The sequence below is a fragment of the Lutra lutra genome, chromosome 4, assembly GCF_902655055.1.
Source record: "Lutra lutra chromosome 4, mLutLut1.2, whole genome shotgun sequence".
NCBI classification, from domain to species: domain Eukaryota; kingdom Metazoa; phylum Chordata; class Mammalia; order Carnivora; family Mustelidae; genus Lutra; species Lutra lutra.
Window position 1 is genome coordinate 72,942,935 of NC_062281.1, and position 250,559 is coordinate 73,193,493.

At 43.3% G+C, this 250,559-nt stretch overlaps 2 protein-coding genes across 10 annotated transcripts; both read right to left on the bottom strand.

The window, feature by feature from the left end:
* Positions 1–15,110: 15,110 nt before the first annotated feature.
* Positions 15,111–205,080, bottom strand: CHD7 (chromodomain helicase DNA binding protein 7). Of its 9 annotated transcripts, none has more exons than XM_047724428.1 (39): positions 204,749–205,080; positions 200,536–200,624; positions 139,612–141,441; positions 100,668–101,098; positions 85,986–86,124; positions 80,275–80,412; positions 79,158–79,223; positions 72,851–72,906; positions 65,882–65,996; positions 62,592–62,675; positions 60,852–60,989; positions 60,632–60,753; positions 60,013–60,256; positions 58,729–58,905; positions 53,971–54,114; positions 52,396–52,651; positions 46,822–47,032; positions 46,114–46,309; positions 45,648–45,815; positions 44,616–44,795; positions 41,114–41,224; positions 40,813–41,018; positions 37,829–38,028; positions 37,497–37,656; positions 33,333–33,422; positions 32,773–32,876; positions 31,317–31,446; positions 30,832–30,904; positions 30,617–30,674; positions 29,687–29,915; positions 29,232–29,440; positions 28,431–29,102; positions 27,119–27,279; positions 24,828–25,055; positions 24,168–24,611; positions 20,413–20,634; positions 18,616–18,756; positions 18,309–18,413; positions 15,111–17,042 (listed from the first exon to the last, which is right to left on the bottom strand). In XM_047724428.1, exons 3-39 carry the CDS (start codon positions 141,265–141,267, stop codon positions 16,125–16,127), a joined length of 8,982 nt encoding a protein of 2,993 aa, XP_047580384.1. In that variant the 5' UTR covers positions 141,268–141,441; positions 200,536–200,624; positions 204,749–205,080; the 3' UTR covers positions 15,111–16,124. The 9 variants fall into 9 exon arrangements, with proteins under 9 accessions (XP_047580384.1, XP_047580382.1, XP_047580388.1 ...); XM_047724426.1 differs by lacking the exon at positions 200,536–200,624 and adding an exon at positions 201,997–202,049; XM_047724432.1 differs by lacking the exon at positions 200,536–200,624 and having other exon boundaries at positions 27,119–27,276.
* A 30,481-nt stretch (positions 205,081–235,561) lies between these two features.
* Positions 235,562–236,406, bottom strand: LOC125099106 (coiled-coil domain-containing protein 152-like). The gene has a single exon (XM_047728480.1). The coding sequence runs from the start codon at positions 236,318–236,320 to the stop codon at positions 235,691–235,693; it is 630 nt and encodes a 209-aa protein (XP_047584436.1). The 5' UTR covers positions 236,321–236,406; the 3' UTR covers positions 235,562–235,690.
* Positions 236,407–250,559: the final 14,153 nt, after the last annotated feature.

Below are 250,559 nucleotides of genomic sequence, written 5' to 3' on the forward strand. Positions count from 1 at the left end.
AAAAAGTTTTTTAAAAATAAATCATGTTCGGTACACCTGGGTGGCTTGGGTGGTTACTTGTCAAACTCTTGGTTTTTCCTCGGGTCCTAATCTCGTGGCTCCTGAGATTGAGGCCTGAGTTGGGCTCTGTGCTCAGTGGGAGTCTGCTTCGATATTCTTTCCCTCTGACCCTTGCCCCACTTGTACATGCTCTCTCTCTCTCTCTCTGTGTCTCTAAAATAAATAATTTTTTTTAAATTAAAAAAAAAACCATGGTCAATGGATTGGAAAACTCAATATTGGTAAGATGTCATTCTGCTCGAATTGGCATATAGATTCAAAGGTCATCCCAATAGAATTCTCAGTAGGGAATTTTGTAGAAATTGACAAGTTGATTCTAAAATTTATATGGAAATACAAAGGAACTAGAAAAACTATAACAACTTAGAAAAAGAAGGATGGGGTCCCTGGGTGGCTCAGTGTTTTTAAGTGTCTGCCTTCAGCTCAGGTCATGATCCCAGGGTTCTGGGATTGAGCCCCACCACAGGCTTCCTGTTCTGCAGGGAGTCTGCTTCTCCCTCTCCCACTCCCTCTGCTTGTGTTCCCTCTCTCACTATCTCTCTCTGTTCAAATAAATAAAATCTTTAAAAAAAAAAAAAAGAAAAAGAAGGATAAAGTTGGAGGACTATATCACTTGACTTCAAGATTTATTATCAAGCCACAGTAATCAAGACTGTCTGGCTCTGGCATGGAGACAGACATAGAGATCAATGGAACAGAGTACAGGGTCCACAAACAATGCTAAAAGTATGATCCATAAAAAAACAAATTGATAAATTGAACTTCATCAAAACTAAAAACTTCTGCTCTTCAAAAGACTCTATTAAGAGAGTAGGGATAAGGGCCACAGACTAGGAGAAAATATTTATGAACTTTATATCTGACAAGGCACTTGTATCCAGATTATAAAAATAACTCAAACTCAGGGCGCCTGGGTGACTCAGTGGGTTAAAGCCTCTGCCTTCAGCTCAGGTCATGATCCCAGGGTCCCGGGATCGAGTCCCACATCAGGCTCTCTGCTCAGCGGGGAGCCTCCTTCCTTCTCTCTCTGCCTGCCTCTCTGCCTACTTGTGATTTCTGTCTGTCAAATAAATAAAATCTTTAAAAAAAAAAATAACTCAAGCTCAGTACAAGAAAACAACACCCTCCTCCACAAATGGGCAGAAAATCTGAAAGGACACCCCACCAAAGAAGATATCCAGATGGAAAATAAGCATATAAAAAGGATTCTCAGCCCCATTAGGTATTAGGGACATGCAAATTAAAACCATAAGGAGATACCACTATTAGAATGTCTAAAATTAAAAGAACTGTCTACACCAAATGTTGGTGAGTTTATGGAGGAACGGGAGCATTCAGACACTTCTGGCAAGAACATAAAACAAGGCAACCATTTGGAAAGTCAGTCTGGCAGCTTTGAAAGAGTAAAACATACTCTTTCCATATAATGCAGACATTCCATTCTTATGCATTTACCAAAACAAAACAAAACAAAACAAAACACACACACACACAAACATATGTCTTTTTAAAAAGTAGTACATGGCTGTTTGCAGCAGATTTATTTCTAAGAGCCAGGAACTAGAAATAACCCAAATGTCCACTAGCAGGTGACCAGGGAAATAACCTGGTACATCCATGCAATGGAATATTACTCTCCCACAAAAAAGGAAAGAAAAATGAACAAAAAGCCACCGATACACACAACATGAATGAATCTCAAAAACAGTCTGCTAGGTGGAAGAAGTCAGACACCAGAGTACACGCCATCCAATTCCCTTTACATAAGATTCTAGAAAATGCAGACTAATCTCTAGTGATAGAAAGCAGATCTCCTGTCGCCTGGAGGTGACAGGATGGCAAAGGGCGAGAGCTGGAGTTAAGAGAAGCCAGAGGAAACCTTTGGAGGTGGTGAATATGTTCGCTGTCTTGAGCGGAGCAAAGTACGGTTCACAGGTGTCCACACTGACACAACACGTTCAGTATAATGCATGCCAATGAGACCACAATAAGACTCTTAAAAATGAGATAAACAACAACAAAAAAAAAACCCAAAAACCAAAAAACCCAAAAGAAAAAATAAAGTAAACCCACGAAAGTTAAGAAGGTAGAACAGGATACATAACAAATGCCATGTATGTAATTAAAGATGCAGACAAAATGGCACTCATTTTGAAAATATGTTAAGCAAAAATAAACACACCTATATATACACATTACTCGCTGAGAAATCAGAACCCATTGAAACAGAATGAAGAAAGAAGAAGAAGAAGAAGAAAAAAGACTTATATAGACCAATAAAGATGAGCGAGGTACACAATACACCCCACCCTCTGCTCAAAAAATAGTTATTTTCTCTTCATTGATTATCTTAAGAGAGGTTACTTAGGACAAGGGAAATTCTTACCTCAATCCAGAAAGGGAACATCACTGAGACTTTTATGAAATGGATACAATAATTTGTATCCTTTGCCTTCAAAGGGGGATGCGTTACATCTTAGCGCTTTTTGGAGGTCCACTTGAGGCTTGTATATGCCACAGCTCTGAGAAGCTTCTAGAAATCCTGCCAGCAGGGAAATGCTGCCATCCGAATAAGGGCATAATTACCTCCAAGTTTATGAAACGCCATCACGCTCACTATGCAGGCCCATTGCACAGATGTCTAAGTATGGTCAAGCTGCGTTTTCGTACTCACAGCTAATAACTCCTAGCTTTAAATAAAGCCAACAGGAACTGGGGGCTATGCCTGGCAGAGAGTTCCCCTGCATAAAACATCATTTATGTTTAGTTTATTGCAGAGAAATGTGGGGGGGGCACTTTGAAAATAATTAAAAGTGTGTCCCTCCTTATACCATGCTATCTCTACTAACTGAACTTCTAACCTGACATAAATACATTGCATACCGTAACCTGTTTCTCCTGATTATTAACCTTGAGTGTGGCAACCTATAAATCATCCCCGAAACAGCTGGCGCTCAGCATTGCCCCAAAGGTATATGATTACGATCGTTTTATATATATCTTGGTATGCAGACATGAAAAATTCATTGAAGAGGTTGGTATTGTAAGACTCATTGTAATGAATTTTCTCAAAAACATAGATCATGCTTAAAATAGGTGTCTGCTTATTATAATGCAGCCATTTATATCTTCTTGAATTACCTTGCCCATAGCTCAGCCATTTTCTTAAAGTCAAACACGATGATACCTGAACAGATTTACGGCAGTCACTTTGCACGGCTTAAAAATAGAAGTTTGCTTTCTTCCCCCTTTGGGGGTTAATGCCTATGGAATCCAAGGGTACAGCGTGTGTGTGTGTGTGTGTGTTTTAAGGAAATCATTTGGAAGGTCATTCCTTCAGGGCATCCCCATTTACTTGGGTCTGCCAACCATGAACACACGGAGCACAGAAACCCCAGAAAGCATTGTGCTTCTCACAACTTATCAAGATGTTCCACTTTTCTCTACAGAATGGTTCATATCAACATTAGAATAATAAAATCTTAGAGCTGAAAAAGTCCTCACACGTCACAGACATCTTCGCTGTGCAGATGGAGCATATCCCAGGGAGGTGGTGACTTCCCCAAGGTCACGCTGCTAGAAAGGTCCAGGAGGTTCAGGATTTGGAGCCATGTCTCGGGTTCATAATAGCACTCGCATGGTGCTTCCTAGATGTGGGTGCTCTGCTAAGTGCTTCACGCACATTATCCCGTTGAATTCTCACTGCAGGCTTATGGAGTGGGTACTGTCCTCACCATCACGATCCATCCCTCCTTTACATCTAGGAAAGCACGCCCAGAGAGGTGGCACAGCTTGCCCTGGGGCACACAGTTTAGCAGGATTCAGCCAGATTCACTCCGGCCCAAATCCATGTTTCTAACCACAACATTATTACACTGTTTTACTTCTGCAAGATGGTTTTTTACTTTTTCCTTTCCTGACGTGGGTGGCCCGACTTGTAAACTGTTACTGGATGAATTCATAAAAAACACGGGGTATTTGTTCACTACTGCTTTTGTAAGAAAGTCCTGTGGATTGAGTGGCTTCAAGCAATTTATTCCCCCACAGTCTAAAGGTGAGAAGTCCAAGACCAAGCTGTCATCAGGCTGGGTTCCCTTTGAGACCTCTCTCCCTGGCTCACAGAAGGCTGTCTTCTCCCTGTGTCTTCACATGGTCTTCCCTCTGTGTCTGTCTCCTAATCTCCCCTTATGAGGACCCCTAATCTCCCCTAATCTTATAAGTACACCTGTCACATCAGATGAGAGTCACCCATATGACCTCATTTTACCTTAATTACCTTTCTAAAGACCCTATTTTTTTAAGGTTTTATTTATTTATTTGTCATAAAGAGCACAAGCAGGGGGAGCAGCAGGCAGAGGGAGAAGCAGGTTCCCCCCAAACAGGGAGCCCCATGCGGGACTCGATCCCAGGACCCGGGATCATGACCTACGCCAAAGGCAGATGTTTAACCGACTGAGCCACCCAGGTGCCCCTAAAGAGTCTATTTTTAAATATAGTCACATTCTGACCTACTAGGGGTTAGGGCTTCAATATACTAAGAGGGGCAGGACACAATTCAGCTATAACACGCAGTGTTATAAAAAACACCCAATTAAAAACAAACGGGCTCAGTACTTACAGGGGTATAAATCTTCATTCTTTACCAGCTGTGAGCTGTTGAAATCAGCAAAGCCTTTGTCTTCGTGTCCTTTGAAACTAATCTTTGGAAAACAAGAGCTGGTTCCTGGCAGAGGACCCGTTTGCGTGCATGTCATCCACTCCTCGGAGCCCGGGACCTGCGCCCATCGCTGAATGGAGTCCCATGGAGCCTAAATCTGCCACATCCACCCACGGGGTCGCTGCCACGAGGGGCCCTAGAATTCGGGACTGAGCAGCACGGGGGCAACCGAGGTGGTAGATTTAAATAAGAAGGCAGAAAATTAGACTCCCGCAAAGGCAAGCAACTTATGTAAACTTATGTAAAGACCTCAGCTTATTTCTATAAGGATGGAAAACTGGGGGCAAGTCTCTCGGACCTTTGTTTTTTGTTTTGTTTTGTTTTTGTTTTTTAAGATTTTATTTATTTATTTAACAGAGAGAGAGAGATCACAAGTAGGCAGAGAGGCAGGCAGAGAGAGAGGAGGAAGCAGGCTCCCTGCTGAGCAGAGAGCCCGATGCGGGGCTCGATCCCAGGACCCTGAGATCATGACCTGAGCAGAAGGCAGAGGCTTAACCCACTGAGCCACACAGGTGCCCCCAGACCTTTGGTTTTGTTTGGGTTTGACTTTTACCCCAAATGGCAGATGGGGACAGGAGTGGGTGTCGTGAGTGTACCACAGCCAAGGCCATCCAGGAACCTGGGGTAGCTTGGCAAGGATGCCATTCAGGTGCTAGGGCCAGCTTCCAGAAGCCAGATGGCAGGGCAAGAACCCATTTATGCCTTCTAACTTTGTGCGAGGATGGAGGGGAGAGGCCTAACACTAGTTTAGGTGGCCCTGGATTTCTTCTTCTTTTTTTTTTTTTAAGGAAGCTCTCTGCCCAGAGTGGAGCTTGAACTCATGACCCCTAGATTGAGAGTTACATGTTCTCCTGACAGAACCTGCCTGGCACCCCAGAGGGTCCTGGGTTTCTGTTGGCCTCCATGCTAATGACAGAGGGAAAGAATTCATTTCACCCAAACAAACACACAACTCACACAAGAACTGGGCTGATGCAATGGGGACAACCTTCTCTGTGGGCCTGTCACCACACGGGGACCGTGTGCACAATAGTCGACATTGTAGAAGTGTTTACTCTGGGTTAGCGCGCTCAGTACGACACCCATGATCTCACTCAGTCTTCAGAGCAGGCACTTGGTGGCTGCTGTTACCATCCCTGTGGCCAGTGGGAGGCCGCCATGACCGTGGGCCCTTACAGAATAGACAGGGGCGGCCCATCCAGGCAGCATGTGGCGGGGGGATCCTCTACATCCTACTCAAATCGAATTTTCACCTCATTCACACGACCCTCTCAAAGAGGGAGTCACGGGGGCGCCTTGGCGGCTCAGCCAGTGAAGCAGACAACTCTTGATTTCAGCTCAGGTCCTGAACTCAGGGTCCTGAGGTTGAGCCCTGTGCTCCTAGGGGAGTCTGCTGGAGAGTCTCCCTCCCCCGCTCCCTTTGCCCTTCCTGGCTCCTGCTCTCTCTAAACAAACAAACAAACAAAGAGGGAGTCCTAGGTGCTTCGAGGACCACTTGAAACTGAAGGATACCCTTCCCAGAAAAATGCACATATACCATTTTGCATCAACTTCGGGAAATCTGAGGCGGCCTTCACCTCCCTGCCACAAAGCCCGTCCAGGGACCCAGGGTAAGGATTCTTGTTTAGGGGCACCTGGGTGGCTCAGTCAGTCGAGTGATTGTCTTCGGCTCATGTCATGATTCCTGGGATCAAGACCCTCATCAGGCTCCCTGCACGGCGGGGAGCCTGCTTCTCCCTCTCCCGGTCCCCCTGCTTGTACTCTCTCTCTCTGTGTCAAATAAATAAATTAAATATTAAAAAAAAAAAAAGAATTCTTGTTTAAAGCACGATTTTTCAAGAGCAGGCCCTCACCTCCCACTGAAACATAAAATCACTTTGGACAGTCATGACCATTTATTTTTTACTGAAATAAAACACAACAGAAAGGATTCGAGTATATGAGAGGGAGTAAGACTATGCTGTATGAAGTTTTGGGGGAAAAGTTTATAATCGAATATGAATATGCACAGGGTCCCAGGGGCAGTCGTGTGCACCTCCAGAGTTTGAGATCCAGAGTCCTGCAAGAGTCACACCCAGCCCGAGTCCCTCCCCCAGGCTCTGCACTGCTCTTGGCTGGCCACCATCAGCCTCATTTCTGCAGACGTTCCCTACCAACCAGATCACCCCAGCCACTTCATGGGCACTTTTTTTTTTTAAAGCTTTTATTTATTTGACAGAGAGAAAGAGCGCAAGCAGGGGGAGTGGCAGGGAGAGGGAGAAGCAGGGAGCAGAGAGCCCGACGCAGGGCCCGATCCCAGGACCCTGAGATCATGACCCACGCTGAGGGCAGGCGTCCAACCAGCTGAGCCACCCAGGCGCCCCTCGTCAGTGCTTTTCGACTGCACTCTCTGAAGCCACTTTTGGAACTCATTAGATGGTGAGGTGTAAGGTCAACATTTACCCAGTGTCCGTTCAGCTGCGGCACTAAGGACTTTGCATATTCACTCTCTGTAATCCTCACACAACACTACAGGGAAGGCACGATCCGGATTGGTGCTAGTATTATTATTCCAGATTTACAAATGAGCTCGGAGAGGCTCTCGCTGGGAGCAGGACCCAGCCTGCCTAGGAGGGGGTGCCCTGTTTGGTGTCACAGTGTGCTAGGAAGACCTCTGACTTTAGAGTCCAAAGACCTGCTTGTAAGACCCAACTCAGCCACTTGCTCACCTTGACATTGCTGAGATTTGATCTCTTTCATCTCTGAAGTCACGAGGAACTTGCGATGTCGAAGTTGTATCAGTTGAGATAATGCATGCATGCTTTGAAGTCTGTAAACTGCAGCCAGCTATGTGTTATTTCTGTAAACTACGTCAGTCAGCGACATGCAAGGGCCCTTGAGAGCAAGGACCCTGACTGCATTCTTTGTCCCTCATCCCCATCCCCCGACACACCCTCCAGCTGCACATTAAATATTTGCCAGTTGATTGCTGCTTAAGGACAAGAATGATGCCTATTATTCCCTTTCTCTAGCGAGCTTTAAAAAAGTGCCCTTAATACAACAAAAAAGACTCCCTGACATTTGTCCTTGAGAGAGAGGAGGCTTCATGGAGAAAGCACAGACTCGCTGCCTTGAATCCGTCCGGCAAGAGCGTCCCCAGGCCTCGAAGGAAATCAGCTTGTGGACACCGGCAGGCAGGATGCTGTCCTGGACCCCCGCGGAAGCCATTTTTCGATTGCAGGTGGTGGTACTTCCTAGAGAGGTGGCAGGGGTCAGGACCACATTCCTGTAGGAGAGGCTGATATGCAAGTCATTGAACCTAAGTTTCTAAATTTTGTGGTTTGTGTTTGTCTTTTCCCTAGCAATAATTCAGAAGCCTAGCTGGCTCGCCTTCAAGTAAAAGAAGATTGGTTTAAGCTGTTCGTGCTCTGGGTGAAGGTTGTCAGGTCCAGGGGACTAAAATTACCTGGAGCTGATGACAACCAGTCCTGTCGCCTACCCTCTCCCAGGACGTATGGGCTGGGGATCTTCCTGGTCATTCGACCCATTTAGCCATATGGGACAATCAAGTGGCTGGGATCATTTGTAGCTCTAACGCTAGGCAAGCTCAAGTCCGGCCGGCCGTTCAAGTTCTGGGGGCTGTCTCTGTGTCTCTGCGAGGGCAGGGAGAGGCGCTACGATCTGTACCCGCCATGGGAATAAATGGCCCCATTCCCCTTGCGCGTGGGGTCTTCCCGCAAGTGTCTGGAGCATGGCCCGGCCGCCGGGCTCTCCTGCGTGGCCCCTGCTTCTCCACGCCTCCCCGCCGTGGCCTGCGACAGAATCGAATCGGTAGCTACTCTGAGGCGGCTTTGGACACACAAAAGTACAGGGCTCTTTGAAACATGAAATGTTTCAAACTCAGCTGGAGAGGAGATTTTAGCCATTCGGTCGTCTGAGCTCCACACCCACTGAGAAACCACCCAGGACCGGCAGAGTGGCCTTTCTACGTGTGTGCACTTTACACCTCCGTGTCCTAGTTCCTTCCCACCTCTCGCGGGTCAGCGTTGTTTTGTGCATCTGGCCTGCTCCCAAACCGCATGAAAGACTCACACAACTACAAAAGCCTTTTGTTTCCCTGACATCATAAACGGCATTGGGTGTACTGCGGAACTGTCCCCAACAAGAGGGGGTGCGTGGCAGCCAACGACCCATGCTTGTACCTCACCAGTCGATAGACAGCTTTTCATTTGAAATGGAAAGGGACATTTTCGGCTTTAATGGTAGTCGCCCTCCCACTGCCATGTGTTTTGATGGCCAATGACATTTTCTCCGGAGGGGGCTAGGGTGGGGTGCAGGGCGCCCCATGGAGCAGGGGGTTAAACATCAGTGCGCCCTTGGGTCCACTAGGGCTCTGCGCTCAAGGCAGGGTCTGCTTGAGTTTCTTTCTCCCTCCCCTTCTGCCCCTCCCCCATCACAGGTCCGGGTTCTCTAATAAATATATTTTTTTAAGTTGTTAAAAAATCTTGTTTAGGGGTGCCTGAGCCGCTCAGTGGGTTAAACCTCTGCCTTCCGCTGGGGTCATCATTTCAGGGTCCTGGGATCGAGCCCCACGTCGGGCTATCTGCTCAGCGGGGAGCCTGCTCCTCCCCCCACCCCACCCCCCTTGTGATCTCTGTCAAAGAAATAAACTTTAAAAAAAAATCTTGTTTATTTGAGAGCGTCCGTAGGACAGAGAGAGCGAGAGAGAGAGAGAGAGAGAGAGAGAGAGCGCGTGCACAGGAGCAGGGTTGGGGCAGAGGGAGAAGCAGACTTCCTGCTGAGCAGGGAGCGGGACAGAGGGCTGGATCCAGAGACCCTGGGATTATGACCTGAACTGAAGGCAGAGGCTTAACCGACTGAGCCACCCTGGTGCCCTCTAATAAATAAATCTTTTAAAAAAAAATTATCTGTAAATATTAAAAAAAAAAAAAAGTGAGCTGGGGCCTGAGGGGCAAAGCCAAGCACATTGTCATGGGGTCACCATTGCTGTATTACTCTGTTTTCTCTCCCAGAACAAGCAGGTTCTATACAAAATGGACTCCACAGAAGAGGGTGTTGGGGGTTTGTGTGCAGCTTTACATTTTGGAGAGTAAAGGAGAAAGGGAGATTTTTAGATGGTCTTTACATAACCCTGCAGGCTATTCCGAGGCAGCCCAGCTGCTCCTCAGAAGCTAGCCATGGCTGAAGGAGCAGAGAGCGAGGAGCTGAGAAACAGGCCAGCTTCGTCTGGGGAAGAACAATGCCTCTGCAGTCAGACACAATGACTGCCTCTCATTCTCCAGGAGCTCTTACAATAAGATGGAAAGGATCCTGGAGTTGCCTCACAGGGCCCCCAGCTAGGGAGAGAACATTAGCTCAGCAGCTACAGATATGCAAATCTGCTCTGAGTGCTCCAACAGCCCAGGGGAAGCCTGGGGGGTTGGGAGAGGCTGAGGGAGCACTCTGGTTCTGCCAGGGCCATTTCCCAACCTTTTGAGGACCTGAAGTTCCAGGCTCTGCTGGGCTGGCCTTTGAAGACCAGATACAAGGTCTGCTATCCAAAGATTCTAGAGAATAGGCTTCAATAATGGTGCAAAAATACTTCGACCGTCAAGCAGTTGCATAGGTTATGCCCTAATATCAACACGGATGTGAAGCCTGCTTGTGATTAAACATTTTTTTTTTCTTTTAAACATCTTTCAGTCATCCTTTACTAGTACTTTTGTCTTGCAACATGAGATTTTGGAACCTTCCAGTTTGTTCTTCAGATCATAACATCAGTTGTTTGGGGTTTTTAAGATTGTAGACCTAAGCTTACAGGAACGACAGGTGTTTACTTAAGAGAGTCCACCACTCCATTCGGCTTACACTGGAGAAGCCTCAATTCTACTTCCCTCCACTATGCTGGTCTGTCCACGTGGCCTTGGGAGCGAGCCCACCTCACCATTTAAACAAGGGGAGGTGAGAAGAACATTGACCTACCTCCCCGGTATGCGGTGTGGGTTAGCTCACAGGTGCCCTTTAGCAAAGGAAAATGCTGACTTCTAAAATGTGAAGAGCTTCCCGACTCCTAGGGAAACATGGTGAAACATGTCGGACAGGATGAACTTTCTGTTCTAAAACGGGACACGTCCTGTCCCAGCTATGACATTTATAGCCTGCTGAATGTTGCAGTTACCCAGCCAACATCCAAGCTGAGGTCTCTTGAACTGCAGCTGATAATGATGAGGTGGTTTGGGGCTGCAAAGGGTGTGAAGCCATCACCGGACCTGGATCACGTCACAAGAGAATCAGGTCTCTCTCATTTGTAACTTCAAAATAGAGCTTTCAGATCGAAATGCATGCAGGGGCAATGGACAATGGAGGGAGCCATCTAAAGGAGAGCTCAAAGTGATCCCTAAACATTGTTTTGACCTCGGGTTTGTCTTTATTATACATTAGAAACCTATTATGCTGTTCTCTACTCTAAGTCAAAATTCCCTACAACGTTTAACCTGGAGCCCAGAAAGACCTCATGAGTAAGAAAGTTTCATGAGAAAGAACCTGGAGGGGAGCAACCTGTAAGCATATGGAGGTGGGTTCTGCCATGTTTGCTCAGCTGATGAAATTTCAACCAGCTTAGGAGCTAAGGAAATTATATGAGTAAATGCTTCTGAAGATAAAGATGGCCGATGAAAGAAGACTATATTTGAAGTTTTAATTGTCATTACCCTAGTCTTCGACCTCATTTAAATTACATGGTAAACATTCATTCATTGAGGAGATGGAAATTAAAATTCAACTCTACATTGGTAGATCCAAAGGAAGATTGGTCAATAGACCCATTGGAAGATTAGACCTACATTGCCAACACATATACAGAAGGAGCTGTTAGTTTTGGTTTAGAGACTCAAAAATAAGAATGGAAGCAAAAGGAGAGTTAAGGAGAAACCTTTAAACATACAAATGACTTAAATAGTCCAGACTACTTTGTAAATCATTATGCTAACCCCCACCAGAAAGATCTCCAATTGGATGACTCTCCCAACAAAAAATTCAATGATGAAATCCTTTTCACTCAAGGAGTCTTACATTAAATATTCCACAAGGTAATTTATTCATCTATTTTGCCAAATGTAGTTTACTTTCCTATAAAATGTCTATAAAACTGTGGTAAATCTTATCTGTGCTAAGAAAATACATAAAATTGCTCATTAGAGAGCCCAGTTGAATGAATAAGATATATTCTAACTTTTAAGTGCTTGTTAGTAGAAGTCATTTACATTGTTTCACTTCCTAATTTAAATTTATTGATGACTCTAGATGCCCTGATGTTCACTGCACGCACACCTCGCTTCAACAATGCACATACCTTCTGACCGCCCCTACCTGTTAGAAATAATGTCTGAGAACTCTTCCCAAAGATAAGTAACAATTTTCACTGAACTGAAGAGAGAATTTCGTAACAGAACATGGAAGGAAAATTTTGTTCCCAGTATTTTTTCTTGTAACACTTAAAAAAAAAAAAAAAGCATAGCAAACATTGGTTTCACCTTTGGATATATTTCAGGAGGAGTAATCCTGAAGTTAATTCAAATTATTCACATAATTTAAACTGGAGACTCTAGCTCTCCAAAATGTATCCCAAATCTGCCCACAGCTTTCTGCTTCTATTAGCACCCGCTTCCTTGATCTCAGGCTGCTACAGCAGCCTCCCACCGACTAGAATTCCCGGCTCCTCTTTACAAGCCATTTTCCCCCCATGTTGTGGGCACTGTGGATTATTTATTTTAAAAAGATGGATTTGATCATACTGCTTTCCTGAACAAAACCTCCCAAGCACTTTCTACAGCACCTAACAGGAAATCCAAGTCCCCCACCAGGGTCATCCTGGTCCTTGTCTCCCACTTCTTCTCGGTAGAGAGGCTGCCCCAGAAGCCCCTTCTTCCAAGCACACTCTGAAACTCAGGGTCTTTGCATTGGTCTCTCCCCCTTGTCTGGAACATCCTCCAAACAGATTTTCACCTGGCTCCTGCTTCTCGTCACTCAGGCAGGAAGCAGAGCTGCCCTGTCTACCGTGCTCCTCCCTGACTGCCCCATTCCGTTATTTAATAGTCTTCCTTGATCTATAAAAGTTTTATGTGTAATGTGCTTATCACCTGTCTCTTTCTACTCGAATGTAAGCTCCACGACAGCAGGGGACTAGTCTGCTTTTGTTTTTGTTGTGATATTCTTGGCACTGAAACCAACCTCACCTAGCACCCCACAAATGTTTGTTGATGAAAAGTAGACTGGCCCCGAGGTTAAGTGCCTGGGCTTTGGAGTTGGATCAACCTGGGTTCAAAGAGCAGCAATTTACTAACTTGGAAGCCTGAGTAAGCTTATCTTTTCCAAAGACTTGATTTCTTTATAAAGTGCAAATACTCATGGTGCAAGATAAACCAAAATTTAAATGAGGTAACTGGGACTCAAGTATCCATAGCCAGCGCTCACACTGTTCTACTTGACATAGGCTCTCTCTTAAATCCCGGTCTGAAGCTTAAGATCCCCTATGGATGGGTGAAGAGTGGGTATAAGAATAGGGGAACTCCAAACACTTCACATCATCATTTTGTACTAATTTTCTTTCAGAGACCCGAGAGAGCCGTATTTTTTGGAGACCATAAGTTGGTTCTGATGTCAGCCTGTCTGAGTTCCGACCCAGCTCCTCTATTTACCGCTGGCCGACTCCTCAACCTCTGTAAGGCTGGGTTTTCCCCTGGAAGAAAAGCACTTCCTCCCAGAGAAGGGAGATGGGGCAGCGAAGCTGAGGAAAGCACGGAACATCTCAGTACTTCACGACACTAAGCACACAATGAACACCAGTTATTAACGAACAGACTACAGAATATTTCTTACTTAGGTGAATTCAAGAATCTAACATCAAGAATTGATACCATTAGAAGTTAAAAAAAGTGCATTTTCCAACATGGAAATGTGAATGACTTTGAAGCCCTGTTAACAGATAAATCCCAGATAACTCAGAGCCAGCTGGTGACCCATCTCTCAACTCAGGGCTCCTTCTGGCCACAAGCAACCAATGCCTTTGCTCTTGGCATATTCTTCTCTAACAGAGAGTCCCATCGTGTGTTCCATTTACGCAAGGTCATAGGAAAAACTTCCAGTACTATAAAGTATCTTAGAAAAAGGCCCTTTTCGGACTCATTTTATTAAACATACTCTCCCTACGTAATGTCTTATTTGAAGGCTTAAAAAAAAAATCTTTGTTTTAAATATTTAAACTCCCTATACTTTGTGTGGATCTAGCCTCCCCCCCCCCCCCGCCCCCCTGCCCATGTTCAAAGACTTCCATTTCAGAAGAACAGTCTCTTAAAGGCACTTTTCCCTCCGGTGCAAACGACCCATTTGTTAACTTTCAAGAGAGAACAGTAACGATGGAGGAGAAAAGCAACCCGAGGGTCTCTAACATGGAGACTTCGAGTTGTTCCCTTTCCAGAGTTGTATGGGTAGATTTTCCATCTTGGGATATAAATTAACTGAACGTTAGCGTCTACAAGGAATTCAGACACTGTCTTGTAACACATCCACACATCCAGTGAGAGATGGACTATGTGTGTGTGTATGTGTGTGTGTGTATACAGGGCGCGGATGGGGGCGACACACACACAACAACTCCATCCACATCCCTTCCTCTCTGTTTCCAGCTGCATGGAAATAACGGCTTTGTGTTCAGTCAGGTGACATAAAAGGTGAAAACAGTAGCTCTCAAATTATATTTAACCTCAAATATCAGAGGTCGCAAAGGGGTGCACACATCAGCAGCTCCCCAGGCTGCGCGCGTGCGCACGCGGCGGCTTAAGTGGGCCCCTTTTCATTCCACATGGGTTTTCCACACAGTTTCTGGCATCAAGCACCGGTCCGCAGGACACCAAGAGTGCCTTTGTGTCCCTTGCTGACACTCCGGCATTGTGTTTTTCTACCCATTAACCAAGGATAAATGACCTAGATATTCTGCCTATTAAAGCCTCATTTTTCTTTTGCCCTTTTGTTCTTTAGTGTACCACATTATCAGACGCTGCACACATTTTAAAGTATTCTCAGTCTCAGATGCCCTTTTGAGGGAGTAATAGGAGGTTTTTGTGTGTGGTTCTGCGCAGATATCTGGAGTGGAATTATGTGAAGGTAATTTAAGGTTTCTCTTCCTGTCTCGTCTGAAGACAATCAGTTTAGCGTATTACTAACAGCTAATCTTGCATAAGAGGCTATATCAAGAAACTGTACAAAGGCCAGAGTGCTGTAGTTGCATCTATTGCGAATACAAAAAAATAGAGTGAACAGCAGTTCCCCTACACACTACATTCTCTAATTACATCTCTGCGTATCATGGGTCACTTTTATTAAAAGCATCATTACTACAGTTGGTGGTAATTTACATTTTATCTTACATGATAGCAGTTTTCAAAGAAAAAAATAAAAGGACATCACAACAAAGAAAAACAGTACATTTACAAAGTCATGTCTGTAAACTTCAAGGCTAGTTTAGAGCTGAGGTAATGCTGTTTTAGCTTTGTGGCTAAAGTAACAAAGTCCTTTAATTTAAAAAAGGTACCTGATTCTCTCTTCTCTCACTCTTTATTTATTCATCTATTTATTCTGTTTATACCAGTGCATCACAAGACCACGAGACAATGGAACTGTAGTTCTGTCTGGCAAGAACCCTCCCAGTAGGTTAAATTCCAAAGAGACCCTTCACATTCAACAGCTGCCTTATTATTGCTGCGCCTCGGGACGGAGACGTTCACACGAGCGTGGAGATTGTCAGAGTGGATGGATGTGTGTGGATGCGCAAGTGTGGGAACCCCCATACAGTCAAAAGGGAAACCAATGAGCAAGTATGATATGTATGGGAAATTTCATCTTGACCTTCACAGCAAAAAAAAAAAAAAAAAAAAAAAAAAAAAAAAAAAAAAATTAAAATTAAAAAATTAAATATATAACTTCATACTTCCTTTGAGCAGCACTTCCTTCCATTAGTGCCACTCAGTTACAAATCGCTCTTTATTATAATACCAATGGTACCAAAAGGAAAAGGGAAAAAAAAAAAAAAAAAGCAGAGCATTATGTAAGTTTCCTTAAAAAGACATGATCACCTCTCAAATTTCATCTCTCCTAGGGATAATAAATAATGCACTGCACAATACTTAATGACCAAGATACCTTTTGACACACCTGTATAACATGACTTGGACTTTTTTTTTTTCTTTTTTTTTTTGCTACACTATGTTACAGAACAGCTTATAAAACTAGGTATGAACATTAACTGTGAGTGTAAACAGTAGGACTACCACTTGTCAAAAGTTTTAAACACTTTAACTGGAACTGGAACTGGTTATTCATCATTTTCATGGTTTTCTAGTTCGTCCCCCCCGTCAAGCGAGTCCAGCTCTTCACCCTGTGCTATTTCGTCTTCGAAGACGGAGGACTCCGCAGTCTTGTCCAGGTTCTCCTCAGCGTCGCTGCCTTCCAGGTTCTCCTCCTCCTGGAAGGAGGCCCCCTCGGCCTTGTCGGGGGCCTTTTCCTCGCCGGAGCCCACGGCGTTCTGGAGTCCTGCTAACGTGGGGAACCCAGGCAGTGTCAATCCCCCCAGTCCTGGAGGTAGAAACATGGATGGGTAGAAGAGGCCTGGCGCCATGGTGGACAGGAGGAAAGGGTTGAAGGCGAGCGGGTTGGAGGGCAGTCCGGCCGGGGCAGTAGCAGCACCAACAGATCCATTCGCGGAGTCAGTAGCCGAAACGGCATCTGTGCTTTTCTCGGAATCTTTGTTCTCGTCCTCGTTCTCGGTGCCCTTCTCCTCGGCCTGGGAGGCGCTGTCCTCTGGCTCCCCCTGGCCCGGCGCCGGCGTGGCGTTGCCGGCCGCGGCGGGCAGGGGGCTGTTGAGCAGCCCGCCCAGGCCGAACACGTTGGGCAGGCCGGCCATGCCCGGCAGCATCAGCGGCAGCACGGCCGCGGGGTTCTTCGCATCGCCTCCGGCCGCGGCCGCCGTGGCCAGTCCCGGAGGGAAGCCCATGAGGCCCGCCAGCTGGAGAGACTGCAGGTTCTGCAGGTTCTGCAGGCTCGTGAGGTCCATCCCAGCAAACAGGCTGTTCACCAGCAGAGGGTTGATTCCTGACGTGGAGGCTGCCGCCGCCGCCGCCGCCGCCGCCCTGGCGATCTCGCTCTTGGGCCTCCGTCCTCGCCTGCTGGCTCCTTCCCCCCGCACCACGGGGCCGGTGAGGAGCCGGTCAAACATCGACTCAGGAACGAAACCCTGAAGCAAACAGACAGGCAAACAGTGGCTATAAGGGCGGCCGGCGAGACCACGATCCCCTGACAGGCCCTCTTGATGCACCGACAGCAGACACTCTGGATGCAAGGGCGGCAGCGACTTCTCCCCTTCTAAGAGCGCTCTGGCCAAACTCAGGAAAGCAAAAAGTCCATCTCTCCGCACTACGTGAACTCACTGAATTATGCAGGACTGCAGAAAAACTGTTAAAGTCTACTCTACCGGTGAGGGAGCGGTCAAGCTACCGGCATCCAGAACTCCGGGAATAATAAAACATCATGAGGGAGCAGAGACGTTGGGAATATTAACTGAAATTACAGCGTACTATATCTACCCTGGAGAGACAAAAACTACGGTCACCTCAAAACAAATGTTTTTAGCAGCTGTACCCCCATTTTCCCAAGTCTGGAAACCACCCAGCCGTCCTTCTCTGGGTGATGGCCTACCATACGCAGGGGCAGGCGCACGCACTGGAGGGACAAATTCCTGACACGTGCAACCCACATGGATAAATCTCAATGTAAAATCATCTTACAAAGGTCACAGAATTCATGCTTCTGCTTATAGGACACCCTCAAAAAGACAAAACTTTGGATGGAGATCAGCAGTGGTGGGGGGCCTGGGGCGGGGTTGGGAGTGGGGGTGTGTAATATGAGGGGACGTGGGGTGGGGGAGGGTGGTGGAACGGTCTGTATTTTGGTTGTGGTGGCGGTTCAAGAAAGTACGTGTATTAAGACTGATAGAACTACACACAAAAGAAAAATAAGAAATATTACTATATACCTTAAAAAAATAAACAAGAAGAAAGCAGGACATTGACCACTTAATCTTAAAAAGAAGTTGAAGGGGAAAAAAATTTTAGGCAAAGTTGTAATCTTTATTTTTTTATTTTTATTTTTTTAAAGATTTTATTTATGTAATCTTTATTTTAAAATTTAAAAAAAATCACAGTTAATCTTAACGATCTCAACCACCATGAATTCCATCCCACAGGTGGGCTCTTAACGAGGTCTACCTTCAAGACTATGAACGTGTATTTCTATACGATCCTTTAAAATCAGAGCCATCCAATGAATCTACCTCGGATTAATGATACACTGATACAAGAAATGAGGATGTATTATGTCAATTCTTTTAAGCTAAGAATAAATTATAATCGAATTAATTGATGGTCAACAAAAAAGAAAGAAAAGCTCAGGACAACAGTTTTGTATAGACACCTCTCCCGACAGAAACACAGTGTGTACTTACAGACTGCTTCACTATCTCAGTCCAGTCTGGGGCAACTGCAAATTCAGGGTTCTCTTCCAGCCACCTGGGCAGGTCCTTCATTGGAGGTGCCATAGCTCCACCCATCTGGGAGAGGCATTTGGAAAATGATCTAAAAGCACATATATCCCCCCTGCTCCCCACCCCACCTACACACACACACACACACACATCATATACAGATATTCTGGAAGAAACACTGTTTTTCCTTAAAAACATGTCAGGATAAAATGCTTCTTTCTGGGATAAGAAATCATATGGAGATCAATTCCCTTTCCCAAACGTTCACCTTCTTTCCATTTCGTTTATTGACAACAGGCACCCTTTCTTCTCCTGTCAAAGTGTTTATATCCAATTTATTAGGGTTTCGACATCTATGTCGTTTCTGTTTCGGTTTCTGAAATGAGGAAAACAGCACATCCGCATTCTTCTGCAAAAAAAAACCCCAAACAAACCCAAAATACGGATTTAATAAAAATGTATTTAGTAATTACTTTCCTGCATAAATGACAAAGAGAATATAGTCAAGCAGCTTTCTTTTTTTTTTTTCCAAGTACACTCTACACCCAGCGTGGGGCTCAAACTCATAACCCAGAGATCAAGAGTCATATGTTCTACCTACTGAGCCAGCCAGGCACCCTCAGTCAAGCCATTTTTAATAGCTATAGAAGTTTCAGCAATCATTTCAGTTATTAGAAACCATACTTTTCTTTAAAAGGAAAAACTATATTTCTCTTTGTATGCTGAGGAACTCAACAATCACATAAGCTGAGTATTTGCTTTTCCTTTTGTCTACCAATAACCCCGCTTAAAGTCTTTTCTTCCAATGCTTCACCAAGTCATGGTATTTTTATGTTCATATCTTTTTTAACTAAGTCATGGTATTTTTAAAAAAGATTTTATTTATTATCTGACAGAGAGAGATACAGCGAGAGAAGGAACATAAGCAGGGGGAGTGGGAGAGGGAGAAGCAGGCTCTCCACCGAGCAGGGAGCCCAACACGGGGCTTGATGCCAGGTCCCTGAGCCAAAGGCAGATACTTAACGATTCAGCCACCTAGGCACCCCCAAGTCATGGTTTTTTTAAAAGAAACTTTCTCAAGGACCTTTGCTAACTAATTTCTACTCAGTGACTTGGACAAATACAGAGATGATGTCCCGTCTATGAGAGACTGTACCTGAGAGGCAACAGGTAAAAAGACCTACACAGGAGGGAGTGTTCTGAGAGGCAAGGACTCAACTAAAGCTGAACTCAACAAAATAAAATGCTGAATCTTACACTTACAGTTTTGGTTTTTTTTTTTTTTTTTTTTTTTTTAGATTTTTATTTGACAGAGAGAAAGAGAGTGAGCACAAGCAGGGGGAGTGGCAGAGAGAGAGGGAGAAGCACACTCCCCACTGAGCAGGGAGCCCTACTCTGGGCTCGATCCCAGAACCCTGGGATCATGACCTGAGCCAAAGGCAGAGCCCCCCCAGAGACCCCCCCCCACACACTTAAGTTTAAAAAAAAAAACAAAAACAAAAAAACAGTCACTAGGTGTACAGGGAATAAAAGATTTGCATTGCCAGCTAGTAAGCAGTTTACAGGATGGAATCATCTACAGATACCGTTTAACTTAAGACATAAGTAGGAGTTGTTTAAAAAAAAAAAAAAGAAGCTAATGAAGTCTTGGCTGTATTATCTAGTCAAATTTCTATAAGTAACAAGCTTCACAGTAGTATTCTGTGCTGCTCAGACCTGGTCTGGAGACCAGTTAAGAGTGCATTCATGAGTGTCATCCCCCTGACGAGACCACCTGGAAACCAGGTGATGGAAAGAATAACCAAAGACATCATGTTTATTTGGTGGAAGGAGAAAGGAAAGAAAGTGCAAAACAGGCGTCTTCAACAAACTACAAAGCTGCCCATCAGCTCTGAAGCTAGTTTCTCAAACGTAAAATACACAGTGACAGAAACTGGAAAACGTTCGCGGTAAGAAGACATTTAAGCAAAAGGCGGAGGGACCAGGGATCTCCTCTGCGTCATGCAGAAGAGTTGCGAGGGCTGTCCACGCAGGACTCCTCCCACCTGAACTCTGGGGTACTTACTGGTACGTAACTTGGCATATCAACAGTGTAAGAAGGATGCAGCTTCAGCCATTCAACTAAGTCCTTATTTTTAGGAGCGTCTTCCCCCACCAGCCTAGTCCCGTCTTCAAGATTTATCACAGGGATCCGCGTGTCTGGGTCCAGCTGTCCAGGAGAAGGAATGTTTCTTGTAGGTGGGGTCTCTATATCTTCTTCGAAAGCTTTGGTCACCTCAGCATCCTCCTGCAGAAAGTTGACAGGGGTCTCAATTCTTCTCATATGAAGAAAGATTCCAAAAATGCCTGATCTCTTACCTCAAGAAAACACTATCCTAGCATAATGGATCTTGGGCCAAAAAGGGAAAAAAGTCAGTTGAAACAATCTCAGTTTTGGAACAGCTATTAAATTAGAAGATGAAACTTTAATATCATTCTCCACACTGTAGAACTGGTAATTAGGTAGGAAATTCACAGTCCATCAATGCTCCATATCTGAAACCTTAAGCAAGCCACTAGGCCATGGGCAGCGTAGTCTGAGCTGGACATGCATGGAAGGTACCCTCTCAAACTCTCCTGGGGCTCTCGGGATAACCTCATTAAAGAAATTATATTTACTTGTTTATTTATTTATTTGAAAGAGAGAGTACATGTGCGTACAAGCAGGGAGCCTGATGTGGGGCTCGATCCCAGAACTCTGGGATCATGACCTGAGCCGAAGGCAAACGCTTAATCAATTGAGCCACCCAGGCACCCCGCCCCGCCTCCCCCAGCTTTTTTAAAATTTATTTTTATTTAGAGTGAAAGCAAGTGCGAGTGGAGGGTTATATGGGGAGAAGGAGAATCTCAAGTAGATTTTCTCCTGAGCACGGAGCTTAGCATGGGGCCTCAGTCTCAGGACCCTGAGATCATGATCTGAACCTTAATTAAGAGTCGGGCACTTAACTGACTGAGCCACCCGGGTGCCCCAAGAAGTTATAATTAAAGGAATGTTCCCACAGCCAACCTGTACACAGCACTCTCTCAACCGTACAATCTTATTGGCTATAACATTTTGTGGCAGGTCCGTGTGGCAACCCTGAAAACACCACGTCTATCTGAAGTCCAGCCGGTGGTCCGCAAACTGCTACTCCAACCACAAGACTTCTTTTATGGCAGCCCATCTGTCCATTCCCACGGCTCTGACTTCGATTCAGGCCGCCTTCATCGCCGCCCCTGCCCCACATCACTGCAGTGTTCCTAAACGGTCTCCCCGATCCTACTCCCACCCTTCTTGACTCTGACTTCCTCACTGCTACTTCGGAGTCAGGTTTCTAAAATGCACTCTTCCTAGGTCAAAACCAAATCAACTGTGTAAACGCTTTTGATAATTGAATCCCCCTCACCTTCAGGATAAAATCCAAGTCCTTTAGATAGCAATCGAGGCCCTCCCCAATTTACATCATACCTTGTGTCCGAGCCCACTACTGTCAAACCTCATCTCCTCATCAGATTCCCGGGCTGCCAATGACTTTCAGTTCAGCAACCGTGGAAGTCTCTCTCTGTCCTCTGTCCCTTTGCATACATTCTCCCTGCTACCTCTTTTCAAAGGACCAACTCCTATACAATCTTCAAAACTTAACCAAAGTATGGCCATGTCTAAGGCAACTTCCTGATCTGTGTCTCCCCATATCCTCTTCCCTCCATTCCCATTCTTCCTTTGGGCTCCCGAAGTATTCCAGGCATGCCTCCCAGCTATGGGACGTCACTATTTATCTGTCACTCAACTTCAACACTGAGCTCTCCAGGGCAAGCTCTTGTTAGACCCTTATTCTTCACATCCCTGTCCTTGGGGGTGGGGGTGGGGCCAGGACCCAAAAGAAACATCTCCACCATGTTCCCAGTATATTGACGCAGTATGGTGACTGCGTCCTTACTTTTTCCTGGCAATGCAAAATGGTCTCCAGTCTGAGTTCTGACATAATACAAGATTTTAGGACTTGTCCCAGCCCATACAAGTAACTCTGCTGACCTTTACACCTCTTCACTACTCTGTTTATCTATAGATAAATCGGCATTTACCTTGTACTGTATGTGTACGCACACAACCACCCACAACGCCCACTGAGTAATCCCCAAGTTCTAACATCTGACAGTAAAATGAACAAAAACTTAAAAATACGTCCTCTAACCTCTACTAGGAGTTTTGGGCTGGGTAGCTCCTGTGACTTTAGAAAAAGAGAAACATCAGTACGTTCTTTAGGATGACTTAAAATGTGTCAAATGAGTAAAATCAGCCTGCAGTTTGATACAGGATCTGTAGTTACAACTGGAACACAGCGCCTGGCTCACACTGTTAATTCCTGATGCCTGGACCACAGACAGCTTTGTGCTGGGATTCAAATATGAAACCCAAGAGTGAACAAAGGCATGAGATGCAGAAACTCACTAACTTGTTGATGCTTATGGAGAAAGGAATTTCAGGGAACAAAATCTATCAAAGTGGTTTGATGTGTTCTGGTGGATTCAAGCGTAGAGGCTAATTAATCACTAGTGGTACAACGCTGGGGACCACACACCTAGGAACCGCATTTTTAACTTACAGAATAAGCAGTCACAGCTGACCCATTACAAGGTGTATTTTTATAAGATTCTAAAAGGAATCATATGCTCCACAAAAAAGAAACATTATTACGATTTGGTGCATGGTAACGAATCTTGAAAATTAACTTTTAATTACCTAGACGCTTCTGTTTCCCTCAGACCCCACCAGAGGGCAAATTCCAGTGAGTGCCATTTTGTCATTTCTAAACTTTACCTCAACCATGCTTTTACTACCCTTACTTAAGTCATTAAACTTTCTGGAGGTTTCAAGAAATAGCACAGAAGCAGTAAGAAGAGGGATGGAAAAAGTAAAAAATGCTGAAACAAACGTCACCCTCCTCTCAGTTTCAAATTTCACCGCTTTGCAAACTGTGATCCGCAGGGAACAGGCCCAGTGTTCCTGGAATGCTGGCGGCTCACACACAAACAAGCTCCGGCACCGTTAGGCTGATTCGGGTTCCAAATCAATAAGGCTTAGGATACCCAGTACTAACGCGTCTTTTAGAAAGGGAGCACACGTAAGCAGGTTCTCTGGAGGTAAAACCCTCATCCTTATGTGGGCAGTGCATTTTTAGGCAGCATGGTTGAAGAAGATTAGGGAAGAGAGTTCTTTTGATTGCACTGCACTCATGTCCTTTGAATTAAGAAAGAAAATGTCAAAATCCATTGGCACATACATTTCATACAAACCTAAACTAGCACAGATCTTTATTCAGCTGAGATTTTATAGAACAGCTATACTCACAGAGGTAGGAGAATTAGCGATCATTAGCTTTGTATATGAACACAAATCTTAAGTCTGAAACTAAATATTTATACTAATCTAATAAATGCCAGGCTCCAAACAACATTATTTCTAAGAGCAGAAGCTTTTTCCGCCTCAGGAATTCAGAGATAACAATTATAGGCTCAGAAGAACACGTTTTTGTTTTGGGCTAGTCTTCCGAGAGTAATCAATATATTAGGATCTTGGGAGGAATAAATCCTCAAGCTACATTTGGTTCAGGCCGAGTGATCTGTATCAACGCTCAACACAATTTTTCAGCTCAAAGCCATGACTGTACATTGTGATCCTATTTCTTTAGTGCAAGAAGCCAGCTTTAATCACTGAGAGGAGCCCAGGCCGGCGTCGTCAGAATGGCAGGACTCTGGCTGCCACTGTGGGCATGCGCAATGGGAGGGAGCTCCTGAACTTACTGCACTCAATGACGTCCGTTTGTGGCTCATGAAAAGCAGATCAAGACCCTCCACGTTTTTCCTCCTTCCCCGCCTCCTCTTCACAGGAGGCTCTCCATCCACCAGGGAGCCATTAAGCAGATGCCTCGTGGGTGTGCGTGACAGGCCTGCCTGGAGCAGCTCCATTTGAGTCTTAAAGGCATCGGACACCGGTGTCGAGACATTAGGCAAGATAAACTTTGAAGTAAGAGATGAAAAATTTGAGGTAGAGCTTGCTGCCTCTCTTGAGGCCTTTGATAAATCCACAACTTTTTCTTGTCCATTTTCTGAGACCACCTGAGACCCCCGCAGCTGGGCAACCATCTCCATGAGGTTCCGCCGCTTAGCAGCTCTTTCGGCCTCGATCTCAATTTTTCTCCTCCTCCTCCTCCGCTGGCGAGGGACGGAGAGATTTAGGGCGTCTTCCTATTGAAAAATTCCAACAAAATAATGAGCCCAAACTGTATCTGCTATACACAGCCTGGATTTCAGAAAGAAAGAACTAGAAGCCTCAGGAATTAACCATTCGTAACTGCTGAAGAGAGCTAAGGTAAGGGCAGCCATCTTAACTCCGGGGAGGACCAGTGAGCCGCGAGCCCCCAGGGTTGGACGGCTCGCCTTTACGCGGCGAAACAAACACACCTTGGACAACTGAGGGGAAGTCGTGAGGTCCTCGCTGCCACTGATGCTAGCTTGGCCGACCATGGAGAGCTCAGCAAAGCTCCTCTTCTGCAGGGGGCTGTCCATGGTGGGTGGCGTGTAACCAGGGATGAGGCCCTGGAAATCAAACATCTGGCGCCTGTTTACTGGCCATTTGCCTTTCAGCACTGCTTCACAGATGTTGTCTAATCGGTTTATCATTACTCGGTCCTGGAGGGAGAAGGAAAGTCACACGATGTTGTAATGAAGACGTGGTGAAAATTACCGGATAAATATTTCCATTAAGATGCTAAAGCACATAAGAGGTTTAAAAGTCAATCCACGGGCAAAAGGTAAAAAGAAAACAAAGAAACAAGTGACTGAGCAACCAGAATCTGCAAAACCTGCTCTGCTCTGGTGGAAGGTCCTGAAGGGGGCCCCAACACAGAAAACTCAGTCTTTTTAAAATTTGAGCGCTGGAGCACAGAAACTAGGAAACATCACATAGCCACCTCTAAAATACTTCAAAAGTAACTTTTATTCAGGCGAGAGCACTGTTGGCGAACACCAGCAGACAACAATGGAGCCCTGCATCTAGCTTCTGGACGCTCCGGTGCTACAAATCCACGGGCTGGATCGCAGTCTGTTCCAGGAAGTGGGACATCATTAGCGTCACTATTAATAAAGTTCAGCATTACGAAACGGGCACTAACCTAGGAACACCTAATGAATGTCAATTTGCAGTCCCCACCTATTATCACTTCAAATTTCATTGAAGCGTGTACATTAAAAATTTCTAATTACAGCTCTTAGGCCCAGATTTCATAGATTAAAAGTGTCGGCTACGATAGACCTTTTGACTGATCTGGGAAACTCCCTTCTGTACTCAATGAGGGAGATCAGCCTAACAGGGTACAGGAAGGGAAAAATGTCTTTGAGAGTACACTCTGCACACTGTGGAAGAGTAGCCCTGGGATGAGTCAACTGCTGCTTGTTTTGAACCAGACAGCCCTGTTACGGCGATTAGGATGGTTATGTCCCCACCCTGAAAAGCAGACCCAAATTACATAGGGATTTATTATAAAATTACGCTAGTTAGCCAAAAAAGTAATTTCCATTTTGCTTTTGGTTACAGATAACTACATTTGGAATTATCTTGTACTGGAGCAAATGGGTCCCTCGCCTACCCTCTCCCATGTTATGAAGACTACAGGTTTCCAAACCTATGGAGATGTCTTAAATCTGGAAGCTCTGTTTGGGATTTAAAAACATTAAAACATACATTTTAAAAAGTCCCCACATTTTCTCTTGTGCTGTTTAAGTGGTGTAATTGCTGCTATAGGAAATGGTATGGAGGCTACTCAAAAAAATTTAAAAAACAGAATCACCATGTGACCCAGCAATTGCACTTCTGGTAATATATCCAAAAGAACTGAAAGCAGGGTCTCAAAGAGATATTACTACACTCATGTCCACAGAAGCACTATAATAAGCCAAGGCGGGGAAGGAACCCAAATGTCCCAACGACAGATGAGTAGATAAGGAAAATGTGATATATACATACAATGGAATATTATTCAGTCTTAAAAAGGAAGGAAATCCTGCCATACACTACCATACAGATAAACCTTGATGACAAGGTAAAAATAAGTGAAATAAATGAGTCCCAAAAGGGCAAATATTGCAGAATTCCACATACATGATGACGTATCTTCAGTAGTCAAATTCACAGAAACAGAAAGTAGAGAAATGGTTGCCAGAGGCGGAAGGGAGAGGAGAGGAGTTGTCCAATAGGTATAAAGTTTGAGTCATGCTAGACGAAGAAAGTTCTGGAGATCTGTTTTACAACAATATGAATGTATCTAAAACTACAAAACTATATACTGAAAATTGGTTAAATTCCATGTTATGTGGTTTTTACCACAATAGAAATAAACTAAAAAAGAAAGAGAGCGAAAGAAAGAAAGAGTGAGCCCACACATTTCATTTTGCTAAAAGGTGTGTCTATGGAAACAACAATCCACACACTATCCCAGACAATGTGATGGCCAACCTGAAAGACCTCAAAGAGCCAAAGATCCATACAAAGCATTCTACTTCTTATCTTTCCTTCATTTCACCTTTCCTATCCTATTACAAAAGAAATGCACAGATTTTAAAACATGAGGAAAATCCAGTCTTCATACAGTGTCAGAGTTGACCTTAAAATTACTTGAAAATCAAACTAGAATGATTTCCTATCCCCCACACTCTTTTTTGGTCCACAAAACAAAAATAACAAGAAACCCACCAACCTTAGGCCAAAATGAGAAGGCAAATGTTCTCTCATGAAGGAGCTGGGCTACTGAAGGGTCTCCGTCCTCCATGTAGAACCCGTCTCGGGTTTCATCCCTAGCGGTGCTCATGGAAGCATTGCTTTCCTCATCAAAATTCTTCCCTCTAGAGACAGCTCCTGCTGAGAAATCAATTAATATACATTACTCACAACCAGGGAAAAGAAGTTTAGAGAGGACATGGTAAAAATTTGAATACCAATCAGCTCCATTTTACTGAGAACCTACTATACGGCTAGGATGGCATTAGGCATCTTACAGTCTTGTTGTTTAAAGCTGGTGATGGCCCCTTGATATAGACGCTGTTATTCTCATTTTATGGATGAAGAAGCAGGCAGGCTTAGGTAGGTGACATCACTAGTTATCAGATGTTGAGCATGTACATCTCAGAGGAGGCGGAATGACAACCAAGTCTCTGACTCAAGAGCCACTCCACACAACGTCCCTCCACACAGGAGAGAGGGCTGACGACTGGCCAGAGTACCAAGCCTCAGCTCCAGCAGAACAGTACAATAGGTGGCTTTATTTTTAACTGTGTGTCGGGAACAGCAACCTAACCGCGACTTACAAAGAAAACCAGTCATTTTCAGACTCTGCTTCTACCTTTACCTCTGATTTAAAACTAAAATTAAGCATCATTTGTTTAAAAATAATTACCAGTGCTTTATTCAGTGAATGACTCTTCTCTTTCACATTAAATTGTCCAAATTAAAATCATTTGGAATTCTCAATACACTGCTACTATAAAGTTAACCACTATCCTTTTTTCTTTTTTAAGTTAACCCCTATTATTCTGTTGGTTTTTTTTTAAAGATTTTATTTACTTTTCAGAGAGAGAGAGAGAGAGAAAGAGAGAGAGATGGCACACGAGCAGGGGGGAGGGGCAGAGGGAGAAGCAGGTTCCCTGCTGGACAAGGAGCCCAGTGTGGAACTCCATCCCACAACCCTGGGATCGTGACCTGAGCCGAAGGCAGACGCTTAACCGACTGAGCCACCCAGGCATCCCAAGTTAACTCCTATTCTTAATCCAGAAATTGTTACATGCCCATAACACTCGTCAGAGAGCTTAAGTTGTTCGAAATTCCATGCTCACATGCGGCACGGGAGCAACACATACACCTAAGCACAACCTGAAGTTACCTATCCACAGAAGAAAATGTACACTAATTACTCTTAAAAAATAAACAAGAGCCCCTGTCATGTGACAGGGAAACACGGCCTGTCACAGCTGCTGCAGTGGAATGGGGACGGGGCCTGGATGGCGCAGCATTACCTTCAGGCTGGGAAGATTCCTCTGACTTATCATCATCCTCCAGCTTTTCTTCCTCGTCTTCTTCAGAACCTTTTTCTGAAATAGACTTGGGCCCTGTATCTGCACTGACCTCCATTCCTTTCAGTTCACTTTTTACAGAGCTGGCCTCGGCCTCGCATCCCTGCTTACTGTCCTTCTCCCCGCCGTCGGTCTCTTCCTCCTCCTCCTTCCCCTCGGCTTTCTCTTGGGCAGCTGCGCTTCCAGACTCCTCCACTTTGCCTTCACTCTGTCCTGTCACCTTCTCTTCCTGAACGTGAGCAGATGAGAGGACGGCAGAAGTCTGGCCAAATCCGATGGCCAGTGGGGTCAGGGAGGACATGCTTCCTGCCCCTCTGTTCTGAGCAAAGTTTTTGTGCGCATCCAAGAAAGATAACTCAGGGTCATTGAGGATGTGATAATCCGTCCGACTGACCCCATGCTTAGCAGCACCAACCAGCAAGTCTCGGTCATGCCTCCCACATTCCCACCACTCCGGCAAATCCAAACTCGGCTGGCAGAGCTTCAGCCTCTCCCCCAGCTGAGGGTGGTGAAGAACCTGCTCGCGGATCTTCCGCAGCAGCTCGATGCGGTAGAGAGTTCGGGAGGCGCGCTCTTCTGTGATTGGCTCGATCATGGAGGAGAGGTCAGGGGGTTCTGTAACATGAAAACAATGGTATTCACTTGGAAAAACCCTAAGTATGCTTTAAGCTGCTCACGCTCTATTTTTCACTGTAGTGGGCGGGCCTTTTACTATAGAGAACTTGTGTTACGAAGAGAACCTACCATCGTCTGGCTTGGCGGGCATTCGACACACTCGCCTACACATGGCCACAAAACAACTGAAGTATTTCTCCAAACTCTCATCAGACTTTTTGTCAAGTCTGGCAAAGGCTCGGAACTGGTTCCAGTCAAACTGCTGTTTCATGGGGTCAAAAATAACTCCAAAAGTAGATACCACGCGGTAAAAATCAGCCTCTTCTCTTCTCGTCCACCTATGAGCAAGGAGACATTAGCTTGAACCCTACTTGCGTACACAGGCTTAAAGCTTATTCATTCTTTTCCTCTTTTCCCCTAAACTCAGTGCACGGGACCTATTTTGGGGGTGAGAAGACAGAGTGCTTTCATGTACTGAGACCTTCTCTGATCCCTGTCTGGGAAGTGATTCCGGCCTCCGGCCGGCCGAGGACAAAAAAAAGAGGCCCATCCTAGGAGCTGAGTAAAACCCTGAAGAAACTCACTTTTGTCGTTTCTCAGATATTATAGCTTCCCTTTCCGCTTCTAGTGCTCTCACTTCCTCCCGGGGCCGTCGCCTCCGCCGGTCAGTCTTCATTAGAGCCTCCTGCCTCATTTGTTGCCTTTTATAGCTGCGCTGATAGGCAGTAATGAGCCGGCGCAGACGGGTAGTCAGGGTTGAGGTGCTGGGCCAGTAGAGTTGGCCTAACTCAGCAGTACTCTCGCTGGGCTTGCCTGGGGAAGTGGAAAAAAAGATTTCTGAAATGTGTAGCTGCAATCTTGCAATACACAGGATTTTCCATCAAAACAAGATGACTCATTAACATTCAAATGACAGTGTGGGGAAGGGCATCTCGGTGCTCTCATGTTTAAAATATAAATAAAGAATAATATTAGTATGAAACTTACCAACTGTTTTCTTTTTTTAACTCTTTGGGGGGGGAGAAGCAAATTTACTTATCAGTTCTACGTAAAGAAACATACTTTATGCCACAAACTACAATATAAGGGTGCTCTCCTGTAATGTACTTAGAATAATAATCTTGAACCTAAAACATAATCACGTAATTGGTAGCTAATTAAGTGACATTAGGGAAAAGGTACCGTTCTAGAAACCTGCAATATTTCAGATACCTAGCAAATACCCTACTCCGAGACACATTTCTGAAGATGCTTAAAAGTTTCCACTAACTGGTATATAAATATATACAAATTATCTTAATCCCAAAAGTAGTTCTTTCATCAAAGAAAGTCAATGTAATGAAAAATCCACAATAAACAAGAATTAAAATTATTCACAAAAGGGATGAGTCAGTAGAGAAAAAAAATGATATTTTAAGATACCACTGTCATAAAGGAGCAAAAGCACAGGTCCATGAATAATGTCTGTACAGGACACATTTGCTCTGCTCTTTGGGTTTTTTATGGAGCCTTACCTGTGGTGCGAATTTCCATGGATTCCTCTTTATCTTCTGGAGGAGAATTTGCAAATTCCTTGAAAGCAAAGCAAGAAACAGGATTATTTTAATTTGGGGCTTCGTTTTGCATTACCTTTCAAAGAAACGGCCATTATCTATAAAGTTTAACAAGTCTTATATGGGCATATGATATTTTAATGGTCCTGTAAAAGTCAGTATACTCAAGTTCTTACATCTATTTCATCCTTGAATGGCGTCCTGGTTGGTTTATATTCTGGGTCCTCATCTTCTCTATCAAATTCCCCCCTGCGTTAAAATTGTTAAAAAAAAAAAAAAAGTTTAAATTGCACAGATAAGCAAGAGACTGGGGGGCTGGGGGGTGCTTGGGAACAACTAATCCTCTGCCTGATGCTACTTTTAATTCTGGGTTTGACATCAAAGGCAACCCAATCAGTATTTAAATCGCGCAGTCACGGGGTAAGGGGCGGGTGGGTGGGCGGAAGTGTCATCACTTGGAAAAAATAAACAAGTTTCAGATGATCTAAATAATATACTGCGTTTAAATAATCATTATGATACATAAACAGACTACTCTGGGAAACATCACCGAAGTTGAAATCAGATCAGTGGAGTGCACAGCACAGTGTAAGGACTGAACCCTGCCAATAGATGTGACAGTGACATAAAGTTTATTACAATCTTTAAATGTCCTTCTTACCCGTCACCGCCATCTGCTAGCATGTCTGTTCCTCTTTGCTCGGCAGCTATGGCCTTGGCATCGGGCATACCAACTCGTTCCAGGAAGCACAGCGCGGGGTCAGCTCGCATGGAGTTGTACTTCTCGTAGCCTGTGCCATCCCCAGCAGCCCACAGAGGACACGCGCAGAAACAGCAAAAGGGCCGTCACTCACAAAATCACAGCACTGCCACAATATACCAGGCTCAGCTCTCAACCGAGACGACCACTTAAGAGCCCTTCTTTCAGTAAACCACTCCAGAGAATGCTCATGACGGGGCAGATTTTGGGGGAGGGGATCAAGTTATAGTTCGGGGGGGTATGCGAATGACCATGGACATGAACAGAGAAACAGGTTCAAACTAACTGCAAGACGCCTGGGGAGATTTCCAACCCTATTTTCCCCAAGAGCTAATTTTGCGGGACATTTAAAAGGCTTCCTTATGCTCCTTCATGACCTCTGCGGGCCACGCTGCGCCCACCCGTCCTTCCAAGAGCGGCTACAGACCTGCAGGAAAGTCGAGCCACTGGCTGAAAATCCCCGTCTACCTAAGGCCAGCGAACCTGTCTTATTAGGTTTAGGACGATGCATGTCAGTAAGATGACACTGTTCCCTCTATGGTTTTCAAACCGCAATTTGCTTTTTGACTGCCCAAGTTGACTAGATGGAAAATGGCAGATCCCAACAGTGCACTGCGGGAAAATGATTTTGAGGCTGAGCTCACAAAACGCGGTTGCAGTACGTAGGCAGAACAGCACAATTCAATTAGGATGTGTACTACAACACACCGCTCCTAACTGCTGTAGAGCCGCAAGCCAAACTGTAATCATGAAAGGTTTTATAAGCCATCATTCTCCCCTTTAGTCAGGCCGGGCTGCTGAGAATACCTCCGCGACCTCCAGAGAATTGGGATTATAATCAGGAATCGCTCACTGTATATATCATGCCAGTTCTGCATCCCCAGCCTTTCAAAGTTAACAAGGCTGCATCCACTCAGGGGAGCCGTGAGTTCTCAGCACTGACATTTGTGAAATATTGCTTGGAACAAAGCCCAGGAGGCACTTGTACAGATTAATAGCAGAGGTTAAGCCCACCGTCCACTCTGACACGGGTTGGCAGAGCCAGCAAGGGGAGCCACGCTAGAAGTAAAGTTTAGGGAGAGCTATAGGACAACTTGGCTATTATTAAAACAAATATGGTTTTGGTTTTATTTACAGCCAAGAAAGAAATGTTTTCTTCTCAAATACTCAACAAACATTCAAAAACAGCATCTGATATTTACAGTTCATATTAGATTTTTAGTACAGGAAAATGGTAGAAGCCAAGAGTCCTCTGGAACTATCCTCATTAATATTATGACTTTGGAAAAGAGGATGGAAAGAGCGCTGACAACGAAGCCACACAGTCGAGATGTGGTCAGACGGAAACATCACTTACCGTGTTTGAACACTCCAATGAGGAGGGACTTATCTGCTTCCTTATCCCACCAGTCTGTGGGGACTTCAGCATGGAAGGGCTCAGGGATCCACACATCAGCTTCACTACAAAGACACCAGTCACACGGTATTCAGAACACATGCTCACGTTACAGGAAGAATCCCCAGTAACCACAGACAGGATGCGCAGGCTCGCGTGCCCCCTCCCGCAACACGCATCCGAGCATCTTGGGGGGCACTGAGCGAAGGCTGAAGGGAAGGGTGCGAGCCAGTCGCTTTCTACCATAGCTAGAAGTGGACTTCATCCCACAGGGTCCCATTTTAAATGTGAGAACGTCAGGAACATAGTTCCCACCTTTTCCATGGAACACGGACATGCGAACACGCTTTCCCCTGATTCCCTCCACATCCCCGCGCTCACAGGGTGAAAATCCCATTCCAGGTGCAAACTAGAAGATTCGCCACTGATGGTTTAGGAAGGTTCTGGAACACACTCGGCAGGGTCTTCGGGCTGCCCGGGTCACTACAGGGAGGTATGGAGTGGCGAGCACTTGCACTAACCTTGAGTCAGCACCCTCTAGAATCTTATCCGCCTGGTCTCCTATAACTTCTTGTCTTAGGTAGTACAGCATGCGGACACGCAGCAGGACCCTGGAGAGGAAGACAGAGGGGGGAAAAGTTCTTAACTTCAGGACTGTTTGCCAACAGTGGCTTTTGGCAGCTGCTGCTGTTCATCCATCATCCTGCCAAGGCTGATTAGCCATGCTGTATGGTAGGCTTGAAGCGTGACAGATGGTGGCACATAATCACCTCTGTGTGGTGCTTTCTGCTGGCTTCCAACAGGCCTGCCTGGCAACCGCTCGCGCTGCACGGAGAGGGACCGAGCGCGGCCCAGCCCAGGCGCACTTCATTTAGTCCTACCTAGTGCAGCTTGTGAAGTTCAGACACGTACCCTACCACTGCCTCTGAAGTATTGGAGCAAGTTTGTAAACAACTGAGCAGATGGCTTTCAGTAACTGTTCTGCTTCATTATCTCATAAAATTTCCTCAGCTGCTGCCTTAATACCATTTTTGGAAGCACATCAGAAGTTGTAGGAATAAACGAGATATAAAATCTGGTTTTACTACCTTACAATAAACCCTCAATATGGAATGTCAGGTTTTTCAGATTATACAACTTTGCTTCCGAGAAAGGAAGATGGTGATGGGGGTGGGGCCGGGGGTGGGTCTTCACAGGTCTCCCTTAAGGAGTATTAAACACTATTTATTCCTTCTAGTTCATATTACCTGGAAGCCTAGGTTGTAGCTTAAAAAATAACAAAATGACACAAAGGAAGCTAAAATGTGGCCAATTCATTGCCATTCCTTGTCATTTTCAAAGAATCAAGTTTCTAAAAAATCCATGGAATTCTAGGAACCAGATTTTTTCTAGGACCCAGATTAATTCTTTTGGTAAAGCCCACCTAGTAAATCCCAAAGGCCCGTGTCTACTCTGAGGCTGGCATCTCCCGCTGGGCGGCCCTCAGTGTGCACTCAGGACTGAGTATTAAAGACTCACCCTGTCGGCCGTGAGTTAATGATAATTCTAACTGCTATTTCCATAGCTGGGTCATCCTATCACATACTTACAGGACGGTTTACAGCTGACGTATCACATTTGCGTGTACTAGCTCGTCAGATCATCACAATAATCCCGTGATGAAGTGGGACGTGTTATAATTCCCACTTTACAAATGTGAATGCTGAGGGTGACAGAAGACCAGGGACATATCCGAGGTCACAGAGTCGTGTTGAGCAGGGACGACTTGGGATTAGGCCTTCTGACTCCACCACCTCACAATGTCTCTTGGGACGGGGCAAGGGTCCTTGAAAATGTCAAAAGGAGGACGAAGGGTAGCTTCCCCAAAACAGACTACTCCCACATACGCTAACAGGTACCCCACGATACGCCTGCCTCTCCATCTGGTATCTGCTTTGGAGTAATATGTGTTCTAGATGGACAGAGTCTAAAGCTGTAAATTTCGAGTAAGCATCAACATAAACAATTATTATGGGTATTTCGTTTTGGTTTTTTAAGATTTTTCTTTTGTAAGATTAAAAATTGGCTGTGCCACACAGAACTGGCAAAAGAAAACTAACAGTCTGGGCCTCCACGGCCGGCACCTTGTTTCTTCTCTGCTTAGGCAAGAATTTACTGGCCAGGATCTCCTTATAGAGGATGTTCAGAAAAGGAAGTACCCTCCATCTTCGGCTGGATGTTCTTTTTTTAACCAAAACAGCACAGTGGCAATGATCTGAATGGTTTCTCTCCCTTTTTGATAGAAGATACAATTTTCTTCTTTGGGAGGAATTTTAGTTATGTGGAGATGTTCATGAATTAACTGTGAATATCACCTTTCTTCTAGAGGAAAAAATTCAAACCAGTGCAACTGGCAAGCTCAGTGGTACCAGGAGGATAACAAAGTAGATGCGAGGTGGGCTCTGACCTTAAGGAGTTTGCACTTGGTAAGTCTGACAGACCAGACTCGTTAGTAGTCTGTGACCTCACTCACATCTGACTGGCTATCCCACTCGTGACCATCTTCCGGACCTGCATCCAGTTCAGGGCCACATAGAGCACTGAACTGCCCTGCCCCTTCATCTCCTTTAACCTAAGACAGTTCCCCTGTCTTTGTGTCTTGAAACTTTTGAAGAGAACCAGCTAGCTATCTTCTAGGAGGTTCCTTGATTTGGGTTTCATTTTCTCTTACATTTTCTCATCAACATTTCCCCACCTTGATCCTGAGAAGTTTCAGGGCATGACCCACCAGGAAGAAGAAATGGACCACTTGCCTATCCAAGAAAGGAGATGGCAAGCCTTGCCAGTCTTCTCCTGAGACCACGGGGAAGAGCACACTAGCACCATCTCACATACTAACCAGGGAGGGTACTCATGAAGTCCGCTATTGGTATCAGAATGGGAAATTAAAAACTCCCGCCCCCATCACTCTGGGATCCAGGCACAGGAGCCGGTGTTCCCACACCAAACCACTCCACGTCTGGTTTGACTCCAGAACCCAGAAGGCTATTGACCCAAAAAGAGTTCACATAAACCACAGGAAACAGAAGTTTTCTGATAGCTGTTAAGTGGGATGGGATTTTAGGGAGAACTATTATGCCACAGTAGTAACAACAGTTTCCGAGGCACCAAAATGGTTTGAGGTAATGGTTTTTCACAGACTCAAAAAGGAAAAATTTGTCAGTCAAAATCTAGCGATAACCATCAAAGGTAGGCCCCGAAGGCACTTCCATGTTTGAAAAGGGATGAGAACCATTCATCCCTGCCAGCCAGGAGTTGCTTCACGTGATGCTTGGGATGACCCTGTGGGGCCGGCAGGCTCCCCAGGTGGGCGGGGGTCCCGGAGAGTGGGGGCACTGCCCTCCTCCATTCCGGACTCCCGCCCTGGCTGTGCTCCCAAACTAGTCGAGACCGTGAGTGCCGGAGTCTCCACTTTCCTGTCAGGCAAAGGGGGATAAAAGAACACTACTTGTCTCAGGTCACACAGATCACGCACGTGGAGGGCTTGGCACGCTGCCAGGGAGTATGTGCTCAGACTTCTGTTCCTCCTTTTTAGGAGAGATACACATTTATTTATGTCCTGCTTCACCCAGCTGAGGTCCTGCTGCAGAGCTCTAGGTGGTTAACAAGGCAAGGGAGCCTTAAAGAGGCTGAGGACCTTGCCCAAGGCCCCGCAAAGCTACAAGTGCTGGAGCTGTTCAGTGCTGGCTGGACGGATTCTCAGAAGCGCAGGCTCACAGCCATGCAACAAGAATCGCCGCGTGCAGATGTTAGTTTCGGACGAAGATAGCTCATTAGAGCTCCCAGCAAGAAATAAACACAGATTTAATGTTCTTCAATTACACATGATCAGGTTCTGGACATAAAGGTAAGGAATGGGATTCTAAGCTCACAGGTAAGAAAAAAGGACCTAGACATTGAGGTACTATTAAGCAAAAAATTCCCTGTAAACTCCCTGGTCCCTTCACTGGAAGCAATCAGCTGAAGGCGGGGTCAAACAGGGCAAACAGTAATTCTCTAACACATCTTGGTTACAACTAGTTATCTGCAACATTTACAGCAGCATCGCTCACAACAGCCAAAAAGGCTGTCCATCAACCCACATCTCCGTCAACTGATGAACGGATAAACAAAATGTGGTATACGTGTACAATGCAGTATTATTCAGTCACGAAAAGGAATGAAATTCTGGCACGGGCTACAAAATGGATGAACCTTGAAAACATTATGCTATGAAATAAGCCAGCCATCACAGATATTCTATGATTCCACTTAGGAGGTACCTAGAATGGGCAAATTCCTAGAGACAGAAAGTAGAACGGCACCTGCCAGGGACCTGGGGCAGGGAGGGAGGAGGGCAAGTGACTGTCTCATAGACACAGAGTTTACACTGGGGTCAGTGAAAAGGTCTGGCGGACAGACAGTGCTGATGGGTACACAGCATTCTGAACATAATTAATGCTGAGTTGTCTACCTAACAAACGGTTAAGATGGGAAGACCGTGTTATGTATCTACCACGCTAAAAAAAAAAAAGACAAACCAATCCACCATCTGAAGCTGTGCCGTCATGTGGCCCAGCACCATGTTTCCAGAAAAAACGGTAAAGGTGCAGGAAGCCGGGAGGCAGAGTGTCACAGCCAGTCGTGCAGACCCTCTCCAAACGTACTTGTTACAGTGATGCTTCAGGTGCTTCTTGTAGCTGTCCTCCTGGAACAAGGCGTCTGGGTTGCAGCCCGCCAGCCAGTCGGCATCCTGCACCACGGGATGTGTGCTCTGGGCTTTCACCTTCTTCCCTTTCCTGCCCCTTGGCACTGGGGCGGATAAACCTAGAATCAGAGCAATGATAACAATAGTCAGAGAAGCTTTCTATAACCCCAATTACAATGTCGGACTCAGTGCAGTGCATGTGGCAGGGAGACATAGGGTCTCAGTGGTGTTGTGAGGGTCCGAGGTGGCTCTCTGAGAGCCTGTGGTACAGAGAGCATGACGCGGACCTACCAGAGTGATTGACCAAGGCTCGCGTCTGGCCGTCCGCTGTGGGTGTGATCAAGTCCCAGATGAAGCTTTTGATATTCTCATCCCCCTTGTAATGATTGAGACAGTACACGAGGATGGTTCTGCAGATGGTCTCTACGTCCTGCTCGGTGAGCTGGCGCTTGTAGCGGCCATGGGAGAGGATATCTGTCCACCGTCCCCAGCTGCAAAGCAAACGTTCAGCATGTAGATGGTACCTTTCATTTTAGATCTGGGGCTTTCCTTCCATAGTCCGGTAGCAGTGTTAGGAAATCCTGGCTCGAAACTAGCAGTATCTGACATCAGGGGACAGGAAAGCACTTTGGGGCGCAGGAGTCAAAAACACTTGTTACAGAGCAGGGCCTGAGCTCGCGCCGCCTCGGTGCTGGGTTGAACCATCATGGAGGTAACGCCCGCGGGCCTGACACAGGCTCTCTCAGTCAGATTCCGGCAGGGCCGCAACTCCGGGGGAAAGGATGCCGGGACCGGGACACCTCGCACTCTGCGTCACCCTGTCATGGCTGGCACGTTTCAATGCCGACCAGCTATTTGAGATGCAATGTGACCTGAGGGGGGTGTGGCTGCTCCCACACCTGGGACCCAATGCTGTGGAGGAATGGTCCTATTTCAATCTATCTCAATGGGATGCCATGGTAACGAAGGAAGGCTTGTGAACAGGTTCAAGTTTCCTTTTAACACAGGGAGCGCTAATTCCCCAGTACAAGAGCATTCATGGATAACATGTTTCGAGAACTCTCAGGCCCTCGTGTAAACCGCACACGGAACACAACAGACAGCACGCTGTTGACCCTGAATAGACTGTTCGGGGTTATAATCCCAGTTAGACACAGCGCTGTGCTCCCCGATTGGGGTGTTGTGGTGTGAGAGCACAAAACAGATGAGCAGATCCTGTCCACGCCTCATCTCCCCCAGGCTGCCGCGCAGGACAGAAGCCAGCCACTCCCTTGCCTTCTTCAAGGACTGAGGGCTGCTCACAGCAGGGAGGCCACGGCATGAGAGGCACAGGGACCGCCCCAGCAGGCCGGGACATGTGTCCTGGCTGGTCCTCTCTGGCTTCTGTGAACTCACAGTTACTCAAACTGCAGGGTCAACCCTCACCTCCTTCGGACACACTGCTCTCTCTGCATGAACTCTCTTCTCCCTGCCCAGCGTCCAACTCTCTCTTCTACCCAGGCTAAGCCATGATGCCCACGCATCAAGTCATGTCACCGTCTGCGGAACCCCTTCTTGTATAACCCTAAGCCTCAGAAGTAGGGAGATGATACCAGAGCTATCTTACAGGAGAGAGACATGCTTCTACCCTCCATCTACAGTCTTCCCAGACATAACACCATTACAGTTTCCTGCCATTTCTGTTTATCCACCTGCCTTGAAAAGGGGGCCATGACTGTCCTGCTCACAGGTGCATCCCCAGTCTCTGAGGATCCTAGCACGGTGCCCAGCTTCCGATAGGTGTTTCCTACACAGTGATGCCTAGGGGAGGAAGGAAGGCCCTTCCTCAAAGACATGGCATGGCGCTCCATGCCCACTTTTTAGCTTTAGGAATTATTAAGATACTCCGTTTCTAAAGTTACCAGCAAAATTCTCAACTCTGATCACTGGCTGAAACACCCAGGCAGGTGCAAGGAGCAAAGGGCTCAGGTGTCTGTCCACTACGTAAGAGCACAGGAAAGAGTGTCCAGCGTCTGCCCACGACCTAAGAACACAGGAAAGAGTGTCTAGCTTGCAGACAATTAGCTTGAGTTACAGAATGGGCTTCAGTTGAACTTCATTGATTCCATATGAAATCACTGATCAGGCACTCACTGTGGGTCTGCTGGCAAGGCAGTCCTCCCTGAGGACACAGAGAGGGGAGTCCTGGGCTTCATGGAGCTCTACATGGGGCTCCCGCAGGAGAAGCCTGCTACTCAGAGTCCTAAACCAACACGATGAGTGTGATGAATGTGCAAACCAGACTCTCTGGCGCAGTGTGCCTGGGGATGCAGGAGGTCAGTGACAGGAGCTGTGGGCAGATCAAGTCTGTGGACTGGGTGTGCAGGAGTAGGGGGGCTGCTGCTCTAGGCAGTGGAAGAACTTGTAGAAAGACAGAAGTGGGACACGAGACAGAGCACGGCACACTGAAGGAGACGGAGTGGTCTGTCCCAACAGAAGCCGGGGCTACCTACAGAAAGGACTGACAAGACAGACAAGAGCCAGACCAGAGAGCCCTGTATGCCATGCTAATGGAAGATGCGTGTTCATTCTGAAACTCATGACAATCCGCGGGAAGAAATCATCAAAAGCAGGATGTCATCAGATCTATAGAAGTACCGCTTTGGTGGTAGCTTTTTTTTTTATTTGAATGGAACTTGCCTGGAGGCCCATAAGATGCCAGAGAATTCTTATTTGCAGATTCAGATATTTCGTGAGCACCCTGCCATCATTCCGAGCACCGTGTGATGAGGGCTCTTCGGAGATGAATGTGATGTGGACCCTGCCTTTCAGAGACACGTTGTCCAGCAGGAAAAGTACAACACGTTCAGAATTGAAATAACCATCCATTTATGTTCCAGATGAGTTAGAAGAGCTTTATAACTGAGATGATTGCCTTTAACAAGTTTTCATAGCAGAGAAATACTAAAAGACTACCACAGTCTCAAATTTTATGCGAAGCTAAAGTAGGAAAAGATTTTGTAATTTTGAGATGTGGTTCTGAGTTATTAGTCACCAAAAAGTAAATGTGAATCTGACATAATTCTAACGGACAAACTCGTGCTCCTTCAAATGCACAAGAAGAACTGTGAGCCCCTGAACCAAACCACCCTGGATCCTGTCACAGTGGCTGCTCGGTCACGTGCCTGCGTGCACAATAGGGCATAACAGAAATCCCAACCCAGATATACTTTCTCACGCTGATTAGAATTTCATCTTTAAAATAAAATTCCGTTTTTCACACAAGCCTGACTCACCCGTAGACAAGCAGATTCTTCTCAACTCTAAAGCACTCGCTCCGTGCATAGCCCTGCGACCTGTCCTGAGGCCGCCGCGGCTTTGTGCAAGGCTTCTCTTCGGAATCACTTTCCAAGTCTGAGAATTCCATCAGCTCGTCTTCTTTCACTGCACTGTACAGCCTGGTTTGCTTCCTCACTCTCGGAGTGTCAATAACCAGGTTGTTCTAGAACAGACAGCAGATACATTTGAAACTTCTTTAAAAAAAAAAACATCCCTTGGGTTACATTAGGTAGAGTTTGAACGGGACCTCTCACTCACCCTCCCATTTAAGGCATCAATATCCAATTCAGCCTTCTTAGCCCACTTTTGCCAGAAATTTGGATCATCCAAGGAAATATCTGTCCTATTTCCAGATGCAACAAAACTGGCCTAAAGGGGAAAAAATATGCATTACTTTGAGATGCTCTTCTCAGAGGCAAAATGCAAAGCAGCTTTCATTTACTCATTCAGCCAAGCACGTATGCATTCCTGCACTGTGTGCCAGATGCTACAGTTGGTGGGCTGGGATGGAAGACTGTCCCCCAGGCAGCTCTCCGTCCAGGGGTTTAAACAGATCAGGAAGCAAAAGATGACAGTGCGGTGTAATCAACAATGGTGATAATGGTACATACAGGTACAACTGATCTACAGAGGAGGGATCTAGTCAGGTTCACGAGGGGGTGCAGGAAGGGCATTGCTGGGAAAAGGCTCCCCAGAATATAATGTCTGGCCCTGACTGTTAAAAACTCTGAGAACAGGAAAGTATGTGGACACGCTCACAACAGAGCATGTGCGAAGGCTCGGAAGAGAAGAGAGGCAACTGTGCCATGTGACTGGTGATAAGCATGGTCAGGGGAGAGTAGCTAAAGGTCAGGCTGGTGAGGCAGGCAGAAACCAGGTCACGCAGGGCCCTGAATGTCCTGTTAATGGGTCGGAACTCTATCCTGAGGTAGCCACGAACTCTTTCAAAATAGAAATAATCTCAGGATGGACAGAGTCCTATCCAAAGCCACCTGTTAGAGAAATCATACTGGTGTCCCGGGACACGGGAGGGTAGAACAGGACACTGCAGTGTTTAGAGAGGAAGCAGCGAAGACTGAAAACGGCTCCAGCAGAAGTTGAGAAAAGCAGACAGTCTAGAAATACATTCTTTAAAACGTAAAGTGGAAGGAGTTAGAATTGAGGTGGATGTGAAGCACGGAGGAGGAGGAGGAAGCCAAGAAAAGCCTCAGCAGCTAAGCTGGGCATCTGAATGGCAGTAGTCAGGTGAACCCCAGGGCATGAGCGTGTGCGTGCACATGGAGGGCAGAGGGACAGGGATGACGAATGTGGCTGTGCACACACTGAATGTGAAGTGCCTCTAAGGACAGAGAACAGAACCTGGAAAGAGGCTGAAAGACGTGAGAGAGAAGGTGCTGGGGCACAGAGCCCAGAGGAGGGAGCCTCTGGAGACTGAGGAGCGGGGGACCCAGATGTCCACAAGCAAAGGGAAGGAGATGGACCCCATCTCACAGCACATACAAAAATTCATTCAGAATGATCACAGACCTAAATGTAAGAGTGAAAAATTATAAAACCCATAGAAGATAACATGAGCAAATCTCCATGACCTTAGGTTAGATGACAATGTTGGACAACACATCAAAAGCATGAACAATAAAAGGAAAAAAATGGGTAAACTGGACTTCACTGAAAATTTTTTTAAGATTTTATTTATTTGAGAGAGAGCGAGAGAGAGCACACGCAAACAAGCAGGGGGCACAGCAGGCAGAGGCAGAGGGAGAAGCAGACACCCCACTGAGAAGAAGCCCTATGCAGGACTTAATCTCAGGACCCTGAGATGGTGACCCGAGCCAAAGGGAGACGCTTGACTGACTGAGCCAGGCAGATACCCAGGGCTTCACTGAAATTAAACACCGTTGAGAAAAGACTAGGAGAGGGTTCCTGGGTGGCTCAGTGGGTTAAAGCCTCTGCCTTCAGCTCAGGTCATGATCTCAGGGTCCTGGGATCGAGTCCTGCATCGGGCTCTCTGCTCAGCAGGTAGCCTGCTTCCTCCTCTCTCTCTCTCTCTCTCTGCCTGCCTCTCTGCCTACTTGTAAAAAAAATAAAATTTAAAAAGAAAAAAGACTAGGAGAAAACACTTGCAAATTATTTTATCTAAGGAGAAACTTTTATCCAGGATATATAAAGAATTCTTAATACTCAATAATAAAAGCCAAGTAACTCAAAAGACGAACAAAAGCTGTGAAGAGACATTTTCCCCAAAATGATATACTTATTGGCCAACAAGCACATGAAAAGATGCTCAACAGCATCCGAAAATGTAGATCAAACCAGAGTGGGACACTTTTTCACGTTCCCAAATATGGCTATAATAATCAAAAAGTCGATCAAAAGTCAATCAAAAAGAAAATAAAAAGTATTGGTGAGGATATGGAGAAATCAGAGCCCTAAAAATCACTGCTGGTGTAAAGAGAAAACGGTACAGTCACTAGAGCACAGTCTGTCAGTTCCTCGAAGGGTTAAACATGGAGCGAATATATGACCCAGCAATTCTATTTATGGTCTATATGTAAGAGAAATGAAAACATACGTCCACATAAAAACCTGTCCATAAATGTCTGTAACATTCATAATAACCCCAAAGTGGAGACAGCCCAAATTTCATTATCAACTAGTGAATGGATACACAACCCAATGCCCACTCCCAACTGCTAGAAGAGGTACCCTATGCAACAGGAACGATGTTCAGCGAAAAAGGGGAAGGAATTATTGACACATGCTGGGACACAGAGGAGTCTCAAAGCCACTATGCTAAAGTGAAGGAAGCCAGAAACAAAAGACCACATGTTGTGGGATTCCATTTTAGGAAATGTCCGGAGTAGGCAAATCTATAGAGACAGAAAGTAGATTAGAGGCTGCCAAGGACTTGGGGGGAGGAGCGGTGCGGGAGGGGAAGACGGAGAGGCTGACTGCTAATGGGCAAGAGGTTCTGGGGTGATGGAAATGCTCTGAACTTAGATGTGGTGATGGGGGCACAAGTCTGCAAATATGGCGAAGGCACTGAGCTGTACACTTGAAATTGGTGAATTGTATGGCAAGTAAATAACATTTCAATAAAGCTGTTACAAATCAAGGTATCAAGAGGGCCTGGGTGTGGATGGGTGGAACCACGTGCAAGGAAAGCCTCAGAAGGCACTCTCAATCAAGCAGTGGGAAAGGAAGCTGGGTGGTGACCTTCACCAGGGCTGGTCTGACAGAGGGGTCGGGGGTGGGGGGGGCAAGCTGAAAGCTAAAAAAACAAGCAGAAAGCGAGGCGGTGGGGACAGCTCGTACAAACAACACTCGTGTGGATTTTAGCTACGAAAGAAGGGTTATGGAGTTGAAGCTGGAGGGCAAAACAGAGGAGAGGCTTTTTTTAACGAAGATAGGAATGACTCAACTGTTCTTACAGGCTCCGTCAGGAATCAGGATCTCAGGAAGCAAGATGATGTCAGAGCAGGAGCTCCAGAGTGGACAGGGTGGGGCCAAGGTCACAGGAAGCAGATATGAGGCCAAGGTGAGGGGACTACCAAGGCCAAAAACAGAGAAGGGAACCCAAAAGCACACAGAGCATCTTCTATGCATCAGGGCTCCACAGGGGCGGTCCTAAGTCCTTTCCTAATTCTCAGTTATAAAGCCAATGTTATGTATGCACCTTGCGGGCACTTTATAAGGTCCTGCTTTAAGCAAACTCTAGTACATTTCTATAGAAAACCTGCCTCTTCAGGTCAATTCACACCTTAGCAAATGTGGAACCTTTCCCTTCAGACTCAATGGTGATAGTGTGGGTGCGGCGCAGGAGAATCTGATCAATATCTTCTTCGCAGAACTTAGACCCTTCATCCTCCTCATCCATGAGGGCACCATAGGCCCCTTTTCGGAGCAGATCCTCTATTTCTTTCTTGGAAAGTTGCTGTACCTGTTTTAGTGAGATATTTAAAGTAATTTAGAATGGAAAAATGTTTGTAGACAAAACAAATGCCTCATTGTACTCAAGGAGGAATTTTTTTTGGAAGACTTATTTCTTTTTTTTTTTTTTTTAAAGATTTTTATTTATTTGTTTGACAGAGAGAGAGATCACAAGTAGACGGAGAGGAAGGCAGAGAGAGAGAGGGAGAGAGGGAAGCAGGCTTCTTGCTGAGCAGAGAGCCCGACGTGGGACTCGATCCCAGGACCCTGAGATCATGACCTGAGCCGAAGGCAGCGGCTTAACCCACTGAGCCACCCAGGCGCCCGGAAGACTTATTTCTTTAAGAGAGAGAGAGAGAGAGAGATTGCGAGGGAAAGACCACGAGAGGGGAGGGAGAAGGAGGACACAGACTGAGGCCTGATGTGGGGCTGGATCCTGAGACCCTGAGATCACGACTGCAGCCACAGGCAGAGCCACCCCGGCACCCCTCAAGGAGGATAAACTGGACTCATAAAAAGGACAATGTGGCAGGGACGCCTGGGTGACTCAGTCGTTAAGTGTCTGCCTTCCGCTCAGTTTATGATCCCAGGGTCCTGGGATCCAGCCCCACATCAGGCTCCCTGCTCAGCGGGGAGCCTGCTTCTCCCTCTGCCATACCCCCTGCTCGTGTTCCCGCTCTCACTCTGTCTCTGTCAAATAAAGAAATAAAATCTTTAAAAAAAAAAAAAAAAGAGACACTGTGACAAAACAGGCTGAGAAAAGTGAGGCTGGAAAGTGATTCACTGCCGGATCACTTCTTCCATTAGCTAAGCCAGGCTAAGGAGAGCCCGAAGAGCGGCAGGGCCAAGGCCAGCGCGTTACCCCGTTGGCGGCGCTCTCTCTCCCACTCATGGACTGCAGCACAGCTTTATCCAGGCCGAGCTTCAGACTCGCCTTGTCGAACATTTCCCTCTCGTAAGAATTCCTCGTAATCAGCCTGTAGATTTTCACAGATTTGCTCTGTCCTATCCTATGACATCTAGCCTGAGCCTGGAAGAAAAAGAAAACGAATGGCTACCGAAGAAAGAAAAGACTCACATGCCCGTTCCCAGGACCCCCGTTCCCACACGCAGAGGCACAGTCCAGAAGGCTCACACACTAAGAAACCACTTGGGCATTATCAAGGCAGTGACTACTAGTCGGTTCATTCGCCCGATCGTGGGACACCATCTGAGTGGTGGTAACCATCCAACTTTACTGGTTTGACTAGGGAGTTTTCATCATAGAGGAATGACTTTGGGGGGAAAAAAAAAAAAGGCATCCAGGGATGATTGTGTTGTGTGTTTACCTGGAGATCATTCTGGGGATTCCAGTCGGAATCGAAGATGATGCAGGTATCAGCAGCAGTAAGATTAATGCCTAAGCCTCCTGCCCTTGTGCACAGGAGGAAAACGAACCGATCAGAGTCAGGTTTGGAGAACCGGTCGATAGCTGCTTGGCGGAGATTTCCTCTCACTCTGCCGTCGATCCTCTCATACGGGTACCTAGAGAACGCCAGGATTAGCAAGGAGGCTGGGCGCGTGACTACGGCACGCTTGTTTCTTTTCGTAAAGCGAGTATTACAACGTAGGATACGCATTACCGAGAAATCACCTCAGAGCAGACAGGTTTTATGGTAGTGTGGCATATAACTGGTGGAATGCTCAAAAATTAAATTCTATTTTACTTCCTCGCTCGCAAAATAACAAGTCTAAAAACATCTGACGTCTCTAGCAGTCAAATAACAAACAATTCTGCTTTTCGGTGAGACCCATTCTCCCCTAGCCAAATGAAAGAAGTGGGAAATGAAATGGCCGTCCAAAGTATGCAGAGTCCTACTGTCGTCACCGCACTCAGGGACCGGGCCCTGTACACCGACGGTCTTTAGAGAGGGGTATGACACATCTCCCCCACTCCTTCCCCTCCGTTACGAATGTCACTTCGAGGTGAGCCACTTGGAGCCCCATGAAAGGTCATTTTTTATTTCCTTTTTATTCTTACGGCACAGTGGCCTCACCGTCTCTGAATGAGGTAGTCCTCCAGGATGTCCAAGCAGCGCACCATCTGGGAAAAGATGAGCACCCTGTGGCCGCCAGCCTTCAGCTTTGGCAGCAGCTTGTCAATCAGCACCAGCTTGCCAGCAGCCTGGATCATCGCCTGGAGCTGAAAATCTGGAGAGTCGGCATTGTGTGTTTCTTTAAACTCTTCCAAAATTTTCTCTTCAGCACCTGCAGAGATTGGACGGCATAACGTGAATACTATAAAAGGTTTTTATTACTAAAAACAATGAACTTGCTTTCAAAACCCACTGCTAACTACAGGAACCAGAATGTTACGCTCGTGCTTATGAACACGAATCCGGCCACTTACTAAAAGTCAGGTCTAACACAAAACCACGAAGTATAAAAGGGATCAAAGTTTTAAGCACAACACATTTAAACATTTGGGGGGGGAACCCACATTTTCCAACAAACAAATGTTTGCTGTCTGTAGAAACTGAATTTCAACAACAGACTGTCAAGCCAGAAGTGGCAGAAACAAGCCAAGGGCCAGATACCTACAGAAAATTTGGAACTAAATCGCTAAAGAAACGAAGAACTGTTTACTAGCTGAATATAAACACAAACAACAAAATCTGTTCTGAAGCTAAGAAACAAGGGAATCGGGTTCTAATAATGACGGTGTCGGGGCAGTAGTTTCTGTATATAATCGCATGTAAATACAGCCCAAAGAAGGGCAACAAAAGGAAATTCCTTTCTCAGGATAATTCTTGGGGATTTTGGGGGGGTGGCGGGGGTTCTGAACACACGTCTTCTGTTGCAATCTCTAAACCCCCACTCCACATTCATTCTCATCTGGCAGTTTCATGAGGTACAAAAACTCTATCTTGAAGTAGCCAGAGCTTTTCAAGCATTTCAAAAACAAGAGCAGGAAACGACCTTGTCTCACATAAGGCTTCTATGCTTAGCCCTCTTTTTCCTAGCCTCCTGCAGAACTCCCCTTGAGGCAGAGTCGCCTCAAGAGAATGACATCGCCAGGGAAGAAGCGCTTATGCCCCCCCATCCCCCAAACACACCCAGGCTAAGCTCCCTTCAACTGCTTAGCTGCTGAGCTCGGAACATCGGGGCACCCTGGTCTGGGGAGTTAATCAGGCCAGGGCTGCTGTGCTCAGTGCCTCTCCAAAAAGGTGGGGTGTGTGTGTGTGTCTCCTATTCTTTAGGAAAAACAAACAAATCCACCTACTGCGACTGGTTCCCAGCCTTCTACTGTGCCAGAGGGTCAAATACTCTTCTTACCACCAGTTTGAAACATGTGTGAACTAACACCACTCGAGAGGAGTGCGCAGAAGTCTTGGACGGGTCTTACAGGCTATGTGAGTGAGACCACACAGCCTGTAGGACAGAACTGCCACCAGCGGCAGCGGAAGGAAGAAAGGCACCGTCCTATTTCCACTCAAAGGGCACCTGTGCAAATTCAGTTGTGGCACGGCCATATGCGGAAATACAGCTTGTTAATTATTAATCAACAAAGACTCTCACTAGGAAAAGATTAAAGTCACTTAATGCCCTTACCCAGGCACTAAGGCCTCTGCAAAGCACACGGTTCCTTGGGAGGAAGGCAGCCCGGCTGAGAAGGCCAGCGCGGTCAGCATCGCTAGCGCCTCGCTCCCTCCTCTGCAGGAGTAAGAGGCTAACGCTCAAGACCCTTCTCCAAGTGGGGAGAAGAGGGGACGGGTTTTAATGAGGAAAAACAAAATGCCATGGAAGAGCATTAACAGGAAAGTTCTTGAATAAAAAATATTCTTGAATAAAGCTGAATCGTATTTTTCAAAACATGAAATGTAGAAATCTAGGTTCTGGATTCAGGACAAGGCGGCCCTCAGGAGACAGGGAAATAGGTTTAAGTCTATATATTACGTTAAAAGTTTGTTCATGTGCGATACAGTGTAAGCGTTTTATAACTCAGAAATAGATTTTACTCCTGGTATTTGGGCAGTTATTTTTTGTCTATGTGAAAATTCTAACTCAGAATCAGTATATTAGTTTAAAACAAGCTAAGGGTCAATGAAGTCTTCAAAAGTGAAATAATCATTTTGACAAGATAAATATCAGACATTAGAATATTTGAGTAAAAAACTGAAAATACAAATAATTTCTCAAATTAGCAGAGAAATATTTTTCATTTTAAATTCACTCAGAGATAAGAAAAATAACTTCCTTGCTTTTTGACTGCTACTAATAATTTCTCATCTTATAAAGAACAGTCAAAATTAAAATACATTTGTTCTTACCTGATAAAAGATACTGCTGAATTACTCAATCCAGCTCTTTGCTATGAATTTGAGGTTCTTAAAGCAGCAGCCAGTTTTAAAGATATCAGCAAACGGATTTCCTATAGGATTCTTCAGCACTATACTTATTATAGACAAATTAAAGGAAAGAAGGTCGGGGAAGGTACTGAAGGAAAGCAATTTCTACCTTTCAATGTCACAGCCAAAGTGCCCAAGTTTACCAATTATTTACCTTGATGTTAGATTTATAAATATTAGTCTGAAAATTAACCAGAAATAGGTTATGACAAGCCAAAATACTTTGTTCACACTGTCCTAAATTATTGTTCATGCTATATTTCAAAAGTGTGTGTGTGTGGGGGGGATATCAAAGACAACTTGAAACCAGCGTGGAAATCTTCTCACTAAACAGATGGTCATGGTGAGGACAGGAACTGCAATGTTTGCTAGCTTTCACGAGAAGTTATTATCTTGCCAATGTCATCCAGCCACAAACAAGGTATTATTGTCTTTTGAAGATTACCAGGAAAACAGTTACAGTTTTCTATCTGAAATTCATTCCATCATGCAAGCTTTGGCTGGTTTTCTTTCTGCCTGCTCTTCTCTGTAACTCCTCCGGCCCCCAGCAATGACAGCGAATGACCCTTAGGGGACCTTGACCAAGTTTCCGACATCACTTGCACTCTCACACGGGGAACTTAAAACTGGATGTTCCATTCTACTGAAGTAAAGCAGCAGCTACAGACACTTACAAGTGCTCACAGAGCACCCCAAACACTGTGCTAAGCACTTGAGACATTAACCCACATTTAAAATATTACTCGGTTTGTGTTCTACTGTCATTTCTAATTTTCTTCCTTCTGCTTTGCTTACATTACCACAGGTTACCAACTTGCACATACAGTTGCTTCCACTTTCCACAGTTACAGAAGTGTGTTGTGCTTTCCTAAAATGAACCTGAGCTTGACTGGGGCCGCCTGACCCTGCCACCACCCGTACAAATTTCAACGTAAACTGCCACACTGAAAATGCCCTTGAACTGGCTCGATACACGTGTGGAGGGCTAGCAGCACATGGGTATACGTTCTACTCCAGATTGTGGATGAAAATGGGCGATAGGGCCATGGAGCAACCTCGGTGAACCCCAACATCCAGGTTAAGTTATCTGGGCAGTTGTAATGCCTAATGTGGGGGGCATTTTAAATTACAACTTCTCAACTAAGGGCATATTTTGGGCTTCACAGACACTTCATCACCTGGAGAGGCAGAAACGCTGACCCCAAGGTATGATCAATTAGGACAATGGCCACCGACCCAAGTCTCACAAGTCCTAAAAGACTCCAGGTAAACCAAGAAGTATAGCAGATGACCCTGCAGAGCAATCAGCCAAGGAAGAGACCCACCAGCTGTGCTGGGGAGGGGGTGGCACGAGGGGGACCGGACGCACGACTCCTCCCTCGACACGTTTGATGCGGGTGACTAGCATGTAAGCAGACAAGGCAGATGTGACGGAACTGACGGCCACCCGAGGTCAACCTTCTCGCATGCATCCTGCAGCAGCATTTCAGCTCTTCTGCGACGGCTCTCGCTTCCCCCTTGGAGGCTATTCTTCCTCATTTTCTTTTTAGCAAATATTAAATGCAAGCATGTGTGTGTGTGTGTGTCACATAAGCACAGGCGTTGTACTCGCACCACCAGTCACCCTAGGCGCCAATCCCAGCTCCTGAGCTCAGGCACAGGCTGGGTGACGCTCCCTGTAATGGCCTCACGGGCTCCTAAACACGTGGTGCCCGGCAGGACCGCTGTTGGTGGCAGCAAGCACGGAATCACCATGCACAGCACTCTCTTTGGAAGACAGAGCTAAGAGCACAACGTCGTAGCAGGGAATCCATCGATGTCACACCACGGCAGTGACCACAGAGGCAGTGCTGAGGTGGTCTTGAAGAGGTGGACCACTCTGTCATCTCGTAATAGGAACTTGTGGGGCTGAGGTGGCTGACAGGTGTGTCCCTCAGGAACAGGGGGTCAAAGATCAGGAACTCTTTAAATTAGCTGCCCTTGAACTTCATGGATTGTGAACCGATCTTTGTTCCTACTCCCCTGCAAAGGAACCTAACTGCACACAAACACTGCAACGTGGCGGACCGTCCCCCTTCTTTAACTTGTATGAGCTCTGGCCACAACAGCAGGCAGCAAGAGCCTCGAGCAGGTCTTTCTGCTTATATGTCTTTCCCTACTCCCTCCCATCTGTTTTATACGATGCTGCCAGATCAAGCATCCTGAATCATTTCTCAGCTCAAACACTAGCCACGGTTCTCCACGGCCTGCAGACAAAAGCCAAAATCCCACGGCCCGGCCTTTGCGGCTTTCCACAGCAGGGTCTCAGTATGTGCCTGACGTTCACTGCCCCACTGTTTCTGACACGGGCTTTACATTGTGGGCAAGTTCCCCTTTGTTTTCCTGTCTCTTTGTCTTTGCTCATGTTATTACATCAGCCTCAATGCCCTTCCTTTTTCTGACCCTGACTGGCAAACTCCTTCCCACCACCATAGGACTGTCTCCATGCCACTGCTTTCCCTGTGGCTTCTCTCATCTCCATCGCTGACAAGCCTGAAGCCTCCTGTATCCTCCAGAGTGTCCCACACATCCCAGGCATGCAATGTTTACCCCTTTAATGATTTTGGGAAGTATACAATATAGGTTTTTACCCAAATCAGTTACGTGACACTGTCAATTCAGTTAAGAAAACAGGAAGACCATAACGTATCCATCAGTAACAGAAACAAACTGTTATCAAAGTTTTAAAATGATCTCTCCTTCCTAGGGAATAGGTCCTAGAGGTCTCTAGACCGAAATTCCCTCCTGCCAAAGCCTCCAGACAGCTGACAGCTGCCTTCTCACACCAGTTCCTCTTCAACGTCTCTGATTTACACACACACACACACACACACACACACACACACAGCAAGAAAGTCTCAGCTGAGGCCAATCTCTCTTTAACTGTTAGCACTTCTGATGATTTTTAGGCATTAGTACCAACACCTCCTTCTGAGGGACGAGACACGGAGGCAGAGAAGTTGGAGAACGGTGTGCTGAGGCCCCGTGGCAGAGCTCAGCAGGGGCAATGGTCCCTCACTTGCAGCCACCACAGAAGGAGATGTCAGGAAGAACAGGAAGTTGGTGAAACCCGTGCTGAGGCGACAGGATCCAGTAATGACCACAATGCATCGAATCCTCCGTCGGGAGGGAGAAGAGGATTTCTGGAGTCACCCAAACGCGTCTACCGGTGCTGCGGCTTACCGTTAATAAGGTACGGATGATTGCAGCACTTCCGTAGCTCCATCATAGTGTTTAAAAGGTTAGGGACGTTAGCTTGACCACCACCTTTGGAGAGAAACGTGAAATTCTTCTCAAGGATGGCTCGGTAATATTTCTTCTGAATGTTTGTTAGCTCAACTTCAATTATAGTTTCTTCTTTGGGGGCCAAGTTCTTTTCCACATCCTCCTTGAGACGTCGCAACATCATTGGCTTTAGAATAGCCTGGAGTTTTTGCACCTAAAAAAAGGACGTTAGGTCAATGCTTGGTTTCGTGATTCGCTTGCATATTCTAACATGAAAAATCAGAATTATCTTATTCACTTAGCATTGGTTTTTATTTGTCAAAGCCCAGTAAGAGCACGAAGGCACTAATCTCCCAGCTTTCATAACAGAAGTGCATGAAGGTTGAATGAGGCCATGTTAGATGGTCTATTTCAGCTGCCCGGGGGCCTGAACAGCCAGAAGGCCTGACAAGCACACGGTAGAAAAGAACCCAACTGATTCACCGAGCTTTCCCTTCTGTTTGTCTTAAGCCACAGGGATGATGAGGAAGAGGGAAGAGGTGACCTCATGGGACGTGGGAGTGCGAGGCTTCAGGTTCCTCCCACTCTGGAAAGAGCTAACAGAATGAGTAGGCCAGGAGTTCCCTACTCCCTGCGTAAATAAGCAAGCAGAGATGTCACTCTCTGATTCCCGTTTCTATTGACTGGCAATAGGATATACAGCAGATAAGATCATTTTTATCTTAAGAAAGCAAAAACCAAAACAAAACAGATTTCACTCTGAACTAAACTAGGAGGCTTCAGACAGTAAACTGTGGAGGGGCAGACATAAAGACCAAGACCACAAGCATACTGCAAGCATATCTATTTCAAAACCAGTATAATAATAAATATTCCCATAACTCTTAGGATGTATAAAATAACTACCTGCTTTTCATACAAACTTCATTTATTTCTCACAGAAATCTTTTGAAGTAGTTTAAATGAAAGTATGTAGACAAGAAAAGTAAGCAATGTGGCCAAGCATACACAGCTAAAAAATAAAGTTAGAATCCCAAAACTCTAGGAGGCAGATAACTACAAGTTCCCATGCCTTCTGACACAGTGCTCAGAAGTATACACAGCAGGAGCACCTGGGTGGCTCAGCCAGTTAAGCCTCTGCCTTCAGCTCAGGTCATGATCTCAGGGTCCTGGGATCAAGCCCTGCGTCAGACCCCCCGCTTAGCAGTGAGCCTGCTTCTCCCCAAATAACTAAAATCTTAAAGGAAAAAAAAAGTACACAAAGCAAAATCATCGACCTGAATAGCATGGCAGTCTCTGAAAATTGAACATGAACAGGTAAGTAACCTCTCCCAACAAATTCCAATTGCCCTTCCTGAGGGCAAAGAGACAAACAAGAAAACCTCCATAATGAAGACTTGGAATGTTCAAGGAAAGGAGATACAGAGCTCACTAGACTTGACTTTTCCTAAGAAGCTAAACAGCAATGCTTTGCCATTTCATGGGTTAATCTTCAGTTACATGACTAAAGTACAAAGTAGACGTGATGAGTACCTGTTCTTCTGTTTTCAGATCACCAAATTCTTGCATAAAGGTGGTTTCTGAAGGGAAGCGACTCGGTTCCAAGAAATGCAGCAAGCTGAAGAGCTCTTCCACAGTGTTCTGGAGCGGTGTCCCCGTCAGCAGCACTTTGTGTTCCTGCAGGTGCGCAAGGAAGGCAACTGAACAGAAAGTTTCCTAAAATGAAAGCCTCTCTCCTGGGACGCCTGGGACTCTCAGTCGGTCAAGTGCCCAACTCCTGATTTTGGCTTGGACTGTGATCTCGGGAATGTGGGTTCAGGACCCAGACGGACTTCGTGCTTAGAGAGGACTCTGCTTGAGAGTCTCGCCCTCTCCCTTCCCTCTCTGCCCTGATCGTGCACATGCTCTCTCTCAAATGAATGAAATGTTTAAAAATAAATAAATAAAACCAAAACCTCTCTCTAGATATCCATTTTCCCACATCTCATGAATGCTCACTCAGCATCCACCATTCGTAAAGGTAGAGGGCACAAAGGCAGAGACATAGAAAATCACGGACCCTGCTTCAGACAGATGCACGGCGTGGGCCCTCTAGAACGCGGCAGACCCCATAAACACGCCACACCATTTCATTTCTTCCTGGGGTTATTAGGCCAACATTTTAGTGCCATGGCTTTGCAAGTCTCCTGGGTCCCAATGCTTTTCTCTCCACCAAAGTTTTTTTCCTAAAGTCCCTAGACTCCGAGAAAGCTCACATGATTCTTTCTGTTCTCTCCATCAACAGCGCTCTCTTCTCCCCATCTGCTTCCTGCATGACTCACTTTGGAGACAAAAGAAGTTCTTCTACATGCAACAGCATATGAAAAACTATTTTGTTCTGCAAAAATTTCAAACTAGCGAAGAGGTCAGCTTGGTTTTAAATACCACAATCACTTTTTTTTTTTTTTTTTAAAGCAGATGCTATTTCTAACTTTGTTTCTTTGAACCAAGTTAGGTTATTTCTTTAAGATAATTCTTCCTGTTTACGAGCTCTTGCTCCAGCTTTCCTTATGCATCTGTATCCTCGTCTTTGTATTTTTTTTAATCCAACACAGAGGAGCTATTTCTCAGTGACCAGTTTTAACAATGGTGAGTTTATTAATCTTAAGGATCTTATTATTTAGTATTTTGTTTGGCCACTTGATCATAGTACAGCAAATAAAACTACTTAGAAAGTGACCCTACCTTCTAGTAGTTTCAAATTATTTGGACTTAACGTGCAACCTGACAAGACCTGGTTGCCGAGAATATATGCTCAGTAAATACGAGATAAGTGATGTAAGGAGGTTAAGAACACACTCATTTTTGTAATATCCACCATGTCTTATATGTCAAGGAAGTTCTCTGAAAGTAAGGTAAAGCAGTTCAGTTTGCTCTTCTTTCTCTTCTCCCTTTTGAATAAAGAGGTCTCTCAGGAAGATACACAGACCAACGTCATCTTCAGACTCACTAAATTCATAAAGAGTAAGGAGTCTGCAAATCAGTTCAAGATTTTCTAATATAGGTGCATGGATGGCTCAGTCAGTTAAGTGTCCAATTCTAGATTTCAGCTCAGGTCATGATCTTAGGGTTGTGAGATCCAGGCCTGCATCGGGCTCCATGCTGGCTGTGGAGTTGCTTAAGATTCTTCCTCTCCCTCTTCCTCTGCACCCACCCCCCTCCCAAAAAAAAAAAAAGATGATATTCTAATATATAACCATACTGGTGGGTAACATGGGCCACAGTCTCTGACATACTTTGGTTCTAAATTACCTTATCGAAGAATTTTTTTAAACTGTCACAGACTCAGGAAAGAGCTATATTGATACTAAAGACTATCTCCCAATTTTCTCTTATCTCTTATGATTGAATTAAATCCTTAACCTCTAAACAAATACTTCAGAAAAAAACCTTTTTAAATTACTCATTTCAAAATAAGTGTATCTGAAAAAAGGAAAGGGGTTCTTTTTTTTTAAGTTGAACAGGGGGCTTAAAGTCACAATTCCGAGATTAAGACCTGAGCAGAGATCAAGAGCTGGCCACAACCAACTGAGCCACCCAGGCGCCCTGAGAGGGACTCCTTTTTTATGCTGCTTTCCCTCAAGGGCTGTTGAAAGTCAGTTATCCCAAACGATTACACAGAAGACATTTTTATAAGGTTACATATGAGTAGTGGAATAAAACCAGGTTTCTGTTTGAAAGTGACTGTGGAATAACACGTGGGGAATACCCAGAGTGTCACGCAACATCATGTAAGAGACTCGGGCCAGCAAGCTTATCACCTCCAAGCTCAACTATGTCAGCAAATATGCTTTTGGCTTGAAAACATTACCATTCTTTTTAGCTCTTCTGGAGTGATGACCATTTAATTTCATTTCAGCAGACTCCTTAATCTGTATGAGACCTCCTGACAATGACGAGATGATAGAATCAATGAAGAACTCCTACCACCTCCAGAGAATCCCCTCCTTGTCACCGAGGGACAGGGAGACGGCTTTTCTTTCTGGAGCTCCTGTGGAGGATGGTGGAGACCATAATTGTCCCTCTAACAGATCATCTTCACAAGCATTTCCTTTGTGATGGGAGAGCTGAAAACACTCACTGGCCCTCTCTTTCTGAGAATGCACTTAGAACATGACCCTCCTCAAGCCCATCTTCATCCTCACTGAGTCCTGGTGCGGGAAACAGCAGTCCCCTCTGACCTCCTCTGTAGCTGGTAAACTTACTGGTTGTTATTCTTGCCGTGATTAATTCCAGGAAAGAAGAATAAGAAATTGTCAGTGTATAAGTTCTCATGGTGTTTACTGTAAGTAAGGACTTAAAGGCCAACCAATGAGTTCTTCAGAACTAGACAAATACAACTGCATTCTAATTCGAAACAACCATACTGTGTTCCATCTTGAAAACATCTCCTCTAAGATAATGATTCTTGATCATCAGAAAAACTATTATTTTGTTCATCTGCTTATCATAGGTTCCCAGTGGGTGAGCCAAGAATCAGTTAGAGGTATGCAAGTCCTTGAGGCAGCCAGCAGGGCTGAGAGTCAGGATCCCAGGGCCGGTCACCTGCGGCCGTGGGCAGCATTCTCAGCTTGCCCCACGAGGACATACTGTCATGTACACACAGAACATTACCACTTTCCAGATGTGCCATTATGTGAAAAAAAAGTTAGGGAACACTACAGTATGTAACAGAAAAATTATCTGGGTAAGAGATTCTATCCATTAATGAAGGCTTACTAATAAACAACAGAAAATCACTTCGCATCTTCCAATGACCATCAGACCGTATGATGTTGAAGCATTTAACTCATCCATATGCACCAATGGAGGATAGTTTGCAGTTAGAATCGACTCCCTGGGAGCACAGAAACTAATAATAGGAAACAACTTAGATAAGCTTAGGTAACTATTTAAGCCTTCAGAAAATAGTACTGTCTTTTCTGCGGACCGCTGTGAAGAAGGGTCCCTACTCGGGTAGACATAGAGTATCTCACCAACGCCCACATTTGCCTGCAAGCGCAAGGCTTGGGTGCTGCCCACAGAGACCAAATACAGTCGCAGTGTTTCTCTTCTCCGCATGCTCACCTGTGTCTTCAAGACCAGTCAGTGACTCTAAGTGCTCTCCTTTCTGTTGTGGACTGGTCACCAATATAAACTGATTTGAGAAAGGTCTTAGGATGGGAAATCCCATCCTTAGCAGAATAATTCAGTCAGACTTTTTCCCTTTAAATAAAACTAGATTTTGTTTTTAATTAAAAGAATCGCTGGCTAATGAATAAAAGAAATTGCTTCAAAGAACCAGTGGCAACAGAAAGCTTTTAAGTGTTCTTTTCGGTGGCACTCGTCTTCAGTAAAAAAATTGATAGCCACGAACGTATAGAATGTTCTTCCCATCTCAAACTCTCAATTAACAAGAGATCAAATTAATCTACAGACATCAACATCAAAGAGATTTTAAAAATCTTTTGCACTTTTTTAAAAACTCAGCAAAACATCCAAGACATACTGAATGACAGTAACATTGCTTTTAAAATGTACATTAAAAATGAAAACAAGTGATCAAAACCCACCTTGCGAACTACAGAGAACAAAGAAGTCTGAGGATGACTGAAGTCATTTCTGCCAGGAAACCAAACACACAGAAGCACGGGACAGAAAATCAATCAAATCCTACCACCTCTACATTATCCCATAACACTCCTACCGAAAACAATCCAGAAAAATCTTATCAGGAAAACCTGACCACCTCTTAGGAAGCAGGGAGAGGATGGGTGAGTGTGGCATAAAACTCCAGATCAAATTCAAGGTCTTAAAATGCCCCAAACTTCTACGCGTCTCTCTGAACTTGACCAATGCCAGGTATTAACTCGTGCAAAAAACTTGCACCTACAAGTTCTACTGGATCCAATGTGTCAAAACTATTGAGCCCTAGAATATAACTTCATTATAACCATTGGGACAAAGCCTGGCCTACCAGTTTATGAAATGGCAATATTTATTAATAAAAGGCAAAAGCAAATATTTGAAACTCACTTCAGAGAAAGCATCCTGACTATCCCCTACTGTAACTGCACAGTCACCAGCCAACAACATAAGAATCAAGAATGGCAGCAACTTTTGAGTAACTAAAAGCTCGGGAGGATGTATCACCATATTGGACAGGCTTTGCAAACACCCTCCACAGGTATCAGTCACATTCAGAGCAGTGGGAACACTGAGTCAGTAACGATTCTATGCAGGTTCAATGGAGTCATCAAGACGATCACTGACCAAGTCCATCATCTTCAGCCCCTCCAGCAGCTTGCAGTTCCTATTCTTCAGCCTGTGGGCTTCATCAATGACTACACAGCGCCATGGAATATTCCGCAGCTCAGGACAATCCGTCAAAATCATCTCAAATGTAGTGATGATGGCATGAAACTTATAGGACCCCTTTATCACTCGACCCTATGAGAACAGTTCTAAATTATTATTTAGAATTAGAGATTACATTAACTTTGATTAATAAATAGCATAAAACAGATGTATTTATCTTTTGGGGACATCTTTATTTTACGTAACACCTGTATTTTGTTTTTCAGGTGTTTGCAGGGGAGCTTTAAAAACTTTTTCCTTTATAAAGAAATCTGAACTTTGTTAGTAAAATTTCCTACCTAATTTCCCTACAGATCCTATGTAATAAAGTGCCACGAAGTGTGGTCATTCCAGTTACAGCCTACAGACCCCAAAGAGGTGAAAAGCCAAGGGGATTAAGTACTAAGGTAGCTTTTAAAAACTTTACTACTGTTTTAAACCTTTTTTTTTTTCTTGTAACTTAATTTTGACTATTGAAGTGCTAAAATGAAAAAAAAATTCACTTAGGGTAGAACTTTTAACTATCTCTCAAATGTAGAGATAAATACTAAAACAGATTTCAATATTTTTCTCCTTGAAGTATTTAACTGTAGATTTTTATACTTAAAGCAAACCTATAAAACAAAACTCTGTCCTATTTCCAGTAATATGACTTCTCCTTACCACCTACAGCTTAAAACTATGTTAGTAGATACTATTCTCCCTTGTCATTTACAATGCTTTACTGTTGGTATCCTAGAATAACTGTATACAGGCAATAAGAATAAGTAAAAAATTGTACCAAGTGCTCCTAAGAGGGCAGAAGCTCTCCCCTTTGGGTGTATTTCACTCAACATTGCATGCCTAGTAATTTTTACTTCTAGTAATAGTTTAACAAAATATTCTTTCCACTTATATTTAGTAACACCGTTTTTTGTTTAGCTCTTCTTAGGCTTGCAAAATAAAACCAATTAGCATATCAAAACATTAAATGATAAATATTTCATTTATTCTGATCGGATAATCTGAATGACCAAAGCTATAAAAATTAGCTATACTTAAAAGATGTGAAAATATAACACAATTGGGTAAGAAATCTAGAGCAAATTTCTCAATTTTGTAAAATCTAGACCTTCCCCCAAAATGTCACAGACCATTTTACTATCCAGTACCTTGAAATGTACATAATAGTCATAAAGAATACCACTTGTGACGTTTTACCTGGGGATCTTTGAAGTACATTTCATACAACTGAATGGTCCGACGACTAGCTTGACTCCCATGATACACAACCACGTTCAACTCTGTCCAGGTACGGAACTCCCTTTCCCAGTTGGGGATTGTGGACAATGGGGCAATTACTAAAAAAGGGCCATGGATTCCTTTCAAATATATCTCATAGAGAAATGTAATGGACTGGATAGTTTTTCCCAAACCCATTTCATCTGCTAAAATGCAGTTTCGCCTTTGGGAAGGAAATAAAACATGAACAGTTTAGTAAGCACAGATATTAGAAACTGCTTTCTTTTCACAAAATATATACTACTATAATCACAAATGCATATCTCAAATGTTCTCTTAGTTCAACCAAATACATTTCTTTTTCAACAAAATCCTCTAAGGCATAAAAATCATTTCTACATACTTCTATTAATATCTTTACATTAATGTTTGTCAGATAAATATGAAGCATACTTCCAATCCTGGCTGTTTTTCATAATTCTTTTTAGACATTAAAGTGTGACATTACTTGATCAATATTTTCAGTGACTATAGGAGAGAACTAAAGGAGAACAGCTACAGGCCTTCTTACAGGTGAAGAAAAACGTGCTGTACATACATGTTGTACCAATTGAAAAGTAGCCAGTTTACTCCCTCCAACTGGTATTCCCTGAGTTTGTTATTGTTTTTGTACTCCCTGGAACTCTCCGATTTCTTCCAATCATCAGCAGGAGGTCGCTCCTGTTTCAAATATAGTAAATCCCATTAGTGGTTTCTCCAAGGTCACACCACACTAGGCTATTTTCAAATTAAATCCTTCACCGTTAGCCAAGTCTTACCACACGCTCTGTTTCTGGCTCCCTGGACATTAGTTTCTCAAACTCTTCGATCTTCGCTTGATCTATGTCCTGCCTTAGCTCCCAAGTGCTGTCTTCGTATGGCAGGGAGCACCACTTCACCAGGTAGTGAGTCACCGGCTGGGCCAGGTTGGAATAAATTAGAATTGGATTCATTGGACTGAAACACACACACACACACACACACACACATACACACACACCTACTTCCTGATAGATACTACACCCCAGCAACAGTGAGAGTGAGTTGGGAGGAGTTTATTTTAAAACTGTGACCATAACACAGTCATCCCTAGTTAATCGTAACAAGCGTAAACTGGAAATAATATTACTGGGTATCATCAGAACCAGCTAATTTTTATCTAATTCACTGCTATGTTGAAAAGCCAAAAAATATGAAGAAATGGCCAGGAAATAACACAGCTGAATTTTAAGCCTTATTCTTATCTGTGCAAAATCATTTATCAGGTGTCTGATTCAGACGTATATGGTAAATAACCATAGTATATTTATATTACTGGCTGGTTTCTTAAGGAATGAGAAACAAGCTTATTACCATCTCTGCCTTTTTCTTAAAGAGATAAATATTACTTGTGTTCAATCACATTAGAATACAGTATTTGAGGGGCGCCTGGCAGGCTCCGTCGGAAGAGCAGGTAACTCTTGATCTTGGGGGTGTCAGTTTGGGCCCCATGTTGGCTGTAGAGATTACATCATTGAAACTTTAAAAAACAAATAAATAAATAATAAAGTGAGCTCTTATAGACTGGAGAACAAAATATTTTGGGTAATGCAGATCAACAGGATCTCCTTTGTCTTTCTTCTAGAAAATACTTGGGTTGTCAAGCATTCACTTCAAGACTAAGGTACTCTGACCTGGTAGTGATGTTAACAACATTCACTGTACTACAAAAATATGCGATAAAACAATTTTCTTTTAAGTACAGCCAAGTAAAGCTAGAAAAGTAAACATCACATTACAGACATGGTCCTTAAAACATCATGGACTTCATGACACAGAGTTTGGGGGAAAAAAAAGGAAGCTCACTGCAGACTCTCACTAGATAAGCAGGATCTAAACATTTTATATAAAACTAACTTTACTTGAAGAAGCCAGGAATGACAGAACTCATGGTGGGTGCATACATCATTACTGAGACAATAAGCTCAGGCACTGGACAAGTCCTCACTCTTACGGCCCTAATCAACCGTCCTTTACAACCTCACAGAGTTTTGCAAAGCAACATGAGAAATGCCAAGATCTCATAAAGAGAATTATTTTACATTGTCCTCTGTCCAGTACATTAATGAGGTTCATCAGCTTCACTAAGGATGTACAATGTTAAGTAACATTAAATTCCATTTGGCTACATCTTAGAGTACTCTTAATTATGTATGGGAAATCTGCGCTTCATTCTTGGTTTATAGTAAACCGTACTGAATTCTTTACTGATCACATTCTGAAATCATCTAAAACGCCGATGTATTTGCTTCATATTGAAAATTGATTTCTTTTAAAAAGCTCTCACACTAAACAAAGAACACATTTAGCACTATTAGGTCATAAAGCTAACAGTCAATAAGTTTCAGTTAAATTTAGACCAACTGTGTCACGATCCAAGGCTCTGACCAGGACGAGATCTAGGATTCTATAATCACTCTCTGTAAACACACATAAGCCGTCTGAGTCACTGCCCCCTAATACAAATGATCTTCTGTTACCTCTCCCCGCTCATCTGTGCTACGTGCAAAGTCCATTATCCGGTCAACCTCCACATAATCTGGATTAAAAAGCTCATCTTCAATCTGCACCAAAGGACAAAAAAGTTAAAATGTTTATTTAATTCCTGAGAGTAAACGTTATTTCACCTTTCGCCAGACAATAATATTGTGGGCCACAGCAAAATAAAACTGATATTTGGCAAATTCTATTATATTAATTGAAATGCTACAATTTAGCAAAATCATTCCCCATGAGGAAATCAGACTTCTCAGACTTTGTTAACTGGGTCTTTTAATTACTGTGTGAAACCTTTTTACTGTGAGAGAATGTTTAAGAATATTTTAAATGAAGTGTGAAATTACAATTCACTAATGAGCAATCCAAAAGGCTTATGGCATGCAATGCATTTAGCATTCTCGAAACTATGCTTGCAATAAAGACTCGGAGCCATGCACAGTAAGTGCGATTGGAGTCTCATAACTACTGGAGTTGTCTGAGGCCTTATAGCATCATTTACAGAATGCTATTCCAAAGCTAAAAACACTGAAACCAGTGAATTTCCTATTTTAGTGTGAACAGTTTAGTGTGTCTGGTCGTCTTTGCCTATCAATATTAGTACCTCATTTGAATTTAGTCTTATTGTTAATCTAAGCATTCTAATGATTTATTTGCACTGAAAATAGAGCATCTGGCTAAAAATATTAAGGCTAAAGAAATGAGGCTTAAATAATTGGGTTATTTAGTCAACGCGTTAACAATCTTTACAAAAGTAAAGTAATACTAACTTGCTTGCAAGTTATCGCCTATAAAAGAATAAAATAACAGAATATGGCTCAAAGAGAAATTACAGACTATGCCATACTTTAAAGAAGTCAGAGTCAGGCCAGTCAGAAAACAGAAGACATATTCATCAGTACCATAACTGCAACTAAAAGGCTTTTGCAAGACATATTAGAAGTCACTTAGACACTGTTCATATCCTCTAAATTATAGGTCGAAAAGATAAGCTTTTCGGTCACAGTCGGCTCAAGGATAGCAAACATTCTCTGGGCTACTGTGTCCATTTAAAACATCTGGTTTGGGTCCTTTGAACTCTGAATTATGAAAAAAAGAATCAGAAATACAAAAATGTGTTTCAAATGCCTCGGGCCCTTACACAGCGTTGATTAGTAAGGCAAAAAATTCATTGAAATGTTCAGTTCATTTAAAATGTTAATGTATTAATGCACTGGCTTTGTCAAAAGCTTCTAGGTTCAGGCACACAACATGTATGCATTATTCATATACAGCATGAACACTGAAAACTTTCCATAAACTAGGTTTTGATGATAAAAGCTCCTTTTAAGACACCTTTTTCTTAAACAGCAGCTTTCATTGATGAATTAAAATCCTTAACCTTATTCCTGAACACTTCCAACTTGCTAGTGAGTAACCTGCATTATCATGCATGAGATACAATTTCTAATTTAAACACAGATTTCAGTTGCAGCGGACTTATAAGGGTACCTAAGCTGAAATAAAGAATGCAAAAGCAGTCATAATTAAAAATGCCAAAGTAGCAGAACCATGGAACACCTGAAGCCGGGACTGTCTATGGAACAGGGTGTGTGTGTGTGTGTGTGTGTGTGTGTGTGTGTAAACGAGAAAGAGAGAAAGAGAGGAAGGGAGTTGCTATCCTTTTGTGCTTGCCCTCAGATCATCTTTTCAGACTGGAGTTTATGCTACTTCCACTTGGGACAAAAATTAAGATTTCTAGTTGCCAAGTTACCACTCAAGATAATGTATTTCAGTTGTGGTACAGGTTATTCACATAGGGAGACCCAAATAGATAAAGCTACACCGCTAGGGCCAGGTACAAATCCCTAAATTGCATCTGACACTAGCAGAGTCCAAACAAATTTCAAAAACAGAACCAGGACTTAGGGATGGGGTTTGGGCCAGGGATTGGGGGGGGGGGGGCAGCTACCACTGCACTCTTTCCTTCTCCCTACGCTGATCCATAGAAAAAAAGTCAACAGAACGTATGTCTCTTTCTAAAAGAAAGCCAATGATTTCAACTTGCCCAATGTCACCAACATTTAATCATCAAGAAGGGCACAAAAAATAGGGGACTTTATGATATTTCTTAGGAAGTGCCCTTTCAAAAAAAAAAAAAAATCACTTAGATATTCTCCAAGAGGTGAGTCACATGTGATGACGCCATTCCCCTCAGTGTTAATTACTGCAGTGCAAAGAAGCTGAATACTCAGATCAGGAAAGGTGGTGATGAGACATATGCCCAATAAAACCACCACCGCCCAATCACACATCTAATACAAACTTTACAATCTGCCTGTTGGGAGCACGGAAATCAGATTCCAGGAGAACACAGACTTGTCACCTGAGATTATAAGGATTTTATGACATAAAAATACTGAACACTCTTCCGTCCTCACCCCTCCATGTCCAAAAAGGGGAAGGGGTGTGAAGTAGGTTGTTAAACAGGTATTATTTTGCATCAAATTTCACACTTCTTTACAGTTTACATTCTGTTAACTCCTTTATGGAGAGGAAAACTAATAAATCAGCAAGTTTAATCTTTCAGTGTGAAGGTTTCTCTTTTATCTTCTTGAGGCTGTAAGTGAAACCAAACTGGTGAGCACAAGTCCAGAGACCCCAGTAAGTAGTCTGCAAAAGCATTTTTTAATGCAATCGAGTAGGCTGAAGGGGATCATGACACTTCTTTCAAAAAATGCAGATTTCCTTCCCTGCCCTAGGTATGGTTACCTTTTCATCATCAATAACTTAGGATAAAGCGAGAAAGGCAAAGACATAACACCAATTTCTATACCATAGCACATCACTTGTAAGAAGGGGTTTGGTAAAGTCTGTAATCAGGCATTAACTTGAACAGAAGAAATCGGCCACATACTTTCCTTAACAGAAGTAACTTATATTCTAGAAATTGTATTTAGTAGTTACTGTAGAGTCTTTATACCTCACTAAGTCTTAAAAGAACTTTTAACCACTTTTTTCATCATCTGCTAACTGTACTTTCAAGATTTTAATGATACCATCATATTTCCACATAATATCATAGGGACCAGTATCTTCTAGACTAAGCAACAGGAAGAATGAGAAATTTCCTGTTTACCAATTTTTTTTTAGCAATAACCAGTTACCAATATGCAAGTAACAGCACCAAATGAGGGAAACTAGTTTTTCTTAGTAATTTGCTTAACCTAAAACTCAAAACTCAGAACATTTTAGTAAGGTTACTACTTAAGAAAATTAACTGGGTATTTCATACCTCTGAAAGGAATTTGTTCTGGCCCTGCTTTGCCTTAAATCGTTTGATCTTTTGCTGAATTCTCTTATCTTTTTCCAGATCTTCTACAGATGCCCATTGACAATGAAGATAAGAGCTAAAAGAATAAAATAATATACTTGAAACACGTAGAAAATAATCTTGTTATTCCCCCAAAATCAACTAAATAACTAATGAAATAAGCGGTTTACCTACTAATAGAGGCTGCTGATCAACATTCAATACAATTATTCATGTTTGAGAATAAGAAAAAAATCAATAATTGTGCCTGAAATTTGTCTTCCGTCCTGAGCCTCCAGCTCTCTTATTTATCTCCCATTAAAAAAAGAAAAGGACCTACTAACAAAAGCTGTTTTCATAAGTGAACGGATTACACTTCAATACAAAACAATTAGCACTACAGGGTGGCCTTAATTATGAATTTACATTTTGAGCCTTTTATCATTAATTGAGAAATAAAAGGTTTTTATCAAGTTAAGAGAATTCTGATTTAAAACAGCAAAGGTAAACATAACTTAGTCCTTCCAGAGCAATCCAAAGGACGAGAACCCTCACCTATTCTCTGAACACCCATGCCCCACCAGCCCATGGGCAGTTTCCGCCCTCCCAGCCTCACTCTTCCAGGAGCTGTGAAATGCCGTCTCTTGGAACGCTGTGATTTTGTCGCTCTCTACTGCCTACCTGGTCCTCACACGGGGCAAGGCCCTTCTCCTCAGACTCACCACGGCCTGCTCCAAGCACAGGTGTTCTCTCTAACCCTATCTCGAACACTCTCACCCTCCCTCTTACTTCTCCAAGACTCACAGGTATATAGTTAATATTTTATGGTAGCTTTGACATTCTCTGGTTTGCTATTTTAATATTCTTTTGTACCATCATTTTCTCCCTGCCCCAGATAGCCTGGACTATCTCTTATCTCTCTTTCTGGTGAGGACATTAAAAAGAAATGAGGTGCCTGAATATGCACCTATTTCAAAATCAAGGTACTACTACTCTTAGAAATTATGGAGCATTCTAAAATCTGTCAAAAATGATTAATGACATGGGAAAGGCTTACGATATTAAGTATCATATCATTTATATTTATGTAAAGTCTAATATGCAAAAGGTAGGCTGATTTAGTCCTTGTACAATTGACTGAGGGAGATAAGGACGTTAAATACGTATGCCTTGATAGGCTAGGAGTCGATATAAACCCTGTACACACACGCACACAGAGAAAAGAGACTAGGTGAAAATGCATCAATATGTTGATAATGATATTTTCTGGGTGGTAAGATTGCAAGTATTTTCTTTTCTACTTTCAAGTATTTTCCTAATTTCCAGTAAGTAATTCGCAATACTGTTTCTGCATATTATCAAGAAACAAGTATTTTAAAAATAACCGAGTCTAATCTCCTTCTTGGATAGAAAAAGGCACGGGTGCAAGTCAACACTGTCTGTCTGCTGAGGTACACATGCCTTTCCAGCACCATCAGTGTGGCTGGAATGTGGGCACAGGCCTTTAGTGTCACTCTTCCTCTTGCAAACTGGGCTGAAATATTTGGATAGTGACTCTGTTTTACTAAATGGAGAAAAGCCACAGCCTCCTCCACTAAGATCAGAAACAAGGCAAGGATGCCCACTGCTTCTACTATTATTCAATATTGTATTTGAGGCATTAGCCAATGTTATTAGACAAGAGAAAACAACAAGGGGAAAAATAATTAGAAAGTAAGAAATAAAACTATCTCTATTTGCAAACGGTATGATTATATTATTGGAAAACCCTAGAGAATCAATTTGAAAACTAATTCAAATAATGAAATGAAATAATTTAGCAGTATACCAGGATAAAAAATTAACACACAGAAATCAATAGCGTCCATTTACACAAACAACAGTAGAGAAAACCTCTTTTATATTATCAACAAAGATTAAGTGCTTAGTCATAAATCTTAACAAAAAAGGTGTGAAATTTATATAAGGAAATATTTAAAATCCTTCTAAAAGACACAAAAATAGAGCTGAACCAACTAGAAAGACATCCTTATTTTTAGATGGCATGACACAACGTCATAAACCATAAATCCATAAATGCATAAACAAGCATTTTTTAAAAAGATTTTATTTATTTATTTGTCATAGAGCACAAGCAGGGAAAGAGCAGGCAGAGGGAGAAGCAGGCTCCCCACTGAGCAGAGAGCCCGACGTGGGACTTGATCCCAGGATCCTGGGATCATGACATGAGCCGAAGGCAGATGTTTAACAACTGAGCCACCCAGGCGTCCCATAAACAAGCATTTTTATGGTGCTAGACAAGTTAATACTGACTTATATATAAAAATAAACGTGCAAGAACATCCAAGAAAATACTAAAAAGGAAGAGTTTTTAGGGGAAACTACATATACCAGATATTAAAATACAATTTAAGCCTTTATGAGTAAAACAGTGTGCTACTGGCTCAGGAACAGACAGGCAGACCAAAGGATTAAAATATGGTACAGGGCTCCTGGGTGGAGCACCCGATTCTTGATTTCAGCCCAGGTCAGGATCTCAGGATTATGAGATCAAGCCCGGTGCAGTGCCTGCTTGAGATTCTCTCTCTCCCTCTGCCCTGCCCCTGCTCACTCTCTTTAAAAAAAAAAAAAAAAAAAAAAAAAAAAGGTACAAACATGTTTCCAAATAAATATATAAATTTAGTACATGATAAGGGTTACATCTCAAATCACCAGGATAAAGATGGACTTTTCAGTAATGGTGTTAGAACAATATTTGGGAAAATATAAAATTGGAACAAGTATTATTATACTTTATACCATACCCAAAATAAACACCAAGTGGATGATTAAGCCCCTATATACAGAAAATGAGACCATGCAGGTACCAGAGGAAAACACGGCAAATTCCTCTTTAAGCTGGTGGTAGGGAAAAGCTTTCTAGCTATGGCTCAAGAGCAATATCCAATAAGAGAAAAGACTAATAAATCTAACTACAAAAAAAAATTAATTCACAGTGCAATAAAAACAAAAAGTCAAAGGACCACTGAAACTGGGAAAGCACAGTTGCAACACAGAACACAGAAAAAGGACGAAAGCACAACAGAAAAGTGGGCAGAAGACATGAACATGCAACTGATAAAAGAAAATACAAAAATGGTCATTAAACTTACAAAAAGATATTCTCATTCATAAATTAAAAAAAAATCAAAAGCAAAATACAATTTCTCACAAAAAGTGAAACCACTACACTACGTTGGAAAGGTTGTAGGCAGAGAGGTGGTCTCTTACATCGTCAGCAGGAATGCAGAGGGCCATCCTCTTATGAAAGGGAATGTGGCAATACCTAACAGAACTACATATATTTTCTCCTCTGAATACAGCAACCCCAATCCTAGGAATTCATCCTCAAACTGTGCCTCCAACAATCTGATAATATACAGGCATGAGAATATATGTTATAGCATTGTCTGTAGCTATAAAACATTGGAAGCCATTTACACGCCCACACACACAGGAGACTGGCTGGATGAGCGATGATACAGCCATGCCGCGGAGTACTACACAGCAGTAACAAAGAATGAAGAAGACCTTATGGATCGATATTGAGTAACTTCCAAAATATAGTATTATTAAAAAGCCAAGTGCAAATATCTAGTGATCATTGCTATTTTTGTATGTAAGAAAAAAGGGGAAAATAATATTTTATATGTATAAAATATTTTTATGTATAAATATTTACACACACACACACACACACACACACACATACATATAGAGATTATCTGCATGTTCATGCCCAAAAGTACAGAAAGGCTAAATCTGGGATTAATGAGATGGTAAGTAGGGATTGAGGGATTGAGGGGAAGAGAAAAGGATGTGTCTTTGAGTACCCTTATGTAGAAGTTCTGACTTTTGAACCATGTTGAGTATTTTGTGAACTTGAAATAAAGAAAATAAGTAAGATCAACAAGAATGGTGGGTAGTTGAGGCACCTGGGTGGCTCAGTCAGGTTAAGAGTCTGATTTCGGCCCCGGTCATGATCTCAGGGTCCTAGAATTGACCCCTGTGTCTGGCTCCCTGCTCAGCGGGGAGTCTGCCTCTCCCTTTCCAAACTCTGGCCTTCCCCCTGCTCGTGCTCTCTCTCTCATTCTCAAATAAACATATAAAATCTTGAAAAAAAAAGAAAAAAAAAAGAAAAGAAAAAGAATGATGGGGTGCTAAAATGGAATACAGATAGATAGAAACTAAAGACCAAACTGAGTATCAAATAAATAACACAGCCACCCTGAAAGGGGCACAAGGGGAGGGGAAGAATTAACCCAAGGAAATTCTGAACCAAGTATTTAGCTTCCAAAAACCCTTTGGCTAAGCACAAAAAATTCTAAACACTGAATGAACTTTATAGCTGGTAGGCTTCTTTTTCACAAAATATATGATCTAGTAAATTAGAAAACACTTCCTGTATATTCTAGAACTGACAAATAAATACATTAGAGATAATAAGAGCCAGGTGTCTCATGGTTGAAGAAGGGAGTCATTACTATTGGAAGGTGAAAGGACTCAATGAACCCTGTCATGCTGCTGAAATAAAACCAAAACTGGGTGCCTGGGTGGCCCAGCTGTTAAGTGTCTGCCTTTGGCTCAGGTCATGATCCCAGGGTCCTGGGATTGAGCCCCGCATCGGGCTCCCTGCTTGACAGGAGGCCTGTTTCTCCCTCTCCCACCCCCCCATGCTTGTATCCCCTCTCTCGCTGTGTCTCTGTCAAATTTATCTTTAAAAAAATACATAAAACCAAAACTATTGCTATAAAGGCATTGATTTTCATCACTGTTAGGTAAGTAGACACGTAGGTACACAGAAGTTATGTGTGTATGTGTAACAAACATATGTGTGTACATGTAACCTGTATTGCATACACGTGCACGCACACACATGGACATGTGCAGGGGGCCCACCTAGCCCTCTCCACAGAGAGGCCCCAGGAGCACTGACACCCCTGCACTAATGAGCACACCTAGGACTCAGATTGTGGTTTCTAAATGCCATTCTCCAGTAGAAACAACCAAGGCTTTTGGAGAAATTACCTATTCCAGGACTTAAAGAAGTAAATTACAACATGAGTATGGAATATCCTCTGGTGCCAGAGAGTAAGGAAGTGCTCAAAGAAGGATGGGGACAAAGCAAAGGGAAATAGGATCTGGCCTGAAGGGGTTCCCACTGGTCAAACCTGGAATAATGTGAGCAAACAGCGTATCATAAATAATGATACGATAATAATGATGGCCCACTGAATAAAATAAGACTCCGCAAGTCTACAGAGCTACAAAGAAGCAAATTTAGGTCAAATTCTCCCTTACAGCAGGAACCCAACTAATACATTTAGAATGGGTGATAGAATTAGTAAATCACCACTTAGCAACCATTAGCACATTTAAGAGTCTCAAAAATATTTTTCCAGAAGATAGTTTTTTAATTACAAAAAGGAAAACAGGAATTCTTTATCCCATTTTGCAATTTTTCTGTAAATCTGAAATTATGTCAAAAATAAAAGGTCAACGGAAACTGTTAATTTTGTGGAAATTTTAATTTCCCTTAGAACGCAATACTATCAGACAGAAAAGCTCTTTTTCAGAACTACATGTGCATCATATCCCATGACCGACAAAGGATGGCAGGTCTCCCCTGGCCTGGCAGCAGTACCTAGTCACGAACCAGTCAAGCCCCTTAAGCTCCACCTCCACAGGCTGTCCTAGATGGATGCCTACTGGTGGTGCCATTTTGTGGGAATCAATACTTAAACTTCTCTGCTCTGTGTTTGATTTGATAAATCTACCAGAGAAATCACCCTGGCTAACTTAGTTATCTCCTCACTGATCCTGACACCTCCCTCAAATGACCCTGCAGGAAATCACGTCATATGTATCATCTCTACATGTGCACACTCATCTTGCTCTAAGTACAAAATGATGACAACACCCGTCTAATACAGACCAAGCATTTTTTTATTGCTGTATTCTGTATGTCACTGTATGTCACTGCACTCCCCCAATGACACTGGCAAGAGACTTCTGCATCTTTTCAGTTGGGAAGGGGTCCTGCTCAGAAGCGCACAACTCTATTAGTTTAGTAACACAGTGCCGGTTGCCACAAGGGAGGGTGACAGAAACCATGGGGCCGATGCCTTCACATTCTAAGAGTAGGGTAAATTTTCTTAGGCTGTTTTGACAGCAACTCCCAGAAGCTCTCTTTAAATTCCAGAATCTATTAATACGGTACTTGAGATTCCTTGCCTTGAACATTTTTAATTTAATTTTTACATCATCCATGAAGATTTTTGTCCTTGTTCTGTGATGGTTGCTTAGACTAGAAAAGGGCCGCAAACTTCTTCAGCCAGATGACTACTGATCCCCACAACCACACTGCCTTTTCAAAATGAGTCTGGTCTTCAGTCTACGGTAAACAACAACTCACTGTGTTCTTAATTCAGCTTCCTAAAGGCTATGCATTCGAATTTACTAAACAAAAAGAGACAAACAAAATCACAGCTGACTGTGTTTCAAAATGTGAATGATGTCATGATTTTCTAGAGCCCTCCCCTGACAGTAGACATCTCATCTCAAGTGCCTGGCAGAGGAGGAAGAGTCACTCTCAGAGGACACGCAAATATTACTTAACTCGCTTTTCTCTTATTGTAGGAGGTTTTATCCCTTCTGAAAAGAATTTCTTGGTTATACATGAAAGCTAGTCAACTTTTATACCAATCACACATTTTCCAGAAAAATTAAATTCATGAAATTTCAAAGACAAAAGAGTTAGTAAGCAATGGCCTCCAAAGCACTAAATAAACCATACCAAAAATTTCCCAATTCCCACTTCCTGCTTCATTTTTCCAATTACTTTTTAAATCCTTATTTAGAATTTAATTGGGGATCCCGATTAAAAGAAAAAAAAAATCACAGTTTACTTACAAGTTTTTGTATTTCACATAGAATTCCTCAACTTCTACCTCCTCTCCAGAGTCCTTCTGCAACAAAAGAAAATTTTCAGGCACATGCTTAAAACCAACTATCAGAATAATCCAAAAGTAAGGATTTACTCCCAAAGGAACACAAAACAGGCAGGACCAAGGCAGCACGGGCCGTTCTTGTGAGGATGAGCACGGTGTGAGCTGAAGGCCGCCAGGGAGATGAGGACTCATGCACTTAGGCCCATGCTGCTACTTGATGGGCTACAGCTCCTACGACATGAATCATTTTAACTCCTCCCTAACCACATGCAGCTTCATTCACAACAACCTGACCCCAAACCTGGCTCTCTGCCAAACCCACAGTGTTAAGTAGACGCCAAGTGTACCATTTTCTCAGGCAGCAGCCAATTAGCAACTGCTCTCCTGAATGCCATATGTATTATTTTTGGCTGCCTCGTGGCAACTTTACATTGTGGGTTTTGTAATGTTTTAAAATATTTAAAAGACATTTATTCCTCCATATAGTTAATAACTCTAAACAAGAAACCATATAAAACTAAACCTTGTTCTTCTGCTGTAATATCAGTGCATCACAATTCACAGTTTTAGTTTTACTCAATGGTACAATTAAAATCTCTCAGACAAGATGTCTCACACACATAGCAGCCAAATAAAATTAACACTCCAACTAGTACATTTAGGTAAGGTTAAAATCGTGATACGTATCAGCCGAATCAAGAGTTCAGTGGTAAGATTATCTACACCATCTCCCTTGATCCCACCTACTGCTGTGTATGCAGGAGATACTGCTCAAATGATATTTTAAGTATCTTTTTCAATATTTTTTTCCCTTCTGGTTTTAGGCTGTTAAACAAGTCATAATATGTAATTTTCTCCTGGAACGTTGGATCAGATAAATCAGGGATGAAATGTAAACACCACTTACAGAGGTTTAGGGCTTGCTTTTACACTCTTACAAGTGCACCCAAACCTGCCTGGAGGGTCACACTTGGCGAAGCTGCCTCAGAGATGCTGCGGAGAAAATTAAGGCATGCAGGAACATGGCAGAGGACAAACAAAGGAGCAAAGACTTCTAGACTGGATGACAAGCAGGCACAGGCTCTGCTCCAAGAGGCTACAGTTTCCCTCGATCCCTAATCTGCAAGCTGCTATCAAAGATTGTGAACCTCAACTTTTCTTTAAAACCCTCACTTGTATCAGTTAAATCTAAATTTTACACTGTTTCTTCCACCTGCGTAGAGATCAGCAATTGGAAGACAGGATATTCAAGTGTGTGGTCAAAGCCCATTCATATCTGGTTCGAACCTAACACCTATCAATGATCATAACCATAAACAGCTTTTTAACCAACATATAGAGAACACCATCAATACCCCAAATGTTCGGTTGTCCAAAATAGGAAAAGAAATGTTTGCCAGATACCCTCAAGAACCAGCAACATAAATCTGGAATCAATTTAGAAATAAGTTCTAGTCAATTCAAGTGACAATCCATCCAGCCCCCACTTTACTTTTTTCGCGCCCCAATGTTACCTCTTCTACTCACACGTTTCAGCAGTCATTTGAAATGTATTATCTCTGCACACAACTGGCTATTCCAGTAGAAAGGCCAAGACAAGTCAGAAGACAACCAGGCTAAAGGGAAAGCCAGGATGAGCCTAGATCATGAAATTCAGTCCTAGAATGGAATTCAAACATCTGGTCTACTGTTCTTACTCTTTTGATGCTGACTATATTTCTTTCAATTCAGAAAGGGTGTTTCAAAATTACATTATCTTTGAAGTAATAAAACAACAAAACAAAATAAACAACAAAACAAAAACACAAGGTTTATTTCCTGATTTCCTTCTTCCCAATCCTTCCTCCTATACTGTCTTTCCCATCGCATTCTAAATAGTCTCACCGGCCCATTAATTTCCAAGTGGGCACCAAGGTACACAGGATCAACTCTGGAACCAGAGGGATAGTTTTCATTCTGTCCAAGTCTTGTTGCCAAAAAGCTCTGACTCACAGCCATCAGCTGTCTGTCCCGGACTTTCATCAATACCCATTTTCTTGTCATGATCAGCTATTCCTCTAGGAGCCTGCCGCGGGAATGCCTAATAAGAGGGTCTAGAATTGTCTGAGGGGCAGCAATTAGGTTCCAAGGCATTCTGTAGTAGCCCCGGGAGCTGGTGTAAAATTCTACCAGGGCCTATTTCTTCTGGATGTCCCAAATTATAAGCCTGTTCTTTGATTAAGTGACCGCCCATACTGGATCACCTTCTTGCCCCTAGAGCTGTAAGTAGAGCTGTTTTGTACCTTTTGTTTCCCATAAATACATTCTTGCTGACCTCTTCTGCTTTATTAATAGCAAAACAATTAACAAAAGTATGTGAATTCATAAGCCCTCAGGAACACCACTTTAATTATTCACTAAATGGCAGTTTGACCAGCCTCTGGTGATAGTTGGAAACAGCCCCAACAACTACCCCCACGTCCAACTTTCAGACACCGTCCTGTAATGGGCATAACCAATGAATAACTGACTCATAGCACTGCTTCTGGACACGCATGCACGCACGTGCACATAAAGAACCAACAGATTTATTTTCTGGACAACTACTATTAAATTTGAGAGCTCTCTAAAGTAATTTTATGTGTTCAATGGAATATTTAACAAAAATGTGTTTATCTCATTAGACTCCAAAGCTAGTCTATGAAAATCCTTATTATTCATATGAAATTTGAAGTTACAAATATATTAAGCTATACTTGTTCCCATCGTTCACAGGAACCAGAAACCTTGACCAGATAATAAATCGACACCTTTGGCCACCTGGATTCTACAACAGCAATCCAGTAAGTGGTAATCCTGAAGCCTAAAATAATGAATGACCTTTCCTAAGCATTCAAAGCTAAACTATAGTGCCAAAAGGGAAAATGCTGTTACATAATTTACAACAGAAAGAGAAAGCACCTTGATATATCAATAAAGCAAAGGTACAAATCATTTCCTCCTCCTGACCCAACTGATTCTACTCTACCAGAGATAGCAAATCATAGTTCACTTACAGAGAAAAGAGGACATAATAAATGCGATGAAGCGTTTTGCCTGCTTTACATACTATTTGTTGTTGTTATTAGTGGGTTCAGCTGAAGAGGCTTAAAACAAATACCCTGGAATTTAAAACTAGCTCTTAAGAAAACACATGGGATAACTAAAAGAAACAAAGAATTCCATGAAATAGAATCAGAATTCACTTTTAAAACTATTTTTGGCCTTCTGATACAAAAAGGATTCGAATCATTATTCCCCAAGGACAGATGGCTCCAAGCAGAAAGGGCTACATGAGGGGCTAAATGTGGAAAACGAAAGAATTAAAACGTTGTACAGTCCAAAAGTCCATTCTTAAATATACCATAAAATTCAAATACAAGAATCAGCGACATCCCTTCCGCTGGATCTCACGCACATGAACGTGAGTTTAGAATGACACACAGGCCTGAGCCGTCCCTAGTCAGCACGAGGCGCTGAATCATGGAGGCCCTGCCAGATGAGCTCTGCGTCTACATGACTCCCTCACAATGGGAAATGATTCTCAGGCTACAACGATGAGGTCAACTGACGTGGAAAACCATCATCTGAGTCCCCACTATGTGTCAGCACCATGGAGGGTATGCTCAAGAGCTCCCGGCGAGTTTCTGTAGCGCTGCCAGGGGGAGATAAAGGCCCCTTCTCACAGCTACTTCTTCAATTATTCATGGTAAGAGGATGCAGACCAGCAGGCATAGCTAGAAGCCACAGGAAAATCTCAAATTTCCTTTTGTTTCTATTTGCCACACTTTCCTCCAATGTTAATAAAGCTGATAACTAAAGTAACTATTTCAAGAACACTACCAGTCGAAAAAGTTGGTACCTGCTCATGTTTACAACGTTCGGACGGTTTTTTATCACACTTTATGAAATACTAGTCACGTACAAACATGACGTGTCAATGGGCTCTACCTCTCGTCCGTACTTTAAACCACACCTCAAGGCTCCCCTCCCCTTCCGGGGCAATTTCTCCATTCATCTTTGCCATCCGAAAATTCCCACCTACTCAACAAATACTCTACCCTCCTATAAAAATCAAGTGATTTTTCACCTCCTATGAGAAAACCACCCCGGTTGTCTGTAAATGGTAATAATACCTATTTCCTAACCAAGGATACCTACCTCTCAAGGGTCATGAGAAAAGAAAATGAGTTTTAAAGTGGGCAAAGCAGAAAGAAAAAGCAATGTCCTACATAACCCACACTCTAGGTAGCTCTGAATAATAGAGATAATTACAACGTCCACCCCCAAACCTGCCAAGCTTCTCTGCTGAAGCACCATCAACTAGGTGAGAAGCCCTACAACCCATCCAAACCACAGGCTGTTTACTCCAACAAGTCACTTCAGTTCTGTGAAGGGGACTGTTCTTTGAAGCATGTCAAGGATTTAAACTTTACTACATATCTACAATTCGCAAATTACCGGTTCCAGAGTCATTAGCAGGACAAAAACACAACCTTTCTAATGAGTTAAACAGCGCTCATTTCTGCTTGAACAGGTGGGAAATTTGGTTGAAATTTCATCATTTAATTTATCAGAGAGGAAGTCGTCACGTTCAAAGAGTCAACAGAAAGCCACTCCAATATACCCCTGCTATCCCCTACACTCAATTTGAAAATATCTTGATATGTCATTCTTGATTATTTTCATGTGAACTAGAGTTGCATATTCTGATAAAAATCCACACTCTGGGGCACCTGGGTGGCTCAGTGGGTTAAGCCGCTGCCTTCGGCTCAGGTCATGATCTCAGGGTCCTGGGATCGAGTCCTGCATCGGACTCTCTGCTCAGCAGGGAGCCTGCTTCCTCCTCTCTCTCTCTCTCTGCTTGCCTCTCTGTCTACTTGTGATCTCTCTCTGTCAAATAAATAAATAAAATCTTAAAAAAAAAAAAAATCCACACTCTGATAACACAATAGAAAAGCAAACCGTACTGCAACAAAGATAAAGAGAAATGCCCTGCTGGTCTAATACCATTTTCAAGGGTCTCCAGACAGTAGCATTTGAAAAGCAAAGGTTCCCAATTGGATAAGCCTGGGGTCTCATGGATTCCTCCATGCCTCCTCTCCCTCAATGGGAAGTTACACTTTGTATACATCTCACATTTAAAAAAAAAAAAAAAGAAAAGAAAAGAAAAGAAAGGCTGATTTTCCACCAACCTGGAAAGCAAATATGAATAAAGAATTGCATTTGACAATGATTCAAGCTGAAAGACAGATGCCCTATATGTAAAGGGCACCATTTTCTCAGGACACCGGAAACTGTATGCCAGAATATAGAGATGCATCTCGATGACTATGTAATTCTTCAAACAAAATAAAGCATTTCCTCCAACTGGGCAAGAGAGAGATGGTTGGGATGAAAGGGGGAATCTCGATCAGGAGAAGAAAATGCAGTGTTACTGGACTGCTTTGTCACTGAGGATATATGTTCCTCGGTGACAAAGTTATCAGACTCGTGAGAGGTACTTAGAGTTCATCTTTGCAAGACCAACATAAATTTTGACTAATTTTGAAGAAATCATATTGAAGAAAGTCATATTATCTTTAAAAACTACACTGAAGGGGCACCTGGCTGGCTCAGTCAGTAAGAGCATGCAACTCTTGATCTTGGGGTTGTGAGTTCAAGCCTGATGCTGGGTGTAGAGATTACTTTAAAAAAAAAAAAAAAGGAATCTTTAAAAAAAAAAAATTACACGGGAAGCGGTTCTGCGTCTCACCTTTACAATGACAAATAAAAGATATTAGTGAGTATTTTAACTGGATATGAAGAATGTTATGAAAAGTATGAGAAAACACCTGCTCACTAAAATGATAAACCTGCATCTTGGGGAGGGGGCCAGGGGCAGGCAGGGAACTTTCCTAAGGGAGTTGAGGGGTAAATTCATGTCTATGCTTTTTATGAATATTTTTGAAAAAGGCAGACTATGCCTCTAAAAGCCCTATGCAGTTCTTTGGTGACGTCTGAGTCTCTTGTCTACTCTAAATGGTGTAATAAAGCACTGACTGAAATTTCCATTTCATTTGGGGCTAAATATCCCCTAAGTTTTATATTTGGCTAGTAAATCAAACAGGATTAGAAATATCACCAAAAGTGTTGTTGTACAATAATGGTTGTTGTACATTAGTGCACTTTTTAAAGGAAATTATAAAGCAAAAAACAATTTAAGAGCCAGACATACACCATAGGTTTGGATCACTCCAAATGGTGCTTACCTGTTTTTTTACTGAACGACTGCTCATGATTTTTTCTACCACTGGACCTTCTGCATCAACAGATTCCTAAACAAAACAAAACAAAATAAAAAAAAAAAGGTAGAATAAATCAGTCCAAATGGAAATCTTTCATTCCATGCTATAAAAATAAGAAATCATTCCCTTTGCATATCTATCCCCTTTGAATTCTTGCCCTTTAAACCACTGGGTTCAAAGTCACCAGTGGGAAATATGACTGAAAAGAACAAGACTCTCACTCTCCAGAAAGGCAAAAGGAAGATCTGTGTTTATTACTTCATGATTATGTGGTTTAGTTACGTGGACTGGCGTGGGTCCCTAAAGCCAGAGAACATTCAGAAACTCCAGCCGCCAAGAGAAAATAATCTCCGCAGGACAGCAGTCAAAGGTATAACTTCTCCTCATCTATACCCATTGGGTAAATATACTCATCATTTTGTTATTGAAGGCAGCTTTCATCTATGTTGGTCACATAAAACGTTATATAACAACTTAACATAGCACAGATTACCAAATAAAGTAAAGAACTGCATGTAATATACTTTGCAATGGGTTACCAGTTTGTTAACTAAAGTACAGTAATGGTAACAAAAGGGCACTTAAAAAAAAAAAAGATCTTTACAATAATCAATCCTATGTTACTACCCATATTTGATACAAACTATTTTATCCATCATTTACATGGCACAGAAAATAAAGTATGCCCTGCTGGGTACTACAAGGCAGTAATTTCATAAAGGGGTTCCGACAGTGCCTAACAGCAGGAGACAAGCTTGAGTGGTTTATTAAAGTCCCCGAAGCTGCAGCTCTGAATTCTTCAGAGGTAAATTCACCCTCCTTGCATCCTAGCTCTGACTCTTCCTCAGCACAGACCATTAATTCTCCAAAACTGTGTCAAATTACATATCGTAGGCTTATACAGAAATAAGTTTCAGCAAGCAGGGCTTTCTAAAAGGTACTGCTGCACAAGCACGGCCCCATAGCACGTCAGCCAACAGTAGCTGAATGTTCTCCGGCTCAGAATCCCAGGCTTCCAGCTAGGAGCTCTCCAGTCCACCTTCTCCAACGCACGTGAGAACCACACGGGAGGGCCGCTGACCTGCTGCTCCGACTGCGAGGTGTTGGAGGGGGAGTCTCTCCCAGCAGCGTCTGCATCATCTGCCTCCTCATCGGAAATCTTGAACTCCAAATCTTCCGTGTATCGCTTTCTCTTCACCTGCCTGCTGGAACGTCTCTTCTAAAACAAAAACAAAAACAAACAAACAAACAAACCCAACAGAGCAGGTTTAAAAAGCCATCACTGATGCTCTTTATAACTTTTCAGATGGTACGATATACATGTACATTTTTTAAAATTAATCTTGAAGAAAAGCTGATGAATTTAAGCCTGTACGTCGCCTAAGAAACCAGAGTGGCAATGAACATGACGGAGATGGGGGAAGTCTGGAGTCAGCCACGGGGGACTGGGCGAGGCTGGGCTGCTTCCAGTTACCAGACCTTCAGCTGGGGACTATAAGCAACCACATAACTGATTCTTTACTTGGGTGGCACATCGCTCAGAAGTGAAAACAGTACAGAAGCTGGATGACAGCTACATAGGAATTCCTTTTACTATTCTCTCTACTTCTGTATGTTTTTTAAAATTTTTCCTCTAATAAAAGGTCTGCAAAAGTGAAGGCATTAGAAGATAACCTGCAAATTATAAAGTTCCACATAAATACTGAAATAGTACTTCAGAGGGCCATTTAAATAAAAGGTCTGCATTTTAATTTTGGCAATAGTCTGAAATTTTTTGAAGAGATGAAGTACTGAATGGCAGAAGTGATAATGAATGACTACGAAAAGTAATTTTACTTTTTTTGGTTAATTTTTTTTTTTGTTTTACCACACTGATGAAAATGTGAAATCCTGGTAACAGCTATTACTATTACCTATTACTAATAGGTATTAGTAAGATTATTGGCAAAATAGGTCCCCTCCCACCCCACGGTCAAGAGAACCCACTCCACCTCTGCAGGACAGTGTGGTCATGGCTATCAAAATTTAAAACGTGCCCACCCTTTGACCTAGCAATGACGCTTCTAGTCAGGTACATAACATATCTTCAGAATGGCTGCAAGATACCACATTTGTTTTTTAGACCTAAACTTTTAGATCTTCAGAATAGCTGCAGGATAAATTGTAAAATAAAAAGAAAAGCAAGTCACATAATAAGAAGTAGCTTATAATTCTATTTAAGATCTCTTCGTGTGGCTCATCAATACATAAACTCAAGACAAGGACACTGAATGTTTTGTGTACTTTTCTATGACTCAGTGCACATTTCCTTAAAAAAAAAAATGAACGTGTATGTTTACATTTTCAATCACACAAAAAAAAATCTGAAAAGACACATAACAAATTATTAGCAGCTATTAATTCTAGGGAGTGAAGTGAATGGAGCAGGAGGAGTTTTACACTTTTTGTTCAAAATAATCCTGTACTGTTAGACCTTTCTGATGAAGAATTAGTTTTGTGAATTAATGAAAAATGGGGAGGAATAACTTTTCATTAATATGTGTATTTGATAAAAGCTAACATAACTATAAAATGACATGTGTAAGTTTTAAATCACTGTTAAGTGTAAGATTATGGCTTGTAGATGAGTTTAGGAAGCACACCGAATGAATAAAAATACTGAGAAAAGTAACACTAGTGAACCTTTTACTAAGAACTACAAAATAAAACTTAAAAAAAATTTTTTTTTAAGATTTATTTATTTATTTATTTGACAGGATCACAAGTAGGCAGAGAGGCAGGCAGAGAGAGAGGAGGAAGCAGGCTCCCTGTTGAGCAGAGAGCCAGATGCGGAGCTCGATCCCAGAACCCTGGGATCATGACCTGCGCCGAAGGCAGAGGCTTTAACCCACTGAGCCACCCAGGAGCCCCCAAAATAAAACTTTTTAAGGAGACTCGTGAATTGTAAAGTTGGTCAGTTAGGCAAAAAGGCAAGTCACCCCACCATGCAGAACAGAGGAGGAACAAGCAAGGACATTCGTGGCTCAAGTCAGGACCAAGGAAGCCTAGCACCTTGCCTCAAAGGGTAAGACAGTTTTGTTTTTGTTTTGTTTTGTTTTTTAATGTTTCTGCTCTCTCTGCTCTCAAGAGGGACTGTGAGGCAGCTCACAGTGCCAACTCGATATAATATGACCATCAGATGAGTTGCTGGAGACTATGAGCACTTAGTCCTAACACAGTTGTGACTGCAGAGGGGCAAAGCACCTTTCTGACTCAAGGTTAGTAACAGACTTCCTAGCAGCTTAGACCAGCAGCAGTAGTAACATGGACCAGAGGTCCTCCTCTGAACCTCCTTGTCAGCCCCGCCTGGAACCAATTCCAGGTTGGGGAGGGGGAACCTCCCCCTGCCCCCGCAAAAGTCAGCAGGGGTTCTGCCATCTGTGACCCTTCCCCACACCACCAAGACAGTTTGAACTTGTGGGCCCTCAAAATGAGCGCTGAGTGTCTGAATTAGCCCAGGTTCTCACTATGTGACCTTGGACATGTCTTGTGGACCTCAGTTTCCTAGTCTGCAGAATGGGGTTAATGATAGTTAACTATGTCATAAGTATACTTGAAGATCACATAAAGCAATTAGATTACACAACAGAATTCACTGACAGCATTTAGAACAGTGCACGGTACATATGAATGCCAAATGAAATCAGTAGGTTTAAAGTCATCATTAACTAGCTCCACCTTTCCAAAAAAATAAAAAATCAGAAAGCACTGAGGCTACAAGGTCAGACTATGCTGCACACAGCTTCCCTTCTCTCTTCACAGAGCTGATCTCTCTTCCCAACTCCTGCTCCTGTGCCCAGTTAACCACCCCTTACTTCTCAACTGTCCATTTCTTTTAGATATAAAAGACTGTTAAGAGGAATAATATTTCAATTTTGTAAAATTCAGCATAATATCTGTATTTCATCTAATATATCAATTTAACTAAATTGAAATGGACTGATCTATATTTTCCTCTTGTCATCCTTAACCTAAGGAGGAATGTGCTACCAGTGATGCACCTGTGATGTTTTATCAGGCTGCCCTGGTTGGGGTCACGTCACAGTACCCATTCCAGCTTAAGTAACTGAACAGCCTACAGGGAGCCTAAGACAAATCCCCTTTACACTAAATATCACTACTGAAGAAATGTTACAGTACAATAAAACAGGAAGCTTTTTGTTTTCTTGAGCAGAAATTTATGATTGGTGGACGTAACTGTTTTACTTGTGGAAGTTTGTCCTCACATCAACTTGGTATTACAAATCTATGCAGTGGTGATGAGGTCAGTTAGAAGTGGATACAAAGTCACTTCACAGGAGCAAAAAATCCCCAAAATACAATTAGAACTCAATTTTTTTCTGAAAATTTAACATATTATTATGGCTTTCTGCCTTCTAAATAATAACTGATCTTTCACTTACTTGCGGTATCGGAATTCCTTTTACAATTTCCCAACATAAAATTTATTACATAATATGCTTCTATTATGGTCTGTTAAACTATTATGATTTGAAAGATTTTCATGAATTAAGACAAAGTATAAACATTCCATTTTAACCATAACTCAAGGGGCTCCTGGGTGGCTCAGTCAGTTAAGTGTCTGCCTTCAGCTCAGGTCATGATCTCAGGGTCCTTGGATCAAGCCCCACGTTCGGCTCCCTGCTCAATGCGAAGCCTTCTTCTCTCTCTCCCTCCCCCCAACGCCCTCCTCATTCTCTCTCTCAAATAAATAAAATCTGAAAAAATAAATAAAATAAAATACAATTAAATTAAATTAACCATAACTCAAAACTTCTGAACTGACACTAAAATAATAGGCCAACTTGTTAAACTTGGATTGCTTTAGAAAAGTTGCATATAATTAACATGGCTACACCAAAGAGAAGACTTACACGTGTTTTCAATATCTCTCCGCTATAGTACTTTGAGATACAATTTTGAGTTTACATTATATGGCATTTACTAGTTTAAACCAATCGCAGAAACCAAGAACTGTTAGCTCTTTACGCATAGGACACAGGAAGAAACAACAAACAGCAGACAGCATCACTTCCTGTGTCAGGACACAGAGGAAGACCTGCCTTCAAACCCTGCGTGGTTGTTTATATGAGCTACTGAACCTGCAACAGTTATGCACTAGCCAATTAGAAAGGATGCACTGATGTTCCTTTGAACAGACTGGCCTTTTTCTAGAACTGAAATGCAGAAGGAAAAAATGAGTATTTCATAAAGTCTAACTGTGTCTCTATAAATACAAACACTTTTAAGAAACAGCAGCGTTATTTGTGAGGAAACAATGGAATTTTCTTGACCTGTGTGAATAAATCTGATTAATGTTGTCCAAATACTACTGCCATAAAGGCCCTAGTTGAAGCAAACATGATGCAGGAAAAAACACCCTTGCACATAAAAATAAAATTTAAAACCATCCAAATACTTTAGTTTAAAAGTCCCTAAGCAATTAAAAAAAAAAAGACATCCACTTACCTTTCCTATCTCTTCAGTGATGTGTAAAAGGAAATTAGAAAATTTACCCAAACGGCCAGAGGCATCACAAGTTAGTTAAAGAATCAAACCAAACCACATTCATTCACACGTACTCTATCTTTCCTCTCCTTTTTGGGCCCTCTTAGCTTAAGCCATTCCGTGACATTTTAGACATCAGGGAGTTCTACTAAAAACCAAACAAACGGGGTGCCCTGGCTGGCTCAGCCAGTAGAGCACGTGACTCGTGATCTCAGGATTGTGGGTTTGAGCCTCACATTGGGTGCAAAGATTATTCAAAAACAAAATCTCTTAAACAAACAAACAAAACAAAACCCTAACTTTCTGAAATTCTTTAGGAGAGAGCTGCAAATGGCATATTTTTTTCTTTTCTAACTTTTAAGCTGCTTGGTAGATAGTACAGATAGCAAGTACTTTGAGTGGACCAAACACTCAGAAAAAGGCAAGCAGGCAGTTAGGGGCAGACTTCTGATTCGAGCAGGGCTCCTCGGTAACTGCTCCTTGATAACTTAGATGTCATTCACTGAAGTGACATTCTTAGCCATCCCAGTGGAACATACTGGCTTGCTTCCAGAGAACGTAACAAGGAAATAATTTTTAACAGTCACATGGAAGGGCCTCTTACCTTATAGTCCAATCAGTGAAGGCAGTGTGCTCTACAGGCAAGAATCTAAATTCCTAATGTTTATTTCAGTTTTTCAACTGCTTCCTACAAAATTCCCCAAGAGTCAGGAGAATGTAATACTGAAAAGTTCTGCACCGCTGCCATCCAGAAAGTCACAAACTGGTTCACAGAAACTTATTACATGACTATAAAGCTCAACTCTGGCCCTCAAATGTCACAAACCTTAAGACAAGCTACAGATTACACGTTGGTTTTTTTAATTCTGCAAAATAAAAGAATTGACAAGCAACCAAACGTCAGAGAAAATGAGAAATGTGAAAGCAGCTTTACACGAACCAATATATCAACAATGTGTTAACACTAATATATACATCAACATCAAAAGGTACATTTACAGAAGTAAATGAAGATCCTCCGTTTTCTTTATCACGGGGTCAAAGATGACAAAACCAAGAAGTCGGGGGTCTAATTTCGTGCTGGCCCCCAGCTCTCACCATTATGGCTCTAGTGTTCCAGACAACAATAAAGCCACCTTTAAAGCAGCTCTATAACAAAGACAGGGGAGGTCTAGTGTACTTGATACGCAGCTAAAGTTACCCATGCTAAATAACCAAGGCTTGGGATCAGAATGATGGTATTACCTGAACACCTGGGTCCTCATCTTCTTCAGGAGGAGATGGTGGGGGCGTTTTGTCTAAGTCTGAATTTTCAGAACCTTCTGTTTTTCCCTTGTTGACCTTTTTCTTCAAAGCACTTGCTTCTGAATCAGGTTTCTTATTACTAGAATTCAAAGTGGATCACTTAGTGTTCACTTTTTAATGAGGTTTTCCACATGTCCCCATGCCTTATATTTCCCGCATTAATATCCCGAAAGTATCAATGACAACTGATAAATCGATGCATGTTGGCCATTTATAGTTAAACGGCACTCTCAATTAAGTTTTTACAGCAAAACCCCACAGTGATGACCTTTGGCAAATATCTGACCTAATTAAAAAGAAATTTCATGCAAAAACTCCTAATACCACCTGGAGTACATTTGTTCTAGACAATGCAAAATCCCTGCCGATACACCAAGCCATAAGGAAAAATCAGATCAAGTAGTAGTTTTGCTATTAAGTTTTTAAGGTATGGAATGATTTTTTTTTTAAATGTCTCAGGAAACTAGACTATAATGATCATTTCTTTGTGTCTCTTGCAGAGAGTTTTAAATACTCCTATTTAAGTCCTTTTCATAACCAACACTACTAGGTGTCCTCTATTATGTCATCCAGCTATATTATTATCCAATGACAGCCTTTTAAAATATAACAAAATATATGGCAATTTCCTGTTCTACATAGCTTTACTTAATGCTGTCTTCTTCATTTAAAATAATCTTTGTTTTGGTGCTAGGCATTTTTGACGCAGTCACAATAGCCTCTCCTTCAAAAGCTAGGTCTCTGAAATAAAAAATATAGCAAGGCGACCCCAATAATTAAAGTGCATGTTCCATACTATGTTTCTGTCAAACGTTAATAGGATTTGAATGTTACATAAGTTAAAAGACATGAATGAACTCTAAGAAAAAAAAAAATTTTTTTTTATTTAAGTTTACCATTACCTTTAGAACCTTCATTTGACATTCTTTTAGAACGTACATTTAATGGTATCTTCCATTCCAATTTCCAAACAAGCCCCAAGGTTTTCTAACATTATCATGTTATCCAACATTTAAATTCATCTAACCTCGGTAATGATTATATTTATTATTTCTGGAAAACCTAAAATTCTAAGAAACTTGAAAAAAAGATGTATTTCAAAAGCCTTTAAAAAGTTTATTTATTGAAGTTTGTAAATTCCAGAAAAGTATGCTGACAGAATGCATTAAACAGCATTTTTTTCAGCCTCAGCTACTACAAAGGACACCAAGACATCTCTATCGCTTTTATTTCAATAAAACATATCACGTAAAATATTTCAGTAGTATGTTAGTATAATAAAGTATCCATCACTCACCTAAAATTTCTATCATGAGTAAATAAAATATTTGGTAATCCTAAACTAGTTCTTTCTAAATACTCAGAGCTTGTTTTTATTTTGTGAACATTGTAGCATGGTAAATAGCCACATAGGGAAGTAACTTACAAGAATTCAAGATTACAGCAAAGGGCAGTTAGATTTAAAGAGTTTTTTTTAATTTAAATTTTTTTTTAAAAAGGCAGTGTCCGAAAAACTTGAAGTTCCCAAAAGATTCATGGAAAAAATAATATTTTTTAAATTAAGAAAAAAATCCATACAACAGTTCCTCATCCAACTGTCCTAGTGTTTACGCTACACATGGACAGAAGTCTCCCCTACTATGAGGCTCCATTTCCAGCATTTATTTCCGCTCTAACTGCCACAAATTATACAATACTACAGCTGAACGCTGGGCCCCTTTCCTTTCATCTGCACGCCAAGAGCAATCAGATTACCCTGGTAACCAGCGGTCACATGACCAGCACCTGCTCTTTTGGCTGGATGCCACTGACTAAAGCCATCTGCTTCCCTCAATCAGCTTTCAAACATTCTCAACACCTGCGCTGCAGTGTTTTGTGGTTTCTTTTATCAAATCAGTGCAAAACTGCTTCCAAAACTTTACATATTTCTCAAATTTGTTTAAATCAGAGGTAGGCCTGTCACAGAGTTGAACCACTGCCAGGTAAAGTAAGTCGGCAGCCGGTGCTTTGCACGGTGACCTCTCCGCACCAGAGCGAAGTACACAATTTAATTTTGTGGGTTACGGCACCCTGTGTGAACTATCCTTTAGGAGGAAAAAGGCTTACTGTCTTAGAGCCACCAGAGCCCAGGTTTGATGAAATAGCAACTTGCCGAAGGAGAGAAGTGCTAATGATTTTCCATCTGCCCTTGCCATGAATGAACTATGTGGAACCTCCAAGCCTGTTAAAAGCCAGACAAGACCTCCTCACATGCTTCGGAAAAAAAAGCCTGTAGCCAAGGGAAGCCCTCACCCCAGATCTGATTACTGAAAGATTTCTAAACTCATTGGACCTTGCGCTATTAACGTTGCTCAGAGACAGCTAAGCATTTCTACCCTGACATCTTCTCATGACATCAATATACAAATCAAAAACATGTCAAGAAGTCAAAAAAAGCTACAAAATCCTCATTGTCCAACCCAAAGACATTACAACTGAGGAGAAGATAAAGTTACTTTGATCTTTAAACTGCCTTTGCTACTGTGCAGCAAGCTCGACTGGATTTTCAACTAAATGTTGTATTAAAACTGCTCTGTCCCCAGAAAAAGCCAAAGTCAGAATTTTTAACAAATGAGGTGTAATGCAGAATGGTGGGTTAGCGCACACATTGATGAGGGTCAGACACACCTCAGTTCAAATTCTGACTCTGTCATGTAGAACCTTGGCTGTCTGGGACCTGGGACAAGCCACTCCATTTCCCTGCGTCTCCATCTCTTCTTCTGTAAAGGGAGGTTAGTAATTCTGTCTTCCTCCAAGATTCGTTAGGAGGTCTATGTGAGATAGTGGATGGAGGCCTTGGCAATGTCTGACACAAATGGCCAGGATGCACACACATCCAGAAGATATGCAGCTGGGAACGTGTTCTGGAACGTCTGCAAACAAATCCTCTGACATGGCTCAGACCCGCCTGGGCCAAATCAACTGAAGACTGAGAGACAGAACCCCACCTCGCTACAGATCATTTCCTCTAAGCAACACGAGAAGGAAGGTCCTTTGTCCACAGTGCCCAACACAAGCTGGAAGAACAAACCAGCGGACAATCCCAAAGGCCACTCCTCTCCAAGCCCAGGACCACCACTGTTCTAGCCCAGGCAGGTGTCATCTCCCACCTTGCCCATCACAACTGCCCACACCCCCTCCCCCCGCTGCCTCGTCACCCTGGGGACCCACGGGCAGCATTACCCACTCTCAGACAGCTGGGGAAAGGGCACACAGCTCACCTCCACCATCATGATGTAAACTGCTCTGGTGCAAAGCTAGTCTTTTCTAATGTCAGAGCCAAAACACAGCCATACAAACATTCCTCTCCCAAATTATAATTTGGAAAGCTGGAAGGCACAAACAGGGCAGTCCTCCCATTGAGGGTAAGAGAATGTTACTGATCAAAAACATCCCTTAAGCTGACACTCCAATATTGAGAACCAGGCCACCAAGTGGCTTGGCGCAGACACACAGAACCTCCAGCAGCTGCTGTGCTGGCTGCTCACGGGTGTAGGCGATACTGGCCTCCACAAAGTGACCTGCCAGCGAGGATCACAAAGTGACCTGCCAGCGAGGATCACAAGGAAGACCGAGGGCGTGCGGGGACCACTTTCTCACTCCAGCCCTAACCGGCCTCCGCCCCAGAGAAATCCTGTCTGCTCCCATTCTGCTCTCCCAAACCCACTCTGCTTCCACATTTCCTAATTCAGGGATGTGGCGCTGCCACCAAAACCAACACCAACCCATCCTCCACGCATCACTACGGTGACCAGCTGCAGTATAAACCTGACCGTACCATCCTGCTTGAAGTCCTATTCCATGTTTAACAGGTCTGCCAGTCTGCACGGGCTTGTCAGGCCTTCTGCAGCATCTGCAAATGGCAACAGTAGATTTCTACTCTTTTTACACCCCAAACCCTCCACTCACCCTTTATGCTGCAGACACCCAGAACTGCTCCCTAAGGGGCCCACCTATCTCTTCCACCTCCATTCCCCTCCCCACTCCATTTATGGCCATCACGCACTCAGGGAAGCCTCTTCTAGCCAACGCAGACCAGATCACCAGCTACATGTCATGTGGACCCCACACAAGGAAGGGGTATTTAAAATATACAAAATGTGGCGGTTGCACTCCCACAGTGATCCAAAACCAAAGCTGTATGTGGACCTGAGTGTGTGTGTGAGTATAGGTCTTTCCCCAACAAGCCCTTAAGCTCAGAAAGAGGAAGAAGTCTGTCTTATTTATCTTTGTTTTCCTGGTACCTGGTCAGGTAGGCTCCTTATCAATTTTAGCAGATCGATTTCACTAAAGAGCACAAGTCACAGCCACGACAGCACACACATATACAGCTCTTATGATGTGCCAGTGCTTTTCTCATTAACTCATTTAAGAAAACCCCACAGAGATTCTATCTTTATGATGAAAGACCTATGAGGTTCAGTAAAATAGGACTGACATGCTACCGAAATAGAGCGAGACTTAGCAAGTTTTCAAAACCAGTACGTTGCTACACATCCCCTCCCTCCTCACCAAGGCCTTTTATTTCCTCAGCCTTATCTCCGTCATTGCTGGTGTGACTGAGATACGGAGCCACCCACTCCCGAGGCCAGGTGAGCCCCTACACCCTCGGAAGCAGCACATTTCTCTGGGGACGGTGCTAGTAGTCTGAAGGGCCACTGTCCCTCCACCGGCCCTAATTCCATTGTGCACTTTATCATGAGGGCCAGGTCACACGGGTGGCCAGCTGGACGTGCTGAGGGTCCACAGCTTAGTGACATTTAGGTCACCACCGTTAGACCAGGCTCTAAAAAGTGCTATAATGGCCCCCAGTGTGGTCAAAACACAAGCCGCTTTGATGAGAACTTTGAGAACCCAAACTTTATCTTCAAAGAACACATGTTATATGGAGGGACGAACTAAGGACACTCCATACCCTTTACGGAAGAGTTTGTAGTCAGCTTCCAACTGTAAGGGTCTACACTGAAGGGCTGCATGGCGGAACCTAAAACGGTGTGGCATGACCTCATTCCACCTAAGACACAGCACAGGGATAACGAATTCTTTTTGGTGAGAACAAGTATACGCTTTTTAAACAAGCCAAGGGCCAGAACTTACTAGAAATCCACCTAGCTGCCCTGGTGTCTTGCAAAACAGAATGCAGTTAAACACTGACCAGCATCGGCCTAGGGACCTAAGTCCTCCACAAAAAGCCAGTTTGAAGAGGAACCACAGGTGATGAGCATATGGTTCATGAAGGTCTGGACAATGGACTGAGTCCTCCATCAGTCAGACACTTCAGATGGGAGAAGTCCGTGAAGAGTCGCCTCACCCTAGGGAAAATCAACCTTGGGGCTTAGGTCGTGAGGATTAATCAGATCTGTTTGCAGGGACTCAAGCAAAAATGTCATATTATAATCTTTTAAAAGAAGAGTAAAAGCTAGGGGTGCCTGGGTGGCTCAGTGGGTTAAGCCTCTGCCTTCAGCTCAGGTCATGATCTCAGGATCCTGGGATGGAGCCTCGCATTGGGCTGCCTGCTCAGCAGGGAGCCTGCTTCCCTTCCTCTCTCTCTGCCTGCCTGTCTACTTGTAATCTCTGTCAAATAAATAAATAAAATCTTAAAAAAAAAAAAAAGAGTAAAAGCTATTGAAAAATATCCTTATATTTTATATGCTCAAAAGGTTTTTTAATAAAGACTCAAAACTAATGGATGAGAAGCTAGAAGTGAGAGAGACGTTCCTGGCACAGGACATTTGCGGTGTGCTCCAGCTCTAAAAGATCCAGGCTGCTGTAAGAAAAACTGCAGTAAAGCTGTGAGGGTCAAGGACCCAGTCATGGTGGAGAGAAAAGCATCGAGGCTCTCAACTTGAGTGTAGGATTCTCCTCTACGTTTCTGAACCATGAGAAAGAAACTTAAAAGAGGAAGAAGTGAAAGAAAAAAGAGACAAGATAAAGCACTAAGAGCTCAAAAGTGTCAATTAAGGCAACATAAAATGTGATACATCAAGTAAAATTAAACCCACACAACAAAATAAAAATGTTAGAGAAAGTCCTTGGGCCAAAATTTATGCAGTGGCTGAACTAGAATGTAATGAAATGCCGGTGACAGAATAAACTAATGACGAAGAGACAAACTGCGCAGCAGACAGTAGACACAAAGGCCAACTCCTTCCCACAAAGGCGATCAGAGCCGCCGAGGTGAAGGGGAAGGCCCGGGAGCACTCGGGAGATGCTCCACAGGGTGACCTTGGGCAGACAGCATCTGGGAGCATCTGGGCAGGATGGTGGGATGTTGGGATGGGAGCACCAGCCTTGACCTGCGCCCTTGCCCTCGGGGCCCGGCCAGCCAGCTTATGGATGTTGAGCTGCCAGCCTGGGGTCACGTGCGTCACTCCAAGGGGGTGCCCAGCCCCCCCTCCCAGCTCCTAAACTCCACCTAGAAATTCTTCATCCAGCTCCTCTGGTTGAGAAAGAGAAAGAAGAGTTGAGCAAAAGAGAGAGAAGGGGAGGGGATTCTATTTTATTTCTGAACAACAAACAGGATTTCAGTGACAAATTAATAGGGTTTTTTTTTTAAGTTCTTTGAAAGTCACTGGATGAAAACGCCTCTAAGACATTGAATTTAATCTAAATTGTTACCTTAAATAGCTCTTCTAGCATCAAGTACTCCTTAAGTATATTAACCATGCTGAATTTTTAGGAAAGAACAAAGAAAGTTAGAAAAGATACAAAAACCTAATTTGCTTTCATTTAAAATGAAAGTATATTTCAACTCAACGTGCCTCACCTTTACATTTTACAATCAAACCTTCCAAGCATGAAGAAGCTGAGGGCCAGACAGGCAACATGTTCAGCCGGAGAAGTGGCATTGCTAAGACGGGAGCCACACCTGTCTTGTTCCTAGGCCCAGGTCTGAGTCCTGGACCTGGCCTAAAGCCATCCAACCTCCTCACACTAACCTCCTCACACACTCTAAGAGTCCAGTGCATGCCTGGCCTTTTGGGGGTACCCTTCAGACCTCGACCTGTCCTGGTGAATGTCTTCTGTTACCTGGGGCCATCTCTGGGGCCCCTGGTTCATCAGAACCCAGTCCTGAGGACAGCTACAGGGTTGCTGCCCCTTATTTAAAGGAGGAGGAAAGATGGGAGGGAAAGAAAATACAATAGAAAGCTAGAAAGCCTTCTGAACAGCCAAATTCATTTTTAATATATTAAATATGTGGGGGGGGGAGTCTCCTCATGTAGTCAAGAATTGTTATTGAAAACCTCAGGGTCACTGAGTTTTATGGACTGAATTAAGGTCTGCCAGTGACAAGGAAAAGAACTCTAGCTAGCTAACACGTTATCGCATCCCAGAAGCCAACATGAACACCAGTCGCTCTGGCTACATGGCACCGCCTGGCACTGTAATGGAACATAAAGAATTGAGTAAATCAGACATTACAAAATGGATGCAAACAGTACACCCTTATCCTAGAGCATATCCCCCAAGTGCCAACTGACAGTGTCCAATTCTCAGATGCCACTCTTATTTTTAGGCACTGTGCTCCCATGACCCCAGAGGGCAGATGCTGGGCTAACTGTGGCAGTTAGAACCCCATCCCCTGGATTCATAAGGATCTTCTCCGATCGGCCAGCATGGCCAACACAACAAATGAGTTGGGCAGCTTGTCTACATTTTAAACAGGTGCCACAGGTAGGTAGAGAACTAGGCAGAGTAAACAGTAAAACCCACAAGGAGAAAATACTTCCACCCATCCTAACAGGAGAAGCCAAAGGACCAAGACATTATACTGTTCATACAGACTTCGGGGCTATATACACAATTAGCATTCTTTTTTTAAGATTTTATTTATTTATTTGCCAGAGAGAGAGAGAGTGAAAACAGGAAGGCAGAGTGGCAGCAGAGGCAGAGGGAGAAGCAGAGGCAGAGGGAGAAGCAGGCTCCCTGACGAGCAAGGAGCCCGAGGTGGGACTCGATCCCAGGATGCTGGGATCATGACCTGAGCCGAAGGCAGCCGCCTAACCAACTGAGCCACCCAGGCGTCCCCACAATTAGCATTCTAATGAAGTTCAAGTTCTCTCTCCAACACCAAAATTAAGAAGAATGGTGTCTTTTATAATTCATACTATTTCCCCAGTTAAGATTCTTTTTTTTTTTTTTTAATTTATTTGAGCGAAAGTTGGGGGTGGGCAGAGGAAGAGGGAGGAACAGACTCCCCGTTGAGCAGGGAGACTGAATCCAGCAAAGGGCTAGATCCCAGGACTCCAAGACCATGACCTGAGCAAAAGGCAAATGCTTAACCAACTGAGCCCTCCAGGTCCAGCACCCCCGCCACCTGTCTCCCAGTTAACATTTTAAAGCTAGGCCACACAGACTTGTCTGAGAAGCTGGAGGGAGGGCTGGTGCTTCAGATGGCTGATGATGCAATCACGGTGGCTTTACACAGCATCCAGACTTGAAGGGACCCTTACCCAGGTGGGCAGAAGACAACTAGCAGAAAGATCTTTCTATATCATGTGACAAATTTTGCATTCGTACAGATTTTCGTACCTTTCAAAAGCATTTTTATATATGGACTTTTTTTTTTTAAGGAAGAGAGGGTAATAGGCTCCCCACTGAGCTGAGAGCCCATTGCTGGGCTTGACCCCAGGACACTGAGATCATGACCTGAGTGGAAGGCAGAGGTCCAACCCACTGAGCCTCCCAGGCATCCATTATATGGACATTTTTAATAATCATTAAAAAAAAAAAAACAATCAGCCTAGGACTCCTCCTGCTCTTTATCCTCCAATTCTAGCGTCACCACCACATTGTAGAATGGCATGTGTCCCGCCCTAAAATGCCACTTAAGAAAGTCTTTGAAGGAACACGTCTCTAGAAATATCCCCCTTTAGCATTCCACTGCCACCACCGGCCTCCTCCCCAATTCAACTTCCATCGGATAGGCACAATGAGAGTTGGAAGCAGGGTTGAAGCCACACTCTCCCACATCAACCAGAGAGGCAGCAGGCCACCACTCTCAAGCTCACCCAGCTCCCTGGACAGGCAGAAACAAACATCAGCCAGGCCCAGTGCGGTCCCTCCCTACATCGAGCACAGGGAAGGAGTCAGCAGAACCTGCTTTTTAAGGGTCAGTGGTGCTGGGCATTCTCTTGCCCCGAGGACTAGCAACCAAACCACGTGTTGCTAAAGCTAGCACGGTCTGTACTAAAAAGTGCCTGATGACTACTCCCCCACTGCTCACTCAGCCAACTGAGGACAAATCGGATGGAGGAAGGGTGATAAGGTGGCCTGTCACTGGGAAGAGAAAGACTTTGAGATGGTCATCCTGAAGCAAAAAAGGATTTAGGATTAAGAGCCAATGGTGGGGCGCCTGGGTGGGTCAGTCGGTTAGGCATCTGACTCTTGATTTTGGCTCAGGTCATGATCTCACGGTTGTGGGATTGAGCCCTGAGACTCAATCTCACCCCCACCCTCAGTGGGGAGTCTGCTTGAGATCCTCTCTTTCTCAACCCCTCCCCCTGCTCACATGCTCTCTCTCAAATAAATCAATCCTTTAAAACAAAGAGAGAGAGAGAGAGAAAGAAAGACTCAATAGCCCCCTTTCAAAGAGAACAGAACCTCTGAGACCACCAGGGAAGGTGGCCACCTACCTGGTATCCCTGACCTGGAGCTTGGATTTAATGAACCAGAGACTGGCAGGGCAGACCAGGGGCAGAGAAGCACAACACCCACAGGCACATCTTCCCCCTTGTTCCTCTCCAATACTGAAAGGGCTCGAAAGTCCATTTTGTGACCACACATTAAAAAAATCTATCCCTCTTCTGCAGGCACACTGTCCAAAATACCTAATTCAGTATTTCCAATTATCCAATGCCACGACTCAAAACTAAATCATAGGATATAAAAGAAAGAACAAGGAAACAGAAGAAAAGCTGCGGGTTTAATTTACTTTATTACCTACGTACCTGAGGGAGAGGTATCTGACTCTCCAGGCTTTCTGTACTGATTAAGCAAAACTAGTTTAATGGTTTGCTTTTGTGTCTAATCTCTGCTGAGAAACTTTGTGTGTGTAAGAGCACACTATATAAACTATGTACTAGGTTACCAAAATATACCACCATGGGGCTTGTTGGCTGAATAAAAATATTCCTCCGGTAAAACACTGCTACTTTCTTAGATCCTCAGAAGAAAGTTGCCACATTAATATTAATGATAATGATAGTGTGGTTTGCCAAAAATATACTCTACATGTTTTTAGTACTTTGTGTTTTTGAAAAGTAAGAGTGGTACATTTGCCATCCACTTAAAATATTGCGTCTCTCCTCCCTGAGAAACGGCATTTTAGTTTCCTGCTAACTTGGATGCTGGGGCTGGGAAACGGCAAGGAAGCTGCACCAGAAGCCAGTCTCCAGGCTCCCTTTAACCAGCACTTCACCAGTCAAGTCACAACCTCGGGCCAAGTTCCCTTCTTTATGCCCATTCAAAGAGTCTTTATAGAGCTAAATGGACCACTAAATCCTTCAAGAGTCATTCAAAGGAGGGGCACCTGGGTGGCTCAGTGGGTTAAGCCGCTGCCTTCGGCTCAGGTCATGATCTCAGGGTCCTGGGATCGAGCCCCGCATCGGGCTCTCTGCTCAGCAGGGAGCCTGCTTCCTCCTCTCTCTCTACCTGCCTCTCTGCCTGCTTGTGATCTCTCTCTGTCAAATAAATAAATAAAATCTAAAAAAAAAAAAAAAAAGAGTCAAAGGAAGCGCTTCCCCCAAATTCTATCTCACTGCACAAGGCCCATGCTTACACAACAGAAAACACACTGAAGAGAAGAATGCAAAATTCTTCTGTTTCAGCTCCTTGAATTCTTCCATATGCAAAATGGCATCCCCTCCAGCCCACAAATGTCTTAGCTCTTATTTTCAATATTTCCTGCCAATATTTGAAGGCTATAAGGACACCTGGGGAGAGCACCAGGAAAAAAAAATGGGTAGAAAAATATGTATTTAACATAAAAGGGAAAGAGAAAAGAAAGATACATTTCTAATAGAAAAGTGGAATGTGGCCCATTTTTCTCATTATTAAGATTTTAAATGTCTTTTCCTGAAGTGCTGAATACCTTTTACTGTTTCTCTATCATTCTATGTCCCAGCTTCTAGGTGGATTCTGTGAGTTTTTCTGCACAGGCAAGGCAATATCATTGTATGTGGGTTGCCAATAGGGCCAGTTTGCTGGGAATGGCCACAAATGCAAGCCCCAGCCGCCTTCCGGAATGCAGGAGAACGGCAGGGGATGAGACAGACATCCCAAAGGCATACAGAGTCAGCCCCCTGAGGACAGCCACCCTTTCTAAATGTGCTTTAGCATCGAGAGTGTGTGACTGAGGCAGAACAAGCTCTCTCCCTGCCACAGACATACCACAGAGCCAGGCAGACCAGCAGTGGTTACTTCTGTCACTGCCCGCTCAGCGAGCGTATTTGTTTGCGGAATGCTCAATGATCCGGCATCCGGGGCCGAACGGGAAAGATGCGAGCAGTTCTGCACTAAATTTTTCATTTCACTTCTGTTTATTCCCTTCTATTTCAGTCCTCTGTAGGAAAATTATTTTCTGTATAAACAAATTCATCAAGTTAACTTATTCAAGGATTGGAAATAACTGGTATCACATAACATTTTGCAAAACAAAATTGCCACTGCTGTATTCCAGTGCTTAAAAGCAAACTGCTATGGCAATTCAACCCCAGTGCTAACATAACCCAAACCCCCTATTACCTTCATCACTGCATATTCAATTTACATAATTATTCTGCTATGCTATTCAGAATTTACATGTAGTTGTATAGCATTCTACTTATCTGTGCTTCAGGGACACGATTTCCTTCCTAGATTCAGCAGAACACAAGATCACAACTTGACATATTCAATTCATCTGGCCAGTAGAAACTGTGGCTCAACACAATATGGGTTGGTTTGTTAATTTACTGAAAATCTCTATTCGATTACCATTTTCTTGGACAGCCACCCCCATCTGACCATCAATGACAGGAAAGCCTCCCGGGAATGTCCTCATCACACTCTGTCCTGACTCAGCAGGTGGCCCAACAAGTAAATGGTCAAGTCACCAAGAACAACGGAGGTCCTCCAAACACTGCTGGCACCACTCAACAGGGCCCATGTCTCTGGGCCCCGTTACATCAGCCCCCATTCTGCATGAACATCCCCACACTCAGTGGAAATGTTCCATTCGATTATCTGCACACCACTTGGGGATTAACAACTGTCACCTCTAGGAGGCATCCACGGAGACTATGACCCTAAGGCAATGGGGGGGGGGTACCCAACACTCTTCCTGGGAGAAAATAATCACATGCCCTCTCTCCTCTCAAAAACATATGACTCTAATGCAAAGCCATTACTCGGATCCAGCAATGCCAAAAATTTACTCTGCACAGACAATTCAAACTTAAGGATGAGCAGCTGAGAACACACACTGGAATTTTCTCTCATGGGTAAACACGGGGCCTCTCTCTGCACCGAGGGAGCACAGGTGATCAGAACTGACTGGATCTGATGCCCCAAGTTCCTAACACTTGTTTACAGCTGTTGGGAAATTTTCAGTAAGTTTCACTGTTCAATACAGCATTTTGATATCTGCCCTAATATATCCCAAAAGAGGTAAGGGTAAGCTAAAAGTATGTTTTTAAAGACAGGACTAAGTCAAGGTAGACTCAGAACCTGAAGGTAACATACTTGGAAATTTATGACAAGATCCAAGACACAGTGGGTTTCTTTTTTTTCTTTTTTTAATCGACGTTTATCATTAGGTGCTAGATTTAAAAAATTAAAGATACAAACTAAAGACAGATAGACCTTGAGGCTAAAGCTAGTCTTGGTGACATATTTTCCGAGTTCTAGGAAGCTTCTTTAGAACACAGGCTCTTACGTTTCAAGTTTTAAAATAATAATAATACATTCTTTTAAAATTTTGCTGCAACTTCTCCTTGGGAAATTTTCTACTTGGGAAAAATAACCATATGGGTCCTCCTATCAAAAGCACAATACTTAGCTTTTAGGCAATTATATTTCTAAAGAACCCTTGGTAAGTCAGACTGAAAGTCTACCCATGTCCTCCCGGCTCCACCCTAACCCTTAACAGAGCAGCTACAGAGAATAAGTACTTAATGAAGTGTTTAAGGAAATGAAATATTTAAATAAATGAAAGCAAAATTTATAATGGGTTGTAAGTTTAGAAGGGTGTTCACATGGGGGGAAAATGGTTTTTAATTAAGAAACCGCCTACTGAGGCATCAAAGAAGGTTCCTAAGTTAAGTTACCTGTAAGACTGAGTTACTGAACAGAATTCTGTTATTTTGGCACCATAAAAAGTACTGATGACAAAAACTTTTAAGTGACTGTGATACAGACTTTCAAAACACTACAGAATAACTTATTTGGGGGTTGTATAGATGTTCTGAGCACAAGTTTGAAAATCCAACTTTGCTCTTTCCCTTTGCAGGGACATCTCCATAGTCACAGAAATCATCTCCGCTCTGTATTTGCGCGTGCACCCAAAGGAAAGCCTACAAGTCAAAGGTTTGCAGGCCAGCGAACTCAAAAAGTTCTCATCAAGCACGTCTGTTGCAGACCTGAGCATGCATGTATACACACACACGCACACGGGTGTGTGTGTGTGTGTGTGTGTGTACACATGCGCATGGGGGTCGGAGGGGGAGTGTGTTTTCTAATGAAGTTTGCAAACAGGTTCAGATTAACCAAGTCTGACCATACTTCCATCTGGAAACTATATTTTCTAACATAAGCCATATTCTGAAAAATAGATTCAGATGTTTGGAATTGGTTCAGAACAGTTGTAAGAAATGTTCAGTACAAATGAAAAAAATTAGTCTTCAATGTCTTCTCCTCTCAGCTTTTCTTACTGAATAAATATGCCTTCTGGGGGGTCAGAGTCGGTAGGGGAAGTACAGAGGGAAGTATGGAGTGGAGGAGGGTATTTCCTAGAAGCTAAAGTGTGTGCTATTCTTACATGCATATCTAATGGATAACTGCTATTTGATTTCTCCCACGTTGCCCACTAGCATTTCAACCCTGCCCCTGGAAGGCTTACTCCGCCAAGTGGAGAGAATTAATTCTCCTGTTTCAACTTCTGGGAAACAGGGCTGAAATGCTGAGTGAAATATAGTGACCTATCTTGCTCCTGTAATCCTTCTTTCCCTATTTTGCATTGTCCTTGAAAATGAGGTTGCTGGTCTAGGCTTACAAATAAGTAAGCTGGTAATCTGGTTCTATCTGGTCAATGGCAAACTTTCACAAAAATACAGGCAAATGATTTTAAAATTACAAAGAATTTTTACCCAGTGAAGTCTACAATGTACCATCCAAATAAACAGCTTGTGGTAATTGAGTCCTAAATCTCAGAACGTAAAAAACTCTTTCACTTTTCAGGTCGGATTATCAGAGAAAGGAACCTGGTAGCAAACAGCTAAGTGCTGCCCCTCCCCTGTCCCCAGACCCCACCCCCTTCCAAGGGCTGTCGCTGCCCGCGCATTTCTACACTGCGTTTGGGGGTGGTTGTTTCTGCCCACAGCCTACCTTGACTTTTTGCTGGATTTGGGTTTTGGCGTGGCAGTTTTTGCTTTCTTTTCCTTTGGCTCTTTGGGAATCTTAGGGGCTTTCGGGGTCTTGGGTTCCTTGGGCTCTTTTTTCTCCTTGGGTTCTTTCGGTTCCTTCGGATCTTTTTTTACCTTCGGCCTTTTCTTTTTCTTTTTCTCTTCTTGGGACCCATCTAGTGAGTTCCTATTTAGTTCTTGGCTATCAACCCCACCAGGGAAGTCATCTTTACCAAAACTTTTACTGGGCTCCTCGGCAACAATGTGGTTGTTTTTCTTCTTCTTCTTCTTCTGCTGTGGCTGCTGCTCTACGGACGGCAGGTAATCATCACTCTTCACTAGCTGAGCATTCGGTCCACTAACCTGAGTCATATCCGGCACTGGTTTCTCTAGAAAGGGCTCCGACGGAGAATGCTAAGAGACACAAATGGGAATTGAAATTAGTTTATCATTCTTCATACTTAAGAAAGGAACTGAAAGTTAGTAGCTGATGCTTCTGAAACTTTACACTCCAAGTAGCAAATATTTTACCAACTATACAGTTGTAAAATCTATCCTTTTCTCTCACCCAAAAGACAAGAAAGCACTTACATAAACACTTAAAAAAGAAAAAGGGTAACCTAGCAATACAGTAAAAATTCCGGTTCAGGAAGAAAAGTAACTCTCATTCACCTGAAGACACTGTCCATTTTCTTAGCAGCCCCTACGTGTGTGGGACTTGGCGAATGACCGAACAGCAGCAGAAGCTAAACCCAACGAATGAATTTAAATGGAATTCTTCTCCTCTTGTGGGAATGAGAACTCAAATTAAAGATACATAATTAAGCCTCTTTTAACAAGAACAAGTGTACTGAGCACCGCATGATTCAGGTACTGTGAAAGTTTGAAATCCAAGTATCACACACAAATCTTATACGGTACAGGCCATTTCTGATTTAAATGACATGAAAATGATACATTAAAAGCACATAGCCAAACTTCGTGACTCGTGATTCGTTAAATTTCTTGTACTAACATGAAATACAGAGAGTGTTTATCTTAAGTTACTAAAGCTTCACATTTTCACATTTTCCTGAGGAACAGAAAATCCAAATAGTCGAGCTGGTAAGCCTTGCAGATTTTTGACATTCACAAGGAGTGCATCTTGAGATGGGCTTAACACAGTAGAGACTATTAACAATTAGGATGGGATGTTAACTGGTCAGCCAAAGAGCAGAGTCCACTCCAAACCAGGACAGGGGTAGAGTATCATCTGCACTGCAAATTACGACATCTACTTTGTAGTTCAGTGAAATACTTTAAAATGTTGTATCTTCAAATGTCACTCGGGGTTGGGTTTGTTTTTGACTTTTTCATCTGCTTCTCCAGACAGTGAATAGTAAGTATAACAGAAACAGTAACAATAATGGCTGCTAGTGGTTACTGAACAGTCTTACTATGGGCCACACACATGCTAAGCACCTGACACCCCCGACACCGTTCAACCCCCACGCCAGCCCCAATCAGGAGCTGGATTTGGGCTCTGACATTCAGGGATGCAGTCCTATTCCCAAGGAGTTACATGCCCACCCTCCTGACCATACCACTTCCCAAAGGTGGGGGGGTGGTGTAGAAGAGCCCAGATCCAGGTCTGCAGAGGACTCGTGAGTAACCCAAAAGCTATGCTCCCCATCAGCAAGGTACTATAAATCGGATTCCAGTCCGAATAACTGAGCATCTGTTCCAGGCCATGCACTGAGCTGGGCACTTTCAGGAATTAGTTCACCTGACTCTCACCAACAAAAATGTGGTGATCTGCCCTCATCTTTTGGAAAGGAAGGAAAAGTCTGAGGAGGTTATGTGATCACCCAAGGTCACACAGCAGGAGACAGAGCTGTGATCTGAATCTAGGTTTTCTAAACCAGTAAACCAGTGTTCGGGCTCTGTGCTTACGAAATCTTTTTTTTTTTTTTTCCCTCTCCTGAAATCTTACATATGGGCATCCTTCTAGGAAATTCTCCATGGGTTTCATTTGATTTCCCAAGTGTCCAGTGACCCCCATCCCAAAATTTTAAGACCTTACTGCCTGAAAAGAAAGTGGGCATACTATCCCCACTAAACCTTACCGTGGTCACTAAAGAAACCCACATTCAATTCTCCCATCTGCACTGGTACAAGAGACTGAGCCCAGAATTACAAGGTAAGAGACACAAACTCTAGTCTGGGTCCTGCCGTTAGCTCTATTATCAATGAAAAATCATTTCACTCATCCACGGTTCATTTTCTTCATCTGCAAAATGAAGGGGTTGGGTCAGATGATTTCCAAAGTCTCTTTCAAAATTCAACAGTATTAGAAAATCTTAAAATACATATTGCCTTTTCCCAATCATAGCTAAAAGAGGATGAACCTGCAGAAGATTAAAGCTATAAAGAAAGAGAAAGAAGCAACAGCAGAAGTCTGAGGAAAAGCACACGTTGGGAGGGAGTCCCCGTGAGCAGGTTCCCACACAGGAATAGCACAGCAAGCCAAACACTAAAAGAAGTTACCCTCTGTCCTGCCTTTCTCCCTCACACACACGCTCAACAAACATCAACCAAGGTGCCGTCCACATTCCCATTACCTGAGAATTCACAGCGTCTGACTTAACTGTGTGATTAAAATTCAGTTGAAGTCTAGTTAATTGTTACTTATTATTTCCAAGGTAAGTAAAAAGGAAAAAGCCTTTTTTTTCTAAGAGACTTAGAGGTCAAACTTATTTGGGACAAACTATTTTTCAGGAAATGGAAGAAAAAGTACTTCCTGGAAAGGGATGGAAAGAGAAAAGTCCACCAGTAAACAAAGCTTCAAGCACAGAACGGTGAATTAATCCCACGTATGCATACCTCACTTTAATCTGCATGGCATTAACCCCAGCAACAAAGTGCCAGCTTCTAATGAGAAATACCTGGTACACATTCATGAACTCGAAAAAGCACAGAACATCAAATACAAAAAGACTGAAAATTTATCTACACATTTTAGCATACAAATGATTTTAGATGCTCCTTCCAGTAATCAATGAAGCCATAAATTAGTATCCCTTAAAATTTTTAATCTTCCATAAGAAGAAAAAACATAAAGAGTAAATACAAAAAAGTATTAATCCTGTTTGATATGCAGCAGAATTATGTTTTGGTACTATATGAAATAGGGTGAAAAAGGTGCTCAGAAATATTATAGTGTTTACCAGACCCACATCTCCTTAAATCTTTTAGAGAAAAGCTGTTTTTGTAAACATTTAACAAAGAACAGATGGCCTGCCTTAATCATGTAGGGGAAAAAACCTGGAGCTCACAGTAATACCCTGACAAAGTCTCCCAGGCCCAGCCGTGCTCCCCCTCCCCACGCATGGTACAGTCTTCTCTAATGCTATTTAATTTTACAGCGGACATTTTCCCATCAATTCCCACTGCCTGACAGGTAATCAATGCCATTAACATCTGATATTACCATATAGGGCATTGCCAACGTGGAGAATGTTAGATACCAAAGGTATTTTTAAATACACACCATAGGACTTTGCAGTTGACACATTTTCTATCACAATTCCATGTGCCTGTTGGAATATTACGGGATTTGTAAGGATGGTGCCATGGACTTCTGGAACTAAAACAGCATGACTAATATTTAAACGGTAAACAAAAATGATTCAAGGTGTGTATGTGTATCTTGTCAAAAAAATTACCATAACCTAAAGATAATCACTTTTATCCTTAACTCCACTGTTCAAAATGTATACACCAGGCAAACATAGAAGCAAGTCACCTTATGTAAAACCGCAGAACAGACAAGATACAAAATTAACCAAAGGAGGGCAGAGATGAAGAAGTGAAGGCAACCCTTCTCTCACCTTTAAGCAAAAGAGACCCAAAGTATCCAGGAGCATTCGGAAGAAAAGGAGAAAGTGCCTAAGAGGAAACTTTTCATTTACCTCAGGTATGCTTTCCATCCAACATTCATCAGCTTGGCCTGGCTTAAAAGCTAGCTTATTTACTCATGTTTTGCCTTAATTACATCCGTAAAGCCTCAAACTGTTAGTAATGTCAAGTAACAGGCACGAGCCACGTGAGAGTAACACTGCACAGTGTTTCCAATAGGTACAAGCTCTGCAAACTAACAACATTCAGTAATGCGGGACAGTGAAGGCAAAACACAGCGAAGGCAAAACATTGTACTTACTTAGTGATACAAACAAATCTAAAATCGAAATGCTACTCTGAGGTAGACACTGCACTTCTGGGAGCACGGCCCTTCCCAGCACATTGAGCCAAAGGGAGGTATCTGTGCTCTCAGAGAACCTGAGGTTCTGGGGGAGAAGCCGCGGGCCACCCAAGGCTAAAGGAACAACAGATACAAGCTTAAAACACGCTAAACTATGATTTCAATGATTTGTAAAAATACAAAGTGTTCACTTAAGATTGCAAAGTACTATTTGCTTCCTTTTTAGCTTTTGGTTTTGTTATTTGGTGGCGTTGGAAACACATCTTTTATTGATGCACTTCACTTTTATTTTTCCAGTATCACTCCCTAGGTTCTTGATCCCTTGACACTCTTTTAAAAAGGAATTCCAGGGCTGCCTGGGTGGCTCAGTGTGTTAAGCCTCTGCCTTCAGCTCGGGTCATGATCTCAGGGTCCTGGGATCGAGTCCCACATCAGGCTCTCTGCTAGGCAGGAAGCCTGCTTCCTCCTCTCTCTCTCTCTCTACTTGTGATCTCTCTCTGTCAAATAAATAAAATCTTAAAAAAAAAAAAAAAAAAGGAATTCCAGTACGAAAACTGAAGCTCAATCTTCAGCCAAAAGAGCATACAGGGTGCAATAGTGCATTTAGCAAAGGCTCCGTGAGTCCTGTTGAAACACACTTTTCTTGTCAGTGACACTGAGAAAAAGAAGATGCACTCAGTATCTGGTGCCCAACTCATTTGTTTATTCAACAAATATTTAGGGATATAACAGTAAACAAGCCAGCCACAGTACCAGCGGGGGGAAGCAGAGCTCCTGACCTGGGCTGACACTAAGGGGGCCTCCTGAAAGCGGTCAGCCTGGTGCTGCCCAGAGGTCACTTCTTCCATGGGCCTGAACGCAACTCATGCCTGAGATCAGGTGACTGAAAGCATAAATAATGTATGACAAGCAAGCTTGTGAAGCCCTGTTTATGGAGGAGCAGACAGGAGTTTCAAGAGTCAAGTGATACACTTCTCAACTATGACTATTGGATATAAAACAAGTATGAGGCACCTGGGTGGTTCATCAGTTAAGTGTCTGCCTTTGGTTCAGGTCAGGATCCCAGGTCCTGGGATCCAGCCCCACATCAGGCTCCCTGCTCAGTGGGGAGCCTGCTTCTCCCTCTCTGCTGTGCTCGCTCTCTCCCACTCTCAGTCTCTCCCAAGTAAATCAGTAAAATACTTTTAAAAAATTTAAAAAATAAAAAATAAGTATAAAAATATTCTTCAGAGGACAATTAAAGGTTGGGCTATTTTCTGCTTGGCTAAATTTGGTATTAGAGTCAGGGCCTTGAGGTCAAGCCTTTAAATGCCAGTTAGTTTTATTCAGCTCATTCTTAATTTCCAGGAACAATGATTTATTGAATGAGTACCTTTATGAACAAAAACACCCAAATGCATAATTATCAAGCTTGTTAGTCATATGAACTGGAAAGGCAAGATGTGTGAAACATTTTTAAAGTTTTGGATATTAAAAAGTGTTACATGAAAAGATGACTCAGGTCACATAAGTTTAGAGAATCCTGGGCTAACCAAATAAGTTGTTTTCTTTACTGCAAGAGTCCCAGCCCTTACTACACTGAGTGGTGGATTAATGTGCAGGGTGTTCCTAAAGGTACTTAACCACTCCATCCCTTTTTTCTAACAATACCTCAAATAAAAATGTTTTTCAAGATACACTTCGGATTATACCAATACAGCTAAAGTGGGGCAAATTCATCTGCTTCTCTGGGGTGGGGAGAGTATGTGTGTGCACGTGTCTATGTATCTCAAAGAGTGGTTATCAAATATTTTACAACATAGCATGTGACTCTATAAACAAAGCTAATTTTATGTAAAATGTGCTCAAACGCTGCACTGAATTGGCAGTTTCTTTTATGCTCAATTTAAGTCACTGGTAGGAATAAAAATAGGAATATTGGTATAATCATATAAAGACGACTTGTATAATTTTTGTTGGATAGAGTCAAAATAATTACCGAGTTAAATATAATGAATGTTGAGTCATCTTTATGAGTGCTTCAGAACCATTAAATTTTGGAACTGAAAATTTTAATTACTGCTGAAATATCTCATTTAAAAATCATCTGAAGGCATTTCCAAAACTTCAGTTTTCTGCTTGTGTTTTTAATCCATCCTTAGAATAGATGTGTCATACAAACAAAATCTTAAATAGCTGCAAATTAACATGAACCACTTTAATGGCATCTAAATTATAAACACATTTTGAATATAAGTGGAGTCCAAAATAATGAAAATAATGAGCCAAGCAATCATGTTACATTTAATATTAAATAGTTCACACTGGATACTGAATACTGCTCATCCTCTATGTAGGAGTAAAACTATACCATAGGAACGGTCGGACTGCATCTCTCATTTGTAAGGCGCTCTCCTGTAGTGTTTCTATAGTCACTTTAGCTAGAGTAACACAGCAGTGAAACTCCACCAATGCTAAATCCTTTCCAAGTTGTCTGTGAGACCCTGAGCACAGCAGACTCCCTCCCATTGGAGAAAGGGGCATCTGTGCACCATACCACCCTCTGGGCCATGCCATCGCTGCCCTTCTGGCCATCTCCCTTTCCCTGTCTCCGTTCTGTGCAGGTGGTCACACTCTGCTGGGAATGACCCGAAGAGGCGGGAGGTGGCCTCAGGGAGACACGGGTTCCAGTGCAGGCTGGAACCCTGCTGAGTACCTGCAATGCTGCCTCCAGCTGGCCCCACTCAGGGTGACAGGGAAGAGCATCAGGGAATAGCCCTGGAGTTAGGAGAGAGACAACAGCATGACTGACAGGAAGTCCTGAAGCCATCCCCAGACACGATACTAAATGAGGTTTTTAAACCATGTACTCTACAGTTACATGTGCATTTCACAACCTTCTCCTTCAGTGCCTGTAATAACCACATGAGTTTGCCAAGGTGGGTGACATTCTTGCTCTTTCATAAATGAGAAAACTGAGGCTTCAGTGACACAGCTAGAAAGGGGCCAACCCTGGATGGTAATCCCGATGTGGTGGCTACCAGCCAGTGGGACGTGCTCATACTCGCCCAGAGGATGAGGAGGGCTTCTCCAAGCCCAGAAAGCTACTTGTTGACTTCCTCCAAAACCATAAAAGGCCTTAGTTTTAAGAGCCTAACACTAATCTATGGGTTAAAATGGCTTTTAATTTACTATAAATTTGGGACTTCTGCCTTCAAAGGATTAGAGAAGAGCTCTAGTTTAACTCCGAACTAAAGCTGTGGAAAATCACTAACTTTTCTGCCCAAAGATAAAAATGTGGCTAAGAACTGGCATTTAGACTGCTGCTCACAAACATTATCCTGTTTGCGTATCAGAATCACTCTGTCTGACAGAAGCTGAATTCAAGCCCATCAATCTCCTTTGTCACCAGGAATGAATGGGGTTTTCGAGGAACAGGAAGAAAATTAGCCCACTTTCTGCCCTGCTCTGAAAATTTTCCCAAAGCCACTTAAAAAGAATAGCTTATATGATTTTTAAAAATTTAATCTACTATATTTCAAGGAATCTAACACAGTTCTTTTCCCCAGTTTGGTAACACATCACTCTACTTCTTAGGAAAAGCACCAGGTGAAATAATAGGTTTGTATCTAAGGACCACGTACTTGAAATAACGTGTTTATACAAATGCATGTGTGCCCCCCCACACACACACCCTAGGGCATAGAGTTGAACTGATGTAAACTGAACATACTTTTGATGTACCTCCACTGCTTCATAAATGCTTGGAAAAATTAGCGTAATTGTTTATACAAGACTTGAATTATGTTTTTACATGTGTTAGCTTTCCAAAAAGTATATACAGGTAATCAGACTGCATTCCTGGTCAGAAGACTCTCCTATCCCTGAAGTTCTTCTGATAAAAGAGAAATGGAGAGGGGCCAACAGAACCTAATGCCACTCTGGCCAGGGGAGAAAGAGAAACCACCTCAAATTTAACACACTCCGAAGCCTAACACAGTAATGGTGAAGCACTTCCCAGGTCTCCGGGGCTACAAGCACGAGGGTGCCCCCCCCCAGGAAGCAGGCCTGCCTCCCCAGAAAAACTACACCCAATTCCCACAGCAGAAATGCCCAAGAAAAGGCAGGGTATCATGGAGCAGCTGACTTACAACAAGCAAACTAAAATATAAACCCGTTCAAAGAGTCTAAGACACAGTCATACCCTCAGCCTCCTGTTCTGAATTTCTCACAGTTCCTCACTGTGTAAAAATCAAATATTATCATCAAGTAAAACATCAAGTATTATCTTTAACTAGACATTACTCTCTAGAAGTAAAAGTAGGAAAGATAACGAATTTGCTCAGGGGCTTTAATGAGTTCATTTTATTGTGTCTCCCTTCCCTCTTTTTTTTTTTTTTTTCTTTTCTTCACCTCTTTGCACAGTGTTTTCCTTAGCAGGCTCAACTCAGTAAATATCAATGAATGAGAAGCTACAGAACAAATTCCCAGTTCACAGGCGTTTGTCTAACTTATTTCAAGTTAGCTCTCAGGTGCCTACAGTTCTCAAAGAGGTGTCTGGGGGCTGGAATTTGGCAGCAGACCTCCAGACCCAAAGCGACCCAGCTTACCAGGGATCGAACTCAGTAAAACACAAAACAGTGCTTCTAGAGTGGGCAACTGTTCTGCAGAAATAAATCCTATTCAAAGACACTTAAGGATGATGACCAAACTTGCATACTAAAATAGTTAAGTTCACTTCAATAACTTTTTACTGTACACTAACAGTGCACTTTGCTGTCACTGGTATACCCAACAACAAATTTGATTCTTGAACTGGACAAAGGTGAAACGTATGCAGTTTGGCTCTGGAAAAGCATCTGATACCAAGTTTGCATTTAAGTTTCCACCACTCTATAAATGTTAGTATTATATGTAACTTATTATGCTATTCCTATGAATTTAAAAAGTCAAACTCAGTAGGCTGAAAGGAAGGCATGTCTCTAGCACTGGCCAATCCCAAGGGTTCATGTAGAAATGGGAATAGAACAATCTTTGAGGGGAAAAAAATCAATTTATAAGGAGCTCAGCGATAAAGCTAATTTATACACTCCAGGCAGGCAAGTTCTCCAGAACTCAGAGACTGAGTCTAGCAAATTCAGTTGGCAATAAATGGCTTAATGATAAACTACTTTGGTCCTATAAAAATTTCTTCACTTTTTATAGGAGACAGAATCCTAAGATGGCTGTAGGATTTCCACCTCCTGGCTGGAGAGGAGACTTGTGTCTTCCAGGCAACAGAATACAGCAGAAATCACGGGGCTTTGCAGTTGTGATTAAGGTCCCAAATCAGTTGGTTTGAAGTTACTCAAAGGGTAGATTTTTTCCTGGATAAGCCTCGCTTAACTAGGGGAGGTTTGTAAAGAGGATGCGGGCTCTCCATGAAGGTCAGAGACTCTCTGTTGTTGGCACCAAGGGAGCAAGTGACCAGAGTGAGGGGGCCACAGTGGGGGAACCCAGCATGCTAAGAAACAGCAGGCAGCCTCTAGGAGAGGAGGGCAGCCCCAAGTGACAGGCAGCAAGAGCTGAAGACCCTCAACATACAGCCACGGCAAACAAATTCTGCCAGCAGTCAGAATGGTCTGGGAGATGGATTCTTCCCCAGTCGAGTCTCCAGATGAGAACACAGTCCTTGCACCTGACTGTAGCCTTGCTGAAACCCCGAGCAGAGGACCAGTGAAGCTGTGCTCAAACCCTGACTCACAGAAACTAGGAGATAAGAACGGGGTGTTGTCTTATCCATGAAATTTGCAGTAATTTGTTACACAGCAATAAACAACAAATGACCCCTCTTCTCATGCTAGACATTGATCCTTCCACATAACGACAGACAGCACCCCAGTATTTCTGTATACCTTTGTGAAGCTGCCACTGCGGCTAAGGCTGAGAACTTCGGTGCCAAGCACTGTTTCGGGCTCACAAGCACCTTGGGAAACTACCCCATCCTATGCACGGGAAAACTAAGGCACACAAAGAGATCAATACATTTGCCAAAGGTCACAAAAAGCTGGTTAGAAAAGGAGTCAGGGTTAAACCCAGGCAACCCCTCTGCAGAGCCTGAATCTCAGCCATCACACCTGCTGCCTAATCCCTGAAGCTCCCACACTCTAGGACGCAGGAGGAGGAGACGGCAGGAGAGCTGGGGGTAAGGTAATGATGGGGTGGGGTAGGGTGGGGTGGAATGCCGTGAAGAGAAGGAGTGTTGGGGGCATTGGGACCTGCTCAGACGACTCTGAGAATGTGGCTGCTTCAGGAAGGCTGGAGCCCAACACTGTTTCACAGTTAACTGCCATGGAAATCATCACAAGGATTTTTCTAAGAAAACCACTCCATTTTCAAGTAAAAAATGTAAGAAACTGCACTATAAACAATATTAAAGGTTCCAGATATTTTAAAAGAAACTTTATTGCACATTAGAAACAGTCTGTTTAACACTTAAAGGGGATGGTGTCCCGATGACTCCTTCCAGCTGGAATTACACATGAAACAGAAGATACCAAGGCAATTAAGTATTTTATAAACACTGCTGAGGGGTCAAAAAGAGGGAGGTTCATTCACTGACTAATAACGCAGTAATAAACAAACAGCAATGTTATGCAACTGAGAAAATTATTATAATTGAATCTACACAGCTGGGCAAGAACAGAAGCCTGGTTATGTATATTAAGCTCACAAATGCTTTGTGTGGGTAGGTTTTAGTTTCAGAACTGTTTCAGATTTGAGTCCCTTTTATAAAGTCAGATTGTTGTTTTTTTTTTTCTTATCTGAATACAATTCCATAATTACGGCTGTAGAACAGAAAATAACTTAATGAACTGCCCCACCAATTTTTGCTCTTCTGTTTATACTACAGAGAAATAAGTGTGTACATAGTAATTGGGAACTTAAACTTTCTTGAGATGTACTCATTTTAAATGAATACATTGTACCTTGTTTGTGCACAGCAATATGAATAATGAATGACTATGACTCCCTAGTATACTGGAGGGAAAAGCCCAGAACAAAAGTAGCTTTTCCCATTTTAACATTTAGCTCCTGCTGCGTTCTTGGGAGTTTCCTTCACACCTTGATATCTTCCCCTTTGCAGAAGATGGGCAGAGAAATACTGCCAATTACCATAGTTCAGTTTACACAGATGTGTCACAAGAGAGTGACTTCTATATTTCCCTTGAATTGTTAAAGTCACAGCATTTAAATTAGAGAAACATTATTACTCTCTTGGGTTCAAGACAAAGCTTGGTAAAAGTCCACCATCCTTCCATCAATTAAATGTAATTAAAATGCAAGCCAAAACAAAGCAAGTTTCTTTTGGGAAAATATTCTAGCTAGGTATTATCCTTATTACTACATGGCATTTTTTTTAAAATTAAATGACTAAATCTGAACAAATCACTGATCTATGTCAAGTTCCCATCTGCATAAAAATCTAACTAACTTCAAACACAAATGGATGATTAGCTAACCATCAGGGCAGAGGTACAAATGTATCTTCAACAGGCACACATTTTACATCAATGATATCTATTTTTATGAGATAAAAGTACTAAAGCTTTAATGGTGGCAATTAAAACAGCCAAGAGTTTGAGTAGCTCGATGGCTGAGTCACAGACCTTTTACCTATAATGGGATCCATTATATCCCTGAACTCCGTTTGAGGGAGTAAAAGAGGAACAAATTTTTAAATATGGTTATAAAACAGCAGTACCCTCTGAACTAAGCTGTTTTAGTTTAAACTGCCGTTTGATTTACCCTGTGTCTTACTGTCAACATCCACTCAGCAGCCTTCTTTATAGTTCTTAGATACTTGTGTCTATTTGAAAATATTTGAACAACTTGAAAATACTACAATGAGGCTACTATGTAACAATTTATATTTAGGCAACTTGTTTCTACTTTAACTTTTATATTTAAAAAATTCATGTTTTGAAAATGTGTAACTTGAGATGACTTATGACAAAATCCTCATTTGTGCCTAAAATGTATTTATATTTTAATATAAATATAAATTACACTTTCGAAGTACAATTCAGGGGGAATAAATAATTAACTATTCACAATAAGATGGTGCGTTTCAGCAATACAGAACATCCACCAACAAAGGAGTGGGGATATTTTATAACATTACTATTCGAAAGTATTAGGGTAATAAGATCTGTGGTTACAAAACATAATAATCACATGTCTGCTAACACTTCCCTAATTCAAGAACCTAAAGATGTTCTCTTTAAGCTTCTCTTATAGCAAACTCAGAAATGTAAATAGAAATGATCTTGGGAACAGCCTTTCAAGTTTTTGTATCCGTTACCACCATCATCTCCAGGGACAGCTGGCAAACAGGAAACAACACGCAGAACGGATTTACCTCCAACCAGGAAAGACCAAACTAACAGGGATGGCGGGGCAGCCGGAGTGGCCATGGCCCAGATGGCCAAGGTCCTCAGGGTTATGCGGGTCCGCAGCCCCCACTGAGTACGCCAGCATTAGACGAAGAGCGCCAGACGCGTACTTGGGCAGATTCCTTTCTGTGCTAGCAGCTCTTTTTAGACAGGTTGTCAGAAGGAAGAACAGCAGGATGGACCTGAGGACTCAGTATTAGGGTTGGTGTTTGACCATTTACTCTGTGGGGCTTTAACAATCAAGTGGGAAGACAATCATCTCAAGATCTGTGAGACGGACAAGCCGGACGCACTGATCTATAAAATCCCGCCTAACTCAGCAGCTCGGGTCTGCTGTTACAGCCTGACTTTAGTCCTGCTCAAACCACAGCTACCGCAACTTGTCTTTTAAAAAGAAATGAGTGTTTGTAAAGATGGAGCTGGAAAATGAAGATGGTTTCAGAAGGAAATACTAAGAGAGTTTCTCAGATAAACACACAAAAAATGAATAAAACCAATGTGAAAACCTGCATTAGCCAGCACAAAATTAAATAAGATATACCCAAATTACTGTAACAAAATGTTGAAGTGTACAATTTCCTTTCCTGTAAAAAAGGGAAATTCTCAGAACAGTATTCCAATACTACAGAATCTCATTTCACAGACATGTAACATCAGCTAGGTTTTCCAGCAGTAAGCTTAGCCTCTGCTCAATCTAACGGCCCTAAAGTAATGTGTCTTAAACATCTCCGTCTGCACAGAATAATAATGTTTGGAATACAAAATGCATTCGTGTCTGCACACCTCTGAAGCTGAAGATCCACACCAAATAAACCACGGAAAGGTGACAGGGAAGGGGAAGCACGGGTAAGGCAGAAAGAACAAAAACCCCAAGTCATTCAGCATGAGCCCCGAGAAAACGACACTGTCTCACCCGGAAACAGTGTGCTGACACTTCTGGGTGGGGGTGGGGTGGGGGGAAGAGTTGAACTGAGGGAAGGAAGGAAGGAACTGCCGGGGACCCGAACCCCCCACAGCCCAGGTGAGGACGCAGGCTGCAGCAGCACTGACAGGCACTACCAGAGCCCTGTGAGCCTCGCGAGACACCAGTTCAAACTCCAGGCTGGCTTCCAGCCACCCCCGGACAGGGAACACTCTTCAGCAATTCCAGAGAAGTCTGCCCGGCCCCTTCCAGAAGTCTGCCACAAAGAACCATGTAGCTCTAGCCTCCAAATTTATCTACCAAGCCACTTCTGGATCTGCCTGTCACCTTTACACTCTTCTCTCCACCTACGGCATCCTTCTATGGCCCACTCCGTTTTTCAAATATTTTTCGACCCTTACTTGACCCCACATCTTCCTCGGGCTCTTGCCATCTTTTCTGCTCCCCTTCGAGCAGAATCCTCAGGACAGTGACCACATTGGTTGTCTTCCTCCTCCTTCCATTCACTCTCGTCTTTGCTCTATCTAGCCACTCTAATATTCTCATCAAGGTGATCTCCAATGCCTACCTCTCCCTCTCAGTGCTCCTCACCTCACAGCAGGACCTGACACAACTTCCCACTCCGAGCTTCTTCATGCGATCTCCACCTCCAGGACAGTCCTCTCCCTCCTGCCTTGCAGGCTCTTTCTTGGCCAGTTTCTCGTCAACTTCTCCACATGAGACTTCTGAGATGCTCCAAGCTTCCATGTTTGGATCTCCGCTCCATGCAGGCTTCCTCCTTCTTCAGGTTCCACTGCTTTACAGAGCACCGAAAGACTGATGAAACCCATAGTTCTTTCTGAGCCCAAACCACGCTCTTGAACTCCATACTTCCCTATCCAACTGTCTACTTGGTATATTCACTTCAATGTCCTAACAAGCGTCTCAAACTTAATGCATTCTGAAACAAATCCTTAATTCTGTCCACCAAACTCCAATGCCATACATTATTACTCTACCAGCAGAAGAAGCCAAAAACATTAAGTCATCCCTGACTCTTCACTTAGACTCCTTCGATCCAATCTGTTAAGTCCCATTGGCTGCCCCTTCCACTCTCCCAATACTCTCCTTGTCCAGGGACTACAAGACCTTGTCTGTATACTACAACATCCTCTATAACTAACCCCTGGTTTCTAACTTTGTCCTCCGCCCCAGTCTATTTGCTGCACAGTCTGAGGGATCCTTTAGAAATGTAAATCAGACTATGTCACATCTCTCTTCAAAGCCTCCAAAATTTGCTCATTTCATTCACAGTAAAATCTAGAGTCCTTGCCATGGCCTACGAGAGACCTTAAACGATGTGAATGATATGGACTCCTGACACTTCCCTGATCTCATCTCCTATAATCCTCCTTTGTGCTCTTCCACTCCCAACTGCAGAGATTCCTTATTTACAGACAAACAACAAAGGACAAAAGCCCTTCTACCTCAGGGCCTTTGCACAAGCTGCCTCTGCCCTCAGAGCTCTTTACCCAAAACCTCCATGGCTATCTCCCTTGGCTTCCTTCAGGATGGTTTAGGCAGTAACAGACTAACACAAATGTAACACAGTGCTAATACTTGGCAATTTTAGGGAAAGGACAAACAGGAGCTCATTGCATTATTCCTTCAACTTTTCTATAGCTTTAAAATTTTTCAAAAAATCAAAGTTGGAGAAGGGAAACCTCTGTGCTACTGCACCAGTATTCTACCTTACACCTTGTTGCTGACCCTTTCTCCCTCATTTGCAGCAAATCCAGATACTTGATTCTACCTGAGACTCGGTTTTCCTTCAGCACCTTAAAATCAGCAGCCCAAAAATCCAACACATTTTATTCCACCAGCTTGCTTTCCTATCTTGGTTACTGTCACTATGACTCCCACTCACCCAACCTTGTCTGTCCCTCTCCCTCACTGGACCCTACCCACACTTCTCCTTCCCAGTCCTCCTGCCGCTGGGCTCGTCTTCTTCCATGTGCTCTCTGTATGGGGGTAGAGAGGTCGTTCGAAAACACAGACTACCTGTGCTGCTTTGCTCATACAATTTGTCAACGATCCCCACCAACGGCATTTAAAACAGAGACTGCCCGCGTGGCTGGCCAGGGCCCTTGCCGGCCCCATCTTTCCCATCCCTTCTGCTTCTCTGCACCTAACACATTAGCCGGCACAGGCTAACAAATGCAGTCACGTAACACACTTTGCTCTCTCCCAACTTAGTGCCTGTGGACATGTCACCCCCCTGCCTGGAATGCCCGTTCCTACTCAATCTTCGAAATACAACTAAACATAATCTCCTCCTGAGGCCTGATCACTCTTCCAAGGCGAAGTACTACTTACCATGTTGCTTGACTACTTACTGTGAGATCCTTCTAGCCCTCTGCACTATAGCCCCAAAGGAAAGCAGGTTATGCTCCTGTTTCTATGTATACAGTGTGCGCATGTGTGCGCGTACACGTGCGTGTGTCCCTGACACCTAAAGCGGAGACTGACACATACCGCAGGCTGAGCAACCATGGAGTGACTGTCAGAGTCTCCCTGAGCCTCACTCAGATGTTACACAGCCATCCCCACCGCCCTCTGCCTTGACCACACGCGTGTGCCCTCCACCATCGCAGCTCTGAGCTGCTGCACCTCCATGGTACCCGGAAGAAGGCCTTTGGCCACTGTGGACCTAAAGAGTGCGGGCACACATAATGCACGCTGGACTGACTGGTCCAAGGCAGGCTGAAACATCTGTGATCCTTCAGCAGGGCCTGGGTTCTGTCTGCACAGACTTCTCCAGCACTCTTTTTCCCCTATTCAACCATCCCTTTTCTTCCTGGCCCTGAAATAATTAAGTACCTAATCCCATACAAGTCTGCATTTCTTTCTCTTCACTGCAGTCACATTCCTGTGTAACTGGGGCTTTTTTAAAGGGAGAATAGCTTGTTTTTATACCTCTACAACCTCACAGTGACTGGCACATCGTAAATGCGCAACGTTCACTGCACACTGTTCACTGACGAATGAATGAATGAATGAATGGACGGATGGATGGGTGAAATCATCACCTCACCTCTGACTATCCTAAGTAAGACTCAACAGACGACAAGCACTGCCTCTCTACTGTGAATTCACTGCGATTACTCCTCTCATTCCCACAGAGACAGTGCCCAACAGAAGCACTCCCTGGAAAGAGACCTAGAAAATTCTCAGAGTTTGACCTCTAAAAATGAAAACGGTACCTTTTATAGGAATTGCTGAACTACTATATTTTGTATCAAAAATAGCTTAGAATTTAAGAGTGTGTACATTTTAAAATAAACTTTAAAATTCTAATGGCTTACAAACTGCAAAATACTTCAGTCATTTTAGATGGAAGGTTGAAACATGTTTGCAAATTTTGACACATATAAGCTTCTCCTGCTGGCTCTGACCACAACCCATCTATTGGTGGGGGTGTGGGGCTGATCTTCCCTCGAAGTCCTCGAAGGGAGTCCTTGAGCCAGGGAGAGGGGGAAAACCAGAGAGGACACCTGAATGGGCGGCAGGCAGAGGGGGAAATGGCTGGCCCAGGGAGCGGGTGCTGGGTGTGCCGCAGAGCTCCCGTTCCACCTGCCAGGCCCCAAGATCACACAGCCCCAGATGAAGCTCCCGAGCCACGGAGTGCAAGGTCCTACTCTAAACCTCCAGTCCCAAAACCTAACTCACCATCCTAACCTCCTGCCCCTCGATTCCTAAAACAAACCAAAAAACCTCATGTTCTTTTTCCTGAATTCTTCAGCCCAACGGTTTAGCCACCGCTCACAGAGTACCCAAGAGGGCAGCATGGTAGTCCTACTCCCCCTCCTCAACCTCTCCATGCACACTGCTGCTGTCTCAGTTCCAGACCCGTTACCTCTCAACCCAGTCCTCCTGATGCTGAGGCCATCCGCCGCCCCCGCTGGCAGACAGCAGCTACCAAGCACTTGGGATGTGGCAGGTCTTCCCCGAGAGGGGTAAAACGACACCAGGGCTGAAAGAGTTCAAACAGCAGCAGCAGCAAAAGGAAACGACCTCTATCTCATTCAGATTTGTATATTAAATAGTATTTGTTGAAAGAATATACAAATATTACATGCTGAAAAAATATTTTGGAAATATTATAAAATCATTTTCACTGTTGGTTTTTTTTTTTTAATGTGACTAGACAATTTTACATGACACATGTGGCTCACATCCTGTCCCCCTGGACAGCACTGCCCGGGGCACTGCTCAGCTTCTTTGCTGGCCCCACCCGTGCAGCCTCACCTTCCCTATGTACCCCTCCCCAGAGCCCTCGGAGCAGCTGCCCGCTGACCTTCAGGCCCAGCTGGCTTCCACCCATCAGACACAACACAGCCCAGGAGGTGTCTCCTCCACAGGGGGTTCCTGAATGTCATTCTCCCCATAGCTCCCAGACCTCTTCTCTCCCACACCTGCCACAGCGTACCACACTGGACAAACACCCTCAGAATGCATGTGCCATGCACTGAGGGTACAAAAGAAGATGCCAGACAGAAACCCTGATCTCACTCAGCTCGGAATACACAGGAGGGGACAGGGTATTTCAGTAAAAATATTACAGTAGCAGTGATAATATTACAATGTGACATGGACAGCAGTTGGACTTTACAGACACTCTATGTAGCCAGCTACAACTGTGAGCACACTACATGTATTACCTCACTTCATCTTCCTGACAACAGGATTAAACAGATTCTAGGAGAAGTCTCATTTTAGAGATGAGAAACTGAGGCCCAGAGAAGCTATGCAGTTCACCCAAGATCACACAGCTCATAAGGGAGAGAACCAGGACTCCAGGGCCACGCTGTCCAACACTGTGCTGTACTGCCTTCCCAAGATGAAGGATCACAACATGGGGAGGACATGACCCACTGTGGGGGCATAGAGGAACAGTCCAGACCCACGCTGGTGAGGTAAGAACAGGCTTTGCAGAAGAAGCCATTTCTTTTTTTTTTTTTTTTTAAAGATTTTATTTATTTGACAGACAGAGATCACAAGTAGGCAGAGAGGCAGGCAGAGAGAGAGGAGGAAGCAGGCTCCCCGCCGAGCAGAGAGCCCGATGCGGGGCTTGATCCCAGGACCCTGAGATCACGACCTGAGCCGAAGGCAGAGGCTTTAACCCACTGAGCCACCCAGGTGCCCCAGAAGAAGCCATTTCTAAACTGCAGGTGACTATTCTGGGCCAAAAGCCCGGAGGTGAGAAGGTCTGAAAGAACTGATTATCAGTTCACTGTGCCTGGGGACAAGAAAGCAAGGGCTGTATCTAGAAGAAGACAGGGCTTTGGTTGTTTTTTAAGAAGGAACTTTTTGAGGGGCACCTGGGTGCCTCAGTCAGTTAAGTGTCTGGCTTCGGCTCAGATCATGATCCTAAGGTCTTGAGATTGAACCCGTCAGGCTTTGCTTGCCCCCAATCCCCACTCATGTTCTCTCTCTCTCTAATAAATAAAATCTTAAAAAAAAAAAGAGGAGGAGGAGAAGGAGGAGGAACTTTCTGAGAGAACCTGCACAGAGAGTCCATGAAGATACAAGACTGGTGAAGACCCGGAGGTTTGGTGAAGAACTGACTAAAAAGGGGAGACAGGCCCCCTCCCATGGTATCTGGAAGGTCAAAGAAGGGAGTACAGGAGTCCTCATTCCTTATCCAGATGAGTCTAGGCAGAACCTCACATTTCTTACCGAAGGGAAACCGGGATATCCCCAGTCCTCAAGAGGAATTACCAGGCAGATGCTCTCTATCAGCCCTGGCCAAGGGCTTCTGAAGATTTTACTAACTCCACACAACTGAGACATGCATCTAAACTTTAAAAAAAAAAAATGTCTGATTACAAGGTTGTGAAGTAAAAATATTATGAAACCACCAACATAAGCACTTCCCCAAGACCACATGGCAAGTATACCAACAGGGATTCAAAGCAACCAAAAAAGCACATATTTCCTTGGGGGGGTGGGGCGCAGCTGGGGATGGGGGGGGAGGGGCCGGGGGTGTTAAACAACCAAACAGCTAAGCAAACAGGATATACTTAAGTGGATTGCAAAATTTACATCCATTTTAAAGATGAAAGAAATGCTTTTAAAAGAATTTAAAAGAAATGCTTAGCTTGCCAATTCAAGCAACACCATAAACGGCCCTCCCCAAACTGCCCCCCACCCTGCCACATTCATTCTCCTTCACTTTTAGTGAAAGAAGACAACAGGAAAGTGGGACAAGCAATGCACAAAAACTGGTATGATCCCTTATCCAAGAGCGTCAGTCATCTTGACTGAAAGCTTTCTACTAATGTGTGGTACCTTGGAAGTGCTGCAATGCTGTTTTTTAAGCAGACAACCTCCCATCAATATTTTCATAAGCTTTAAGATGGCTATTTTTCACATTTAAAGATGGTCCACTGGGGCGCCTGCGTGGCTCAGTCGGTTAAGTATCTTGATATTCTCTCTGCTTGATATTCTCTCTCTCCCTATCTCTAAAATAAATAAATAAATCTTTTAAAAAAAAAATGATGTCCACTGGAAGAAAGAGAATAGAAACTGAAAGTCAATCTAATCCTAGTCTTGCCACCAATGAACTGTAACCATTTTATCGTTAGCTTTTATACGCTATTCATTCAATATTCACATTCACTGTGCCAAGCATTGCCCTAAAAAATGTACATACACTCTCTTCCAAGGTTACAAGTCTGAGAAGTTTAGAAGGGATTTTCTTATTCATCTTTGTGTCTCAGGAGCCAATACCACCTAGTACATGGTAGATGCTAAGTGCTATTATAACAACCTCTCAGTGAACTACCACTCAGATGCAGACTTCTATTAAAATTCAACAACAAAAGAAGAATTAATTCATTATGCTGTATGGAAGCATATGAGAATATGAAAAAGGTGGGCCTCTAAGACTGAGACAGGTACAGGGCATCTGGTGGGCTCAGCTGGAAGAGCACACAACTCTTGATCTCAGGGCTATAGGTTCAAGCCCTGCACTGGGTGTAGAGTCGTCTTAAAAATAAAATCTTTAAAATAAAGACTGAGGTAAGATTCTGTCCTCATCTTATTCAGCCTCACCTGACATAACTGATGACTCCCTCATTCCCTGCAACCCTTTCACTTGGTTCCAGGACATGCACCCTGGTGCTGTTCCACCTTCCTGACTACTCTTCTCGTCATACTGTCCTGGATCTCCTGGTGTAGAGTATGAAATAAGGTACTGCACAAGGGTCCTCTCCTCACATTTCTCTCTTACCCATCCACTCTAGATAACATGGTCCAGGCTTATGGCAGAAAATGCCATCTATATAATGACAACTCTAATTCCTCCCCTAAATTCTAAATTCCCTTACACAACTGCCCATCTGAAACCTCTACTTGAGTCTCATTAGTAAGCAGCTCCAAATTAACATGTCTGAGTGAAATGTGAGTTTTCTGCCCTAACCTGCTTCTCTCAGTATTCCTGATCTCCCAACTACTCAAGCTGAAAACCTGATGTCTCTCATTCTCTCAAACCCCGTTTCCAATCCATCAGTAAATCCTGTCAGCACTACATGAATTCTGTTCTCACTTCCTACTACCACAACCCTAATTTAAGCCACCATTATATCTTGCCTGATCAACTGTCCCTCTGCGCTACCACACTGGCCCTATCCAGTCCTCATAGAGAAGAGCAGTGAGCCTGCTAAAATACACAATACATTATATCACATTGTGCTCAGACCTCAATAACTTTCCAACTCACTCACAAGAAAATTCTAACTCCATACAATATGGCTTACAATACCCTACTTGATCCGACCTCCAGTTACTCCTGTAACCGAAGCTCCTACCACTCTTTCACTCACTATACTCCAAACACACTGGCCTCTTTGCTGCCCTTCAAACATACCAAGCACACTCCTGCCTCAGGGCATTTGCACAGGCCATACTCACTTCCCTCAGATGTTTGCATAACTTGCTTACTCCCTTTACTTTATTCAGGTTTTCTGCTCAGTGTTACCTCCCAAGGAGGCATTCCTCAACCAACTTATCTACAATATCACTCTCTATAGTTCACTATCCCTTCATTCAGTTCTATTTTTCTTCATAATTAATAGCATTTAATATTACACACACACACACACACATTTTGAAGTTAGCTGGCTGGTTGCCTCTCTCAGTAGAATGTTAGCTTCATGATCACTGCTATGCTCATAGCTATGCCTAGAACAATCCCTGGTACAGAACAAGCAGTAATAAATATTTGTTGAGCGTTGTTCAATTGATAAAAACATATAGATGAGAGAAACATCTACCAAAGAAAACATCTCCTAAAGAACAGTGAAAAGGCACCTATATGAGTTTTGGAAACCCTAAGAGCCATGTGCATTCAAGAAAAATAAAGTAAATAAAAAGTTGCACAATAATAAATTTTATCAAACCTAATAAGAAGAAAGAAGGTTAAAAAAAAAAAAAAAAAGAAGGTATTAACAGGAAAGGTATAGTCTGCTAAGAACCCAAAGGGACATTCATTTAGCCATTTAGCTAACAAGGACCAAAGGATATAAGGGATCAAGGAAAATTCGACCAAAAAGGGGAGCTCTGTTATGTGGCAGAGGTACAAAAGAGGCTGGATGAAAGTAAAACTCAAGGAAATCAACCTTTGTTCCCCCTGCACTATGAATCTGGACTTCCATGTACTCTGACAGCAAAAAGAGGCCAAGAGTGGAAACTGTGCATACTGTAAATAATGTAAAGCTCTGCGTGGCCTCCACAGTCTTCACAGACCCAAGTCCCATCTTGTTAAACTGGGTCAACTGCAAAGATTCTAATCAACTCTGAATGTCTACATATTCTAGATTTCCAAAGCTAAATTTCCAAAGTAAAGCCCTAACCCAAACAAAACGGTCTCTCTTTGTGCCATTACCGTACCTAAAGAGTATTCCCTCTTTACCAGCATTTACTACATGGTGATACAGACACACGCTTAACCCCTCAGTCCCAGCTACAGGCGAGCTCAGAGGCAAGGACAAGGTACTGTTCATCTTCATGTTTTCAGCACTTATTGCATATGCATCAGTCACTGAACGTGTGGTGAAGGAAAGAAGCAAAGAAACAACGACCCCACCAAGAACCACCACCTTCCAAGGCCCACCAGGGCAACCACGCTCCTTTCTCAACTACATGGTGTCCTGCAAAAGCGAACTTGTTCAGTTACCGAACTCATCCCAGTGAATGTACTAGCAGACCAGGCGACTCAACAATCTACAGAAAAGTTACTCGGGATTTTTGACAGGTGGCAAAACCTGCTCTCGAGTGTTTTGGGGCCACAACTATCCCCGCTGTATTTAAAAGCAGGCCTCCTCAGCCTTGGACACACATCCGAGTCCCTACTGAGCTGCTTCGGAGTAGGGACCGTGAGGCCCACACCAGCAGCTTGGGCGTCTCTGATTAGATAACATTCGATGACACTGGTGCGCAGAAGAAACTAAGAGCACCACATCATACTGACATTCCTGTGGTCTTTGAACCAGGATGAGTGCAAGCCTGGAGAGCTCTGAGGTATTTCTGAGGGCCAGGGAGAATTTGAGGGGTCACTTTCCGGTTTCCTAAGGAACGCACACATTCTAAGAAAAACGACCGGCCTTCTGCTGCTTCTCCTTTTCCGTCTTCCTTTTTACAATCACTTCTTTTTACCAAAATGCCTTTCATTCATTCCAATCCTTATTATAGTACATCGCCCTGAGTTATAAAAACCTCTGGGGCACCAATCAAACGGCGATTTGAGAATGCCTTCCTCCGAAAGAGGTGTGAAGAAAGGACACAAATGCCCGTTCAGTGAAATGATGGTGACACAGAATTTTAACGCATTTATCCTAACTGAAAAACAAAAACGAAAAATTTTCTTTTAATTCTTCAAAATTCTCTTAGGGGACAAAAGATTTTAAGTACTACTGCTCTATCAAATATGACTAAAACTGCACTGTCCAATATGTAATCAGTAGGCAAATGTAGCTGTTTACATTTAAATTGGTTCAGATTAAATAAAATTTAAAATGTGATTGCTTTGCCACACTAGCCACATTTTAAGTCTTCATGACCACAAGTGCTAACTCATCTTGTCATAATGGACAGTATAGAGGACATTTGCATCATACCAGAAAACTCTGCTGGACAGAGCTACTCTGGAATTCTGATTAACTGTTTAATTAAAGCACTGAACTCCTTTCTAGGGGAAATACTGGATCTACCTACAATCATTGTTATGACCCCAAGTACCACAAGAAGGGGAGAGATTTCCACCCAGGTACCAATGCATGTGAGGAATTCAACTTTCAAAACAAAACGTTCGCCCTACAACCCTCTTATCTGGTTTCCAAAGAAGAGGGTCTACTCTCCACTGATAAGACAGAAAACTAGTACTTAAGCCTCTTTTTAAAAATTATTATTGAGTTGAGTTTCACATAAAAGACATAAAATAAGCCACTTTAAAGTAAACAATTCAGTGGCATTTAATATAGTCACAACAATTTAGATTCTTGATGACCTGAAGAATCTGTCAAATCATCTTCTGTCAAGGTTCTATTCATGACCTAATTAAAAGAACAAAAATCTAGGGGAGATTGCCTAAGATATGCAACCCATTCTTGTTTGGCAGTGTAAGTCCACTTGAGTTACCAAGCAGGATCTCTGAGATGCGCTGCCTAGGTCAGATCAATGTAACCCTCGCAAGACAGCTGTCACCATGTAGCCCTCATTGTCACTCTCAGACAGGATTATTAAGGGGCATGATAGAAACTAGCAAGAAGGGAAACAACTATTTCTATATTTGTTATAGAACGACCCCTAGCTAAGAAACGTATCTGTAATGTCAGTCAATATCTCCTACACATAGAAAACATACCACACAAAATTCCTTTTAGGATGTGAAATGAGGAAAAAAACATCCTTCTGAGAAGAAAAAAATATTTCTTTCTTTTTGATGAGAATTACACATCTTGCCATGTTTCCCTTTGTACACTAATCAGGAAGCTCAGAATATAACGTGGTGCTAAGTCCAGGCAAAAATAAGGGTATTTCCTTGTCTTTATATTTCCAGGACCCAATTTCTTGTCTCTATTTCACACACACACACACTCTCTCTCTCTCTCTCTCCCAATCTCCGGCCACCCTCCAGTCCTTTTTGGAAAACTATCAACTAAGGAGTATAATGCAAATTTCTATTATTTCATTTAACCTCTGCCACTTGGGGACAAGATCAACCTTAGTACATGACTAACTTACCCTAAAGTAACATCTTATAACAACTAATGTTTCTCTACTTGTCTTCAATGCTAAATAAACACTAGCACATTCTGCTCAAAAGAGAGCCACACAGGGGTACCTGGCCAGCTGAGTCAGTAGAGCATGCAACTCTTGAACTCAAGGTTGTGAATTCGAGCCCCACACAGGTGCCAAGATTACTTTAAAAAAAAAAAAAAAAAAAGATATACACCCACCTCGAAATATGAGAAGTGTATCATAAGGGACCAATAAGCAAGATATAGCGGTCAGCCATAAGCACTGGAGAAAACACTTTGAAGTTTTTCTTCCAGGAACAGGGAGACTGAATCTAGTATCGCATTGTGAGAAATCTTTTTCAAGGGGAGAAAAAAAAAAAAATTTCATCAACTGTGATAGCTTCTAACTTACAAAACCAAATAATAAATGTTTCATACAAACCATTTATGGCTAAGACTTCTTTGGCAAAAAAATTAAATAATAACTTTCTGAAATATTACTTATATTTTTAAACTAAGATACTCTATTCACACTACTTAAAATAGTATGCCATGTTTAGCAACAACTGGCTGATAGACAGCAAGGATTTATTCCAAAAATAACAATGGGCATTGCGTCCGCGTTACCACGTATGAATCACTACATTCTATCACCATCTAACAGGGCCAAAAGATACAGGGTGCCTGTGCTTTAAGGCCACCTGGTAAGAGGTGAGAGATTAAAAGAGTAGGGACACAGGTGACAAAAAAAAAACCTGTTCTGGTTCTAGTTGTGCCCTACACCTTATTTCCTGGTAATCTAAAGAGTTTGTTATGGCTGAGATGTCAGATATGTATGTCACTAGCTATATACGGCTAACTTTACATTAACTAAAATTAAAAAGAACTAAACGCTCAGTCCTTCACTCTCATGAGCCTCACTTCAGGTACCCAACAGCCACTGCTGGTGAGTAACTACCATATAGGACAGAGCAAATACAGAACATTCTGGTCATCACGGGAACGTTCACAACAGTACGAGCTCACATATTTTCTACAAACACATTATTACTGTGATATCAAAGAACAAGTGGCAAGCTTTTTCTGAAAAATAACTTGGAAAGTACTAGATACTTTCTGACAAACTTCAGTACACAGTTAAGTATATTGAAGAGGTGTTAAATCTTGAATTAGATGAAAGTATACACCAGGGCTGGACGGCAACCACTCTACAGTGTTTCCTTAATGCGAAGGGAGCATTTCAAATATTCACAGAGTATACGTAGATTATAGTTCAATAAATATATACAAACATTATACATGATATTTTGTAAACACACATCTGATGGATATTTGATAACCAACAGGTTTTCCATCTATTTTTTTTAATCCTGTTCTTCTTCAATATTTTTTCTTTTAAAGATTTATTTATTTGACACAGAGAGAGCAAGCACAAGTAGGCAGAGTAGCAGGCAGAGGGAGAAGCAGGCTCTCTGCTGAGCAGGGAGCCCAATGCGGGGCTTGAGCCCAGGACCCTGAGATCATGACCTAAGCCAAAGGCAGGTGCTTAACCCACTGAGCCACCCAGATATTCCTCAATATTTTTATAAAAAGGAAAAACTATAGTGAATGAAGTTGGAAGATGAAAAGCAAAAAGGTCCTTTCCCTTGCACTCAAATGGAAGAAAGATATGTGATCTTTCCTAAATCACATGGCTCTCCTATCCAGCTCCAAAATTCTATAGCTCTAAACAGTAAACTTCTGGGGTGCCTGGGTGGCTCAGGAGGCCAACTCTTGGTTAAGTGGCCAACTCTTGGCTTTGGCTCAGGTCAAGCTGTCAGGGTCCTGGGATGGAGCCCACAGGGGACTCACACTCAGCAGGAATCTGCTTGTGGATTCTCTCTCTCCCTCTCCCCCTACCCCCATACACTCTCTCGCCAAATAATTTTTTTTTAAAAAGTGGCAACAGTATTGAGTTGTACAACAAACGTTCCCCAAATTGCAAACCCCACATACTAAAAAAATGTGAACCACCTTCTTTGACCACTTTTTTAAAAATGTTGCTATTCAATCAACAAACTGCAATGATTCTTTTTTTTCCTCTTTTTTCCCTTTTGTGACTGTCTCACTTTGAAACAATGAAGTTACATTTTAAAGAAAAAAAAAACAGATTAGGATAAAGAAACGTTAAAAATATCGTAAGTGGGATGGCCCTCACAAACCAGCGGAGTTCCAAACCGCCACTGGCACTGTTCCACAGGAACAGGAAGATGCCATCACAGATATAGGGGAATACAGCATGGAAATACAGGAAGATGCTGGTAAAAACAATGGGGTACAATGAATCACCATATTGTGGTTAACAGTTGTAAGTTTACATTTGATAAAGTCAAGACTTACTATATAAAGGAGTGTGTAATTCTTGGATGCTAGAGGAAATACTAGTTAACCTTCCTAAGATTTAACAGGATGTCAACTTAACCTCCGACACTTCAAGTTCCCAAATCTAAGAGATGATTTCACCTTGGTTAAAAGTGGGAAGAAATTAAACACTGAGAAAGTTGGTATTTTATATATAGTACCCCATTTCCTAGAGAGTAAATGAAAAAGAAATGTAATATGACAGCGATTTCCAACCAACCCCCAAAATATTATGAATTCCTGTTTGCTTTATAGGATTCCAATAAACTCATTTTTATTTTTTTTATTTTTTTATTTTTTTTAAAAGATTTTATTTATTTGATAGAGAGAGATCACAAGTAGACAGAGAGGCAGGCAGAGAGAGAGAGAGAGAGGGAAGCAGGCTCCCTGCCGAGCAGAGAGCCCGATGCGGGACTCGATCCCAGGACCCTGAGATCATGACCTGAGCCGAAGGCAGTGGCTTAACTCACTGAGCCAGCCAGGCGCCCCCCAATAAACTCATTTTTAAGCCATTGATCTAATAATGTTTTGTTTCACAAAATAAGGGCAAGCTTTTCTACTCTGAGGTGAGAAGTTGAAAGTGGGGGAGAAATTCCAAGAGCTCATGTCAACACACCACATTATCAATAGTTATAATAAAATACTTAACTTTCATCAGAGACTTACCACACACCACACACTGTACTAAAAACTTGACAGCCACTATCTCATTTAGCCCCCACAATGATTTGAAGCAACTGGTACTTGTTATCCTAAGGAAACAAGTTTAGGAACACCAAGTACCCAATTTTCTGATGAGGCAAAAACGGGAAGAGTAAGCTTCGGGAGCCATTCCCACACGGGTAAAGCCCACGGTCTGCACAGGTCTGCACTCCTGATTGCCAGCACCTCGACCGGCAGTGGAAACCGCAGCTCCCTGGCTGACTGACCAGCATGAGGCCCACTGGACAGAGCTGCAGAGGCACCCAGTCTTCCAGACAAGACACGGGAGACGCGAAATGCAGCAAGTAAACAGAACACCTCTTCCCATTAACTCACTCTCAAAGCCAAATTCATATTTAATCTGAAATCTTCCTCTAGCATCCAACACGGCATGGCATTAAAAGGTTTCTCACTCAAGGGGCACCTGGGTGGTACAGTCAGTTGAGTTCTGACTCTTGGCTTCAGCTGGGGAGGTGATCTTGGAGTCATGGGATCAGGTTCTGCACCAGGCTCCACACTTGGCTAGGAGTCTGCTTGGGATTCTCTCTCCCTCTCCCTTTGCCCTTGCCCTCACGCACCACCCCCCCCCACCGACATATACTCTCTCCCCTACTCTCTCTTTCAAAAAAATAATCCTTTAAAAAGGGATTCTTACTTAAGTCTTTAGTGAGGGAAACTTTAAAACTGATCCTATAATCTGGCATATTTTTGCTCTATGATTGCCCGGTTTTAGTTTTTTGTTCTCTTTTGCCTCTTCCTTTCACCAAGAATAATTTATGTATCTTGGTTTTTAACTTTCTCGCAAACACAAAAGGTGTGAGCTTTAAGCTCAGCTCGAAGGACAGACCTTCTAAATCAGGCTCTGGAGTATTTCTTTCCTTCAGCTGTCTTCTACCACTGTTGCCAAGTTAGAAGGGACACCCAATTGAATGAGAAGTGAGATATAAGACCCGGAGCACCAATGCTGCTTTCACATCAGACCCCAGCATGGTGGGTGTGTATGTGTGTGTGTGTGAGTGCGTGCGCTCCGTCAACAGTCCCTGTTGTTTAAGAGAATACAGCTGAAGTGAAAGGGGAAAGCATCCAGAGGAATAGCTAATAAAAATGAAATACTACTTAACTCCTTCTAAATCATCAAACTTTTTCCCTAAAGAACCCTCACTTGTCTCCTTTAATCCACGGTATGCCTCCATGCATTTCAACAGCTCTCTTTGTGAAAATGTCTTTGCAATATTTGAGCAGCCAGAAATGGAGTTAGCTTAGTAATGGACCAATTTAAAGCAACGTCAGCACATCCTACTTGGTGACTGCCCCAGTTCCACTTCTGCCTGTGGTTACTGACAGATTATCTATAGATTTACAGCTACGAATACAGAGAATGGAGAGTAACATTGAAATGTCAAGACTACGGTAAATTCTCCATTAGTCCCCACTGTCCGTTTCTGTCAACCTCCACAGTGGTATTAAACTTTAGCCATCTCTTCACACTGACACTTTGAGGTGGTTGTAACATTAACAGTGAAAACAAACATATCATAACTGACTAATCCTACAGTTTTATTTGATTTCTTTTTTAACTTAGAGAATGTTTAAACCATAAGAGTCCAGAAAGATGCGTGACCTAAAACTGAACTTGACTTTCAAATATTCCTACATTCAATAAGAACTTCAAGTCCACGCATGCCTCCTTCATTAAAAAGTTCAGAAATAATAACTTCCAAAAAATTTCTTCAGAGAAACGATGAGAAACTATCCACTAGCTGAGAAATCCACACTGCCGTGCTCCCAGCCCCCCTCCACCACCCCCGTCCCAATAAGCAAGAAGCCAGGGACCCCACAGCCCACCAAATGGCTCATACCCCAGAGGTACAAACCTGCTCCAGCCTGCCCATGAAGAGACAGGAAGGGCACAAGCTAAGTCAGAATGCCATTCATGAAACTCTCATCAAGGCTTCCAACAACACAACATACTCGATACCCGCCCCACTCTCTGCCCCTGCCCAAAACAAACAACACCGCTCTCAGGGTTAATACCTCTTACTTCAAATTAAAACAAAAAATTTTTCTGCCTTCACTGTTAGCGAAAATCTAAGAATTCTCCTGAAATTGGTGGTTAAGAATTACCTAGAATTAAATTAAACATAGAAGACAGCAGAGAACAGGCTGAACGTACTATAAAGCAGAACAGATACATGCTCTTCAAACAGGGGAATCAAAATGGCATGTTCCGGGCGCCTGGGTGGCTCAGTGGGTTAGGCCTCTGCCTTCGGCTCAGGTCATGATCTCAGGGTCCTGGGATCAAGCCCCTCATTGGGCTCTCTGCTCAGGAGGGAGCCTGCTTCCTCCTCTCTCTCTCTCTCTCTCTGCTTGCCTCTCTGCCTATGTGTGATCTCTCTGTCAAAAAAATAAATAAAATCTTTAAAAAAATATGGCATGTTCCCTTTAAATAACTGGCTGGGTGATGATTTTAATGCAATCATTAAAATAAGACATAAGGAGGGGCGCCTGTGTGGCTCAGTTAAGGGTTAGACTCGGTTTCCGCTCAGGTCATAATGTCAAGGTTGTGACACTGAGATGGAGCCCCACAGCGGGCTCTAAACTTCTCAAGGAGCCTGCCTGCCCCACTCCCTCTGCCATGTGCCCCACCCCCGCTTGTGCATGCATGTGCCTTCTCTCCTTCCTTCATAAATAAATAAATTCACTTTTTAAACTAAGACCTGGCCATCTCTCTCACCATCCAATCAAATCAGGAAAAAAGCAAGCAGGATAATGAGTGTCTCTGTATCTCTGTTGACTTTTGACTTTTTTAAATGGTGCCAACCTCTCTGCACTTTTCCAGCTTCCTTCAACTTCTCCACTAGCACCACTCTTAGTGTATGCCCCAGTTCCTAGAAGGCTCTCCTGTGTTTTTCACACTAAGCCAAAAATAATAATAATAATAAAATAAATATATATGTGTGTGTCTGTGTGTGTACATGAAACCTCACCCACGTGATGCAGCCTCACCTACTTGAGTTTTGCAAGGCAAAAGCACAAGTTTGCTGCTGACTTCCTTCACTGATAAAGGAACTCTATTCAGTAACAAAGGAAGAGCGAGGGCCCTCTCTCCGCGGTTTCTTAGAGACTACCAATAGATTGACAGCTGTAACTACAGCAAATGGAGAATAATATTAAGATGTGAAGATTAAGGTAAATTTCCCAAGTTAGGTCTAGCAATGCTTTTCCCCTAATTGTCCTCCTGACTCACTTCCCAATTTTCCCTCCCCAGCTAACTACTGCTCTGCAGGGCCAGAAATGGCCTTTCTGAGTGATTGCTAAGAGGAAGAAGAAAAAAGCAGCAGAGAAGAAAAAGGTGAGAGGAAAGGGAGGCATGTGTAAGAGTAAAGATGAGGGCTTACTCCCTTATCCTTGGAGAACGAATTTCATAAATAAGCATTAGTGATGGTGAGGCAAAGGGAGATCCTGAGGGGGACCGGGGGTGGGGAGAAGAGAATAACTACTACAAGTATCCAAAAACCACTTGAAACTAGAATCTTGGAAATGGTTATAATCCACTTTCAGAGAAACTCACAAGAAAGCACAATGAGGGTGCTAACACCTACGTTGAAGTTTACTGTCATAATTAAACAGTTTAAAATGCATTTGTATGTGCACAGACTTATCTATATCTGACTTGTTTCAAAAAGAATTCAAAGCAACTGCAGCTGAAAGAGTCCGGCTCTGCACTCCTCCGTCCGGCAGCCACCAGCTGCACTGGGCTCTGGGTCTAACTCTGATGGAGAGACAAGCACAGATGGGCTACAACGAGAAATGTGTGGAAAATACATGCTAAACTAGATTTCAAGTACTTGTTTAAATATCTAATTAGTAATTTTTTACTATGTGTTGGAATACCACCTTAGATATACTAGGTTAATTAAACGTATTACTAAAATTAATTTTACTAGTTCTTTTTTTTTTCAACGTAACTATCAGAGAATTTAAAACAACACATGTCCTTTATATCTGCAACTCCTACTACATTTCCATGGGACAGCACTGGTCTAGAATCCAGGCGGTACCTGAAGAAATGACAGCATTTGTTATCTAAAAAACAGAACTCCCTATCCATTTCAGTGAAGGCCTTTATCTCCTCCCAGCCTTTTCCCACATTGCCAACCTCTGTCCTTTCTAGAGTGCTTAGCACATAACCCTCAATAAATATTTTTTTAATGGAATTGAATGAAAACAACAAGATATAAGATTGAAATGCAGTACCTAAACACGGCTTCTTTAAAGTTTAAGAAAATTCGTAGGCTGCTTAGGACACTTAGCCAATGGTTACTATCCGGGCTTCAAAAGTAATTTAAAACACTAACTCCTTGTTACCTACAATATTTTTGACACTCACAGAAAACAATACCCTTTTACAAAATAAAAGCCACTAGGAGACAAGGCTACCGTTTAGTATGCAGCTCACTTCCTGCTTTCAGACAGTGGGGTGAAAGGACAGATAGGGCAGATTTTTTTCCTTTGCTTTAACTCTACACTTGGTATTTTCCTTTTTAACCCACTGAATCTCTGACCTCTGGGATAAACCAGCTCTGCTGAGCGAAGATGCAAGGAGGTTCTCATTAAGCTGCAGCATACACAAATTGCAACAGAAGAAATACCTAACACCCTTCACCGAAAAACAACAGGCCGCTGAGAGCACCAGATCCACCAGTAAAGCCAAGGGCAGTCAAGGACAGATGGCTTACTGTAACCAAGGTATCGTGAAGAAATAACCAGCAAGCCACCAGCACGTGGGGAAAGCGACGACTCCCCTGACTTCCCTTACCTCTGTGGAGCATGGTGGGGCAGGCTTTTCCACCGAGGTCTTAACTATGGCTGCCTGTTCTCTGAGCATGGTTACACTTAGAACAGCCCCTGAATGCCACTTAGGTCAAAGCTGGGTTTTCCTTAGATATATTTTTGCGCTCCCCATCTCCACTAGACATCTATGGGGGTACGAAAGTATGTCAAGAGTAATATTCACAGAGATGCATCTACTCTCTATTAAAAAGGCCCCTTTCTCTACTTCTGATCACCATTTGCATAAATGAGGCTTGAGAGGCACAGCCACATTTTCCATAAAATTTACTTAGTAGTTGCCAATTACTCCGCTCATGTCTGGAATTCTGTATTTACTAGGTGTACTGAGAGAATTTCAGAAGAATAGTCACTCTACTTGAAATTCACCAGGAAAGGATTTTCCCAGAAAGGCTGGTTTTGAAAAGGTACTTAAAAGATGTCATGGAAAGAGAGAGAACTGGAAAAGTTACAACCACTGATTCGTCTAGTTGGTGTTAATTTTTTTTTAATCTCCTGAGGAAAAATTAGAACACAGAAATTATTACCCATCTCCTCAACCTTAAAGGTTCTTTAAAAAAAATTTTCTGCTTCTGTTTCCTTGACCAGGACAGTATTTCAGGCCCAAATTAATGAAAAGGGCACAAATGTATTCAAAATGTAAGTATTCTAAGGATACAACGTTGCAGATTCTAAATTCTACCAGGAATCTGTGAACGGAGATACCTGTGTCTTGTGCCGTAGAACTTACTCAGAAACTGAGGGATTTGCCTGTAACTTGAAGGACAATCCACTTAACCAGTCTTTTTTAGATACGCTCTTCAAAAGGACAAAACAATGCTCTGTACTGTCCTTCTAGATGGTTCTCACCCACAGCCACCGTGCACTGAGACACATTCCATTCTCTGCTCTCCTCCCACCCCCATGGTGCCACGTCCCTGCCAAAAAGCTCCCAGTGCATCCCACAGGCACAGAACCTGCCCACAAGGAGACTACACAGCTTCCTCTCCCACACCCCAGCCCCTACTTCTCAATGACACTGCGGCATTGGGGCGCCATCTCCGCACTATTTCCTAAGCCTTAAACTCTTCTCCCTCCTCCCCCTTTCACCCAGCCTCCTCTCAACCCCAACTGATCCCTCACATCTCACTGAAGTCATCACTTCCCCCAGCTCACCCTCCCCGACCCCCCACCTCACTCCCACTAAGAGTGGAGTGGGAGCTATTTCCAAAGCACACAGTGCTTATTCCTGCCGAATGCCTTCCATGGCAGATGCTTGCCTACACCATCTACCCTGCTGCTCCCAGCAACCCCCACCCCACCCCAAACAAGCTGTTTCTGTCTCTCCTAAAGGGCAATATTATTGGGAACCTCAATATCTGGTAACTATTCCCTAAAATCACGGAAATGAAGGCAAACAACTCTGACAATAGTTAACACTGTAATAAGTATTTAAGTGATTTTTTTAAACTTTACAACAAGCAATCCTGAGCATTGGCCCAATGATAATTTTTGTGTCCCAACCATGTCTCTGACACCATGTTAAATATTAAAAGATATTATTGCTAGTCTCACTACATCTCTAACCAAGGAGGTAAATCTACCCTCATTTTACTTCTTTAAGATTCTGTTTGTTGATTTATTTACAGAGAGAGAGAGAGAGAGAGAGAGAGCAAGCAGGGGGAGGAGGAGAGGGAGAGAATCTCAAGTCAACTCCAGGCTGCACGTAGAGTCCGACACAGGGCTTGAGCCCAGGACCCTGAGAGGATGACCTGAACCAAAATAAAGAGTTGGGCGCTCAACCGACTAAGCCACCTAGGCACTCCAGTCTACCCTCATTTTAGGGAAAAAAACAAACAAACCAAGGCGCTAAGGTTAAGTCACCTGCCCAAGCTCACAGGGCCAGTGGTTAGTGGTGTTTTCACTCAAAAGCTGCAGACTCCAAAGCCTGTACGCTTCTCTTCACGCTGGTGGTTCTGAGAATGTGACTGGGGCTCTGGGGTCTGTGTGATGGAATCTGCCTCCCCGTCTCATTCTCTCTAAACAAGCATAAGCAGACTCTTCTGAAGGCCCATAACTTGCATGCAGACTCTATGCAGCAGCAGATGTCAGAATCCAACATCTGAGAAAATGTAAAACAATGCCTTTCTTTTTTTGTTTTATTTTGAAAAACAGTTATTTTTCATTTAAAAATATTACTGATGTTAACACATAATGGCTTATTATTTTTAAAGTTTGGGACACCTAGGTGGCTCACTCAGCTGGGTGACTGCCTTCCACTCAGGGCATGATCCTAGAGTCCTGGGATCAAGTCCCACATCAGGCTCCCACATCAGGCTCCCTGCTGGGGTAGGGGGGATCTGCTTCTCCCTCTGACCCTCCACCCTCTTGTGTTCTCTCTTTCTCTCTCTAATAAACAAAATCATTAAAAATAACGAAATAAATAAAATATTTATTTATATAAATAAATAAAGTTTCTCTCTCTAATAAACAAAATCATTAAAAATAACGAAATAAATAAAGTTTATTTATCTACTTATTTTTAAGTAATCTCTACATCCCACGTGGGACTTGAAATCACAACCCCAAAATCAAGAGTCATACGCTCTTCCTATTAAGCTGCCCTGGTTTATAATTTTTAAATTATCAACAAGTAAATATTGCAAACTGTCCTCAGTTTAAATCTAAGACAATAAATATCAACACATATAATCCACTAAACAAAAGATCTTTGGAGTCCTCAATAATTTTTAAGCATGTAAATGGGTCTGCAATGAAAAGGTTCAGGAACTGATATCCTTCCTTACTATCTACTGAAAAGAAATATAAGCTAGGTTTCTTTCTTTCCTTGTAAACTATACCAAATAATCAGGATAGTCTAGAGCTGGCACCAAAAACTACTGTCCACACTGCACAATGAACATTACAGTCCAATGAACTAGGGCCTTTCTAACATTTTCCTTTGTTGACTCTTCAACATAAGGTTAAATTCATCTTAAAAGATACTTCTGTGTGTTATATAATTAGAAAATACCTGTTCAGAGCCCATGAGACATTTAAAAGGCATAAGTTACATTTTTAAAAAGCAAAAAATTCAAGCTAAAAAAGCCAACCATCCTATCTGAATGTGGTAATTCAGCAAATCACATCAATGATTTCAACCTCATCTGGCCATTTCCCTGCTACACAGCATGGTTTTGAACCACCATTCTATCATATATGAAATGCAAAGTAATTTCAGTAATTCTAAAGCAAAACATAATTAGATGGATATATTTGCTAGAGTTGAATGTGAGTCATTCACAGGGAGAGAGAGGTTTTTAGGATTATGCGACAGCATTTCGAATTACCACATCATTATCCTCATCGCACCTGTCAACATGGGCTAAAGGAGGGGAAATATTTGCACAAATCAAATTTAATGTTTCATAACTAAGGCTATATTTAATCATATTTAACCTGTTCCTTAAAAATAAAAGGAATTTTACTTTGTATTTACATGAGAAATGACATAATTATAAAGTAAGGTCCGTATTGCAGGAGATCAGAACGAAAGCCTGGAGAAGAATTAACATGAGTGCACCCCATCAGCTGGCACTATGCTAAGCATTTGGTTTGTATTAATTTCAACACCTTTTGCGACAGGTACTATCTCTCCTATTTTGCTGATGAAGAACCTGATGTTCAGAGAGGTTAACTTGCCTGAGATCCCCAAGCTAATAAGTAGCAGAGCTGAAATTTGCACACTTTTCTGACTATAAAGTTTATGCTTTCCACAAGATTTTATACCTCCCTAGAATTATTTTCAGAACTGAGTGCTTCGAAATCTGAAGAGAATGAAATGAGAAGGCAAATACCACAGACAAAACATTTTTAAGGGCAACTGAACTTAAATAAAAACACCTCAAATGTACTTGTTTACAAACATCCCTAAAACAGTTCTGAGTTTGTCCATAATGGCATACCCAAGAACATGGCACTGGAAATAAAGGGAGCTACATCTCGTGTCCCCCAGAGTCTAGAACATACGAAACCCTCCAGTGCTGAGTGACTCGAACGCCACGTGGACTCTCATCCATCCTCTGAAATGGCTGTGGGGATGTTTTGTGCTCTTACAACCAGAGAAAGCTGGAGGAGATCAACAATTCCCACCCAGAGGTCATATTACAACATATTACAACAGGGGTATCTTCTGTAAACTGTGCTCGTCCTCCAGCGGAGCGAGAAGATGCCGGAACAGAAGTCAGAACCATTGCTCCGGAAACATCCCTTATCCAATAAGACGCTTTCTGAGAAACAAGAAAAGAAAAATTCCTGGAAACGAAGTCATATTCATTTCTGCCCTAGAAAGCACCCAGGCTGGCTGGCCTCAGGGATGGCACTTTCAGTGAGTTCTGAAGAGGGGCATCTTGCCTTGAGATTGATATAAGGGAAAACAAATTAGCAGGGTTCGATCTTCTCCACTAACTCCTCTGCACACATGTCCCCCCTGAGGCTCTCTGCTCCCATCCTCTTGCCAGATTGGCTTTCTCACCTCCCCCTTCACTTGGTGCAGGAGCCACAGGGCTCACAAGCCCTTTCCCATGGGCTACAGGTTGGGCATCTGCTCCCAGGGGAGACAGGGAGCAACTCTCTCCCAGGCAGCTCCCACTGACCTCGGGGGTCCTGCTGAGAATATCCCAGTGTGCCAGATTTCTAGGAGCAGTTTCCCCCAAAACCCCTACATATTCTCATGTCCCGGGTCCCTAGGAGACCTTCCTGATCTCCACTCTCCCGCTCCCACCACGGCTGAGGCTTCGGAGTCTCTGTTCTAAATGCCTCTCCACCAGGGCTAACCCACACAGATTTGTTTCCTGACCAAACCTTTCTACTTTCACATTGCTTTAATCCCTTCCTTTTCCACTCACCAATCCCCGGTGCAAACTGTCCCTTGCAGCCCTGCACCACAGGCTCACAGTTCAACTTCTGGTCCCCCAGGTTTCTGTGGACTGTCTAATCAATACCCCGAGCTCCCCCACTGAAACCTGAATTCCTTAGAACAGAACACAAGACCTCCACCACCTGGTGTGCCCTGTGGCAAGCTCCAGGTCCCATGCCCCCAGTTATCACGTAGTCCCCAAACCAGAAATGCAGTCCTCAGCTCACTTTTCCTGGCTAAGTCCTAGTCAAATGCCAAGCACCCACGTTCCCAGGTATGTCCTGTTTCTGGACACTTGTCACATAACCACGTGTAGTCCTTTGGTGGGCTTCTCCTTCCACACCGATTCTAAGTTCATTAAGAACAGCTCTAAGGTCACCTCCTATGCCATCCAAACTTAAGCGGAAATCATAGTAGAAGACCAATACCTGTTTCTGAAGAGTGTGCAGAATGATCTGTACCTATACAGATATCAACATAATTTCCCTAGACCGAGGGCACAAACACCAACATTTATAAGTGACAGACATCTTTGTGACTACAAGGGCTTGAAACGTAAATGTCTGCTTGTAAACTCGGTAGGACAACAAAAATCCCAGCTTACAAAAAGGAAGACTCCTGTTGTGGTGCCAGGTACCCAAATCTCTTAGAGACCAGACATTTTCTGCAGATTAATGTCGACTATGATTTTCTACACTTTGCAATTTAAGTTCACACTAGCGTCCAATAGCTGGTAAAATAAATATTACAGAAGAACACATTTTGAAGCTTCCCAAGGGGAAAAAAAACCCATAATGTTCTAAAAGAGGTGGGAGGGACTGCCACAAACACAGAAAACTTTGCTGGAAACCAAGCTCCAGTGTGTTTTGAAACCAGAGAGGCAAAGAGAAAGAACAGGAGTCCCACGTCCCTGTCCCTGCAGGCAGCGGCAACTCCCGCAAGCAGAGCCCCGGGATTAGTTATCTAGGACGTGTCCACAACACCTCCCCCACAATGCCTGGGACAGAAAGACTCGAGACGCTCTGAGTCGGTGAACAAACGCACAGGCCAGCAAGTGAGAGACTCCGGGAGAAAAGTGAGATTCTCACGCAGCTTACAAGATAAAAATGAAGGCACTCGTACCGAGAAAGCTTTCTGTGAAACTCGAAGGAAAAGATCTATTAGGGAAGGTTACCGTGTTGCCCTTTCTACTGCGAGGCAGGCAGGATCCGAGTTCCCTTACCTGAGGCACAGGCACTTTCTGCGGGGTGTTCTGGGGTGATGGGTGGAGCTGTGCCCAAGGCTGGTGATGTGGGTGTGGGGGTGAAGACTGGTGGTGCAAGCCCGGGTGGGGCTGCATCGGAGGGCAGGTTGGCAACTGCTGGAAAGACGGCTGCTGCCCAGGATGCTGTTGGCCAGGTAGCAGCCGTTCCTGGATCGCTTGGGGATCTGCAAGGCCAACACCGGGACAACCGTTCGGTCTCATGTGCCCGGCCAACTCCCTCGGTGCTGAGGACATGCCCATAAATGGACGAGACGGCTGCAGGTTCCTGGGGCCCATATTCCTCTGTCCGATTCCCATGGCACCGGGGGGCTGGTGTGGCGGCTGAGGGTGGGGCATATTTGGATAACTGCCAACTTCCATCGGTATCCCAGCACTTCCGGGCCTGACCTGCGGAGGAGGAGTACCTGCCGGATTACTCATCGCTTTCATGGGTGACATGGGAGGTGGAGAGGCGTAAGTTCCCTGAGGCTGTGAAGGATGCATAGTTTGCGTGTTCATTTGGTTAAGTGAGCCGCTGGGGTGGATGGGCTGCTGGTGCATTAGTCCTTGACCACTGTTTGATGGGAATCCTACAGCATTGGGGTATCTTGGTACGGACTGATTCATTGGAGTATTATTTGTAAGGCCTAAATTTTGATTCATCCCTGTATTGTTAACTAATCCCTGATTTAGGTTACTGTAAGGATATCGAGAATACTGCCCTGAGTTGTTTATAGTAGGTGAGGGGACTGTCTGGCTCCGAGAACTAAAGGTAAGGGTCTGTGGCCTCACAGCCCCTTGCTGAGGAGGATTAGGGGAGAATCTGGGACTGTGGGCAACGGATTCTCCGTGGAGAGCAGTAGGGGGGTGATGGTGGAACTGCTGCACTGAGTGACGCAAGGAAGGCGCCATGCTGGGGCTCTGCGGGGGCACGTGGGACAGGTGGCCGGGGCCCGACGTGGCAATGAAAGGACCGCCCTGACTGAGGCCCTCCTGGCCTTGGGGAAACTGGCTCATCCTCTGCTGTGGCTGACCGTGCTGCTGCATGGAAAAATCCCCACGGGCCATGTAGCTGCCCATCTGCTGCAGGTGCTGAGGGTGGCCCTGTGCGGGGGGCCCCGACGAGGCGGGCTGGGGCGGCTGGGGCTGCTGCTGGTAGGGCGCCCGTATCTGGTCCGGCACCTGCACAGCCCGGGGGCCCCACATGGAGCCGCTGTCCACGAAAGACTGCCCGTGCCTCTCATTCTGCAGGCCAGGGTAGACTCCCATCTGACCGCCACCACTGCCGCCATGGGGGACCTGAGGAACGGGAGGGGCGTGATACTGCGAGTGAGGAGACGCGAGCCCGTTCCCAGGGGTGCTGCTCATCATCCTGTTTGGCTGATCCATCAGATGCATCTTTTGTTGTTCATACTGATTATAGTGATCGAAATGGGTCAACTTTGTCTGATTCTGATTCGTGGAGGGATGATGAAGGGATGGCTGCAAGGAGGCAAAGCCTTGGTCTATCGGCATTTGCTGACCCATGGGGTTCACGGGATTTTCAGGGTAACCACATTCACCAAGGCCTTCGAGTCCTTCACTGAAAATATTCCCATCCTCGCCAAAAAGACTCATCATTCCCGGATCCGCCATCTTCTTCCAACACACGGCTCCTCCACACTACAGCTCAGGAGCTTGTCTGGGCTTCACCTCACCGAGGTGTCTGTCCTCAAAGCCTATAATCCTTAACTAATCTTCTTCATGTCATTCCGTATTTCTTTAATTCTCTTGGACCCTGCAGTGTCAGGCAAAGTCTGGATATAGGTCCTAGAAGAGAGTGGGAAGTGGGGGAGGGGGGGCGGGGGGGAGAAAGAAAACAAAGAATTAGGGACAAATGATAAAAACTGCCAGTATTTTACACATTTGAATTTGGTTTCCATCAACAATACTAATCTAGCCCCCTTGCTGAGCTGTATTTTATAAATCTAGTTCACTTTAAGAGAAACTCATTAGCTTCTATCAGAAGCATTATTATGATCGGTTACTTAGAAAGCAAGCAAAACACTAACCTTAACCTTAAATTAATCCATTCACTCCACTTCCTAGCGCTCCATTCTTGGATGGAACAGAACAAAAGAACACAACATGAAGCAGCGGCAGCTGCCACAGCAGGCAAGCAGATGTATGAATATAGCCAAGCAGCCCATCTGCTGAACTAAAGCCCTGGAAATGCTCTGGTTACCAACAGCCCGCCCTTAACCTTATTCCCCTGAGCAGTGTAATCAGATGAGCAGCCGCGGCACCGAGGGCTGTGAAAAGCTCAACTTAGTTAAATTGACTAGAGGATTATACAAATACCAAAATCAGTCATTTCGTACAAATTAGATATTTTCGGCCCACATACATCTACGTGAGAGCAACAGAGGTGTCAAACGAGAACATGTCCACGATGACGTACCAACAAGGGAGCGTCCGTGATGATGGTGGAAAGCAAGCCCGCAAACAGTATAATAACCTCATAAATCCATTACATTAACGGCAGGGATATACAAGATACAGAAAGAGATCAAAATAAAAGTTTTCGTTCTGCAAGAAGACCAATTTCACTCATGGCTCTGGGCCCAGCGCGTCCCCGCTCTGCACTGGCGACTGAGAGGTCCGATCACAGGTTACGGTTCCCCAGCAGGTACCAGACCCTGGGGATGGACCCAGAGCCCATGTGACCGCTCAGAGAGACCCCAGCTGTGTGGAGTTACTAGACGATGACTGTTCTCATCAGAAGAAACTGAAAACTCCCCCTTCCCCTGCCAAACCGATCAAAACTGAAAATCACTTTAACGCAACAAAGTTCGAAATATCCATGCAGGCTTCCCTCTTGCCTTTTCCTCCTCAGAGACAAGGCAGGATGAGAGCCATGGGAGAAAAGCACGACCATCAGTATCCTGTGTTTATGGCACCAGGTATATATGCTACCTACTGCTCTACATTTTATTTAAACAGTTCCTAAGAGATTTTGCGCCTCTGATTAAAATAACCAGTTAAAGAATGCTTCACCAATCAAAAGAGGAAAGTGTTTTTGTCAAATGCTAATTAAATCAACAACCTAATAAAGAACTAATTCACATAGGAAAAATGTCTGAAATCTTAAACATCTTTGGAATTTAACTCATTTTTTCCTCTTTCATAAGTCTACGAAGCATTGTGATACTGCCCAACTTGAAAAAAGCAGTATCTTGCTGAAGAATTTCAAAAGTGATGTTAGAAACAGGCTCAGTCATAAATTCTACTGACACTTCGATACCATGGGAATGAACAACGGGCAACCAACACTGCTGAGAACTTACCAGTAAGAGAGAGAGGAAGAAAACCCAGTTCTGCCTGTCCTACTCTAACATATTCCTAACAAGGGAAGAATTTTGCTTACAGAAAACGTAAACAACATTCCTGTTCACTGTCAGAACTACAGACAGAACACCTGAGAAGGTCTCCAGGTCTGCAGTGTTCAGGTGACAGCTGTCAGCTAAAGTCAGAGGTCTCCTCACTCCGCCGCTAACTGCCATGAATTTTCTGACCGACTTTCTCCAAAACAGAGGTCAAAAGGGTGAAAATAAGGTGAGCATGAAAACCATTTTATTTACCGACATGCTGCTTTACTACATGACCACTTTCGAATCCAAAATAAAGAGAAGCAGAAATCTTCAGTGCCAAATGCAACAAATATCTATAAACTGAATTTCCCTCTGAACAGCCTGAACAGTCGGTCTTCATTTACTGAAGACCCATTCTAACTTTCAAGGAACTAAATCTTACAATGCACTTGGTAACAGCTTAAACTAGCCGTGCAGACTAACCACCTACCAAAGTAACCTTTCAAATTAGCTTAAGGAAGGTACGGTATACTCATATGGATGGATGGCCTAGTTTCATAGGATAACGGCTTCCCCTTTTAGGGTCCCCCACGCATCACAGGAGGCAATGCTACTGCCTGCATGGGGCTCCCCGCCAGCTCTGGGGAGCAGGCACTAGGGGGAGGGGACGGCCTGGTCCACTGAGCCCAGAGGCACAGCCAGCCTGGAGTAGCAGCTGCAGGCGTTGACGTTGAGCTACTTTGTATTAACTTATTAAGGCTGAGCAGAAAGGAGAAAGAGAACCTGCCTACAGGCTCCGGAAGGGACAAAACAGAACACTCACTGAGAGTAATCCTACCTGACGCATAGGCTTCCAGTTAGCCAATCTTTCCGACTAAGACTCACTCCCATTTCCCAGCAGCAGAAAAAATGACAGCACTACCTGGTATCCAGCAAACGCACCACCCACCACAACTGAGCCCACCATCAGGTGAGCTCTGGACACAGGCGTTCAAAAACTGCAGCTTGAGCCTGTCATTAGTGACCGCTCCTGCGTGCCGGGACGGCCACCACCGCCCTTCTGCCCCTTTTCTGACCTCAAGACTTGGCTGGCGACTATGCTAGGAATCCATCTGGTAGCTGGATTTCATATTTCTGATCTGAGCTAATCTAATTAATTTATTTTGGTCTTTTTAAATTTGATCAAGTCCATTTGAATACCCACTTTCCTAAGTCACAGCTGCAACATATAATTTTGTTTCTATCAAAGATATTCATTTAGAACTCCTTTTTGGAGGCTGGCCGCTTCTCTACATTCAGTATCTACATTTTCTATGTCTAGATAGATCAGCTATTCAATGAGCCATCAAACCAGAGCCATGTCATTTTAAATTTTGTAGTAGCCACATTTTAAAAGTAACCAAAAAAGAGTGAAATTATGTTTAATAATTAATTTTATTTAACCCAATATGTGCAAAATATTACCACTTCAACACGTAACCAACATTCAAAAATGGATGAGACTGTTTACATTTTTTGATACAGAGTCTGAACCCAAAGTATGTATTTTACACTTGCAGCATATCTCTATTTCTACTGGCCACATTTCAAGAGAAAAATGTGCACCTGGGGACAGTAGCTACCATGCTGGACAGCACAGTTACAGATTATTGAAAAGAAGACTAGAAATTCAAGTTGTCAGTGGTCTCCAATAATTCTCATAATTATCACTCAGATAATAAATATTCAGGTTGTCTTTATGTTTCATTTGGCTTTAAATAAAAATCAAGCTAAATCCCAAATCACATTTCCTTATTCAAAATACACATACTGAGTACCTACAACAATCTAGCCACTGGTCTAGGTACCAGAGATATATCAGCAAATAAAAACAAACAAAATTCCCTTTATCCTCATGGAACTCATCTGTAAATGATGACACTTAGAAAAGAAAGATTCGGAGGTGATAAAAATTTAGGATAACATTTTACAAAATATTTCTCGGGAATTTATAATGACAAGTGTTTTAACTATGTGTGATATTAGATAGTAAACAGTATGGAAACATACAGTGAAGACATAATAATGTAAGTTTCCACGGAGTGCCCTCCTGGGCACGGGGTATTTTCTCAGACAAGAATGACAGCGCAGAAGGCGCATGCACGTCTGGGGGTGAAGAGGGGCCCAACGAGACAGCTCAAGCAAGAGAATCACCTGCCTGCAGTAGAGACCTCACTGTGAAACCTGTTATGAAAATCTGAGAATTAGCAAGTACTTTGGGGACCTTCTCATCCAAACCCCTATTCCTCTAACAGATTAAAAACCCTTTTATAGGGCGCGTGGGTGGCTCAGTTGGTTAAGCGACTGCCTTCAGCTCAGGTCATGATCCTGGAGTCCCGGGATCGAGTCCCACATCAGGCTCCCAGCTCCACGGGGAGTCTGCTTCTCCCTCTGACCTTCTCCTCGCTCATGCTCTCTCTCACTGTCTCTCTCTTCTCTCAAATAAATAAATAAATAAATAAATAAATAAAATGTTAAAAAAAAAAAACCCTTTTATAGACTAAGAGAAGTAAACGTCTTCTAAAAAATATTTTCATGACAAACAATTCCCAAAGACGAAAGAGAGATGTATGGAAGAAATGGCAGCTTACTAGTAAGAGCAGATTACTAAAGGCCTAAATTGGGGTCTGTTTTGTTCAGATAAGTCACTAAACTGCTGAAACCAACAAACAGAAGAGAGTTTCCTTTCAGACAAATGTTTTTAATTATACTATCTATAACTTTAAGGAAGCAAGCACCTATTAGCACCATATTGAGGCTCCTGGTTGATTCTTGAGGGGAATAAGCAGGATGAAAACCGGCAGATCCAACAAAACAAGAAAGCCGCATGCAGAGGACCAGGGATGAAAGCAATGGGCATACAACAAGCCAGGATGAAAGAAATAAGTTGTGCAAAAATATGTATTAATATCTTGAAGTGAATTTCTGACCACCTCAAACTTACATAAAAGAGGAATACTTAACTCCGCTGCTCTTCCCAGAGTAATACGGCAGTTCTACAGCCAAGCTTCAATGTGGTATCACAGTGCCTGGGAAGCCGTATTTTCCACAGTCCAGCCACTTCTTATCCAATTGTGTAAGTAGAGTGCCACTCTGGGGCCAACTTTTTTCATAAATAGCCAACATATACAGGCAAGTGTGGGATCAAAGGATAACTGCCTTTTAGATGATGAAGACTATTTTGTGTTCTGTAGCTTGATCTGTAATTGTTCTCTTTAAGTCTCTTTCCCCCACCTCCAAAGAGCCTGAGGCGTGTAACATGACTGTGACAGTGATTCTTGGGATTGGGTAAAGCATGTATCAGCATTTCTGTGGCAGTGTCTAGCAGCTGGAAAAACACATGTAACCACCCGCAGTACAACCTGAGAAGACGCCTCTCCATCATCAAGGTTACAAATCGTATCAAAATCAGGGAGAATCCATGAGCCGATGGGTGAACACACGCACGATAAAGGACTCAGCACGGCTGAATATTCACATTCATGGATCTGCTAGATCATGAGGCCTGTGGACAGTCATGCCCACTAATGGCCCCCAAGAGCCACTTGGAAAAGAGAAAGTCTACCCAGGCCAATGCTCTCCATGGGAGAAGGTATCCAACAGAAATGCCTCCAAGTCAGAAACATCAGTCGATCCCAAGTTCATTCTAGATTTGCCTCATGGAGGGACGCCTGGGTGGCTCAGTTGGTTAAGCGGCTGCCTTCAGCTCAGGTCATGATCCCAGAGTCCAGAGTCCTGGGATCGAGTCCCACATCGGGCTCCTTGCTCAGCAGGAAGCCTGCTTCTCCCTCTGCCTCTGCCTGCCACTCTATCTGCCTGTGCTCACTCTCTCTCTCTCTCTCTGACAAATTAATAATAAAAAAAAAAAATCTTTAAAAAAAAATAGATTTGCCTCATGGACCAATTGGTGCCCCTTTTGAACCCCCCACCCCCCACCCAGGGAAAGACCACATTTTTTCATTAGTATGTTCAAGCAGTGCCAATATGCTATGGATGGACTGTCCCACACAACAGCCATGAGCCACATGTTGCTATTTAAATTAATTAAAACTAAATAAAATTTAATACTCAGGAACTCAGTCACACAAGTTATATTTCCAGTGCTCGCTGTGCATATATGCACGGTGCATACACGGAACATTTCCGTCATCGCAGAAACACCTATGGACAGCACTACTACATATTACTTGTTAGAGGTAACCTTTTTAGACAAACACCATATTAGATAGTAGAAATTTTCTTTGATGAAAAATATTTTCTCCTGTTCAGAGTTCAAAGCATTCCTTCAAAGGTCCATACCTACCCCTTGTGATGAAATTTATAGTGCCTATTCCATTTAACACATTTTATGTTAACTATTTTTCAACCTATAAAATTTCTTTGTGTAATATCGCCCAACATATATTTCTATTTCTTAATGAATTAATTTTTGTTATGTTAAGAATGAGTCTCAACTATACAAACTACAACCCTTAAGAATAATTTCAAAATCCTTTTCACTTATAATTGCCATATTTCCATTGCCCTTTAATAAAGTATTTGCAAGCTTAAGTTTTATAACCAAGAATCTACATAACTATAGAGTAAGGCCACTATTTTCCTTACGGGCTTTGTATATTACTTTCATTCACAATTTTATTGGAAGAAAAAAATATAGAAAAAAAAAAAGGACTTGAAGTCCTTCAGAAGATCTATGCTGGTCCAAGCATCCTATGAAAAATTTTTTAAAAATAATTTTTAAAAAGGTAAAATTGCATTTACAGTTGTCTTCCATTTATAACACTAGATAATCCCCCAATTTTCTGTTATCAATTGAAGAGATCCATTTTGTACAGGAAAAACTATGCTCAGAACTGACATTGTATGAAGTGATGGTGGGCGTCACACTGGCATTCATTCATTCATTTCATTCATTTAAAAAATATTTAATGAGTGCCTACTTTGCTTAATGCATTTACCAGGCCTCAGGGACACAGAGCTGAATAGGACAGGCATGGCCCCTGCCCTGTGCAGCTTGCTATTCTAATAAATGCCCCTTGGATGGCCTGTGTATCCCAGCCACCAACCAACCTGCTAACCCGGCCTGCCTAATATCCCCCAAGTGCACTTGTCTCAGTTCCTACCGCCTCTGATGAAGTCAGGCCTTCGTGTGTTAGTCAAGGACAGAACATGAAAGGCTGGCTGTTTCTCCCAAGTCCAGTCTCAACAAGTTCACACAGCTGACTGAATGATCTTCCAAAACACAAAACACATCATCTTTTTCCCCTGATTAAAATCCTTGAAGGAGTTTCCACGCTTCGCATCAAGTCCAAATGCTCTGGCTTGGGGGAAGGCACTTCATAATCAGATCCCTGTCAACCTCCATTCTAACCCCCAAACTCCCCAAGCACTAATACCTGCGGTGGGTCTGTCGAACCACGGGAAGTTTACCAACAAGCGAACGTTCACTTCCTCACACCTTCCTTGCCTCCCCACGAGCCTCCTTTCCCCTCCATCCTCACCCCATCACTGTGCAGTCTGGCATCTTTTTCCTCTCAGCTCCTTTGTTACCACCTTTGTGGGGAAACTTCCTGACTCTCAGCCCTTCTCCTCCTCAGGCTGATTTTGAAGCCCTCCCTAGTATTTGCGCTGCACTGGGGAAAGGGCTACAAAACCACTCAGCACCATTACTCTCCTCTATTTCCTTTGCCATTTTTGAAGGGGGTCCTGGAACTGCGGGCACTTCCTAGGAGCTGCTGAGAGATGCAGAATCCTGGGGTCCTAACCCAGACCTCCTGACCCAGAATCTGCATTTTATTAACAAGCGCCCCTGTGGATGCCTGTGCAGATGAAAATTTGGGAAGTCCTGCTCTCAGACTCAGGTCCTCCAGCAGCTGTGGCTCTCACTGATCCTCAATCAAGACGAGAATGAATAACCAACAACGAATAACTCATCCCCAAGAATTACAAAGCAAGTAATACAAAGATGTACCATCTTACTGTTTGGGAAAGGTAGTCCTGGCATTCCTGACCAACAAAGAAACAATACTAATGCTGAGCTCATCCAGAGAATTATGAGGACTCCTTAGTGACAAATTTTAATTTGCAATGGTTTACAAGGACTAGGCATCTAAAAGTGGCTTAATTTTAAAGATACATCCATCTGCTTGCCAATCATTTTACATGACCCGCCCCCCAAAACTGCAGTTAACATTGATAGCTAACGCCGTGTTACCTAATACACTATTTCACAGGTTTCTTGCAGAAATCTTTCAGTTATTTCTACATAACTTTGAGAGTCTGCACATTCTGAGCTGCTTTTCAGATAAAGATGGTTCTTTTTTCTAATATAATGTTTCTATATAATACATGGGTGTCCTGCTGATCACAAACCATGGGGCCAATGGTTTCCTCCAAGGCAACCAATGAAACAGCACTCAGCTAACAGTTCATACCAAGTACATGGCCACAACACTAATTTTTTTTTCTAAAATGGCCAAAAGGTACATACTGTCCTATAAATAAGTTGTGCCACTACACCACAAGAATCCTGGAAATCAATGTCCCTTAGAGAACAAGCTTTATGCCCTGCAATTCCACACTGAATTATCACTCTGAAATTAGCTCCTTCAAAGACTAAGCCCACTGAGAAGGCAGCCAGCAGACAGCTAACCTGCTTGTCCCACCACAAGACATAAGAACACGTCCATAGTGACCTTCCTTCCATACACAACTTCACATGGCCCAGCAAAAGACCGGTACATTCTAAAAGCACTGAAAGTATTCAACTAAACATACCTGTACACACCATATCCATATATGTAAACAAGATATGTATCTCTGTAAAATATGTGAATCTACCCCATCTTCTTAATGCTATCTTAATTAATTGTGTTACAGACAAGGAGAAAACCAAACAGAGAAAGGTCCACAAATAGATAAATGGAAATTTTTTTAGTGTAATTTATCTGGGACAGGGAAAAACTAAACTTCAGAAATGTATTTCAATCCACCTGGCAAGGACGTTTACTGGACGGACTAATGGAAGAGTAATACAAATTTTACAAAATTTGGTGATTGTTGGGTACATCTTGCTTAATACTGTAAAATATCCTGGCATACTTTAAACAAACAAAACACGGGTGATCTATAAAGGCAAATGATGTCACATGTTTCTTAGCCTATTTAAAAATCACCATTTGAAAATATATTTCCCTATTCACTCTATCTAGACCTATTTCAAGCAACTGACTACACACACACACACACACACACACACCATCTGGGTGAGAAGAGAATAGAAGGAGGGAAGGAAGGAGCTGCGTAGGGCCACTCTCTGTCCAGGGTGCCCTGCTGATCACAAACCCTTATAAAGCTGATCCTGAACCACTGGGAGATGCCACAGGGGGACACAGGCTACAGTGCTGAGGGGCTTTAATTTAAAAAAAAAAAAGGGGGGGGGGCAAACAACCAACTGCTCTTGTAAGAACTGTTTTCTGTATACTTACTACAGCTGTCACTGATTAACTGATCTGGCAACTTCCTACATTCTTTTTCATTTTCAAGGGTTCTAAAAAGTTGAAAAGAGGATCTTGTCTCATCTTCCAGGGGGAGTTTAAAACTCCCAATTCTGTACCCAACTCTGCCTGGTTTGAAATGCAGAGAGAGAAAGGTTGTAGTAAACAGCGTTCTCTGATACATACTACTAACATTCTTTTCCTTAGCAGAGGGGGAGAAGAACCTTTGGCAATATCACAGCTGAAAATAATTTATCATCTCTGCTAGAGGCGAGCACATGTGATGAGAAGCCTTATCCATCATGAATAAACCTCAGCACAGACACAGGCAAAGTGTCACAGGACTCGGGTAGAGGTCACACGGGAACCTGGAAGGTTTTTTTAAAAAAGGAATTTCATGCAAAAGAGGAATACACAGGACTTTGAAAATCCAAATCTCTATCAGGGAAGCAAGTGACATAAAAGTGACAGGGAACTGTAAAGGAAAGCTGAGGAGGTCCTTGGAAAAGCGTTACAAAAAGTTATTTTGGAAAACTGTACATGCTCTCAAAAAGGTAAGTCTAAAGGGGGAAAAGGAAGAAAACAAATGTCACTTATTCAGTAACTACATTAAATCTCTATTTCAATATAAATTATACTGACAAAGGAAATGGAACTAAGACTGGAATACGTAATAAATAGCTTCACATCCATTATATCGTGATCATTCTGACTTATAACAAGGTTGGAAACATTTTTTTTCTGTGCCTATGCCACTTATAAATGTAAGTTGGTTCTATAATGCCACCATCATCACAACTATTTGATAACCAAAACCATTATCAAAAACTATTCCAGGGACGCCTGGGTGGCTCAGTCATTAAGCGTCTGCCTCTGGCTCAGGTCATGATTCCAGGGTCCTGGGATCAAGTCCCACATCGGGCTCCTTGCCCAGCAGGGAGTCTGCTTCCCCCTCTGCCTGCTGCTCTCCCTGCCTGTGCTCTCTCTCTCTGACAAATAAATAAAAATTTTTTTTAATTAAAAAAAAACTGGGGCACCTGGGTTGCTCAGTGGGTTAAAGCCTCTGCCTTCGGCTCAGGTCATGATCCCAGGGTCCTGGGATCAAGCCCCACATTGGGCTCTCTTCTCAGCAGGGAGCCTGCTTCCCTTCCTCTCTCTCTGCCTGCCTCTCTGCCTACTTGGGATCTCTGTCAAATAAATAAATAAAATCTTTTTAAAAATTTTTAAAAACTATTCTAAAATATAACAACTTATAATCAAAACTATCAATTTCATGCAGCTAAATAAGCCCGACATATCCTTTTTTTAAAGATTTTGTTTGTTTATTTGAGAGAGAGAGAAAGCAAGAGACAGAGCATGAGCAGAGGGGAAGGAGCAGATGGAGAGGGAGAAGCAGACTCCACACTGAGCAGGGAGTCCCTGATGCAGTGGGGCTGGGTCCTAGGACCCTGAAATCATGATCTGAGCCAAAGGCAGACACTTAACCAACTAAGACACCCAGGTACCCAAGTCTGATACACCTTTTAGCCAAGTTAAATGTCTTCATATTTGCATGTGATAAAAGACAATAGTTTTCTCCATAAACTCTGTAATTTACCTTTACATTTTCCTGTGTCCACAGCAAAGGCTCAGCACTAAACAAGCCCTTTTCCTTGTTAACCCAGAGGTTTTCTGAGCTTCCTTCCCCAGCTAGCTGAGCACTGTGCGCAAAATGAAATATCTTTTATACTATTCTAAGCAAATTAATTCATAACCCAAATCTGTCCCCCCATCAAATTACAATACATTCTGCAATAAATTCCTTTATTATTTTACTGCAGCACCATACTATTCTACGTTGCTGAAAGCTGACTGTAATGGCCACTTCTGCCTCAAATATTTCCCCTAAAACTCATTCAATGAAACATATCTCAGGTTAAGTAATTTACATGAGTGTACAAGATGCCTGATACTAGGCTATTGTTCTAACTGGTAGGTAAACTTTATATTTCAGTTTGAAAAGGGATCCCACTGATGTAGTTGGGAATTTCTACTTTGTGTTCATTTTGATCAGAGATCAATATTAAGTTCACCTCGAGTGAGCAGGTAAAAGAGACTGTAACATGTTTAAAAAAAAAAAAAAAGGCACAGTGAGAAGAGGAGCTACCACCAGGTGAGACATTTATTTCACATAATGAGGACGATCAAGATAATTTAAGGTCACCAAAAAGATCTTATCATTGAAATCTGTACTTGGTTTAATCCAAAATTACAAAAAGAACAGACACCTATCTACCCACCTGTAAAATACAGAGCTTCCTAAGGCCTCAGACTGCTGCACCCACCCGTCGGTACGGCTTTTCCGAGTTTAACTAGTATACATCATTTGCCAATAAAATTATGGTGCAGGTAAGGAAATAAAAATAGTTAAATTTCATCAGCAATACACACGTCATATTACACCTACCCACATTGTTCATGTTCTTGCCCCATATTCATTATATCTCTAAACACACCAAAGTCCCATGCCAGTTCTCAGAAATAATTTGAAAATATTCAGTTTCTCCTCTAAAACAATTCCACAGAACACAAAGGTTTTAGTCTAACCACGCTACCGAGAGTACAGTGCCTTTAAAAACCAGTGGCTATGACAATCTCTTAAAACAGCCTTACAGACTCTGTATATAAATCAGAGCGTCGCATCACATAGGAGTATTGCCCTGCACTACGTCTTCCAGACTGCCGTGAACACCTAGAAAGGGCACAAACTGCTCCAGAAGACCAGAGACCTCACACTCTACTTCAAAAGTGAACGCACAAGCCCTCCGTGCCTGGGTTGGACAGCTGTCAAGATCAACGTTCCTTAGCACTAAAGCTAAAACAGGGAGATTAAAGATTGTTTCTCACCGTGGTAAAGAGAAGAGCTTCAAAATACCATTTCGTATTTCAAATTGCTGAGATAATCAGTATTCAAATAATTGTTATCAGTTGCATACAAACTTGGTAGTCAGCAGCTTCTAACCTATCAGAATCAACTTTCTTGTAGAATGAATTTAAATTTTGTTACTTTTAATTTTTTGATTTTGCAAATATCTTGTATTTGAATAAATGATTTTCTGTTGAAACGTTAACTCACAAATATAAAAATATTTCAATACTTCTTTCATCATGAACCATTTTAAGTTCCATCAGTATTTACTAACCACCCAATAACAAGCATCATTGAAAACTAAAAAGTTGGGACGCCTGGGTGGCTCAGTTGGTTAAGCAGCTGCCTTCGGCTCAGGTCATGATCCCAGCGTCCTGGGATCGAGTCCCACATCGGGCTCCTTGCTTGGCAGCGAGCCTGCTTCTCCCTCTGCCTCTGCCTGCCACTCTGTCTGCCTGTGCTCACTCTCGCTTCTCTCTCTATGACAAATAAATAAATAAAATCTTTAAAAAAAAAAAAAACTAAAAAGTTATCTGGCATCCACAAACACTAGCATGTCTGAAATAAATTTTGATTATTAATTTCACCTGGCTCCTTGGTTCACAGCTTATATTTAAGCATTTCAGATGTAAACCCAATATAAAACAACTATGTGAATGAACATGATAAAAATAACTGGTTCCTGATGAATCAAAATTATGTTTTATAAAATTATTTTTCTGCATTATACTATTCTTGTTTTTATATAAATATACTTTGAGTTCTTGAGCTTGTTTTTTTGTGAATTTTTCCTGACCCCTCCAATACTATCAGTTAGTATTTTGTTCTTGGGCAAAGTGCTTTGGTGGAGGAGATAAGAACAGAATGCAGAGAAGCACAAGAACCCTCCCGTTAGCCCCGTAGAGCTATTTCAGTTAAGTGAAATTACATGAAGGTTAAAATCCTCTTCTTCAGTCACACTAGCCACGTGGACGTGCTCAAAGGCACACATGGCTAGTGGCTATCGACTGGATGCAGCAAATACAGAGCCTTGTTGACTTTCTACCACGGTGGAAAATACAGGTGGTTCTGGTCTAGAGGGCTCTGTCTAAGCCGAGATGTAGAGGGCAAGCAGGAGAACAGCAGGCAGAGGGGAGCAGGAGGGTGGAAGAAATCCACTCCTGAGGCTTAGGGAAGCAGGGCAGGTTCAGATGTCTGCAAATACCTCAATATGCCTTAAGTGGAGGCTCAATCTTTTTTTTTTTTTTTAAGATTTTATTTATTTATTTGACAGAGAGAGATCACAAGTAGACGGAGAGGCAGGCAGAGAGAGAGAGAGAGAGAGAGAGAGGGAAGCAGGCCTCCCGCCGAGCAGAAAGCCCGATGCGGGACTCGATCCCAGGACCCCGAGATCATGACCTTAGCCGAAGGCAGTGGCTTAACCCACTGAGCCACCCAGGCGCCCTGGAGGCTCAATCTTGAAGGGCCTTAACGACTGATTCTGAATTCAAGGAGAAGTCAGGCCACTCTCCCGTTTATAACCCATACAGTTTAGAAAGATGTACATTTTGGAAAGAATCCCTCTTAGCAGTGTGTGGATCACAGACTGGGAGAGGTGGGAATGGTACAGAGGAGGCACAAGAAGCCCAGTTTGAAGGCTCTTGCAGGAATTCAGGTAAAAGATGATGGTGCAGGGGCAAAAAGGAGTGGGACACACTGAAGGACAGAACTCCACAACCACCTGACTCAGTTTCTGATCGGACGTTGGAGGATGAAGAGTCTAGGATGACAGGACTCTGGCTTGGGTAACCGAGCAGATGGTTATACCACTGACCGAAACAGGGGGAACAGAAGAAGACCAGAATTTACATGGGGATGCACACAGAGAAATGATGCACACAGAGAAATGCACACAGAGCCACCAAGGAAGCCACACAATTTAAAAGAGAAGAGCTCAAGAAAGAAAGCTGAGCTAGAGATATGGCTGTCGGGGCCACTGACAAACAGAAGGGAGGCTGGGAGAAGATCAGATCACCCAGAAAGTGTGCTCAGTGATAAGAGGAAAGAACAAGGGGAGAATCCTGAAGAATACCAACACTTAGGAGGCAGGCAGAAGCGTCCCTCTGCACAACAAAAACAAACATGGGAAAAAAAGGAAGGAAAGCGTAAAGCTTTAAGAAGGTGATCAACAGTTTCAAAAGCTACAGAGCAAGAACAGGGTCCACCAGACTCCACAGGCAAGTATCAGGAACTCTGCTAAGAACAGCTTCTAGGAAGCAGACCCAGAAGCTCCAGGGCTGGAGTTAAGGTGTTGATGGGAGGACAGAAAAGCAGAGATGGCTGCCAGCCTCCCACACAGAAGGCGAAGAGACGACGGGCAGCAGTGGAGTGCACTGATTAAGGACTCGCATCTGCAGACTCAACATGAGAGAAAGGGGGTTTGTGCCCAAACACAACTCACACAACCCCGGAGAAAATTCCTTAGTCTCCCTGTGCTTCAAGGTAAAATGGGGATAACAACAGCATTTACTCCACAAGGGTTATTAGAATTCAGTGCATTAATACTGCTAAAGTGCTGGGTGCCTGCCACAGGGTAAGCACGGTATAAGCATTTTTTAGATAAGACAGAGAACAATGACAGGAGACAGACATAAAAAGTGAGAGGTAAAAGGAGAAGCATAGTAAAAGGGAAACAGTTAAGGGCATGAGTGTCAGAGGAGGGGGCAGGGGTGGGAGAAGACCCAAGCACAGGGCATGGTATCTGCCTCTTTCAACAGGACAAGCAGAAGAATGGGTACAGATAGAACTAACAAAAAGTAAATATGGCTTCATTCCCATGGCTTTGGCTGGCTTGTTGAATTCCAAAGGAGGCAGTGGTCTTGAGGTATAAGTTTCTAAAGAAAGAAAATGAAGACAAAAATAAGTGGAAAGATACAATGTGCTCATGGATTGAAGAATTAATGTTATAAAATGTCCAGTACACAAGAGCACCTGGGTGGATCAACAGGTAAAGGGTCTGCCTTCGGCTCAGGTCATAGTCTCAGGGTCCTGAGATCGAGCCCCGCGCATCAGGCTCTCTGCTCAGCAGGGAGCCTGCTTCTCCCCCACTCCCCGCTCTCTGTGTATGTTCACACTCTCTCTTTCTCTCTCTCTCTCTCTCAAATAAATAAATAAATAAAGATAAAATCTTTAAAAAGTAAAACATCCACACTACCCAAAGCAATCTCTAGATTCAATACAATCCCTATGAAAATTCCAGTGGCATTTTTCACAGAAATAGAACAAACAAGCCTAAAACTTGTATGGAACCACACATCAAAATTTGTATGGAACCCACACATCAAAAGAGAAAGTGGCATGGTCACAGGGCACTATGAACCCACTGAGGTCTGAGACCAACAGTGAAATGACATCTGGTTCTAGAAATGGTAATTCCATCTATCTCTAATTCATGAGGACTAAATTAGTGTATACACAAAGCACTTAAGACAGTCCCTGGCACACAGTTAGTAGGCAATGCAGATGGATCAGACAACTTTCTCCTTCAATGTGAGAAATTTAAATATGCAAAATGTGTCAACCAGGCTCTGTGGCCTTGATCCAGTTAGTTAGCCTCTCTGGTTCTTGGTTCTTCATCTGTAGAGAGGGGAGTGGAAAGGTGGTGGAACAAAATGGCAAATACCTTATTGGTCTAACCCACTAAGTAATTCACAATTAGAAATAGGTGAAGTACAGATGTCCTCTTCTGAAATTCACACTTCCAGTGATAGAAAAGTAATCAAAATTTCAGAAAGCACAGATAATTAATAAAAAGTGACTATTCAGATAAATCAAACTTTGACACATATATTATGTAAATAATTCAGTAACTCTAAAGTACAGTTACCACTCTACAGAATTCATTCTGAATTCATGGAGAAGTAAATCACTCTAAAGTTTTTAAGCTATGTTATTTAGAAAGATACACATTTTGGAAGGAATACCCCATTACTGAAATGTGGAAACCACTAGTCACTCAAGTAAATGCTCCCCCCAAAGGTAAATTAGCACCCGGTTTACATGGTAAGATTAGGAAACCACCATTTCTCAAAACACGTTCCCTTGCAAGGCTATAAAGGGACATCCCAGGGCATCCCAGGGCATCCCTCTGCCTCAAGCCACCTAGAGAAAGGGAGGTGAGGCCATGGACACGTGCAGGTACCTCTCCACGAAAAAGGCCTCAGAATCCTACCAGGTCCTTTCCTAAATGTCTGAAGTGTTGGTCCAAAGACCAAGCAGTCACCTAAAGCAAATTTCTCAGAAGAATGAAACCTTATCCTCTCTCTATTTCTAAACAAGGCCAGCAGCACACAATGTCTCCCTAATCACCAATAATATATACTCTTGGTCACAGAACTGTAATCCTTCCATTAAATTAACATTTTAAGGGTTCAGAATATAACTACAAGGCATCCTATAAAACCCTGAAGAAATGGATGCTAAGTGTATTCTTCCCATTTCCCATTTATTTGCTGCACAAACTTGAGAAATGATCTCTTCAATTTCCTTTTCCAAAAGCAAAAGAGATTAATGTCAGCCGTCATCTTCAGGGATGCTGTAAGGACAACTTCTTCAAATTCCTACCATAAATATACTTACTCTAAAAAATATATTAAAAATTTTTATTATCCATTATGATTAGTCTTAAAGGTCTAGCTTAGGACACTTCTTTACTCAGATTCCCTAACTATACAGATGGAAGAGCTCTCCAATTGAAAACACACACACACACAATTCAGCTTCCACAACTTTAAAAACTTCTAGAGAAGATCACAGAACAGTTCTTCAAAACAACTCCTTCCTGAACGAGCCACCATCTGTAGGTTTCCCCATATCTGAAATCTAGAATAGCACATCTTTTCAGTTCACAGGGCTTCAGCCACAAACCCAACAGGTCCCCTCTCTAGAGCCCCCAGGAAGTGGGGAAACGGGGGTTGTGGCCAGCAGGGTGCTGTGCCCACTGCCCCTGGGCTGTGGGCTCCTGGAATACCACTTCTTTTTTATTTTTTTAAGATTTTTTATTTATTTTTTTGATAGAGATCAGAAGTAGGCAGAGAGGCAGGCAGAGAGAGAGAGGAGGAAGCAGGCTCCCCGTGGAGCAGAGAGCCAGATGTGGGGCTCGATCCCAGGACCCTGGGATCATGACCTGAGCCGAAGGCAGAGGCTTTAACCCACTGAGCCACCCAGGCGCCCCTGGAATACCACTTCTGTGTCTTCATTTTATCCCCAGTACTTATCACCATGGCTAGAATAAAGCAGGAACACGCACACGCTTGCAGAAGAAATAAAAAGTTAAAGAGTTTTTTCCCAATAAATAAGCCACAAAAATCTGAGTTTCTACTTGTTGGTATGGAAAGGGAAACTGGAAGACACCTCAATGCTGTATTTGCAAACCCTATCACTATTTCAGAAATTGTCCCAAAGCTTACCTCCCCTCTCGATTTTACATATCTAATAGCCCTGGGCAGACCCTGTTTCAACACAAGTTTTGACTTCACGTCAGCATTTTCTCACCTTTATCTTTGACCACTGTCAAAAATTTAGCTTACAAACGTTAAGCTTATTTATAAAATCACCACCTCTCATCAAAATTAATGTTGCACAATTTTGACATCTCTTCAACACTTTAGAAAAGCTTAAAATAATCATAAGGAAACATGAGAAGGAATATCATGGCCAGGGAGGGGGGAAGAAGAGAGCAGCATCTAGAAATTTGGGGAAAACCAGTTGTAAAGCCAGCCAGATCTGGCCCAAACACTTTCTCTCTACCTCAAGCAAATTAAAGCAGCTCTCTGGGCTTCAGCTTCCTCATCTATGAAAATAAGTATTCCATCACCTCCTTCAAAGGGCTACTTAGAACTGATCTGTCACAAGCAGCCATTAACAGAATGACTTGCACACCACAGATGGTAAATATTAGTTGTTCTCCCCACATTTTTCACCAACCTTAACCTAGTCATCTAGATTTCCCTACTCCCAGCTTCATCGCCAAATATACTGGGTATCTCCACAGGAGCTGACAAAAATGGTATTTTACCAAGTTCTTAACTCTTCTACCCTATTAAGAATCAAAAATGCTTTTTAAAAATCACAACCACAGAAGGCTATCACCTTGCTAGGGCAGAGAGGGGGCGGGCAGAAAGAGTCCAGAAGGCTGCAGAGTGAGTCCCTGTCTGGACACCTTCACAGACTATGAAGGACATCCTGCTTTCAGGCATCTAGAATCTGGGAATCACAGGACAGGAGTGCTGTAAGACTCAGGACCTAACCCAACCACTTGACCTGACAGAGAAACAGTGAGAAGGTAAATGCTTTATTCAAGGTCATTTGGCTAGTCAGAGAGTATGAAGACTCCAAGACTAGAGCTGGTTCTCACTGTAATAAATACGGTAAACTGCTGCGAATGTAACCCCTTATTCCTAGGCAACAGCGTCCTCCCAGACTAGACAACTGTATATATCACTGGAAAAATGTTAACAGACATTTGAGGCAATACAGTTTTAAAACAGTACATCCAAACACCATCTACGGAGTAAGCTAAAGTCAGAACTTGAAGCGATTCCAAATAAGGTGACATTCTAAAAACGTTGTGTTCTAACCCTTGGCGTTATCACTGAACGTGGTGTTGTGTCTCCAAGGTCACTATGTTGAAGGAAACAACATTCGTTTGCATAATTTCTGGCATATTAAGTCAACTGTGTCATGAGAATATTTTTATTTTACCAGCAGAGGAGCTGCTTCCCCAAAATGTCTCCAAATGCTAAGGCCTTATACAAAGATATTTGCCTTCTATGCATCATTTCTATACACCTGCATCTTTCTAGATGGTGGTTAATGCCATAAGCCATTCGATTCAGGGTAGAGGGAGAAACAGTTTGTTGACTGAGCTGCAAGCTTTTTTTCAAACAACACCATTTTTTTAAATTTAAATTCAACTAGCCGGGGCACCTGGGTGGCTCAGTGGGTTAAAGCCTCTGCCTTCGGCTCAGGTCATGATCTCAGGGTCCTGGGATCGAGCCCTACATCGGGCTCTCTGCTCAGCAGGGAGCCTGCTTCCCTCTCTCTCTGCCTACTTGTGATCTCCGTCAAATAAATAAATAAAATCTTTTAAAAAAATAAAATAAAATAAATTCAATTAGCCAACATATCATTAGTTTCAGATGTAGAGTTCGGTAATTCATCAGTTGCGTATAACACTCAGTGCTCATCGTATCACATACCTTCCTTAATGCCCATGACCCAACAAGACCATTTTTATTAGTAAAAAAAAACTTACAAACCACTGATATTCAGACTCGTGTGTGGCAGGCATTTCCTCAAAAATGAACAAAATAAGTCTGTCACTTAAGGAAAACAATTGACAGTTTGTTGCCAATGATTAAATTTGAGCTTTCAAGCAAAAATCAGAATTTTGGAAAAATCTGTATCCACCGTCATGAACGTGACAGCTTCCCAATACTTAAAGAATTTTTGATTAGGCAGATAGTAAGAGGAATAAGATTTTTTTAAAATACTATATAACAAAATGTGTCAACATCTGAAAGATTTATGTAACTCACTGAATCCTTATTTTCCAAATCACCAATGCACGATGTTACAAAACTAGACACACGGATAAAAGATTCATTCAAAGTGCAGGATATGCCAATGCATTTTAATGAAACCAAATACGAAAATTTCACTGATACGACTTCAGAGTCTTAAACTGTAAGAAACTATTCCTTATAGTCTTAGTATAGTATAAAATTATCTAAAAAGGCTATTCAAATATTCCTCCCTTTTCAATTACAAATCTGCCTGCCAGATTTTCATGTTCTTCAACCAAAACAACATATTATAACAGATGGAATGCAGAAGCAGCTATCAAAATCTAACAGTCTTCTACTGAGTCAGGCACTAAAGAGATTTATAAAAACATAAAGTAATACCCTTCAACCTCACTAAACTTTTGCTTTGGAAATAAAAATTAAGTTGTTTGTATTAAGATGTAATGTATTGTTGGTCAACAGCACTGTTGAGGCATGCAACCTACAAACACTGAAAACTTAGATACCATGAAAACCTTTCAACATGGCAAAACAACAATTCAAACAAACAAAAAAGACCTGTCACATACGATACCCTGGACATGAACAGCATGGGCACAAGTCTTACCCACAGAAAACCAGAAACTCAGTAATTTCCACTGCCACAATCACCAAAAAGGCCACAGACATCCTTGACAAAGGAGAGCCAGAATAAGGAGCCACAGACTCTACGACAAAGGCTACTTGGCTAAAATGTCTGGCTTTTAAGAAGTGTGGGGTGGAAAATGCAGAGAAGAAAAAGTTCCAGAACCAGCAAATCAAATGACCAGGTTATATCCATCCAGCAGAGGAAAGAGAAGGGAATACCTTACTTTTGCTCTGGAGCTTACTGTGAAAAACACTTCAGCATTCACCCATTTGTTCTTCTTTTTACAAGAATGAGATATCCACACATCTACTCTCTCTGCTTTGTAAGAAGATGAGAGAAGAACCCAAAAGCTTTTTTTTTATATGTACCTTAGCTTCAATAACCCTATGAGATAAGCAGTACAAATATTATCCCCATTTACAGAAGGTGAAACTGAGTCTTGATAGTTAGGTGGAAGGACTGATATCCCTATCCCGAGTGCTCTGGGCTCTTGTTTGAAATTTCTACCAAACGGTACCAGGACACCGGTTTTGCCAGTGCGGTCCTGCATCAGCAGCATCGATGCCTCGGGGAACCTGTTAGACGTGCGACTTCTCAGGCCAACCCAGACCTACTAAATTTGAAATTCCTGGGGTGAGCCCCAGCAATCTGTGTTTTACAAAGCCTTCCAGGTCATTCTGATGTATGAATGAGGGCCTAGAAACAATGACACCCCAGAACAATTGCCAGGACAATTGTGTAAATAATATGAACAACTTGATACCCATACAATACGAAACATCAAAAACTGAATGGTGTGAACGACAGAAATGTACTTCTCACCACTCCGAAGGCTCGAAGTCCAAGATCAAGGAACCAGCAGGACAGGCTTCATTCTGAGCCTTCTTCTCCTGGCTTGTATGTGACCACCATCTCATCTGTGCTCACACAACCTCTTTGTGCACAGAGAGAAAAATCCTTCTCTTCCTCTTCTTACAAGGCATCGATCCTATGGGATTCAGGCCCCACCCATACCACCTCATTTAATGGTAACTATTTCTGTAAGGGCCCTATTTCCAAATACAGTTACGCTGAGATTGGGGCTTCAACATATGAATCTAGGGGGACAAGATTCAGTCCCTAACTGACTTCAGAAGGAAAACGTTCAGGCCCCATGCAAAGGCTGCTGCTGCTGGGCCAGGACCTCACCTGCAGAACCCGAGACACGGACGGGCAGAGACAAAGATGTTTACTTGGGAAAGCAGCAACTGTCATGGGAATCCCAGCACTGACCCAAAGAAAAGGATCCAAAGCAGCTGAGAAGAACTCCCGGGGATTTCCACAGGAACACAGGAAGGAGGGAAAGTCACTTCCCACACTGGTGCCTAATGCTAACTGATAGCGGTAAACCTTCACTGAGCATTTGCTCAGTGCCAGGCCCTGTGGTAAGGCTTCCGACATACTGGTTCATTTAATCTGTGTTACCCCCATTATGGAAATGGAAACGGAGGATTTAAAGGTTAAGTAGCCTGCCAAGGAGCCACTGCTGGGAAGAAGCAGCAAAATAATCCCCAAGACAATCTTAACCTCTACACTCTACTCAAAGGGAGAAGAGGGGGCAGGCTCCTCTCTGATCTTCCATCACAGAGAGTGGGCCCAGGCACTAGAGGCCATCCAGCACAATGGTGTAGAGAACAGCTGTTAAGGAAACACAAAAGACCAAAACACACATGGAACGACACTCGACGTCATTGATGATGAAAGCATGCCTATCAAACTGGCAAAAGGACAATGTCCTGAGTGGGCAAGTGCAGGAAAAAATAAGCAGCTCCCACACCACCAAAAAGATTATGAAATGATGTGGCCCTTCAGGGCAATCCAGGAAAATGCACCATGCAGAAAATTAACCCAGCCTGTGACCCCATGACAATCCTTTCTAGGAATATATCCTGAAGGAGCATGGAGACACACGTGAAGGACTAAGCTGTGCGGCTGCACTGTTTTCAACTGTGAAGCCCTAAAAAGGACTTAAATGTCCACTACAGGTAGACAGGTAAGTGAAGTTCCACGGTACACAATTCCACTGTTTGAGCCACCTGAAAAGATAAGGTATAGTGGGATGCCTGAGTGGCTCAATCAGTTAAGCTTCTGCCCTCTGTTCAGGTCATGATCCTGGGGTCCTGGGAAGCAGTCCCACATCAGGCTCCTTGCTCAGCAGGGAGCCTGCTTCCCCTTCTCCCTCTGCCTGCTGCTCCCTCTACTTGTGATCTCTCTGTGACAAATAAATTTTAAAAATCTTAAAAAAAAAAAAAAAAAAGGACAGCTCTATGTATTGATATGAAGAGATCAGCCATGGTATTCTGAAAAAAGGGAATTACATGTGTATAATACATTTGCAGTGTGAAAACCTCTCTCCTGGGGCGCCTGGGTGGCTCAGTAGGTTAAAGCCTCTGCCTTCAGCTCAGATCATGATCCCGGGGTCCTGGAATCGAGCCCCCGCATCGGGCTCTCTGCTCAGCGGGGAGCCTGCTTTCTCCTCTCTCTCTACCTGCCTCTCTGCCTACTTGTGATCTCTGTATGTCAAATAAATAAATAAAATCTTTAAAAAAAAAAAAAAGAAAAAGAAAGGAAACCTCTCTCCCACTAAAAGACCAAGAGGAAAGCATGGGGGTTTTCACTTCCTACTTCAGACACACTACGTGGTGTGAAACATTTTGGAATAAGCATCCTTACAATCAGCAGATGTTAAAGAAAAATTTTATTACAATTTTTCCCCCCAGGTCCCATGGATCCAGCTTCCATCCAAGTTCTGCTAGCTGGTAACCTCAGCTGGGTTCCTAATTCTCACAAGGCCCCAATTTTCTCACACAAACTAGTTTGGGGCAAAAACGCCTGTTGTCTGCTCTTAGCATATTTCCTCGGCTTTCCTTCACAGTGCTCACCAAGGCAGGCCACACAACCCTGCAGACTGTGACAAGGGCGTGCAGGGTGGAGAGCTCCTTGAGGGTAAGATCTGTGTGCCCTGTGCACCTCTGTTGTCTCAGGGTCCCCCAGAATGCCTAGTACAAAATACTGGTTGAGCAGTAATTCATGAACAAGATACTCTACAGCTAGCATATTTAGCCAATACTAATAATGTAAGAATGTGTCAGTCTGAGGCAGATACTTTGCTTTCAAGAGAATTTTGGGAAAAAAACATTTATGAATCCTTGAAACCCCACACACACTCCAAATATTTTAAAGGTATAAGACTGATCTAAAACAAAACAAAACAAACAAACAAAAAAACTGATCTATCAGGGTACCTGAGGGGCTCAGTCGGTTGAGCATCTAACTTCAGCTCAGGTCATGATCTTGGGGTCCTGAGATCGAGCACCAAGGCAGGCTCTGCACTCAGCAGGGAGTCTGCTTCTCCAGCTGCCCATACCCCTGCCCCTACCCACACTCGTGTGTGCCCTCTCCCTCTCAAATAAATAAATTAAAATCTTTATAAATAAATAAATAAACAAATAATCATATAAAGAAAACTGATCTGCCTGTCTAAATGTCTTCACCGCAGAGTTTCAAAATGAAAGATGTCCACATTTTCCACATTCCTGTTTTGAAAGTTTAAAAAATACTTCAGTCTACTCATCTGAAATTATAATTTAGACTTATCTGAATAAAAAAGAAAGTCTGTCATCTCCCAAGCTCCCCACCCCATAGGTGACAATTTCTTTCCCACCTCCCAACAGTGAGAGGCATTTACTGGAGTGCAGAGCGCATGCCGCTGTACATGGACACACACTCGGACTTAACTCTGCCAACTACAGTGCGCTCCCCTGCACCTCCTCACCCCTGCATCACTGAGCTTTAATACAGAACCACTGGAGCACCAGGGGGACCGAGAGAAAAGTATTGGTGAAGAAGCTGGGCCTTCCTGGGCTACCTCAAAGGGCCCATCTATATCTAGACCACAGGAACCCCCTCTCTCTAGATGAACAAAATGCACAGTGAAACAACAAATGTCACATAATCTTGAGTTCTCAGAAAACCCTATACAAAGGTACAGCCAAGTCTAGTAACTATCCAAGGCATTTACATCATAACCAAAAGTAATTAAATAAAAACACTACGGTGATATATTTTCCTTCATTTTCAAGCAGGTACATCACCATACTTTTAACTTAACAATAAACTGAGGTTATGAATGGAATTCTAATAATTTGCTTTTCAAGACAGAAGGCAGTACCTTCACCAAATGACCAAACCAACACCAGTAAACAGGACAAAGAGACGTCACGTGCCCTGGTGTGGCACCCTGAGGAAAGACACACTATCGCCCATGCATTACTCTGGCCAAAAAAGGCTTAACCTAATTCTAAAGAGGAGGGAAAAAATCTAATTTGCTAATTAGGTTGCTATTTTGGCCACCTCAAAGAGAAGTCTAATTTCTTTTTTTTTTTTTTTAAGATTTTATTTATTTAACAGACAGAGATCACAAGTAGGCAGAGAGAGAAGGGGAAACAGGCTCCCCGCTGAGCAGAGAGCCAGATTCGGGGCTCGATCCCAGGACTCTGCAATCATGACCTGAGCCGAAGGCAGAGGCTTAACCCAGTGAGCCACCCAGGCGCCCCGAGATGTCTAATTTCTGAAAGCCACTACAGTATAACAATATTTGCTATCTTTCATCAAGTTTTGTCTGCTATACTCATGCCAAAAACTATTTTACAAAGAAGCAAACCAATGACATTTTCCCTCAAATGAATAACTTCCGTATACTTGCGTGTACCACGCATGTCCTGACCACCTGCCATAGGTCAGACACTGTTCTAGGCTCTGGGGAGGCATCAGTAAACATCACAGACAACAATCCTCCTCTTCATGGAGCTGAACTGCATTCTAGTGACGACAGACTCAAACGGAGTAAGTCAAATACAGGTAAATAAGTAAAAGGCAAAACAAGAAAAACCACAGCTTGGAAGGAAGGGAGAGGGGTACTCTGGAGGAAGGGGTGTGACTTTAAAGTGGGCGGGACAGGGAAGCCTCCCAGGGAAAAGGACTCTGAGGATGTGAAGGAGTTGAGGAGGAGAAGGAAGCCACAAGGCCGGAGGACTGCTCCCAGGCGGGGAGCCGGGTGCAGAGACCACCAGGTAGGCCTGCACCTGCAGATCCTGTGGATCCCATGGGCCCATGGACCCGCTGGAGTGTCCCCAGGGGGAAGCCACTGCACAGGGTACAGCAAGGAGGAAGGTGAGGCCCGGGAGCACTTTCAGAGGAGGGGCCGATCTGACTCGGGCTCAGCCACCGGCTCTGCTGGAAACAGTCTGCCAGAGCCAGGAGCAGACAGCGGACCCATGAGGGAGCCGCGTGCCAGCAGTTAGAAACAGCTGCTGTGGCAGGGGGTGAAGTGGAGACGTGCAGACTTCCAAGGGAGAGACGACAGGAGCTGAGGACGAATTGGAGGCAGTATGTCAAAGAAAGAGGGGAGTCAAAGAGAACTCCAAGGTTCCCATGAAGCCCTCGGTGCCATAAAGGTTCGGAAGGGAGAGCTGGTGGAACAGATCTCATGTCACCATGCCCTTTCCCCGTGCACCGCAGTCCAGTGAAGGAGGCTGTGCAGGGTTAATGTTCCCACCTTTTATAAACACAGGAATGAGGCCTGAACAGGTGTTCTGTCCATATATAGGAGTACTGGAAACAAAACAGAACCCTAGATTTCCTTCCCAAGTTTAGGGTTTTTTCCATTATATCATATAACTGGTTTTTGCTTCCCCCCCCCTTTTTTTTTTTAAAGGAAGAATGTTACCATATACAGAATATTCAGAAAATGGAGAAGCCTTGTTCTGGGACATCTCAATGTTCGCCTGTACCCACAAACACACTAACATGAACGCTTCCGCAGCCAGAGGTCAGAAGGTGCCCTGGACCAAACCTTCAGGCATCTGTAGGGCTGTCTGTAGGCTGACAAGCTCCCTGATGTAGTTGGGCCCCAGCTGGTTCTATAAGGAATATATACAACCAGAAGAACAGCACTGGCTCACCCGACTGCTGTTTTAATCGAAAATGCACCCCAAAGTTTAGCCCCCTGTGGTTAGCTATCTACCTGGATCTCTTTAAGGAGGCAAATCCATGTCAGTGTTACAGCTGCTTAACATCACCTATAAAACCCTCATGTCTCTCTCCAGTCACATTTCTCATGAATCATAGGAGCCCTGAATTTAGCTACCCTATAAACTCACAAAACAATGTTTCCGACCGACTATTCCTCTGACTCTTCTGTCACTGCCGGGATTCCTCCTCCTTGCCCACTGAGCCATGAGCACCCTCAGTGGCCCCCAACTACCCTTACCAGCTAAGTTCCTTCCACTCATTCATTCATTCATTCCCTGAGCACGTCTCCGATGAGAGCCAAGCCCGTTTGAAGCACTCGGATGTCCGCTTCCCACCAGCAGACATGGAACACGAACTACAAGTGGGATAAAGGCTATGAAAGCAGAACGGGTGGCTGAGGCCGAGGGACAGGGGCCTAACCAGGCCTACAGCTGGGCAGGAACCAGCCAGAGGAGGGCAGATGGGTGGGAGTGGCTGGTATGCACAGGACAGAGGGGGACAGGATAGTTAAGGAGGGCAGTGCTACCAACCAGAACAGCCAGGGAGCAAGTCCGGGAGGCCCAACGGGCAAGAGCACCTTAGAAACCATGTCAAAACTCCTGGCCTGCACGAAGGCAATGAGAAGTCGATTCAGGGTATTAAGTGGAGAACTGAAAAGATCAGGCTTTTCGGGGGGGCAGGTCATTTTAATTATAATGTGATGCTTTTTCCCTGATTTCCTGTAGCATGTCTGTCGGTTTAGCCCATACAACAGCAGCTCTAGAAGAGCACCTCATCAGCTCCGGCCCCTCCTTCAAAGCTTCTGGCCTCCAGACATGCACGACACCGACAACCTGTAGAGAATGATGCCTTTGCAAATAAAACAATGTTTTGATCCTGTCGTTCTCATCTCAGAGTTGTGACTGCTCCTGAAATCACACTAAGCCTACTGATCCTAACCGTACAGTAACCGCCCATCACCCACTACACTCTAAGAAAACATGCTTATAAGCCACTCCTCAAAATACAGCACTGCTTCTAAATTAAAACAAAAATTTCCTTAGAATGTTCATACAAGGGGCACCTAGGTGGCTCAGTCGGTTAAACATCTGCCTTCAGCTTGGGTCATGATCCTGGATCCTGGGACCGTTTCCCACATCAGGCTCTCTGCTCAGCAGGGAGCCTACTTCTCCCTCTACCTCTGCCTGCTGCTCTACCTACTTGTGCGCGCTCTCTCTCTCTCTCTCTCTCTCTCTGGCAAATAAACAAATAAAATCTTTTTTTTTAAAAAGTTCACACAAGCTTCTATAGCAACTTAATTTGGAAGGAATTCTTTCCTTTCAGTGATACATATTGAAATTTAAAAAAAAATTTTTTAAAGATTTTCTTTACTTATTTTACAGAGAGATACGGAGACCAAGAAAGCGGGCAGAGAGGGGGTGGATCTCAAGCAGATTCCCCACTGACCATGGAGTCTGACTTGGGGATCAATCTCAGGAACCTGAGGTCAAGACCTGAGCTGAAATCAAGAGCTGGGCTCTTAACCAACTGAGCCACCCAGGCACCCCCATACCAAAATATTTTATTTTTTAAAATTTTTTTTAAAGATTTTATTTATTTATTCGACAGAGATCATAAGTAGGCAGAGAGGCAGGTAGGTGGTGGGGGAAGCAGGCTCCCTGTGGAGCAGAGAGCCCTATGCGGGGCTCGATCCGAGAATGCTGGGACCGTGACCCAAGCCGAAGGCAGAGGCTTTAACCCACTGAGCCACCCAGGTGCCCCCAAAATATTTTAAAATGAAATAATATGCTGCCTAAGATTTCCTTCTAAAGTATACAGATGTGGCAGGAGCTGGCAAAGGCGGGAATGGAGTGCATTGGGCTGGGACGGCTGCTTCCACTATTCTGTCTCCTTCTGTGTGGTGGAAAGGTTCTACTGCTTGGGCCTCTGAAGCACCTCAAAGTATTCAGACTCAACAGAAAGTCCTCTTCTTCTGTTCTGTTACTTTTCCCTACGAAAGATGATGTTGCTTAGAATGACACCAAATGTAACCCTCAAAAATCAAGCTATAGCAATCTGTCAACAAGCATTTCAAAAGAGAAAACTGCAATTTTAGAGCAAAGAGCTCAACGAAGCATTTGGACTTTTTTTTAAAAACAGTCATGCCAAAACATCTTCCTTCCACCAAAACTATTTTAGGCCCACAGTTCTTAGCAATATGGATTTATAAAGCTGCAAATAATTTGTGTGAATAGATACATTTCCAAGTCACCTTCTTACATCAACTTTTATGTCTTTTACTTCATCTGAAACTCCCAACTCTGTATATGAAAAATGGTCACTAAGCATGAACTGGCTTATAGAATCATTGATTTTTGTGGCTGGGAAGGACATTCAAGGCTCCCTGGTCAACCAGCTGTTTGATGTTTTGTCTTCAGATTAACATGCCATGTAACCTGGTTAGTGTTAGTGGGTGACTGGATGCTGCACACCACAGACACTACCCCACAGGAGAATATGTGAAGTATCAGGAAAACCTGCCTGGTCCACAATGGTGGATCAATTACTCGTGACTTCCTAGTATCTCTAAATAATTATCACTCTAGGAAATAAAATAACCCTAATATCTCTACGTCATATTAGAGTTTCTATGGTAGGCAATTACAGGCTACAAAAAAATGTGCTCAACACCTTCCGAATAGCATACTTTACCATCCTGTGTTCAGTTTGTTGGAGCGTCCCCACAATTAGTGTGAGGAATAACACCATTTACTCCTCGCTCAACATTTAAAGTCAAAGTCATCAAGTAACGGAAGATTTCATTACCACCCTGTACTGACAGAGACCAATATTAATTATTATTTGAATTAACCTCTGAGCCATGGTTTTCATCAGTACTCAGAAAAGACAGGGACAATTTCTAATTACATGCCACCCTCATTATAAGTCATCAGGCCACAAAGCTCTATCTGATGAGGCTGCCACCCTTTGCCTTGAAACTGCTTTGGACTTCCATTCCTGAACATCCTCATCTCATTCACACAGAAACGGAACTTGGCACTCAGAGATGCTTTCCCCAGGAGCTACCACATTTTTCCTTTAAAACTGTGATGGAGGACTGTACTTACGTCTATTAGCAAAGGTCCTTAATGCAAGGTAAACATTGTTAACACTTAACTCAAACATGAGTTTTGTTTCTCTTCCACCACCAACGCTAATCTCATTCTCCAAAGACAATCAACTCAACCATCTCTTTCGTGTCATTTCCTGCCCATTTGTTCACATGGACATGTGTCCACACCCATCAGGTATTTCAGGCGGGAATTTAGGAGGTGAACCTGATGGCTGTCCCTCAACATCTCATCTGGAGGCATTCCTCAGTGAAGTTTTGGTGCTGTCTCCTGCCAATCCTACTGCCCTGTGAGGTACACGTTTCATTCTCTGTACCTCACAGAATATGTGTATATGTATGTATATCTGTGATACACATACTCACATTTAAAGTATCTCAAGATAAAAGATTTACATGTGGAACTACAGGATTCTTTAAATGTCAAGAGAAATGGAGAACAGATAAAAACAGATCTATATGGTCTCAACAAAAGAATACACCGAGTTTCTGAATTTTGATTAGAACTGATTCTAAACTTGACAAAATCACTGGTACAGCCACTGTGAAAAACAGTATGAGGTTCCTCAAAAAATTAAAAAAAGAAATGCCATGATCCAGAATTCCACTCCTATTTACCCAAAGAAAATGAAAACACTAATTCAAAAAGGTATATACCCCTATGATTACTCCAGCATTATTTACGACAGCTTAGAGTCAGATGTGACCCAAGTGTCCATCAAAGGACAAATGGTTAAAGATGGGGAATGTGTATAATGTACATATGTACACACACATACACACACACAGGCACTGGAACATCACTTCACCATAAAAAATGATGAGATCTTAGGATGCCTGGCTGGCTCAGTTGGTTAGGCATCCGACTCTTGATTCTGGCTCAGGTCATGATCTCACGGTGGTGAGATCAAGCCCCACATCAACTCAGCGCTCAATGGGAAGTCTGCTTAGGATTCTCTCTCGTGCTCCTTCTGTCCCTTCCCCCTGCACACTCAAATCTTTAAAAAAAAAAAAAAAATTGATGAGCTCTTGCCATCTGTAACAACAGGAATGGACCTAGACATGCATGACAATGACAACACACATTTTACTTATGCTAAGTAAAATAAATCAGAGAAAAATACTGTGATTTCACTTATATGTGATACCTAAAAAACAAAACAAAAAACACAACAGACTCATAAATACAGAGATAAACTGACGGTTGCCAGAGGGGAGGATGGGTGATTGGGGATGGGCAAAATGGGTGAAGTGGAGTGGGAAATAACAGGCTTCCAATTATAGAATGAGTAAGTCACAGAGCACCTGGGTGGCTCGTGGGTTAAATCTCTGCCTTTGACTGAGGTTATGATCTCGGGGTCTTGGGACTGAGCCTTGCATGGCGTTCCCTGCTCAGTGGGGAGCCTGCTTCTCTCTCTGCCTCTGCCCCTCCCCGCTCCTGTTCTCACACATGCACTCTCTTTCTCTCTCTCAAATAAATAAATAAAATCCTTTAAAAGGGGGAGGGGTGTCTGGGTGGCTCAGTTCATTAAGCATCTGCCTTCAGCTTGGATCATGATCTCACAGTCTTGGGATCAAGCCCTGATCCGGCTCTCTGCTTGCCTGGGAGCCTGCTTCTCCCTCTCCCTCTGCCCACTGCTCCCTCTGCCTGTGCACACACACTCTCTCTCTCTGTCAAATAAATAAAATCTTTCAAAAAATAAAAAATGAAAAGGAGAATGAGTAAGTCACAGGGATGAAAGTCACAGCACCGGGAACACAGTCAGTGGTGCTGGAATAGTGTTCCACAGTGACAGAGGGCAGCTACACTTGTGGGGAGCCCAGCACAGTTATAAACTTGTCTAATCACTGTGCTGTACATCTGAAACTAACAAAACATTACATGTCAACTATACCTCAATTTAAAGAAAATAAAACTAAGATCAGGAAAAAAAGAAATTCGGCAAAATCAACTGTATGTTAGAACGATAACACACCAACTTTAGTACGGTTGGCACAGTGAAGAAGGAGAAGACGTCATTTTCCACAAGACAGAGAGAAAGGGCTAACCTGATGCATTCTGAGTACAAGTGACCCACTTCCTGGCTAGCCACATGGCAGTCACGGCATCCATCCTCTACGCGATCAGTGCTTCAAGGACGAACGCTGTGTTACTGAAAAGAGCACTGCTGTGAGGACCATCATCAGTAAGACAAAGACAGATTTTAAAAATTAAAAGTCTACACAATAGTTATCATGAGTTAAGAACAGGTAATTCGAGGGCGCCTGGGTGGCTCAGTTGGTTGAGTGACTGCCTTCCGCTCAGGTCATAATCCCGGACATCCACGATCGAGTCTCACATGGGGCTCCCAGCTCCTTGAGGAGTCTGCTTCTCCCTCTGACCTTCTCCTCTCTCATGCTCTCTCTCACTCATTCTCTCTCAAATAAATAAATAAAATCTTTGGAAAAAAAAAGAAAAAAAAGAACGGGTATTTCGAGATCTAAGATTTCTTTCAAGGATCCTACCCTCCCACTCCACATTTTATCAACATAAGAGAAGCTTTCATCCAAACAAGATGTAAAGAAGAAACTGGCATTTGGAGAATTCTTTCCTAAAAACTAGGAGCGAACTTTTGTAATCACCTGAAAAACAACTACCATAAACTAAGGAGATTAAAACCTGAGATTTAAAACCATCTCCAAAACTATTCCTACCAATTTAAATTTCTGAATCTCCAGTCTTAAATACCTCACTACTAATAACAGATTACAAATACTTGATTGAATTTATACAAATTATTACCGTAAGACACCTTTAAACTCCTCTGTAAGAAATCACTTATCTTTAAATATCGATTTCTATTATCATCTCTAATAAGAGATAAAAATTGAAACTAAAGTTTCCCTTCATCCTTACAGTCTATTTAAAAACCTAAACGTGTATAGGATGTGAGTGATACTGTGCTAGGTCCTAGGAATAAAAAGTCAACAAATACAATGTGATTTAGCACTATAATAATTTAGTTACAAGGTAACAGCTTTCACTTAAAGAGTTTTTATTTAATCTTCAATTAAACCAAAACCCATAAACCTACTCCTTTAGGCTGTTTGCCAGCTTCTATGGGGATACAAAAATAACAACAATAAGCTTCAGTGATTTTTATACTATATTTACCTTCCCTACTTCCTCTATCTAACCTTACTCAATTCTAGCCAAGCAGTCACAGGATTCCCTCCTTTAAAGGACTCTGCCTTTTTTTTTCAAGTTAATCAAAATATTGCAAGCTTTACATAAGCACCTTGGTTACTTATTAGAGAATGTAGGGGTGCCTGCGTGGCTCAGTTCTTAAGCATCTGCCTTTGGCTCAGGTCATGATCCCAGGGTCCTGGGATTGAGCCCTGCATCGGGCTCCCTGGTCAGTGGGAAGCCTGCTTCTCCCTCTCCCATTCCCCCTGCTTATGTTCCCTCTCTCATTGTGTCTCTGTCAAATAAATAAATAAAATCTTAAAAAAAAAAAAAGAATGTACAACTACCTATTTTAGAAATCAGAACTTAACCATTAACAAGAATAATCAGGAAAATACTAGTAAAAACAAAACAACAACAAAAAATATATATGTAAAGTAGCCCTAGATGCCTTCAAAGAACTCTGAACACAAGAGAAAACAGTACTGTACAGTGATACAGTTTTAGAAATTCAGCAAAAGCAGCATGCTACAGGCAGAGATGGAGCACCGATGACAGAGTACTGAATCCTCCTACAGAGGTAAAGAGCTGAGAACACTTCCCATGGACACGCAAGTGATGCAAGGTGTGGCCATGTTTACCTCTGCACCTCATTTGTGTTTACTTGTTTATTGACCGAATCATCTACAAGGAGACATGTGACCCAAATAACTAGAAAGAGAAGACAATGCGAGATAGGGAAGTTACATTCAGCTGAAAATAATTACAAATGCCTTTACCGAACTGGCAGGCAAGCAGGATTCTGACAGGCAAAAATGGGTCTGAGTGGACAAAAAGGCATTCGAAACAGGGCCAGCAAGAGTAAAGGCACTGAAGAGGGGAACTACTGTGTGTGTAGGGGCCACAAGTAATCCAGTTAAGCCTGATGGTGGGACCCATTTTAAGTGGCAGTACTATGGCTAGAAAGTCAGACTGGCGTTACGAATGGAAGGCCTGACAGGGACAGGGACAAGCAGGCAACTTGGTTTTCAAGGGGGAAACACAATGAAGGGTGTACAGAGTGCGACATGGGGAGATGTGGGCTGTGGGGCGGCTTCTGTAACCGGCACAGGTAGAGGATTCACAGGAGAAGTCACTGCCAGAGTCCAGCAGAGGCGGCCAAGAGACCTGAAATGTGGGCAGGATCTGAGAGACCACACTGAGGAGATGGAATCTACAAACTTGGACAACACTCTGGATATAGAAAGAGAGAGAGTCAAAGCAGAAGAAAGTGAAATGGAGACAGTACTTGTGGGTGACCGGAAAGCACGATGTGGTTTTGAAGGTGTGATACCCAAAAGCACAGGTCGGTGTCCTCCATCTTTCCAAGGCTCCCTTTGACTACAAAATAAAACCAGCCTCATTCAAAAAGCCCTCCTTACGCTCATCTTCACACCTCCTCTATTTCACCAGATAAAATTCCTCCCAGTTCCTAATACAAAGCTTTATTGTTTTTCCCACGACTTTCCTCCTCCCCTTTCCATCACCCTTTCTTTATATGCTGCACAAGGGGCACCTGGGTGGCTCAGTCGATTAAGCATCTGCCTTCAGCTCAGGTCATGATCCCAGGTCCTAGGATCGGGACCTGCACTGGGCTCTGTGCTCACCCGGGAGCCTGCTTCTCCCTCTCCCTCTGCTGCTCCCCCTGTTTAAGCGCGAGAGCTCTCGCTCTCTCGCTCTCTCTGTGTCAAATAAATAAATACATTAAAAAAAAAAAAAAAAAAACTCTGCACAAAAGCCAATTCCTCCAGAAAGTCTCTGCAACGCTTTCACTGGCCAAATATTACCAACATTTAAGGTCTGAACCCTTAGTGTCTGACTCAATTGTGAGTTTGCATGTACCCAGCCGGCTTTGCCATAGCAGACTGGCGATATGTGCTGGGTGAGTTACCAACAGCTAGCTACCCAATTCTGAAAATCAATTCCTCATAATTAAAATCCCTTAAAGTAAACTCTTAGAGAATGGTAACTTGTAAACTTTTTTCATTAATCCAATCCATTAATCAGTAATTGAGATATCTGTTACATTGTAAGATTGTATCTACGTTATACCATTTCATGGGGGAACAAGTGCAGGACATAAGAGTAAGACAGTAAATTATAATCTTTAAATTTAACTGCGCTAGAGCAGCGTCATTTAGGAGGAAAGCAGTCAAATTCCTTTCCATAGAGGGAGCTGCCCGTCAGGGAAGACTATGGAACACACAGACACAATATTTTAGTTGAAATCACTATTAATAAATCTAGTTTTGTCAATATTTGCATTGTTTCAGCTTCTGTAGATGCAGAAATAAAGATTCCAAGATACTAGCATCAAAAAGTGTTTTATTAATAATCCAATTTTATACCAGAGGTTGAGTTCCTATGCAAAATCCTGATATTAACATGCATGTTTAAAGATCTCTGTAGATTAACAAGCAGTGTTAAAAGTACTTCCTTCTTCTTACTGAAAATTAACACACAATGACATTTTTAAATGGCAAAATATTTTAACCAATAGATTTAAACTTAAGTCACCAAATCATAGCTAAATTACATTATTTTTGTCCTCATAATTTGAAGTCCAATGTGTTACTCTCTAATTTATCTTTTAATGTCTTACAACTCTAATTCTCATTTTTCATTATGCCTATCCAACAACTGGTGCAAGATCCTCTATTAACGAGAAGTTCCATAACGTGCAATTATGTAACAAGGGGTCTAGTGTCATCCTTTGTTTTTTCATCACCTACAATGTCCAGATGTTGCTTTGTTTTTAGATTTTATTTATTTATTTGAGAGACACATAGAGAGAGCGAGGGAGCACAAGCGGGGAGGAGAGGGAGAGGCAGACCCTCTGCTGAGTAGGGAGCCCGCTGCAAGACTCATGGATGCCAGGACCCCGGGATCCTGACCTCAGCCCAAGGCAGATGCTTAACCAACTGCACCCCATCCAGACACTGTTTTAACATGTGTTCTATTTAGCATGTTTTTCTCTTTAATTATAGTGAAATTCTATCCAAGCACAAAAATATTCCTTGGTATCATAAAATTTACTATTTCACCAAGGGTTTAAAAATATTAAATACTATAAAAACAGACCATGCTAAATTATTCCTAACTCCTTCCTGAATGTTGCCAACTTAAGCAATTCATAATGGCTCAATCACCTAATACAAATTCAAATTTTCACCATTTTATTTTTTTTAAGATTTTATTTATTTTAGAGAGAGAGGGAGACAGTGCACATGCAGGTGGGGGAGGAGCAGAGGGAGAGAATCCCACTGAGCGTGGAGCCTGCCCCCGCAAACCCATGAGATCACAACCTGAGCTGAAATCATGAGTTGGACACTTAACCAGTGGAGCCACCTGGGAACCTCAAATTTTCACCATTTTAAATAATTTTGCACAACCATGATTAGAAAACAAAACATTATTCAGAAAACTTGCTACCTCAGCCAACAGCAATTGGATTAAATGTACATAATCACTAGTGCATAAAAGGGGCTATGTGTGTATATTAGATATGTTGTGATATGCAGGAACTGCAAAGTCAGGGTCCACTAAAGAAAAATGTAACTCACCCTGTCAGGATGCCCCTGGTGAAAAGGCATTTGACTCTGTTTTGGAACCATGAGGACCAGAATCAAGTATGTGGCTTTGGGTAAATCCTAAGTTTCTTTTTCTATAAAATGCCCTATAGGTTATAGCGCCAGTGTGTGTTAAAGTAAGCAATAAAACCCAGTACAGGTGTAATCTATTACATAATGTTGACCAAAACATACGGGTTGAAGCAAAGAAGCATTACTCCATGTAGCTTTCCTCCCTGTTTTCTCTTCAGCATGTGTCACCATTATTCCTGTACTTTGTATCTAAATCTCCAAGAGTAGATAGTGTGCATTTCTCTAAAGTCCAGGCATCCAACTATTAGCAACAGTCCTGCCATTTTTACCCTCTGAGATTTACTCACGGATACTTTATCATAAGGTAAATTACTAATATTCAGAATGTGGTTAGGAATAATGGAGCATGGCACGTGTTTCCCACATTTAGTATTTTTGAAAACTGGATAGTGAGTTCTTTCATGTGTAATTTCATACTGAACCCCAAGTAACAAGTCTAAATCTTCAATGAGTCCAACTTTTCAACAAAACCCAACAACTAAGTATCTACCAACCTAGTGCAATGAAAGAAACAAACGTATTTACACATACAACCCATTTTGTCCTCAGTGAACGTATACTCTGTTTAAAGGGGCAAAGCATAAATAAGTAACCTCACTTCCAATCTGCAACAGGGAAAATAAGAGCCCTCCGAAGTTTAAATACGCTCCCTAACACCAGCACCCATCCAGTGCTCCTGCCTTCCTGTTACCACAGAGCAGCCATGGTCCCTCTACCTTTGGGTTCTATCCCTTCTCTCTCTCTCCGACTCCACCAGCTATCCTCTGCTCTCCCACAAAGTCCAACATATCCATCTCTCTGGTGTATCCTTCCCACTTGCTTCTATATACTTTGGTTTCTGCCATTTGGTTAAAAAAAGACAAAAGACAAAAAACAAATCTCACCTGATGTGGAGGAGAAGACAGAAAAAGCTGGTGAGCAGGCATGCTGGTGATGGCCAGGGGCTGCCACAGTCAGCTGTGTGACTGCACAGTCCTTTCGCTACATCAGAGGCTGGGGGAAGCAAGAGGGCATGAAAATCCAGGCAATACTCTATTAGCCACGCCATCTGCCTAGAGAAAGGGCCTCTCTCATGAGATTGCGTAGGTGCCCTATGAGTGAGGGCCAGCCCCATGAACAGAGTCAGTCACCCAGCAAGCCACTTAAGCAAACCAGAAACCCAGAAATCACCCAGGACACCCTCTTTCTCCTCCACCTCCCCACATCCAATCTATTTCCAAACACATTGATTTTACCTGCTAAATCAGTCTCAGCCCCATATGTCTCTGTCCATATTCCCCCACGAACACCACACTAGATCACTGTTACCTCTCCCGAAACTAGGTAGCAGTCCTCCCCCGCCGTCTCCAGCTCCTGTCTGTGTGCCGAGCACAACCACTGTACCTGTTCCCCACCGTTCCTGTGGTACAGACAAGCTCTCCCCAGTTCAGCCGCTGAGCCTACAGGCAGGAAGACCAGAGCTCAGGCTTACCCTCCTCAGGTAAGTCAGTCCTTCACGGCTAAGTTAAATGCCTGTCACCCATGCCATAGCTCCTCTTGAAAAACAAACAAACAAACAAACAAAATAAGTGTTAATAGCTGCACTTTTACACATCTGTGTGATTACCTGATTAACATCCATCTATCCCACTAGCTTTGGGCACCTGGCAGAGTTTGGCCCACCTCTATATACAACACTCAACGTGGTACCCATCCCACAAACATTCATAATTACTTTTTTGGATCAGCAAATAAACATGAAACAACTAATTCTATAGCTAATACCGCAGGAAGGGTGAGATAAAACTCACGATCAAGAGCATGTGCACTGAGGAAACTCAAGGGAGAAATTTTTCTACAATTGGGTTTAATAAGTCAAGACAAAGGGGGGGGGGGCAGGGGGAACATCCAGTTAACAAGGCCCTAGGACTGGGCACAGTTCAGAGAAGGGCATAAGAGGTGGTCATGCTACAGAGGCAAGGGAACGCTAGGACAAAAGGGACGATGGGAGCAGAGGGTCTTGAAAGAGTAAGTAAACATTTGACACTGTAGATCCAGGAGCTGAGACATGCTTAAACCAAGATTAATTTAGCAGAATGAAGTCTGATCCAGAAAGGAGCCGAAAGTGTTTAAGGAACCAGGCAGAACAACAGAATGGACTCAGCAACTGGGTGACTGCAGGGAAGGCGGGTGGTTTGGGAGACTGAAGTCTGAAGAAGCTGTCCAAGATGGCACCAGGACAGCAGCGCTGCTGGTGGAACAGCCCTTCCAGGAAGGGTGGAACAACACAGTATTCAGTTCACACTGAAAGACAGGGATGTAATATTAATGTTATGATGGGAGCTGAAGCAGTGGTTCCAGTCACGGAGCATTAGGAATCTATCTTCTTCCCTGGCGGGGGTGGAGGAGGGCATGTTAGAGTGGAGACAGTAATTTCTTCTGATAGAGCTGAAACTAAATAGGATTTTAAGAATTTACCTAAAACAGCTTCTAAGGCTTAAGTACTATAATGGGGAAAATGAAAGTACAAATAGCCTTCTTTTCTTGTTTTGTTCTCTTCTGTTTTCCTATCTTGACCAATGAGAGGAAGAGAAACAATGAGATTCTAACACATTCTCCCCAAGTCCCTCCATTTCAGCACTATCACTGGTCAACTGGCCAAAGGTATTTCATGCAAGAATTAAGATTATGGGGGCACCTGGGTGGCTCAGTCGTTAAGTGTCTGCCTTTGACTCAGGTCATGATCCCAGGGTCCTGGGATTGATCCCCACATCAGGCTCCCTGCTCTGCGGGAAGCCTGCTTCTCCCTCTTCCACTCCCTCTGTTTGTGTTCCCCCTCTTGCTGTCTCTCTGTCTCTGTCAAATAAATAAATAAAATCTTAAAAAAAAAAAAAAGAATTAAGACTATGCACATTCACTGTGGAAGCCGGTTGCAGTGATGGCCCCAGTCTGTTCACACCTCCCTAGAGTAGTCCCTCCCTCACTGCCTGGACAAGTGAGCAAACAAATGAGACTCACTGGGAGACTCTAGATCTCAGACTGTAGGCTAATTCCTTGTCACTTTCACATTCCTGTTACCAGCAACTGAAATGCTTGGATAGGAAAGGGATTAGTAGAAGAGATCCTGTTTTTAAGTTTACAACTAAAACCATAGTCTCCACCTTCTCAGGAGCTTGTTGCTAGGAGGTCTTAACATAAAAAGCTTTACTTAGTGGACTAAATAGATTCCAGTTGTTCTCTGAAGTTGGAATAGATGGTTTCGTTGAGGAGGAAACCAAAGTAAGAGCTGCAAGAGGCGAGGTGTGATACGGACACAGTAACTATTCACCGACATAGAAATCAGGAGGGACACCTAGTCCAAAACAAGTGCAATATTTATAAGAAGAAAATCCTGTATTTTCCCAATTATACACCATATGTGGTAAATCACCACTAAAGCAAGGGGGGAGTAACTAACATTTAGTAAGTGCTCACTACAAACCAAGTTCTGTGCTAGGTGCTTTACACACGACACACACCCATGCACCCCCCACCCCAGTCCTCACAAATACCCCTCAAGTATTATCTGCCCCTCTTCTCTATTTTGTAGATGAGGAAAATGACATCAAAGCAATTAAGTAATTCTCCAAAATACAAAACTAGTGAGTAGTGGAGCTGGTTTTTCTTCATCTTGTCCCGCCTCAGAAACCGGCACCCGCAGGAGAGAAAGCAGAGATCCTCACTCCCCACCAACCATGCACAGCCATACCAGAGGCTTAAGGATTTGCACAAGAGCAGAAAACAACCCTACACAGCAAAGTAAACATCCTTTACAGAGAAATCAAACAAGCCACAGTGGTGATGGGCGCCTCCTCCCATAAAGAGTGGGGAACAACTGGCTTTTCAACATCCCCAGGAAGGTTAAAAATTCCTCCCAAGTTCATTTGGAGCTGTCGCTAAATCAAATACCTTTCAAAGGAGCAGAGTTTCCTTCTCATGTGAACCCAGTTTTCCAAATAAAATTCATTCTTTAAAGATTTTATTTATCTGGTAAAAAGTTTCTCCGAGACAGAACCTATATTAAGAAATAACTCCCATTATACCATGTAGACAGCTACACAAAAGAAGGAACGATGCTATGACCGACAACCCACAATGGGACAACTGCCCATGTGGCACAGCCACAGGATCATCTTGGGGTGATGACCCCCCCTCCGCTGTAACTAGGAAGTCCTTCTCTTCTCAAACAAATGCCCAAGTGTGAGCATGCACAAAACAGGAGGGAAAACAACCCACTGCACCCTGAGGGCTTTGCTTACTTGGAACCATCAGAGGCAGAGTCCTCAGACAGGCACAGACCTCACGGCTCTCTACAGGTGAACGGACCCATGTGACTGAGAAGACTGGTTCTCCGGGCTGGGATCTCTTCCACCATGACGGCCCTTCACTGAGGCCTGGGTGGGCACTCAGGTCTGCATGCCCCCAAAGACACTGGACAGCAGCGGTTCTCCCACACACAGTGCTGTGTGGGAGCAGCTAAGCCAGAGCTGCTGCTCATAAAGACGTGTTTGCCGTGACTCTCATTTCAGTTGACCTCGTCTGCTGACCTGGTCCAAATGCCCCCATCACAGGAGAGATCCCCCAGCACCTCCGGTTTACGTCTGCGTACACATGAGTGCTCCCTTTCCACCGGATTATGTTCTAGCTCAAATACACCTCATTCACAAACCTCACTCAGCATAAGATTCAGATGAACATATTGTTCTGATCTGTGAAACCAGCCCACCATTTCTGGAAAGCATCACCTTCGGAGGCAATGACAGACCTGCCAGAGCTGCAACTCCATCGCCCATCGTCATCATGCCCATGGTTGCGCTTAGCGGCGCACGCCAGGCACTGGTCTCACTTCAGAAACCGAGACTGGAGGATTTCAGTAGCTTTCCCAAGGTCACGTGGTACAGTGTGCCGTCTAAATTAGAACCAGGTTCCCACTCCAGTACCCATGCTCCTAACTGTTAGGTTATACTGCCTCCGATGGCTAGTGACAGCAGCTAGAGACTTTGCAAACTCCCTCACATGCACAGACCTTTGGGTTGGTTTCAACGGCCACCCAACCAGCACCTCAGCTGGCTGTATTTTTAAGTTTCTACAACTACTTAGTCACTGGCTGTGCCACTGGCTCATCGTCTTAGCCCAAACACAGTCAACTCCTAATCCTGTGGTTCTGATTCCTTTGGGTTTAGTGCTGTCTTCATCTAGTTTGGGTTAAGACAGATACATGGAACGTTGGCTTTCATCAGGTCAATATCCTGTCTCAGCACAGCAACTAATAAAAAGACCTGTTAGATAACGTGTACCTACATCAGAACACCACTGGCTGTTACACTTACTCTAAGGTAGTAATAAGCTTTTAGAGACATCCTAGACCTAATCCGTGAAGGTGAAAAGCTGCCAGCATGGCTGGAAAGAGCCTAAGGCAAGCAATCACCAAGTATCAATTCAGTATTTAGTTTTATCCCTGATGATCTTTTGAAATTTGTTTAGAATCTAAAATATTTCCATAGAAACAATCTCTAGCTATGAAACAACAAACAAGAAGGGGAGGAGAAACACACACACACATGAACACACACGCACTTGACCTAACCCAGGAGGCAGCTGAGAGGGTGGCCTGTGACAGGTGACGCTAGAAGTCAGTGGAGCACAAGGCTGAAGAGGAGATGAAAGTTAATTCAACTGTAGGCTCCTTAAAGTCTTGCCCCATTTCTTAACTCTAGTTTTCTATGTCCTCCCCACCCCAGTAGAGAAGGCTCTCAGGAAGGAAACAGCAGAGCTGGGACATGTTCCATAGGAATGAGGGGAGACAAACGGCTGGCTACGCAGAAAAAGCCATCTGAGGCTTTAAATTTAAAAAAAAAAAAAAAAAGATAAAAAGATAACATATAATAAAACAGCCCCCATCACATAGCACTGGCTCACTCTACATTACTAGAAACAATGGCTAAAATATCAGTATTTGGCAATTTTGAAATCATCTCAGTTCTTCTTGATGGTCACGTAATTTTTTGGTGACATTAAAGTACTTGGTTATATCACTGAAGATATAGGAATCTACGGGATAAAACAGGAGAGGCCCATCACACTACACAAAGCACCATTCTGCTCACACTTGGCTACAACCTAAATCCACACTGCCATCTTAAAACCACTCCTTCTTTAACCACGTAACACAGGGAGAAATCCAGAAAACCCTGACCAAGATATTACTCACAAAATGTTCTAAAGGTAATGATGATACAATCATACTTCCAACCTTTCCTTTTAAAGATACTAAAACTAACTGTTCTCCAGTTGGGTTCATGCTCATTGTGATGCCAAGAACACCTTTAGCTACCGTCTTTATTTGAAACCTTGTTATGCAAATAGATATCAGGGCTCTGAAATCTTTACTCCCCTCACTTTCATCCTCTCTTTACAAAGAAACAGCAAGCCATAACAATATCAGTAACTGCTCATTTTAATGAATGCCTAGTATGTGCCAGGCACTAAATAGGAAGGTACTATTATGAACCCCATTTTACAAGTGAGGAAACTGAAACAAAGTCCTAAAGGCAGTTAAGTGCTGGAACTGAGTTTTGTTTGTTTTTTAAGATTTTATTTATTTGACAGACAGAGATCACAAGTAGGCAGAGAGGCAGGCAGAGAGAGAGAGAAGGGGAAGCAGGCTCCCCGCTGCCCAGAGAGCCCGATGTGGGGCTCGATCCCAGAACCCTGGGATCATGACCTGAGCCTAAAGCAGAGGCTTTAACCCACTGAACCACCCAGGCGCCCCTGGAACTGAGTTTTAAACCCAGGTCATCTGACTCCAGAGCTCTTGTCTTTAACCTTTATGCCATGCTACCTTTCCAATCTCTAACTGTACATTTAGGGAAGCTTTACAGAAAGAGAGAGAGAGAGAAAGAGGGAGGGAAAGGAAAGGAAGAAGGAAGGAAGGAATTTTATTTGTCAGAGAGAGAGCAAGCACAAGCACAGGGATCAGCAGGCAGAGAGAGAAGCAGGATCCCACCAAGCAAGGAGCCCAATGGGGGACTCAGTCCCAGAACCCTGAGATCATGACTTGAGCCAAAGGCAGATGCTTAACCCACTCAGCCACCCAGGCATCCCCATTGAGGAATTTTTATCTGCATCATTTTATCTACAGTTTTTCTTTCTTAGGGCTGGTGGAAGAGGAAGCTCTGATGTCCCTATAACAGGTCCACATTGGGGTTCGGAGAAGTCCACCTGATCTGAATTCTTCACATACTGCCCTCCCGCTATCTGATGCAAAATCCTCGTAAATTATCCGAAAATACAAAAATATTAAAAGGCGTCCTTCCTTTTGTTTTATCACCAAGTAGTTAGGTTTCAAACTTCTTCATAAACAGGAACCATTTATTTTACTACTTTTGCATATGTAAAATGTGGGCACTAGCCTGGTAAGAAGCTCAGAATCTACACTCAAACAGCTGATTGTCAAGTCAGGTTTTTCCTGGTTAACAGTACATTTCTTGTTTTCCTGTGAGTTTTAATCGACGTTGGCTTCAGTCTTATGGAATAGTCTCAGTGACACTGTGTCATGGTGCCCAATGTGTTGACAGCAGTCTGGAAGATTAACACTACAGAAAGTTGCCCACTGTCTGCTTCCATTAGGACCAGTAGCCAAGCAGGGTCATGCTGAAATACCTGATTCATCAGTCCATCTCGGCCACTCACAACATACGGAGCAAGGCGGGTTAGAGATGGCACCAGGTGTGATCAAAGTGACACAGTACTGTGAAATCTTTCTGCTCAAGATTAGAGGCTTAGGGTCCAATTTCAGATGCATTCAGTTGATTCTCCTTTTTACTCAGTAAACAAAACTGAAAATTACACGTAACTGCAAACTGAAGGGTTCTTGCTTTTTTTTACTCACTGTATTTCATCAATTCCAAGACATACATTTGTTTTTTTCACATTTCAATACATCAGAAATGGGTCTGTCTTACGACTGATACCATCTTAATTTGATGAAATGTAATAATAAAATGTAATTGCTTATATTCCAGATTCTACAGTTTTCAAGTTTTATATTGCCATCAACTTGTTACTCATAATTAACTTAGGGGACAATGTTAACAACTTGTCTCCATTCTTTTCTTACCCTACTCTGTTTGCCACAGAAGATATAATAAAGAATGTGTGCGATAAATGCAAGGTAACATAACTTCAAGGAGACAAAAGCTTTGAAGTTATTTTATTCTAAGTGCAAAGCTGTTACCCTCCTGTGAAGGAAAGAGACTGCTTCTCTAGGCTGCATGCAGCCCAAATGTGTTTCTTCTACGAGAAAGACACAATTCCAAGGTGAAAGAGTTCCAGATGCTGAAGTCTTCCTACTAGCTTACATCAACTTGCTCCAAGACACAATAAGCCTTTTAACTCAAGCTTGAAAACCTCAAGGGCTTTCTCCTCCACCTCCCAAATATCAAAATCATGCTCACATATTTAAACAATTAGGTGAGACGTACAGAAGCTAGCACTAAATATGTCTGAAATTTGAGTGCTAAATATGCCGTTAATATTAACCAAATTCAGATCTCATCTATAGAAATATTTTTAAAGATGACTTGTTTTCAAGGGAAGGAAAAAGATGATTCTTGTTTTGTTTAACTTCAGAAAACTTAAAAGGGGGGGTCTTTAAAATTCAACTTACTACAGAACAATATTTCTTTGGGATACAAGAAATAAGCCAATTATTGCTAAGTGACCTAGAAAAAAGAAAAACCCTGAGAGAGAAAAATTGGGACTATTTGTTTAAAAAATATAACCAGCTAAGTTGTGGGGTTTTTTTTAAGATTTTTTATTTATTTATTTGACAGAGAGTGAGGTCACAAGTAGGCAGAGAGGCAGAGAGAGAAGAGGAAGCAGGCTCCCTGCTGAGCAGAGAGCCTGATGTGGGACTCGATCCCAGGACCCTGAGATCATGACCTGAGCCGAAGGCAGAGGAGGCTTTAACCCACTGAGCCACCCAGGTGCCACATAACCAACTAAGTTCTGTTTTGTTTTGTTTTGTTTTGTTTTGAGAAGATTTTCCCGGCCCTACAACAAAAGAGTGAAAAATTGTTAGTCCATCCTTCCTTATAAGGTACCAGACAGCTTCTTGGTGGTGGTTATTGTTTTTCCTGATTGTAAAAATATCTTTCGGTTCAAAATTTTAAAAATAAAAAAATTAGAGGCGCCTGGGTGGCTCAGTGGGTTAAGGCCTCTGCCTTCGGCTCAGGTCATAATCCTGGGGTCCTGAGATAGAGCCCCACATCAGGCTCTCTGCTCAGCAGGGAGCCTGCTTCCCTTTCTCTCTCTGCCTGCCTCTCTGCCTACTTGTGATCTCTGTCAAATAAATAAATAAATAAATACAAAAAGATTAAAATAAAAATCACCTGCAATCCAAAAAACTAACATTTATTGAGTGCTAACAATACAACAAGCACTGTGTGAAGTATTTTAAATGCACTATTACATTAATCTAAGTAAGCCCAGGAGGTAAGTACTATTATCATCTCCTAGTTACAGCTCAAGAAACTGAGTCTTAGTTAAGTTTAAAAAAAAAAAAAAAAAAACTTGCCTGTGGTCACAAAAAGCTAAGAAGTCACTTGTCCAAAAGTCAAACAGCCAATAGGCTGTTAGAGATTCAAACCAGATCTAGTTAACTCAGGAATCGGAGCTTTTAACTAAGTAAAACTGCCAATCCCTGAAATCATTCATGTTTTTAAACTGATATATTTCCCCCTAGTCTTTTCCTATGCTTATAAATTAATCTGTATAAAACTGGGACCACGGTTAATATTATTTTATACCCTACTCTTACAAGCTTTTTATTTTTTAAAAACATGATTTGTGATGTTTGCCTAATATTCTAACATATGATAGAACACAAATTAAACCATTTGCAATTTTTCACTCAGAAAAAATGCTGCAACTCTTTATTCATAATAGCTGATTGCATTTCAGATTCTTCCTTAGGATACTTGGTTAATACTTCAATGGCTATTTATAAATGTCTTGAGACATATAATCCCCAGTTTCATTCCAAAATATTTGTATTGAACTTCAGTTTATTGAACTTCAGACAGCACTGAGTGTGCAAGCTTCACCGATATTCTCGCAGCATCAAGAATATGTTTTAAATTTTTACTTATTTGACAAGGAGGAAAAAAGGATCTCGTTTTTGTTTTGTTTTTTTAAAGATTTTATTTACTTATTTGACAGAGAGAGAGATCACAAGTAGGGAGAGCAGCAGGCAGAGAGAGAGAGGGGGAAGCAGGCTCCCTGCTGAGTAGAGAGCCCCACGTGGGGCTCGATCCCAGGACTCCGAGACCACGACCTGAGCCGAAGGAAGAGGCTCAACCCACTGAGCCACCCAGGCGCCCCAAGGATCTCATTTTAATCTGCACACTTTTATTACTCCACAATTTGGAAATGTTTATGTTTATTGGCAACTGAATTTTCTTCTATGCGTTATCTACTGATACCCTTTACAGCTTTCCATTGGGCTGTAACTGTCTCTCTGCTGTATTCTCTCCCAGAAAATGCTGATGTGTCTTTTTAACAGATCCACACATAGAGTAGACGAAATATAAAACATGAGACTGTCCTTCCTAATGTTGAGACACACACATTTAAAAGAAAGTTGAACTAGAGTAAACTGGTGAACTACAACTGTATTTGTATGGCCTTCCTACAGAATCCTGATCAAATCGCCATGGCGCTGTTTTGACTCTGAGAGAGTAATATTAATATTCCATAGGATACTGTCACGTTATTCCAAGGATGCCCATGCTGTAAAGGATATTTACAAAAATAAAGTCAAGCTACATATGAAAACAGTTCCAAAGTCATCTTCATAAGATCCTTTTATTTAAAAAAAACAAAAACAGTTTAGTATTTTGCTGTTTCTTGACCTGCAAGTTGCACAATTCGCCGGTTAAGTAGCTTTCCTTTGGAACCTTTCTAATGTGATCACTTTTTCTTTTTATACATCTTACCCTCCTCCAGTGTTTTCTACTTCTTAATCTCAGTTCACAATATCCAACCTAAGTTCTCATTGAAGCACTCTCAGCTCCATACCAGGCCTCCTGGAGTGACGGGTTCCCACCCCACCCTCCCCTTGCTCACCCTGTCCCAAGCTCTCCTCTTCAGCTTCCCAGTACTCAGGGCTCCACCACTGCCGGCTGGCCGACTCCAGCCGCTCTGACTTTTTGCCTCTAGTCCCTCTTCAACTGCAATCCATCACATGTTGCCAAACTAACCTTTCAACTCCATCCCATCACGTAATGGAAGTCAGGATCTAACACTCTGAACTGCCAGTTTCGCCACAGCCCACACCCACCTTGTCTATCCCAGCCCTGCTCCTTTCTTCCTGGCCTACGCTGATCCTCCCTGAACTGGCAGGCCTCGCTCAGCCATGGGGGACTGACTCAGGGACGGAGAGGGGGAGGGGACAGGTGCATGGCAGCAGCTGTGTCCTCCCAGGGAGGGCACTGGGAAGAAAGTCCCCTGTGCTGGCCCGTGCAAGCTACTCTGAGCTACCTGTCTGCTCCCTGCCAGGATCCTGGGCTGACAGTGTCTCTGTGCTTTTGTTCGTATGATTTCTCAGCTACTTCAACCTCCCAAAAGACAGTGCAAGTCAGACCTCCTGATTTCTTCCTCCATTACCAAGTCCTGCACTTGCTGCTTCCAGTTGCTACCAGACTGACAGCATCACACCTTTTTAGCACTCAATTACATACACTGCGCCGTCCTGTTCCACAATGTCGCATGTGGATGAACCTGTACTTCCTAGCTCTGGAGAACAATTTCAGTACCTCCCATGGAACTTATAATTTTACACGGGCACACCTTCACAAACATCAAAGTCATAGGCACCAAAAATATTATCAAGATTTACATACTCATAATTCTATTACCTTTGAAAGGAGTTAATGAAATAACAGCTTTCAGTAGGCACATCCGGATTCCCAAAAACCAAAAAGACTGTATTACAAACCTCCCACAGAAATTGTCATTTTTCTCTTTAGAGATGTAAATCTGAAAACATTATTGAACTTTGCCCCGCCGTTATGGGCCATGTCTCTGCATTCATTAAAGTCCTTCCTAGAACTGACGTGGGTACGGCCCTTTATGTAAAAGCTCACTCTAACACGGATTAGGACGGGTCCAGTTTTCTCTAACCCCATTCCTAAAAGCCTGATGTGCTCGTGGCGAGCTCAGAAGTCAGGTATCCGCCTAGATTCCAGTGTCACCAAATGGTTCCTCATGCTAACATCACCCACTCCAGTACTTACTTAGGTCACGCCCAATGCAGCCAGTAATTCCCTCCCAAAGGATTTCAGGAGCTAGTTTTAACAGTTTTCCCTCCAACACAATCCTAGAAAACAGACATTACCGGGCTAACCTACAAACACACTGAATTAACCCATGACGCAGCTTCCGTACTGGGTCAAAACAATGCCACGGTGCGAAACCACGTTCAGATCAAATGCCAGGGCTGCAACGATGGGGTTTGAGGAGGCCAGAGTAACTCTCCCCCTGCTTTCCCACCCAGGTTCTGAGCTACCTGGGAGCCAGCCAAGCACAAGGTGCTACCTGCCACCAAGAAGGCCAGCAAGGCCTCAGGCACAGGGTAACCTCACACTAACATCGGGCCCCAACAGCAACCACGCGGAGGCCGCCGTCACGGAGGCTGCCCCACGAGGAGCAGAGCTGGAGCGGGGCCCACGCTTCACAGCCTGCTGCACCCCACAGCCGGCTCCTTCTAAACTCCCAGCCTGGGTAGGGGGATGCCTGCAGTGGCAGCCCGGGCACAGACTGAAGATGCAAAAGGCCAGGAAAGGGGATTGGGGGGCGGGGGGATCCACCAGACACTGGTTCCTGCCCTGCTCTCCTCCAGTGCCCGCAACTAACAATGACAGCGATGGCCCAGCAGGCCCGGGACTGCGCTCTAATAGCCGAGCGGGCGTCAGGGAGAGTGCAACGTAGTGGAAGGAGCCAGGATGCCAGGACACCAGGATGGGGCACCCTCCGAGGAGAAGGAGCCTGTAACACGCTGCCAGCGGCCAGGACCAGGACCGGGAGCCAGGAGTCAGGAACCACCGCCAGCAGTGCAGGCCTGAGGACAGCCGGAACTCAAGAGAAAGAACTGGGATTGTAGCTTCAGGCTTTTGTTACGCTTGGGCAGAGAGGAGGAGGTGTTAGGAAGCCAGGATTTACACAGTCTGGGGACACTGCGGAGAGAAGGGCGGGAGAGATACCGGAAACAGGAATACAGATTAAGGAGTCCGTCACACAGAAACCAGAGCGAGGCTGTGGGCTCAACCAGGCCCGGGAGCAGACCGAGATGGAACCCCCGAGTGCCGGCGTCTGCAGCGAGCAGGAAGGAGAGGAAGGAGGACCAGCGGGAACATGGGACGCAAGGCCCAGGAGCCTGACGGAGCCTGCGTGCCAGGGTCCAGGGAGACGAGTACTGTGAGCGCTAAGCCAGAGAGGAAGGGGACAGCTGAGCAAAAGCCTCCGTGTGGATGCGTTCTTCCACCCTCTCAACACGGGCTTCGAGTCTCCTCCAGAGAACTCCGCTAACAAGTCCTCAAAAACAGCACTAACCCACTCACCAAATTACGTTTTGAGAGAACTCTCATTTTAAAGTTATTACATGTCCTTGGAAGCGATACTCACTTGAAGTGGGCTGCCCAAAAATAGCACGGCTGCACGTCAGCCCGTTCCCTGTTCACACCTGCGCCATGTAAACCAGAAGTACACACTAAACAAAGTTTTAATTATTCCATGGCAGGAGGGAAAATCAAATGTAACAAATAAATACAAACAAGCTATTCTCCACTCCTTTCTGACACCACCTTTAAAGCAGACTATGCTTTTAAACTCTTGATCCATACGTCCATCTTCGCCTTTTCTATCAACTGACACACCAAACAGCAGCCACACCTTGCTCATCTGCATGTAAGAGAGTAACAGTACTTGCAACATCACAAAAAATACTGTGAGTACATATGAGTGGGGTTTCCTTTTTTCCGAATTGTTTTCTACTTCCTGGGTATGCCCACTGTGTAACTACCACATTTGCCTGAATGTATGGCTTTTTAGAGTACACTGAAACACCAAGATAAAAAGTCAGATTTTAGGTTGCCCACAGAGATTCCAATTCACTAGGATGGACCTGGAGGAATCTGCATTTCTAGCAAGTACGCCAGAGGACTGTGTCAATTCTAAAGCATGACAAATACCTATTTTATTAGTTGTCCTAATCTTACCAAGTGCACTTTTAAAATAACTATATAAAATCCGAAAAATCACCTACATGGACTCATTTTATGAATCCCTTGAAGAAAAGAGATGAAAAAGGTACCTCAGCCCAGCTCAAACTCCACTCTTCCTAAAGACCAATGACCATTATTTCTGCAAAGCAACCTCGTACACCTTCTGAATCCTGGTGAGGTGGAAGGGGGAAGACAGAAAGGAGAAGAAGATAAAAACATTGTTAAAAAGCTGCCTTTCTGCCCCAAGAATAATGGATGATCGTTTCCCATACAACTGTTTCAAAACAGTGAGAAAAGGGCAAGGTGGAGTTGCTCTCACGAAGGACAACGTTGGGAGTAAGAAATACCTAAGTAAATTTCACAGGGACATGAATCAATGTTGTCGTGCCTTAACCATCTGAATCACTGACCCATTTCCTCACCCCTAGCCTGGCAGGTGAAACTAGAGCCAAATCTCTTACTGGAGCCGACGGCCGGCCCAAGCAGTCATTTTTAGAGAAGGCAAAGGTAAGAAATGGTCATTTTTTAGATCTGCTAAGGAAAGACATTACTGTTGCTATTGCAGCAGTGACCCATAAAGGAAAATCCCAACAACATGGCCATCTCCTGAGGTTCTGAAAAGCCTGAGCTGTAGACTATGACAGGGGGTCCCAACATCAGCCATTCTGCTCGCAAAAGCCTGGTTCCTGTGCAGCTCCCTGGATAGCACATGACCTTTGCTCCCGCACAGAGACAGTCCAACAGCACTGTAACACACACTTGTCAGCTCACAACCCGGTTACAGCAGTGTCCACGCCGGTGGGCTCAACCTCGTGGGGAAAGCACCCGACTGCGCTACTGCACTGTGTCCTTACAACTGGATCTGACAGCACATAAGACAGATGCTTCCTTCTCCTGCGGCACCCAAGCAGCTAAAAACACCATGGCTCTCAGCAGCCCATACTGGCCACAAAGTTCTTTGTGACACCAGCCCAGATGTTTATTTTTGGTTTTTAATGAGGGGGGAAATGGAAAACTTAAAATGCTAATTCTGGTGATAAACCCAGCTCTGAAACTTAACACAATCCAGACAAACATTTTAATTTTAATCGTACCAAAAAATGGCAAAACTTAAGTTTCAACTAGAAGCTCACTGTACTCAAACTAGGCAACAGTTTCTTCAGTTGTGAAAGGGGAAAGAAAAATCTATAAACATGAAGAAAAGGTAGAAACATATCACCATAGAATATTTCTATGAGGCAAAGTAGCATTAGCATTTAGGATTTTTTTTTCTTTTCTTTTTTTTAATCTTCTGGAAAAGGAACCCACATCTACCCCAAAGCATACAAGTCTACTGATTAATGCATTTGAATTTTATACCAATTGAAACCGTGCAATGTATGGTTGGAGAAGATGGCCTGTGCCATCTTATGTGTTAGCAGAAGCAGTCTACAAGGAGGATGCATATTCCCCCAAATAATGCATCTATAAGGAACAAGTGAGCCTACACAGCATCCTGGGTTCCTGCCTGGGCAACTCAAGGCCTGTGTAAGGAGGAAAAGATACTAAGTGAATCACATCTAGGATAAACACTGGGAAGGAACATTCGGGAACACCTTTCTGTTGCAAGCTGAATACTCTGATGCTGGCTAGGTCTTGGACTGGTAAACAAAAACAGGCCTGGGACACCAGGAAGTCTTGCAACGAACATGTGTCTTCTGGGTTGAAAGCATTCACAATAAGATAAAACATCTGAGGAAAAGAAACTTCACTGATTATAAGCCATTAAGAGACACCTTTCTGCCTCTCAATTTCTTTCCAGGAGGCAGCCCTCCAAAGCACAGGAATGTAAGATCTTGGTTAAGTTCATCCTACCCTTCCAAGGCCTATATCCTGTTTGTTTGATGGGCCCATCCAAAGCAACTTCTGCAGAGAGGTTAATGCCATAGGCTACTAAATGAATGAGCTACTAAATGAATGCACCCAACTCCACCTTTAACAGCTGTGATTTGGGGCAAATTTATTAAGTTTATTAAACAATCTCTAAAACTCCATTCCCTCACCTACCTCAGCATTTTTGGTTGTTTTAAGATTTTATTTTTTTAGTTGACATGAAGAGAGTGCGCACAATCGGGAGAGGGGCAGAGGGAGCAGACTCCCTGTGAAGCAGCGCATGTGGAGCCCCTATCCCAGGGCCCCAGGACCCTGACCCAAACTGAAAGCAGATGCTTAACCGACTGAGCCACACAGATGCCCCTCTACGTCAGCATTTTGATTAATCCTACTTGAGGATTCAGTGAAAACAGTTCACATAAATAAGAAATTTCGCAAAATGTGAACTCACAAGAAGCCACGCCAAGGGCTAGCTACTAAGATCAAGCCCTTAGAGTCAGTCACTGTTACTTAAGAAACTTTGATTTTGGGACAACTTCCCAAGTTTGCAATAAAGATGCAGGAACAGTACAAGGAACTCCCTGCGTCCATACTGATCAAGTGTTTACATTTTGCCCGACCATTTTATTGTGCCCATAAAGTTGCTTTTAAGTGAAAAGAAAATGGAATTTTAAAAAATGATAGTTGTCTATACTCCACCTCTTCCATTGTCATGCCAGTCTGGATAGCAGTGGAATTCCAAGAGAACTATCCCAGAGCCTTACCCTTCCAGAGGAAGGGAACCATCTCATTCACTTGTAGCTACTCCAAATCCTGGCCCCAAATCTACCTTCATTTTAGATCCCACCTTGTTTCTTCCTTAAGCAATAAAGAGAATTTGGAGAGGACAGGGCCGAAACAAATGTTCAGCGACTTGAAAACCAAAAGCTCCAGAGTATTCTTACACTCGGTAACCCTCCAGTCTGAACTGGGAAGTTCTAATACTCCAGAACTGATCGAACATGCCCATACCACTGATGGCCTAAGATTGCATCCTCTAGCGTTTGGGGAGAAGTGCAGGTTTGGGGAAAAGAAGGAATGACTGGTTTGCCAGTGAGGCAGCCACCATTCGGGCTGCAGATGGGTATCTTACAGCTCAAAAGGAAGAACTAGTTCCTCAAATTTGTCATTTTTAGTAGTTGGGATATCTCGCAACCGCCTCTCAGTAACAAGAACTTAGCTAAACAATGTCTAGTTATACACCAGGACAAGGGACAAATAATTTTATGTCTGTTCCTGGGGAAAACTGAAAATGGTATAGCCGATCACTACTGCAGGCCACTTAATCTTTCCAGTCATAATTTAGGGTTATGGGGACTTTTTAAATTAAAAATAAAATCAAGGGGCCCCTGGGTGGCTCAGTGGGTTAAAGCCTCTGCCTTCAGCTCAGGTCATGATCCCAGGGTACTGGGATCGAACCCCACATCCGGCTCTCTGCTCAGCAGGGAGCCTGTTTCTCCTTCTCTCTCTGCTTGCCTCTCTGCCTACTTGTGATCTCTGTCAAATAAATAAAATCTTTAAAAAAATAAAAAATAAAATAAAATCAAGATACATGGTCTGATAAGCTCAATGATTAAGAGTAAGCAAATAATAATAACTATTCAAAATAATAATAATTACTCAATACATATGCCATTTACTATACCAAGTGCTTTAGCTAAAGTATCTCATTAATCTTCCACCACAACCCTGGATACTTGGTAGGAGTAATTTTTTTTTTTATGATTTTATTTATTTATTTGAGATCACAAGTAGGCAGAGAGGCAGGCAGAGGGAGGGAGAAGCAGGCTCCATGCCGAGCACAGAGCCTGATGCAGAGCTCAATCCCAGGACCCTGAGATCATGACCTGAGCTGAAGGCAGAGGCTTAACCCACTGAGCCACCCAGGTGCCCCAGTTGGTAGGAGTATTATTTCCACTTTTACAGTTCACTCTGATCTGATGTCAGAACTCAAGTTCTCAGCCACCACAGAATAAAACCACCATAAGAACAATTGTTCTCACCTCCATGGCAAAGGAGGGACAGAAAGAGTGAAAGACATGGGACCTAGTCACTGCAGACATCAAGACATATGGCCCCACAAATACAGTAAGGCCAAACGGAATGTGGACAGAAATAACCTGCACTGAGTGGACACAGTAACAGAGTACGACAGAGGATGACAGGGTGCTACCAGTATTTTTAACAGACCTTTGTCTATTAAGACAGAAATGATGGTCTCAGAGCTTACTGAGGACAAAATGGAGCAAGACAGTTACACATGCAGATTCTGGACACTGGCCAATCTGGATTCAAATTCCTTCTCATCACTTGCTAGAATTGTAAGGTCCTGGGCAATTTAACCTCTCAACTGAGGTCTCCTCATCTATAAATGCAGAAAGTAATTCTACTTATCTCCTAGGTTTTGATAAGTAAATGAAACAATCCATTAAAATACTTAGCATAATGCCTACTTGACTGGAAATGCTCCATAACTAACTGTTGGCTAGTAGCTAAGGTTATTACTGTTATTTGTAATGCTGTTTTGTTATTTCTACACCTTTTTAGGTGACTGCCCCAACACACACCTAATAGAAAAATAAAGCTCCTTAATTTAATCAAGATTTTTAAATTCTGAAGATGAGTCTGCATGATTTTTCTGACAAGATCAATACACCTGCAATTGGCCAAAGCAAAATTCCAAGCACAAACAAGGTCAAGTATACAAGAATATGAAATACTGCAATAGAGAGGTTTCAAAAATGTTCACCTTGAGGATGTAGGCTTCATTGTTTCAATATATTAGTCCCATCCATAAATGAAGTAATTTCTAGACCCATACACCTTAAAATACATCACCAAGCAAGGCATATTTTTGATTGTACACCTGTGCTCAAACTGATTTTATTATTCACTTAGTGCAATGGCAGGAACTATCTTGGAAACTAAAGCATGCTTATAATTCTACAGGGGACCTTCTCACCATTTGCCTCTTAGTATCACATCAAAGATGATAGTTTTTATGTGTGTTTAAATCATAGCACACTTGCTAATTATCAACAGATTCTGTTATGGGTATCTTACAGAAGAATAAAAAGAGAAAAAAGTGGGCCCTTTAAAAAAACTGAAGGAGTCCCCCAACTTGCCACAGGACTAGGGGAAAAAACTGATTACTAAGGTATCCCGTATCCTTTATTAGACCTACTGCAACTACAGTGTAAAAATCTCTGACTATTTTAAGTGGTAGATCCCGGGGAGAGAGACACAGGTGTCTAATTCCCTGCCTTTCCCTCCACAAAGTCTCACTGTGGCAATCCAGGTCCCAACTGTCCCCATGCTGACAATGGCTCTTTGCCTGACCTGCCCCGCCCCAACCCCATATATGAGATACACAGTGGAAAACTCAAACCTGCTAGCTCACTGGCGTTGCAGAGTGGAGGTGGGAGGGGGCAGGACAAATAAACATCCTCTATATTCTTCCACTAAAACCCACATCACAGGAACCTGCATGCAGCTTTCCATTTAGTGTCTACACCTCTGAGAAGGCAATGATTTCTTAAATTATGAGAAGATACTGTTGATGAGAGCAAGCAAACAAACAAAAAAAAAAATGCATCTTACAACATTTTTGAAAAACTGAAAACTACCATGCTGAAGAAACAGTGCAATAAGGAAGCTGGCATGGAGTAGGTGACAACAGTTTATCAGGAGGTAGAGCAAGCGAGCCCAGCTGGTGTACTCTTCCACCACAGGAAACATACTATTCCTGAGTTCTAAACTTATTCAAATAATTGTTCAGAACAAGAGGTAAAACTGTCACATGAAGCATTTCCTTACAATCAGCCTATGTCCCTAGAGCCACACAATCCTGCCTATCCCAAAGGAGCCCGGAAGAATTTGAGGAGACTTGCCCATGTCACAGTGGCCACCAGAAAAGCCTATGAAGAAAAATGTCAATGAAAGTACCTTTGAAACAGACCCCTTCCAAAAGGCAAGGAGTCCTAAGGATATCTTCATGCACACCAAGATCAAAGTCTGATTTATAACAAAAATAAGTGGGTAATATCATTTCCTACATAAACTAACAAACACAAAAATCTGAACACTTCCCTCAAAAACTGTTTTGAGACAAACATTCAGGATTTTCATAATTTATCTCATTAGAAGCTTTTCTAGATTTATCAGTTAGCATCTCTCATTTGCTACTAACCATGCTATATAATCCACTTTTTATAATAATTGAACAAGGTGGCTTTTAAGATAATTTACACAGCAAAGTTATACATCATCCACTAAAAGACAGGTAAGGACCCTAATGTAGGATGGTATTTTCTCCACAAACTACATAAGTACTGTATCATTTCCACCACACCCATGTACGACTGCAAGCAGCTCCTAAAACACAACTAACTCCCCTCACTGAGCACAGTGCGACCCACGGGCTATCTGCTGGGAATCTGAGCACCTTGGTCAGTAGATAACTAGCAAGAGAAAGCCACCACCATAACGTGGAGATGCAGAAGAACAAAATGTGGCCAAGTCTGCTTACCATAGGCTTGTTATCAATCTGTGATGAGCAAATTCATTCCAAGTGCTACATCTCAGCCGAGTAACAAACAAAGTGCCATGTTTTAGGCAAATAACAATGGTTTCTTCTCTTCTCTCCCCACTGCATCTCACGGACCTTTACCAGCACTCCTTGGCCGACTCACCACGCACCATTTTTTGAGGAAGCTCGCAGATCATTTCGGGAAAGTTTTGGAATGCCACTAGCAATGGAAAGAAAGCTGAGCAAGGGCATCATGGTCCGTTACCTGCTACCTCAGTCACAGGCTGTAAGAGCAGACCAGCACCATCCTCAGATCTGGTCCTCATGGGGTGCTCCCTGCCGCAGTGAATAGCATCACCAGCCAGCCGGCTGGCCGAACAGTGTGTGTATGTATGTATACTTGTATATGTATGTTTTCCCTGACACCTTCTGCTCCCTGAAAGCAAATCTCTCCTCCAAGTCCTAGCCATCAAACCTCCTAAGTACTTTTCACGCAAGTCCATTTTTCTCCATCCTCACGGCCACCAAATTCGTCCAAACGCTTATTATTTCCCCATCAAATGGAGCACAGCAACGGTAGGCCGGATGCTGCCCCTAACCTATTCTCCCTCTGCTGCCTTACCCATTAATCCAATCTTCTTCAGAAAATAAATCCGTCCCTGTCAACCACTGCTTAACACTCATCAGTAGCTCTGTAACTTTTTTTCAAATCCCAAATTCAGTATTCCATGGGCCCTACCCAAGCTGGCCTCCACCTGTCTCTTGAGTCGCATGTAGTGGCTCTCGGTAGAGTAGTGGCTCTCGGTAGACCTCAAACACACTACCTCCCTCTAGGTTAGCTAACGCTACCCTCCTTTTCTAGCATCATTTAGATGGCAGCACTACAACCACTTCCTAAGGGCTGAAAACCCACACAGCTAGATGGGCCCCCATCTAGCTCTCACTCCTCCCAGTACCCACTGCACAGCACCTAGGACAGTGCAGTTGCTCTATTCATGTTTTGTCTGGGTCTACCACATCTTCTTAGGGCACCACTGTATTCCCAATACAGCACCCTTCACCTGAAAGGTAACCAATAAGTACCTGAATGGATGAACAAGAAAACAGACAAACCAGGAAAACTGATCGTGGTCCAGAGTCACTTGCCACTAGAGCCAAGGCTGACCCCACTTTAGGGGCTAAAAGGACCACTAAAGAGTCACCTCACATAACTGAATAAACCCAAGGACCAATCAGCCTTTTACTACCAAGTTATGCTTCTGTATTACTATTCTACATTACTTTTTAACAGAACCCTCTAAAAATACTTTACTGGGAAAACAATCATGTTTTCCAGTCACCTAACATTAGTTAAAAGGTACAGAAATCTAGTTATGATAATGAACACAAGCTTCTTAAATGAAAACAGTAATCAAATCTTGGAATAATTATCTCTGCATTTTTCTAGACAGATAATCGTAGTTTTACAAAACAAAAAACCTCCAAACTATTACACAATAGAGACAAATAAATTTTTACAGGCTTCAGAACACCTTTAAGAGGGGTGCTAAATTCTGAAGCCCAAGGTGATTTTGATCAAAACCTAAGAGGTAGAGCTAGATTCTTCCAGACCCAGCTCAGTCATCCAAAAACAAACAAATAAACAAACAAATAAACCTAGTACCTCCCCTGCACCGGCACCAAGCTGGGCACCAAGAAGACAACCATGACCAAGACAGCCCTGCACCACTGGGTGACCAGCCAGAGGCAACTCATTTAATTAATCTCTCTGGGCTTTAGTTTCTTAATCTGTAAAATGAGAAAGTTAGGCTAGCTCTCTAAGGTCCTCAACTCTCTAAATATCCAAAGATTCACTAATGATCACAAGATAAATTCCTATTTGACGGTATCATGATGATTTCCTACTTCTATTCATTATTTTTATCAGAGACGTGTGGTTTCATTTAAGAATTTTAATATATTGATAAAAGTAAAATATAAAAGAGCAGCAGTAGCATTTTTAATTACCTTCCCAGCTCCTAACTCCCACCATAATCAGCTATGGACTTCTGCCTGCCATAATTGCAAACCAACCTGAAATACAACAAGACATCTTTTTATTTCTTGTAGAAAAATTAAGTGATCACTTACTCCCAATTTCTTTTATACTTTAACATCATCCATCATCTTTGAATATCAAAGGGCTCTTTTTAAGAAACAATGCAAAATAATAAAGTTTCCTAGGAAAAAAAGGAAAATTTTATCACCCAAATAAAGCGTTAATGGCTTTAGAACCCTGATAAGATATTATACTAAACTCAAAATTTCTAGTGACATAAAAAAGTATAGCTTTTTTTTAAAAAGATACATAAACACGTCCATTAAGAATGGACAAGATAACAAAAGAGTCACACAGGGCCAATGTGTTCCTGACATCATCTCGACATCATCCAAAATGTTCCTTCACCATCTTTTTTTTTTTTTTTAGTGAATTTAGCTATGTGACCTATATCTATTTCAGTGCATGTTTGTTTATATCTAGAAACCAACTGAATACTGAAAGTAAATCAGTTTATTACAAAGCTGAAGCTTTAAGGGCCATTTTTTTTTTGTAGTCACACACTTTACTCAGCCCTGACTAAGCATTTTTATTCTTGCAATGCCTTATTTATAGATGTTTATAGGATGGCCATGGTGTCTGCTATCAAATCCGAAAAGCCATATATGGATTATAAAGGATGAAAGATAACTACCTCCAAAGTTAACCTTAAAAGCTAAATGTGAGTATCTGGTTACCTGAAGAACTCTCTCTCCCACTAGACAGTAAACTCTCTGAGGGAAAGTCCTGCCTATTTTTTGTCAGTTATACACCAAAAGGCTTACTGAGGATCACTGAAACAAGAGTAAATAAATGGATGGTGACTTTATCACAAGCAAACTTTCTTAAGCACAGGGAATAAAATGTTGCAAGCCTAGGTCTGAAATAACTACTCTAACTTGGCACTTAGATTGCTCTTATGGGTCACACAACTCATACACTGAAGCACTCAATTGTATTCTGCCACAGATGAAGAACACTTTTTCTTTTGACCTAATTGCTTAAAAACCATACTATAAATATTACATTATTGACTGTATTTGTATGAAAAAAAAAGTTGTAACGTTTCTTTGATACATTATTATAAAGGTAATCCTCCCAATATTCATTTTAATTCAATAAAAGAAAGACTCTCACAGAGTTTGGGAACTAGTTTGGGAACTAGTCCTCTAAGTCCCACTGGTTAAAAACTAAACCAAGTACAGATGAATCTATGGAAGTTCTATTTTAAAACTAAGTTAGTAGATGCATTTTAAACTTGACTTCTGTATTTTAAACTTGGGGAAAAGGAGTTATCTTTTCCTCAAAGAAGAAAATAATGTTTGAGTTTTTAAACCATCACCATCATGTATGATACACAAGCTGTATCATTTTTCTGTCCTGACTTCCATGTCAAGACATAGAAAAGGGAGTAATTTGTTTAATTAACTTAAAAATACACCTATTGATTAAACCAATATAACTAGAGTTTGGAATTCCCATTCCAGTCTATATTATTATTATTCATTTCTTACCTAAAAATTCATTTGAATCTTGAAAAACCTAGAATTCCTCAGGCTTCAATTTACTGGCTTGCACAGAGGAAGAAAAAAAAAATAGAACATATCAAGAGAATATAAATTATAAAATACACAGTGCTGGAAAATAATTCTTAAGTGTCATGGTTAGGAAATTCACCTGTTACAAGCCTCACAAAAATCTATTATTCCCTTTATCAGGTCATCCAAGAGGGGAGAATGCCATATTTTCACTAGTGGCAAAATAAGAAAATTTGGTTCCTAAAATTTACTGCAAGTCCCTATATATTTTCAAATTCTGTTTACTTTGTAACTTTTTTCTACAGTACAGATTTTTCCAGGGAAAATAAAGTTTTCGTGAGCAAATCTGGAAGACATAAAATGTCTCCTACTTATTATCACCTTGAAAGGCAAACCGAGTACTGCTCCGTGCCCCTAGCATCTAGCTTTCAGCCTCTTTATTATCATTGTCAATGAATGGGCCCCAGTCAAATGAAAGCTGCCATTTTAGGGTAAAGACTGGAGGGCTTCTGTTGTGCAACAGCAAGACAAAAACACTCCGCGACAGATGTACTCTGGGGGCTGGGAGACGGATTCAACTTCATAAAATCACTGCTCAAGTTATTTCTGAAATAAGAATTACCTAGTACTCACACATTACTACAATCTAAATAGAATTATAACTGGGATAAATCAGGTTCCCATGCTGTTAAGGTCGCAGTCACTAAGATTTGTTTGTCATCGTTAGAATGGATCTGTGAGGAAATAAAGAGAACTATTTTTTTTTCCTATTGGATTATTACGTATAGTGAGTACTCCCCCCTCTCGTTATTGGGAGAGAATTGGGGGGAAAATACACTCAACCTCTTCGAAAGGTAATGCCCACTGCAAAGACGGCTTAAATTAATATTTTTAGAAAATAAAAATCAGGGCCTTCACATAAGTCCTTTTAAAATAAATTAAAATATTCAACATACTCCAATCGAGCCCAGAGGATGGACATATTTCAAGATAAGTTATTTAAATCGATTGCTAGATAATATACAATGGGAAACTAAAAAGTATACTTAGCGAGTAGAGAGCTGGATAGTGTATCTAATTCTAGCAATTCAAAAGGAAACTCTCCATGTGGGTTGCTACTTTTCTTTTGTCCATTGTCTGTTCAGAAGAGGGGGGAAAAAACTAGTTTAAAATCGAGGCGTGAACAGTCTCTAAAAGTGACCTCCGGGAAAACCGTCCGACCCATAACAGGAGCACTCCCCGCGCCGCCCGCTCTACGGGGGCGCTCACAAAGCGGGCGGCCGGCCGGGAGTTTGGGGTGCGCTCCCACGGCGCGGGGCTCCTCGAGGCAGAGCCATCCGGAGAAAGGCGGCTCGGTAATGATGGCTGCTCGGGGCCGGCGGCTCCTTCCCCGGAGCCTCTCGACCCCCCCCACCCCCCGCCCGGGATCCGCCGCCCTCCCCACCCCCCCGGGCCGCGCTCGCCCCGCGCGGACGCAGCCGCACCGCAGCCCACCGGGAGCCCGAGCCCCCGCACCCCCGGTGAGCCCAGTCCCCGGTGCGAGCCAAACAAACAACGCGTCCCCCGCCGCCCTCCTTCCTCTCCCCGCTGACCGCTTGGCCTCCAGCCACCTCGGCCGTTCACGCTCCGAACCGCGGATCTCTGCGTGGGCAGAGCGCACCCGAGCCACCTCGGGGGCCACCTGGTGACCCCCCCCCGCCCGGCGCTGACCCCCGGCGGGGTCGGGGGTGGGGGAGCCGAATTGCCTCGGGGGGTTAAAGTCGCTATTATGCAGTCGCCGCCTCCGGCCCGGCCAGCTCGGCAAGGTGGGGTCCCCTCCTCGCCGCGCCTCCCCGCGCTCGCCCCGGCCCCGCTCCCTTTCTTCTCCTCCTCGCGCATTTGGGAGCTGCCGGGGAGCCCCGAGAACCCCCGGCTCCGGGCTCGCAACTCCTCGCCCGCGGCCGGCACGGGTTGGGGTCCGGACACCCCCAGCGCCGCGTGTTCGCGCCGCCCCCGCCCCACGCGGCGCCCCGCGCACTTTCCCCGCCGCCGACCCACCTCGCCCGGTGGCCGTCCCCGCGCGGGCCGGCGCCGCCGCGCCAGGAGGGACGCACTTTGTTCGCGCCGGTGCGGCCGCCGCTCCCGGCGAGCGCGGCGTGGTCGGTCCGGAGCGGGGGGCGGGGGCGGGAGGCGGGGGTCGCCGCCGTCCCCGAGCCGCCGCCGCCGCCGCCGCTCAGCCGCCCCGCGCCCGCGCGCCCATCGCCCACTCGCACTTGAGTTGGAGCCCAACTTTTCCTCCTTCCTTTTTCTTTCGAATGGAGCCGGCAACTCGTGCTCGGCGCCGGCGGGAGGAAACGCGCTCGCGCTCCCCCGCGCGCAGACACGCTCCCTCCTGTCCCCCGTCCCCCCCCCACGCCGGCAGCACAACAAAAAGCCATTTACATGCGAGGAAGTGACCCTCGGCCGGACCGCGCGCCCCCGCCGCCGCCGGCCCCGCGGACGCAGGCAAAAGTTGGGGCGCCGGGCGGCGCTCGGGGCGCGGGTTCGGGCCCCGCGGGCGGCGACGCCGGCGACACGGCACGGGCGGCGCTGCGCTCCTGCGCCGGCCCCGGCCCCCGCCCGCCCTCGCCCCTCGCCCCGCACACGCCCAACTCCTCGCTCCCAACTCTTCGCGCGGCCCCGGCCCCGGCCCGAAGCGATTTCCTGCCGCCGCCCCTCCCGGAGGCGCCCGGCGAACTCTCGCACTCACCGGGTCGGTCGGTAGGGCTCCTCCGCTGTCCTGTGCCGAGGGGAAAACAAAACGCAAAACGGGCTCCGGAGTTGGCTCGGCGGCCGCGGCCAGGGGTCTAATCCACGGGCGCGGAGTTGGCCGGGGGCGAACGGGGCTCTGGCGAGTTTCAGGGTCTCCGGGTCCCCGGGCCGCCTCCTCAGCGGCGCTCCTTTGTGTAATTTCACTCGATTCAAGTTTAATCCGATAGTTCCCGAGCACGAGCGCGTCCGCACTACCACGGCTCAACCCCCGCGCCGCCGCCGCCGCCGCCGCCGCCGCCACCGCTGCCGCCGCCGCCGCCGCCGCCGCCGCGGCCCCAGCACGCCAGCGCCTGCGCGCGCCCGGCACGCCGCGCGCGCCCGAGGCCGCGGGGCCGCGCGCGCCCCTCGGCAGCTCCCTCCGCGCCGCGCCCGCGCGCCGCCACCTGACGTCAGGCGCGCCTGGCATAATTTATGCAAGAATTCGGCCGGGGTGGCGGAGGCCGAGGGAGAGGCCGAGAGAAAAGGGGCGGCGCGGGGCTGCGGGGCAGCGGGCTGCGGAGGGCGGGCCGGGCGCCACTTCCCTTCCCCGGGCGGGCGCCGGCGTTGCGGGCGGTTCTCCCCGCCGGCCGGTGCGCGGCCGCCGCGCAGCCTCTCTGGCAAGGGCTCTTCCGAGCGCTTGGCCGTCGCGCGGCAGCGCCCCGGGCGCGGGCTGGAGAGGGTGCCACGTTTCCCCGCGCGGCACCTTCCCGGAGTCAGGGTGCGCCGCCCCGGGGCAGGAAGCGGCGGCTGGGAGCCGGCAGCGGTCCTCCTGGCCACAGCGAGGGGTTTCCAACGGTACGCGGACGGCAGCGGCTCGAGGGGTTTGGATGTCTCTTCTGTAATTATCCTTCAACTTGAAATTATTTTCCCACATGAAATTATTCAGAATGGACACGTACCATGTCAACTAGATTTATCCTGCCTCTCCACACTGCTTTTCCTACCTCCTCGTTGACAGGACAGCCGGATCCACTACTAAATCAAAAAAGTTTAACTAGATGGCGTTGATTTTGTTGAATTTGTTACCATGCCAAAAAAGGGAGAGAGAGGGCAATCGTTATGAAACAAAGAAATGGGTTGTGTGCCCATTATTAAACGTGTCAGGACTAGAATGTTTTCATCATTCTTTGGCAAAAATTGGCACTTTTATATGATCTCCTAACTTTAATGTCCACACCTCTTCTTCTCTTTCTCCTCCCGGTACAAAAGGAAGAGTAAACCTGAAGAAAATTTTCCTTTATTAATTTTCCTTTCAGGAGATAAATCTACAAACATTTACGAAGCACTTTCTGTGTGCAAGTTACTGAGCAATTATTATTCTTTTAAACGGTCAACAATTGTACACTTTAAGGTGATTTTATTAGGTTGAAGATGACATTTATTGTTGTCTCAAGGAAGGAACTTTTATCAACCAAAGATAGTCCTGAAATAGATATAGAGTAAAGCAACTTGCTATTATTAGACTCCAAAATAAACTGAGAAAATTGCAAAACTATGCAAAACACACATTCTCATTCACCACCTGTAGTGCTAAGACTAATCACAATATTTCTACTTGCACAAAAGATTAATCAAAACCAGTTTGCTGCATAACAACTAGAACTACTCAATAATTTTGATTATAGGGATTTAACCACTCAAACATTTATTTTTCTGTTATCAGTAATAATTTTCTAAATATTTGTTCCATTTATTAAGACGCATTGGTTTTGGCTTTCTTTTGTCATTTGAGTGGTGTTTTAAAAGAGATAAATGTTTCATTCAAGGGATTTACAGATAAAGAGCAGAAATAAGATTGACACTACAGAAAATTCTGACATGAAAATATTGGAGAACACTAAAATCAACTTCTCCCTGTTTTAGAGCCCCATATCATAAACCAAGAATCAGAATTCTGAAGTTAGGTTTACATTTCCATTACATTTCCCTTATATCTCTCAATGAAAGCATCTGGGGGATGTGTTTGAGAGAGAGGTTAAAGACAGGATACAATGTCTACAAAGAAATCACTAGTGCCTTGCTATATCAGAGGACATAAAAGTGACATAAAAGGAACTATTTCTTATCTTTTGCAGTATATCCCAGCTCACTGTCAGATGTAAATATGTTTCAAGGCTAATTCTGAGCAAAAACCAAACAAAACAAAAATGGTATCTGCATATAATGAAAGTGTATTAGTTCATCTTTAATCAGCAAATAGTACTAAATGACTATGAAGCAGTGCCCTTGTGCCCTTGTAATTTAACTAGAAAGGTAGGACATTTTTCTTGAAACACAATAAATGGCAAGGTAGTACAGCCAAAGCTCAAAGTGGAAAAAACAGCTGTATTGCCCTTTCCTGATTTATTCTCTCTCCTTATCCCAACCCCCGTCCTGACAGCCATGATGGAGAAGACTCTACGCTTTCAGAAGTTGCATGACTGCAGAGTTTCACGGGCCTTGAAAAACAGGGAGCTTCTGGGGCAAACTCTAGGCAGCTCTGGCCCACTGAAGTTGTTAACCCCTACCACCACCACAACCCCCGTCCCCACTACCCTTTAGCTTCCACTGTCTTCTCTCCATTTGCTGCACTGTTGAAGTTCTCCCAATGAGAATCATTTGAATTCACAAGCGTTCCCTTTAAATGTGCAAATACCTTAAGGAGCGGTAAGGAACTTGTGGTCATTCACAGACGATTGTAAATTAGGTCAATGGGTCATTTTCCTCCCAACACCTAGCTGAAACTAACAAATTTAGAGATTCATTTATTCATTCAACACAGTGCCTATGCGATTCCAGGCATTGTTCTAGGCACTAAAGATGCAGTAGGGAACAAAATAACTGCAAATTCCTGCCTTCCTGAAGTTTACAGTCTAACGGATTGTTGGTTTTCATGCAGTGGTTAGAAAATATGGTAGTTTTGGAGTCTGAGCCCTTGGGGGACAGGGCAGGCCTCTGTTCCTCACAGCCAGAAGGCTTTGGAAAGTTGCTAAGGACTGTCAGATGGAAAAAGTATGAATTGGGTGCGGGTAGAAAGCAGTTAGAAAAATACCTAAGACAACCTGCTACAAAAAGGTTTTCTCACCCAGGAGAAATTGGATGAAAAGACTTCCAAGAACCAGAACTGTTACTAAGTGACCAATAGTTCAGCGGCATCACTCTTTAAAGGAATGAATAGTTGCCTCTGTTTGAGAACATAGCCATAATGTATCAATATATAATACTTCATGGAGGCAGGGGGAGAAGGGGGGAATAATGTGTGTATCCCAAGTAACTGAGGGATGCCTGGCTGGCTCAATGGATAGAGCATGCTACTCTTCTTTTTTTCCTGAAAAGAAAAAAAAAATTTTTTTTAAGAGAGGGAGAGAGGTGGAGGAGGGACAAAGGGAAAGAGAATAATCTTTTTTTTTTTTAAAGAGATACATGTGATGGGTTTTTTTGTTTTTTTTTTTTTTAATTTATTTGACAGAGAGAGAGATCACAAGTAGGCAGAGAGGCAGGCAGAGAGAGCCAGGGGAAGCAGGCTCCCTGCTGAGCAGAGAGCCTGATGTGGGGCTTGATCCCAGGACCTTGAGATCATGACCTGAGCCAAAGGCAGGGGCTTAACCCACTGAGCCACCCAGGCACCCCTAATTTTTTCTTTAAAGATTTTGATTAATTATTTGAGAGAGAGAAAGAGAGTGACAGAGAGCACAGGTGGGGAGGAGAGGGAGAAGCAGGGTCCCCACCAAGCAAGGAGCTGAACATGGGGCTCCATCCTTGGACCTCAAGATCAGGACAGGACCCTGAACCAAAGGCAGATGCTCAACCAACTGAGCCACTCAGGTGCCCTGAAAGATTTTGGTTTTTGTTTTGTTTGGTTTGGTTTGGTTTGGTGTTTTTTGTTTTTTGTCTCTCTTTTTTTTTTTTTTTAAAGTAATCTCTACACCCAAGGTGGGGCTCCAACTCAAATCCCAGAGATCAAGACTGGTATGCTGTACAGACTAAGTCATCTGGACCCCCTGAGCATACTGCTCTTGATCTTGGGGTCATGAGTTCAAGCCCCACATTGGATGTAGAGACCACTTACAAACAAACAACTGAAAATTACTCCAAATTTAGGAACACCTCCTATTTAAAACTGGAGCCCTATCTGTTTTTCCAAATGTTATGAACTTTAAAAAATTACAGATATTACACTAGATCCAGTGTTGAGGACATACTTTGATGTATTTTTGCAACTCATCTTTTGAAAATGTGTTTGCAACCAATTTGCAAGTCATAAGAAACAACTCTCTTTAGGACAACTTCTCTTTTTCTGCACTAAAAATGTCTTATTCTACTTCATCAGTCACCAAATTCACATCCAAATGATTTTGGCAAGCTCCAAACAATATATTTTGCCTTTGAATGATGAAGATTTACTACCATTGAAAATAGAAAGAAAGATAAAGGTACAGATATTTAAACGGTCAAAAATGCTGAAGGAAGCTCCAAAAAGAAAACTCTAAAAAGCATTGCTTGCATTACTGGAAAAACAGCATTGATGTTCCTCTGTAATTTTTTCATAAGGGAAAGAATCCAGTTGGATATGTAAGCTCACCCCCCATGTTCTACTCATAATGGAATCACTTGCTATGAGCATTTGCTAGCCACTGCCAAGATTATTAAGGTCAAGATATTAGGTGAAAAGAAAGCTACTAGGGCTACAGTTAGCCCCTGTTGTCTCTCGAAGATAGCATATTTAACTAAGGTTTAGCAAACATTGTTTTGAATGCCTACTTTCTTCCAACAAATATTTGTTGAGTACCTAGCATGTGCCAATCTATTAGCCTTGGAGATCATGGCTAGCTCCCTGTCCTCAAGGAGCTCATGGTTTACAGCAACATAAAGAAAGAAGTGATTTTTGCTGCCTGAGACAGCAGAGCAGGTTTCCTAGAAGAAGGGAGACTTGACCTGGGTCTCAAGTAAGCTCAGGAATTAATATGAACAAGGAGGGTGGGAGGCATTCCCGACAGACAACAAAGTGGTCCAGTGGTTTTAAAGCCTCTTGAGCACTTGTTACTGCAAGTGATTCCATACTGAGTGGAAGGAACATGGAGGGTGAGCCAATCTTTTTCAGTCTTCTCTGATCCTCCCAGAATGGGCTGGCTGTCCTATGTTTGTTCTCTCAAAAGTGCCTATCTGGTTGGTGGGAATGCAAGCTGGTGCAACCACTCTGGAAAACAGCATGGAGGTTCCTCAAAAAGTTGAAAATAGAGCTACCCTATGACCCAGCAATTGCACTACTGGGTATTTACCCTAAAGATACAAATGTAGTGATCCGAAGGGGCACGTGCACCCACATGTTTATAGCAGCAATGTCCACAATAGCCAAACTATGGAAAGAACCTAGATGTCCATCAACAGATGAATGGATAAAGAAGAAGTGATATATATATATATATACACACACACACACACACACACACACACACATACATACATACACACAGTGGAATACTATGCAGCCATCAAAAGAAATGAAATCTTGCCATTTGCAATGACGTGGATGGAACTAGAGGGTATTATGCTTAGTGAAATAAGTCAATCAGAGAAAGACAACTATCATATGATCTCCCTGATATGAGGAAGGGGAGATGCAATGTGGGGGGTTTGGGGGTAGGAAAAGGATAAATGAAACAAGATGGGTTCGGGAGGGAGACAAACCATAAGAGACTCTTAATCTCACAAAACAAGCTGAGGGTTGTGGGGGGGGGGGGGTAGGGAGAGGGTGGTGGGGTTATGGACATTGAGGAGGGTATGTGCTATGGTGAGTGCTGTGAAGTGTGTAAACCTAGTGGTTCACAGACCTGTACCCCTGTGGCTAATAATACATTATATGTTAATTAAAAATTTAAAAATTAATAAAGATATATTTTTCTTCTTCTAAAGAAGATTTTTTTTTAAAGAAAAAAAGTGCCTATCTGCATCAACACTGGTTTACAATGGATTATAACCAATTGCTATCCTATTCTGTCATTAGGTTGTGGGCCAGTTGGGAACAAGGACCTTGCCTTGTCTTTTAGCATCCCTCGTTGGCCTAGAACCTTCCGTATAGAGGGTCCTCAGTAAATGCTCACATACTTATATACTTGGGCGGGTGGCGAGGTAGTAGATTAGACTGGAGAAGTAGATAGTTCCAAGGAGAGCTCTAGATTTCAACCCCAAAGGTTTTGGTATCACTGATGAATCCAGCAAGAGAGCAACAAGTCAGACCCATATTTCTGTGATAAGGTGTAGAATGTAGGAAATTAGACCCGAAGCAGGGAGAAAAGTCAGGTGGCCCCCATAAGACAAGAACAGGGAAGATATAGAAACAATTACCAACTACTTCTTTGAACTCTTCAGACTCAAGAAGTTACTAGATGCTTGTCACCTGGGCTGTTATCCCATAGGGAAGACAAAGCAGAACTGAAGAACCGCTCCGCCCTGTGGTGGAGGAAGGCAGTGTTCTTTCTGGAAGGAGCACTGATGGGGAGGGTGAAGACTGTGGTTCCAGCCTGGCCCAATCTGGAGAAAGCCACTTCGTCTCTTGTTCCCTCAGGTACCAGCTGAGGTGACTTGTCGTCACTGAACTTACCCTCAATAATATGGGGCCAAACCCAAGTCTCTCATTGTCTCCATTTCTAGACTAACAAATGAAAATCCTTTGTGCTAACTTAGCCAATTATAATCAGATTCTTTTAAAAGACATAAAAGTGGCAAAATATAGTGTTCTATTCAACAGTCGAGCACTTGCTTGGGTACTGGAAAAGCAGAAATAAAGCAAACCCCGGCCCTAGAGGAGTTCTCCGAAGGTACCAGACATGACACACATTGAAACATGTCGTTACAATTCAAATGCATTCAAATGATCACTAGGCAGGGTGATCGCGCAGAAGAAGGGACAACTAATTTTGCTTCTGCGCAGAGAGGCAGGGGAGGCTTTACAGAGGATGTGACATTTAAACTGGGTCTTCAAGGACTCTGCAGATGGCAGGGCTGGGGAGGTACACCAGGCAGGAAAACTGCCCAGGACATCTACTGGGCAGATGGCTGGTGTCAGCACTGCAAGTGATTTGGCACAAGGACAGCATAAACAGGGATAGGACAGGAAATGAGGTTGGAAATATAGGTAGAGCCAGGTCGGGGAGGGTTTTGTAACCACTTCAGAAATCTTTATTCCATATGTGGTAAGGGAGCCACTAAAGAATTGTCACTGGGAAAATGATCAGGACAGACATGGACGAATTGGCCAGATGAGCCAATCCTCAGAGCAAGGAGACAATGAAGAGATATCGCTGATGGTCAAAGTACGACTTGACAAAGCCCTTTCAAGGCAGCATTAGAGGTGATGGAGATACAGGAATAAATGCAAGAGATATTTAGGTGACAGATATGATAAGATTTGGTGAATGACTGATTATCGGTAAGTGAGTGAAAAGTAAGGGTGAAAATTCACTTCTAAGTGTCCTCCTTGAGGGGTGCCTGGGTGGCTCAGTGGGTTAAGCCTCTCTGCCTTCAGCTCTGGTCATGATCTCAGGGTCCTGAGATCGAGCCCCATGTCGGGCTCTCTGCTCAGCGGGGAACTTGCTTCCCTCTCTTTCTCTGCCTGCCTCTCTGCCTACTCGTGGTCTCTGTCTGTCAAATAAATAAATAAAATCTTAAAAAAAAAAAAGTGTCCTCCTTGAGTGACTGGTAACCAGTTGCACCATTAACCAAGACAAAAGAAGGGGCAGGAGCAGTTTGTAGAATACAGTGCTTTGGTGTGGGAACTCAAGGTGATCTGTGGAATATTCAAGTGGGGTTGCCCATTAAGTCAGATATGAGAATGTAGAAGACTGATCTGGTCTAGAAATGTAGGTGTAAGAATCATGAAGTATGAATGGTACTTAAATCTATTAGCTGGTGGGTCTGAGTGGTTCAGTTGTTTAAGTGGGGCCTTTGGCTCAGGTCATGATGCCCGGGTCCCGGGATCGAGCCCCGCATCAGGCTCCCTGCTCAGTGGGAAGCCTGCTTCTCCATCTCCCACTCCCCCTGCTTGTATTCCCTCTCTCGCTGTCTCTCTTTCTCTGTCAAACAAATAAATAAAATCTTTAAAAACAAAATCCATTAGCATGGATGGCGTTGTTTGGAAAGACATGTAACATGAGACCAAAGCAGGCTAACAGGAATCTTTAAAACACTGTGTTTTCTCAGTTATTTATTACTATGTATCAAACCACCCCCAAAAGGTTGTGGCTTAAAATAAAAATTTATTCTTCATCAGTGGATTGACTAGGGGTTGTGCTCAATTGGAAAACCTTGCTGTCTCTCTCTCCCTCCTCTCCCCTTTCTCTCCACTTGGTCTTTATCTTCAACATCCAGATGACATGGCCGTCTCTGAGGAGTGTTCTAAGAAGGCAAGTCCCCAAAACACAAGCACCTATCAAGCCTCTGCTGGCACTGCATTTACTGATGTTCCACCAGCCAAAGTAAGTCGCAAGGTCAAGCCCAGAGTCAATGTGACTCAAGAAGGAAAGTGGGAAATTGCATGGCCACCCTGAGGAGTAATTCACTGGGGAGCATGACTTATCCACGTGAAACACATGTTAGGAGATGGGCAGAAAAAAATAATAAAGGGAGACGTCAAAAAAGGAGCCACTGAGGACAACTCACAAATCTGAAGGGGAAAAAAAGACCTCAAGAGAGGAGAGTTTCAAGAAGGAAAGGAGCAACATGTCAAATGTCACAGAGAGAGCATGAAGGAAAGGAATGAAAAGCGTTCACTGGATTTGGTCTTTGCTAACCTTTTCAGCTGTGAGTGTTGAGGGCAAAAGCTACATTGCAGAGGGCTGAGAAAGTTAATGGGAGCTGAGGAAGTGTAGGCGGTTGGTGTAGACTTCAGACTGTAGAAGTGTAGTCATGAAATGAAAAGAGATGGGATAGTAGCTGGAGGAGACCTCACATCAAAGAGAGGATAGCAGCCTTTAAGAAACAAACAAAACAGGGCGCCTGGGTGGCTCAATGGGTTAAGCCGCTGCCTTCGGCTCAGGTCATGATCCCAGGTCCTGGGTTCGAGCCCCACATCGGGCTTTCTGCTCAGCAGGGAGCCTGCTTCCTCCTCTCTCTCTGCCTGCCTCTCTGCTTACTTGTGATTTCTCTCTGTCAAATAAATAAATAAAATCTTTAAAAAAAAAAAAAAAAGAAAGAAACAAACAAAACAGAACAAAAACAACCATCAGGATGACAAGCATTCCCCGAAGAGTAGGAGACAGGAGCAGGAGGGGAGTGGGCAACCATGTCAGGAAATGAGACTCATGGGGAACAGGAGGTCATCAAGCTGTGGGTGGAGGACAGGGAAGACACCTGTCTTTCTAGAACCCAAGAAAGGTGGGTGAAAATGGCAGTAAGTTTATAGGTTGGGGCAGGGAGAGATGACAGAAAGTTAAGCAAATTTATTTATAGTCGCTTCTGGTTTTCTTATTACTTCAATGGCTAATCATTTACTGAGATCAAAACATTCATGGATGGTCATGAGATCTGAGAAAAGAGTTCAAGTTTTGGAACAGTCCCTACAGGGAAGAAAGAAGGTACAAAAAGAAAGTAAAAAGACTCATTGAGTCCTGAGCTGAGATTGTAGTAGCACTAAATTGTTACGCAACTTTCTTAAGTAACTTTCACCCCTGGAGAAAAGGAATACAAATGGTGAATTCTCAGGTTCACTCCGGAGCTGGGCAGTTAGTCTCCTCCACAGAGATCCAGAAGGATCACTGGCTGCATAGCCAAGGTAGGGTCCCCTGGAGCCATGCCAGATCAGCTAGCATTGTTGCCTGGAGCCATGAAGGAGCCACAATCATGGGTTCTTTGTTTAAATGTAGGACACGAGTTGTATATGAAATAATGTGATAGATGGAGATTTCTGGCCATCTCAAATTCCTTTTTGGGGAATAGATATGTTCGTAACAACAAGTAAATAACTAAATATGTCTCCTCATCCTTCTGCTTCATTAAGACTCTGGGTGGCTGGTTGGCCCATTAGGTTGGATTCCAACATTAACCAGACCAAACAAAGGCTTGAGTGTTGTTTTTGTTCTGGTGACCTCGGGAGTGTCAACGTCAGACAGTGGGATATAACATTATGGCTGCAAGTGCTTGGATGGTTCTAGGCTAAACTATGTCAAACTCAAAGATGTACTTTGAGATGTAAAATGAGAACAGGTCATAATTTAAGGTTGCCTAATTCTGTATCTCATGGGTCAGATCTCATGATACTCTTACATTCAACTCTGGTTTAAATATTTGCCAATAATTATTGCTATTACACGATGCTCCAGGATTTTCCAGGATTTTCCTCATTGGTCACAGTAGATAGAATGTAAGATCTGGGTTTTGCAAATCGTGTACACAATAACCCTCTTTTAGAGATGAAGAATCAGAGGCTTGAGAGATTGCCCTGCTGTGAAAGGCAAAGGTGGGACCAAACCCACGCCTCCTAAACCCCTGCTCAGTGTTTTCTCCCAAACAGAAATCTAATACCTGCCAAAGGACTACTTGCCTTTCCCATGAGCCACTTCGGGGTGAACTTCTTTACGCCTAGTTTTTTGCCATTTCCTCTGCTTTATTTAAAGGGGGAAAAGTCACATTTGACAGAGAGGTCTGTACCCTGTCACAACATCTTGCCTTAGGCTGCATCTCCAGATAGGACGGACTCGAGAATTGGACAAACAATCCCTTCTCCAGGGTGGAATCACTACTCTCAGCCTAACTGCTCCACATTCAAATATGGCGGTCACAGGGACACACATCTCCAGTCCACCACTTGGATAGGGGAGCAGTCGGCTCAGTACCAGCTCCTAGGACAGTGTCTGGCTCGGAGGAGGCCAGCGACTAATGCTCGTGCAAAGAGAGTTACATTTAAGGTGCTGGGATGACTGGGTACAGAAAGGCAAAACTAATTTTTAAAAGATTCTGTGTGCTTGAATCTGAAAGGAGGAAACCCTAATTTTATCTTCATTTGTATTTTAACACAGTAAAGTTCCTCTGAAGTAATTACTTTTTAATATGTTTCTAATGTGTTTATAATATGATTGAGCTGCTAGGCTGGGGCTTTTCATTTAGATAGCTAGCAAGAATTTGTATTAACCCAGCTCCTAAGCTCCTTCCTGGAGTTCCTCCGTGGTTTAAGCCATTGTAACTTCAGTTCACAGGGTAGAGCTTCATGGAATCAACAAGACAGAAGCCAACTGGCCACAGAGGCACCCACCATCCCATTCTTGTTCCCGTCCTCAGTTCTCCTGGTTCCATTGTGGGGCCCTCACAAGCCACAGCCCTTGAGTCACTCCAAAGTCACCTGTGTCTAAAGTCGATTAAGTACAATTTCACATGTTTCACCAACAACCTGTTTGTTTATTACCCCTCTCAGGAAAAGAAAATGTATCATTACCAGACCTGAATCATCAAGGATAAAATAGTACATGTGGGCTCAGAGATGGCACAGATTGAGGCCGTGGCACAGGAACAACTGAATTTTGGGGGGTCTGGGTGGCTCAGTGGGTTGTGCCTGCCTTCCACTCAGGTCATGATCTCAGGGTTGTGAGATCCAGCCCATTGCTGGGCGCCGAACTGGGCGTGGAGCCTGCTTAAGATTCTCTCTCTCCCTCTGCCCCTCCCCCCAAAAAATAAATAAATGAATAAGAAGAAACTAGTTTTAGGGGCGCCTGGGTGGCTCAGTGGGTTAAAGCCTCTGCCTTCGGCTCAGGTCATGATCTCAGGGTCCTGGGATCGAGCCCCACATCGGGCTCTCTGCTCCGCAGGGAGCCTGCTTCCTCCTCTCTCTCTCTCTGCCTGCCTCTCTGCCTACTTGTGATTTCTCTCTGTCAAATAAATAAAATCTTAAAAAAAAAAAAAAGATTCTCTCTCTCCCTCTGCCCCTCCCCCCCAAAAATAAATAAATGAATAAGAAGAAACTAGTTTTAAATGTCCAAGCCAGTGGCATTAAGTTCATTCACAATGTTGTGCAATTATTACTTTAATCCATCTGTAGGCCTTTTATTGTCATCCCAAATGGGAATTCTGTACCCATTAAATATTAACTCCCCATTCTGCCCTCCCGACAGCCCCTAGCCCTTCCTACTCTCCTGTCAATTTACCAAATCTAGGTATCCCACGTAAAGGGAATCATATAATACTCATCCTTGTGTGTGTGGCTTATTTTACTTAGCACATGTTTTCAAAGTTCATCCATGTCATAGCATGTGTCCAAATTTCCTTCCTTTTTAAGACTGAATAATATTCCATTATAGTATGTGCCACATTTTCTTAACCCTTCATCTGTTAATGGAAACAGGACTATTTCCACCTTGTAGCTGCTGTGAATAGCACCACTATCAAAATGGGCATAGCCTCATCTTTTTAAAAAATTTTTTTAAAGATTTTATTTAGTTATTTGACAGAGAGAGAGAGAGATCACAAGTAGGCAGAGAGGCAGGCAGAGAAAGAGGGGAAGCAAGCTCCCTGCTGAGCAGAGAGCCCAATGCGGGGCTTAATCCCAGGACCCTGAGATCATGACCTGAGCCGAAGGCAAAGGCTTAACCCACTGAGCCACCCATGCGCCCCAAGCCTCATCTTTTTAAGACCAGGACCCACTGAGCCAAGGTCCTGCCACTCTGTAACTCCTCCTTCTCAGACCGGTTCACGCCAGCTCCCCTGTCCCTCTGCCTACTCCACAGTGAAGGCCTCACCTCCTGTGAGCAAAAACTGAGGCTGGCTTCCTCGTGTACTGCTACGCTCTCTCCTTGGAGTGGTTCTCTTGCACTTGGCCTTGCAGATTCCCTGCTCCCTGTCTCTGGATGTGGGCTCGGCTCGACTTATTCCTTGCCTTCCCTGGAAGCCATTGCCACAACATCAGGCATACCCAGCCCTTCTCTTCATGAGCTAAAGCTTAGTATGCCTCAAGGTCAGACTTTTCCAAAACATGCTGTAGATAATAGCAAAAGTATACCACAACATGGAAAATTTTAGTGAAAGGCAGATGTGGTTGATTGGATAATGCAGTAAGACTTTTTCAAGTTAAATATTTTTTATAAAATAGGATTGCTTGCTACTTGACTTACTGATAAAAATTGACAATCATTTATTAAGCTGTTCCCTTTTTAAAACATTTTATTTATTTATTTGAGAGAAAGAGTGAGGGGAAAAGAAAGAGAAGGAGCAGGGAGAGGGGCGGAAGAAGAAGCAAAAGCTGGCTCCCCACTCATCAGGAAGCCCAACATGGGGCTCAATCCTGTGACTCCAGAATCATGATCTGAGCCAAAGGCAGACGCTTAACCAACTGACCCACCCAGGCACCCCTATTAAGCATTTCCTATGGGATTTCTGGAGGAATAGACTAAATGTAGACATATTCCCTCCACTGCCCTCAGAGAGAGTACATTTAGTCTGAGATATGGATCATGATGGTCTAACTAATCAAATAAATTATGGTTTATCTTTACAATAGAAGCTACATAGGCATTAGAATAAGGTATACATTTTTGGGCTGTTGTGCTATAATCTCCAAGCTATACTGTTATAAGGGGGATAAAAAGGTCTAGATGCAGAAGAATACATATGGTATGTTCATAGTTGGGGGGGAAAGGACCAACAAATTTATAAATGCACACACACAGAAGTGTATGCATATGTATTTTATGTATGCACATAAAATATGTGCATTTGTGTGTGCGTTTGTAAATGCACAGATATTTCTGTAATGACGAACAAAGAACTAACACTCTTGGTTGCCTCTCAGGCAGTTGTGGACGACGGAATACCTTTTACCCAGGCAGCCTTTCTTGTACAGCTTAAATTTTTGACTGTGTGCACACATCACTTCCAATTAAAAGAAAATGTTTCTAAAACTAACAACAGAAGACAGAGTATGGGAAGTGGTAAACGAATCATGTATAAACAACATGAAAGGCAATCAAAGGAAGGGAGGCTGGTTCTGGGGGGGCGGCGTCAGGAAGGTTCTTGGAAGTGGAGTGGTCCTTCAAGGGAGAAGAACAGACAGGCAGGCTTTGGGCAGGGGGAGGAGTGTTGGGAGATAGGGTGGGACAGCCGTCCAAAGAGAAGGCACACAATAAGCAAACTTAGAGTCTAGGAAGTAAATCAGTTGACCTTTGCCTGGGTGGAGGAATGTAGCAATATTTTATTTACTTAATGTATATACTGGCTCATTCCAACATGCATTTGAAGACACTTACAAGGTGAAAAACAGGGGTGCCTGGGTGGTTCAGTGAGTTAAGCCTCTGCCTTCTGCTCGTGTCATGATCTCAGGGTCCTGGGATCGAGCCCCGCATCAGGCTATCTGCTCTTCGGGGAGCCCGCTTCCCCTCTCTTTCTCTGCCTGCCTCTCTGCCTACTTGTGATCTCTCTCTCTGTCAAATAAATAAATAAAATCTTTAAAATAAAAAGCAACACAAAATTGTTAAAGTAAAAATAGAAACTTAAATCAGGACCTAGGGGGAAATAGCAAACTTTTGAAGTAACCAGTTATTAAGCTTTGCACTTGGGGCTGTGCCTCTTGATGGCCAGAGTAAAGAAAGAAAACCATAAACACATGGCTTTTGCTATGTAAGGAAGGATGCAGGGCCGCTTTCTGAGTACTAGTTCTTTCAGTCGAATTTTATAAGAAAGTGGGGTGCCTGGGTGGCTTCGTCAGTTTAGCATCTACCTTCGGCTCAGGTCTTGAACTCAGGGTCCTGGGATCCAGCCCTGTATCGAGCTCAGCACTCCACAAGGAGTCTGTTTCTCCTTCTCTGTCTTTCTCTGCTCAAACACACCCACACTCTCTCTCTGTCTCAAACAAATAAGTAAAATCTTTTTAAAAAAACTGTAAGAAAGTGTTGCATGAGAATTCACACAGGAGACAGTGAGTCATGACCCAGGGCAGGATCCATGTAAGCCAGCATCATGATCAGGAGCGTTTTGGTTGAAGGTCACCCAGGAGGCAGATGTTCAGTGGTCTGTCTCAAGACAGTTCTAGAAGGGGTGCCTGGGTGGCTCAGTGGGTTAAAGCCTCTGCCTTTGGCTCAGGTCATGATCTCAGGGTCCTGGGATCGAGCCCCGCATCTGGCTCTCTGCTCAGTAGGGAGCCTGCTTCCTCCTCTCTCCCTGCCTGCCTTTCTGACTACTTGTAATCTCTATCAAATGAATAAATAAAATCTTAAAAAAAAAAAAAAGAAAGTTCTTTAAGGACTGGGTGAATATCATGTCTCCTAGAGAATTTTGCCTGAATATCCTTCTCTCAGCTAGGAGTTCTTTGTGTTGGGTGAGGGGGAAGGAGGGTGGGTTGTGTGTTTGACTTACAATCAGAGCCAGAGAACAGGTAACAGGACAGAGCCTAAGTGGCTGGCATTCTGTATTACTTGTCAATGGTCAGTCACATGTTTTAAGACCAGACAATAGGTAAAAGTGTGAACATCTTATTAGGAAAGCTGAGAAAGCTAGCAAGTGGTGTTTTGCCAGAGTGACAGGCAATTTCTCCTTCCCCAGCATGGGACCACAGGTGTCACTTGAGAAAAATCCAGAATTATCCTCAGAAAGAAGTTTTGCCTTATTACAGTCCTTGGATCATTGTCCAGTTGACTCTCTGATGTTCAGCACTGAAAGAGGATGTCGGATAGGACATTGGTCTACATGTTTTCAAGTCACTTCGTTTTCATGGCTCTAGAAAAACATCTAATACTGGGGCACCTGGGTGGATCAATCAGTTAAGTGGCTGCCTTCAGCTCAGGTCATGATCCTGGGGTCCTGGGATGGAGCCCCACATGAGGCTCCTTACTCAGTGTGGAATCTGTTTCCCCCTGCCTGCCACTCTACCTGCTTGTGTTTGCTCTCTTCCTCTCTCTCTCTCTCTGTCAAATAAATAAATACAATCTTTTAAAAAAAAAGAAAAGAAAAGGGAAGGAAAGGAAAGACAAGACAAGACAAGAAAAGAAAAGAAAAAAAGAAAAGATAAACATCTAATGCTAAGCAAGATAAACTGAGGGGGAGGGAGGTTGGGAATATAGGTTGGGACCAAACCTATATAGAGTATAGAGTACTCTCAATAGTTCACTTTACTTCAAAGGTAATGGGTAGCCATCAAAGGTTTGCAAATAGGAAGTACATGGGAAGGAGCATGTGATGTGTGGGTGGTTAAGCCAGGAGCAGTTTCAAGTGGAATTGAGGAAAAAGAGGACAGAAGGGAGAAGGTATTGAAATATTTCTGAAGCCTTGTAGTAGGGCAATAGGTATGAGAATCGAAGGGAAAAATCTGTTCACATTCTGTAGAGAGAGAACTGGCAGGTCTTCACTTCGGAAGAACACGAGAGCGGAGGGAATGTGGAGGCTGGCTCTGAGACCAGGAACCCATGTGATTTAAGAGGACCATAGAAACTGCAGAAACAGACGTGGTGTCAAGAGGGATCGTTTGTGTGGGGGAAGATACATTTGTTTTTAGACATGCTGATGTTGAAGTGATGGCAGATCATCCCAGGGAAATGATCCAGCAGTTAGCTGATGATAAAAGAATGAAGCTATCCAAATGAATGAGATTCCTGATGGAAGTGCATCATTTCACCTATGAAATCTTCTTGCCAAAAAATCAACTTGAATCAGATCACACCTCTACAGTTTACTGGAAACTCGGGTGGGTGGAGGGATGATATGTGTTAAATAACACGGTGGGGATGTGATCAGCAAACTCCAGAATGTGGGACATGGCACAGGACAAATGAGCTAGTGTTTGCTACAAATACATTGCAAGGGGAAAGAAAGAGAGAGGGAAAGAGAATCTAAAGATTAAAAGAGATTAAAAAAAAAAACACATCAACCAAGTGCAATTTGTGGAGTTTATTTGGATCCTGCTCTGAACAAACTGACTCTTCAAAAAATTTATGAGACAACTGAGGAAATTTGATCTGATTAGATATTTGGATGTTTTTTTTTTTTTAAAGATTTTTATTTATTTTACAGAGATCACAAGCAGTCAGAAAGGCAGGCAGAGAGAGAGGGGGGGAAGCAGGCTCCCCGCTGAACAGAGAGCCCAATGCGGGGCTCGATCCCAGGACCCTGAGACCATGACCTGACCCGAAGGCAGAGGCTTAACCACTGAGCCACCCAGGTGCCCCTATTTGGATGTTTTTAAACATATTAATATTTTTGTAGTTAAGACTTAAAAAAAGAGTCCTTAAAATCTAAAAATATATAGTGGAATATTTGCAAGTGAACTGATCAAATTTCTGAGATTTGCTTCAAAAGAATCCAGTGGGAGGAGGACATAGGGAATGGGAATGGTGGGGTACAGAGGAAATGGGAGTACCCATAAATGGATGATTGTTGGGTGTGGCTGGTAATACCTGGGGGGAAGGGGACCATCATCACATAAGTCTCCCCATCTTTGCATACATTTAAAATGTTCCATAATAGGGGTGCCTGGGTGACTCAATGAGTTAAGTATCTGACTCTTGATTTGGCTCTGGTCACGATCCCAGGGTCACGAGATTGTGCCCCTTGTCAGGCTCTGTTCTGGGTGCGAAGCCTGCTTAAGATTCTCTCTTTCCTTCTTCCCCTCCCCACCCCCACGCATGTGATCTCTTGCTCTCTCTCTCTCTCTCTCAAATAAATTAATTAATTAACTAATTAAAGACAGGGCAATAACAATGGTGCCAGGTTACAATCAAGGAATCTGATGCCTTCATCTGATTAGGTGGTTTGGAGGTCATGGATGATGTCAACATCTTAGTTTCATGAAGATGAGGCCAGTACAACCAGATGACTGGGACTTCAGCTGGAGCACTGGGGAAGCAAGGCGGGGAGGGGTGATGGAGTCTGTGTATCTCCCCATTTGGCCACGAAAGAAAGGAAAGGGATAGAGCAGCAAAGACAAGGGAGCCCTTTCTCAAAGTGAGGGAGCTCTGGCAAGTCCATGGGAAGAGAGGAAGCAGCCCATGGAAGGCAAGTAGTAGCCCAGCCCAGAGGCAGGACCAGTGTCCTCAGCTCAGGAAGAGAGATGGAGGGCTGACCTTTGGGTGAGGTTATTCAGGGAAGCTGATTCACAGTGAGTGAGGTGTAGAGAATAAAAACAGGATGAAGCCTCAAGAGGAATCGGGGTTTCCAAGAGCACTGGAAGGACTGTGAGGGAAGGAAAGAAAAGGTCAGGCAAGGGAGAAGCACAGAGAAGCATGGAAAGGAGAACGAAAGAGAGACTAGCTGAGAACGGGGCTTGGCGTCTGGGTGAGGGGCAGAGAATGACAAGGACGACCAGGCTGGGGCTGAGCGAGGGCCAGTTTATGGAGTGCAGACTGGGGTCCCAAGCACTATTGGAGGGTCAAGCAGGCGGCGTGTACAACCTGTCCTGTTGCGCTATTAGACTCCTCAACTGGAACAATGGGAGAAGGTGGGGGGCCATGGGAGAAAGGTGGTCACTGGCACCCAGACTAAAGTGGCATCCCTGGCAGCCAGTGGTGGAACAGAGACCTCCAGCTTCCCCAAGGAGGAACTGCAGGGGCTTGAGGAAGGAAGGGCTAGAACACTCCCCAGAGAGCCAAGTGGAAAACACAGCACAAAACCAATCCAGCCAGGGAGACTTAGGGTCATATTAGGAAGGTTAAAATGTGCCATCCTTTCTCTATTATTTCTAAGCCCTCCACTGTACACACACCCTTCACTTCCAACCCTCCCCCGCCATCACCTCACCTCCAAGCCTCATCCTAAAGACAAATTGAATCGGTAGCGCTTGTTTCTTACATTGCCTGCTAATAGGAAAGACCCTGGAAATTTAATGACCTGCTTGTTGTAAAAACTCCTGAGTCTAAATGTCATGACCTTTCAACAAAGGAGATTAAGATTTGGGAAGAATACATTTCTTTCTTTCTTTCTTTTTTTTTTTTTTAGATTTTATTTATTTGACAGAGGGAGCTCACAAGTAGGCAGAGAGGCAGGCAGAGAAGAGAGGGGGAAGCAGGCTCCCCGATGAGCAGAGAGCCCAATGCGGGGCTCGATCCCAGGACCCTGAGATCATGACCTGAGCTGAAGGCAGAGGCTAAACCCACTGAGCCACCCAGGCGCCCCGCGAAGAATACATTTCAAATCTAGATTCATCTGGATGCTGATTTTGACATATCTACATTTATTTTCAAACTCAGGGGTGGCCCACCCTTCTTTTGGCCCCCAGTACTCATTGGTCCTCTTCTTCTATACCAATAGAATTTTTAGCTGGGCATGTGACTGCTCAAAACAAAGACAGAGTATCTCAGCCTCCCTTGCAGCTAACAGTGGTTAAATCAGCCCAAGAGTGTGTAAACAAACATGTTGGATGTGACCTTCAGAAGAATTTTCTGGAAAGACAGTTGGTGCACACCCTTCACCCTTTCTTTAGTCCTCCCTCTACCCTGCTGTCCAGAATATGAGTCTAACCTCTATCTCGGACTGCACAGATAGGAGCAAAGCCTCTGGATGGCAAAGTCAAAGATGGCAAAGAAAATTGATGCCTGAAGATTTGAAGTGAAACACACATCAGCCCAACACCATCTGTCCTTGAACTTGTACAGAACTGGGATAAAATTTCTGTGTTGTTTATGCTAATGTGATTTGAGGATTCTCTGTTATAGGCGGCCAAGCCTAATTCTAACTGATATAAAAAGTATTAAAATTAACTAGTTCTTGGTTAAAAAAAAAACTAATGTCAAAGGTAATGATTTGCTATTTATAAGAATATATTAAAATCACAGAAGTAACATTGTAAGCCAGATGATCATCTATTAGATCAAACCTATAACCGTGTGTTCTTTTTTACCCCATGTGTTCTTAAAAGTATATTCCGTGACCAATTTTCAACCAGTTTTCTTGTTTTGGGTCCTGTGTCAGACCCTGGGGAGGCCATAATGAATGAGCCACTGTCCCTGCCCAATGAACCCCACATCTGGAGAAATTGAAATCTGACTACAACAATAGGGTCAAGCAGCAGGTGCTAGGGGCACATGTACCCTCTTCCTGCAGACCGAAGTAGGGCCCAGTGAATGCTCTTTCAGAGATGAGGTCCTAGGAGAGACCTGAAGAACAAACAGGATCCGGTGGAAAAAGAGGAAAGAATCAGCTTGCCAGGCAGTGGGATCTGCTGGTGCAGAAACTTGGAACAAGAAGGAGTGTGGCATTTTGGAGGGCTGCAGGAAGGGCAATGCCAAATGAGGTCCATTCATGCAGAGTGATGTGGGGACATGACAAAGCAGTGCTCTATCGCCCGGCATTAGGAGAGGCCGAAAGTGACCTAGAACGAGGCTTCGGAGTGTGCAGTTTTAGAGTATAAGAGGAAGTCATTAAGGGCGTTGGAGAAAAGCACTGATACACTTCACTCTGGGCTCAGTTGGGGTTGCAGCCAGTAATCCAGTGTGTCGGGGTGCCAGAGTACAATCCCCAAAGTACAGAGCAGTGCTGGGGGAGAGGCTAAGGGGATGGGGTCTCCATGAGGTTGAAGAGCAAGTGTAATTAAAGCAAAGCCATGGGGGAAGGATGAAGGCTGTGGGTATAGGCTACACGTGGGTGCACTTCCAAAGTGCGGTGGTTCCAGGCAATGTCCCTGGTGTACATGGGAGAACAAGGCTCGGGGTTGGGCTGGCAGCTCTGGCCTGGAAGCAGAGCACTTTAAGAAGAGAGTTTCCCTTAAACTGCACAGAATAAATTAAAATGAACAGGAAAAAGAAGAAGAAGAAGAAGAAGAAGAAGAAGAAGAAGAAGAAGAAGAAGAAGAAGAAGAAGAAGAAGAAGAAGAAGAAGAAGAAGAAGAAGGGGGAGGAGGAGAAGAGGAAGAAGAAGAAGAAGAAGAAGAGGAAGAAGAAGAAGGAGAAGAAGAAGGAGGAGAAGAAGGAGAAGAAGAAGAGAGTTTGCTTGGGGTGCCTGGGTGGCTTAGTTGTTAAGCATCTGCCTACGGCTCAGGTCATGATCCCAGGGTCCTAAGATCGAGCCCTATATTGGGCTCCCTGCTCAGCGGGAAGCCTGCTTCTCCCTCTTCCACTCCCCCTGCTTGTGTTACCTCTCGCTGTGTCTCTCTCTGTCAAATAAATAAATAAAATCTTTAAAAAAATAAAAAAGTGAGAGAGAGAGAGAGAGAGAGAGCTTGAGAAGAACCAGGGGAGTCCAGGAGTGTGTCTGAGGGAGAAAAAATGAGGAGCGGATCCTGCAGAGGACTATGGAGAGATTGAGGATGGGTCAAAACTCCAACTGCCCCACAGAAAATTCAGGGGCAAGGTATGAGGCAGACGGCACAAAACAGGTCTTCAAGCAGCAATCCCACTCTGGGCCTCCAAGTCTCTTTGTTTAAATAAATAAACAAATACATTTTATTTATTTGTTTATTTATTTAGTGGTGGTGGTGGTGGTGGTGCCCCTGGGTGGCTTAGTCAGTTAAGCATCTGCCTTTGGCTCAGGGCATGATTCCAGGCCCTAAGATCAAGCCCTGCTTGGGGCTCCCTGCTCAGTGGGGAGTCTGCTTCTCCCTCTCTCTCTCTCTCCCTTTGCCCCTCCCTCTGCTTGTGCACGCACTCTCTCTCTCTCTCAAATAAATCAAACCTTAAAAATGAAATTAAATAAATTTTTTTGTGGTAAAATATACATAGTATGAAATGTGCCATGTTAACCATTTAAAGGTACAGTTCAGCGACTTTATATTCCCACTGCTGCGTGACTGTCACCACTAGCCCTCTCCAGAGATTTTTCATCTTCCCAAACCAAAAATCTGTACCCATTCAACAATAGCTCCCCATTACCTCCCCACTTCGGTGCCTGGGAACCTCTGTTCTACTTCCTGTTCTAAATTTGCCTTCTCTAAGTACCTCATAGGAGGGGAATCATACAATGTCTCCTTTTGTGTCTGGCTTACTTCACTTCCCATCATGCCTTCAAGGCTCATCCATGCTGCAGCCTGTGTCAGGCTTTCCTTCCTTTTTAAGGCTGAGCAATATTTCATTGTAGGTACATACCACGTTTTATTCATGCATTTGTCCAGGGTGTTTTACCTTTGGAGTAAAAAGAGTCGGGAGAAGTTAGCAGGGAAAGGGAGAAACCCAGAGCAGGAGAGGAATGTAATCCACTCTCCTTTTACATAGAAATGTGGAAACTGTAGTCTGTGGAAGGTCTGAACGGCTCAAAGTCATAAAGAATTCAAGTCTTCTGACCTTCAGACTGCTTTTTCTTCTGGTCCCGTGTTTACCCCCAAGCTAGTCTGAATTCAGCCAAATTCCCTGACCCGAGGAGGACTATGGGTGGGGCAGATGAACAGATCCTGGAAGTCTGACCAGGGGCTGGAAATCCCACAGCACGATGCCACACCAGCACAGAAAGGGAGCTGGAAAGACTGTTCCCAGGCAAAACTGGAAGCTCTTTTGGGTCCCACCTCACTGGGTCATTGATCTTTTCTTCCTTTCTACCTTCGCTGTTCACGCTTTCTTTAGCCATCTTGTTCCCTTTCTTCATCTCAGCTGGATAGAAACGATCTCTGCTGACCAGGTGAAAGATTATTTAGAGGTTAGCTTAAAGCACTATCTGTGCCCCTCCCAGGAGATTTACATTTTAAGGGGCAGCTTCAGGAAATTGAAAATTTTAGGAGCCCAGAGAATGGGACTGTAACAGTAGAAAGGCGGAGGGGGTGAGAGTGCCCCGTATTCAGGTAGGAGGGGGGTGAGAAGGTTGCAGAGGAAAGTGGGTAGGGAAGTGTCCGCCCAGCTACCCCCTCCCTGGAAAAAAAGGAGGCTCACTCACAGATGCACTAGGGCTTTGTTTTTTTTCTTTCTCAGAACGTGATTTTAGCTTCCTTGCGTGGGGGGGGGGGGGGGGAATGCATCTTGTGTTTATTTGGCATCTATACAGCATGCATTGTCGCTTTCTGAGCATGGTAAGTTCTCGGTCAAACCTGGGAGGACGATTAACCACTGGCCAAATATTTCAGACTTGCACGAAGGAGCCAGGGATCATAGAAGGGCTTTTGTTGCTACTCTATCCTTCAGATTTATCATGGGTCAATAATATGTAAAATATTGTCTTGAAGAACATCTTCCTCTTTTAACCTTTGAATAGAATATGCTTCCTTAAGTATTTGCTTTATTTTTCTTTATCCATTTTTATTAGTGTCACACACACATACACACATCACCTTGCTCTTGTATAATATGTAGAGCATAACAAAATCCAGACTGTACCAGAATCCTCTTAAACTTGCTCGAACGATTATTTTTTATATAGAGTGCTCCAGTTGCCTCTAACATCAGGGTTACCCATGAATAAATGCAAGTACACAATCCCTACTTAGGGAATCAGAGTTTATGAGAAAGCAATTTTATTTCCTTCTTAGATTTTTTTTCGGACTTTCTGTATGTGTGTATGATTTCCATGAAAACCAAATGTCTCCAGGTCCAAAGCAGAATGTATGAAACAGTAAGGTTACTACTATTTGGCCAGTGTTTTAAGGTTTGTAGTATACATTATCCTCATTTAATTCTCACATCAGCAGTTTGAGCTCGTCAAGATGGTAAATAGTTGCTAATTTATAATGTGGAAACTAACTCTTATACATAACTTGGAGAAGGCATAATGCTAGCTGATTTGGACCTGGGTCTTCATTCCAAATCCCAACCTTTTCTCACTATATTATGAGCTAGTCATCACTATCTGCATATCTCTACTAGACTGGCAGTTTAGTCTAGATGCCCAATTAACTTGAACTCTCTGCCAGAACCAACAAACGTAGCAAATGTCAATCTTCTATCTCATCTCAAATGTGTGTTTCTTTCAAGTGGTTGCCTAATCAGGTTTGCCATGGTCAAAAAAGGCTGAAATGTATTTCATTGTAGATACACTCTTAAAGTGGGCTATTAAAAAAAAAAAATGTTTCACTATAAACTCTTTTAAATATCATTTATCAACCCACAAAATTGGGAAATAAGATTTTTAAAAAGGTTTAAAACCGAAAAATGCAGTTAGCTAAAATGTCAGTAAAGTGTACTTACAGGACTTTTACCAAATCAGTGCCTAAAATGTTTTCTAAACTCGAAATTATCCAAGCCTACATACACAAAGAGAAGCTCTTTGGGATTTATTTTTCCCTTATCATTTGTTTACAAGAATCACTTGGTTTGTCCTATAAACAGATATGATACATACTAGGAGAATACTTACCTACAGAAATGGTAAATAATTATGCCCATTTTTTTCTGCTTCAAATAGTTTAAATACATTTCTTGCTTTTACCTTTATATAATACCTTTATATGATGCCTTTATATCATTTATTTTTTGCTTATTTTACTAAAGAAACTTTCTCTTCTTTTAAAAAATTTTATTTCTTACTAAATTATACCCCCTTCCACCAAAATGTAACAAAGTCAACAGGCTACTTGTACAGTAATGAGTAAACCAACAAGGATCTCCTTCAGAGTAAGGCTGAAGGGAAACAATTTGTAGTAAAGATTTATTCCCTTATCCTCCCCTCCAAATATTACAACTCTCAACAAAGAATTCTTGTTTAACCTTATTGAAAGTGTGTAGCAGGGTGGTGTTTAGAAATACTACAGATCTAAATGTACATATGTAGCATTTCTAGCTCAGAGTGAGCACAAGGAAAATGAGAATTTCAATTTGTTACCATGACATCTCCTAAACAAAAGAAAAATATTAAGAGTACAGGATTTTTTTTTTTATGTCAGTATCAGGACAATTCCTTAATATATTGATAATTGCTCTTCTAAAAACTAGTACTAATAATCAAGGATCAGAACTCTCACCATAATACTCTTTTCTTCCACTGTCATTACTGGTGCATTAGTTTCAGCTCAATTTTAAAGTTACAGCGCTCTGGTTTAAAATGAGTATTTCTGCCCATTAGCCTTAAACAGGGAGTCACTGTTCCAGAATTTCACTTCACAAACCACACATACTATTGCTGCTAAAAGAGATTTAGAGTTAATTGTGACAAAAACATCCGGATGGTTTAAGTAAAATTTATTATATCATTTTTTTAAAGTTATGCTTAATAGAGAAACTTACTAAGAGAGGGGCATTCAAAACTGAAAAACACAGCAATATAAAATAAATTTATACCTAAGGCTACCCTGATTTTTGTTTTCCTGAGCCAATCACTGTGTATTCTTAAAGGGTAACTGGGCTCTGACCAGTACTGCCCAGGACCATCCTGGGAATTGGGAACAATGGTGAGCAGGAGGCAGGAAGAGCTGCGGTGGGATGTAACACTCCGGCGGCACAACAGGCAACCGCAGCGTAGGTTGATGGGTGCACGGTGGACGTAGGGATGCAAACTGGTCCTTCACTTTGAGCTAGGTGAGGTAAGGGAAGGGAGCCGCGTCTTCAGAAAGCAGGAGACAGGGAAGTGTTGCAGAAGCTAGGTGGATTCTCCTGCCTCGGAGAACTGAAAGCAATTCAGGTAGGCTGGAACTCGGGGAACGGTGGGAGGAGTGGCCGGTGGCAAAGATCCCGCTGGAGACGCGGACGGAAACGGGATTAGGAGGGCCTTACAAAGCGAATTTAAGGAGATAGGACTTATCCTGAGGGCAACGGAGATTTTCTAAAAGGTTTTAAACGTGAACACGACCGGATTTACTTTGCAATAAAGTATACCTCTCCCGTGGCAGTGTCGAGATGGGGGAGGGGCAAAGCCCGAGGCGGAAAGACTAGTGAGCACAAAACCACGACAGTCCAGGTGGAGGACGCTCGTGGCCTGTAGAGGAAGTCAGAGCGTGGCAGGAGCGACAACCAGACGACCAGAAGGACGGAAGTAAAACGGATCCCGGGGCTTAATGGCTGCGGCACGGGGTTGGGGGCTGATGACCCAACTGTAGTGAAGCAGTTGCTGAGATGGGAGACTCGGGCAGTTCGGAAGAAAGGTGCGGAGCTCCGCTTAGGACGCACAGATTGTCAGATTTCTGTGACACCCAAGTTAGATAAGCCCAGCTCTCAGCAGGGCGGTCTGGAAGCAGGACGACCCTCTGCGGGTGGACCAGACACCACCCACAGTGCGCACAGAGGAGGAGACGGCTCAGGACGGCTCCCCAGGGAACACCACCCATGCAACTGGACAAGGCTTCTAAACTACGCTTCTTCAAATATACGCCGGATCGCAAAACACGCTGCGAGATCAGTAGGGGAGTTCATTGCTCTCATTTCTTCAGGTGAGAAAAATGAGACTTTAGGGTAGGGTTTGTTCATGATCACCTGACAGAGTCTCCACTTTCCGTCACCCAGCCAACAGAGCCCCTACTCTACCCTAAAAATTAACTCAGTGGATCCGACTGCTGAAATACATCATTTCTCAAAATTTCGGTAGAGTGGATCACAGAAATAGGGCTTTTTACTTTTTAAATGCCTTTTGTTCCTTTTCTCCCAATCCTCGTGAAATACTGTGATCAACTTTCAGTTCTAATAAATATCACCAGACATCAAAATATGTAAAAAAAAAAAAGAAAAATTCGGATAGAGGACAATTTTAGAACCCATCTCCACCAGTAAGTTCACAACTTCTTCAAGTTCTCTGAGCTGCATAAATAAACCTTGACAGATTCTGGCTTTACGCTTATTAACTCGGCACTTCCATCCCCCGTCCTCCTATCTCGAGGACTTGCCTAATCGCTCACCCCTCCCCGTCCCTCTCCCTCTCTCCCCCGCCCTCCCTCCGGCCGCACCACCTGCTCCCGGCGCCTCCCCCTCTCCTCGCGTTTGCCCGCCCGCGCGGGTTCTCACGCGCGGCCCGCGGCCCACCCTGCCGCTCTCGCCCCTTTCACCTCCTCGGTGTCTCAGGACCCGAGCAGGACCGCTGCGAGCCTAGCTTCCCAGCCCCTCCCGCACTCCAGCTTTTCCCCGCCCGCCCTCGGGCGCCGCGCCCCCCACGGAGTTCTCCCTCCCGCACCGCCCCCCGCGAGGACTTCAGAGGCGGTCCCTGGCCGGCCGGCGCTGATTGGCTGTCTCCCCGGCGCCCCGCCCTTGTGCACGCGCAGGAGGTGGGGCGGGCCCCGAAGCGGGAGCGCGCGGCGCGGTCCCGCGGGCGGAGCGTCCGTGACCCGCGTGCCGGCCTCCGCGTCCGGGCCCCGGCGTCCGCGAGGTGGGGGCGGGCGGCGGCGGCGGCGGCGGCGTACCCGGGCTGGGGACTCACGTGGCCCCGAAGCTCCCCCCACCTTGCCCTGGCCGCGCACCCTAGCCGCGGCCAGTCGGGCGTCCCGCTGGGACTGGGAGCTGCCCGAGGGGCCGTCGTCGTCGCCAGCCCGGTAGCCCGGATGTCGCTGCCCCCCGCGGCGGGGCCGCAGACGCTCCTCTCGGCCCCGGGAGGAGGCTCGTCTTAAAGGGACCGCGCCGTGTTCGTCCGGAATGGGCGGCGCATCCTGCCCTCCGTGCGCGACCCGTGTCCCGAGGGGACGCCGCGGCGCCCGCACTACGGGCCCCCTCCTCCGGGCGGGGCGCAGTTGGAGCTCAGCGCGCCCTGCCCCGGGATGGCCGCAGATGGCCGCCCAGAGGCCGGGTTTTCTCGGGCCCGAGCCGTGGCCGGTGGCGCCGCGCGGGGCCGGGAGGCGCCGGGCTGTGATTGGCCGAGGCCTCCGTGAATGCAGGACATTGTCTGGTCGCGGCCGTCTCCGTCCCTGCCCGCCGCCCTTCCACAGACCCAAGATGGGTGCGGAGCGAGGGCTCTGGTCGCCAAGGTGCCCCCGGCCAGGGAGCGCCTTCAATGGTGGGAACACCACGGTGGGGAAAACGTAACTTTTACGAGATCGTGGGTTCTGGAAATGGCAAAAGGTGCTGTTTCAAAATACAAAATCATTCTCAACAAGGAAATAAAATCATGGTGTTTGATAGAAAGGTTTCCTTTAAGATTAAAAATACTAAGGTAATTGAAAAGGTCCGCCATAAAAACGGATTAGTTTTGTCTTCAAGAGTTCTCTAAGACCTATGATAATTCATCTGAATATCCTTCATAAAATTTTAAGCTGTATATTCATGCATACAGTCATACGTGTATGAGATAACCTTGTTCAGTACATCCTCTCTGGGTCTTAGTTTCCATATTGTAAAACAGACTGGACTGGTAGCTTTCCAAGTTTGTTTCTATTGTTAAAATAACTCTGATTCTGACTCTAGACTTAAAATCATGATACGTCCTATGTGTTGGATCACATCTCAAGGTCTTGAAATCAATGAGATCTCTTAAAGAGCCCTCGAGATGTCAGTTCTCAGATCATCTTTGAATATATGTGGGAGTTATTTAAGTGGAGTTGTAATCTTTCCCTGTGTAATTTTGGAGTAAAGGGAAGTGAGAGCAGTAGAGAAATATATGGAGATCAAGAGCAGGGTTTTCTTTCATCCTAAAGAAGTTTTCTAGGTAATGGAGTATTATAATAAAGAATAGTCATCTTTCCTATTTTGTTCCCAGTATCAAAGGGGTAGAAAGATGGCAAAAGAAAGAAGACACATATGAAATAAGAGATACACAAATAAAATGTTTGGAGAGTTTTGAATAAAACTAAGTTGTATTTCTTTTGAAAAAGCTGGTTAGGAAAAATTATTGTAGAGTTAAAAGCAGACTTGTGTTAATACAGATTATCTGTGTGTTTATGTGTGTGTGTGTGTGTGTGTGTGTATTTAAATCTATTTAACTTTTTAAAGGATTTTATTTTAATTCCAGTATAGTTAACATACAGTGTTGCATTAGTTTCAGGTGAACAAAATAGTGATTCGACAACTTCAGGCATCACCAATATAGATTATATTATATTATAGCTTCAGTTTAATGCCGTCTTCAGAATTAAAAAAAAAAAAAAGTCAATGATTTCATTTAATTGAAAAATCAACAAGAATTAGAGACTTGGAAATGACAAATGAAGGACGGAAAACATCCAGAAAACAAGATAAATTTAATGGACATGATTCATTGTAAGAGACATGACCTCATTCCTTATTAGTGGGATTTCCACTAAACCAGATTTGATGTTAAATAAATTTATTTTACAGACTTTCCTCAAAATTATACTAATTTAATATGTTTTATTGTTGTTGTCGTTTTGTGGAATGGAAAAAGGGAAAAGAAAAGAGATACAATGAAAAATTTAAAACATTGTTGCAGTTTCCTTAAATAACAGTTGTTCCAATCTCCTTTACCTCACCCATCATAATATAGGAATAAAAAAGCAGAAATCATCAGCATAAAGATTCTAGTTGTCCCTAGAAGTGAAGCATGAATAGTTGTGTGGATGTCTGTGAATGATGCAAATTTAGTTTTGATCACTTAAACTTATAGAATTTAAATTGTTGATTTCTAGAATTAAGCTGATTTTACTTAAAAGTTATTGAAGAAATGATTAAAAGTTAGGGATTAAGCTGAGTGAAATAAGGTGTTTATAATAAACACAAGGAGCAGGTTATATGATATAGTCTATAAAGCATGAAATGACTAGCCGAGTAAGTGAGATTTTTCCAGCAAGTCTTTTCCTTAGGACTTTTGGTTTGGTATTCCATATATAACTATAGAATAATCTGTATACAATCATAATGTTTACCCAATACTTAGTATATACCAAACACTGTTTTAAGTATCTTCTTCTTCTCCTTCTCCCCCTCCTTCATCTCCCCCTCTTTCTATTCTCCCCCTCCTCCTCCACCTCTTCTTCTTTTTTTTTTTTTTTTTTTTTTCGTTTTGACAGATCACAGGTAGGCAGAGAGAGAGAGGAGGAAGCAGGCTCCCCACTGAGCAGAGAGCCCGATGTGGGGCTCGATCCCAGGACCCTGAGATCATGACCTGAGCCGAAGGCAGAGGCTTTAACCCCACTGAGCCACCCAGGCGCCCCTCCCCCTCCTCCTCCTTCTTTCAGATTTCATTTATTTGACAGAGTGCACAAGTAGGGGAACAGGAGAGGGAGAAGCAGATTCCCTGCAGAGCAGGGAGCCCAATGCAGGGCTCCATCCCAGAACCCTGGGATCACGACCTGAGCCGAAGGCAGACGCTCAATTGACTGAGCCACCTAGGTGCCCCTAAGTATCTTCTTAAATACTCAAAAAATCCCAGAGAGCAGGTACATTGTTATCCCCATTTTATTTACTTACTTATTTATTTATTTAATAGGATATGTTTTATTTTTTTTAAAGATTTTATTTGTTTGGGAAAGAGCACAAGTGGAGGGTAAGGGGCAGAGGGAAGGGGAGAAGCAGACCCTCCTGTTGGGCAGGGCTGCATCCCAGTGCCCTGGGATCATGACCTGAGCCGATGGCAGACATTTAACCATCTGAGCCACCCAGGTGCCCCTATTATCCCCATTTTATTTTATTTTTATTTTTTCCCATTTTTTTCTTCACTTATTTCTCAAAAAAATATTATCTTAGTCTTTTTAATCTTACATTTTTAATTGACTAAATCTTTAAAGAACTCAGTGAATTTGTCTTTTAAGTTCCAGAAATACTGACATGACTATTTTGCTAGGACTACATTTTAAATATCCACTTATACTTTGTATATCTAAGAGTTATATCTTAATTTTCACTATCACATATGAATGAAGGCCTTATATCTTATTTTCTTTATCTAGCATTATATCATACTCTTAAATTTGAGATAGTCTGTCTTGAGAGTAGTAATGGAAAAGATAAAAGAATGTTGTCTATGTCTTGATTGTTTAGAAAGTATTTCCATAGTCAGTGATGGTTCAATAGGTAAACTAAGGCCTATAAACCTGAACTCCTTTATGGGTAATACTGTTCAGCAAGAACATAGTACATGATTGGCCAAATGTGGATTTGTTTAAATAAACTCAATTTAAAAAGTCTGAAGCTCTCCTCTTTTCTTTGTTATTATTTAGGCAGTATGTTATATTAATGATAGAAGTGTATTTTCAACTGCTTTTAAAGAAATTAGGTAGCAACTAATGAATTTACTGTCCTACTCAAAACCGTCTACGCCTAAGGTAAGAACCTTTGCCAGTAGGTTTAAGTTGAGAATCTTTGTCAAGGGAGAGATGTTGCTCTGAATCATGAATGGTATTACGAAGAACTGTGATCTCCTTGTTTTTTTCTTCTTGAAGATGTTGAAGCTTCCTTCTGTAGATGCTCTGTGGCAAAACAGTAGAATCTGGGTATGAGTTTGATTTAGTTTGAAGTCTTGCTGGGTTGGCATCAAACTCTAACTGTAATTTGATAATTTCACTTTGTTTCTCCTTTTCTTGAGTTCTTAACTTTGCATTTAACTCTGAAATTTCTACCTCCTTTTTCTCTATCAGGTCTTTATGCTTTTCTTCATTTGACTCAATTTTTTCCCGCATATCCTGACAAAGTTTCCTTATTTCTATCTTATGTCCCTCCTCTTTGATTTTCATTTCACTCATAAGTTTGGCAATAGTATTCTTATATTCCTGATCATGAGATTTTAAATTTTCTTTCATAAGATCAACATTTCTTTTTAGTTGTTCATTTTCACTTTTCAAATCATGTTGCGATTTAATGGTCTGTTGTAGCCCTTTTATCATATTATGAAGAGCAGCACATTCTTCTTTAATTGAGATCTCCTTTGTTTGCATTACTTTTAGAACAAATAGTTTTTTTCCAACTGTATATCCAGTATATTATTCTTTCCACTGGTTTCTATCATCTTCTCTGCTCACAGGTCCCCGCAGTTTCCCACACCTCCTCCTCCGGGTGCAGGTCTGCCCCACAGGGCTGTCGCCTCCCTGTATTCTCCCTACTTTAAAGATGCAGAAAAGTTGAGTAGCTTGCCTGAAGTCAGACAGCTGGGGGGACAGAGCTGGGAATCAGGCCTAGAATCCTGACTCTGCTCAAAGCCATGTGGCTAAGTGTTCTCAATCCCTCACTGAGCTGACTTAGTTATTTCTATGGATGTGATCATTAATGCACTTTTGATCAGATTGTTTCAACAGTTACACATTTAAATATTTTGCGCTTTCATCCATTTATATTTCAGGTGAGCCTGTGGCTACCGAAGTGTCATCTGTGCTTAGTTTGCTAGAGAAAGACAAGCAGGCCTGTCACCTTTGAAGAGAAACACCCCTGAAATTTGCATCTCTGTTCTCTTTTAAGCAGACATGGACATGGGCAGCAGCACATGGGAAAGCACTCCCCTTTCTTTCTTTTGGTTCTTTTTCTTCTTTCAGGCCTGTGGCTTCAGGGGACCCCAAGAACAGAAGACCAGCTGGCCGTTTGGGGTGCCTCGGGCTGGTGTCCTTCCCACCACAGGTGCTGATGTCCTTAGCCAGTATCAGCCGCAGGCTGCCAAGTCACTCAGTTCTCAGAAGACAGAGAAGGGAGGAGGCAACAAGAATGCATGACAGGAATTTGGGGATTCAGTAGCATAAAGCTGAGAGAAAAGGGGTGGCACCTTCCAGACGGTTTCCCCACTTTCTTCCTCAGTCTGTACATTCGGCAGAGAAGTGGCACGTGCTTCATGACAAGAGTAAAGGCCGCTGCCCCTCGCATTGACCTTGGCCTCCTTAGGCCTCGTTCTACAGTGTAGCTCTGCCACCGAGTGGGGAAAGGGCGCAGTCAGGCTCAAACCATTCCCTGTCAGTGCTTGTTCACTGGGCCTGCATCCGGAGGGTTAAGAAATTAGAAATAAAATTATTCTGAATGGGATCACTTGCGACTCATTAATCCATGTGATTTCTGATGCTCATTATCACTGAGAATTGAGTTGCCTAAGTCTGTTTAACTTTTGTGATTAAGGATCAGCATTAGGATTTGAGGTTCTGGGGACAGAGAGGATGAAAGGATTGTGCTCAGCTGTCTTCCGCCCCCACTGCTCCGCACCCAGTGCTCTTTGTCCTTGGCCAAAAGTGCTTCTCTATATCCTGTAAAACCCTGACGGGGGGCAGACAGCCCAACATGGAGCACAGGCCAGCACTGGGCGACCCGATCCATAAGTCCTCCTGCCATTAGTGGGTAACAGGCACAGCCACAATCAGTATCTTGATCCTAAGGCGCCTAGAGGGGCAGGTCTAACTGAAGACTGACCTCATTAGCCAGGGGCTGTCTTTATATTTTATTATAGTTCTACAGTGTTCTATAACTAAGTTCTTACCATATGATATTTTTCAAATCCAAATATTTAAACATCTTATCAATGTGTAAAACTATTTTAAATCCAATAGCAAACACCTACTCGTGTACCTTTGTACTAGTTCTTCTCACTCAACAGGTGGCCGCCCTCTCTTCCTGGGATCCCGCACACAACCAGATTCTGGTGCGCCATCTTCTTTCTTTAACCCCTCAGCCTGGGGTGGGGATGGCTTCCAAAGGTCGCTACCCCGGATGCCTCACCTTGCTGATTCCTTTCGCTGAGCCCACACTTCTTACTAGTCTTTTCCAAAAGTCCAAGTGAATGTGCCTTTCCTTCCCTCCTTGGATGGGGTCTGCCTCGGACATCCATCATGATCTGGCCCCTTACCGACACCTCCAGTTTCCTTTGTGGCCTTTCCCCCGCTTCACACCGCAAACTACTCCTGTCCCCCACACACTCTGGCCCTCGAGGATGCTGTTCTTTCTGTGGGGAAAACTCTGTGAAGACTTCCCTGGGCTCCTTCCACATGGGCCGCATCTCTTACAACCTTGACCACATTGTATTGGAGTTGCTGCTTGGCCCCTTCCCGAAATGGAGGTTTCTGGAGGTCAGAGCTCATGTCATTCATCTGACCTCTTGATGCTTTGCACTGTACCGTACACATGCAAGAACATGATGAAGGAAAAGCTAAAGACAAATCGAAAATGTTTCATTTCCTCTATGGATTCTTTTTCCAGATCAGCCGTCTGGCTTTTTCCAAATTTAATCAATTCAAAATTGAAGTTACATTTATTTCAATCTTGTCAATATTAACGTAGATAAAATGATACCCTTTAATTAACATTTACACAATAGCAAGCTTTTACTATGCTGGATACACCAGATATGCTCTCAAAACATGAGTAAATTAATATTTCTAATTCAAGTGTTTACAATTTAAGGTAATCTGACTTCTTTATTAGTGGTGAAGCTTTTTCTTTTCTTTCTTTCTTTTTTTAAAGATTTTATTTATTTATTTGACAGAGAGAGAGACAGCGAGAGAGGGAACACAAGCAGGGGGAGTGGGAGAGGGAGAAGCAGGCTTCCTGCTGAGCAGGGAGCCCTATGTGGGGCTCGATCCCAAGACCTTGGGATCATGACCTGAGCCAAAGGCAGCCGCTTAAATGACTGAGCCACCCAGGCGCCCCAAGCTTTTTCTTCTGCATAAACGTAACTTTCTAGGTTATTTATTTGGGAAATGCTGCTTTCTTTGTATTAGATTTGCCTTAAGAAAAGGAATTCTGTGTTGTACTCTACTACATAAGTAGATTTAACTGAGAAGTATCATTTTTGCTATTTTTTTGCCTGTAAATGAAAAAATAACAAGAACAATTGAACAGTTCTGTTCTTTTCAAGACAACACCACCGTCTGTGTGTTTTCGGCAGTGAGAACAGGGGGTGGACCAGCTTCTCCCCTGTCCTTCCCCGTGCTTCTCTAGCTCTAGCAGAGACATTTTTTGTAATTGATTTTCCACATTTGCCAAGAGTCTGTTTCCTCTTAACATTCAACATGTTTAACAGAAGTCTTGTAATAGTTCCAAAAATAATAAAGCGGGTCCCAAGCATAAAAATGATCCATACACAACACATTTTTTTTTGTCATGGCTTTGGTTTGTTAAGTTCTTTTTAATAATTTTTTAGTGTCAAATCATGTGGTAGAAATGAAAAGGTTTTCTTCACAGTAATAAAACCCACTATAGATCTAGAATTAATGACTTGTGCATAGGGCAAGAGTTACCTGCCCAGGCCACCCCAGGACAGTGTGGCCCCTCAGTGTCCAGCTCTTCATGCTGTGTTGGAAGTGGGACATTCTGGTTAAATTTAACGTTGTATCCTCAGAAAGAACAAAAGCGTGTTCGAGGTACATGCTTCTGATATATTGGGAAGGCTATTTTTAATCTGATGAAATTTATTTCTCACGTTGTGAAATGTTAATATAAAAAAGCAACACTAGCTTATATTTTATCCACCCCTGCAATTACTTCTGGGAGGTGGTTAAAGTGTCCCAAAGTAACTTTCTCTGTTTCAATAATTAGATATTGGACAATTGAAAAAAATGTAGATTTCCTTTAAAATTGTTACTTAATTTACTGGTGTTGTAGTCAATATGATGATTACCACTACTGTCATTATGATTGACATACCTTTAAGCGTTGAGGGCATCTGGACTTTGGAAGAGGTTTAAAATCCCAGAGAGAAATCAGAGGCACTGGCAAGCAGGTAGCAGGGGAGTTGACAACACAATCCTTATGATTCTGTGCAAGGCATTTTAACCTTTTCTTCATTCGTGAGTCAGAATCCGAAAAAAAAAAAAAAAAAGCAGTGGTACCTGAATATTTATAACAGCAATGTCCACAATAGCCAAACTATGGAGAGAGCCCATATGTCCACTGACAGATGGATGGATAAAGAAGATGTGATATATATACACAATGGATACTACTCAGCTATCAAAAAACAAGATCTTGCCATTTATAATGGCGTGGATGGAACTAGAGGGTATTATTCAAAGCAAAATAAAACAGAGAAAGACAATTATCTTCTGATCTCACTCACTCATGTTTTTGTTAAAAAACAAAATGGAGGAGCATAGGAGAAGAGAGGAAAAAAGAAAACAAGACAAAATCAGAGAAGGAGACAAACCATGAGACTCTTAACCACTGGCTATTATATGAGATTGATGAATCACTGACCTCTACCTCCAAAACCAGTAATATATTATATGTTAGTTAATTGAATTTAAATTAAAAAAATTTTAAAAACCCAAAAGATAAGCCCAGCACAGTAAAAATAACCCTGGCGAGGGGATGTTGCCCCCTGCGTCACTGTGAGACTGAGCATCCCAAAGCCAGTGGGATCTATCCCCTGACGCATACTCGTGTTTGGGAAACACGTTCTGTCCTTTCCCCAAATCCACTTCCTTCTTCTGAAGGAGACTGTTCTTTCCCACAGGACCTGGACAGACCTCAAGCTAAAGGTCTTGCTGTTTCACGTCCATCTGGGGTCCGGCAGCATCCATAGGACCAACGACTGCTTTGGAACTGAAGAAGCCCAGGTTGAATCTGATCTTTGGAATCTGAATCAGCATCTTAACAAGGTCTTCGGAGGACCCAGGGCAATCCCCATGTGAGAAGCCTGGCTTAGAGCACCCCCAAATGAAGATAAACAGAGACTGCCACCCCTGGGGGAGTGGGAACCCCCTTATATATCATATATTTTATCCCCTGGTGTATTATACACCATTGCATATTTTAGCCTATGTTTCTAGGGAAGGGAAAGACTCGGGGAGGTGGGGGGATAAACAAAGAGTACTTACCTCACCAAGCCTGATCAATACATGTAGTTCAAATTCAATGACCACCTTCATGGTAAACAAAAGGAAACACTGCAATGGGTACAGGTGTCATTCCACGGAGAAGGGTTACATTTCGAATCTGTGTTGGTTACCTAGGGTTACTGTGACAAAGTGCCACAGGCTGGCTGACTTCAGTGACAGAACATTGTCTGGGTCTGGAGGCTGGAAATCTGACCCTCATGCTCCCTCTGAGTCTCTGGGGACAGCCCTTCCTCTTCTAGCTCTGAGGCTCCTGGCCGCCCTTGGCCTGCAGCCGCCCCACTCAGCCCTGTGCCTGCCTCAGTACATGGTGCTCCGCTGCCTTGCTCCTTACTGGGGCTCTCTTCCCCCTCTGTGGAAACCGGTGATCATGGATTAAGCCCCAGCTCCAGTATCACCGGCAATGATGTGCTTTCCAAGTAATGCCATATTCCGCCAGACCTGGGGATCCTGTGATGAGGAAGACGTGGCCTTTGGAGGAAGTCCAAGTCTGGGGAGGGCAGGGACAGCAGAGCAGCAGGAAGGGCTCCTAAGGTATCTTTCCAGCCAGACTCCAGGCCACTCCCAACTCCCACACGAGTGTGTGTGTGTGCACGCGTGTGTAAGAATGAATCTGAGCAGGAGACCCTAGTTGTGGAGAAAGCAATCAGGAACTGGTTGTTAGAGTATACCGATAGGTGACAAGAGCCCTTCACAGTGTCATGACAGACAGTTTTATGTTGTGAAGACTACACACTAACCTCGACCATTTCAAAACCGAGGTGGTTCATTCATTCATCAAATACTCAGTGCCAAGTTGTGCTCAGTACTTTGGTATTTGGGGTGGTTTGCTCTTAATTTTTAAAAAATTAAATAAGTTTAGGAAATTAATATAAGATTGCAATTAATACATTTTTATTCTGCCAATTATGGATGTGCAAAAATTGCCATGAGTGATTTTATTTTTAATTTGTAGTATTTATTTCTGAATAGGTAAAACCAAAAGGTACGGAGGATGACAGTGCAAAGTGAATGTCTCTCCCACAGAGGCGACCGCTGTTACTTGAGAAAAACCATATTTAACACCAAAGAAGTAAGAAGGACATAATCTTCGGGAAAAAGAGAGCTTTTCCCAAAAGGGAACAGTTAAGAAAAAAAAAATGTGTGTTTTTCCTTTTTTTTTTTTTTAATTCATCTCTTATTTTTTTCCAAGTATTTCCACACTCCTTTCATGAATGAGGCATTGTTCCAGATATGAGGAGTACATCAGAGAACAAAACAATGAAAACACCATTCCCTGCTTTCTTGGACTTACATTCCTGTGGGAACTGAACTGAATCTGGAATTGGGACACAGAAGTCCAAGCCATTTGAACAGGGAGAAGCCAACAGAAGCTAAAGGAAGAGGATGTCCCAGTCAACCAAGAGGACCCCGATGTCCTCCAGGCACAAGGGGTACAAAGGTGGGCATGCCATTAGAAACTGCCACCAGCCACACCAGGACTGTTCAGAGGCTACGCCAGCCAGACCAGGTGAAGGACTTCATGTCTGGTGAGAAGCAGAGCCTGACAATAGAATTTGGTCCAGATTTGACTACAAGTGCGAGAGATGACTGGTGAGATGGAAGCAATCTTAAGGAGCAGAGAGGAGAGTGATTTTAATTCTTTGATAGGGTTTCTGTTCATGCAAACAAACTAGCTCAATCTGTTTGCCATTTGCATACTTCCTTCCTCATGCTTCCAGTATCTGGGCGTGCCCCTCAACCGAGGTAGCGGCTGAGCTGTGATAAATTACTGGGTCTCTGTCGATGGCTCTCCAACCAGGACATGGGGTGGGAAGCATTGACCTCAATCTTTAACTTTTTTGAAATTAATAGACATTTTTTAAAAAGCAGTTTTAGGAAAAAAAAAGTCATTTTAGGTGTATTTTTAAAAAAGATTTTATGTATTTATTCATGAGAGACTGAGAGAGAGGCAGAGGCAGAGGGAGAAACGGACTCCCCACTGAGAGGGAGCCCGATGCGGGGCTCGATCCCAAGACCCTGAGATCATGACCCGAGCTGAAGGCAGAGGCTTAACCCACTGAGCCACCCAGGGGTCCCTAGTTCTAGGTTTATAGAAAAGCTTTTGTATATGTCCTCATCCATCCCAATTTCTCCTGTTATTACCATCTTGTGTTAATGTGATGATTTCTTACAGTCGATGAATGCATATTGATACATAATTATTAAGTAAAGTCAATAGTTTACATTAGGCTTCCCTCTTTGTGGTGTATCTTCTGTGAGGTTTTTTTTTTTTCCAAGATTTTATTTATTTTTATTTTTTAAAAAAGATTGGATTTTATTTATTTGACAGAAAGAGACAACGAGAGAGGGAACACAAGCAGGGGGAGTGGTAGAGGGAGAGGCAGGCTCCCCACGGAGAAGCAGGGAGCTGGATGTGGGGCTCGATCCCAGGACCCTGGGATCATAACCTGAGCCAAAGGCAGACACTTAAGGACTGAGCCACCCAGGCACCTCTAATGCTGTCATTTAAAAAAAGATTTTATTTATTTACTTGTCAGAGAGAGAGAAGGGGAGAGAGAAAGCACAAGGAGGGGGAGCAGCAGAGGGAGAAACAGGCTCCCCAATGAGTAAGGAGCCCGATGTGGGACTTGATCCCAGGGCCCTAGGATCATGACCTGAAGGCAGACGCTTAACTGACTGAGCCATCCAGGCATCCCTTTTAACACTGTCATTTATCAAAATATAGCTACACATAGATTGAATAAGGAAAATGTTGATTAAAAAAACCCCTACAACTTCTAAAATTCAAGAACAATAGCAGCTCACAGAAACAAGAGCACTCGAAGCGCCCCTGGGTGACATAAGCAGCATTTCTCCTGCTCCCACTCCCTGCCTCGGCCGTCACTCAGTCTGTGTGTAAGCTTGACAACATTTGTTCATGCTTTGCAAACATATCTACACGGAACTAGGCTTTTCTTTTGTCATTATTTTCACAGAAATGGGAATCCTATAATAATTATTGTCCTGCTAGCATGATTTGTTTTCTTTTTATTATGAACTTTCAGATTAGTGCATAAAGACTTTATTTATTTATTTTTAAAAAAGATTTTATTTATTCATTTGACAGAGTTCACAAGTAGGTGGGGGGGCGGGGGCCGGGAAGCAGGCTCCCTGCTGAGCAGAGAGCCCAATGCGGGGCTCGATCCCAGGACCCTGAGACCATGACCTGAGCCAAAGGCAGAGGCTTGAAACCAATGAGCCACCCAGGCGCCCCCAAAAACTATTTTTAAAAAAGATTTTAATTTTAAGCTATCTCCACACCCAGTGTGGGCTCAAACTCCCAACCCTGAGATCAAGAGTCGCATGCTCTACCAACTGAACCAGCCAGGTGTCCCTAAACCTTACTTTTTTAAAGGCTGGATTGTATTCCTTAGTCGATCCCTTCTCCTAGTGTGGAAATTTAAACAGTTTTGCATTAGAAGTTATGTTTATATAAACATTCTATATATTCATATATCATCTTTATGCATTTGTGCTAAAACTTCTGTAAGTTAGAGTTAGAAGAATAATATTGTTATCATCTGGTCATTTTTTACACACACACACACACACACACACACACTCACTCATATATACAATTTCCCCTATTTAAATTCCATCAGCATTTCGTGAACAAGTAAATCCTTAATCCTGGATGTTATTAAGCCTTTTTTCTTTTTTTTTTTGCCAATTTGAAAGACAAAAAATGGGTATCTCTTTGTTTCAACTTACGTTTTCTGATCTTGAATGTATTCTCGTAAGTTTGGAAGCTATTTGTACTTCTTCTGTGAAATGTCTGTCCAGACTATTTGCCTATATTTTCTCTTAATGTAATTTTCTTTTGCATAAGTCATACATTAATGTAATATTCGGATTTAAAAATTCAAACAGTGTAGAAGTGTAAAGAATTAAAGAAAAAAAATTCTCCATCCAGAAATTAGTTACCATAGTCAAAAGTTGAGATGTATTTCTTTAGCTAATTTCCTCTGTGTGTGGGATACATATATATACAATGTACATATGTGGGTATATATGTGTACGTGATCACAATACATATATTATTCTCCATCACATTTTTAACTCAACAATATATTTTGTATATATTTATATATTATATAAATGGTTTTACTTAATAATATGCCATATACATCTATATAGAATCTTGATTTTTTTAACCATTATTTTGTATTCCATAATTTTTCTTCTTTTTTTCATTCCTATTTAATGAACAAATATATCCTGCTTACTGTGCATGAGGTATCCTTCCAGTACTTGATAAAAATTGGACCATTTCATCATCACAACTATTCCGTGGAGTAGATATTACTGGAATCCCCATTTTTATCAAGGAAACTAAGTTACAAAAAGGTTCAGTACTTGCTTGATCGAGATCACACTGCTGGTCATTTGCAGAATAGATTAAAATTTGACTTGAGGGGCACCTGGGTGGCTCAGTGGGTTAAGCCTCTGCCTTCAGTTCAGGTCATGATCTCAGGGTGCTAGGATCGAGCCCCAAAACGGGATCTCAGCTCAGGAGAGAGCCTGCTTCCCCCGCCTCCCCCCCGCCACCTGCCTTTCTGCCTACTTGTGATCTCTGTCAAATAAATAAATAAAATCTTTAAAAACTTTTTTGACTTGAAAATTCCCATATTAATAGGCTTGTTTCCAACTTTTTGCTCTTTTGTGTAGTGCTGCAAGAAACACACCAGGGACCCAGTGAGAAGCTTGAGGAAGGGAGCGGCAGGAAGTCAGGTCCAGAAGGTTCGAGAAGGTTGGAAGGAGGTGCCAAAACAGGCAGGAGAAAGAAGGGCTAAGGGTACCTGGTATGTCCATGGGCAGTCTACAGAAAGAACATATCTTTACAGCTTTTCTAAGGAAGGAGTAGACCATGGAGCCCATCAAGTGCAATTTGTCTTGAGGACAAGGTCAACAAGAGCTAGGCTGCTGGGCAAGCTACCATGTGGTAAACTGGATTATTAAGCCACAGGCGAAGACCTGATAGTCATTATTTTTCAATAATTTGGATGCTAAATATGAAAGAATATCACATTATGTTATCAAGTAGCATATTAATATGGTTTTACTCTGTTTACTTGGCAAATACTCAGTATTTGCAGAATGTTCACTCATATAGAATTGAATGAAATGCATACAGAGTGAATATTTGCTGTTTCTTTTTGGATGATATTTTACAGCTAAAAGAAGAGAAAGGCTATTTTTTAGGATACGGAACTAGGAGATGTATAGAAGAGAAAACTAGCAGTTGAAAAAGGAAAGTAGATGAGAAATGGTAAAAATTAGTAGAAATTGTGAAATGTCTTAGATTGGCCAAAAAGCAAAATGGGCAGAAATTTCCTCCCTTAAGTTGCACTGAATTTGAAAATGTGGAAGTGAGATTAATTTTAGATCTTGAAAAAACTGAGCTCCTCAAAATTCTATTTTTAGAATGAACATCGTTATCTTAAAAGTCCTTGTTGCACAGATAGGCATAACTTGTTTCTGGATGGGAACATTTAATATCAGAACAATATCAACTTTCCCCCAAATTAAACTATACATTAAGCGTAATTTATAAAAACCAATAGAGTTTGGAGGGTTCTGGGGTGCCTGGATAGTACAGTCGGTTAAGCGACCCGCCTTTTGTTTCTGCCCAGGTCATGATCTCAGGGTGGTGAGTTTAAGTCCCCTCATGAGCTCCGGACTCTATGCAAAGTCTGCTTAAGATTCTTCTCCCTTTGGGCGCCTGGGTGGCTCAGTGGGTTAAGCCGCTGCCTTTGGCTCAGGTCATGATCTCAGGGTCCTGGGATCAAGTCCCACATCGGGCTCTCTGCTCAGCAGGGAGCCTGCTTCCCTTCCTCTCTCTCTGCCTGCCTCTCTGCCTACTTGTGATCTCTGTCTGTCAAATAAATAAATAAATAAAAAATCTTAAAAAAAAAAGATTCTTCTCCCTTTGCCCCTCCTCTTGCACTTTCTCTCTTTCTCTCTCTCAAATAAAAAAATAAATCTTAAAAAAAATAATTGGAGGGGTTTGAGAGGTAGTGGTAACAGAAAGGTAGAAGTCTGTGACATAATAAAAATGTCAGAAACAAGTCCAAACATGCATATAAAATTTTTGCCATCTGAAATTAAAGCATTTAGATGTAATGGGGGAAAGATGAATTGCTCAATAAATGACACGAACCAAAGATTTGGGGGTGCCCCATCAAGTTGCAAAAAATTTTTTTTAAATAAAAATTTCCATTGCTGGTAATACAGTACAGAAAACAGGACACTCTTGAGGTCTAGGTGGAATATAAATTGATATATTTCTATGTATCAATTTATATAAATAAAAGATTTTATTTTTTTATTTATATAAATAAGTAGTTATTTATATAAATAAAAGATTTTATTTTTAAGCAGTGGCAACACCTAACTTGGAGCTCGAACTCACAACCCTGAGATCAAGTGTCCCATGCTCTGTGGACTGAGCCAACCAGGTGCCCCTAAACTGATACATTTCTGGAGAGAAATTACATATATGGAACCTTTAAGAATATCTATACTTTGGGATGCCTGGGTGGCTCAGGTGGTTAAGCGTCTGCCTTCAGCTTAGGTCATGATCCCAGGGACCTGGGATCGAGTCCCACATCGGGCTCCCTGCTCAGAGGGAAGCCTGCTTCTCCCTCTGCCTGCCACTCCCCCTGCTTGTGTTCACTCTCTCTCTTCTCTCTCTGACAAATAAACAAATAAAATCTTAAAAAAATATATCTATACTTTATGAACCAGTACCTCTCCTAAGAATGTACTTTAAAGAAATAACTGTTTATGTGTCCAAAGATTTAGCTATAAGAACGTTAACAGAATCACGATTATTGTGTCTAAATTATTTATAAACCTAGTCAGCAGAAGGAGAGGATAGATAAATTATAGCACACCTGCACAATGAAGTACTATACAGTCATCAAAAATATGTATAAAATCAATGAGGTAACATGTATTGAGTACTCACTGTGTGCCAAGTCGATTTCTAAGAACTTTCCAGGTAATAGAGCATTTCACCTCCCCACCCCACCCCCATGAGGTAGGTAGGGCGATTACCGCTTCCATTTTACAGATGAAGAACCTGAATGAGGGTGTCAGAAGCCTTGCTAGTAAGTGGTAGAGCCTGTATCCGAACTAGACGGTGGGGCTCCTGAGCTCACATTCCTAATCATTACAACTGAGGAGCTTAGTTAGTAAAAATGGAAAATTTATATGACAGAATAGGTGAAAAGAGTGGTGTGCGCTATATGATTCTATTTTCATAAAAGAACATACGTATGTATACTCACAGAAAGAAACTGGAGAGAAACACAGCAAGATGTTAAGTCGTTTTCTCTGGGGGCTGGGGTTCTAGGTCATTTGAACAAAGGCTGTTGGTGCTCTGGTCTCCAGCCGCAAGTCCTCATTTGCAGTCCTTTATCTCGGGCCATAAGTGTCCTAGTCTCGCTGCTTAAGGGCATGTCTGGCATTGCGCAGGGCAGGAGAGAGTACCAGGGAGCTGATATCCCCAGAGCAACTCCCACCAATGACGGAAGTCACCCTTTGCTGGGATGGGTTCTTGTCAGTTTCCCAGAGGGTCCTCAATGGGAATGAGTCCTGAGGTACCCATAGCAGTCCATAGAAGTAATGCATCCAATAGTGCACCTTAGTTAGATTTTTTTTCCTTTTTTTTTTTTTAAAGATTTTATTTATTGATTTGAGAGAGAGGGAAAGAGAGCATGAGAGGAGTGAGAGGCAGAGGGAAAGGGAGAGGGAAAGAGACAAGCAGATTCCCTGCTCAGCGTGGGGCCCAACACTGGTGGGGGGGGCTCCTTTGGAGATCATGACCTGAGCTGAAGTCAGATGCTTAGCCAGGCGCCCCTGCTGGCTGTCTCTCCTCCTCTCCCTATCTCATTTCTGCACACCTTCACTGTGCTACTGGGAGCACTACCTCTCCAAATTCCTTGCACCTCAATCTTGTCTCAGAATCGGCTTGGGGGGAATCTGAACGTGGAGACTAATTTTAATTTTCTGCTTTTTGTTTGTTTTCTTAATGTTTTCTGCAGCAAACTCTGTGTTTTAACAAGTTATAAAAGAAGACAGTGCTGTTGTTTTAAAGAAACTTCCTGGACTTCTAGTTCAGCAAGGTGGTTTGAGCATATGACTTTATTTCCCTCCCAAGACCTCAATAAATGCCATTACAGGAATATAATATACAAATACACAAAGACAAGGAGGAGAGGAGATGCCAACACCATGGGGACTTGGCAGAGGGAAATGTCCGTGAACAGCGAGCCACGGTCACCATGGAAGGTGGCTCCTTGTCCCTTCTCAGCACTGCACAGCCAAGGGTCCAAACTCCATGGCTCCTCACATAGGAGCTGGAGGTTGATCGTGGATATGGGCACCAAGGAGGGGTTGAAGTCTGGGCTGAGAACTCTGGAGAGTTGCTTATGAATTGGGGACAGGCGGGACAACAGATGGTTCCTTTTACTATAAGTCTTCTAGTACTATTCAACTTTTTGGTAGAGATGTACATATATAATTTTAGTAATTAAAAAAAATTTTATTCACCTACTTGTCAGAGAGAGAGAGAGAGAGAGAGAGAGCACAAGCAGGGGTGAGGCAGGCAGAGGGAAAAGCAGACTCCCCACTGAGCAAGGAGCCCATTATGGGGCTCAATCCCAGGACCCTGGGATCATACCTGAGCCAAAGGCAGATGCTTAACCAACTGAGCCACACAGGCATCCCTAAAATAAATCTGTAATGAAAGAAGAAAGAAAGAAAGAAAGAAAGAAAGAAAGAAAGAAAGAAAGAAAGAAAGAAAGAAAGAAAGAAAGAAAGAGAAAGAAAGAAGAGAGGAAGAAAGAAAGAAAGAGAAAGGAAGGAAGGAAGGAAGGAAGAAAGAAAAAGAAAAGAAAGAGAAAGGAAGGAAGGAAGGGAGGGAGGAAGGAAGGGAGGGAGGATGGAAGGAAGGAAGGAAACAATATTGAGGCTGAGAAAGGAGCGGGAAGCAAGAATTGGAAAGCACAGCACCACTGCATGTCTTGTGCTGAGGAGTTTTGTTACGCAGATGGGCCATGCTGCCTGACAGGATGACAAGAGGCCCTCGGAGCAGCCGACCCCAACGGAGACATATACACGCCAGTTCCATGGAGTCATGCAGGCTGGACTCCATGACTCCAAGACCCACTGGAACCCAGTGGGTCTTGATTATGTAGTGAGGTATTTGGAATCAGGAAGAGAATTCCACGCACTGAGCTTTTCTCTAGATTTAGTAGACACAGACAAACATAAGAAACATTGAGGGAGCATTCTTTACAGTCTCTTTATAGCAGGCTTGTCCATG

What these genes read in the sequence shown, in the direction of transcription:
- CHD7 (XM_047724425.1), bottom strand. Translation starts at nt 141,267, where the DNA reads ATGGCGGATCCGGGAATGATGAGTCTTTTTGGCGAGGATGGGAATATT. An exon ending in AAGAATCTGCTTGTCTACGG is followed by an intron (nt 38,029 to 40,812) that starts GTGAGTCAGGCT and finishes TTTGCTTTGCAG; the next exon opens with CTGGGGACGGTGGACAGATA. An exon ending in GCCCGCCAAGCCAGACGATG is followed by an intron (nt 29,103 to 29,231) that starts GTAGGTTCTCTT and finishes TTCATGTTACAG; the next exon opens with AACCCCCTGACCTCTCCTCC.
- LOC125099106 (XM_047728480.1), bottom strand. Translation starts at nt 236,320, where the DNA reads ATGCAAACAAAGGAGATCTCAATTAAAGAAGAATGTGCTGCTCTTCAT.